At 44.7% G+C, this 240,478-nt stretch overlaps 5 protein-coding genes and 1 long non-coding RNA gene across 19 annotated transcripts; 3 read left to right on the forward strand and 3 right to left on the reverse strand.

Annotated features, from left to right (window-relative positions):
• Positions 1-809: 809 nt before the first annotated feature.
• Positions 810-79,647, reverse strand: GPATCH8 (G-patch domain containing 8). Of its 8 annotated transcripts, none has more exons than XM_033168967.1 (10): positions 79,524-79,626; positions 77,194-77,224; positions 56,651-56,725; positions 48,823-48,840; positions 44,613-44,685; positions 25,040-25,107; positions 23,463-23,549; positions 22,624-22,767; positions 6,928-7,058; positions 810-6,020 (listed from the first exon to the last, which is right to left on the reverse strand). In XM_033168967.1, the coding sequence occupies exons 6-10, from the start codon at positions 25,064-25,066 to the stop codon at positions 2,195-2,197; spliced, it is 4,215 nt and encodes a 1,404-aa protein (XP_033024858.1). In that variant the 5' UTR covers positions 25,067-25,107; positions 44,613-44,685; positions 48,823-48,840; positions 56,651-56,725; positions 77,194-77,224; positions 79,524-79,626; the 3' UTR covers positions 810-2,194. The 8 variants fall into 8 exon arrangements, with proteins under 8 accessions (XP_033024858.1, XP_033024861.1, XP_033024855.1 ...); XM_033168970.1 differs by lacking the exons at positions 77,194-77,224; positions 79,524-79,626 and adding exons at positions 25,906-25,921; positions 54,455-54,489 and having other exon boundaries at positions 56,651-56,731; XM_033168964.1 differs by lacking the exon at positions 48,823-48,840.
• Positions 79,648-118,231: 38,584 nt separating this feature from the next.
• On the reverse strand, positions 118,232-180,126 carry LOC117059131. The gene is made up of 3 exons (XR_004427895.1): positions 179,916-180,126; positions 158,070-158,200; positions 118,232-118,569 (listed from the first exon to the last, which is right to left on the reverse strand). It is a non-coding gene; the product is annotated as an uncharacterized LOC117059131 (long non-coding RNA).
• Positions 123,947-127,087, forward strand: FZD2 (frizzled class receptor 2). The gene has a single exon (XM_033170668.1). The coding sequence runs from the start codon at positions 124,347-124,349 to the stop codon at positions 126,024-126,026; it is 1,680 nt and encodes a 559-aa protein (XP_033026559.1). The 5' UTR covers positions 123,947-124,346; the 3' UTR covers positions 126,027-127,087.
• A 3,604-nt stretch (positions 180,127-183,730) lies between the features above and the next one.
• On the forward strand, positions 183,731-202,361 carry MEIOC (meiosis specific with coiled-coil domain). Of its 7 annotated transcripts, none has more exons than XM_033170660.1 (8): positions 183,731-183,784; positions 185,278-185,406; positions 189,261-189,421; positions 192,615-192,719; positions 193,216-195,061; positions 196,774-196,908; positions 199,406-199,586; positions 200,722-202,361. In XM_033170660.1, the coding sequence occupies exons 1-8, from the start codon at positions 183,740-183,742 to the stop codon at positions 200,949-200,951; spliced, it is 2,832 nt and encodes a 943-aa protein (XP_033026551.1). In that variant the 5' UTR covers positions 183,731-183,739; the 3' UTR covers positions 200,952-202,361. The 7 variants fall into 7 exon arrangements, with proteins under 7 accessions (XP_033026551.1, XP_033026556.1, XP_033026558.1 ...); XM_033170665.1 differs by lacking the exon at positions 183,731-183,784 and adding an exon at positions 184,018-184,084; XM_033170667.1 differs by lacking the exon at positions 183,731-183,784 and adding an exon at positions 184,277-184,404.
• A 2,556-nt stretch (positions 202,362-204,917) lies between these two features.
• CCDC43 (coiled-coil domain containing 43) lies at positions 204,918-213,996 on the reverse strand. The gene is made up of 5 exons (XM_033169897.1): positions 213,798-213,996; positions 211,512-211,599; positions 209,208-209,343; positions 207,572-207,630; positions 204,918-205,742 (listed from the first exon to the last, which is right to left on the reverse strand). The coding sequence occupies exons 1-5, from the start codon at positions 213,960-213,962 to the stop codon at positions 205,555-205,557; spliced, it is 636 nt and encodes a 211-aa protein (XP_033025788.1). The 5' UTR covers positions 213,963-213,996; the 3' UTR covers positions 204,918-205,554.
• A 4,132-nt stretch (positions 213,997-218,128) lies between these two features.
• Positions 218,129-238,196, forward strand: DBF4B (DBF4 zinc finger B). The gene is given in 14 exon segments (XM_033168806.1): positions 218,129-218,258; positions 218,839-218,950; positions 221,188-221,357; positions 222,533-222,706; positions 224,755-224,805; positions 227,562-227,631; positions 230,165-230,217; positions 230,925-230,961; positions 232,696-232,741; positions 233,121-233,228; positions 233,613-233,733; positions 235,086-235,207; positions 236,609-237,433; positions 237,477-238,196. Coding segments are annotated over 13 exon segments (1,992 nt in total). The 5' UTR covers positions 218,129-218,258; positions 218,839-218,913; the 3' UTR covers positions 237,655-238,196.
• The last annotated feature ends 2,282 nt before the right edge of the window (positions 238,197-240,478 follow it).

A 240,478-nucleotide genomic window follows, 5' to 3' on the forward strand; every position in this document is an offset into this window, starting at 1 on the left:
TATATATATTTATATATATACTTTTTATGTGACAAAAGTTAAATATAGCCTGCCAATACTGAAGTAATAGTGCGTTCTCTTTTGTGGTAAGCACTCTTGTGGAAGTCCAGTCTCCTCCTCCCTGCTGGGGTGCTGTGTCTCTCCTCTGAACCTCAAGGGAATGAAGCACTGAGAAATTAATACTGTTACTTCTTGAATTATCTACAGCGACTACCAAGAACCGAGTCCCTTTGTCACAGCAGCAGTTTCCAGTGCTTGTCTCGTTGTAGCCAAGGGTTAAGGAAGCTTAGAAGCAGTTCAGAGTCTTGCCATTTCAGGGCAGCAGCCAGCAGTGGTTATTTCTGAATTTCTGAAATGGGAGGCTGCATCTCAGGATATACAAGCAAGTAGCGCCCTTTGGGTCTGGACACGTGTCCCAAAACAGCCACTGCTTTGCAGGATCTTGGCCTCCTTTTGCACTCAGCAAAAGAACCTTGAGATTCCGGGAGCCCCCGCTTTCTAGTTTGGGGCCACACCCTGTGGAGTGGCAACTGGGTGATGTCTTTTCTCTCAAGGGGCAGCTGTGAGGAAAGGGCATCCCATAGAAGAAAACCCCAAGAGGAAAAAAAGGGAAGGGATTCGGAACAAAAACACACCACTCAAAACCTCTCCAAAACATAAAAAGGCACATATTTGAAAACAAGGAGCCTTAACACACACACACACACCCATCCACACCTAGAAGCTATGTTGTTGTTGTTGCAATGACTCAAAACAAGTGGTTGAATCCCAGGGAAAATAGCTGGGCTCTTGGGTGTTGTTGTTGTTTTTGTGGGTCCCATCTATTCCTGTGACCAGAAAGTGACTGTTTGCTTTGCCAAACAAACAGGCTGTTTCTCTCAAACTTAAGGGGCCTGGCTACCGACTGAAACACACAGTGAACGACACCTCAGCTGCCTCACAAACCTGCCTTTTCACAGCAATTACAAGAGATGTCATTACACAGGATGGACTTTGTTAGCTATGCGACAAAGGAGTCCAGATCCCTGCTCCTTTGTTTATTTCCAAATCCTGTGACATTTCCTCCTATAAAATGAAAGTATTTTTTATGGTACATTTTAAAAAAATGAGCTCAATTAAAATATACATGCTTGAAATCATTCTGTGCCCTAGCCATAACTAGAAGCATTGAACCTTTGACAAGAATTTCCTTTCCAACTACATTAAAATGTATAGATAACTAAAGCCACCTGAACGAGTACCACTCAAAGAACGGGCTGTAAAAATTGTTATTGCGGTATACTATCAATATGGAACATTTGTCAGAGGAGCTACAAAAAGCAGCATTGACATGTACAGAGTTCAGTGCAATTTCTTAAATTCTTTTTTTTTCTTCTTCTGAAAAAAAAATCATAAGTTAATAAGGAACCATCAATATTACAGAGGATAGGAGTACAAGTTACAGAGTCATGTTCAGGATGTTCACAGGACTCCAGTACAACATATTGCTTCAAGGACTGATAAAGGAATTGCTCTCTGCTTTCTCAGCGGCCCCGTAAAGGGTGTGTAAAAAGGAGAGCGCTGCCAAGCTGGTCTGGGGGTGGAAACTGGTCACTGAAAAGCAACTTCCCAGTTTGTGGTGCTCAGTGGGAGCTGCTGAACATGGTTCCCCAAACAGGAGCTGGAGAGAGGGGAGAGGGCAACAGAGGAGATGGATCAAGTGCTGAGTATTTCTTGGTTCTGCTGCTCGGGTTAAGCTTTAAGGTGGATTCAAATCATTAACTTTCACGCTTTATACTTGATATCGATGCCCAAATAAGATAGGTGTGTATACCCACTTTAGGTCTTCAGAGTGGGTAGTGAATGATTTATAACACGTTAATTTGAAATTAAAAAAGGGGTGCATTTGCTAAAGGGCTGCACATCCCTGAAGAAGCAAAGAAACCACCTCCCTGGGCGCACGAGCCCCCAAATATCCTTGCAAGCAAACCACCAGCAGCACAGCTCTCCCATCTTTCACAGTCCTGTTCTCTCGAGCCTCCCTGTCCCTGCCTAATCCTCCCCCTTCTTGGGCTGTTCTCAGGTCCAGAGACAGCCGCCGCCTTCCCAAGAACGAGAGAGACTGATGCACACGCACAGAGACAGACAGACATGCCCCTGTCCTCTCTTTCCCCTAACCCTCCCCTTCCCGATAGAGGCTGCCTCTCTCGTTCCTTCATGTGCCGTGGCTGGGAGGGTGCTGCAAATCCTGTCCTGAGAAAATGGGGTGCAGGAGAGGGTGGAGGTGCAATGCCGTGGCAGCCGCTGTCGCTGGCCGGGGTGCCAGGAGGGTCGGGTAGAGGGCAGCGTGGTGGACAGGATGGAAAGTGAAAGGACCCGGGTGGATGGCAGAAGCGGGGATGATATGGATGGGGTGGCTGGCCAGGAAGGTGGCAGGGTGCCCTGGGATGATGGAGTGGGTCAAGTGGGACAAGGAGATGGGGGTCAAGTGGGGCTGAGGGATATGGTGCACTTGAGCAAGAGGTTGGGGGTGAGGGTGGGGGTGGATGCCAATGGCTGCGGCTGCGGCGGCAGCATGATGCTGCAGAATGGCGTGCTGCACGGTGGTGATGGAGGTGGCTGCGGCTGCGGCTGGCTGCTGGATGTGGATGGGCTGCAAGGCAGGAGCTGTGGCTGGAGCCAGGGCGGCAGAGGCTGGGAATGCCTTGACCTGCTTGGCTAGGAGCTGCTGCTGGATGTGCTGCTGGGCTGCCTGCTGGAGTTTGCTGTACTTCTCCATCTCCTCCGGGGTGAAGGTGATGGGCTGGCTTTCCAGTGGTGCCAGGGAAGAGTCGTCGCTGCCTTCCGCCTCCCCGCTGATGCTCGGCTCCGCACTGTGTGGGACGTAGCTGGGGAAGGGCTCCACTTCAGGGGCCAGGGGCACCATCCTGCCTTCGAGGGAGACAGGCTGGGCGCTGCCATCCAGAGGCTCAGCAACTTCGCTTTCCGCGGGGGCAGGGAACGGGTGCAGCACGGGCAGGTCGCCGGATCCAAAGTGTTCCGGGAGGGCTGGCGGCTCCAGGGGCATGGCAGCCATCTCTACGCCCGCTTCTTCTGGCTTCTGATCACCCAGAAGGCTCTCCTGGGTCTCTATCACCAGAGTTTCGTCCACTGTGGGTTGGCTTGCTGCAACTGCCTCCCCACCATCGTGGGGGGTTTCGTCAAGCTCAGACAGCTCCAGCTCCTCCCCGGTCCCCAATCCTAATCCAGACTCCTCACACTGCTTGGCGTTTGGCTTTCGGACTGTGGGCAGCTTCCCGATCAAGGGAAGGACCGGCTTGTTGCCTAGGGAGGGAGGGAGCTTTGGGCCAAAGTAGCCTTGCGGGGGATCTTTCAGCTTGATCCCAACCTTGTGAGGCCCTGAGGGGGATTCCTCACTGCCGCTGGGCTTCTTCTCCACCTTCCTGGACTGAACTTTTTCCAGGAGGAGCTTAGCTGTGGCAGAGTTCTTCTCCTCAGAGCTGCAGTTGCTCCCCAGGCTGGAGTTGCCGCTGTTTTGGGAGAGGCTGGTAGTGGTCCCTGTTGCTTCATCACCTCTTGCTTCCTCCTTCCTCGCGGGCCCTTCCCCCGGTCTGCCTCTGAAATAGTGGGGGGACTGGGAGCGGTAGATCTTTGAGCGGATAAAGTCTCGCCGTGCGGATCTCCTCTCCCCAGGGCTTTCGTGGCCACGGGACCCCTTCCTGGAGAGAGACCGCTGGGAGAGGCTCCTGGCACTCCGGCTGCGCTCCCGGCTGTAGCTCCTGCTCCGTTTCCAGCTGTGCCCAGTCCGGCTGCGGCTCCGCCGCTTACCCCGGCTGTGGCTACAGCTGCTGCTGCGCGTCCTGCCCCGGCTTCTCGTCCTCGACCTCCCCCTGGTGTGGGTTCGGCTGCGGCTCCGGGATCTGCTCCTGCTCAGGCTGTAGTCGTCTTCTGAAGAAGAATATTTGTGCCGTTTCGACCTGCGCTTGGAACTGGCGTAGTCAGAATCGTCCTCTGAGTCGTGGGAGCGCTTGGTGCGGCTCCGAGAGCGGTCGCTGTAGTCACTGTAGCTGTCTTCCGAGTAGCTGCGCCGCCGACTGTACCGGCTGTTGTCAGAGGAGGCATATGAACTCGTTGAGTAGGACCTCTGGGATGACCTTCGGGAGGAATGCCGACGCCCCGAACGGGAGCGGCTTCGGGAACAGTTGCTGCCAGAGTCGTAATCGTCACTGTATTGCGAAGCAGACTTCTGCCGGAAGTGCTTGTGGCAGGAATCCTCGGCGCTCTCGTAGCCACCGCTGCTCTGCCGGCCTCTGTGGCTGGAGTGGGTGGAGGTGGAGGCCCGCCTCTTGGCGGTGGATGATGCCTGCTGCGGGTCCCCTTTGGGTTTCTTGCCACCGTGCTCTTGGGAAGAGGTGCCGCCGTCCTCTTTCTTGTTGCTGCTTTCTTCAGTGGAAAGAGACTTCCGCTGAGAGTCTGGAGCACACCACTTTCTTTTCTTGAGATGGCCAGTTTCGTCGGCCCCTTGCGTCCGCTCCAGCTCCGTGGCAAAGGAAGGCTTGCTCTTTTTGTGTTTGTGTTTCTTCCGCTTCTTGGATTTCTCTTCTGCCAGGTCCCCATCCCTGCTTTTGTCTTCTGCCTCACCTTTGCGCCTGCGTTTGTGTTTTGTGGACTTCTTGTGCTTCTTCTTCTTCTTGTGCTTGTGGGATTTCCCCACTTTGTCCTTGCGGCCAACAAGGCTGCCTTTGCTGCTGTCTTCTGGCCCCTCACCCTTGCCAGCCGACACAGGATTGGACTCCTGCTTGCTGCAGGCAGACAGGGACTTGCTCTCCGGCATTGCTGTGGAGGTGCCCGCAGGAGCGCCCACCTCTTTGCTCTTGCTCACGCTGCCCTCTTCAGCAGACGGCGCTTTTTGCTTGGGAAGGCTGCTTGCAGCTTTCTGTTTCTCCGCCCCTTTAGCTTTAATGTCTTTGTTGCGAGACAGCTTGAAGTCAAAATACAAGGGATTGCAGCTATACGACACAGAGGGCTCTGCTTTGGTGAAGATCAGCAGTTCTGAAGGCCACTGGAGGGTGGTGCTCTCATCTTTACTGAGCACTGGGAAGAAAGGTCCTGTCAAATGCTTAGGCCCGTCTGTCCCTTCTTTACTGGTTGACGCAAGCTGAGGAAGCTCTTTAGCGACCTCAGACTCCGCAGAACCGCTTCCCTTGAGTGCCTTGCCTTCTTGCCCGCCTGCCTCTGCTGGAGGGTCCTTAACTTCAGTTTTGCTGCCTTTGCTGGAAGGACTTGGTTCCTTCTGGTGGGTGGCACACTCTGCTACTGCCACCTTCTCACTATTCTTTGCCGCTTTGGGCTTGGGGGAGTTACTCTGCTTCCTTTCGCGCGCCATTTTCTTGCTCATGGCTTCTGCTTCGACTTGCTCCGTGGCCTTCATAAATAGCAGGAACTGGAAGTTCGGTTTCACCTTGCAGTGAGCAGGCGGGATGTAGTGGTAATACTCTGGCTCTAGTGCCATCGGGCCATCGTCTCGCTTCATCTTTTTCAGCTTTGACAGGGTGGTGTTTAGACCTTCCTTCTCGTGCACTAGCTCCTCTTCGTCGCCTTTGCTGTCAGGGCTGTTTGTCCCCTCGACCTCCCCAAATTTCCCCAAGGCTCCAGGATCGGGCTGGGCTTTCTCATCCGCTTTGACTTCATCATCGGGAGAACTGGACTCATCAACATGGTCTTTGAAGACGGAGGCAATTGACTCTAGTTTCACAGGGGCTTTTTTGGCAAATGAGAAAGACACGCCTATCTTAAGGGGGTTAACCCCTGCGCTGATGGCTTGCGGTACCTGGACAGGTACCTGCCCAAGCCCGATGTTGCTACTAGTTTGCCCAGTGGCACAAACAAGACCCTTGTCTGTGGTCATACTGGCCACTGGCCCAGGAGCTGGTGAGAAAGAGCAGCAACTGCTGGGAGCTGCTGAATCGATGTCATCCTCTCCTCCTTCCTCGTCTACTGCCACAGTAGTGGGTCTAAACATCGGCCCGCTTCCTGGAGCACTGGGGGATTGAAATGGGACAGAGGTAGGGGGGAGGGAGAAACAATAGTTAGATACTGCTTAACATTAACATCTGCACCTTTATCTCTTACCCATGCCTATTCAACCTCTCACTAATTTCCTAGAATTGCTTTGAAAGCTAACAGTATGTCCAGGCAAAACAAAACAAAAAATAAAAAAATCCTTCCAGTAGCACCTTAGAGACCAACTAAGTTTGTTTTTGGTATGAGCTTTCGTGTGCATGCACACTTCTTCAGATATTTAGTTGGTCTCTAAGGTGCTACTGGAAGGATTTTATTATTTTTTATTTTGTTTTGACTATGGCAGACCAACACGGCTACCTACCTGTAACTGGAACTAGGGTATGTCCAGGAACAAAGTTTCAATCTACACTTCCACTGTAGAATATACAGAATAATTCATGTGCTCCAACCAGCACATCCATGACAGAATTCAAGTATTTGTGAATTATTATTTTTTAACGGTGTCTTAAGATTCAAGCCTTCCTGGTTATATAGAAAAAATCAAGAGAAAGCATTGCAAGGTTCTGATGCACACAAGTAAGGGCTGCCTCATCCATTTCAGGCCTGAAGCTTCTCCCAACTCAGATCCTGTTCACTAGAGCAGTTAGTTCAATTAAATCTGTCTCCCTCCACTCACATGACACATACACTGCCCTTCCAGAATCTGTTCCTGGTGAAGAGGGGGAATGGAGAATCAAACTTGCGGACTGGCCACTGGTAAGCTAAGCATTCCTCATTGGGGGGACAGGACATAATAAATTATGTTTTACAAAAATCTGAAGAACAACTTGCTATCCAGTTCATTAAAAAGAGCCTGAATAAAAGGGGAAGCCAACTGTATGTTTAACTTAACTAACCTGCTGGAACAAGGAGCCCATCACTTACCATTCAGGTTGCTTCCTCTGCTCAGCCAACTCGTGGAGACGACGGAGGGCTTTCTCCTGCTTCCTCTCATCTTTCCGGGATCTCGAGGAAACATTGCGAGCAAACTCCCTTTGCTTGAGATCCTTCAACCTCTGTAGCAAAGCGAGAGAAAAGAAAAATAGAAGGGAATAAGATGGAACTGTGAACCTTTTCAAGTTTTGCTAAAGAGTTTCCCAGCTGGCCATCCTTAACCCATTCCGTGTCATTTGACCAGGGGTGGGTAACCAGCAGCTCTCCTAATCTTGTTGGAATTCAACTCACACCAGCCCCAGGCAGCATGGCCATCGGGGATGATGGGAGCTGTAATCCAGCAACATCTGGAGGGTCATAGGTTTCCCACCTGTGCACTAGACAATTTAGAGGCGCTCCCTGAACTCACTGATATAGAGCACATCCTTTCCATGTAGAAGGCCCCAGATGCAGTCCCTGGCATCTCCAGATAAGAGGGCTTGGAAAGATCTCTGCCCAAGACCCTGAACACTCTAAGTAGACAATACTGAGCTAGATAATTCAGTGGTCTGACTTAGTAGCAGACTATATAGTCACAGGGTGGGCTCACTAAAAGTCTCCAAAGAGTAGCCATTTTAGAGTGTAAGCAAGAAGCACTGAGGCACTTCCTAGAAAGGATTAAGAGAGTAAGAAGATACTATATTTAGGGTACAAAAGCAGTAGGGAGGAACAGTTCTATCTCCCTATGCAATCCAGGATGCTTAGAACTGCAGGTTCCTTTTCAGAGGAAAACTGGCGGAAAAGGCTTAAGAGCTAAATTTGTTAACAAACCTGGCTGCAAAATCCCAGTGATTGAACAAAGACTGGGAGTGGGGTGCTCTTGCTACAGCAAGCATTTAAACCAGGCACCCCCAAACTGCGGCCCTCCAGATGTTTTGGCCTACAACTCCCATGATCCCTAGCTAACAGGACCAGTGGTCAGGGATGATGGGAACTGTAGTCCAAAACATCTGGAGGGCCTAAGTTTGGGAATGCCTGATTTAAACCCATCTGATTGTGTCTGGTGACACAGCAATTGTTTAAATACTGCAAACGGCCAGCCTTCTGATCAGCGAGCCCTAGGCTCTGTGGTTTAGACCACAGCGCCACCCGTGTCCCGTTTTTTTAGGCTTAGCTTATCTAAAATTGCAGCCACAGCAGTGTTAGTGGTTTCCCCTCCACAGTGACTTGAGCTACCTGCCCCCTCCCACACATATCCATCCATAACAGAAAGCAGGAAGAAATCAACACAAAGTTTTGCCCCAGCAATCAAATGCATCAGGTAAAAAATACGCCCTTTGAAAGAATCGGCTTACATGGACTTGTCCCTGGCTACAAAATGGAAGTTGTGGCGTTGGCACAGAACTCTTGAGTTTTTGCCCCTAGCCCAGAGCAGACTCAAGTCTAGCATTACTCTGCTGAAAATGGACACCACTTTGAATGAGATGAGATGATGCAGGGAGGGGAGGTGACGGGTTCTCCAAAACTAGTAAGACATCATTGAATGGGGTTATGGTTTCACTGAACTGAGAGTGGAAGAAGAGGAGCGGAATGCATAGCTACGTTCTCAGACATGCACACAGAAAGACAAGAGCTACAGATACTAGTAGGAAAAAAAACTCACTCTTATGATCTGGCCTCCATAATATGCTTTCATTATATCAGTTGACAATATCATATAATGAGTTGGGGGGGGGGAGGTAAAAAAAAATACATGAGAGCAGAAGAGGGAGAGAAAGAAAAAAAGGGCAACCATTACTAACATCAATGCTCAGAATACCTGCAAGCTTATTCTATTGGATATGGAACTGGTTCACAGATAAGAAAGAAGGCACAGAGGAACAGGACTCTCATCAAGTAGGATAATACTAATAACTTTGCCAGGACAAATAAGCTGGGGTGGGTCACTACATACTCAAACACTGGTTCTACAAGGCTGCCTTGAGTGGAGAAGAGGAGAGAAAACACCAAACAAGTAAGTATCCTTGGAATGTGAAAGGAGCAGCATTTACAGCAGGGACATGGAATCTGGGGCCCTCCAGATGTTGCTATTAACGGTATTTATGTTAGAACGTAATTCCTATAGTTGCTGGCCATGCTGGCTGGGGCTGATGGAGCTTGGTAGTCCAACAACATCTGACAGGCAATAGGTTGCCTATACCTGATTTACAGGAAAAGTGAAGCTGGAGGAGAAGCCTTGAGAGAACCAAATAGCTTTCAAGTACATCTATGAAAGTCAAAAATTTCATAAACCGGATCCCTCCATAAAGAACCATTTCCAAGGTTCTTTGGAAGCGTTCGTGGAACCAGTTTCATTTTGGAATGAATCCTGCATGGAACACTGGTCTCCTTCAACCCCTTGCATGAACCACTCTTGTAATGTTCAGTTGACAATGTTCAACATAAGGGTGGTATATAAATAGCATATGCAAAAGCCTCTAAATGAATGAGCATGCAAAAAACCTCTAGAGCAGGGGCCCCAAACTAAGGCACGGGGGCCGGATGCAGCCCAATCGCCTTCTAAATGCGGCCCGCGGACGGTCCGGGAATCAGCGTGTTTTTACATGAGTAGAATGTGACCTTTTATTTTAAATGCATCTCTGGGTTATTTGTGGGGCCTGCCTGGTGTTTTTACATGAGCAGAATGTGTGCTTTTATTTAAAATGCATCTCAGGGTTATTTGTGGGGCATAGGAATTCGTTCTAATTTTTTTCCAAAATATAGTCCGGCCCCCCACAAGGTCTGAGGGACAGTGGACCGGCCCCCTGCTGAAAAAGTTTGCTGACCCCTGCTCTAGATTTACCTCCCCTGTTGCAGCCATGGAACCCACAGATGGGTCAAATCCTGTTCATGCCCATCTTAAGAATACACACAGCTGGGAAAACCAAGTCTTCACAAGAATGAACAAAAGCACCAGCAGCGTGGGAAGACAGCGCCAAAATTCACAGATCCCCCAGCAGCGGGGAGGCTCTTGCAGCAAGCCCCACGTGCATGACAGAGCTCTGCTATTAAAGAAAATTATAGCCCACTTTTAATGATGGGCCGTAAGGATGCCTCTCGCTTAGCACTTTGACAAGTGTGGGGAACAAAGAGTGCGACAAGTTGGGCTTATCTGCAACGGTTTGGCATGAGCTGCGATATGATTATAGCGCTGCACTTATTAAACTGGATGGCAGGAAAGGCGGGGTTTTTGTTTGTTTGTTTTGTTTTTGCAGAGGCTTGCTTTGTGTTTCAAATTTGCAGGAGCAGAGAACTGTAAGATACAAATTTACATCCCTTGGCATTGTGCACTTTTAATACATGCAAGAGTGCGGTATACCGTGTTTCTCACGGTAAAATAAGACGTACCTATAAAATAAGCCATGGCAGGATTTTCAAGCATTCACGAAATATAAGACATACCCCGAAAATAAGCCATAGTGCTGAGCGCAGTTCTGGAGGCCGCCAGAGAAGAGGAAGAGGCTGTCGGGTTGGCGCCCAGAACCGGATGTTGCTGCTGGTGCAGCCCCATCAAAACTCCCAGCAGCGCATGCCGCGTGTAGCCCCGAGCCAGCGGGACCCAGCAAGAGCCTCCTCCTCCTCCTGCTGGCTCCCGGAGGTTCGGGGCGCCGACCTGGCAAGCCTCCTCCTCCTCCTCCTCCTGCTGCCGTGGCTCGGGGCGCTCCGCACGGCACTACTAGGCGCTTTGTCAGCAGCACTTCTTCAGCAGCAGCAGCCAATTCCGGGCAGGCGCCCAGAACCATACGGTACTTAATAAAAAAAATAAGACACCCCCCCCCCCCGAAAATAAGCCATAGGCTTATTTTCTTGAGTAAAATAAATATAAGACGGTGTCTTATTTTCGGAGAAACACGGTAGTTAGCAGAGGCATGCACATTCTCAGTGAATGCCTTGAAATTTGCACTGAAGTAACTGCACCAAGAAAGCCGATTTTAGAAACCTGCATTTATTATGTCCTGTTAGTCAGTGAAAAGGGCAGGTACTCAGGCATGGAGGTTCTGCCACCTGATCCCCTGAATTCTGGCTCAGACACCATTGCTTCTGCTGCCAGGGCACCCTGCAGCAGAAACATCTACAGTGGTACCCCGTATTATGCACGCGGTCCATTCCGGATTGCGCTACGTAACACGGGCGTGCTTAACACGAACGCCCCCCCAAAAAACCCAGAAGTTCACACGTTTTTGCGCTTCTGCGCATGTGCGAAGTGCGTAGAACGTTTCTGTGCACCCGCGCACCCTCCGGGGAGGACTTCTGGTTCACGGAGGTCTGTAAGTCGAATGTACGCAACACGGAGTGTACGCAACTCGAGGTATGACTGTATATGCTTAAAATTTTACACCTGCACACCACCTTAATCTTGAATTATGCCTTTTACTTGCGGTCATTAACACAGGCAAAGAATTGCCACCAGCCATTAAATGTGAGGGAAGTCACCCATGGTGGTTAAAAGCTGTTGCAGTTTACAATAATCCACGAATGGAACAGCCATGTAGGCTCTAGCCTGCCCAGTTAGAGGGGCAGGAGGCATGCACATCCACTAAATTGGCATGTTTCTTTGGTCTTCACCACTAGTTTGATTTCCCTTGCTGTCTTCCCTAAGCAGCCCTTTAACTTTCGGAAGTGATGAACTGTCCCAGACAAGTCCCTGTTCTGAGTAGTGCAATAAGGCAGGTAAGGTGCAGGATGAAGAACAAGGCATCTGAAACCAACATATTTAGCCTGTACCGTAATTAAAGATGTGTTTTAAACAACCACAAATACATATATTATATCCGCTCAGGTGGAAAAACTTGTTTCAAAACAGTATGAATAGTTAATAATAGAGGATGAGTTAGCCTGTGGTGTTTCCCTACTTGAAATACAGAAGCTCCCTGCTCCCACAAGTTCAGCTTCTAGACCCCAATGGAGCTTTTATCATCCTGGCCGCCCACCCCCCCCCCCAACACCAGCTATGATTCCTATCATGCTCTGACTCCAGCTCTTTGTTTTATTTGCAAGCGTAAAACAAATTGCAGAAAGCAAAACCAACAATAGTGCATGCAATATAAGTACACTTGGAGGCAGGTTGAGTAAGGCATCCAGGTCTTTTTGCTTAAGCTGAATATAAATTGCACTGGCACATGGACAGAGAGAGCTTGTTCTCCTTTGCTCTGGCAAGTTCCTGGTGAAGCATGCAAAGGTAGGGGAGGTGTCTTCCCTCCCCTTCGCAAAATGTACCGTTCAGGAGACCTCTAAAGTGCTTCAGCAGCAAATGCACAGGAATAGCTGAGTCCCAGTAGAGGGAGTAGAGGACTGCAGGGAGATTTGCCTGCCAATTCAGTCTGCACCTAAGGGCTTTTCTGAGACTTGCCAGATAAGCAAAACAAGCAGACCTAGGGCAAGAGGATTCCTTTCAAGCAGGCCTAATGGCCTGTTTAGCTTGTTAAATTGTTTGTTCGAGGATCAGCTCAGAAGGTGGAGCGATCATCCCCTGCTCCAGGGAATCTCAGAAGCCGGGAATAACAAATTACAGAAATCTTACTCGGCTCTCAATTTTTAAAAAGCTCACTCAATTCCCACAGAAGCCGGCCTTCTAGGAAGAAGGGGCAGAGGGAGAAGAAAAATGTGTGAGGCATAATTCTCCCAACCTTCAGGGAGTTAGACAATGCTAGTGTGTAGCGATTCTCTCCCCGCCCCATCAATCCACCACTAAGCTTTCTCTTTCTTAGCATTTTGATGGAATTTAAAAAGAAGTTTTCCGCATCCACTTTATAAGTGATCTCTAATGTTTTCTACTATCTCCTTTTTAATGCTTTTGTGTTTCCCTCTTTAGTCTTGTTATTTATTGCTATATTCATGGTTTTCTTTTTTAAGCTACTTGGGGGGGAAAGAATCTGAAGAAGTGTGCATGCACACGAAAGCTCATACCAGGAACAAACTCAGTTGGTCTCTAAGGTGCTACTAGAAAGAATTTTCGATTTTGTTTTGGGGGAAAAAGTAAGTGTTGTAAAAGGTAAAGGTAAAGGACCCCTGACAGTTAAGTCCAGTCGCGAACGACTCTGGGGTTGCAGCACACATCTCGCTTTACTGGCCGAGGGAGCAAGACATTTGTCCGCAGACAGTTTTTCCGAGTCATGTGGCCAGCATGACTAAGCCGCTTCTTGCAAAACTGGAGCAGCGCACGGAAACACCGTTTACCTTCCCGCCGGAGCGGTACCTATTTATCTACTTACACTTTGACGTGCTTTCGAACTGCTAGGTGGGCAGCAGCAGGGACTGAGCAACGGGAGCTCACCCTGGCAAGCCCTGCTCAGTGGTTTAGACCACAGCGCCACCCGTGTCCAAGTGTGGTAATTACTGTATAAACAATTTGCTGCCTGAAACTAAGAGAAAGGACTGCTTCTGCAAACTCCCAAGAGCAGTGAATGTGCTCTCTCTCTCTCTCTCTTAAAAATATGGTGCTCCAAGGCTGCTCAGGACAATGCTTTGCAGATGTAACCATAGCTGCTAATTTGGATGTCTAGGCTGCGGCAGCATGCAAGCTTACTGGAGAGGAAGCTCCACTGAACTCAGGAGGAAATGCTGTTGAGTAAAGAAGCATAGATTCAGGCTGTAAATGGGCAGACAGAGATTTGCTGGTAAGCACAGGGGCCTGTTGGACCCATTAGACAAAGACACAAGTGACATGCAAAGCATACTGTGCTGCCTTTTCTACCCTGCAGAGCAAGCCAGAGGCTTAGCAATGAATGCTCTGTGCAGCCAAGTCGGGAGTTTGCTTTTCATCCCCATCTCAGATTCTCGTGAACTGGGCAGACACATCTTTCCCCCACCCCCATTTGCTGAAGTAGAGCCACTTCATATGCCTTTTATGGCTCCTGCTTGCCGCAGCCCATGTAGATGCCAAACTGAGCTCCTCAAAGCCAGACATATCCAACTGGTCCTTGCGAGAGCTTTTTAGAGAAACTTCACAACAATGGCAGCTGCTGTGTGCTCTTAAAACCATAATGTATTTTCTGGAGGTTTCATTAAACTAAGAGACCATGTGCTTTATAGGAAACCAAACAAATGAAAAAGTATTTTTAACTTCTGCTTGGTAAAAACTGTAAAATGGCTTAGTTTGCACACAAAAGGAAAGTCATCTACTTGGCTACTTGGGACTACTAGTCTATGTACACTTACTGGAGAGTAAACCCTACTGAGCTCAGTGCTACTCAATTTCAAATAAAGCTGGATTTATTATGCATCTCAATACAACTCACAATCCATTTAAGGTGTAATCCTATTTCTTCAGAAGGAAGGCCCACTAAAATTATGCTAAGATTGGGCTTTGGAGCTAACCGTGGGACAATGATTATCCAGGAAAGTTTAGCCACAATTTGCAGAAACCCGATTTCATATGTTTAGTGCAGAAGTTAACACCCAAATTAATAACACATGCTCTCATTCTGATTAAAATGGTATCTGCTTTGAAAATGTTGAGTTCTGCCAGAGTTGGCTGGCAGAAAACAGTAGGACTGCTGGACCCAAGCTGAAATTGTGAAACCCTGACGGTACCTAGCCCATTATTAACCACAAGTGAGTTATCTGAAGAAGTGTGCATGCACATGAAAGCTCATACCAAGAACAAACTTAGTTGGTCTCTAAGGTAAATGTAAAGGTACCCCTGACTGTTAGGTCCAGTCGCGGATGACTCTGGGGTTGTGGCGCTCATCTAGCTTTACTAGCCGAGGGAGCCAGCGTTTGTCTTTGTCGGCAGACAACTTCCAGGTCATGTGGCCAGCATAACTAAGCCACTTCTGGCGAACCAGAGCAGTGCACAGAAACGCCGTTTACCTTCCCGCCGGAGTGGTACCTATTTATCTACTTGCACTTCGACGTGCTTTCAAACTGCTAGGTTGGCAGGAGCTGGGACCAAGCAATGGGAGCTCGCCCTGTTGCGGGGATTCGAACCGCCGACCTTCTGATCGTCAAGCCCTAGGCTCAGTGGTTTAGACCACAGCACCAGGTCTCTGAGGTGCTACTAAACAATTTTATTTTTATTTTTTTTATTTCCACAAGTGAGTTGTGTGTCTCAAGTGAAATATAGGGCGCTCCTACACATCAGGAAGAAGAGTCCTTAAATAGTTGTCTCATTTATACCCAAGCCTTCCTCCAAGGTATGAAAGTTCCCTCATCTGCTCTTCACAACAGCCCACTGATATAAGACATGGAAACCAGGGAGTTTCATTGATAAGTAGGCATTATAAACTTTGTTGTACACATTTGAGATGCATCAACCGCCTGGCTCCCACTATGCATGGCACATCATACGCTGGGTAGGCCAAGGAGGGGAAAGGGCACCACCTCATTCCTCCAAGTCTTGGCACATTTGGCTAAAGATCACACCCCGCCCCACCCTGCTCGCCCTCAATACTGGCACAAAGGGACTGCAGATAATCTTTAGCTTCTCAATAGTGACCAAAGCAGCCTTGGCATTTCTTCCAGGAATCTTCCCAATTGTTTGATCCAGCAATGTTGTTGACATTCCCTGCCTTCTGCAGTGATCCTCAGCATATTTGAAGGCTGACATATGATGCATGCTGAGACGCATTTCTTCTTCCTTCTTACTTGAGGGAGTTCCATGGTTGGGCTTTGTATGTGGGAGTGCCTGGCGGAGCATGCCTAAGTCACATGAATGCACACACTTGTTTTGATGTGAGCACAGAATCGGAAAGCCTGTGTATGAAGGGGCTCTTTCAGAGGTCTGCTTGCTTCCATTTCCTTCCTCTGGCAGTGCTGCTCTTTGTGGCAACACGTTGCGTGGGCACTTAAGCGATTTCTGAATCAATTCCTGTAAGAAGAGACCCTGAACAACACCAACGGTGACACCAGGTAGCATTTTATGTCTAGGGAAGCGCTATCAAAGCAACAGAGAAGCAAAACCACGAACACAAAATGTGTTGGAGGTGTCAAGAGCTCTGCTCAAAAGCAAGCCTGCATGCGCGCAGCCATATGATGCGGGGGACAACTTCCACTTGCAAAAAATATTTCTGCTCATTATAGCATGCTAGTAAGGACGATCTGGCCCACAAAAATTTAACGGAGCATCGGAAACATGTGGAATGCAGTTTCTAATGTTCTCAAACTGCTCTGCTTTCAAGTTTAGGGTGTTATTTGAGGACTACAGAGGAAAATGTGGGGAAGCTACATTCCCATCTTTGTTACTGTTCTCTTCCATTGTTTCAAATGGAAGTGGGAATCAGAGCCTGCAGACACTGAATTCAGTAGTAAAACCGACAAGAATTTTTCCTACAATAAAAGCTAAAGGTAGCTACTGTATTACTGTATTATGAAACCTGACCCCCATGCTAACACACAAAACTTTGATGACCGAGCAAATATATATGCTTTATTTTTTATAATAAATTTCATTTGATTAACAAACAAACCTGTTTCAGCAGGTTTAAAGCAGCATAAGGTTTCAGGGCCAGCTACGAAGTCTGCAATTCATCCATTGCTGGTCTGACACAATACATAAGGCTCAGTCTCAATGTAGAGTGATCCTGCCGAGAAAGGAGCTGAGGACTAAACTGATGAAAAGTTATTTGTTTTGTTCTCTGCTGCTAAAATGTGTGTCTGTTGAGGCTTAGGCAGAGATCATCTAAAAGGTTGAGATTGGTGCTTGAATCTTAGGGCAGAACAGGCCTGGCTTTCGTAGCATGTTTTAAGTAGACCACAGTGGAGCCACAATTTGGTTAAAATTGTAGGGAGTAGGAGGTTGGGACCCTTGCATTAAATTAAGGGCCTCTCTACCTTCTCCTCCTCCCTATTTCCATTTGAACACTGATTTGGAGTGACACTGAGCCCTTGGTTCATGACTGATTTAGTTTCCCTATAATGATTTAGTCACCCAAATGTACTGAGGGAGAAATTAGAAACCTTTACTGCACCAACTGAGCAGCAATAATTGCCATGCAATTTGTAAAAACCCTTGGCACCAAGAAAATATCAAAGGGCAACATTCAGTAGTGATAGCAGGGGGGTCTGATGGTGAACTGAAGGAACTAGCGGCAAAGTGGGCGGACTGAGATATGAAAGCAAGCAAACAAACCACATGGTGTTGTGAAGAAGGAGAAGGATTCTGGCACGGGAGGCTACCCAAAACTTACAGGAATGAATGCGTTGACAGTCCAGAACTGGTACCGAGCCAGCATCCCTTTTTGGTACTGTAGAGTCCTCTTCTCAACATGGTTTAAAAATGGGTGAATGAAATATTCTTTGAGCAGGATTGCTCCTATTTCCTTTCCACACACCCCACTCCCTCGAACAAGAGGTCTGGATGCTCTGGACACTGACCTGAATGAGTAAAATGAAGCAGTTTCTTTCCCCAGTGGTAACATGCAGTGTTTTCCCATTGTAGGGGTGCAACACAGAAAGGGGAACCCTAGTCGCTACTCAACTTTCTGCTCCATCAGATCATTCTTACAGTCCCAGCACCCAGGACTCTCCTAAAACTGTCATATGCTCCTCCAAAAGGAAAGATCCCAACCTACAGCCTGAGTTAATTTTAAATAAAAGCAATTCAGTGATGAATAAGTAGGTGCAAAGTGTAGTTCTTTTTATGCCCCATTATTTTGAGAGACCACAGGAAAAAATGCATCACAATCTGGCTCCCAGCCTGTCACCATGAGAATAGCAAACTGTGACCAGGTGGCTCCAATACACCATCCTCATCACTAGAGGATCCTGTCTTGAACCATCTTTTACCACACTCATTCCTTTCTTTAAATTTCCAATAAAGGAAATTTCAGTGTCTCCTTGGGCAGTTTGTGCTAGTGCTGAACAGCTCAAATAGCTGAAGATGCCATTCCTGAAGTTTAATTCCTTCCTGAAGAGTAACAACCATGTCTTCTCTACCTGGCCATGACTTTTTTTTGGGGGGGGGGGTGACAGTGACATGGATAATGATGCCATGTTTAGGGGAAAGAACACTATCAGTGAAGGAGCAATGGTGGTGTGGGTTCAAGGGACATGGGAAGAATAGCAGGGTGGGAATGGAGAGGAAAGCTGAGGGTGAAAATTCAACTGAGCTGGCAGGAATGCAGTTAGAGCAAAAGGACTGCAAGTAAATTGACAATTTTTCAAAAGCCCTGATCTAATAAAAATTATTCTTAAAAAAGAATCTCAAGAGCCATAGGGGACTAGGGAAGGAAAAGCAGCTAAGGGAAGTGGAAGGAGGAAATACATCAAGAGGGAAGCTTTCTAACATGTTATAAGCTTCCCCAATCAAGGTATATTAATGTAGATTTCTTTTCTTTTCTTTTTTGCAAGAGAGCAGTGTTGTTATGAAGGGAAGCTAGCAAGCCACATAGGAGCAACATCTAAATTGCCTGTGCTTGATTTATTTCAAACACAAGGTCAGCTTAACTCACTAACAGCTCATTTCTTCATGTTCCAAGAAGAGATTTGCTCAGGTGCTCGACTTGGCTCCCTTGACAAGATTCATCAACAATGAATCCCAAAGAAAGTGTGTATATATAAGTGACCATGCATTCCTTCCATAGGCGAAGGTGAAGCTAAGAGGTTGTTGGCTGACATCCACTGCTGAAGTGGACTACTTGCAGGGTCATGAAAAAAAAGGTTCTGCTGCAGCAGATCTCCAACTGAGCGCTGGTGAAATGCTGCAGTTCAAATTAAATCTTGGCACAGATCATGGCGGGGGGGGGGGGGAGAGGGGGAGGATGCACATGGCTGGAGGAAGAGATGAAAAATGTAAGCCATGAGCAACTTAGAGATGGAGTGACATAACAAAAACAAATCCTCTCACCAGTAGGTATATGACCTGACTTTACCTTTTGACCTAGCGTGCTTTCGAACCAATCTTCAGCTCAGCTAACAAAAGGACAAGTGAAGCTGCTTCTCTCTACTTCAAGGGTGGGGACTGGATCAGGCAGGTGGGCCAAATCAGTAGCTTCCACCTTCCTCACAGTCCATGTCTGACAGGTGGGTTAAGTCACCCACTTGCCTATCAACTGACATCACTATTATATTAGGTGACTTTAACTCACAAGGGCCTTCAGAAACTCATTTCAAAGCATGATCTTGAGCCAATGATTTGAAAGGGGCTTTAAAAGGCACCACTGATAAGCCCCTTCCCCTTTTGGCTGAGCCAGGTATTTCCTTGCTCCACACCTGACATTTTATATGACATCAAGTGAATGGCATGTACAGCCTGGCAGTCCTCATTAAGCCTGTGGGCTTGAGGTTCCTCATCCCTGCTCTATTTTAAGAAAAGTGTGAAGCAAAAATGCCTTGAAGCACAAATGCTTTCCTTCTTGAACTGTGAAAAAAAAAGCAAAAGGTAGAGACACTGAGTGTCCTGATTTCCAGACACAATCTCCCTAATGAACAGCCCCTAGTTGGAACACTTTCTGGTGCTCTGAAGATTAGGTTTATACTAGCATACATAACCACCATGATCTCGTTTTTTTAATGGTTATGCTCTGTACTTCTAAGCTTCAAGAATTTTGATACAACTCAAAGTGTGCTTTCAGCAGTTAGCATATTCATTGGCAAAATAGGTTTACTATCTCATTTCCTGTTTTCTTTCCATTGTGACATCCGTATAATTTCGCCCCAAATGAATGAGGGGCTTCTCTCTCACTCCACAAGAGAAGGGTGATGCTGCCACCATGACCATTACGGGGTGATTAAGCGGAATTGTGTCCTACTCTCACCATGTCCCAGGAATTCTGAGACAAGTATCAAAATGTACAAAAATATCAAAACATACACTCCACACAAAAGATAAAATACTTTTACAATAGAAAGGTTATCCCCTCTACATAGGGTTTAATCATCCAAATTAGTCATAGCCCAGTGACAAACAGTTATTTATAAAAATGACTATTGGGCTCTTTATTTTATTAACGTGTTTTAATGAATTTGAAATGGGGTGCTATAATTTTTTTCCGCCATTCTTGTTTTGAAGGTATCACCTTACTTTCTAACGAGAAGAAACCAGTCTCGCAACAACTACCAGAGCATTTAATACTATGTAGATTGTGTTTCTTTCAGGAGACTAAATCCGGCATAAAATTAAGATCCATAGGTACATTTACATTAATAAGGGATGATATCTCTTGGGCAATCATTTTCCAAAATGTATGAGCTTCTATAACATGTCCACCTCAAGTGGAAGAAGTCTGCTTAAATTTCTGGCACAGCACAAGCAATTATTAATGCCAATTTTATAGATCTTGCCTAAGTTCTGAGACGTCAGATGTCATTGTATTGCTGTATGGATACAGTTCAAGCAGCTCTCAACATGGAGCTCATGGCAAATTGATTTCCACGTTCAAAGCGGAAAGCTCAAACTTCTGGAGGAATTTGCCTTTGCAGAGGCTTTCCCCATTTCTGTTGGTAGTATTTTACACTTGCAGTATTAATGCATATTAGGATACAGCTATTTTAGAGGACAAGGAATTGTGCCTGAACACAGTTTTTTCAAAATTCAGATTTTTTGAGAAGTGATTGTTTTCTAACTTGCATAGACAGAAAATTCCTTATCTTTGGAAATAAGAAAAATGTAAGTTGTAGAATTTGTTGATTTAACTCCTGAAAGAGAGAATGCCACTATTTTCAAACACATCAAGATAGTAATATGTGTTATATTTGTCTCATCAACCAAAATTTCCAGTTTCTCCATAATAGAGATCAGAGTCTGGATCTCATTCCTAAATAGCTGTGCTTTTTTGCAAATTATCTTCTATCACTGACAAGACTTTACAATTTCAGCCTGATTAAAGTTCATATACCAGCCAGTACTCCCCAGAAAAAAATGGCGTATTACAAACTTGACATTTTGGCAATCTCAGCTTTTTTTTTTTTTAAGTAAATTTCTGCCCAACAAATTTTCTAGCCTTTGTGTGTGTCAGCTGGAAGATAATTTAATAAACACTGAAAAATCAGCAAGAAGCTTAATATCCAGTGGGGTGATGTTGTCTTCAAAACTTTACAAGGTTTCCTGTCAATACACACATAGTACTTGCTGGCTCCAACCTTATTGGCAATCTTAGCTGTTTCCTCCAATGCCCATCTATTCCCAAGATTATGGTGTTTTTTTTAAATCTATATGTTCAAACCTGAAGCACTTATTTTATTATTATCCCCCTCCTTTATTGAAACTCAAAGCAGCTAACAGAAGTTAAAGCCTACACAAAATCCATATCGAATTAAAGCTATAACACTTCAAAACCACAGAAAACAACAAAACAATAAAAGCAACAAAGTCAGATTGATTTGAGGTATCACCCCACACCCCAAGGCTCAGTTTGGGGACCTGATTACAGTGACTCAAGTAGGGGTTGCCAACCTTTTTGGGCCCATATGAGAGAGAGTGTTGTGAGCACCACCCTGCACCTCCCCATCCCTCTCCCTCTGCTAGACAAACAGAAAGAGCAAAAGTACATGCATATGGGTCTCTCAACTATTCCAAGGGTAAATGTGAGGTCTAACAGATTTAAAAACAGAGCCACTTGAATATGTCTGATTTTACACAGTGTCCCCCTAAACCCCACTAAATTAAAGCTTCCAGTAGCAAACTGCACAGTATCAAGCACTGAATGTATGATTTTCACAGTTTAGTCAATGGAGGCAGGTATGACCTGCAATTTGATGATTGTTGGGGGAAGAGGAACCATGAAGAAACTACGCAGTTCCAAGAAGACCAATTTTTCTGAATCTGACACAGGCATGTGTGAATCCCTCCCTGCACATGCCTTCTCTCACACAAATTCATTCTTCCACCCCCACTGGCACCACACCTTATCCTTCCTTGCACCTCTGTTTTCTTCCTCCCCTTCCCTTCTATCATCTCTGTTGCTCTGCTTTCTGCTCAATTGCCAAAGTGAACTTTGAAAAACACAAGGAGTTGAAATTGGAAATAGAAAGGACTATCAGAGGCCTCATGGGCACCAGGTCAAGTTCTCAAGGGTGTCAGTGATCTCAGCTGATAATCCTAGCCTTAGAACATGAATGCTTCTGAGCATGCCCAGAATTCAGATCACTCCACGAAGTGAGATCACAGTCTTCTACAGTCTCACATTTAGGTTTACACAGGTCAGAGGAGCTTCAAAGGAAACTTGAGCCCCTTCACCTGCTTTTTACACTTTTATCTACTGCAAAAATCAGACAGACATGATTTAAAAGACCTGGCCAGTAAATGAGGATCATTCTGCCTATTACAGTTTGCCCAAAATATCAAAATGGCACTAATGATCTAATGAGCTCTCTTTCTATTGTGTAATGTTGACAATTCTACATTATCAAAAGCTTCCAACTGTTCACCTCTTACATTAGATGTGAAAGTCTTCAAGCCTGACATATTTACACAAAATCTGTAACTATTTATAACTATATCAATTTATATAACTCTAAATCCCCCCTTTAAGCTAATAACCTACTACCAAAGTCCAAAACAGGTGCGGTCTTAATTTTCTTCCACATCGGGACAAAAAAACTAACACGATGCTAGGATTAAGTTCAGTTGCAATCATTCACTAAGCCATGGGGCATCAAGGCAGACTGTGGGGGAGACGACAGCAAAGCAGACAACAGAAAATAAAGTCACTGTATGGATAAAACTACTGCCTCTCCCTACAAGAAGATGATCAAACCACATACGACAATAGGCTGCCCATTTCCATTTACCTGTTTGTGGGCGTGGTCATAGGAATTGATGTGGTTGTCAAACTCTTGATGCTTCTGGTACTGCTTATCACAGAGCTCACAGTAAAAATTTGCTCGAAGGTCCTCAAGGGCCTTGGCAATCGCCTTTTCTTTGTCAACATAATCCTGCAACAGCAGACAGAGTCTATTACATTTTGTTTAACTAGCACAAAAACAGCAAAATGGTCAGGAAAGGCGCTATAAAGCATTAAAAATGCCTACTGGCAATAGTTTATTGAGCTGCTACCTTTCAACTCACTGCTTACGCTATACTGGTGTTTTGTTTTTTTAAGCCGCCTGTTTCCATAGGAATGCAGAATCCACGAGGGGCATCCTCTGGCCTCTGCCACTGGCTGTACCTCCTGGCACCAGGAAAGATCATCATGGCAAGGGGGAGACCAACCCGGCCCCATTTATTGGCCAGAGAAGGAGCAGCTGCAGTGAGTTTGTTCCCTTCCCAAGTACAGTACAGGAAAATCTGTCAGTTACCTGCGACTGAAGAACTGAAGGGAAGCACAGGCTCTGGCCTCTGCCATCAGCCATGTGAAGGCTTCCCAGAAAGAATTGGCTATTAAGTTTAATAATTGAAAAAACAAACAAACCTGAATGAACAGTTAAGGTGATAATAATCTGGGTTAAAAGGATCCTGAGTATGCTCTCCCTAGTTCAGTGTCTTTGCAAGAATTCCAGCAACCAGTCTATGGTCCACTGATGGATCCTGTCCCTTGACTGGTTTATAAAGTTCATGTCTTGTGCATGTGTGACCAAATGAGTCTGCACAAAGATGTTTTATCCACAGCAGAGGGAATTCATTTGGGTACCTTGTACTTCTGTCTCAGTTCTTCGGTGTCTTCCTTCTCCACTTCCAAGACCCGCCTCCGTTCTGTGGCATCTTCGGCATAATCAAGCTAATCAACAAAAGCAGAGAGAGATCAGTCAGGCATGCATGCACACTGAGCATTACCCAACCAGTCAAGAAAATGTCACATATAGCAAACATGCAACTGATTCCTCTCCAATGTGAGTCTGCTCTTCCCCACAGTGAGAACAAAACAATTAGCTAATATTTCCATGCTGGCGAACCCCCAGTAGGGACACCAGATGCTATGTAATGGATTTTTGTTTCAAGGAAATTAGTTTTATTTATTTAATTGATTTAGCAAGATTTATACACCATTTAAGGAAAAAAAAAACCCCAACCATGATGATGCACAAAACTAGGAGCCTGACATTAAGGTTTCAATAGGATCAAAAAAGAAAAAAGAAAAAGGAAAGAGGACAGTTCCCCACACAATACTGCAAAGCTTAATCCCTAAAAAAGAAAGCAGCATTCAAAATTTATACCAACCCAGTCTAAGAAATGATTGCATTGTCTTATTCAAAGACAATTCTGTCTACTCTGGCTGACAGTGACTCTCCGAGGTCTATGGCAGGCAGGGTTTTTTTCCTAGTCCTGGAGATCCTTTTAACTGGAGATGCCAAGAAGAGAGCCTGGAAGCTTCAGCACACAAAGCTAGAGTCCCTTCCTGACTATACTGGCTCTGAACTTTTGGAAATCCCAAATTTAATTATTATAAATGATAGCTACTAACAATAGCAGCATGAAACCACCATCCACCTGTCTGGTCCCTTTTAAAGCCTTCTAAATGAACAGCATTCACCACATCTAGCAGAAATTGACACCACATACTTCTGAATTTCCATGAATCTGCTGGCAATTCCAATGGATGGCCCTGGCTCATGTTTTGAGAAGACAACTGTAGCAATTGTAAGGCACTATGATAGAGACTGTATGGTTTTTAATTATAGTTTACATGTCATGGACGACCGGAGTGAAGCTTGAGGATCACAGTTTGGGAACTCCTGGGGTAGGATGTTTGGCTCCAGCTACAAAGCAGAGAAGCCACCACTACTTCTCCAGTGTGCTCAGCAATCAAAATATGCTGCATTCTTCTGACATGATTGTAGTTCATCAGTTCATTAGTTTACTTTCCTAAATTTGGCGAGTTTTGCTCACATCATCAACAGTGTTAACTGAGTAACCTTTCCCACGGCACAAGTGTGGGGCAGTTTTGTACTTTTTAGGGGATAAGCGAGCTGTTGTGCACAAGAATAGTAACAGGCCCAATTAATATGTTTGTTAAATGTTCAATTAAAATTTTAATTTGCTGATTGAATTTGCTAATATACAACTTTCTTTCCAGGAAAAGAAAAGTGGAGGAGGAGAGTGGATTCTGTGTTCTCAATGTCAAGTCATTCAAGATATTCAAAATCTTCAAAAAGCACTCCCCTCCCCCAAGGAGCTCCATATGTACAGAGGCACTGCATTTTTATTATTGTATAAAGCATCTCTATAGCCCTCATGTACATACTGTACATTGAATGATAGATCACTTACCTCCATTTCCATCCGTCCCATGCCCATGACATCATATTTGACGACAATCGGGATGGGATCTGTCCTTCCTGCAAGAGAAGAAAACCGGTTAGGGGTGTGTTGGGTGGGGTGGGGAGAATGATCAGCCTCTGGTGAGTCGCTTTGTACACATTGGGTTTGGGTTGGTTAGAGATCTTGCCTTGGAGTGCAGAGACCAGAAAGCTACAGAGAACCAAACATAAGCCATTCTCACAGCTTACAATCACAAGCCCGCACATTTGGTGTGCCAGACCTGTTCTGCTTTTAGCCCTTGCTGCTGGCAGCTCTCAGCCCAGATATTCTAGCAACTTTACAGTGAGATCAAACACCCTCACACCGGAAGATAAAATAATTATGGGCATGGAGGAAGAACACAAAAGAGAGATTCGGGTGATAAAAGAGAATACTATGTATTCCTGAATGATCTTGGCTGAAGATCAGAAATGTTCTAGTTAATAAAAATGCATTAATGCCCAGCAAGTCTAGCTTTACAAACAAAATACTGAAGTGATGTCAAAGGAAGATAGAATTCTTCCCTCTGCAATGTTAAGCTTTAAGACTTTCAACCAAAAAATTGGCCTCCTGGATTCTGCCACTCTGGGTGTCCTACCCTTTACTTGTAAGCTGTGAAAAGGACTAGTTGCGAAGAAAACTGACTTTGAAACTAATCAAACTATGCTGAAGATTCCGTACGTATTTTTAATTCACTCATAACCAGCCAAACAAAGCAAAATGGGGCAGACGAGCACTTTGACTATCACAGCCTTTTGGGGGGGGTGTTTATTTTTACATCACAACATGCGCTGTGAGTTGTGATGTAAGGCCACTGGAAAAAAGGAGTTACTTACCTTATCCGGTGCATACCTTGAGTGAAAAAACAGAACGTTTACTTCCCTTATTATCTGTCTTGGGGGGATCGGTGTCAATAATATACTCTCTTTGTTATACACACAAATACACATATTATTATACCCTTGGGCTAAAGATGTCCAAGCTTGAGTTGTGCCAAAATAAGGAGACCAGATTGTCAAAATCAATCCATATGGCACAAGAGGTATTGCTTTAGAGAACCCATGTCTCAAAAAAGTTAGCTATCAACACCTTTTGACTTTTTAGAGCTAGTGTAGTCCAGCTGAAAAGAGGGCTGCACTTAAGAGACCTGGGTTCACATCTCACCTCTGTCAAATGACTCGAGTGGCCTTGCCTCTGCTGCTTATCTCTGCAGTATGAATTGTGGCCTTCCTCACAAGATCATTGTGAGGGTTTTTTTTTTAATTAAAAAAAAAAAAAGCTTGAAGAGCTCTTTGCACTTGAAGTGCCATCAAAACAAAAGACAAACCAATTCCAAACTCTCCCAGACATAAATTTAACTTAGGAATGAATATCAGCATGGTTCCAAACCAAACGTCTTATATAGAAGAACCATTTTCAATATATTTATAATTTGGAATGTGGGGCTGAAAGATTCAAATCTAGAAAAACTGGTCTTTCCAATAGCATTTTCTACCAATGTAACTTTTATATAGGTATATGCACATTTTCAGCAAAAAAGGGGGGCGGGGAGGGGATTTTATGCCCAATGGTATAAGAAGCAGTGACTGCAATTTTGAGCAAAAGGACCAAATTCATGATAGCTTATTAAAAACTATACACATTTCCCTAACCCCAAAAAATGTTTGTTTTGTTTTCTTCAAGAGTTGTGATTGTTGTATCCAAGTTTGTGATTGTGGCAGGCTCCTTCATAATATGAAGAATTCATCAGTACTTTTGCTTTCTAAGGCAGTCAAAGTTTTTAGTTTTTCAATTAGCTAGAAAATTGCCATAGCAACTGCTAACAACACCCACCACATGTTGGGAGAAGGGAGGCGGGAAATCAAGTTTGGACAATATTAGAAATTTGATATTTGAAGTGATTCTCCACAAATTTTTGGCAGCTCTAACACAAACATCCCTTCTGAGCATTAACCCCTCAATGAACAAGGATCAGACACGAAAGAGTGCATGAAGAAATGGAAAGGAAAAAAAGGGAAATGAAAAGACCAAGCAGAAAAGATGAAGGCTACAACAGAGAAAAGTAAGCCTAACATATTTGGTGCTCTGATGACAAAAAAAGAAGTAAATTCAGTCTGAAAATTAAAAATTACCACTAAGTTTACCATCACCACAACAAGTCCCGGATCATTATGCTGTAAAAAAGAAACACCATTTGTTAGGCAGGAAACTGTCAGGGACAGAAAACAGGCCTATGGGGCAGGGGGGGGATGTGTAGGGGGAAGGAATGAAAGTGGCGCCTAAGACTTCCTGCCTGCCCGCCCCACCCTTCTTGAAACTGGGAACAAGCAGCAACTCTGGTTTAAAAAGGTTGTGTTTTTTTTGTAAACTGACAACGGAAATATGTCCCCTGATGTTGTTCGACTACAACTCCCATCATCCCTGACCACTGGTCCTGCTGGCTAGGGATGATGGGAGCTGTAGTCCACAATGATCTGGGGATCAAAGGTTGAGAAAGGCTAGTCTAGATCCCCCATAAGCTTTAGGGTGAAGGTTTGAAACATGGAGCCTCTTAATCTATGGGATGGTGCCGTTTAGTATCTAGACTGGTGCTGGAAGAAGAGGGGCCTGGCATCATGCCCCCCCTGCATGAAGTCTCACAGAATAGGGGGCAGACTATTACTTCACAAAAGAAAAACTAGTATGTCAGTGAAAAGATTACGTATATGTTGCAACTTATTTCCCCTGACATGTTAGTTTTCTATGGTGAGGGCATTTTTTATTTTTTGGTATATGAAGCATTCAATCACGTTTCCACCTGGCTGACATTTGCCACTTCACTTAAAGGGCAAGTTAAAGGAGAGGTGGAAGATCTAATTTTACAATTTGTGTTCTGTGTTACATTGTTCAGCCAGGGAAGTGTGGGACACTTAATAAGAATGATGAACGACAGAGGGGGGGGGGTTAAATTTTCCTGCCACCCACACCAATATCACAATTGATTGTATGCATTTCCCAGCAGAACCAGCGGGTCAGGAGGGGAGAGGTGGTTGATTTATACTGGGAAAACAATGCATGAGAGAAGAAATTAAACTGATCCAATTCTCTAGTTAGCCACTATGGCAACTTGAGAATCTGGATAGACTCGGAACATGTGTCACAAAACAAGAACACAGCTAGCTGTAGCAGTTTCCTTGTAAGAATGTTTGACAACTGCCTGTAAATACATCCACCATGGCCCCTGCTCCATACCTCAATGTAAAGTCATCCTTTCCTTTCCAGAAATTCAAATATAAGGGCAAAGGCTGTCAACTCTACACACCTGGCTTTAAATGTATTACACTGCCAAAGTGAATCACAATTTATTCAATTACATTAAAATTTATGTGGTGCTTTGGGAGCAAAAAAAAAAAGAATGTCCCCCAAGAGCTACTTACATCATTATTATTTTAAGTTATTTTGAGACAAGAAACTGAATGAAATAAGCTGCAAAAAATAAATAGAAATAAATTACAGAAGAGACATCAAGCATCTGCAACATAAAGCCAGCTAATAAGGGATTATGTCCTTCAATGCACACTGGACCCAAACCATTTATGGCTTTGAGGGCAATAACCAGCACCTTAAAAATTGGGCTCAGAACTAAACCAGGAACCAGTGTAGATCAAAGAGTGCTAAAATAACATGGTCTGAATGGGAGGCCAGGTCAGCACCTTAGGAGCAACATTCTGCATGAGTTGCCAGTTCTGAAACAAATTGCAGTTGTCTAAGCTGAATGTGAGCAATGAGTGACAGTGGCTGTATCTGCCTTCTCCAGGAAAAGGCCAAAGATGGTACACTGTCTTAAGCTATGCGGAAGCACTTCTGACTATTGCCAAAAGGAGCCAAGGAGAAAAGCCGGGCTCAGAAGCACTTTCAAATTGCAAACCTGAGCCCTTCGAAGGGAGTGCTTCCCCTCCAAAAACAGGTGAAGCACACAATCTTGGAGCAGGTTTCTCATTGACCAAGGTAACTTTGTCTTGTTTGGGTTTTCAGGTTGTTAGACCACACCCTGCTCCCAGGCACCAGTTTAGGGTTTCAATTGCCTTCATAGAAGAACCCAGTATTTGAGTTACATGTCACCCACATACAAACAACCCCACACTCTAATTCTCTGGACAACCCCCATCCCCGTTGTTTCATTCCAATGACAAACAGGATAGAAGACGGGGAACATGACAGCCCAATGGCCAAGGACTGTCTTTCTGAAACCTGCACTCCAAGAAGGACCAGAAACAGCACAAATCACTGCCCCCCCCCCAGCACCTGGTTGGCCAGGTAATCCTGAAAAATACCATGGTTGATGGTTGAAAGGTCCAAGAGAACATAGGTGTACCCCCCAGTCCAGCAGAGGCTGTCCACCAATGCAGTCTCAGTCCCTGGGCCCAGAAACCAGAATGAAATGTTTTGACGTGATCTGCCATCATCCAATAACTTTGCCTTTGCCTAATTAGCCCACAGTTGAATGGTTTTTTCCTCCCTGGTTCCAGAATCACCCTTCTGAAAAAATCAGAATCTATACTTCTTGGTATAGTGAGGCAAAGTATTTCCAGGGCTGCAGTGTTAAGAAATAGAGTGATGCTTCACGTCCTAAGGGTAAGCTCAGTTGGTTAAGAGTGTGGTGCTGATAACACTAAGGTTGCAGTTTCGATCCCTGTATGGTATAGCTGCATATTCGGGTTGGACTGGGTGATCCTCAGAATCCATTCCAACTCTATGATGCTATGAAAGGGAGCACCTGACTCTAACAGGTACCACTTTGACGGAGATTCGTATTGCTTCATTAGGAGGGATGCTGCAGACTGATCCCATCACTAACAACAAGCTCTCCAATACAGCACGTTAATTGATTGATTCAGGCAAAGGAATTAATAGTTAAAATCTGTTAACAACTTCTTCCATTTGTGTGTGAAAGAGACCATTTCAGTCTTATTTGTAAAAAGAACAAGTTGTTCTTCAAAAGGCTTAACTTCTAAGATGGGAGCAATGCTTGGCCAGATCTCACTCAGCAAAATGGAAGTGGGGAGGAAAGCAGATGGTGCTTTCATGCCTTCTTTTGGGATGCATTTTTCCAAGGAGCTCAGAGCTGCATACTGTATAATGAAATGCCCAGGCTGTCTTCCTTTCCCCTCAAGGTGCTGGCCAGACAATGAGTTGCCTTTAGGCTAGAGATGTTAAATTTCAGATGAGCCAGAAGGTGAAAATGCTCACTTAATAAATATGTCCAGAGGCAACACACATATTTTTGCATCACCAATAGCAGAGAGAGTGTTTAGAAATATCCCAGCCCTCATCATTCAAGTAATATTTCCACATAGTGCCTGCCAAAATCCTTTCAACAGCACTAGAACCAATCTTCCCTTGTCAACTCCCCCTTTATCGTCTAAGCCCCTTCCCGATTTGCCATTGCTTAAGCCTCAAAATCCCTTCCAAGTAACTTGCCAACAAATTTCCACATCATCCAAGTTCTATAAATAAAACTCATTTGCATAAATATGTGTGCGTCACTTTGGGGGCCTTAAAAAGGGTCCCCAAAGCAAATGAAATAAAAACACATTAAATTTTATTTTCTACTGACTAAATAGGCTACTACCATCTATATCACATTCTTCTCCCTCCCTCTCTTCCTTATGTGGTGGGAAATCAAAGACTACAGAAGATTCTGTCATGTTCTCCTCTCTTTAGTCAAGTTGTTTGGCAGTGCTGACATAACAGAACTTGGGCAAAGGGAAGGGAATTACTGAGTCTTATAGCAAGAAGGGAAACTACTAGCCTGCAGAAGAAGTTGCTCTTGTCCAAATGCCAACCCCTTTTAAGATGAAACCCGAGATAGCTTTTTAAACAATGTACAAGGTATTTTTACAGCCTGATATTCTACAGCTTAAATACTCCACATACACCCTATGCCATTTGCACACCCGTGACAGAAACACATGCTTGACCTTTTTTTTTTTTTTTTTTTTTTAAAAAGAGGAACTCCAAGTTGCATTCCTCATACAGCACCTGCCTTAAGCTTTGCAAATATCTGAAAGATAATCTAGCAAGACATGTGGAGGTGGAGAAAGAAAGCAGGCTGTGTGAAGCCTCTGGGTCGGTCCCAGCAGGTGTCCGCTCTCGGAGTTCTCACATTTCCTTGGGATTTAAAGAAACAGAAGTGCTTTTTGAACATTAAAAGTTTGCATTAGAAAAAAAGGAGCAGGGCTATCTTTATTCATTCATTCAACTTATACACTGCCCTATACCTGGAGGTCTCAGGGCAGTTCACAACAAGAGCACAACATATAAAATCAAACCAAAAGCAATACTGCCCCCCCAAAAGCCACATTCTAAAAGGGTGTTAGATGTCAATAAGATCAACCAAAGGCCTATGTTTTCAGTTGCTGTGCAGTAATGACCAATGCACTGCATGCTCTGTAGTGAAACCCCAAGTTACAGAAATCCCTCTCTCCATTGGTTCCAGGCAAGACCAGTGACATCTTGCAAACACCTGAGGTCCAGGGACATGATTTGCCCAGCACTGGCCTGAGTACCAAGTGAAGGAGTCTAAGGCACTGATCCTGCAGGGATAAAGAGCTGGGAATGGATGTCTGTGCCTGACAAAAGCCCCTTCCTGCTGCAGGTTGCTGGATGGGGGGCTTGGGGGCGTGCTAATATAGAAAATACATGCATATAACCAGATATGCATCTTGGCTTACAAATAATACAAAAGCATTTTTGCTATCAGCATGAGTGTTGGAAGGGACTCTGAAAGGGGATAGCCGGACCCAGGGGGGTGTTATGCAATTTCAAAAGGAGTGTTTTACTAAAAAAAATGGTGTGAGTATTGTACTGAATCCAACATGTGTGTGCACCTGCACACCTTCTCTCTCCCGACTCTTGCAGCAGCACACTTTCTTCCCTTAGTTTCTCTGTTTTCCTCCACACAGTCTGCCAGAGCTCTTTCCTTTCCTTTCTATCCTCTTGGCTTCTCCACTTTCTGTTCAAGAGCTCTGAGACTTACACAGAGCTGTGAAAGGAGTCGTTTGTTTGATTTCCTGCTTCAGCTGTTAGGTACTTTTCAGGGAGAATGGCAGTGTGTTTTTTTTAAAAAAAATTTTAGGGGGTGCTCTCATTTTGACTCAAGAAAATCAACATTTTATAGTTCAAATCGGGGGGGAATAAATACAGTAAATGGACAAAAGTACAAAGGTTCACAAAATTTCTGGGGTATGCGTACCCCTGTGTACTCCCCCACCCCACCCCCACCCAAAAAAAGGACTGGAGAAGGGTAACACTTGTGATCTCATGATTAATGTGAGGGAGATCTCAGAGGCTTAATGGCCCAGAGGTTTAGTAAGGATGAGCCAATGTATGCTACAAGCTCACGTGCTCTGCCCTCCCCTCTCTTGCTCTTGGACTCTGTAATGGCCATGAGAAAGAGAAGGGAAGCATGTGCTAATAGTATTGATTAATCACAGTTTAGCATTATGTGCAAACCCAAACTACAGCTAACCCAAACTATGGCTAATCTTAATTATGGTTCACCAAAGCAAGCCAGCTTCCTAAAGACAGGTTTGAAGCTGTCTTGTTTAACAAGTCACAGCTAAGGGTAACTGCAGTTTGTCTGGGTTCCGACATTATGTTTAATCAAAGAGAGAAGAGAAAGCCTCTGAATACCTTCTCGTGGATTCATAAAAGTAAATGAGGAGGAGACCAAATGCATAAACCCAAGGCTCACACAGGACTGTCCTTGGTTTAGTGTTATGTGCAAATATAGCTGTTGGGTAATCTTGAGTCTAAGTTCACCATCTATAAATTAACTACCTAGTCACAGAGCTGGTGTAAGGACAGAATACAATCAAAGATCACTTGTGTCATTTAAAAAGCTACAGAAATGGTAACCAATAGTGAACATTTCAGGTTTTAGGATTTACAGTTTAAATAGAAGTGACAACATACATGTGAAAACAGAAATGGCTTGACATGTGACCGGGGTGCACAAACAAGCAGAACGATAAGCTGCAGTGGCCTTCACTTTCTATAGCAAATATGGCGGCAAAGATGTGGATGGGACAGCAAGATTTGGCTTGATATGCTAAGTAACCTAGAGTATAAGGCGGCATATTTCTATCAAGCAGGTGGAAGTCCTTGGAGGAATGATTTTAAAAAACCACACAAAATGTATGTTAGAAGTTGCCTTGTGAGGGCTTGGCCCTGAAATGGCAGGCTAAAAAATATCTTATATGAATATATTAGCCCCGTTAACTTAAGGATTGCACTCAAACATGTAATGAAGACAGCTTAAAGCACTGAGTTATACAGACAAGATCATGCCAAGCGGGTGATCCCTGCTCCCTCATTCTCCATGCCCATAAGAGAATACAAAAGGAGTAGCCACAACTGGGGGCAAAGGTCAAACACACTGGTCCTTCAACAGCAGCTTGGCTGGATGTTCAGCCATGAGCATGCACAGAAAGATGTGTGCAGACAGACCATTTCAGAACTGGTTCAGTGACGTACGAGCATATCACAGATTTAAAATACTTTATTTAAAAAACAAACAAGCCATATGAGCAAAAGATCCTCTTTGGGGAATATTTGGGAACCGGTTATCCAGAGTCTGTGAATATGTGCATCCTGCGTAACTGATTCTAAAGCATGCCCTGTTAGCACCTGCCAACTTTTTACTTAACCAAGGAAACTTGCTCCAACTGTTAGAAACCTAGTTACAATCATACCTCTGGTTGTGTTCGCTGTGGGTTGTGTTCGCTATGGGTTATGAACACGGCAAACCCAGAAATACCGGAACGGGTTGCTTCCGGGTTTCGGGGCGCGCGCATGTGCAGAAGCGCTAAATCACACTTTGCGCATGCACAGAAGTGCCGAATCGCGCCGCGCACATACGGCACTTCAGGTTGCGCTCTTTTCATGTTGTGAAAGGGCCTCCGGAACGGATCCCGTTTGCAACCAGAGATACCACTGTACAAAGTTTCACTAAATCTACCCAAAAGTCACATTCCACATTTCTATAATGCTTTTAGTGCAGGGGTAGCCATCCTGTTTTCCTCCAGATGTTGTTGGACTCCAACTTCTATCAGCCCTGGATAGCATGGCCAATGGTCAGTGATAATAGGAGATCTAGTCCCGCTATATCAGGATGGCACCCATGCTTTGAATAGAGAGTTGTAGAAATAATTATAATAAATAATATTATTAATTAAATTTCTATACCGCTCTTCATCCAAGGATCACAGAGTGGTTTACAATATGGAAACACAAAAATACATAACATACTAACACAAAAAACACCCTCACATTTTAAAAGGTCATAAATTGTTTAATTAGCCAAAGGCCTGGGAGAAGATATTTTTACTTGGTGCCTAAAATTATCCAACGAAGGTGCCAGGTGAATTAGGGCTAAGTCACACCCACACTGCCAAGTCAGAGTTATGGAAGATTATAGATGGCAGTTGGGTGAGCTTAGGTCAAGGTGATTCAGGGAATCCTCAGCCCTAACCCTTTAGCTATCATGCTACACTAGCTCTATCTTGCCTTAGCTGAACTCACTGCTATCTTCAACAAAAGGGTGTTAACAGTGTCCTCTTGGGGTTCTTTCAAACTTCTGAAAAGGGTGACTTTTCTTGCAGTGTAGCAAAGTCTTTTCAAGGGAGAGGTTCGATCTCCAGGGGTTGTACTAGATGATCCTCAGAGTCCCTTCCAACTCTATGTTTCTATGACTCTATAAAAAAAATTGAGACATTGTCCTTGGATGCTTCACATATACTTTCCAGGTTATAGCTCAGCCTGAATATGGCCCATCACCTCTTTTCACACACCCACACACAAGTGTATGGGCAAAAGTGTAATTTTTCATAAATATTACCCCCATGTTAACAATGGCCCATACCAATGCAGGCACAGCTTTTCCAGAAGCAGAGAATCAATATTCAGAAGTCGCAAAAGGCCAGATAAAAACAGGAATGGGGGTGGCCAAGGTTCCTCAACCCTGAACAATTATGATAAAAGCTATAATTTGACTTGCAGTGTGGCAATCTCTGCCTTCTCTTGCTGGCAATAAAATGCTACAAGTACTTGGTCATAATGCTATCCTCATTTATGAAGCCAGCTTCATTTTTAGCTTGTTTGTTTCTGCTTTGTTCTCCTGTTGAATATATTCATGTGATCTTTTGCTTTCATTGTCTATTCCTGCCACCTTCCTTTCTTGTACCAGTACAACTATTATTGCATGCATTGGTTTCACTATGAATAATTTACCTCCTCCTTGCTGTCTTCCAACATCTGGTCCCAGATATGAAAGCATATGCCAGTCACGCTCCTTTCTGCACAACTGGTTTTATAAGTCAAGAGGTACAACAAAATATCAGGCTGACTTATAGCAGGCTCCTCATAAGTAGCTCTTTGCTCTTCAGGAATGGAATACTTCTCCTTTTTCACAAAGGACTTTCACCTTGAGGTGTACACATCTCAAACAATACCTGGCCTAAAACATCTAGATTTCTTCCTATATTTAAAATATGGCAGCATATGCATTGTTCTTGGCTGTGCCACATTATCTTGACAGGAAGGAAAGTTCCATCTATATTATTGAGATATGAGATATATTATATGATACGATATGATATGATAATTTTCAACTTGTGAGTTGCTTAACACTGTAACCTCTAGGTGACGTACAATAAAAAGTTAACACAAGTCAATGTAATCATATATTGAAACAGATTATTATTGTTATTGTTATTAGCCTGGGAGAAAATAAAAACCTTCACCTGTTGTCAGAATGGCATTAATGCAGGAGCCAGATGAGTTGGGGAACACATTCCACAAAGCAGTGGGTCACCACTGAAAACCCTCTCACTGTCACCCTTTGCACCTCAGAAGGAGAAGGGCTTCTGTACATGATCTTAAGACCTGGGTAGTTCCTTGTGAAAAGAAGTGTTACATCAGGTAACAGGGCCCTAAGCTGTGTAAGGCTTTAGTTTATAACAGGGCGGCCCAAATTTTCACATCAAGTGGGCCACAAGAGTAGTTTGATACAGAACTCACAGGCCACACACTGCCTTGTCAACTGGGGGCGAGGAGCGAGGCCAAAATTTGAGGACTCTCCAGCCCTCACCCTGCCTTCCCAAAGCTGTCTAAACAAGGTGCCAGGCTTTGGGAAGGAGACATGAAGCTCTGGCAGAATCCTAGACCCTCCCACCTCCTTCGGGAAGCTGGAAAAGCACTAAGTAGGCTTTGGGAAGAAAGTAGGAGGACTCTGGGTCCCTGTCAGAGCCCTCATGCCTCCTTCCCATAGCCCAACACTTCACTTTCCTGGCTTTGGGAAGGCAGTGTGAGGGCTCAGGGGGAGATGTCCAATGTTCCCGAGGGCCGCCCCCCCAAAAATATTGAGGGCCACACATTGGACCACCCTGGTTTAGAGGTTAAAACCAGCACTCAGGCTGGGCCTGGAAACAAATTGGAAGCCAGCACAAGCAGGCAAAGATTGGCATAATATGATCATAATGCCCTGTCCCTGTTAATAACGTCATAACTACATTCTGCGGCAACTGAAGTTTCTAAACTGTGTTCAAAAGCAGCTCCACACACAACACATTGCATGAATTCCAGGCAGACGTTTACTAGACCACAGACCACAAAACCCAGGCTATCTACATCAAGATAGGCTAGTCACCCAGATATGTCTTAATGCTTGTAAAAGACACACAGCACCAAGGCCATTTGTAGCTTCTGTGACATAGTGGACCCAGGAGAGCCCCCAAGCTATGAACCTTTAGCAGAAGTGCAACCGTCTCCAGAACAGATTGGATACCTCTCATACATGAGTTAATTGGTAATAAACTATATCACTGGAGATTGGAAGGTAGTAGAGAGCACGTTTGGGTTGATCTTATATGGCCTGTCTGTAGCACTATCAAAAGGTAGATCAACCAGGTTATCTAAGTGGACACTCATGCTGTAGACACAAGTCAAGCAAAAGACAAGGGACATTTTAGGGAAATAATGAAAGCCACAATAGTAAGATGGGAAGAAGCAGAGACTGGGTAGCAACTCAAAAACAATGATTTTAGAAGAGACCTCACTTGTACCTCCCAACCAACCAGCTGAAAATAAGGATTATCTGCCCCTTCTAAAGAAACCAAACTCCTTCCTTGTGGGAAGACTCCAAAGAGGCCATGTGATCCCCAAGCAAACCTAGGTCAGTAGCCCAGAGGTAGCCAAGCAATGGAACATGACCTGAGTTTACCATCCTTTCCGGAGCCAAGAAGCCTGACCCCTCTAATGGGAGACCCTCTAATGGGTCTAGTGTTGAAGGGCCACGTCACTTCAATGGTGGTCCTTGGCAGAGGACGACCCTAAGCAGGGTCTGTGTGCAGCTTTTTGCAAAGGCCTGCCATTTAGGAATGCAACTTCAGGCACCGATAGCACATTCTCAACCACAAGCAACACTTCTGGTTGAGCCATGCCCTTATACAGTTCAAATAATCAACGCTTTCCACCTTGGGGGTGGGAATGAGCTGCCTATTAAACAAAATTAAGGTACTATGCTAGATAACCATTTTGCTACATCTTCACTAACAAGGACAAAGTGTTGCTAAGCAGCTGAAGTGGTTGCATTCTGCTTTTCAGAAAAGGCTGAATCACTGTTCTTGTATAGAACACTATATAACATGAGAGGACAAAGAAGCCACTCTGAAATAGGCATGGAGGCAAGCTGCCCACCATTATTGGAAACGGTGGAGTGATCTGAGGAAAGTGGTCTGGAAACAATGCTTGCTTAGCACTGTTTCACCCACTCTAATGCAATTCAATAACTTTTTAAGCACAGTTTTGTACTTGCCATTACACTGTTACAGGAGCAGAACTGAGTATTTTAGTTACAGGTAGGTAGCCGTGTTGGTCTGCCATAGTCAAAACAAAATTAAAAATTAAAAAAATCCTTCCAGTAGCACCTTAGAGTCCAACTAAGTTTGTTCTTGGTATGAGCTTTCGTGTGCTTTTGAGTATTTTAGCTTAACACTGACCAAAATCAGTGGCTGCAGTTGAATATAATGATCAGCTATAATGATCACAGTTTATTATCTAAACCCAGAAAAAGCATTTACTGAAACAAGCCAATTTTAAGCCATGTTTTATTAAATTGGCTTGTTTCAGTAATCCATAGTTAAGACTACCGTAGTCAGAGTTTGCCCAGGTTCAGATAAAACACTAAACCATGGTTAACTGCAGCAAAAGCTTGCTCTCTCCTCCATGTGGCTATGCCTATGGGTTGTTCACATAACAATAAAACATACTTTGTTATTATCAGATGCAGCCAATAACTGGGATAGGATGAAGAACAAACATTTTCTCAAGAGGCAGTTCAACAGTGGTCCTTTTCCTTACCAGACCATGCGTGAAAACACTGACAAAATTGCTCTTGACCTAACTCACTGAGCCTTTTAAAATGACCCATGTTTAAAAGTCCATCCTATAAACATTGTTGCTGTTAAAATTTATATCCTGCACTTCAGCATCTAGGTCTCAAAGCAGCTTACAACAATAAAAATATACAAAATTTAGAAGAAATTAAACCCCATAAATTTAAACAAAGAACACCAGAAAAAATTACATCAGAGAAGCATTCATGATGCAAAGACTTCCTGAAATAAAGCGATTTTAACCAGACTTCTGAAACTCAGCAGAGACAATGCCTGTCTGAGTTCTGGTGGGAGTTCCAGAGTTGGGCCCACAACACTGATGTCATAACCTCATTCATATGAGTTGCACTTCTGGTCCATGGACGACCACCAAGCTCCATCAGATGATCTCAGTGATCAATTTGGCATATACAGGGAAAGGCATTCTGGGCCTAAGTTATTCAGGGCTCTGTAGAAAAACCTTGAACCTGGCCTGGTTGCAGATGGGAAGCCAGTGCAAGTCTTTTAACACCACTCTTAAGAAAAACACACAGGAATATGGAGCATTCTTTCTATTGGTACACTCAGTAGACAACAGCAGCTTAGTTCTCCAGGCTACCATCACCATTTCAAATGCACACACTCAGGCTGCTAAAAAGGAATGTAGGGTAACACAATGATGTACCTACATCTGCTTTAGATATGGGGGATGTACAGATGCTACCAGAAACCTGGGCATTCCCAAGCACGTCTGCAAAACATAAAGCATTTCACCACCATTAATGGTGGGAAGGCTTCCTGTCTCTAAGTAACTTGTGGGAGCCTTCAGACCAATAATTACTGAGTATCACTGGCAATTTACCTCCAGTTTATTGTATGAGTTTGTATACTTGACTAGTAGCAGCTGAATCCAGCAATCATTTTGAGCTTTCCAGAAGCAACTGTTTGGAGTTTAGTCCTCTAGAACAGATACGGCTGGTCAAAATGCACTTTTCAACTGGGGACATTTCCCATTCAATGCAGAGGAATATGGGATAGTAATTCGTTGTCTGCTCAACACGGAGCAGAGAGGAACATTAATTTAATCTTCATTCAAATGACAACTTACAGTGAATAGGAGGAGTATTTAATTGCTAAAATGAAGGTGGAAGCAGAAAACTGGTATTTGAATAGGAAGTGCAGCTTCACCCCAAATAGAAATGCTTGGGTATCTCTCCTTCTGCTCCTGATTGATAGGTGATTTTGTTTCAGCCTCAGCACTCAGAAAATATACAGAATCTTAACAAGAATAGAGGTGTGCAAGAATTAAATTTTAATTTGTGAGAGGGAGAAATGGAGATATCATGGATGTCCTTTGCTGCCAATGTTTCATTTTTACCTCCTAGCTCTCTGCACAGGACTGAATACATTTAAATTCCTCTGGCATCGGTATCAAATGCCTTGATATTCTGACAACCAGATGTGTAGATAGGAGAATCAAAGTCAGCGGAGTGCATCTAAGTGGTGCATCTAAGCAGAGTATATACTGCGTTAGCAGAGAATTGGTAGCTGCCGCTAAATCCCAATGAGAGTTGCATGACCGCCATACCCATGGCAACCTCTGAATAGTCATCCATCTCAGCTCTCTGCCTTTAACTAGGAGATTGTGTAAAGCCAGCAACCACGCTCAGGTTTTTTTTTGGGGGGGGGGGTTTCAAGCTACCGTGAACTGCAGCCTGTCTCTCTTGTTCATTTCAAAACCCATGCACTGGGTTTCAGAAACTACACCAATATTTCTAATGTGGGGCTTTGGTGCAATTGGCAATGTACTGCCCATGCTGATCCTGCAAGTGTGCTCTGGAATGTGCAGAGTGTTCCCTGGACACACTTATTCAGCACAATCCCACACTCTCAAATACCTGCACCCAGGAAGGCCTAGCTATATGGGTGAGCTGGAAGGAGGAAGTTGACAAGAGACAGTCCAGCTGCATCTATGACAGTACTTCTCTGCCAACGACTCTAGATGAGGACAGTGGGGGCCACAATAATTACGATTAAACCAATTTTATTCCCCTCACCCTCTCTATTTTCCTAAGACACCAGTGTGGCGATGTTTTGTTTAAAAAAAGGAATTTAGGGAAGCTATTTGATTCTTCAGTCAGAGCTGTCTCTCTTGAGGCATCTTGATAAAATGGCTCTGCTGTATACATTGTACCGTAGGAAGCTGACACGGAATATAATTATTTCAAGAGGATGTCTATGGATTACTCAAACCGGTATTTCAAACTAATATTAACAATCATTCCACTCAACTAGCTCCCATTTGCTAGGGGCTGATTTGCTAGGGGTTGTGGTGCTGCAGCTAGGCTGCAGAGTCCAAAGATGCTGCAGTGTGCTGTTTACTGACCATTATAAAGCCCCTCTACACACGGGCCTTTGAGATAGACTGGGCTGAACTGGCCGACTGAATGAACAAGCAGGCAGCAAGAGTATTCTTCTCATACAAGTGGCCATTCAAAAAACACACAAGGAGATTGTTCAAAGCCTTGCAGGAAAGTTCCCAAAATGCACTGGTGGAGGAAAAAAATGTCTGCGGGAAGCAACCCCCTTCCCCTCACCTCTTGAATGGCCAGGACACAATTCCTTGGCCATACAACAACTGGAATACATGGGAGTGCTGTTCACTCTTTCAGCATTCCACAAGAGGCTGGGTGTGGTGATAAGAGGACTTAGTTCATTATGCCAGAATTGTAAATATGACTTCTAGGCACAGCTCCAGTGCAGGAACTCAGAATATACTTTTCATGACAGAGGGAGCTGCAGTTCACACCTCCAATGATGTATAAATAGTGGAAGTTAACAGAATAGCTTTGAACTGGAGCTTTGGATAGCAGGGGAAAAGGCACAAAACTGAAATCTGAAAAATTACATTTGTTTGATGGTGTAGAGAGAATGGTGTAAAACAACAGTTCTCACACTGAGGGGTGCCTGCCATGGAAAAACCCCCCCTGTGTGTGTGTGTGTGTGTGTGTGTGTGTGTGTTTGCGCATATGCGTGTACAGAAGAAGATCCTATAGAAAGAAAAACCAGAGAGACATCCCTCCTAGCTTAGCATTTATAAACATGGAAGGTGCAGAAGAAAGTGACAGCTTTTGACCACAACAATCTTCTGCCTCTTGCCTTCTTCCCTAGAGGTTTCAGAATGAAATTTGGAATACCCTATCCTGGTTCTCTTGCAATACCAACACAGGATTAATGTTATTATTAATTAAATTTGTATACCACCCTTCACCCGAAGATCACAGGGTGGTTCACAACAGAAAAATAAGAATTAAAAATATGTAAGGAAACAAACAACAAACCAAAAATGCTCCTCCTAAAAACACATTTTAAAAGGCACATAGTAAAGGTAAAAGTAAAGGTACACCTGACCATTAGGTCCAGTCACGGACAATTCTGGGGCTGCGGCGCTCATCTTGCTTTACTGGCCAAGGGAGCCGGCGTTTCTCTGCAGACAGCTTCCGGGTCATGTGGCCAGCATGACTAAGCCACTTCTGGCGAACTAGAGCAGTGCATGGAAATGCCATTTACCTTCCCACCGGAGCAGTACCTATTTATCTACTTGCACTTTGCCGTGCTTTCGAGCTGCTAGGTGGGCAGGAGCAGGGACCGAGCAATGGGAGCTCACCCTGTCGCGGGGATTCGAACCTCCGACCTTCTGCTTGGCAAGTCCTAGGCTTAGACCACAGCACCACCATGGGTGGCCATGTCCCTTTAAAAGGGCACATAATGTTAGTTAATCAGCCAAAGATCTGTTTCACCTGGCACATAAAAATATGCAATGAAGGCGCCAGGCAAGCCTCCCTGGGAAAAGCATTCCACAAATGGGGAGCCCCGCAGAAAAGGTCTCAGAAGATGGCTGCAGGGTCTAGGTAGGTTCAAAGGGAGAGAGGCAGCTCTTGAGGTATTTTGCAGTCCTGAGCTGTTTAGGGCTTTATAGGTCAAAACCAGCACTTTGAAATGGACCCAGAAATTAATTGGCAGCCAGTGCAGTCGGTCCAGGATCAACGTAATAATGCTCAAACTGTCTTGCTCTGGTGTGCAATCTTGCTGCTGAATTCTGCACCAGCTGAAGTTTCTGATCCATCTTCAGAGGCAGCCCTACGTATGTGTTGCAGTAATCTAATTAGAGGTTACTGGAGCATAGACAACCACTATCTCTGTCCAGATGGGCACAGCTGGGCCACCAGCCAATGCTGTGGGAAGGTGCTCTCCATCACTGAGGCCACTTGAGCTCAAGGAACAACAAAGGATCCAGATGTACCCCCAAGCTATGTCCCCGCTCCTTCAGAGGGCATGTAACCCCATCAAGAGCAGGCAATCTCCCATCCAGTCCACGCATTTCACAGCTGGTTGCAATATAGTTAGCGTGTATGTGAAGATTCTGTACCTTAGCATGCAGCAGTCCAGAAAGAAGCCATGCTGAAAATGTTTGATGTGAAAATAGCTTAAATCAGGGGTCCCCAGTCTTTCTAGGCCTGGGGGGCACATTAGGACATCATGTCACCATACAAATACCCATTTCACAAAAGAAAAACTGGTAGTGCTTAGAATCTGCTCCCACCCCCGCAACCCCAGCAAAGAAAACAAGCGGAATATCTACACCAAAAAAAAAAAAAACCCAACTAGAACAAAAGACAAAAAGAAACCACAGCCAACATCCCCGACAACAACTGTTATGAAAAAAACTAGGAGAGACACAAGTGCTTGCCAGGCAGCAGGGGGTGGGGGTCTGATGGTGCCCTGGGCACCACATTGAGAAACCCAGGGTTAAATCAATCTGTAGCTCTGCGGATGAAAGTCAAACATATTTTGAAACTGGAGCCACTCTCCCCAGAACTCAAGAAAATTAGCATGTACATCCCTCTCAAATCATATTATGCCCTTCACATCCCATTCAACATTTTACACAATTTAAACTTTACTTGTAAACTACACTGCAGAAAGAACTGCTCCCCCGTTGTTTTTATCTGAATAGGGGCCCTTTCATTGTGCGTGTCATCAAATGAATATTGAAAGGTCTCATGGCTTGGCTTACAGAAAACAGTATAAAGGACAACACTGAATATTTTTGTTTGGTCTGTTCATGTACTCAACCTGGAGTATCACCTTGCCTAGAAGGATCAATTAAGTGAATACAAGTGTATTCCTGCATTACCCTCTGTGGTGCATTCCACATAGCGATTCCTCATAAAATGAACAAACAAACACACACACACACACACACGCTAGCCAGGCAGTGAGCATCAGGAGTTTGATGGCAATACTCCCATCATGCAACTTACCAAAAGAGAACTCCTAACAGTGAGATAAATCAAATAACCAGTATGACAATGCAGTAATTCTTAGGTTCCAACAGCTGCCTGGATTCTGCTTCCAGGAAGAAAACAAAACTTGCCTCTTTATCCCTCTGGCTTGCCTATATCACACTCTGCAAATGACTCACTGAGTCTCCAATTTGGAATTGAAAAGTTGGTTACCCAACACAGCACTCCAAAGCTCAAATGTGGTAAAACTCTCATATCAGATATTCTCTCATATGAATTTTTTTAAAGTCCAAATTAAAAGGTTACAACAGGAAAAGGAAGGAGTTGGAAACTGTCAAACACTAGTCAAATCAAGACAGGCAACCTGACTAAGTTAAAGCTAACATCTTTTACATCCTCTTTGTCTCAAGTTTCAAATCACATTGTTCTGACGTACACACACACCCCATCTCAGCAAAAGAACCATTTTCTGGCTAGTTGAGACAGTTCATATCTTCTTCTTTCTTTGTTTTTTGGTTGTGCCTTCATCTGCAAACCAAAATCATGGTGGTACTATGGTCAGCTATCAAGAGGACAGCGTACAGATTTCTCTAAGTTGACTACAACTGTATTGTCTTTCTTGTTTTCAGTCTGCGTTAAATAAAACCTACATTTCACAAAATAAACCCAATACTAGACCTGTGTGTATTAAGAGAAACTGAGTGCAATATGAGAAACATAAAACTCAATGGGTACAATCAGAGGGCTGAGGGAAGGGGAGGAATCTAGAAATGTAAGCAGAAGTAAAATGAGCATTTTAAACAAATCAGATTTCTTACTTACCCTGGAGAGATTTCCCCAAGCCCTGGCCCAGCTTCCAGCCATGCTTCTGTAGCAAGCGGTGTCCAATATTATCCTGACAGACAGAACAGAGAAACAAACCAAAAATATTCCAATAATATATTCTTCTCTTCCACAGAAACACATTATGAACAAGACATTTTTCTACATATATGCATGCAAAAGAAATAAAATAAAAACTACTTACGAGCAATATATGCCCAGTAAAAGGGAAAAGATATTTACATAATAAAAAAATAATGAACAAAAACAAAAAACACCTGCTGGCAAGATTTTTCCACAGGAACAGGGTTTCAGGGAGGGTCATCACACTTTCTGATGGTGTGCTGGGCAACTTTTGTGCATAACAAGGGGAGGGGAAGCAATGGGGGAGAAAATAAAAAATGACATTTAAAAAGCATAAAATCAAGCTACTTTATACAATCATATCCATCACCTAGAGAGCACCACTTGATTTGTGCAAAGAAAAACTAACGGATGTGCTTAGTCTGCTTTTTTTTTTTAACTTGTTTGTGTGTCAGACTTTAAAGAGACCAAGTTAAGTTGTTAAGTGTCAGACTTGCCCCCACCACTAGAAACCAAAACACAATCAGAGCAAAATCCAGGCTAGACTTGATTGGGTTTTCTTTAAAAAATAAAAATAAATTAATTATAATATATATATTATATAACAAGAGATATATAATATACATATATGTGTGTATATATATATTAGCATGCAGCCAATTGTTAAACTGAAAATATACAGTGAGGTTAGTAAAAAAATACAAAACAAATTGAAAATATTAACCAATTAAAAGGAATTTAAAATAAAATGAGCTCAAGCACAAACTGGGTGATGCATTTCACATGTAAGCTAACAGAAGTACTAAGATGTTAGAATGGAACAGGCCTAGCAACAGGTTAAAACAGCAAGGAACCATTAGTGCATGTAGGGAGAAAACACAACAAGCATAATGTCTCATCTTTTGAAAAGAAAATCAAAATGGTGAAAAATTAATGTAGGTGGAGGGGAAAGTACTGCAGCAATTCAGTGTCAGCTATTTGCACAACGCTTAAAGAAAATAAAAAGGCTTTCTCCTATGGTTAAGCGCTGCATTTATAACAAGGAAAGCCCTGGGGCTCAGGCGTATCTAAGGAGTTTGCTTGGATACTTGGGGGATTGCTGTACTTTAGAAGCAAAGTTGAGAGGAAGCTGCATTCATCATATGTCCAGAGCTATTCCTTGGCAACTAGCCAACAGTAGTAGAATTAAAATCACACAAATTCCACATAATCTAGGGCAGGGATGGGAACCCTCTCGCCATTGGGCCATTGGTGTCCAATTTGGCCTGCGAAGCCATTTCCCTCAAGCCACACCCATCCGCTGCTATCAGCAGGGGACAGGATGGTGCAGCTGAGGCAGTAGGATTGAATCCCCACTCAGCTGGTAAGCAGGAATTAAAGCTCTTTGCAGAAGTGCTGTTTGAAACCGTACACAGTTCTCCTTTAAGCAAGCAGGAGGGCGGCCCACAGCAAAGAAGTAGCACAAGCTGTTTCAAACAGCACTTTTACAAAGCGCTTTAACAAAGTCGTCACATTTAAAGGCAGGCTTAAGGTAAGGTTACCAGATTTTTTTCCCCCAATGAATCCAGGGATGCTTTTCAACTTCGATGGAATTTGTATGGGGACTGATTTGTAAATCCGGGGACTGTCCCCGGGAAACGGAAACGTCTGGTAACCTTAGCTTAAGGAAGGCTCACATTTCAGCCTTCAGAGTTCAGAATGGGAGCACAAGGATGTCTTGAAGCCTCTGTTAAGTCTCATCACACTCCCCTTTCAGGCGCTTACGGGGGGAGAGTGGGGAGACTTGCAGAACCCTTTGAAAGTTTTTGAACACTCCTCTTTAAAACTCCTAATTGAGTGTCTAAATGGGTGGGAGGAGGCTTGCAGAACTGCACAAGGGATTTTGTATACAGGTGGGCAAGGCTGTCCCCCTGTCCATCACGTGTCATCATAATGACATCACAGGACTGACAGATGGACAGTGCTGCCCATCTGTCAAACATGGTGACTGAGAATGATCCTGATGAGGATCTGATCCATGAAGCCAGAAAGGTTCCTCACCCCTGATCTAGGATATACATAATTAAGCTGGACCTAGATTTTCCAAGGGAAACACAGGATTCCCAATCCTACGTAATGTCAATATGAGGGAGAGGGGCTTGAAGGGAACAATTTGTGGGTGTTTAACCATTCCAAGGCAAGACTCCATTGCTAGTCGCTCCCACAATTTTATTTTATTTTAATTTTAATTACCAAGTTTTCCCCAGCTAGGCTTCAAAACTAGAAGCAAACCCAGCTAAGAGAAAAATGGCCGTATGAAGGAAGAGAGGGGAGGGCACAGACCAAGCATCCCTCTTCACCCTTACCATCATCTCCTGACACAGATTTGGGAATATCCACATGTTGAGATAACATTTAGCTCCACCTTCAAAGTTTCAGCTGAAACTTAGGCACTGAAATTTGCCCCTTTTTCCAGAAGAAAATTTTCAGATAACCTGCTTCATTCATTATGGAGCTGAGCCAATTGTTCAAATTCAGTGCTCAGGACTTACAAAATTCTTACTGGGGAAAAAGGACACATTGATGAAGTGATTTTCAGAGCACTTTAGAAAATGACTCCTTTGTAGTCACCAAAAGTGTCTTGTGAAGTCTTGTGGAACTTTACTGTTTCGCTGCAATTCTTAAAACAGATTTGAGCACAATGGCTCAAACCTTTTCTGAAAGGATGAGAAGCCCTCCTTTGTTTCATATAATAAAGCTACTGCCAAATTCTGGCAGAGGCAAAAAAAAAATTTTAAAAATGGAAATAAGTATTAACAAAACCCCACCAAAATTTTATTGTCTTATCTTTTACAATCCTCAAGCCATTTAAATTTACGCATAAGCCATGGAACCCCCTGAAATCGGGGCCATAACCAATAGCAGGCAGAATGATGGGGCAGTGGCACTCACCTGATCACCTGACAACCGAGTTGCTGTTTAGAGGGATGGAGGAGGCAGGGAGGAGTCAGCACAGCGGAAAAAGTAGAAGTGGAACCATTCTGGGGCTCCTGCTGGTGCATTTGCATGGCACTGGCCTCCCTGCCTATCTCCTTCCCAGTAAGCTGCAGCAAGTCAGCTGAATGGTGCTGCCCCACCACAATGTCCATGGGTGGCCATAGCTCAATGATCGAACACATTATTTGCATATACAAGATCCCAGGGGTCTCAGACAGCAGGGCTGAGAAAGAGTTCTCTGCCTGAATCTTTGGCAAGCACGTGCCAGTTAGAGTAGACAATACTTAATTAGCTTGACCAATGATATGATCCAGCACTCATATGTGAGTGCAAGGGGTATGTTAATGTGTATTTTAAGTGGCAATCCTATGCACACCTGAGTGAGAGTCTCACTAAACTGCGTGGGGCTTACTTTTGCATAGACATGTACAGGACTCCGCTGTCAGTGTGGTGATAGTTAATGGGCACTTGGTTTTGTTCAATAACAGTGTGATCTGCAGCATATCCTCAGTCCCTAACAGGAGCACTCCTGTTCAGGGTTCCAGCCAGCCACACCTTTCCTGGATACTATACACTATTAGGAGCCAGAGAAAACAAATTAAAACCTCTCTTTCCCTGGTTTTCCATTTGTTTTTCAACTGGCACTCATTTTTTGGTCAACTAAGCATGCTCAGTCCTAATTGGGCCTTACATGGCCGGGAGTTAGCCTGTTTGGAGTGTGTTTTAGATTTTTTGTGTGTTCCTGAAAACCTTGTGATTCCTTCAATATGCCATACCACTCTGCTTGGCTCTATTTCTGTCAACAAATGGATGCTGAGATTGTTTGGGGTGGGGTGGAATATGTAGTTGTGATAATTTTTAATTTTATTTAAAAAAAAAACCTTTTCCATTGCTTTTAATATGGAAAAATGCAGCAAACATGGGGAAAGTTATTCAATAAAAAATGTCAACATCAGGCTGGCAAGAAGTTCTGACAGAAAAACAGCTGTGCTTGTACTCCCACTCCTGCAAAAGGAAACAGCTACCGCCCAGATGAGACATTGTGCTACATGTGTTGTGTTATGAATGCACTAAAAAGAAACAGACAAATGAAGCTGTTATGCTATTTCCAAAAGCGGTGCAGGTGGAGTGAAAGCATTTCCATACGAACCTGGCTTTAAAAACTGGGCTGTCAAAAGAACAGTTAAATGTAACACAAAGTAAGAAACTGTCCAACCAACTAATGGTAATTTGTTTTTGTTTTTAATTCGTTTGCTTTGTTTTCAATTCACTGCTTGCAAGTAATGTACTTATTAAAGAAGAATGAAAGCATAAAATAAATACAAGACCAGCTGGGAGTTTTAAGAGCGCTGTGACTGACACAGTGAAGGGCGGGAGGAGAAACAAACGTTAGAGGGGGACATGGGGAAGAAGGGGAGGGAACCTGAGGAGGGTTATACACATTAGCACCACACTTACCAAGCCACTCAAGAGGGTGAGCACCTTTCAATATATGAAAAGGTAAAGCTTCCAGCCTGTCATTGCCCCCATGCTCAACATGTAGTCCTCTTCTCTTCCAAATAATGTCAAATACTCAACGTATGAGGCACCAAAGCAGCAAAAGTGTGGCTAGCTGCCTTCTCAGCCATCACCTTCCCCATTTTTTCTCCTTCAATGCCACTGCCAATGGGAGTGTTTTGAAGGCAACTGCCTCTTAAGATTTATGGAGGGGCTTCTGCCATGTGTGAAGTCAACCAACAGGAAAGGTAGCCTTCTAGAAGCCCATTATAGCAGAATGATCACCCTGGTTTGTTCAAGGAGTAAATCAGGGGCTAATCAATGAGGAGCAATGATATATCAAACTGAACCAGCCAGTGATTTTGAGATGATCCACAAGCATTCGGGTGTCATACTACTCCTCATTGGATATAATGATCATTCAGGAATGGTAACAACAGAGGCATAACCCTTTCCTCGGAAAAGGCTGTATGTATAGCTGCTTAATGAGGCTGTGATGAGTGGTGTGTCCATGAGTAGTTTGACATTTAAGGAAAGAGAGAAGAGAAGGTGGCTGGTGAATAGAGTCCATGTCAAATTTGTCCCCTAAAGGTCCCTGTCCCACCCGACGAAGACTGACAGGTATTGCTATCTCTTGAGTGGCTCCATAAGGGATGCTGACTGTGTATCAAAGAACCCATAAGCAGGAAGACTAGGTGCTACAAAGGGTGATCCCATGCAAAACAGGAGATAAGGAAAAAGAAAAGAAAAAGATCCCCCCAAACAAAAACCTAGAGCTTACTGCATATGACACAATGAAGGCAAGAGAGAATAGTCCAAGAGTAGTGCTACACCATTCAGCTTCTCTAGAAAGCACAGTATTTATAGTGCTCAGCAACGTACAGGCTGCTGCTGAATGTCAAATTGGCAGCCGTGTCAAGTTACATACTTTGGAACCAGGGGAGTCCACAGATCGGTATAGATATGCAATGTGACAAAAACCAAGTCTCATCTGAGAGTGCTTGGAATAAGTTAACTTTGGCTGGCATCAACTCGCCTGCAGCTCTCAATGGCCCTAAGACACAGATTAATAATATGCAAAGTGGCATCTTTGTTGGTGAGGGTAGAGAGGAAGAGGATAGAACTAGAAATAAAGCAGGCCTTAAGGCAACCTTGCTCCCCAGCCCAAATAGTGAGAAGCTGTTTTCCTTTTGTGACACATCAATGGGACAGAAAAGGTACGGTTTGTCTAATTATTCTGGGCCTCTTACTGCTTTCCTCCCGCATGTATATATTGCTGTGATCGAATAAACATTAAGTGCACAGAAAATTGGAACTGTAGCCAAGGAAAGTATTTGGACAATTCTAACATGTTTTCTCCACTGTGTTGTTTCCTACATGAGCACCTTTGGGCTGCAACTCCTATGGCACATCAGCAGGACAGCAGATCAGCCAGGACAGGCTACACCTACTGGACTTAACAGGAGATAAAGTTAAAGGACAGGGATGGAAGGAAGGTTGGAGGCAAACAGTCCCCAGCTTTCTGCAAGAAAGTGGGAGATGGTAGGGACTGTTGTAGTAGTTCTTTCTAGATTTGAGGACACCATTATGGTGCAGGCAAATTCAGCCTTCTCTCCTGAGTGGCTATCTTCAAAAGGAACCCTATGGATGTCTGCAAACTACTCCCAGGAAAACCGTAGATGTCATGAGAGACATTATGTGGGGTTGTACTCCAGCTGCAACTACAGGAGGAAACCTCAAGAAAATTAGCCAGACCAGATAAGCCAGAATAGTATGTAGTACTGTCTCACTCTCAAGAAACTTTCATGTCACACTTCCTCCAAGCAGCACCTGGACTCTGTTGCAGCAGATCACCTTCATCTTGCTCCCATCTTCCAACCTGACAAGAACTGGCTCCAACGTTCTTCCACCCACCTCAACTATCCCTCATTCATGGTGGACATGTTCTAATGTTTCAATACCTGGTCCTTCAAAGCAATTTAAGTGTGCAATTTATTTTTCTGTTTTTGTCTAATTAATCATCGCCATCAAACTTCTGAGGTCACGACACTTGATACTGTACCAACAGAAGATGGAAATGACATGCCCAAAGATATTTAGAGATGAGTCAAGGTCCCATGAAACCCCGAAACTCTAATGAGAATGCCCCCAGAGAGGGATTCATTACACATGGCAATAACTGTTAAAGAAAAGACCTGAACTAGTTTATTTTTTGGCCTGCTGGCTACATGATGGAGGCTATAGCAGTGTTGAAGCGTGTGGGGCTGAAACACTAGCCTGAGATAGAGCAGTTGGGGAGAAAAGCATCCCCAGTGAGGGAGAATGTTGACGTTTTCTATTCTGGCCACCAATTGCTGAAGAATTATGTAAACAGCATCATGCTCTTTACCAATGCAAAGATCTGTAGACTCCCAAACCAAGCTTTTTCCAGTCACTATCAAGTTCCATGTTGTAGCAATACAGGTAAGGATCTCCTCAATAGATAATGCTGCAGAGCCACATGTGAATTCAGCTGTGTTCCCAAGCAAAGCCATTCCCCAGAGTTTTCCAGGAGTATCCCTTGGGCTTTATATAGCTTCCAGAACCAAGAGATCTCAACAGCTCTTTAGAAACTTAAATCCACTTATGTTTTAGAAGGCTTTACTTACTACTGTTAAGCCCTTATGGTAAATCCACTTTACGTTTCCAGCTGAAAATTGGGTTTTATTTGCTGCTGGAAAGAAAAAAAATCAGTTTTCAACGTGGAATGGTAAAAGGAAATGTTCTGTGTTATACTGCTTCCCAAGGGTGAGCAGAAATGCTTTAAGCACTGTGTTTTTAAATGTTAGCAACAATGACTGCTATCAGAGCACATTCCAACAGTAAGCCTTTCAAAGTGTTTCACTTTTGCTGATATACTCTCACAGCTGTTCTAGTCATGCTGGAAAATAAACTTCCCAAAACACGGTCCATAGCAGTTGAGAGTCCAATGGACAAACATCTCCCCTAATAAAGTACTTTGAGATACTAAAACTTTCCGCTTCTTTGATCTAACCAGTATCTTTAAAAAAAACAACAACACCTGAATAAAGCCTGAGTGTTCAACAATCACTGGTTCCCAAAATGGGTGGTATCACTCTCTAGGGAGCAGGGAGATTATCCAGGAGGTCGCTAAGAGGCAAGAGGGCAGCTGAGGGTGCTGGAGGTGTAAATGAAAAGCTGGTATCACACCAGCTACATCAAGTTGATGAATTAATTAAACTAAACAGCTTTTTGGGGTGTTTGAATAAATGTGTAATTATTACTGTTTTGAATTTTACTGTGTTATTATCTTCCTTAGTGGGTCATGCAAACCACTATTCTGAATAAAGCTTTTTATGGGGTAGGGGGCACTGGGGATGAGTTTATGAAACCAAGGGGGCAGTGGCCCAAAACTGTTTGGGAACCACTGATCTAGGCTCTCTGGAAATTTTAAAGCTATTTTAGTTATCTGAATAAGTCTGTGACTGGACACTACATTTTTGAAAATTAACTGCATATCTTATTGTCTCCTTTTGCAAGTAGGGCTGCCACTCATGTTCACATACTGCCAACTATTAATGAAGCTAAGAATGTCACTGGGTAGGTGACAGCTTACTCTTTTTATTTCTTTATGGAAACATTTGTCAGAAAGGGCTAGCTGTCCCCCTAGCCCTGCAGCAGTCAAAGGCAAACCTAATAGTGCAGAAAGTCTTCTCCAATTGGCCACCTGCTATAACTGCTGTTGGCACTTCCAAGCCAGAACAAGAACACAAGCAGTCATCAGTGACAAAGGTTGCTACCTAGGACTGCCCATGACTCCATCTTGCTGGAAGTACCAAGAAGTATCGCCTCCATGTGACTTGGCTGTCTGCTTTGCCATACTCTTGTGAGGGGTAAGACTCATGTATACAAAAATAGTTACTGCTGAAAAAGCTGAAGACACATTAGACTACTGCAATGGCACATCAGCTTATGGAGATGGAGAGTCCGGGAAAACTAAAATCTTTCTTGCTGTTCTAATAAATTTAATGCATTTGAGGTACTTGACTTATTTGATAATATGCAGCCAGCTGATGGACTAAATCTTTTCTGTCCAGTCAAACATTCAGTCCTATTTGAAATACAAGTTTGCCTTAAGACACCTCCCGCACTTGTGGGGGTTTCACCTGGTGGACATGGGAATTCTTTAAGATAATAATAAGTATGGATAGGAATTAAAACGCCAGCATGATAACCACAAGTGGAGGTGGGCTGTGACTTCCATGACCTGGATCCAAACTGCTCTTCATCAGGTGGCTCGCTTAAGCTATTTATTGAGGTTTTCTCCTGTAAATTTGATTTAAGTTTAATTAAAGATAACAAATTGAACCCAGGCTGAGTGAGCGGCACTTAGTTCTCTCTGAAATCAATAGGCCTTTAAGTTAACCCACAACTAGTATGCCCCATTGATTTCTAAGAGGTACCCGAGTTCAACTAAACTAACATGGCTCTAACCAAGGTGTGTGGGGGAGGAATTACAGATAGTTGCACAAAAATCATCAAGGTGAAAGCATTTTGCACCTTGAAAGGACTACGTGCTGATTTTAAACTCTCCACTAACATGGGCAGGATTTTCAACTCAGAACATTTAAAAAAAAAAAAAAAAACTTTGGGGCATGTTGCTTAGAAAAACAAGACATTGGTTCATTCTGTAGATCTGTGGTCCAGAAGCAAACATTGAGGCACTGGAGATTTTTCCACAGCTGCTGTACACATTTCAATGCAATCAATGAGACAGGTCTCTGATGATAACAGGAAAGCCCCAGTTTCTTAGCTATGAAAGGGGATGGGGTTTCATGGGCTCACAGTCCCTTTCTGGCATAGGCAGAGAAGGGAACCCTGTGAGCATGAATGACTATGGAACACAGCGTCATTTGTCTTATTACGAACTTCGCCAGCAAGGCACGCAATACTGTTCCATGACATTTGCAAAGAGGGAAGCTGGCTTCGCATTTCAATTGGTGTGTGCGTGTACACACAAACAAGGCTGAATAATTCAAGAGAATCGAATGCAGCTGCATCACCACTATCCTTCCCACCCCCCTCTGCAGCATTATTTCATGTGTCATCAGTGACCGCCATGCCTAATTCTAGCATCATGCCAGCACAATAAGACAGTAGATACTGAATGCAGTGTTCACTGGACCAGAAGAACAGAAATAAGAAATGGGGGAGGGGGGAGAGGAGAAAGGAGGAGAGGAAACCCTAGAAAAGAAATTAAAAATGCAGACCGTGCAAATACAAACCAGGTCATGGCTGCTTAGCTAATTTGGGCCAACTGCTGTGGAAGAAAAAACGTCGAACACCCCAAGTTGTGTAAATTTCTGTGAACATCTCAACACGCACACAAATACTCACACACAAACACCAATCTATTACACAGGAAAGCAAATACACAGGTGAAACTCGAGAAATTAGAATATCGTGGAAAAGTCCATTTATGTAAGCAATTGTTTTCATTAGCTACTGGATATATGAGATATGACTCATGGCATGTAAAGAGAGATATGTCAAGCCTTTGTTTGTTATAATTGTGATGATTATGGTGTACACCTGATGAAAACCCCAAAGATGAAATTGTTAATTTGGGGTTCTCATCAGCTGTATGCCATAATCATCACAATTATAACAAATAAAGGCTTGACATATCTCGCTTTGCATGTCATGAGTCTATCTCATATATTAGTTTCACCTTTTAAGTTGTATCACTGAAAGAAATGAACCTTTCCATGATATTCTAATTTTTCGAGTTTCACCCTGTATGTATTTTGCTTCGTTCCTAACACTATTTTTTTTATTAGGTTTTTAGTGCTCCTAAATGCAATTGGACTCCAGAGAGCCTACAGCCAGTAGTCTCTGTATACAAAGCATTAACAGGGCTGGATTAACTTCACAGGTGAGGTTCCTACTGTTCAGGGTGAAAGGCACGTGGGCTGATCGAGCAACACCGTGTAGAAAGAGAGCAAAATAAGAGCATGTAGGAAAAGGCAAGGAGCAAGTGTTGTGTTCTGACAAGGGCCGACTGCAAGCACTAGAACGCTGATGGGGGTCAAATTGCCTTGTCACTCTGACATTACTACCATACAAAGGTCAATATGCCCTTGTTCCACACCTGCAAAGAACAGTTTTTACACAAACGTCCCTTTTCAACTTTGGAGAACACAAAAGAAGAGTAACATCCTCAGGATTCATAGGTTCCAAGGCTCTTAAGGAAGATTCCAGGACCCAGTGGTCTTACATGTGGGGTCCTAGGAATTGCTCCACCAATATGTTTCCCTTCTTTGTGTTTGGCATAGGAAGCCTACTCAACCCATGTACAGCTTATTGATGTGGGACTGGTTCAACATTACTCAAGTTACAGAGAGGGCTTGCTCACCTTCTGAACTGCTACTTTAGGGGTGGCAGGCAGGTGTACAACAGTCTCAACTACCATGCTTGCTTACAATACAGCTCATCCCACAGGGTAAAACTGCAAGGGTGATTATGAATTGAGATGGGAAGAGAGAGGTGGAGCCTTGTCGTGCTCTGCACTGCCTTAGAGACTGCTCAAAAGAAGAGGAGATCAGAAGGCAAAAGGCCTCTCAGGTTCCTCAAAGAGTAAACACCAAGGAAGGATGTGGCATAAAATTCAGAGGATGGAGAAGGACAGAAAGTTGTAAAGGGGTCAGACATAATTCTTTTAATCCAGCCCTGAAAATGCTGGGGAGTTGTTTTGTTTTCATTTCCACAGCCTTATCCATAATACTTTATATGTATTCATCACATCTTTTTTTAAAACTGCAACTCCAATGACATTACAGCCCAACACAGGTATTAAATAATGAATCTCAAAGGGGCATTTAAGACAGCTGAACTACAGCTATTCCATGGTGCGGGGGTGGGGGGAGAGAGATCACACAAATGTGGTATGATTAAGAGAGTTCAAAAACCTGACATGTTTAAAAGGAAAAGCAAGCCAAGTGGCTCTTCTCTTTCCTGTCTGTAGTCTCTCACCAGGAAATTCAGGTAGAAGGAGATTTGCACCAACATTTTTATTAAGCCATAGGCAGTTTTAAAAAGAATCCTATGCAACCTATTTATACTAAATTCTTCTTAATGTTGCCCTCTTTGCTCTACAGTCTTTTCTCTTGTGCCAAAGATAATGTAAACTAAGGAACAGCAAAATATATTTTACTCCTCAATATCCACTCGGGCCTTAAAAGAGAGGTTTTCAATATTTAGCACAATCAGCTGCTATAAATTATTTCAATTTGAGGTGAGATAGCTTTTCCTTCTCATTTCAGATTAGATTGATTAGTGACTTGCCTCATTTTTAACGTTAACATAAGACATGCAAATATACTAGAACACATCCCTGAGTTCCTTAATCTAAATGTAAGATCTGAACTTGGCTAGTGGAGCTGCACTTGCTTGGGGCTTGAGAATGAAAACTGATTTCTTACCGATTCTATAGGCTTGTCTAAGGACGCCTGTTCAATCTCCAAGTGGCCTTCTTCATACTGATCAAAGTGATTACCCTGCAAGAGAAGAACAAAATGTTGTTTTCACCATAGAGCACAAACAGTTCTGCATGGTTTGGTGCTAAAAGCTTTTAATCAATCAAGGCCCAGACATATAGAACCTCCTTCCTTAGCTGATCATGCTATATTTCTGTATTTGCTCTACGTTACATATATGATTCCACATAGGATATATATATCTCCTATATAGAATCAGTAGGAGATGGGCAAGGAAGGGTTCATTGGCATCATTTTCAGTGGGGGTGGGGGTGATGATGGTAGAGCACCCAAACATTTTCAGAATTGTTCTAGATCCTCAGAAATAGCACATCCATGGCTTTTAAACTAATTTGCCTTGATACTGACGTAATGAAGAGCCTGCAACATTTTAAACCATTTCAACTGCAGCTTTTATTGGATATTAAATGTCCTGAGATCACCTGGCATTTCAATATTAGCTGCTCAACAGCAAAACAGACAGCTCAATATCAGCTGAAGATGTACCATATGTTCAGAATAGTAAGGCCATGGGCCATTCCATTGTCACGGGTGGGACACTTTGACCATGTTTTTTGGTATTCACACATGTTTAACAAATGTAAATATACATAAAAATTAACAAACAAAATTTAAACTATGTTCTTAATAAGATGCTGAACATTTTTCTATTTTTTTATTATTTTTATGGATATTTTTGACAATTTTATTAAATGTTAAAAGTGTTGCCACGAGTGGGGGGGAAAAGGACATGGAGCTTGAGATAAGTTTGATTTATGGAAAAACTCTGTGAGTTGGGAGGTGAATCAATGATAAACTCAGCATTTCTATTTAAATCAATGTTTATTGGTTACAACTATGCAATCAGGAATTAAGTTTAAGAAATTTAACGATACAAAATTAAGGAAAAAATGCTGTCACGGGCGGGACAATCATAAGAAAACTTTTAACTTGAACACTTCAGTGAAGACTACGTGGGTGGACTTTTGAAAAGAAGGTCCATAAAATAAACTTCTTTTGTCTTTAGCTTTTAAAAAAATGGTTAGACTGCACGTTTGGAATCTTCCTCACCAAAGTCCAGCGCTCATCTAGCATCCTTATCAGGCTCATTTTTCATGGAATGGCCCCCATATTATGCTTTTAGATAATTTTTCTCCCAGAAAATAGGCAAACTGAGCCCTTTTAATGGGCAAGCTTCTGTTTGTTCAAGCACCAAGATGGAGAGGTTAAAAAAAAACCAAAGCTCGCATTATTTCTTTGAATACTCCCATGCTTCATGGACTTTTTTTTTTTTAAAGCAGAGTTATTTCACCATCTGTGAACTTACAGTTCCAAGTTAAGAAAAGAACCTTGCACCTTTTCTTTTTTTAAAAAGGAAAAAGGTTCCTAGTATTTTAGATACACAGAAAAAGCTTTGGGGAAATGTGTGCACCATGGCCATGGCAATCTCAAAAATTGGAGGGGGTTGGGGTGGAAAAGAATACTGAGCAAGCCTGCTGGTATTTTCTATGTGGCAGGGGGACACCATGTTCAGCAGTTTCTTATCAAATAACTGAGTCCCTGTGATCCTTTCAGTCTTAAACTGCTGGTGGCTCTTTAAGATTAGTGGTGAGTCAAAAGCAGCTCCTTAGGCTGCAACTCAAACACCATGCAACTCAAACAGACACAGGCCTGTTTTCTTCCTCACAAAGGTGCTATCAGTGTTGTTCTATGGAAACACAGAATAATGCTATAAGAGGTTTGCCCATCGCGTCTCCCTCCCCATCTTTTGAGCATGCATGGGAGAGAAGAGTAGTTGAAACCCAGGCCAAGTGAAAAGAGGGATAAATACCCCTTGAACCTTTATTTTACCAGACTTGCACTGGCGTAGGAAGGGTGTGACGTAGGGAGCGGGGCGCCCCGGGCAGTGGGATCCTGATAGGGTTCCATCTCGGCGCAGCGCGCCCCCAGAACGCACACCATGCCCGTGGGTGGCACGCCCTGCCCCCAGAACACGCTCCGCCACTGCAGTTGTTTATTTGACATTGCAGCAGGTGGGTAGGCAGAGTAGAGTAGAAAAAATATGGCACAGTAGCTTCTATGAGGTTTTGCCCCATACACATCATCATGGTTGACAAATCTGTAATACGGTATATACTGTAATCTTTAACATCAATCTAAATTTGAGGATGGAGTCAAGCACCTGAGTTTCTATTCAAGTAACACATAAGGCCATCTTCTGTTTCCACTAGCTCCCAAAAACTTAAACAAGAGGACCAAGCAGCCTATTACAGTACATGTATCTTAATGACTGTACCCAGAAAAGTAAGCAAGACCGTCATGATGCAGAAGAGGTTGGAGGTGTTTGCAGAAAAGTTTGATTATTCAAGAGCATTCATATTACAGTCTGGTACTTGTGGATAAATGCCGCTCCCATGCAATTCTGGATCTTAGAACCAGGATTTGAGAGAAATTAAGGGCAAAATAGCAGCACAGAAAACAGAATGTTGCACCACAGCTCCAAAAAGGCTTTCACTGGTAACCAAGCACACTGTGAGATTATCTTTGTCCATAAAGGGTCAAGCCAAATGGCTCAATTGGCCTGTTCATCACATTTAACTGCCAAAATCCCAGACAACAAAGGCAAGAATCAGCCTACGTGACAGGCCCCTCGAAGTTATTTCCAAAATAAATGAAGCACAACATGCTTTTTGATTTGTGGTGTAAATACCTTCTGCAAATTTAAGCAATGCAGCACACATGCTGATTGCAGGTTCAGCTCCAAAAGTAACAAGACCCAGACCAACCCTCTAGCCATAAACATCTGGCTATTAAATCTACTCTGCTGCCAAACTATCAAGCACACAAAAAAGCTGAAATTTGCAAATGGAATCATTCCTGCTTTGACTGATTTATACCAGAAAGGACAGGCACTTAAAATGTACAATATTTGACCACAACAAGTCTGCTCATTAGTACACAAAGTCTTTGTGTGCACAGAAAAACAAAGGGATAACAGACCTGGAAAATGGAAATGGACAGCTACCTAGGGAACTGGCACAAATGCTTTTACTAGCACCCTTCTCCTTCCCAGAAGCAGGCTTCATGCCAGTTAGGTACTTTCAGCTCCTTTCTGACACGAAGCATTAGCAGGGGCTGGGGCGGGGAGAAGCAGCAAACAGCAGTAGCATCATCCCTCTGCTTCTGTTCAACGTTTCAACCTCCCTGCCAAGCCTAGAGCTGTGATTTTATTAACAGGAAGACATGCAGAAAGAGACTTTCAAATTCTTACAGACACCAGACTCAAACTTTCAAAAGTCTGAACAGCACAGACACCTGGGATTATGCCAATCCTGCTTCTCGCACCATGCCATGCAATAACATTGCAGGCATCTCTTTCCTCCATTTCTGTTTCTGTAGTTAAATGTGAGAAACCAGATGTGAGGACCAGTTGCTCTGCTCATATGTTGGTCCCTGGACTAGAGTATGCAGGCTAATAGGGACCAGAAAGTCTTAAAACTGCAGTGCATTGCATTGATTTTCTAATCCGAGGGATCAGAAAACTGATTGAAGAAAACTCTACAATGAAGGCCAATGGATTTGCTCCGTTTCTGCATTAGCATTTGGAGAGCTCTCTTACTGGGCACCTTGCTTCTCATGTAGCTTATGAAGAATAATCAGAGCCAACCAAGCTAAGATTCTGCTGGGACATTGAAAAGGTCCTCTAAATAAAGTCTCTCTATGCAACAAACCTCAACTCATTTTCCATTTATCTTCCAAAGTCGCAATGCAAAAGGCACATGACTTAACCACACCCATTTCTAATCATGTCCCTCTAATAATGTAAGGAGGAAGAAGTGCAGAAGAAGTCTTGCTTCCCTTCCAGGTTCTTTAACCTTAGAGTAGGCATAAGCAAACTCGGCCCTCCAGATGTTTTGGGACTACAACTCTCATCATCCCTGAACACTGGTCCTGTTAGCTAGGGATGATGGGATTTGTAGTCCCAAAACATCTGGAGGGCCGAGTTTGGCTATGCCTGCCTTAGAGTGCCACCCACTTTAAAACCAGCACAGCACAGCACTACAGAAGGTCCTGCCTGGTCCCAAAGATCCATGAAATTTAATTCTGTGATTCCAAAGAGACTCCACATACGTTCTTCTTGAACAGCAGCTACTCAAACAACCCTTGGAACTTCTGCATGGGTTTGTGATATGGTGTGAGGGTCAGTTATTCAAAGAAATCAAGTTGGAAGCTCCACCATGCTAAAGCAAAAGCAAACACTTGCCTGGGCTTGAGGAGCTCTGAGTGCTGACAGCGCATGGCCAACCAAACCCCCACCCCACCAGAGAACTGGTCTGTGAAATGGATGTTAGTCAGCCGTTGTAAATGCCACTGCCAGCCTCCCTACTTTCAGACTGTAATTACATTTCTAGGGTACTTCAAGATTTGAAGATGCTCACTTCAATTCAACAAAAAGAACTCAGTGAATAGCTTGGGAGCCAAATGCAAACCTAAAAGTGCCCATTTTCATGTATATTTATTTAGGAGAAGCTAATAATTTAGCTTTCAAATATATCGACTGTTTAAATTAGAAAATGATCCAGAATGTTTTCAAAGGAAGAGATTCTCTCAAGGGTAGAATTTAGCATTATAATTAAGCTGTTGTAAAAGCCACAAGATTTTCTTTTTTCTGCTGCAACAGGGAAGCATGTTCAGCTGTTCCACCTAGGTCTTGATTTTATTTTTTTCTGGAGTGAGGCAAAAGCAGGAGTGATGTCCACTGCACAAAGGAACACCTCTCATTTGAAGAAATTGTTCCTTCCTTCATTACATTAGTTTCCACAGAACAGAACGCGTCTTTACATTATGCATGTTTGCACTGTACATCTACAATACACTCTTGCATGGAAAGATGGCAAAATCAAATAGTTGCCATCAAACCATGAGAATCAAGCTGTGAATTCCCCCCAAAGCTCCAGCTCTACATGAAAATCCTCAAGGAGCTGGGGGGGGGGGGAATGAAACCCTGGAAGATTCATGAACTCAACAGTGTTTTGATTGTATTCAGAAGACTTCTTTATATTCCAACATGGGCGTACTTGTAAATGATAGGGGGGAAATGCAATACTGTTTTAATTAGATACATCAAGTTTTCTACATCGTATATCATATACAGTACAGTGACCATTCCCTCTCCTTTTAAGGGGGGTCTAAATTCTTTAAGGCACCCTCTTTCCTATCTATCACATCAATCTATTAGGTGAGACATCACAGAAGTTGGTTCCTACAGGAACCGTCTCGTACCCCTTAGAAGCAGAATGCACTACGCTTGAAGCAAACAGCAAGTTCAAATGAGCTATGACTAGACATTGCACCCCCAGAGCTAACTCACATTTGAAATTTCACAGCAATTGCTGTGATGAACATAGTATAAAAAGGAGATACGTGTCTCCAACAAGCAGTGGAAAGCTGCCGGAGACTCATGGCCAACTGTGGCAGCCAAGTACACACATGACTTGTGTTCCTGGGTATTTGGGAATGCCTATCTCTCCTCCATGTTTACCATTGCATACACCACTCAAACAGTGGTGTACAAAGCATGAATTGCTACAGGAGAAGAGAGCCTTGTATGCAGTGGGAGCAACATGAACTTAGCATACTTGCAAAGACCACATGCCTGTTTGTGGCTTAAGACAAGGTACAGCTGCTTTTACAAAACATGCTTATGAATAGTTTTACGCAGGCTACTCTTCTGGGCGGAGCTTGGCAATGGGGGAGGGGGACTTAATTCTCCAGCTCCACTGCATCCTCATTGAACCATCCAGCAGAACGTTTTGGAGAAGTGAGAGGACTTGTTAAACCACAGAGAGGTCATCTGGAAACTTGGCAGTGCCAAGTTCTGTAAAACCACCTTGAGGGCAACGACTATGACATCCATTCCAAACACAATGCCACAGCTTCTAGCAGAGGTGTTAAGGAATGGTTTGCCCAGAATTCCTAGGATCAGTTTCAGCTAGCATGGCCTGATGATGCAGCATGGATGTTTGCAGGAATTAGGCCAGGGGTCCCCAACCTGCGGCCCATGGGCCGGAAGCAGCCCACGGAGCGCGTTTAACTAGCGCACAAGCTGCCCCCGAACCGAGCCTCCCGCTCAATGCGCTAAACCAGCACAGAGCGGCGCGGGGGATTCTCTTTCATGGCTCCGGAAATTGCTTCTGTGCATGCCCAGACACCAGAAATCGTATCTGCACATGTCCGCGGTGCCGGAAATTGCTTCTGCGCATGCCCAGATGCCGGAAATTGCTTCTGCACAGACGCAATTTCCAGCGTCTCGGCATAGGCAGAAGCAATTTCCGGCGCTGCAGACATGCGCAGATGCGATTTCCGGCATCGCACTGCGCCGGTCTGGCCCATGGAGGATCTCCGCGGGAGTGATCCAGCCCATGCCCGGTAAGCCTTGCCAACCCTTGTGTTAGACCACCACATGCCCTCTCAATGCATGTCCATCTTTGCTACCAAGATCTAGCAGAGAGGTACAGATTGAGTTGTTCTAGGCTTCAGGGTCATCAGCATGACACCGGCAGATACAGAGGGGGCTACTGGGGCCTTCTCTAGTGCCCACAAACTCCAGATTGGCTTTAAGTGAAAACCTTTGATCACCTGGGCTTTTGGAAAGTAATTAATCGTCTTGCTCACACTGCTACTTTGTAAGTTATGATGCTGTTACATTATTATTTTTAAATTATGCCATAACATATAATACTCTATTGTTCACTCCTCTGTACTCCAATTGTGAGCATAGCTGTCAACCTTCCTTTTTTTGCGTTGGGAAACAGCCATACCTGTCAACCTTCCCTTTTTTTGCAGTGGGAAACAGCGCTGGAATAAGGGAATTTCCCGCAAAAAAAAGGAAAAGTTGACAGCTATGATTGTGAGGAAGGGCAAGAAACAAGTACAGTGAAACCTTGGCTTTTGAACGTAATCTGTTCCCAAATCCGTTCGACTTCCGAAACATTCGAAAACTGAAAATCAAAGGGCTGTCGGCAAAGCGAATGGAGAAAATTGAGTAACGCGCCTCAGAAGCTGTTCGACTTCTGAGGCGCATTTGTAAACGGAAGCATTCACTTCCGGGTTTTTAGTATTCGGCTTCCGAAACGTTTGTCAGCCGAGATGTTCAAAAACTGAGGTTCCACTGCACAATAAAACAAACAAACAAATAAATAAATATATGCTTTGCATGGAAAAGGCTGCAGGTTCAATACTGGGATCTCCAGGTAGCGCTGGAAAAGATTCCTGTTTGAAATCCCGGAGAGCCAACGTTCCTAAGAGTATACAATACTGAACCAGATGGTCAATATAAAGCCAGGGCAGGGTGGGACTGCCCACCCTCAAGTAATCTGACATCACCATGAAGTAAAACCATGTGGGCAAATGCTCAGGGACTTGCAGGTAGGCAAACAGCAGACTGGTAGAAGATGCAGGCACTACTTCCTGTGCCCATGCAGTTTAAACTTGATTGAAAACTTATCTAAAGCAACCTTTTCACTGGTTGTAAATCAAGCCATTCCTGTTTGACAAGGCAAAGAAAAAGAAAAAAGCCAAAATATTCCAAGCATTATAGTAGAACTGTACAAACAAGGTTAATGAACTGCTCTGAACAATGGAGAGACTTAAAAATATTTTTTTTTGTTGTTTATCTTGAACAATTACCAATTTTTAGAAAAGTAAACACTGCATACCTAGCAACCAATAAACCAAACTTAACTCTGGATCATCTTGTCTACAACATCCCTTTTTCCACATCAAAGCATCCTGTATGTAAAGTACAGCTGAAGGAAACCAAGTGTATCTGATATATATCTGTGCAAAACATCTCTTGAAAGCCTCACCAATAATTCTGCACTGCTTTCTTAGGCAGCTTTTGGAACAACAGCAACACACTGTTAACATGTTCAGTTATCATCTACTAAAGCCTCAAAGCTGTTCCTGAAAGAGCAGGCAAGCTGCTGAACCATCTTGCTTAGAGCCTTTCAACCGGAGTTATGCGTATCAGGGCACTGTTAGGCACATCTGATTTCATATCACAGGAAAGGGACCAGGATACATGATCCACTGAGTCTCACCAACCTGTCTCTTGACAATTTATACTTCTAAAACCTAGTCTAGACCAGAATTTCCCAACCTTTTTCTGATCGTGGCCCCCTTCCAACCTTGTTTCCTTCCTGTGCCCCCCTATGGGCATAGCCGGGGGGGGGGTCAGGGGGCAGCTGCCCCACAATAAGTAGAAATCAATACAAATCAGAGCTTCTGTCACCCCAAAAAAACCTACCCCCCCAAAAAACCAACAATCCTGGCTGCGCCATATTTCAAAAAGTGATTTTTAAGCTTTTTTAGCTGTTTTCGCTGCTTTTTTCTATTGCGTTGCCATACATCCGGGTTTTCCCTGATGAGACCAGTAAATCCCACACATGGTATAACTGTTAATCAACTATACTACTTCAGGACTGTGGGTGGAAGATTGCCTGCGATCAATATGCAGAAATACATTGTTTGGCCACTGACATCTGATACTCTGACTCTCGTATGCTTCCCCAATACTGGAGCCTGGTGCATCACTCCTGTCATTTACACTTACCTATTATTTTCCTGACAGAACAGCCAAACAATTCTTGGACACTTCACAGAGTAGACAGAGCCAGTGATTAAGTAGAAGGAAACTAAAGTCAGATGAGAATCATCACATTTAAAATTGTATCTTTTATTTTAAAACATCAGTTCTATTATGTGCCTACTGACAATAAAATAACTTGGTTTAAGTGATATCTGTATGTAATATAATATATTTACCTTTGTGTTTAAAAATATTTCTAATACGTTTGTGCATATTGCATTCAGGCATCAGTTTAAACCAAATTCTTAAAATCTCACTTTCACAGCAAAAAGTGAGAAGAGTGTGAGAGAATGAACAAAAGGCAAGAAAACATGGCTTTTTTAAATCTCAATTTTATAAATGGCAGTAGATCATGTATCATATTTCTTATGGTACAAATTTAGTACATATTCATTACAATTAGACTTGCCTAACACTTGGACATTAACTTTTCATGTCATGACAAGGACACTGTTCTGCTCTATAGCTACTGGCCACTGCTTCCAGAGTGTTCTGGACACTTTTGTCTTCAAGCAAGTGATCTTGTTTGTGACACTGCATGAGCAGATAGATTTCTCTTTGGTGTGCTTCATTTACAAACACTCTCCCCTAAGCAAATATGAGGCATGCAGGCTGCACAATCAAAGCAGTGACATATGTTCCTGGGAAGTGGAAAGGCTTGTTTAGGCGCAAGGATGGTTTTTTTTTAATTAAAAAAATCTTTTAAAATTATCCTACTGTTCATCAACGGAGCCCAAGGTAGTGAGCAGGATTCTCCTGTGTCCTTGGCAAATGACAAGGAAAGTACAACAACACCAGTGTTAGAAACTGGGACAGGAATGCTAGGAGCCATGTGGCTCCTGGGACATAGGTTGTGGGTGCCAAAACGAAATGGGCTAATAATTTTGTAAGCCTTCCCTATAAACCAGCGAAGTGAAACTCTCTTTGACATATTCTTCTCCCCTGGTGCTCACTGAAGACAGTGTGTACATCCCTAAAGGAGCAACGAGAGTCTGTTCAACCTGGCACGTCTCTACGCCAAGACAAAAGTGCAGCGGGCCGTTTATCCGAGAGATGATGTTTGCAGATGACGCAGCCTTGACAGCACACTCTGAGGAAGCTCTACAGAGACTCATCAACTGTTTTGCCCAAGCCTGCATGGAGTCTGGTCTTAACATCAGCCTGGGTCAGAACATTGCCAGCACTCCACACATCAGCAATGGTGACCACATGCTTGAGGTGGCAGGTGATTTTGTCTACCTGGGCTCCAACATAACTGGCAACCTCTCCAATAATGCTGAGCTGCACAAGCATATGTAAAAGGCAGCTATGGCAACATTCTATGGAGCTACGGAGATTCATTCTCCATGTCTGCAGTCATGGGATTGTTGTCTAACACATGATGGTGTAATGTTTTCATTCCACAGAGTGGGAAGTGACGGAGATAGGATGTTTGTGTTACTGTGTTCCATGAAGTGGGACTATTGTCCTTTGTTCTTTCTCTTTGCTGTCTGATGCTAGAGAGAGAGGGAGCCATGTTGCAGTGCTCCGTGTGTGTTTATATGTAAATAAAGTAGATCACAATGCTGAGTTGCTGAGGTCTGTTACGCATGCTGCGAAGATTCTGCGGATCCCTAAGTGTGCTGATGCTTTTAGTCGCTTTGGTGTTTGGGCAGAAGAAAGCTTTTGAAGCTCCCGAACGATCAACCAGGAGGGAGGGAACATGCCAGCCGGGCATGTGTCTCTGCCAGGGTCCTACACGAGAGTAGGACACTCCTGCTAACATAGCTCACCTCTCCAAAAGGGTATGGGGAAATGTGATACCAATGACCAACACCAAAATGAAGGTCTGCCAGGCTTGCGTGTTGAGCATGCTGCTTTATGGAAGTGAGTCATTGGCAACTAACAATTGTCAGGAGCGACACCTCAACGCCTTCCACATGTGCTGCATCAGGAAGGTTTTTGACATCACATGGCAGGACAGAGTTTCAAACATATGTATGCTCTCTCAAGCCCACATTTCCAGCATGAATGCACTCCTGTCTCGGCGACATCTATGCTGGCTTAGTCATGTCCACAGAATGGAAGATGGCAGGATCCTCAAGGACATGCTCTATTGGGAGCTGGCTTCAGACACCAATCCTGTTGGCAGATCAACTCTGCATTACAAAGATATCTGCAAACGTGACATGAAGGCTGACAACATGAACACCGCCGTGTAGGAATCCCTTGCAGACGATCACAGTGCCTGGAAATAGCCAGGTGTGTATCCACAGCAGTGGCCAGAGGAGGAATGACCACTAGGAGGAGCACAGAAAGAAGAAACGCCATGGTACACCTTCATCAGCACAACCGGACACCTTCATCTGCCCCAGCTGCAACAAAACATGTCTCTCCCATATCGGTCTCTACAGACACAGCAGTTGCTGTACCTCTCCAACACTTTGACTTTAACCTTGAAGGTGCACTCTTCCACTGTCTCCCGAAACAGATGGATGGGAACCAACTATAGGTAGGTAGTTTATTAGTCCATGGAGGCACCTACTTTAGAACATTACATGGTATATTTTGCCACATCAACCTGTCTGCACAGCAAGATCTTCCTCAGAGGCTCTCCTCTGGGTGCACTTGCAATCCAAAATAAGGTAGGCAACAATAGGCTTACAGGAAGTGACTGGCCGAAGGCCATCCAGCACCTTTTTTTGGTCTGGAGGGATTAGAACCCAGGTCTTCTGATGTTTAGTCTGAAACTCAAGCCAACATATTAGCTCCTTAGAAATGTATTTTTAAAGTGTCATTTCAGGTACTAGGCAAATACCATTTTATCTTCCTAGGCTTTTAACCTTTGATTTGTGCTTTATTTCTGTTGGGACTGTTTTAGTACTGCCTCTTTTACTGTTGCAAACATTTTAAAATTAATTACCACAACTTTATTGCATTTTATGAATTGTTGTAAACCACCCTAGAAATTTTTGAAAGGTGTTAAAAATGTGTTGAATCAGAAAACTCCTATATCCTCTTCTATCATTATCTAGGAATAAATTCTATTGTTGCACCATTCCTTTTTTGCCCAAAACATCTGGGGAAAGCATCTAGAAATGTTTTTAAAAGCAGCCTGCTCCACAGTGGCGACTAAACTCAGATTTTCATCTGAACCCGACCCTCTCCTGCCACTGTCAGCAGCCTTTCCTCCATTCTCAACCACTGTGTCTTCTGCCTACCTTCCTTTCCCACATCTAAGAAGTCAAAGCCAAAAACTTCCCTCCAGAATCTCCACAGCCTGCTTTTTGCGCTCTGAATCCACTGCTGAATCCCTAGTCAACAGACCATCACCTCCTGTTTAGTCTCTTCTTCCATGGGCAACTTATTTTGCTCTACAGCAGCTTCAATTCCTCATGAAGCTTTCCTGGCATTATCCACTCCCTTCAGCCTGTGCAAATCAGCTTGTGTTTGGCTCCCTTTGTTTCCTTCTCCCACGCCCACCTCTGTGTTCTATTATCCTACACAGTGCCTATACACAATGCTGACACAGCCTCTCCAAGTCCCTCTTCCTTTGCAGCCTTTCTTAAGCCACCCTCACCTCACTTTACTCTCCTAGCCCATCCTCACTGCTTAATAATCAAAGCCTGTCTCTGCCTCTCTTCCCTGCAAACGTTATTGCCTTGCCTATTAAACGGAGCTGAAAGCTCTTCAGTGGGAACTGGTTGTTTTCAAGTTCTCTACAGCCCTTAAAACATGGCTTCACAAATGCAGCTACCAAGGCATGGAAGAGCGGGTGGACAGCAAGAAAAGAGCTGGAACAAATGAGACATTCATAAGTTAGCAGAAGAAACATGGGAGCTACAGCAGGAGGTATCACTGATGGAGAGGCAATCTGCTTGCTCCGCACCTGTCCCCTTCAGTCAGTTTCTTTGTCTTTGCATACAATAAAGGTGGAGTGGGGAATGATTGCCCTACATTTCAAATCTGCACTACAGCAGCATTATGTGAGCTTCAAAGAGTTTTGCAGCTTGACCTACTCAAAATGAGGCTTGGGTACCCTTAAAGATGGGGTTATAGAGGAAAAATCTTATCCAAGTAAGCAGCAATATTCTCCTACAATCCTAAATCTGTCAAGATTTACCATGGCGCATAATATATTATATATATAATCAGACAGAACAGTTAACACAAAATAAGAAACTATTCACAGGCACATGCCTAAAGTATATTACATTTCCAACCTTAACAACTGAGGATCTTAGTTTCTTTTGTGTTAACTGTTCTGTCTGATTAGCCTTGAACTGATGAAGCTTTGTGGCGAAACCTGTTCCAAATCCGGAGGACAGGTCTTCGGTTATTTGTCCACCTGTGTTCATTCCGTCATGAGGGTGGCTACATAAGGACCTACTGGAGAGCAGTCCACCTTATTCCGTCCTTTTCCCATCCACTTTCATTTCATCAGGGTGGTGTTTACCTCAGACCCACTGAAGAACTTCCCGCTTGGTTCATCTTTTACAAACTGTTTTGCACCTTGTTGGCACCAGAGTATTGTTCCATACTTAGCCATGTGTTGAATGGTTCAGTTATTCAGACACTGTTACGTTCTCTGTGCATATAATTTATTCAATGGTCTTGACAGTACTAATATTGTTTTGCACATGGCCTTGTAATATGTTTTTGCTTGTTTGAATGGTTATGAGTCAATCTTTATTTAGTTATTTTCTAGTAAATCCCCTTTTATATCTATTAGCCAGCTTGTGGTGATTTGGTTTGGTTTATTATTTTTATCTTCACATTTCTTTAAACAATTCAGAGATCATCCCAAGGCTTCTGCAAGTTCAGAGCAAGGAGATTAACTGAAAAAATCTTACTCTGCTTACTGAACAGAACAGCTGTGGGGCTAGTAACTTTTTTAGGTGGAGCTCAGTGCCTCTTAGAGAAGCTATGGATTCTGAAAGAAAGCTAGCAAGGGTGTGCGTTTGAAGCACCCTGGAATTTGTTGTTTGCTTAGGCAAGAATTGTTCAGAAGATAGCAGGCACTGGATCGGTAAACAGGCCCTGAGTATATAAATGACAGCAAGTGTGTACTTATAAACTACGATGAAAAATGGCCCTGAACTGAAGGTGAAAAAAGGACTTAGAATCATAGAATCTTAGAGTTGGAAGGGACCCCAAGGGTCAACTAGTCCAACCCCCTGCAATGCAGGAACCTCAGCTAAAGCATCCATGACAGATGGCCATTCAACCTCTGTTTAAAAACTTCCAAGGAAGGAGGGTCTACCACTTCTCGTTGGGGGTCTGTTCCACTGCTGAACAGGTCTTACTGTCAGAAAGTTTTTCCGAATGTTTAGTCGGAATCTCCTTTCTCGCAACTTGAATCCATTGGTTAAAGTCCTACCCTCCAGAGCAGGAAAAAACAAACATGCTCCCTCCTCTATGTGACAGCCCTTAAGATATTTGAAGAAGGCTATCATATCTGCTCTCAGTCTCCTCTTTTCCAGGCTAAACATTCCCAGCTCCTTCAAGCGCTCCTCATAAGGCTTAGTTTCCAGACCCTTGATCATCTCGGTTGCCCTCCTCTGTACAAGTTCCAGCTTGTCAAAATCCTTCTTAAATTGTGGTGCCCAGAATTGGACACAGGATTCCAAGTGTGGTCTGACTAAGGCAGAATAGAGTGGTACTATTACTTCCCTTGATCTCTGGACACTATACTTCTGTTGATGCAGCCTAGAATAGCATTAGCTTTTTTTGCTGCTGCATCACACTGTTGACTCATGTTAAGCTTGTGGTCCATCAAGACCTCTAGATCCTTTTCACATAGACTGCTAGTAAGCCAGGTGTCCCCCATTCTATAATTGTGCATCTGGTTCTTCCTGCCTAAGTGCAGAACCTTACAGTTGTCCCTACTGAAATTCATTTTGTTAGCTTGCGCCCACATCTCCAATCTGTTAAGGTAATTTTGAATTCTAATTCTGTCTTCTGTGGAATTAACTACCCCTCCCAGTTTGGTGTCATCTGTAAATTTGATGAGCATCCCCTCAATTCCGTTATCCAAGTCATTTATAAAGACGTTAAACAACAACAGACCCAGGACAGAACCCTGCAGAACCCCACTTGTCACTTTTTTTCCAGGATGACAAGGAATCATTGAGTACTCTTTGGGTTCGGTCAGTCAACCAGCTCCAAATCTACCTAACAGTTACCTCTTTCAACCCACATTTTACCAGCTTCCTCCTGAGAATATAATGGGGAACTTTGTCAAAAGCTTTACTGAAATCAAGATACACTATGTCCACAGCAGTCCCCTGATCCACCAAGTTTGTAATTCCATAAAAAAGAAAGAAATCAGATTGGTCTGGCATGACTTATTTTTGAGAAATCCATGCTGGGTCTTAGTAATCACAGCATTGTTTTCTAAATGCTCACAGACCAACTATTGAATTATCTGTTCTAGGACCTTCCCTGGTATTGATGTCAAGCTCACCGGTCAGTAGTAACCTGGGTCTTCCTTCTTCTCCATTTTGAAGATGGGGACATTTGCCTCCAGTCTGTAGGGATCTCCAGTCTGTAGGGACCTCACTTGTTCTCCAAGACAGGGAGTCACCTATCACCACCACTCATCTCCTCCTCCTCCTCTGGGGAGTAGCAGGAATCATTCTATGGGCTGTGCCTTCCAAAGGCTGCTTGGAGTGTTCTGAGGTCTGCTTCTGTCATTCTCGAGTCTTCCCCTCTTGTTTATTGGAGCTTATTTTGATACTGTTTGGATAAATTACAAAGGCCGGAAACTTATGGTTTGAGTACTTCCTACTCCTTCCTCCCAGCTTGTCATCTCTAGGCTGCAATTGTCTTTCTCTAATGTTGTCTCCATGGAAGATAGCAAGTACGTTATCAGCATGCTCATCCACGATCAGTAGCCTTGGATCTGATGGGATTAGATCAAGAATGGAAAGAGACTCCTCCAAATCCATCTCCTCCTGTCGCTTTCTCCTCTGGGGAGTGACAATAATCATCCTGTGGACTGTACCTTTCACAGCCACCTTTGTGTCTTCTAATGTTGGAACTGCTGCCCTAGCTCCTCTGGCCCAGAATCCATGTCCAAGGTGAGAGCATGGAAGCGATTTTGCAACTCTAATGACAAAGTGTGTTTTGTGACTGTCCAACTTCTGTGCATCACATTCCTCCAGGAGTTAGACCATGGGTCGGAAAACTGAGGTCCATGGGCCGGATCAGGCCCAATTGCCTTCTGGATCCAGCCCGCGGACGGTCTGGGAATCGCCGCGGGGATCGCCAGCATGCACGTTTCCCTTTCCCTCACACGGCGGCAGCAGCACCTCCCTCCCTCCTCCTGGCTTCTCCCCGCCCTGCCTAGAGGAGGAAGGGGGCTGGGCTTTGTTGGTGCCAGCAGCAACAGCAGCACTCGAGCAGCCGCCATTTTAAGCACCCCTTCATCATCCCGCCGCCGCCGCCAGCCCCTGCTGCTCGCAAGACACAGGTAAGCAGCCACCGGAGCTCATGGTGCTCTTGCATCATTATTATTTTTTTCAAAATATAGTCTGCCCCCCCCCACAAGGTCTGAGGAACAGTGGACTGGCCCCCTGCTGAAAAAGTTTGCTGACCCCTGGGTTAGACTCTTGCAATGGGCAATCTTTCTTCACCCTGGGGACACCCCATCGTATCTTGGTGCTCAATCCCAGTCAACTCAGCTGTATCAAGTAACTCTGTATGTTGTCCTGTTGCTTGAGGTATGGCTAGGCAGGCCTCAAGTTGCTACACCTTCTCTTCCAGCATGACAACCAGCTTGCACTTGCTACAAGTGTACTGTTGCTTATTCTCTGGCAGAATGACAAACACGGCACAGGTGTTACAGGTCACTGCAGCAGCTCCCTTGCCCTCCATGTCTCTGGTCCTATGCACACCAAGAAACTCCCCCACTAAACATCCTTGCAAACACCCCTGTTTGTGAGCTCTGGTTGTGAGCTCCCAGGATCTGCACTGAGCTAAGTTTGACTGATGCTGGTTGCTAACTCCTCCCTCAGCCTGGCTTCCTCTCAGCTGTAACTCCTCCCCGTCAGATCCTGTGTTCCCACATAGCAATCAGCCACACGCACCCTCAGGCTCGAAAAGACACAAGCTCACTCTCTTCAGTCTCCTCCAGCAATTCTTGTCCCTGTTTGCAAGGTTTGTTTGTGAGGTCTGTTTGCGAGCTCCCAGGATCTTCACTGAGCTGAGTTTGACTTGTGTGGAGGCAAGTTTGAGAATCCTTGAATGAGGTAGGACGGATACAGCTTTTTTAACACAGAGATGCATTTAACTCTTTTAATCATCTGGTACTATCCAGAACCACTCTTAAGAGTTCACACAGGAGTGCCCAAACCAGTTCTTTAACAGATAGTCAATGGGGTCACATTCATCTCCTCCAGAGTTTGGTTCTCTTACAGAAGAAAAGAGAATGCAAGGCAAGGACCAACTTCCTTTGTGAGTAAAGCTTCCCTGTTGAAGGCAACTCACACTTGCCTGGTCACCTGCAGGATGTTTGCTAGCCTGCTTTTGACTCACTGACCCAGTTTATCTTGTGATTACCGCCGGTATATAGTTTCTGAAATCAGGGTTACATGATCTGTGGGTTGGGCCCGCATATTTCCAAACTTGCAGGCCTAAAAGGATTTTTCACCCGCTATTTACCCATGATATAAATGAAATACCCCATTCTCTTTTAGGCACTAATCATCAACTTGGTACATGAGGGCAGGTGGGCTAGTAAGTTTTGCTGCCTTATTTGTAAAGGGCACAGAGAAACATGTTTTTAAGAAGAAAAGACTAGAAGAAGTTAGTTTTTAGGTGGTAAACATTTTCAGACTAGGCAACAGACTTTGCAAGAGATTACAATGCTGTAACCCAGAAAGCTATTCAGAATTTATGGTAATGCCTCGCAGATTCTGCAGAAACATCTGGCATGCATGACAAAAACAGACAAATTAACCACATTATTTCCACGCTATCTATGTGGTTGCAGGCTGAATTTAAGGTAGGAATATAAGGGAGGAAGGCAGATTTTCTTCTGCAAGGTCCCAATACAAGCTGTTGCAATATTCTAGCAATATTCCTGGAATCTATGATTAATATTTTTCTTTACTGTTATTATATAGTGCCATCAGTATAGTAGGTGCTTTAAACAATAAAATAAACAAAAGCACTAGACCCCTTGAACAAGGAGCTTACCTCAATTTTAACACTGACGGGCACAATATAAGGAAAGGCAAAATGATACAAGATGGGGGTAACAAGGCAGGAATATTAATAAATTTTGTTACATATACAATGCATGAAGAATTTGCAGGAGAAAAACACAGAACCAAATAAGTTTCTGGTGATTATCCAGTTATCCAGACACAGGAAAAAAAAGAAGAAAGGACAGGTAGTAGGAGACCTTTGTGTATCTTAGGGTGGAAAAGTGAAGGTCAAGGACAGAACTATGAAGAGACACAGGCATGCTATAGAAAAGTTTAAGCTTCCTATAAAGGCATACAAATAACTTTAAATACAGTAGTTTGAATCATTAAATTTTTTCTCTATGCATTAGTGTACCTTACAAACATATATTGCAAAACCTTATCAGAAACATAATTCACCATAATAAATGCAATGCTTAGAAGACCCAACACATATGACTGAAACAAGATCCTAAATCTTAGATTTCAAATACACTATACAGTCATACCTTGGGTTACGGCCACTTCAGGCTGTGCCATTTCGGGTTGCGCACCACACCGAACACGGAAGTACCGGAACGGGTTACTTCTGGGTTTTGGCGCTTGCGCATGCGCAAAAACACTAAATCATGCTTTGCGCATGTGCAGAAGCTCTGAATCGCGACCAGCGTGTGTGCAGACACGGCGCTGCCACGGCGCTGCAGATTGCAAATGTACCTCCTGCACGGATCACGTTCACAACCTGAGCGTCCACTGTACCCTGTTTTCCAACGCCTCTTTCTTTATCCTGACAATATTTATTAAATTTGATCATATATACCACATCCCAAATTCTGAACAACCAATTTGTCACTGAGGGTAGATTCTTCCCCACGCATTTATAGTGAAGAATCATTCAGTAATCACTAGAAGAAATTAACAGGAAACAGTAAGGGAGGGAGGGAGGAGTAGTTATTACTGAAAATTGCTTAACAGATAAAACCATATTACAATAGGTCACTGGCAGTTCTTATATAAAGATGATTCGGCGAATGCTTTGTGCACCTTAGACTATACAGCATCATTTTGGTGATGTGCCAACTTCATTGGCTCCCTGTCCATTCGAGGCCGAATGCAGTGCTGTTGTTGACCTTTAAAGCTTTTTACAACTTGAGACCAGAGTACCTGAAAGATTAATGTGTGGAGACTAGCCAAGTCGGCTCTGCTCTGCCTCCATAGCCAGAGGCAGTAATGCTTCTGAATACCAGTGGCTGGAAGTCACAGGAAGGGAGTGTTCTTGTGCTGCTTACCACTTTCCCACTGGCATTTAGTTGGCCTGATCCAGCAGGCTGTTCTTATGTACCAACCTAGGCCATAAAATCATCGTCTGAAGACCTTTTTAGGGTGCCCTGCCAAGAGATGGGGAAAGGACCTTCTCAGTGGTGGCACCTCAGCTACAGAATGCCCTCATCAGGGAGGCTTGTATGGCACTTATCTTTCTCTATAATTTATGCTATAGCAGTATGTAAGTATTTTTTATAAATAAACTAAATATGTCATTTTAGTGCCAAGAAGATACCTTTTTATTTTTATAAGCCTTTTAATCTGCTCTAGTCAGTTTTATCTATGCAACTTTTGGGGGGCTGCTTTTAACTGTTATTGGTCTACCTTATAGTTTGGGTTTTTTGGTTTTTATTCTTGTTGTAATCCACCCTGAAAATTTAGTTATAAGGGAGCCATGTATATGCCTTAAGTATATTACATTCCTAACCTTAACAACTGAGGATCATCATGAATTTAAAAACTTATATAAAATTATTGGTGGTTTTTTTTTACAGGAGAGTCTTGGCTCAGTCATCCTCTGCTGCCTCTTCCGTTATTATCACCACAACTTGTGTCCCTGTACCATCTCTCCATTAAGCATGAATTTGCACACACAGAGCTTTTGCTTAAAGATTTCGTGAGAACTGGCTAACTAGAGATAATTAAATGCTTTAACACACCCACTCAAATCCTTGCCACATTAAGTACAATGGGATCTTCTATTAGAATAAGCTACACATCTTTTGCTACTTTTATACGGCTTGATAAATATAAATGGTCTTTCTTTTGCTTTCTCAAAACAAAAACCCAATGCTGTGGTTCTCTTTTGAGAAAACATAGAGAAACCATCTAAGCCATGAACCAGTTAAAAAGTAGGCATGACTGGAAGTAACATGGGGTAAATAGGCTAGAATTACAAGGACATTGCAGCCTCATCAAGTAGAGCAATTCACGAGAGAATATGTTTTTTGAGGGGACTTCCAAGACAATTTGACCATTACATCATCATACCGCAGAAGTGGCAAAATAGCTACCTAAAAGATTAATATGAGGACGCAGTATACTCCAGTCCAGTATACAGTCCCTTAAGTATACTACCGTACTTCCATCACTATACTATATTTCAAAGAGAGCAAGCCCTCAGACTACTGAGTCTACAAGACCAGAGTCATATTTCTAATCAGCAGTTAATTATGTGGACCCTGTCAAGTCACAATCCTTCTATTACTTTCCAAATTAAGTGCTTTATAAGTTCATCTTTAAACCTGAATCATCTGTTTGCCTCTAGCAAGAACTAACCCTATACCTTGATGCTGTGTTTTCAAAAGTTAACTGTTTAATTGAAACTACTTCTTTAAAAAGCTTACCATCATCCTACAATCCTGTGCAGCATCTCCCCTATGGAGGACAGATAAGAGGGGTGGGGTGGGGTGGGGAGAGGAGGGGGGTTAAAGAAATAACCATTCAACTTGATAGACATGGCTTCTTCATCTCTAAAACAAGTTCAGAAGCTCCTACTGCTGCAGAAAGGACATCAAAAATGACTTCTGCATAGGCAGACCTTGCATCCCAGCCCCCATCAGACATCTTATTTCACAATTATCTATGCTAAACTGTATTTTCCATGCACTGTCCCAGTTACCTTGAAGATCCCTAAATCCCTCTTAATCGGGTTGCTGGAATGACCACTATTTTCATATAGCACTAAAAAAGGAGCAGAAATCTAACAAAGCTAAACAAAAAACACACGCACACAAACCAACAATATTGTGCATCAGTCAGAATCTATCCGCTGACCCAAATTTTCTGTTAACCAGGATATGCAGCTGTAATGCAGTGCTTTTGAGGCTGCAAAAGGGTTTGTTTTCATCCAGATAACAGAAAGCCACCACCCAAATATTTATGCATTATTCAATGCTTTTCCACAGTGCTAGTATGCTATGGTAAAGATGCCCAAACTTAGCAAATGCCAACTAGTTTTAAGAGGCAGAAATCTGAACGGTGCAAATGGACAACATAAGTTTGCATATGGGTGTTTATTTCCAAAGGAACAGATTGTGTTTACTTTAAGCTTTTGCAGCCTATCGAGAGGTTTGCAAGGAAGGCCCTCTGTCAAGACACCTGTCTAATATTATACAACATGCATAATTATGATTTTCCTATCAAATTAGGCCATCAACATAAGACTCAGTTATCATAACCATCTGGAACACCCATCTAAAGATCAGCCACTACTACTAATGCATACCAAACGCAGTATCCTCACGAAGTCCAGTAACTGACAATCTAAGCTACCCCTCTGTCCCCACACTTTCCCCTTTGGGGCTGGCAGTAGAGCGACAAAAATCACAAGGAGAATCCTGAAGTTCCCAGAGGTGTACATTCTCACCAATTTCAATGGATACAACTGGAAATTATACCTCAAAGTCGCCTGTTCAATTATCGTCTAGCCAGAAAAAAATAAACAACGACCAAAATAAAAAGAGGTGCACGCAACCCTTCATCCAGATACCTGCAGGGCAGGGATGGTATTGAACAGAGCTCTGACAGCTGGGGCTTGCTTCCCCATCCTCATTGTTCCTCTGTATCAAGAAAGCAAGCGTCGGGTATAAAAAGAAAAGAAAAAGGATAATTGTCGTCTTAATGTAAAGAGATATGACCTCCCCCCTCCCCCTCTTGACCAGTCAATATGGCCAAGGCCTTATTTTTCTATCGTGTCGCTCAATCTCAACGTTTCATTTTCTGTACTACCACTCTCACCTCCTCAACATAAAAAGGAGATCCTTAGACAAGACACCCAAAGCACTCACCCTCCACAAACGCAAGACAAAAAACAGATGTTCATATTTACAGTATATGAAACTTGTGGGTGAGCAGAAAGGTAACAAAACTCCCATAGTTGAGCTAGGGCACCACACACACACACACACACACACACACCATATCCCTATCTATAGGAGGGAGTTACACAATAAAGAGCAGTAACTGCCTGAAGACGCTCATTATTCTAGACTCCCTTTTTTGTCCTCGGAGAGTGACAAGGAGGGGAAGGACGGGTGCATCGTAAACTCAAGTAATCCTAGGGCTGGAGAGTGGGGTGCGGGGAACAAAATGGGTACTTTCAAATTAACCTCCGATATTAAAAGTCAGGGGAAGGCGGCGGAGTATGACGTGGCTGATCCTCGCTCGAAGCCCCCCCCCCCCAGACCTGTTTTCTTCCCCGGATCTCCTATGGCAACGGATAGGAACGGAATACAGGGAGTCGCCTCGCCTTCCTTGCTGCCGGTGGGGAGCAACACAAGGGAGCGCATCTCTCGCCATCCCACCCAAATCCTTGAAGGCCCCAGATCGGAGGAAAAGCAGCCTGGACACACAAACCAGCCCCACCGCACCTGGCTGGGAGAATGGCGGGCGAGGGGCAGGGGGTGGGGAATAGTCGGGAAGAGGCAAAGGTGTAGGATTCGCACACACATCTCAACATCCAGCCAAGTTTTTTATTTGGGGGGCCAGATGAGGGACCCCCTATTAGGGCGAGGCCTCAGCAAACCTAAGCTGGGGGAGGGGGTAATAAGGGGGAAATGGGGGGGGGGGGCTTCGCCACTTCCCAAGGAGTTAAGGAGGAGGAGGAGAAGAGGGATTCAATAGGCCAAGAGCTGGCTTCCCCTCTCTCTTTCTCGCCGCCGGGGACATCGGTTACCTGGAAATCCCTGTCCTCGTTGAAGCGGGAGAACCTGTCCGCCATTTTGCCTCGGTTCGCCTCTACCTTAGTCAGGAGACTGCGACGAAGGAAACGGGGGCCGTACGCGCTCGACGTGCGCGCCCCCGACGCGGGTCTCGTTTCGCACTGTGCGCGCGCGCGCAGAGAGAGCAAGAGACGCCTCACAGAGTAAAAGACTAGCGCAGGCTCTCGACTTCCGGGTTCTCTTCGGCCGCCTATCCTGGTGGCCTCCCGCGGAAAAAGCAACCGAGGCAAGCCGGGAATTGAGCGGAGGTGGGGGGAGTAGCTGCAAAGGAGCTCCTACTCGTTTTAACTCGGGTCTCGTTCCGAGTAGTGGAATTTAATTTAATTTAATTTAATTTATTTAAGCGCAGCAGGCAACAAGTCAACAATGCGCCAGTTGTTTTTGCACGCGGCTGAATGCCGCGTTTGGGCTGCGAGAAGGAGGATTTAAATAGATTGGCCTTTGCTGCAACCTCGGGGGTGGGGGGTGTTTGTGATTTCCGGCCGAAAGAGCTTCAGCCCCACATCGCTGACCTACAACAGAAGCGGTGGGGGGCTGTGTCTTGCAGGCCTGTGTTAACCCCCGCAGTCTGCAGCAATATATCTTAATGCTGCTAACGTTTTCAAGTGTACACAATTTCCCCCCTTATATTCAATAAATATTTTCCAATCTTCTCTAAATGTATGTTCTTTTTTTCCTCTTATTCTGTGTTATAAAGTCCGCAAGCTGCACGTATTCCATCAGCTTAAGTTGCCATTCTTTAGCTGGGACCTCGCCCCTTTTCCATTGCAGGGTGTGCGTTTTTTATATTTAAAATTCCATAAAATTGCCTTTTAGCTTCAAAATAAGACTTGAGCTGGAAAGGAAACTCATGTCCAGTGATGCTGCCTTTTGTCAGGGGTGGGGGTGGATGCAGGCAATCACCCAGTCGTGGTAGCTACGCTTAAATCCTGGGTTTTTATAATTCGTTTAATTAATAATTGAGTGCGGCTCGGGTCCAAGCTATCTGAAAGGCTCTGTTCCATTCATACGAACCTGACCTGTTTTGAGAACCTCGGGGGGAGGCCCTTTTCTCGCTCCTGCCACCCTCACAGGGACACTTGGTTGGGGATGCAGGAGAGGGCCTTCTTGGTGGTGGCTGCTCCCAGACAACTTGGGAACTCCTTCCCTAGAGAAGTTAAGACTGGCTCCCTCCTTCTTGTTCTTTTGCCAGTGGGTGAAGACCTTGTTCCACCAGGCTTTTGGAAACTCACTGTTTTAATGAAGGAGCCGGCATCGTGCTGTCTTTATTGTAACTTTCTGTATGTCTTAATTCCATTATGGTTTATATATATATATATTAATTATTCCCCCTCCCCTTATATTTCTAAGGTGTTCTTATTTTATCTGAAAGCCACCTTGAGTCCCTGCCAGGGAAAATATAATATATACACATCAATCTATAATAAATTTTAATGAGCAGCTCATTGATCTGATTTCTTTTTCTTTTAAAAGACTTCAAAATATCCATGGAGGTTCTGTTGTTTAAAAAAAGTTCTCTAATACCCCTCTCTGACTCAAACCCAACACCACATACTACAGAAATCTAATCGGGCCTGAGAATCACGACAGCTAGGACTGTGTGTGGCTTTTCGCCCAGCTCCTAATTCCCAGTTTTCCCGCTAGTTGCTCGCGACACATTAAACCATGGGTAGGCAAACTAAGGCCCAAGGGCCAGATCCCGCCCAGTCGCCTTATAAATCCGGCCCGCGGTCGGTCTGGGAATCAGCGTGTTTTTACATGAGTAGAATATGAGCTTTTATTTAAAATGCATTCTGGGTTATTTGTGGGGCATAGGAATTCGTTCAATTTTTTTTCAAAATATAGTCCAGCCCTCCACAAGGTCTGAGGGATAGTGGACCAGCCCCCTGCTGAAAAAGTTTGCTGACCCCTGTGTGTCCCGGCTTCTACTTTCTCCATCGAGAAAATATGTTTATATATATAAAAGGGCGTCTCTGTTCTCATTGTCCCTGTCACACACCATGCTTCATAAACAATTTCCGCCTCAAGCCGAGTTCCTTCAGAACGCCTCAGTGTCTTCAGGTAAACCAACGCCTGAGGTAACCTCTCCACTGTGATGCAGCTCCCACCGTCTTCTGCTCTGAAAATGTCACATGGTTGATGGGATGTGTACACGCCCCACCATTACCCATGTAGCCATTACAAGCATTGGGCAGTTCCCCTTCTCTCTCTGCACTCTCTTTCGAGGAAGGAGCCATAGGTATCAGACGCAGTGCGTTTGACTGGGGAATTTTTATCAGTCTCCTCAGAAGTTCGTCCTGCGTCCAGCCCACCCAGGGGCCAGGTGAGGCAACTGCCTCAGGTAGCAGGATCCACAGGACCAGCACATCCCAATGTTAATCTTTATCCCTCCCCCCCCCACTGCCCAAATTCCTGGCGGGAGAGACACCATCTGGGGTTCTCCTCAGGCACCAAAATGTCTTGAGCTGGCCCTGTTAAATCCTATTGCAGTGATGGTAAACCTTTTAGAGACCGAGTGCCCAAACTGCAACTCAAAACCCACTTATTTATCGCAAAGTGCCAATACTGCAATTTAACTTGCATATCTCATTTTTTCTGTGTGTTTGACGTTCTTCTTTATGACTGCTGTTGTAATAAATAATCCTTCATAAAAGTTATTGCATTACATTCTTCATTAAAATATCTTTCCATTGATATCCAATTTTATGGTTTCAGTGCTTTTTTTTCTTAAAAAATGTTTAGGGGTACTCTCATTTTGACTCAAGAAAATCACCATCGGGGTAAAATAAATACAGTTCAAATTGGGGGAAATAAATATGGTGAATTTCTTCTCCCATTAAATTCACAAAATGTTTAGGGGTATGCGTCCCCCTGCATCCCCTCAGAAAAAAGGACTGGTATTACTCCATAACAAAGTGGTGTTATGAGCCATCAAACCTCAAAAATACCAGAAGGTTCCACAATTTTCGCCACTAGTGTACACTGGAGGGCTATACTAAGAGCCCCCCTCTCCCAATTTTTAATATGAGATGATAATGATTGTCTCCGTGCGCACATACAAATTAATATAAATAAATAAATAAACCCAGCCAGATCGGTGGGGCATAATTTATTATTATTAATAATATTATTAGTCGTTTCTTCGGCTGCATTTGATCGCAGCCTCCACAGAATGAATTTCTCTGTTGGCTTCCACAGGAAAGCCCAGCTAACATGTAAACCCAGCAGCCCCTTCGTAGGTTGTTGCCTTTATTTGCTTAATGACCTGGGAGTTAAGCCCAGCTGAACTCAGGGCGGTTTACTCCTGAGTAAGAAAAACAGACTAGCGGGAGGCCTTGGCGTAGCAAAATTCAATGTCTCCTCAGCCCCTCGCTCGTTTGCTAGGCCATGGTGCCGCAGGATTTGAGTGCCCTCCCTGGCACGCGTGCCATAGGTTTGCCACCATTGTCCTATTGGATTCAGTGGGGTTTATTCCCAGCTAAGCGGGGCTAGGACTGCAGCCTGCACCCCACCGGACATAGCCGGGCTCATGGGTAGAATGAAACGTTTTCTATCCTGTCTTAAAATATTGCTACATGTGCCTCAGTTCTCAGAGTGTGAGAATGACAGGGGCACAGTTGTATGCATGAGACCACCATTTTGTGATGTATAGTTCTCTTAGATTAGAGCGAGTTATTTAATTTCTATACCGCTTAATATATTAGAAACATCTCTAAGCAGTGCACAAAGAACTGAAACGACAACTGACAACTTAAAATACCCAGTAACATATATTTTTTAAAAAATACCCAGTTACATATAAACATGTTACATTAATGCGAAGTGCCTAATATATATGAATAAATAATATCAGTTCATTTTCTTTCTGACACATCCTCCCTCTCAGCCTCCGGGTTCCCACCCAGGGTCCAAACAAACTCTCAGCTCACCCACAAAAGTCTCACAACGAGAATAGTTTCAGGACTCACCCTAATCTTTCACCCTAGACTTGCTTTTTATGAGCAGGGCCAAGCCACAGCTGCTCATAGCTGTGTCCCATTCAGCTGCACTCTGCACACCCATTTCCAAGTACAGCAGATTTTGGGGGTCCAAAGGATGGAAAAAGAGTCCCCCATGACTCACAGCTCTTTCTTAACCCTCTGTCCTCTCTTCCTCCTCCGACTTTTTTCACATATATTCTGAAGGGTCACACAATTTAGACACAATGTGTGTAGAAGACAATAAATAAATAACAACAACAACATGAGCAACACGGTGGAAGTATCTGCCATGGTTCCTCATTGTTCAGTATTGACTTTGTGAAGGAAAAGAGCTTTGCTTATATATACTATGGACTTTGCTTTTATAAACTCTTATTATGCTATGAAAAAAAATAATAATATCTTGTGCTGGGGTTAATTTGCCATACTTTACCTATGAGGGAACAAACTGGAAGATGTGGCTACATTGAAGACCTGGTGGAGTTGAGGATTAAAACCTTCCTTGAACTTGAGTCTTGCAAGCCAGTACCCAGAGGCTATATCTGCCAGTGACTTGCCTTTTGAGAGTTAGATCAAGGGGGACAAAGGAAGTATAGGAGAAGGGTGTCAGAGAACAGAGGATGGGTGGAAGTCTGTAGCCTTAGGGAATGTGGAGAGAGAGAGAAAGAGAGAGAGAAAGAAAGCGCAGGGTTTAATTCTTCCTTTGATTTGTCCCCCCCCCTCTGTTGGTGGGTTCAGGTGGTTTTCTTTCTATAACATAGGTAGGCAAACTAAGGCCCGGGGGCCATATCTGGGCCAATCACCTTCTAAATCTGGCCCACAGACGGTCCAGGAATCAGCGTGTTTTTACATGAGTAGAATGTGTCCTTTTATTTAAAATGCATCTCTGGATTGCTTGTGGGGCCTGCCTGGCGTTTTTACATTAGTAGAATGTTTGCTTTTATTTAAAATGCATCTCTGGGTTATTCGTGGGGCATAGGAATTTGTTCATATTTTTTCCCCAAAATATTGTCTGGCCCACCACATGGTCTGAGGGACAGTGGACCGGCCCCCTGCTGAAAAAGTTTGCTGACCCCTGAATTCTATAACATAAAACCCTTTTCCTAAAAACTTTATTCTATCAATTAAAAAAAAAACTTGTTTGTGTGTGTGTGTGTGTTGCTTTTACCCAAAAAATGATAAGGGTACTCTAATTTTGACTCAATAAAATCACCATTTTATAGGTCAAATCGGGGAAAATAAATACAGTAAATGGACAAAAGTACAAAGATTCACAAAATGTTTAGGGGTATGCATCCCCTGCATCCCCCCAGAAGAAAAGCACTGTGTGGTGTGTGTGTGTGTGCGCGCACATCCAAGGTAGATTTTAGGACCCTTTCCTATAAACTCCTTAATTCTATCAATTTAGTAAACTTTTATCTATGTTTCACTAAAACCTTGCGGCCTCCATTTATATACCACCCATGTCTTAAGCCACATTCTACACTAGTTTATTCCAAATAAGGCAAAGGTAATGTCATGAGGCAAAGTTGACTAGTGGTTGGTGGGGAAAATATCTGTTCTTGACGGAGTCATGTCCCCTCCCTTGGGGATCAGGACCACAGCACTGCAGGGCCAGGAGGGCTCACATTGCTCCTGGTAGCGACTGTGGTCTGGGATGGGTTTTCTCAACTTCAGTTTGTGTGGCAACTGCTCCCGCTGCTGGAAGACAGGGATCAGCTACTGTCATTCATGCTTTGGTGATTTCTGGATTAGATTACTTTAATGAGCTTTATGTGCAGCTGCCCTTGAAGATGTTCTGGAAACTTCAGCTGGTTCAGAATATGGTTGCTCAGCTGCTGACAAGCCTAAGCTGTCACGAATGTATAATGTCTGTTCTAAACTTCCAGCTCAATTTACAGTGTTGATCTTGAACTTTTAAAGCCCTAAACCAGGGGTGAGAAGTCTTTTTCGGGCCAAGAACTGCATTACCCAAGTGGAGAGCTGTGGGGGGTCTGCATTCCAGTAGTCAAGAATTGTAGAGTTGGGAAGGGTCCCAAAAGTCGTCTAGTCCAACCCTGCCAAGGCCAGACCCTAAAGTGGACCCCAGCCCCAATCACAACCTTAACAGATACACTGACACACAACCACACATGCACAGAGGCATACAGCCTGGAAACATGGTCATATGCTCAATTATTAGTAACTCCACTCAAATTTTGCCTTCCGTTTTCTCTATAGACTTTTTTTGTGTACAAAGTATGAAGCAGCAGCAGCAGCAGCAGCTCAGAACCTATTATCTATCCTGATTGTGCAAAAAAAATGAAACAAACTGAGTGATCCCAGCGGAAGAAAACAAATAAGGTAAATACACAACTGAACAAGCCCTACCTTACATCTACCGGTATTTAAAACCTCACTTCAAAATGCAATTACCTCCTGAGGATAGCATGAATGCAGTTGTGAAATGCGTAGACTGCTTTTTGTAGATTTGCAAGCAACACAAGTCTGCCAGGACAGTTTCCTTTCCGCTTGGATCTTTGTGTAGAGCAGGGATGCAGAACTGTGGCACTCCAAATATTGTTGGCTTGCCACTTACCGTATTTTTCGGTCCAAATGACACTCCGGACCATGAGACGCCACCTCATTTTTTTTTCTGGTTTTCCCCCTTTAAAATGAGGTGCGTCTCCTCTAAAAGGCTGGGAGGGAGCGAAGGAGGCTCACTCCTTCTCCCCAGTTCCCCTTTTTAAAAAAGCGGGGATAAGCCGCTCTGAAGGGGCCCACGCACCCCTTCAGAGGGCTAATCCCCACTTGCATTGAAGGGAGCTGAGGACAAGGGGTGAGCGTTGTCACCCCTGTCCCCAGCTCCCTTCAAAGCAAGCGGTGATGAGCACAGGGCGTGGGGCGGTGGAGGAAGCAGCAGCATCCCGCTGATTTCTCCACCACCCCTCGCCCTGCCGCCGATCCCAAAAGCCTGCCTTTCGGATCAGCACACAGGTGCGAGGGGTGGAGGAAAGCAGCGGGGATGCTGCTTTCTCCACCTGCACCCTGCCCTGCGCTTTCTCCACCACCCCGCACCTGGCACCCAATTGGTGGCAGGGAGGTGGTGGAGAAAATAGCGGGGATGCTGCTTTCTCCACCAGTCCGCGCCCTGCCGCTGATCCCAAAAGCCTGCCTTGGGATCAGTGTTTGGCAGGAGGATGCAGCAACATCTCGCTGCCACCCCACACCTCAGACAAATGCGGCGGGGGTGGGGGGAGGCAGCAGGGAGCGAAGCGGATGTTGCTGGATCCTCCCGCAGCTCCGTTCGCAGAGCCAGCCTTCGCTCCATAAGATGCACTAACATTTCCCCTCCCAAAAAGTGCGTCTTATGGAGCTGAAAATACGGTATATCAGTCCTAGTCAGATTGGCCGACGTCAGGGGTGGTGGGATTTGTAGTCCAACAGCATCCGGAAGAAGTTGAAATTGCACATCAGAGCCGTTCCCCTGTCAGCTGATTCTCGCTGAACAGCTGAATGTTGGAAGGAGACCCCAGAAGGCATGATGAAATCTGTCTATTGCCATGCACCCACCACAAGTCATAGTTCCCCGTGCCTGCCCTAAATAGTCCAGATTATCTGTGGGAACACTTTCTCTGACATACACCTCTCCATTCTTTGAGGTCTAGTACTGAGACTTTGGGTGGTTGCCTTCCTAAACAAAGGTTAGCTTATCCTCAACAGTTAACGAAAAAAGCACCTAAATTTTTGCCAAATCAAGCATATGTAATCATAATTCTATTCTTACATACTGCAGCCACACCACCTCTCTGTCCTCTTTCATATTTCAAAAGATAATGAGTTGGATCCAGACTATCTTAACTAGTACACAGCTTTTCACAGAGATTTCAGTGAATCCTAAATGAGACTAACTGAGGCTATGTACACATTACTGGCTTAAAATGCAGAGAAGTTGTAGTTGCATCCCAAACTAAAGGAGATGCCGGGGATCGAACCTGGGGCCTGTACTGCTGAGCTACATTTACACATTGCTGTGGGACGCGGGTGGCGCTGTGGTCTAAACCACTGAGCCTCTTGGGCTTGCTGATCAGAAGGCCGGCGATTCTAGTCCGCTCAATGGTGGTGAGCTCCTGTTGCTCTATCTCAGCTCCTGCTAGCCTAGCAGTTCGAAAGCACACCAGTGCAAGTAGATAAATAGGTACCGCTCCCGCAGGAAGGAAAACGGTGTTTCTGTGCACTCCTGACACTCGTCACAGTGTCCTGTTGCACCAGAAGTGGTTGATCATGCTGGCCACATGACCCGGAAGCTGTCTGTAGACAAACGACGGCTCCCTCGGCCTGAAAGCGAGATGGGCCCTGCATCCCATAGTCACCTTTGACTGGACTTAACTGTCCAGGGGTCCTTACCTTTACCTTACCTTACACCAGGGGTTGTCAACCTGGTCCCTACCGCCCACTAGTGGGCGTTTCAAGATTCTAGGTGGGTGGTAGGGGTTCTATGGCACAAGCTGAATCCTCCTTCCATCAAGCACTGGTGGGCGGTAAGGAAATTTTAACATCAAGAAAGATGCATTAGTGGGCGGTAGGTATAAAAAGGTTGACTACCCCTGCCTTACACATTGCTGTCCACCCCAGATAGGGTCTAGGGTTGTCATCACCTGATGTGCATTATCTCCTGTCTGGTTTCCCCACACCTGAAACCCCCCCCCCCAAAAACAACCCCTTTGTTAATGAAGCTGTCTTACGTTTTCAAACTGAGTGGAAATGGTTTGAGAGAAACGCATCAGTATTTCTTGAGGAACTACACAGGATACATATGGATTGTAGCTGACGTCATGTGTATAAGGCTTCAAAAGCAGTGATGGGAATGCACTGGAGCCAGAGTAAATGGGAATATGGATCCAGTTCAAAACTTTCATGAATGTGGGTTCGTTGTATATTATGTGGTGAAACTCAACACATTGGAGCAAAATGCCTGCTTTAAAAAGTATATTCGTCTGGGTGACTCTTCCACCTGCTGGCCTTGTACGGAACATATTTTCATTACGCACATCCTAATCTTCCCCCATCTTGTGAAAGAAATATCGTGTAGTTCACAAGGTACTCTCATATGGCCTCATAAGTGAACTTAGATCTGCTTTAAGGCCTGGAACCAGCCACAATTTCGCCATGTTAAACAGTGCTATTTTAAATGATGATGAAGAAGAAAAAACTGCAGCTCAACTCTCAGAAGGGCTGGCGTGGCGCACAGTTCTGCCCCCAATTCCAGACAGACACTCACAGGCAAGGAAAAGGCACTCTGTGAAGGCTCAGAGCCTGTGGTTGTTGTTTCTTAAACTGCTACAAATATTCAGTGCTAATCTCTGGCATGAGAAACAGGTTGGTGGGATGGGCCGAGTTAAATAGAAGAGCAGTACAGTATTGAGCATGGAGCTTCCCTGCATCATAGCCAGCATCTCTCAGTCATGGAACAGTGTTATTGTACTTGTCTCCCATTTTTCTGCCCACACACACACACACACATTACAATCGGTTTTCAAATATACAAATATTTACAGTATATTAGCAGATGAACAATCATTCTATCTGTGCACACATCAAACTGTAACAAATGTGACAATACAATCATTTAAATAAAACAAAAAGCAAACCACAGGTACAATACAATCATTTAAATACAATCATTTAAATAAAACAAAAGCAAACCAGAACAAACTCAGTTGGTCTCTAAGGTGCTACTGGAAATATTTTTTTATTTTGTTTCCACAGGTACATGGCCTCTTTAGATACTTAAAGTGACAACTTCTATATTCCAGGTTCACTAGACATAAGACAATGCCCTTCCATGTCAAAGGAAGACTTATTGCTATGCAAATCTTGCTTTTTATCTTAATTTATTAACCACATTCATTTGCAAGCGAAGGGGGACATATCCCTGACCATTTTCAGCTTTACTTACAAAAGGAATGAAGTCGAACCAGACGGGCACAAAATTTATCCTTCTTACATTGGCCCCCAATGAGTCTCAGTTTATGTGCTAATGTTTCCAAAAGGGTGATAGCCCAAACCATTTCAAAATACTTGATTCCATCAAATGGGTACACTACCACCTTCCATAGCTGTGCTTCACCCCTATATCCGCTACGATTTCTTTTTAATTTGTGACATGACAGATGATGAGAGCCTCTATCTAAAGAATGACAGCTGGTTTTAAGAACAGGAGCAATTTAGAAATAGGAGCTTCTGAAAAATTGGTGAATAAGACAAAAGCCACACCTGGAAGAGCCCCACAAGTCTGCTCACTTGCCCCGACTGAGGGTGGATTTTTTCATAATCACAAACACCCTATAATTACTTAAGCGATCCTAAACTTGAACTTCACATGAATAGCTTGGTTGGTTTAGATCGTAGGGCTGATAACGCCAAGGTTGCAGGATCGATCCCCATATGGGACAGCTGCATATTCCTGCGTTGCACGGGGCTGCACTAGATTGATCCTTGGGGTCCTTTCCAACTCTATGATTCTATGAATTTCTATGAATTATGGACTAGAGTTAGACTCCACCTCTTGATCCTTCCTTTGCTCTGCTTTGCAGATTTGGTTGTGTTCTCTACCAGAGAGCAGTGAAGAAGCATGTTTGTTTGCCTGCAGTAAGAAGTAAGAGTTTGTTTATTCTTCAGTTATTATGACGAGTTAGAGCAGGGCTGGGTGCTTATTGCTGAAGGCTGAAATATAGAAGTGACCTGAACTTCTTTTCTTTTCTTTTTTTTACCCTAAGTTACCCTTAACTCTTTTAAAGCACTCAAAATCATAGTGGACATTCCCACCTTCTTTTCTTTAGTATTTGATGGCAAAGGATGGAAACAGCCCTAGAGGACTAGAATCTTTGCTGTGTATACTACAGTCCTGTTCAGGAAAGTTTTTAATGGTTGACGTTCTACTGTGTCTTTAATATTTTGTTGGGAGCCGCCCAGAGTGGCTGGGGCAACGCGGGTCAGATGGGTGGCATATAAATAATAAACTTATTATTAATAATAATATGGTTAGTTGGCTGGCGGCCAACTACATTGTAACTCAGGCCTAATTTCTGGAGTTTTTCGAGTGTGTACAGCTCAGCATGAGGTCTTTTCTTTGCAAAGTTTTTTTTTGGGGGGGGGATAAATCTTTATTAAACAATCAACATTAACTTACACAACAATACAATATACATCACACACCACAAATCTTACTACATACACTTACTTTACAGAAGAGAAAAAAGAAAAGTAAAGAAAAGGATAAAACATTACAGTAAATAAAAACAAACTTACGATTATTCTCATTGTACTATTTCTTATTTTGTTATTATACACACATTGCCTTATTGCTGTTTTTTTTTGCTTTCCCAAGTCTTATCCAGGATATTCTATTGTTTATCACCTTTATATTACAAGAATCATTCAAGGTCTGCCAGGAGATTATTATTATCACAATAATTTTTCAAATACTCTTTAAATGCTATCCATTCTTTATTAACCTTCTGCATCAGATATCCTCTAACACTCCCTGTCATCTTTGCCTGTTGTATGTATTCTATCATTTTTACCTGCCATTCAGTTTTCGTGGGGATCTTTTCACTTTTCCAGTTCTTCGCTACCAGAATCCTGTCTGCTGTTGTTGCATACATGAAGAGAGGTCTGACATTTTTCTTAAATTCTGTTTAGACATTGATCCTAATAGGAAGGCCTCCGGTCTTTGCAAAAGTTTATGGGCAGAAAAATAAACCTAGTAACCAGCAAAAGAAGAAAAGAAAAAAAGAATCCAATTGCTTTCCACCCACTTTTGTTTTGGGGTGATGTAACCCTAAGCATACCTGAGTTCTATTTTTGCATTGCAATCTGCTTCAAGCTTCCTTGTCCTGCCTTTTCACCCTTTGGCATGAACCACCAGAGGGCTGTGTTCACCCATCTTGGAAAAATGCATAAACCGACTCCTGGTAGCCCACTGCCAATTTCAAACTGTGTGCTCAAGAGAGCGGCCTGAACAAATCTCCCTCTCTTTGGAGAGTTTGCAGAAGCAAAGTTTGCTGGTTGGTTCAGTGCACAGATTCTAAGGATCAGTAAAAACAGCAAAGTAGGAGACAGACAGATGTGACTCATCGGGCACAATCCAGTGAAAAACTTCCTTGCTGAAATGAGCAGAGAGTTAGGTCATCTAATTTTAACTTTTTTGTGCTGTGCAACCTCCTGGATTTTGGAATTATTTCTTTCAATTTCTTTCAATATTTTTTTTTTGGTTATTGAATCTAATTTTTGCTATTTATTAAGAGTGTTACAGTTGTGGTTTTTTTTTAAGCGATGTAGTCAATCTGTAAGTAATGGACCAGTATTCTATGCCTTTCAGAGCTGCACAAGAATTAAAATTACAAAATGTGGCAATAGGGAAAGCTTATTGATGTATGACTGTGTTAATGGCAAAGAGCTGCTTTTTTTTTAATTATTATTATTATTATTAAGGTGGCAACTCTAAGCCCCTTGTCCTAAGCCAGGATTCAATCCCAAAGCATCTCCAAAAGATGTTTACATAACCATCAATGGATCCCATAAATCAACTTGCAGACTTGAAACAGAGCTCCCCCCCTCCCCCATTTTCCTTACAAGGCATTACTCATTTGCTGTGGCGGATACGTTTCAGATGTCTTTTTTTGTACACTGCACTGATGCTGCAGGGAAATGTTTTAATATTGCTGGGAAAGCGAGATTTTTTTCTCCGCTTTTACTGTCACTAATGAAATTGTCATGTAGAAGATGGTTACAAAGGGATGGGGAGGTGACCAGAGTCGGAGATAACCCCTGATGGTTCTCAAGGCACAATTACCCCACCTTCTGTGATACTTTATTTTTAAAGTCATTGTTAGAAGCTGTGGAATCTCAGCAGAGTATAGCAGCTTCCCCCTCCCCCCCACCTCTCCTTAATGTGGTAATTAGCACCTGGTAATGATTGCCTCTAAACTTGAGAAGATCCATTTTTAGTTATCCCTGACTAATAGCTGTTCCTGGACTTGTCTTTTTGCGGATTTCAGAAGATCTGTTTTTTAGTTTGTTGTTGTTTAGTCGTGTCCGACTCTTCGTGACCCCATGGACCAGAGCATGCCAGGCACTCCTGTCTTCCACTGCCTACTGGTCAAACTCATGTTGGTAGCTTCGAGAACACTGTCCAACCATCTCATCCTCTGTCGTCCCATTCTCCTTGTGCGCTCAATCTTTCCCAACATCAGGGTCTTTTCCAGGGAGTCTTCTCTTCTCACAAGGTGGCCAAAGTATTGGAGCCTAAGCTTCAGGATCTGTCCTTCCAGTGAGCACTCAGGCCTGATTTCCTTAAGGATGGATAGGTTTGATCTTGTTGCAGTCCATGGGACTCTCAAGAGTCTCCTCCAGCACCATAATTCAAAAGCATCAATTCTTTGGCGATCAGCCTTCTTTTTGGTCCAGCTCTCACTTCCATACATCACTACTGGGAGAACGATAGCTTTTACCAGGGGTAGGCAACCTAAGGCCCGTGGGCTGGATGTGGCCCAATCGCCTTCTCAATGCAGCCCAGGAGTCAGAGTGTTTTTACATGAGTAGAATGCGTCCTTTTATTTAAAATGCAACTCTGGGTTATTTGTGGGGCCTGCCTGGTGTTTTTACATGAGTAGAATGTGTGCTTTTATTTAAAATGCGTCTCTTGAGTTATTTGTGGGGCATAGGAATTCGTTCATCCCCCCCCAAAAAAAATATAGTACAGCCCACCACATGGTCTGAGGGACAGTCGACCGGCCCATGGCTGAGGAAGGTTGCTGACCCCTTGCTTTAACTATACGGACCTTTGTCGGCAAGGTGATGTCTCTGCTTTTTAAGATGCTGTCTAGGTTTGTCTTCGCTTTTCTCCCAAGAAGCAGGCGTCTTCTAATTTCATGGCAGCTGTCACCATCTGCAGTGATCATGGAGCCCAAGAAAGTAAAATCCTGACTAATAGCTGTTCCTGGACTTGTCTTTTTACGGATTTCAGAAGATCTGTTTTTTAGTTATCCTGACTAATAGCTGTTCCTGGATTTGCTGTTCCTGGAGTGGGACCGCAGTCAAGGACACTTACTTTGCATCACAAGAGGATATGCCCCACCAACCTCATTCTGCTCTCAGCCAATCCCCAACTGCCTTTCTTTCTTTCTTTCTTTCTTTCTTTCTTTCTTTCTTTCTTTCTTTCTTTCTTTTGGCTTCTTCCTCCTTAAGTCTCAGTGCTATATTGTGGATCTCAGCAGGAAAGAGGATGGAGTCAAAACATCATGGATGCTTTAGTTGAGATTTCTGCATATGACCCTTGGGGGCACCTTCCAACTCTACAATTCTATGATTCCATGAAAAGTAGAATTGAGTTGGCTCTGCCTGCCATTGGCTCTGGCGCCACCTGCTGTTGGGCTCCTTGCCTTCCACCCAAAGGGCACCAGCGACCAGCACATTCAGCCTCTAGTGTGCTTGCCTTCTGTTTTGCTGTCATTTTTTAAACCTCTCCTGCCCTTGGCTCCAACAGTGGGGCAGCTGTTGACAACAACGGCAATTGTTTTAATTTTTAAGGTGTAAAGTTGTCAGTGCAGGTGCAGAAGACAGAAGATACAACAGATGTCTGCTCCTCCCTGGGCCGCCCACATTCTGCTTACTCCACCAGTTTTGGTTGCTTTGCAGGCGCACCATCTGCCTGATGACTGGGTTGCCCCAGCACCTCTGGGTGGCTTCCAACAATTTATAAAAACCACAGTAAAACATCAAACATTAAAAGCTGCCCCTATACAGGGCTGCCTGCAGATGTCTTCTAAAAGTCCAGCCTAGGAGTGACAGTAGTGGCTGCTCCTTGCAGCGAGCAAGCAGTGCAAAGCAGCCAGCTGCGCTCTGCTTCTTTGGAGGCAGTGTGAGGGTGGGGTGGTCCCATCCACCCAAGAAGCAAGGGGTCAAATTCCTCACCCACTCAGAGCAGGAGTAGATGGTGGCGGCTGCTGCCCTGAGCAGGTAGGCCCTTCTGGGATGTTGACACCCGTCCAGAGACACCAAGCACCCCAACTCTTTTCTCAGGGCTAAACCACAGCAGATACAAGAGAGATCTGTAGCTTGATCTGCCCACATTTTAATTACGTACTTTAAAGCAGGCTACAAGGGGGTTGGGGTTGGTTCTTATTTTATCAGAGCAAGCAGTACTGGCAGCAATCATCCCCACCATACATGTAAAGCATGTGGTAGCCCCCCCCCGAAACATGGGAACTGTAGCATGTTAAGGGTGCTGGGAACTGTAGCGCAGTGAGGGATAAATTCCCAGGATCCTTTGGGGGAAGCTATGTGCTTTAAATGTGTGTTTTGGCATGGTATGGACGTGACCTAGATTGCTCTTCAAAGCTGCTGTTTGCCCAAGGGACGACACAAAAGTTGTTGAGCTTCTTTGGGCCATAGTTCTCTGAAAATATGTTGTTTTTGAGCTATTTTTAAATAAAATTTGCCAAAATATACTTACGACATGAGTTGCCATACGTCCGGATTTTCCGGGATATTTCAGCTATTTCCACCAAGACACTGTTTCCGACTGCCATATTCCGGGTATGTCTGGGAAATTCCAGACATTTGGCAGCCCTAGTTTCATGCCCCCCCCCCAGATGCTCCTATTAAATTCAAAGACTTTCCTGCTTTGAGGTCAAAATTTAAAGAAGAGATCCAAACATGGGTTTCTGTACCTCCTCTGTGTGCCCCCAAACTTCAGCAACCGCCCTTTCTGCAATAAGGGAATAATAACTGGCCTACTTGACAGGGCTGTCAAAGCCATCGCGAGATTATATAAGTCAAATGCTTTGAATACTTTAAATTGCTATATAAATGATGGCGATTGCTGCAATTTGATTATGAGAGCAAACTTTATGGAACCAGGTGGCACCGGGATCTAGCATGAATATACACTATGTGTAAGCTGCAAGGCACCCCTTTCTTTGGTTGAAGAACAATTTATCAGGCAATTCAGCTCTGTCACTGGTGGTGGCTTGGCTCAAGATTGCAGACTTTTATCACACCGCATGTGCTAATTAGCTGACCATTTGGGGGATGTTTGTGTTATCACCAACACTGCCTTGTTAATTGGTCGCTGTAATTATTATTCCGCCTTTAGGTAATTGACAGAGTCTCTTCTTTTTTACATTTAATTTCCCTTTGACCTCATCCCCCTACCTTAACACCCCACAACTGTGTGTATTATAGTCTATCCTGGCCTGAGATCCTGGGGAGAGCCCCTGCTGGTGATACCCAGGGCACAGAAGTAGTACTAACTATGGATTCAGTGAATAGGGCCCAATCCTTTGGCATTCCCTCCTCAATAAGCTTAGACAGGCATGAGTAAGACTTTTTTTTGTTACAGCAGACATTTTTAGGTAGTGTTTGTTTTATTGTACCCCTCTTCTGTAGGTTGCTTTTATGCACACCACTTAGAATTCTGTAAGCAGCCCAGAGTGGCTGGGGAAACCTAGCCAGATGGCCAGGGTCTAAATAATAAAATTGTTATTGCTGTTGTTGGAATAATTAAGCAGCACCTAAATATCTTAAATAAAAACAAATATTGCATATGCTTGCCAATTTAGGGTTACATTTCATGCATCTGATGAAGGGATCTGTGGTCCACTGAAGCCAACACCATAATCAATTAAGTTTTCCAGCCGCCACAAGACACTTTGGGAGCGAAGTTCAGCTAGGTTTTGCCATAATGGATTAGGTGCCAGGCAATTAAGAAGGGAACCTAGGTACACAGGAAGTTGATTTATGTATACTAAGACCACTGATCCACCTAGTTTAGTACAGGTATTGTCTATCCTGGTATGTAGCCGTTTGCCAGGATTTCAGACAGGGGTTTCCACCCCAGCCTGATTTGAAGACTCCTGATGGGTCAGTACAGCATGAGACGCTGATTCTTAGGGTTGTGGGTCCAAGCCCCACATCGGGGAAAGAAAACAAAAGATTTTTGCATTGCAGGGGGTTGAACTAGATGATCCTTGGGATCTCTTCCAACTCTACAATTCTATGAACCTGGGCTCTCCTGCCTGCGAAACAGATGCTCTACCCCTGGGCTACTGCCCTTTCCCCCTCAATCCTGCCAGGCAATTTTTGTCTGGTTTGTTTGGCTCTTTTTCTTCTAATTGCCCGTTTATTTTACAAGCTGCCTGGAGCTTTAGAAAAGCGACATAAAAAGGCTTCGCGCAAGCCAGCGCGTTTCGCGGGTTTTATTTATTTATCATTACTCGCTGTTCCGAGAAAACACGCCAATCTCTGCAGTTAAAGAGGACCCCCAGGATTCTCCCAAGCAAGGATACCATCCCTGGCTACAACAGGAGAAGCAGCTCGCTCACTCTTCCTTCTCCTCCCCAATTCGAGAGCAAGCCGTAAACGGCCTGGGCCTCGAGCTTTTCCCTGCGAACAAAGGAGGGGCGAGAGAAGGGGGGCGTCCCGCCCTGAGGGATCCAATCCGGACAGGCAGGCAGGCAGGGAGCGAGCGAGGGCTGGGGACGACTTCCACGTCCCCTCGCGAAGAGCTTCCCTTCGGATGTGGCGCGCCGCGGGACGCGCCTGCTGGCATTAGCCGTGCGCCAGGGGCCGCTGCGCCGGGTGGTTGGTGGATGCGGAGCGCAGGGCCGGCGGCGCAAAGCCCCTTCCTCCTGCTGCTGCTGCTCGGCTGCCTTGGCAGGGCTCTTCCTTCCTTCCCTCCCTCCTTCCCTCTCCTTCTAACTCTCCCCGAAGGGCCCCTCCTAATCCCTCGCTCGCCGCAGCGGGAGGCCTTAAGCTGCCTATTCAGGCCCTTTCCTCGGCGCGCTCTGGCTCTCGGCGCTTTCAATGGCTCTCCCTGGCAGGAGACGTGTTGGACAAGTGGAGGGATCCGTCCCCCGCCAGCAAGGTCAAGGTGCGCTTAAAGGCAGCTCCTTCCCTCGGCGGGGCGGCGGGCGCCGATGGGCCAGGTTGGAGGGCTGCGCCGGGGAACAATGCCGCCGCTTGTTCCCACCGCCAGAAACCTCCCTTCTCTCTCCATCGGGCCCCTAGAATGGATCCAGACCTGCCAGTCTTTCCGGCACCCAGAGGAGGGCCATAGGAGCCAACTCCTACGGGCCAGGGCCCCTCCGGCACCCCCAATAAAATATTTGAGCCCCCCCCAAAAAGTTGATGGGCATTGCCATTCAAATGGTGTGCATCAGGGGTACCACCCTGAATAAAATATTGAAGGGCAGGCAAGCCCCGCCCCACATAATCACATGACGGGGCACACCCACACCACTCGCATGGCAATGCCTCTCAACTTTTTGGGGGGAGGGTCCAGCCCCCTCAAATATTTTACTGGGTGGGCAAAGGGACCTTGGCCCCAGGAGTTGGCACCCCTGCTCTTCCCTCCAAACTGCGACCTGCAGGCTTGCTAGGGCAGTAATCTGCAGCCCTTTCCAGACAGGTCTCTGGTTTTCAGGGCTAGCTGCTAGCAGGGGCAGTGAGGCAATGAGGGAGAGAGAGCCAGGGGTTGGCGTCCTGCCGCTGAGAAAGGCACAGGAGCCTTGGCAGGAAGAAAAGTGGCAACCTTAGTTGGCCAGCGCCAGGCTATTTTGCGCCCTAGGCAAGGCTAACTAGTTCCACACACCCACACAACATTGAAAATGTATTAGTTTCTTCAAAACTGATAACATTCTTCAAAATATAAAATGAAAGTAAATTATAATCAGAAATTTATAAGACATATCAAAAAACGAATCTGCATAAAACTGTGCCCTTCAAAGGTCAGTACTGCGCCTCTCTGAGGTCTGCGCCTAGTTGGCCTAATGATGGCACCGGCCCTCCTAGTTGGTAAAGAATGGTATATTGCAGAGGTCGGAAACCTAAGGCCCATGGGCCGCTTCCGGCCCATGAGCTTCCTGGAACCAAACCACGGCCATTCTGTGGATCGGCGTGGGGATTCCATGCCTTTTTTTCTCACTGCAGGGATCGACTGAATGGGTCGGAAGAACGCAGGAAATAGCGTGTGCGCATGTGCACGGGTGCTCCTCCGTCCCGGAAATACGTCGGAAATAGTGTGTGGACCCTCTGCTACGCACCATCAAGATCAAGGGTTGTATTACCTGAACCAGACAAGAACTGTCTGAAAAATGAGGCCTCTTGGGTGGATTTGCCGCGCTACCAAGTTGTTGCTTTAAAGTAGTAAGACTGCCTCTCCCCACCCCTATATTCCTGGCTGCTACAAGGGGTAGCCAGCCCTCCTGTTGGTTTGCAATTTGGGAGCGTGTGGCAACCCCATCACAGATCACTGTGTCGTCGTCCCCCCCAGTGGTTTGCTAGGGGGGTTAAATATTCTGCACATTTCAAGCAGGATTCAAGCTCAGTGTAGCCTCCCAAGTGGGACCAGGCATTTCATGAGCCTGCCCTAAGCAAAGGCCTCATCTCCTCCCTCTCTGGCGCGCATGCCTGCCGATGTCTAGCAAAGCAAAGCATGTAATGTGAAGCCGTGTGCTCTTCCGTTTCCCTGCACCACCCTGTCGCAGCGTGACGGCATTGCGCTCCGCATGTTTTACTAGACGTACTGAGGAGGGAGGAGGACAAGATCCAGGGCTCATTGCTTTCATTGGCCATAGACTGTCGCTTTCTGGCCCGAAGCAATTCTTCCAACAGATCCTGTGTCTTGTGTCAACCTGATGGGGGTTGGCTCTTGGGTTTCAACAGCAGAGGCGTACCTAGGCTCCCTTGCACCCTAAGCAAAGAGCAGGGGTGCCAACTTGAATAAAATATTGGGGGGGGGGAGGTAAGCCCCACCCTACATAATCAATCACATGGTATGGTGCACGCGCAACATTTGAATAACAATGCTTATCAACTTTGGGGGGTGGGCCCCTTACATATTTTATTGGGGGAGGGCCCCTAGGAGTTGGCTTCTGTGGCAAGGAGCTGTCCCTGCAGCCCTCCCCATAACAGTGGCGGACATTGGGGTCTCCAATTTCAGTGGTGCCCTGTGTGCTGCAAAAAACAACAACCAGTGCCCCTCTCACCTCTCACACCCCATTTGAAATTAAAAGTTGCAGCGCGCACCCCTGAGTCATCCAGAGCGACCAGGTCAGTTGTGCTCCCCTAAAACCACCTCTGCCCATACTACAGATTTGGGTGGGTGGGCTGAGGTTGAGGAACTGTAACTATTGCCATCTCTACCTGCTCCTCTTTCACTAGTTGGTACACAGCATCTCTTCCCCTTGCAGGGGCCATCAGAGCAGAATACCCTGCAAGTCAGAAAAGCAGCAGCAAGCAAGATCACTGCTACTCCGTAAATTGGACTGGAACTCCTTTTCCTTCCAGCAGGCCAGTGGGGTGGGGTGCTTACAGCATAGGTAGGCAAACTAAGGCCCGGGGGCCGGATCTGGCCCAGTCGCCTTCTAAATCTGGCCCGCAGATGGTCCAGGAATCAGCGTGTTTTTACATGAGTAGAATGTGTGCTTTTATTTAAAATGCATCTCTGGGTTATTTGTGGGGCCTGCCTGGTGTTTTTACATGAGTAGAATGTGTGCTTTTATTTAAAATGCATCTCTGGGTTATTTGTGGGGCCTGCCTGGTGTTTTTACATGAGTAGAATGTGTGCTTTTATTTAAAATGCATCTCTGGGTTATTTGTGGGGCCTACCTGGTGTTTTTACATGAGTAGAATGTGTGCTTTTATTTAAAATGCATCTCTGGGTTATTTGTGGGGCCTGCCTGGTGTTTTTACATGAGTAGAATGTGTGCTTTTATTTAAAATGCATCTCTGGGTTATTTGTGGGGCCTACCTGGTGTTTTTACATGAGTAGAATGTGTGCTTTTATTTAAAATGCATCTCTGGGTTATTTGTGGGGCCTACCTGGTGTTTTTACATGAGTAGAATGTGTGCTTTTATTTAAAATGCCTCTCTGGGTTATTTGTGGGGCATAGGAATTTGTTCATTTCCCCTCCAAAAAAATATAGTCTGGCCCCCTCAAGGTCCAAGGGACAGTGTACCGGCCCCCTGCTGAAAAAGTTTGCTGACCCCTGGGCTTAAGAGTGTCGGACTAATACCTGGCAGACCATGGTTCAAATCCTCACACTTGGCCATGAAGCTCCCTGGGTAACCTTGAGCCAGTCACTGCCTGTCAACCGAGCCAACCTCACAGGGGTGTTGTTGTGAAAAGGGGGAGAACCACATATACCACCTTGAGCTCACTGGAGAAAAAGGTGGGATAGGAATGCAATGCAATAAGAAAGAACCAGATGCGGGTTTTGCCAAAGCATAGAGCTCTAGAAAAATTGTGCTACCATTGATTTCATTTTGCTTCTTTATGTGCCTTACCCCATATATACAGTATGCCCACTCAACTGCGTTGATCTGTGGAACTGGCACTGTTACAAGTGCTGCATAATTCTCATTCCACAGTCGTAATAAATCAATATTTTTAATGTGGTGGCATCTGCACTTTGGAACTCCCTGCCTATTGACATCGGCCAATTGCTGTACTGTTTTCAATGCCAGCTTAAAACATTTTTGCTCCGGCAAGCCAGACAGATATTGACACGCTTCAATCTCTTTCTACTGTTTTCTTTATTGCTTTCAACTGTTTTTTAAGTGATCGTTTTCATATGCCCTGGAATCCACATAGAGGTTTTCACTTACAATCGAAAATGTTATGTCCATTTTTGTGAGGTAAACAAATAAATGCCCCCGTTTACTTGTGAAAGGGAGCTGAACAAGAAGTAGAGCAAAGTTTGTGTTTGTGAGACCCTCGTATTGTGGGGCGAGGGCAGTCATAGCAACGAGAAAATGCAAGTGGAAAAGGATGTATTATTTTTTAGTTTCCTCCCCTTTGTTTGCTCAAGCCATCCAAACTTAATACTGACATTGTGAGCCCTTTGGGGAGAGAGATGGATATGGATGAAATTGTTAGCCTGAACCCCTGGGATAGGGCGGGGTGCAAATATTGTCATGGCTGCTGGCCACAGCATTCCTTTGTGAAGGGTCTTGCTTGTTAATGACTACCAGGATGACTGGTAGATGTTTAGGAAGTAGTTGGGAGATCTCTTTCTTGAGCATTCTGAATAGGAGAGCTATCAGCTTGAAAGGTGACTCACCCCCTCCTCCCCCAGCTAAGAAGGGAGGGGTGTAATTTGCGTGTGAGGGTATGTGTGTGTTGAGAGAGAGAGAGAGAAGGAACAAAAAGAAACTGCTTGGAACAGAAACAGAGAGAGCCCAGAGCCAGCAGAGAGTTAGCTGAATACTGGAAAGCGGGGGTGGAGGAGGAATTTGTTCCGTCTGTTTTTCGCAGCAGAGCGATCCAGTTCAACAGCCCCAAACCTTGCTTGCGGATCGGAATGCAGCTTGTGACTGGGCGTTGCACTTATCCAGATTCTGCAACTGCGTGTGGGGGGGGGGAGTGTGCATATTCTGCGGTTGAAATGCGAAATTTTACGGGAAAGCAGCTTCGAAAAGGATGCATTTGGGGGAAATGCATACAATAACGTGTAAAATTTAAGTGCAAACTTTTTGTCTATTGATTCTTTTTTTAAAAAAACTCATGCAAAATACAAATGGAACAGACCTATGATTGAGTGCCAGTAAAAAAATGAAAGTGGACAGATGTAGGCTGGATCTAGACACGTCAAGAAGCAATTCAGTTAAATGCGGCGTTGCAAACTCATACAGAGAAGTCCAGTAAGGAAAGATGGGACTCCACAATGCCATCTGGTGTCACAGTGTTATATTGCATATACAACACATATAAAACACTTTTTCTTTACCAATCTAGCTGAGTCCCAGAGTCTGATCTGTCCATCCCTACTGGGAACATCTGGGTGTTCAGGGGGCCTTTTTCCAAAGTCTGGATGAGATTTAGCGAAACTGCTGCACAATAGGAGCACGTTGTATGCTGATTGCCTCCGCTTATCATCTACTTGTAAATAAACCAAATATTACAAAACTCATAACTGTACGATGCTCTCTCCTCCAGAGGAAGCCAAACCTGGCTAGCAGTGCCCCTTGGAATTTTTCGCCTGTTGGGGAGGTGTGGAGCACAAAACAGTACTCCGTGCCGGCCCACTCATTAGAAAAGGTGAGATGACTGCCTCAAGTTGCATGATCCACAGGGGCAGCAAGTCCCAGTGTAGATCTTTATTCTCCCCCACCTTGTTCCTGATATAGATCTTCACTCACCTGTTCTTCCTGGCGGGGGGGGGGGGGTGCGTGCCATTTTCTGGTTCGCCTCAGGTTCCAAAATGTATTGAGCTGGCCCTGACAATATTGTATAACAGAGGTTTTCAACCTTTTTGAGTCCACGGCTCCCTTGACCAACTACATTATTTCTGCGGCACCCCAACCATCATTCAAGGCACCCCAGGGTGCAATGGCACACTGGTTAAAAACCACTGTTGTCTAAGTAAATAGTGGCTTGTCTAGTGAGTGTATTCCTGAAATAAGAACCGAACTGGGGACTTCTTTCCTCCTCAGAACCACTAGACTGGACCTTGGGGCCTGTCCCCACATAACACTCACTTGCCTGTCCCCACCTTCTGTGGATCTGAAGCTGGTGACCAGTTTCCCAACTGGAACCGCCGTAGCTGCCACATGAGCAGCGGAGACAGGTATGCGAGGCTCTGGCAGGATGGGTGACAACAGGTGCTGTGTGGCTCTGGCAATTGGGACACCTTGGTTTGGTTCACAGGCCCCCAGTGCCTCATGAGAGGCAGAAGCTTCGAGGCAGAGATTGAGAACATGTGGTCCTCCAGGTCTTGCTTAACTCCCAAGCCCATTGGGCATGCTGGTCAGAACTGATGGGTGCTACGAGTTTGACAACATCTGAAAACAGGTTCAACATCCCTGCTGTATAGGATGGAAGGAGAAGGCCGAGGTAAAGCTCACCCAGTGACTGCAGGCACATTTAAAGCATATGGCTTCCTCCACAGAATCCTGGGAACCATAGTTTATCCCTCACTAGGGCAAGGCAATGTCATTGCAACCAGCCAAACATTGCAACAAAGTGATACATCACGATGTTGAAAAGTGGAGAGAGGAACGAGCTGCATCGGCCGCAGCCCCCCAAGGTGCCAGGGTGAAACCTCATCAGCTCCCTTGGTGCAGTTTGTTCCTTCCACTGGGCACCGACGGCGAAGGGAGTCCATATGCTGCCAGCACCTATCACATGAAGGGAGTCAGGCGCAGGCAAGCCCTACCTGCGATCTACTGCCGGGTGAAGGCACCATTGCACTCTGGCTCCCAAACTAGTCCTGGGAGATGGTAACGTTTCGCCAGTTACCCTCAAGTCAGTGATAAATGCTGGTGAAACAACCCTTAGTTCAGCTTTCTGTATGCGTGACCACACCATTGTGATCACTTGCTACTGCACCAGCCCCGACTCCCAAGCCACCAGCCAGCTGCCCTGCAATGGGAAAGCCTCTAACCTCGTTCCTGGTGCGTGAGGAGGGGGTGGCGGCCTTTCCTATATGTGTTGCTCCCCCTGCCCATCATTGCCAGGCTGGCGATGCCAAGTATGTAATGGCAACACAGCCTCTCCTATTCATTTCCATAGCAATGATACTCTTCCCTCCCTCCTCTTGCCGGCAGAACTCAGCTAGCCAGGCCTTTTGTGGCTGGTTTTAATTAAAAGGCTCTTAAGTGTGAGACAAAGGCAAAGCTGAAGGGGTCTGTGCAGGGGGGAAACGGGGAGGGGGGCTCCTCTATTCTCTATTCTTCCAGCCTGGTATGCAACCACTAACCCTAACCCCCCACCCCAAACCGTCCGGCATCAACACCACCCACCTAGGGCAGGACAATTGGGAGCAGTCTTGTGCCTAGCTGTTGCAGTGCAACTGGTGGAGAGGGGAGGGAAAGAAAGAAAGAAAGGGGACGGTAGAAAGAATTATGCTTTGATACACATCCTCCCATATGAACCCAACCCAAATTTCCACTAAATAGCCCCTCTCTACCACTTCACTGGGTAAGGAACGTCTTTTTAAGATTTTCTACAGCGAGAATCACAGGCAGATCAACAAGGTACGTTTAAATGCACATTTAAAGCATGTGTGATTTCCCCCAAAAGAATCCTGGTAACTGTACTGTAGCTTCCCCCTTATCAGAGCTGCGGTTTCCAGCACCTGACCAAACTACATGTCCCAGGATTCTTGCCGGGGGGGGGGGCAAACACTCAAGTGCTATAAAAGTGCATTGGCTATGATTTAGTGTAGCTCTACAGGGATGCAGCAGTTGCAAAGAATTATGCACGTCAATATTCCCCTTCTCTGCACAGTGCCAAGTTACACACTGGGTCAATACATTAACCCACCCACCGCCTTTTTATATATATAAAAAGCAGAGGGCTCCAACAGGCTTCCCTTCTTCCCCAATAGCAATGCCCCCCAAAAAGACCTTTTTTGTCCAGCATATGATCCAGTAAGAAGTTACAACCTGTTCAACAGGACCCTTGTAATATCTTTCTCTGGTTCTCCTGTTGCAATCAATGGGACTGAGAAAGGGCCTGGCCTTGCCTAAACTGTGCTTTAAATTTTATATACACAAAAAAATGTCTCTGTTGCCTATCTACATTTTTGCAGTGGGGGACACAGCTAGCCTTCCCCACTCTAAAGGGATAAGCAGAATGAAGAAGAGCAGCTAACCCCTCCTTTGCATCCCCAGCTATATCTGGGGCGGGAGGGGGGGAGGGATTTATGGAAGTATCCTGCAAAGGCTGAAATATGACTGGGGTGTGCTTTGAAGTTTGATGAACTGAGCAAAGAAACCTTTACGCCCAATATTTAGCTTGGAGAATAGGTTGTGTCAACAGAGGGGCAAAGGGGTGGTGGTGGGAGGAATCGACGTAGTATACTTGGAAGGGGCTGGCGACTCTGGCTTGATGGATGGGGAGCTCCAGCAAAGCAACACCTCCCATGTCTTGATAAGCAAGGGTGTGAACCTTGGTGGGGGCAGGGAAGGGAGGCTGCTGCAGCTGGCCTGGCTTTCTTTCTCTGATAAGACACAGATTCCTTGAGATGCAACTTCCCGCTCTGCCATGAAGCATAGGTTAACCTGGCGCCTCCTCTGCTTTTAGTGCCAAGGTATATATGCAAAGCAAGAATAAAAACAGAGTGTGTTAAAGCATGTGCAGAGTGTTGTTTCCCTGCCCCCTCCCGCGTCCAATGGGACTTACAACCAGGTCAGTGTGCATGCGATTGCACTGTATTCCTATGAACATATCCTCCAGATTCAGTTTGGCATCTCATTTGGCAGAAGACTCAAGCTGCAGGGCTTTATTGCAGCAAGAACTACTCAGTGTCAGGCCCCTGGATGTGTTTTAGGAAGCAGGGTCAGGCCCAGGAATTTCCCATTCCTGTAGTGTTATTATCTCTCCAATAGAACTTCAAGGCAATACTGTGCACTGAACAGATAATTGAAAAGGACAGTTCCCGCTGGACAGTTCGCAATCTAAAGCATGCAAAATGCAGGGGAAAGAAGTTAAAGCAGCAAATTCTCAAGTGGAGGCACAAAGCTGGGTGAAAGTGGAAACCACAGTGGTATATATTGGTAGAAGTCCACTTGTGAATTATATATCTTCAAGTGGAGCCTGCAACAAAATGTTGCAGTGTGGACCAGTGAGTGCTCCTGTTCCGGATGCCAGCTAGCCATACCATCTTCCAGGGCACCCCATTCCATTGCCCCTCTTCCAATTTTTCCATTGCTTCCCTGTCCCCTCAACTCTCAGTTGTCATTCTGTGGCCGCTAAGCATGCTCAGTCTTCCTTCAACTGCCTTGGACCTTCCTCTTCCCTTAGGGTCCCCCCCACCCCGACTTTATAAGTTTTCTGTACTTCTGCGATCCTTTGCATTTCTCCATGGCTTTCTGATGACTTCCCTCTTGGGCATGGATGCTACTCTTTAGAGCAGTGTTTTTCAACCACTGTCCCGCGGCACACTAGTGTGCCGCGAGATGTTGCCTGGTGTGCCGTGGGAAAAAATTGTTTATTTGATTCCTATTCAAGAGAATTACTTTATATATAGTCAATATAGGCACAGAGTTAATTTTTTTAACATTTTCTAATGGTGGTGTGCCTCGTGATTTTTTTCATGAAACAAGTGTGCCTTTGCCCAAAAAAGGTTGAAAAACACTGCTTTAGAGAAGCTCTTAAAAAAAAAAAAAACACACACACACAAGAAAAGGAAAACACCATAGAATCATAGAATTGTAGAGCTGGAAGCAACTGTGAGGATCATCTTCTAGTCCAACCCCCTGCAATGCAGGAATATGCAGCTGTCCCATACAGAGATCAAACTTGCAACCTTGGAATTATTGGCACCACACTCTAACCAACTGAGCTATTCATGATATACATGAGTGCCTCTGAACCCACTTTTGCCGCCAAGTAGCTAGTGCGGGTGGCGCTGTGGTCTAAACCACTGAGTCTAGGGCTTGCCGATCGGAAGGTCAGCGGTTCAAATCCCCGCAACTGGGTGATTTCCTGTTGTTCAGTCCCAGCTCCTGCCAACCTAGCAGTTCAAAAGCACGTCAAAGTGCAAATAGATAATAGGTACTGCTCCGGTGGGAAGGTAAACGGCATTTCCGTGCCCTGCTGTGGTTCGCCAGATGCGGCTTAGTCATGCTGGCCACATGACCCGGAAAAACTGTCTGCAGACAAACGCCGGCTCCCTTGGCCTGTAAAGCAAGATGAGCGCCGCAACCCCAGAGTCGTCCGCGAATGGACTTAACTGTCAGGAGTCCTTTACCTTTACCTTTTTACCTAGAAGCAGAGCAGCCAGCTCTCATACTTTCAGTAGACTGGAATCCTACCTCTGCCTCTTTCAAGCTAGATACAAAAGTTATGCAATACCCCTTAATGCAAGAGGCAGAGAGGGGAGTAGAAAAGAACAAGGCAGCGGGTTGGTGTTGCTGCCCCAGGGTGGGGAATATACAGCTAATTAGTTTCCGTGCTGCAAATCTCTTACACGGGATAAAATTTGTCACAGCGTCCCGGAAGATCCCTCACCCTATAAATAGCTTGTCCCCTTCGGCATTTTTCTCGCCACATGCAAGCTTGAGACGGGTGGAGGTGAATGGAAGCACCAGGAGAGGTCTCCAAGCCCACCTGCAGTCTCTCTTTGCCTCCCCCTCCCCCTTGCAATATCACTTTCCCATGGGAAGCAGGGAAGTTTTTGTTTGGTACCCTTTGCCAAAACTGACGGCACGCTCCTCGACTTGGGTTCCCTGTGACTTGACTGTAGAGATCAGAGAGAAAATGAATCCTGCAGCAAAGCACACAGGCACACTACAGTGTGCCGCGGGAAAGGATATTTATCTGGTCTTGGACCTCATTGCTGACCCACATCCAGGTTGCTAGGTACAGCCAATACAAATTCCCTAACAAATGCAACCCTTCATTTGCAGGAGTTATCATGTGATGTGGCCACTCGAAAGGACACACTTCCTTGCAGACGGTTGTAAGAATGTGAGGCAAACCTGCTAGATTCGGTCCAGAGTCTAATTCTGAACGTGGCCAACCAGGTACCTGTAGGAAACCTGAAACAGTGGCAGACCTTGGGTCTCAAATTTCAGTGGTGCCCTGTGTGATGCCAAAATTCAGTGCCCCTTGCTTCTTGCGCTCCATTCTACATCATAGGTGCAGTGTCCCTTTCAGCACCCCAAAGCTCTGCACCCAGTGTGCCCAAACCACTTGTTCTCCCCTACATCTGCCTCTGCCCAGATAAGAGCACTCTCCACCATCTTGCCTTGGTAATGGAATGGATGAGAGTCAATAAACTGAAGCTCAATCTGCATAAGACTGAGGCCCCCTTAGGGAGTGGTTTTCGAGATCAGATGTATGTGAGGTTGCCTGCTCTGGATGGGGTTACACTTCTTCTGGAGGAGCGGGTACACAGCTTGGGAGGTACTTCTGAATCAATTGCTGTCGCTTGAGGCTAAGGTGGCCTTGGTGGTGCAGAATGCCTTCCATCAGATTCAGCTGGTGGCCCAGCTGTACCCCTAACTTCTGTTGTATATGATCTGGTAATCTCTAGATTAGATTACTGCAATGTGTTATATGTGAGGCTGCCTCTGAAGACGGTTCGGAAACTTCAGCTGGTGCAGAATTCAGCAACCAATAGGTTTTGAGCATATAATGGCAATCTTAGCCCAACTGCACTGGCTGCCAATTAGTTTCCAGGTCCAATTCAACGTTCTTAGTCATGCTGGCCACATGACCCGGAAGCTGTACGCCGGCTCCCTCGGCCACTAACGCAAGATGAGCGCCGCAACCCTAGAGCCGTCTGCAACTGGACCTAACAGTCAGGGGTCCCTTTACCTTTACCTTTAAAGGTAAAGGACGGTTAAGTCCAGTCAAAGGCAACTATGGGGTTGCGACGCTCATCTTGCTTTCAGGCCGAGGGAGCTGGTGTTTGTCCACAGACAGCTTTCCAGGTCATGTGGCCAGCATGACTGAACCACTTCTGGCGCAACGGAACACCATGACGAGTGCCGGAGCACAAGGAAATGCTGTTTACCTTCCTACCGCAGCAGTACCTATTTATTTACTTGCATTGGCATGCTTTTGAACTGCTAGGTTGGCAGGAGCTGGGACAGAGCAATGGGAGCTCACTTCATCGTGGGGATTCGAACCGCCAACCTTCTGATCGGCAAGCCCAAGAGGCTCAGTGGTTTAGACCACAGCGCCACCTATTTTCATTGGAGAAATGTTGGAGGGTATGGAGTTTTGTTCCCTCTTTTAAGCAGCAGCAGCAGCAGCAAACTGGTCAAGATGGCGGACTTCTTGAATTTGCCTCTCTTTGCTTCAGACGGAGGGGCAGACTCTTCTCCCCTTCCTCTTCTTGCAAAGTGGCTGTCCCTCTTCTACAGAAGCGGCTGCTGCATCACTGCCAGTGCCACCCCTCCTCCTCGGATGGGTGAGGATTCCAGTCAGATCTAGCCTGACAAGCACAGCTGCGGGATCTGTAGCCCAGCTACTATCTCCTTGGCTTTCCGTTGGGCAGCCCCCCATGCTGGGTCATATGAGGGCCCTCAGCTGTTCTCGCTGAGCGGAGACAGCAACTGGGGTGGGGTGCGGGGAGGCCAAGACGCAAACATTTCATTAACCGAGCGCATGGCATTTAATCTTCCTAAATGAGTCACGGTCTTGGGAGCCAAAGCTGGAGCCAGTTTTGCCCCTTGCTCCTCCCCTCCAACAGTGACGCTGCATCTAGAGTTCTCAAATGATGTCAGCCAACCTCTGCAGGAAGCACCAGGTCAGCCTCCCACTCCCACTGGTGCAAGTACAACGCAGCCAAAACAACAGTGTGAAAAATGGATTCATTTAGCAATCTAGTCCCTGTATAATAAGTTTTGACACTATTATACTCCTGCTCCTTGGCATCTCTGATTCTTTCTGTCCCCCAAGCACTCCAATCTTTTTTCTTCCCAGCATCCTTGCAGAGCACCCTATTGACTGCTATAATCCGGCATGATATGTTCTTTCCAAGGCAAATAATTCTCTTCAGAGACTGCCTTGCCATCTTTCCATGGTGGACTCTTGCCCCTCAGCAGTTAGACCGTTTGTGAACATTCTGTGACTTACAATGAATGTGTCTTGGGAAAAGATGGGTTCAGCTCTTAGCTGCTGTTGCTTTAACTTCCTCTGTCCTCTGTCCCCCAAGTACCCAAAGCTAACACCCCTGTTTCTTTCCTGTCAACTGCATATAGGTCCTATGTAAGGTTTCCTCCTCGTTCTGACTTCTCTTTTCTGTAGCTCCTTCAGCTTTCCCTAGCTCCTTCCCTTCCTCTTCAGCTTTATGGCTCCTTTGCCCCTCTTTCCCTCTACTTCCTGCTTTTCACCCCACTACCTGACACCCCACTACTTCCTTAGCCCCCTCAAAACAACAGCTTTTGCTATTTATGGTAAAAACGTGTGCCTACAACGGCTTTTGACAAACTTCAAACAGCAGCATCGTGTGCTTGCAACACCATGAGGAGGATTACATTTCTGGCACACCTCTACAAATGATGCACAAATAATGCAACTTCATACAGACACTGACTAAGATTCTATACAGATGACTGGAAAGAGCAGGTGTGATTCCGGATGCAATCCCATGAAATAGAAGCAAGGTGTGAATCATCTTCTTTTCCGACACCCAGCATAAAATGCTGAAACTAATTTGCTGTGTGTATGACTACTTGCCTGGCGTATAGAGGGTTTCAAAGAACTGAAGTGAATAGGAAATAGCTTACATCATGAGTGAGCTGGAGGCATACCCATGCTCAGCATTTATGAATAGCACAAATATGTTTTCCCAACACAGCATATGACTGACCTGGAAAGCTCAAAGCCACATGATTTGCGGACAGCAATGTCTATAAAATTGGTTTAAGGAAACTATAACCAATAAAAGATATGCCATCAGATGTATTGGAGAGAGGGCATCCTGCTCAGACTTTTGCAAGAGTGGTATGCAAAAGCTCGGTTCAACTGCAAATTAATTTAAGGCACATTCTGCAAGAGCTGGGCTGCTCCCAACAAAAGCCCTGGTTTCTGGAATTAATGTATATGGCAAATCCAGCCTAAGACGACTTCCTGGTTCTGCACAATGGAAATGCAACATGAATGAGCAGGGTATGATATCTAATGAGGCCTAGGGTAGAAATCTGCTAGGATGGAGGCCTTTTTCTCTTAGCAGAGAGTTCCAGCCCAACAACACAGATACAAAGGTGCGTGCCTTATAATTTCCAGATCAGGAAAAGTCATTTTGTGTATGTTCAGAGGCTGGCCATCTGACTAGCTTTTTCAGGGAAGTACAATCCAAGCCTGATACTGAAAACAGGTCTGAGGTTGAGTCCCATGGCTCAAATTCCATACTGCAGAGGCACTCCTTCCATTATCACCACACATGTTCCAGAGGTCACATACTTGTGCTGAGCCCTGGTTAGTCCTCACTGAGTATTCTGGGGTGGGTTGAAGGGCTGGACAATGAGACAGTTTTTAAGCAACAGGCATCTTGATTCCCCACTAAAGGAAAGGTAGCATCTATGGTTGACGCCCACTGCTCTTGCAGCAGACTTTCTGAGTTTTCAACAACTTGCATGAGAGGTAGAAGTTCAACTAGTTAAGGATTTACTGACTTGGTGCTGGAGGCGACCCAGTGATGTAAACTGCTTGGCCTGCTGAATTTCTGCCTGTCTTTCAGCTGATTTAGGCGAAGGAACTTGAAACAAAATCCAAAAACAGGCCTCTTGCATTGCAGCAGGGAATTGGCACAAGGGTTTCCCCTCACAGTTCTTGCTGGTGGTGTCTGCTAGCAAGTACCATTGAGATGTACATGCATAAGATCCAGTTAAGGCCTTCTGGTCCTCTAATTTTAGAGGTAGGGGGAGATCTCTCTCTCTCTCTGCTGCCAAGTGTTAGGTTAGGAAAAGCCGATTGACTAGCTGGTGGGCAAGAGGGTCATAAATCAAATTTTGTCTTGAAGGGTCAAGTTATTCCCCTCTGCCCCAGCCCCAGGTCTTTGATTCTGGGAGCCCCTCTCTCCACCCCCCACCCCACCCCACAGCTACGAACAGCGGGATGGTTTCAATTACGCCCTGAAAGGCAGAGGGGGCCTCTTTTCAAGGCAGGCTGGCCTTCTCCTACTCTCAACAAAAGCTTAAGTTACAGGAAAAGGAGAGAGAGAGAGAGAGAGAGAGAGAGAGAGAGAGAGAGAGAGAGAGAGAGAGAGAGAAGTTAGAAAAAAAAACAGGCCAGGCCAGGGTAGAGAAGGGGGAAGGAGGGAAAGAAAGAAAAAAGCAAGCAGGGGGGTTGGGTCAGGGAGAAAATCCCAAAAGAAATAGAAGAAAGAACAATGGAAAGAAAACGTAGAGGGAGGGAGGAGAAGCAGGATAGAAAAGGCCCTGGTATTGGGTGCAAATTTAGGACTAGGAAAGAGAAACAGACCCATTCTTTCCTGAGGACTTTTCGCTGGAGTTTTTATTCAGGACACGTCAAAACTACAGGACAATTTGATGTTATTTATGACTGAGTCTCAGGGTGCAGACAAGACCGGCCCCGTCTCGAAATAAGCTTGGTGGTAGAATTAAATCCATCTACAGGCAAGTTTTACAAATCACCCAGTTCTCCCAAGCAGCCTGTTTCTGCTCCCCTCCTCCCCTCAAAATCAAAATTTGGCAGGAAGGCAGCACAAATTCTTCGCTGCAGAACAGTGTGTGAAAATTCATAATGCACACTGAGCATATTTGCTTACTTTGCACCATGTATTTAATTTGCTTCTGCTCAACACAGGGAAGGCAAAGAGCTCTGGCTGCCCCTTGAAGGGCTGCTCCCTGGAAATCATTCTTTTGGGGTAGCTTGCCAGTGAGATTCACCCGTCTTGTACACACACTGCATACCTTTGCAGCCTTAGAAGCTGCCGAGATGTTTCGTTTTGCTTTTAAAACGAACGCAGGGATTCTTAAGAAGTAGAATTCTGTTGCCAGCACTAATTTCTGCAGTTGCATTGGGTGGTTTTGAAACGGTGGAATATGAACAGTTCTAGGTCAGGGTTACCAACCCTTGAAAATACAATGTTCTGGCATGTTGGCAGGGCCTGAGGACAGAGCGCAGCAGGTCACTAGGTAAACCCCAATCATAGAATCATAGCATTGTAGAGTTGGAAGGGACCCTGAGGATCACCTAGTCCAGGCCTCCTCAAACTCGGCCCTCCAGATGTTTTGAGACTACAATTCCCATCATCCCTGACCACTGGTCCTGCTAGCTAGGAATCTTGGGAGTTGTAGGTGAAAAACATCTGTAGGGCCGAGTTTGAGGAAGCTTGATCTAGTCCAACTTCCTGCAATGCAAGACGTTGCAGCTGTCCCATATGAGGCTCAAACCTGCAGGCTTGGCATTAACAGCACCACACTCTAACCAGCCATGAAAGAGTAGAGGCCAGCAGTAAAGGGTGGAAAGGACAGCAAACACGGTTCATCTTTCTAAGATGTGCATATAGCAGGGACCTCAGGCATTTGGATGGTACTGCTTGGTGATATTAGACTACTATAGAGCGAACCAACACAATTCACAATTGTCGCAAGAGAAATGAAAGCATATATATACAGCAGACAAGCCAGGTACATGTGTCTCACACATATCTGCACATGGAACAGATACAGTGCTCAGAAGACATCAGACATTCACCCATTTTACAGATGGGGAACTTTGGTGCTTAAAGAGTCTCCAGTCTCAAGGGCAACCACAAAATCCATGGCACAGAACTCTCACCCTCTGAGCAGGTCACTCAAGAAAGCAAGCCGAGACACAGAGCCAGCATCTCCAGTAGGTACACCCTAAGGGTGTGTGTCTAAAAGTAGGTAGTGAACTCACGTGCATTATTCTTGCACACCCGCCCAACAGTTGAGAATAAGGCGGTGCATGCATAGGCATGCGCAAGTTGAATAGGCACACGGGGTAGGAGGAGCTAGGCATGCAGGTTGAGAGCCAGTGAGGTAGCCACATTGGCCTCTATGCAAATGTGGTGAAGCCAGTGCAAAGAAGCCTGACAACAACCTAGTGCAAAAATAATATAGAGGGATATGGAAAAGGAATTAAGCAGCCAGAAAACATGAATTCCTTTCACAGATGGGACAGAGCGCTTATCCACTTACCTTTCCTCTGCTCTTTCCAGGCATGGTCCATGCTCTAAAGCTCCATGTCTGCTTGCCCCCCTCCCCCTTTTGGCTCCTGAGCTTTCCCCACAAAAAAACCACAATTTAGCACCCAATTAGAGCAACTATCAATCAATCAATTGCTCCGATTGGGTGCTAAAGAGCAGCTTTTCATGGGGGAAATTCTGGGGCAACCCCCCCCCTACTTTCAGACACAGAGCTTTTAGGCGCAGACCTGTACCAGGAAAGAGTAGTGCAAAAGGTAAGTGTGGATAAGCTGAAAAAACGACTTGCCCAGTGAGGCTGAAAAACAGCTTGCCCAAACGAGCCAGTGACCCCAACCAACAACCCGGAAAAACCCACTGAGCTGGGCACACAAAGAGAGGCAGACACACAGAGAACAAAGGGAGGGCACAGTTTCTAAGAAAACAACAGAAGAGAATAGCATGCCCATACATTTTGCCTCATACCTCAGGTTCTACAAATGCTAGAAGCTTAGGTCACATTCACACCATACATTTAAAACACTATGGTACCACTTTCCCCTCTTCACTGAGAATTGTAGATCTGTGAGCAGAGGCGTGGGAAGGTCAGGTGGTACCCGGTACGGAAAATCTCTTGTCATCCCCTCCACACATTGGTTTATTTTTATTTTATTTTTTATTTTTTTGCCTGCCTGCAAAAATGGTTTTACGTTATTTCATATTTTCTTACAAAGGAATGTGGATTCTGGGCCTCTGATAACAAGTAGGCGACTATGGACAGATACTTAAACCTACAGGATGGATTGTGTTTTGGCTTGTGTTATTTTATTTATATTTATTGTTTATTTATTTAATAAAATTTATTTTTAAAAACCTGCAAAGCGGTTTACCGAAACAAAAAAAACACCACAGCTGTAAAATCAAGAAAAATTAAAAAATTAACAATCCTACTTTAAAACATACAAAAGCTAAAATATTAAGATTAAAATTACTTCAACTTCTTAAGCATCTAGGAATGTTTGCCTAAAGAAGAATGCTTTTAGCAGGTGCCAGAAAAGAGTCTAGCAAAGGCAGGTGCTTTGTTGCAATAGGCGGGGAGTTCCAAAGTGCAGGTGCTGTCACAGTAAACAATGCAGTACAGATATTATGTGGAACCTGTAGTAGTGCTTGAAACTACTGAAGGGGAGGTTTTATTTATTGTGATTTCACCATGCTCTATATTACCTAATCTACTTGGCCTAGTCTCATTTTCTTCACATAGGCCGACTTTCCAGGACCCGGGAAGCCCAGCGGAGGGTAGGGCAGTAGGGCGGTTCATAAAAAAAACTTTTCTAAAAAAAAAAAAAGCCTGCTCCAAAGGTCTTATCTTACTAAACTAGGGATTATATAGCTATATCTGAAATTTCATGCATATCAGTTAATATCTTGACCCTGCTCCAATGAATTGAAATTTCAGCCTTCACAACATAGGAAAATGGCCAAGTAAACAGCTATTTTTGTGGAGGAGCATGAACATGGAAGGGATGAACAAATAAAGGCATGTACAACTTCCCACAGTTCCAGCACACAAGATGTAGCCCTGGAGGAATGTTCTATAGTGACACCGTCATATCCAGTACCAAGAGCAATGTATCTTACTGCAATATATCCCAGGCCCCAGGCAACATGGAGCGTGTGTTCTTGGATACAGGCATCTCCATGAATGTTGAGAGAAGAGAAAGCACAACTTGGTGGTCAGAGACACGGCTCTGCGGAAGGTCCCCATCTATCCATCATTCAAAGAATCTTGTAGTTTTCAAGAGTCAGGAAAAACAAAACCTGCACATATTCTGTGGCAGAAGCTCTTTCACATAATGTGAACTAGTCGCCAGATGTAATCTGGCATAAATGCTGGAAGGTAAGACTTTGCACCTTGTTGAACTGGGGACAGCTTTGGTTGTAGATACAAGCTAAAAGCAAAAAGGAAGCCCCATCCTGTCGGGAAAGTTTGTGGAAGGGTCATAGCTCAGGGGTAGAGCATCCATCTGAAATCCTGCAGGGCTGCTGCCAGTAAGTGTGGCTAATATTGAGCAAGATGGAGCAAACATCTGTGTGACTCAGCATAAGGCAGCTTCCTAGGTTCCTAAAGTGGGCAATAATGGACATGTGCAAAATACTACTGGCAAGAAACCATGACAATCCAGGAAAATAATAAGTCATGAACATGTCTTACTGAGCTTAAAGTGTAATATTTCGGAAGATCCAAAGAATCGTGCAAGCTATGCTTACCACCAGTGATGGTTTCATACAAGAGTAGCAAAGCATTTTTCAACAGTCCAATAGATGAAGACAAATCATATGCCTTCAAATGTGGCATCAGAGAGCCCCTGGCCTGCCTTCATTTTTTTTTTGGGGGGGGGAATCCCAAATAGCTTGAAACAAAGCAGGCAATAGGATCTGAGGAAGCCAGGAGAATTCTGGCCCCGGGTCAATTGCTCCAGGGACGAAAGCCCAGCTCTGAGCTGCCTATCTGAGAAACCTTGGAAAGTATGTCTGAGGGAGGGAAGGAAGATAGCAGAAAGGGGAAGGGATTCCTTTTTATGCTTTTAAAAAGGGTCAAGTTGCGGGGAGAAAAATGGCCCCAGATAAAAGGCCCCGGGTCAGGCATGAGAGAGCTAAGAGGGGTTTTGAAATATGACAGAGGAAGAATTACAACCGCCAGGAGATAAGATGCTGAGGGTAAGCGGAGATGGCAGGAGGGGGAGGAGGAGGGAAGGGAGGAGGTTAAGTTGGCAGCAGAGAAGGGGAGAGAGATAAGGGAAGAAAGGGTTAGGGTCAGTTGTTCAGAAAGAAAGGCCACCTCGTGTCAGGAAGGCAGATGGCTTGGTCCTGTTACACATACCACATTCCCCAAAAGCGCAAGGTGGGGGTGGGGAGAAAAGATTCCTTGCAGCAAGAAGGGGAGGAAAAAACAGTATTTTTTTGGTGGTGGCAGTCAAACACACACACGAGAAAGGTAGCCTCCACACAAGGCAGTGATGGCTACCATCTTGGGTGGCTTTAAAAGAGGATTAGACAAATTTGTGGAGGTTACGGCTATCCATGGGTGCTAGCCATGACGGCTGTGTTCTCCCTCCTGTCGGAGGCATTATTTTATAATGCCAGTCACCAGGAATCGCTGGTGAGTGAATTGCACTGTAGCATCCATGTTCTGCTTCCCGTAGGCATCTGCTTGGCCACTGTGAGAACAGGGTGCTGGACAAGATGGGCTCTTGGCCTGATCCAGCAGGACTCTTCTTGTGTACATGTGTGATGTACAGATTGAGTCATGTAGTAGATGATTAGGCCATTGATTGTCCTAAGTCGGAATGCAGGGCAGCAAGGATGTGACCCTCTTTAATTCTCCTTGACCTCTTGGTGGCTTTCAGTAGGATGAGCTATGGTATCCTTAGGGACTAGCTTCACTGCAATGACTGTGGGATGGATTTTGATGGGTAGGAGAGGATACCTTAATTGCAATTTATCACTCCAGGTACCCATGTGTGAGAGTTGAACAGAGTTTTAAAATCCCATCCTTTGTCAGCAAAATTAAAAGCCTAGGAATCGGGCTGCAAAACTCTGTTTTGAGCAAGCCAGAAGTAATCTGGCTTCCCTCTTCTTACCCAGCCTAATAGAGAATCAGGGAACAACTTGGGAAGTAAGTTTAAAAATATAATTTACTTACTTGTAATCGTACACTAGTTCTCAGCAATGGCAGCAGTAAAAACTATGCAGGCAAAATACCTATATTTATAGTTATAACCAGCCTCAGGTGTGCATATCCTCCAATGAAACTAGGGACATCCTAAGGAAAAGTGGGACATTCTGGGATCAAATCAGAAACCAGGACGGCTTCTCTAAATCAAGGATGTCCCTGGAAAATAGGGGCACTTGGGAGGGTGTGGGCATGTGCCTAAAGTTGGATCAAGTGGAGGCATGTTTGAATCCAACACTGGTCAAAGGGAGAGAGAGAGAGGAACAGGAAGTACTATATGCTCCTTTCTCTCTATAAGAGGCAGGGGAAATGACATCCCACAGAGCCCTCTCTACCAATTGTATTTCTATTGTCTGAGTATCTGCCTATCAGCAGTACAGCTCTATGGACTTAGCCCCTTGTCATTGTCTTGCCCACCCCCAGGCCTGTGGATGCAGCAATGACCCTGCTGTTCCATAAAGGGGTGGCGGTGTATGACACCCTAAATTCAAGTAATTTGCAGTGAAATCCTAACCACATATGCTCAGAATTAAGTCCTTTTGAATTCCCAGGTAAGTGGACTGCAGCTTGACTCTGGTTCCAAACCAGTGTCTTAAGTTTATCTTAAGAAACAATTTAAGGAGATTATGTAGTTAATGACCAGCCAGCCTTGCTTGATGATTCCATCTTTCTGTAATGTGAAAATAAACAAAGTAAAGCATTTCAGTAGAATAAAATAAGACTTCCACACCTTTTCACTGTCACTTCATCCCAACGTATACAAGAACATGTAAATTTGATGCAGGTTTTAAAATAAGTATCAAACAGTTGTTTTAATAAATGGTGTTTTCCCCCAATCCAGCATTCCTTTCATACCAGAACTGACATAGAAATCAAATTTGCACCCACCCAGCAGCACATCCCATAAGAATGGGAGGATCCCAACATACAATTATAAACAATTAAAATGTAATGAACTTTGCTTTAAGACCTGCTTGTTAATGGCCCCTACATTTTGCATAATTAAGACCTCCTCCACCAATCCTAAATTTCTCCCTCTCCCAAACAAACTCTCACAACAACATGTTAAAGAATGTTCTTGCTTTGAGGTGCCATTAAAGAAAAGGGGGCCATAATGCATTTCTTTGTTCGTGAAAAGGGGCAATTATAAACAAGGAGCAAACTAGCTATTAAAGGGGTCCCTTTAAGAGGTCTCCCAACTCACAGAAAGATGGAGGCTTTTAGCTTAGGTGGGGGAGGGAGGAGAGACACTTTTAAGAGTATATTTATCTCTTTGGGTGGGGGAATTCTCTGTATAATTATTACTGGACCAGCCGCTCTCTGTAAAATACAGGAAATACATTTAGGAGCCGCACAGAATCCTTCTGTAGACTTTTGCATTCCCCCAGAGGGAGCAGTGGACTCTGCTGGGTAACCATTGGTCTGGCTGTGCAATGCTTGCGAGTGCTCTCAGCATATTTGGAATTGGGTGTGGGTGTGTCTCCCTTTGCTGCTTTCTCACTGTTGCCTCTTACGCTGTGTACACACTACCAGCTTAGAAGGCTGCTAGGTCATTATTTTTATCAATTCCAATCGAAACTGGTTGGGGGGGGGAACACACATCAAAACGCAGTAAAAGAAACTATGGATGTACGTACATTGCTTCCCCAAACCAGCAGTGGAAACACACTGGGTGCACAGTAAATGGGAATGCAAACACAGCCTTAAGTCTTTCCCTTTGCTTTCCTTGCTGCCTGTTTTTGGCCCACCAGTAGTGCAAAAATATACACTGTACCCCAGGGGTGTGTATGTGTGTGTGTGTGTGTGAAAACAGAAGGATTCCTTAGCTGGAAAAGACCAAAGCGCCATCTCAGGCAATATATGCTATCTTTCATTTATTTATTACACATCTGTCTCCCCCTTTCATTTAAGGTGCTCAAGGTGGCTTACATAGTTCATCTCTTTCCTCGTTTTATGTTCACAAAAAGAAGGCTCAGGTAGGCTAGGCTGAGAGACTGTGACTGGTCCAGGCCAGGGTCACCCTGTGACCTTCATGTCTGAGTGGGGACTTAGGCTCTGATCTTCTGGGTCCCAGTCCAACATCACACTACGTAGCTCTTTTCCTGTTACCTCTATTAAGGAATGACTGCCGCTCGATGGCAGTGCACTGGTTCAACCCCCCGCGTGCTACAAAAAGAGCTGGGAAAGACCCCCTTCTGGAATTCTGGAGAGCTGATGGCAATCAGTGTAGATAAGACTAAGTTAGATGGATGAAGGTGTAAGACAGACTCTTATGTTCCTATCTGATCTGATAATCAAAGGTATGGTGCCTTGGACCATAGAAATTCTGTTCTGAGTGATCATGACTTAACAGCTGTTGATCCTCCTCTCCATTGTGGGTTCCACTTAGCTTTCACCATCACTCTGTCAAGATGTCTAATCTGTGTTTTAAAAGCTATTGGCCTTCCCAGCACCCTGGAGAAATTCCAGTGAATTAATTAGGTGTTGTACTTCCTCTCCTTCTAGGGAGTCAGCATAGACGAAACTGATAAATGTTTTTAATACTGTTTCTTAGACTGTTGTAAGCCTCCCTGGGACCTCATGGCGAAAGGCAGTTAAGAAATCTAGATGATGATGATGATGATGAAGCCACCAGCAGGCATACCATTTTCTGTCACAGTGCTGCAAGGATGGGAAAAATTATACTTAATTCATTCAGATGGTGTCATCTTAAGGCATCATCCGTTATATAGCTGTATCTGTAGATTATGTCAGTTCTTTATGGGCTTTGGAGACCAGAGGTGTAACTCACTCACTCATCCCCATATGTCTTGGGTCCTCTGAACTGATCAGCAATGCCCCTACTGGCAGGCTTGCAGCAGGCATGGAGTCGGACAACGGGGACTTCACATCTGGGGGGCAGCTGAACCCCAGGGTGCTGATGGAGCATGTCAAAGTGCAGATTACTGTGGCCAACAAGCAGGAGCTGCTGCAGAGGATGAGGAGCAAAGGTTTCCTGAAGTCGAAACAAAATTAAAAAAAAATTCCTTCCAGTAGCACCTTAGAGACCAACTAAGTTTGTTACTGGTATGAGCTTTCGTGTGCATGCACACTTCTTCAGATACACTGAAACGGAAGTCACCAGTCCCTTATATATAGTGAGAGGGTGGGGAGGGGTATTACTCAGAAGGGTGGTGGGAATGGGTGATTGGCTGATAGGTGTGGTAAACCTGTTGACGACTGTTAAGGACTGCAATTGGTGTTACAGGAAAAAAAGCAAAGGGTGAGATGGCTATAAGGGTCTGGTGACTTCTGTTTCAGTGTATCTGAAGAAGTGTGCATGCACACGAAAGCTCATACCAAGAACAAACTTAGTTGGTCTCTACGGTGCTACTGGAAGGAATTGTTTTATTTTGTTTCGACTATGGCAGACCAACACGGCTACCTACCTGTTTCCTAAAGTGTATTGGAAATCCTGGAAGCTTCGTCAACATCTCCGAGCAGAACTGTGTTCTGATGTGCCTGGACTGCTACATGGGCTCCTGGAACACAGTCTCATGGGCCTACAACTCCCAGCTGCAGAGGAGTTTTTGGGCGTACTGCTTCATTTGCAATTAGTGCACGTACCACAGCTTCTTGCTGAAATCCTGTAACTTCACACAACAAATCTTCCGGGGTGGGGTGTTGTTGTTTGGGGCCACTTATCACACAAGGATGCCCCTTCAGATGGCAATAAGGCTGCAACATTGCGGAAGCACCACAGAACAGCTCATAAAGGGAAACATGTGAACAGCCCATTATATATCCAGCATGAATGTACTATTATTGTGTCATTAATATGTTGCAGAATGCACTCTCAAAAAACAACACTAGTCTGGAGGGGCTCTCAGTATTTTGTGGGAGGGATTCAGTGGCACACCAGAACTATAGGCTTGTGCATTTAAAATGAATTCAAAGCATCCTGGCCCTAGTGCAGCAAATCCACTTGTAAAAAACATAACTACTTTTTGCAGTTTGACAGGTGAAGGGAAAATGCATTGGAAAGTGTGGGGTGAACTAATGGCTAAGGGGAAGATGCTGGAACACCCTGGAAGCATTTGTTGAGGGCGAGATATAATCTACCATAACTTCCACGTAAGCTTTGGACAAGCAAATAGGTCATCTGGAGGGGCCCTACATTTTCCCTTGTGGGTCCATATTAAGCCAAAGTACTTGACTATAATCTAACTTATTTCCATCAAAGCTAAATTGGTTTACATCTAAGTACTTTAGCTTAGCTATGAATTGGGCTGCTGTCCAGCAATTCTGCAAATGTAGTATTTGGAATTCATGGGGTGCTTCCAGTGTGTCACTATTTTGGGGTGGGATTCAATTGCATACCGGAAAATTCAGACCGCACATTTACACTGAATGAGAGGTTCTGCGCAACAAACTCTCTTCCCAAAAATATCTGGGATTTTCTGCAGTAAGGGAAGTGATGGTAAAATGTACTGGAATTGTGGGATAATGCTTGGTTAGACATGACATCCTCTAACCTCCCCTGCAAACAGATCCATAATGAATCCCCATTAAATAGCTAATATTATCTAATCTCCCTGCAAACAAATAAGGACGAATGATTCCTGTGTTGCAGGGGGTTGGACTAGATGACCTTTGAGGTCCCTTCCAACTCTGCAATTCTACAATTCTATGAATGGTCAATAAACAGATTGTCTGGAAGCTCCTATAGATTCAGAGCCCTTCCAATGCCAGAAAATTTAGCTCTCTGCCTTAAAAGCAGGCTCAGCCACCAAACTACAAACAAAAACCGGATCAGACTTTCATGTGTCAGGAGTGGAGAGCAATTGCCCATCAGAATGGAGACTGCAGAGCAAATGCCATCAAGTGATCCGAGCAAGGGAGTCAGTCCACACACTTAAAGAGGAAAATCATAACTTCCAAAAGTCCCAGGTCTTTGGGGAGAAAGGGAGGAAGTCTTTTGGTTCCCTGGACTAGGATAAACATGAGCCAAATACAGCCACTAGATATTTTCAATATAATTGGGTGTGTGTGTGTGTGTGTGTGTGTGCGTGCTGCAACATGGCACCTTCCACCATCTAGAATCACAGGTGGCATTTCACATGCCGATGCTCCACTTCCACTGGCCAACGTGACAAATGATCGGGGTCGATGGGAGGACCCTGGGGTCCCCATTGCTGCTCTAGATTTTGCTCTGCGCCTAAGAAGGGAAGGCAACCCCACCTCCTTCCCAAGACTGAGTACAATCAGACATTGTGTTGGGAGAATATTCCTTTCCAACAAGGTCATGCATCAGGTCTAAACTGAAGGGCTCACTCCCACACCTTGTTCCCAACTTAGTGATATATAGAGCAACAATGTATAACCTAATAATACAGACAAGGATGCTTCTGAGCACAAGCAGAGAGCATTAACTGCCTCCAGCTTCCCAAACACCAGGCACAACTTCTAGGTGAAATGGCTGGCTTGAGGGGGGTCTCAACCATTTTTTAAAAAGTTAATAATGAAATACAGTACCCAGGAAGCAGGGACTTTCATGAACTCCCCCCCCCCCCAATCTCTTGTGTAGAAGTGTGTGGAACTGGAGGCAGGGAGACTGGCGAGAAAGATCTGGGGATAAACATGCAACTCACTCCGGCAGTTTTCTGTGTGTTTTGACTGGAAATTGTTTGCAGAGAAGGGAGAGGCGGCGCTCTGCACTTTGCCTATTAAGAATCGGAAAGTGTGTGGGGGGGGGGGGAGTAGTTGTGTTGCCCGCACATCCAAGATAATCTGTCTGCTAATAATTATAATTGGGGCGGGAGGTGAATAATCATCATCGAAGGTAAATTATTTCTCCTTAAAAGCAGCCACAGGCTCGTGATTGAGCGGGCGCGGGGGGAGGTGGAGAGAGAAGAGAGAGGTTTTTGGCATCTGATTCGTGATCTCGTTAATTTTTTCCCCCTTCCGCGATTGACCAATCCTGGGAAGAGAGGGAGGGGGGAGGAGGGCTGGTCCCTGATTTTGAATTTGATTGGGCGAGAGGAAATTTTGGGAAGGGGCTTAGGCAGCCAAGGTCTCTTTGATGGCGCTGGGAAGGGGGAAAAGGAAGAGAGGGGGCCGGACTGGAATTGATTAAGTTGGGAGGAGAAAGAGGAGAAGGCTGGGCGAAGCTCAGCTCAGCCCGGGGGCCCTCCTTTGAAACGGACTAATTGGGGAGCGAAGACACAAAGGGACGCGAAAGGCGCTCGGAGAGACGCACAGCAAGGAAGTTTCCCGCTGGGTGAGTGGAGTTGCTCCCTTGGATCTCCCAGGCGGATCCCCCCCTCTTCACCCCCCCCCGCAAAAAACCAACTCGGAAACTTTTGCCAGGACCCGTGTCCCCCGAGGGAGTGACAGATCCCAGCTCGTCCTGGGGAGGAGACGAGGCGATCGGGTGTCGGTGAGAACCGAGGGGGGGAGAGAGCCACCATGCGCCTTGCCGACGCGTCCTTGGCTCGCTGCCTGGCGCCGCCGCTGTTGCTGTTGCTGCTGCTGGGCTCCTGCCGGGCCCAGTTCCATGGGGAGAAGGGCATTTCGATCCCCGACCACGGCTTCTGTCAGCCGATCTCCATCCCTCTGTGTACCGACATTGCCTACAACCAGACGATCATGCCCAACTTGCTGGGGCACACGAGCCAAGAGGACGCTGGCTTGGAGGTGCACCAGTTCTACCCGCTGGTGAAGGTGCAGTGCTCGCCGGAGCTCAAGTTCTTCCTGTGCTCCATGTACGCGCCCGTGTGCACCGTCCTGGAGCAGGCCATCCCGCCGTGCCGCTCCATCTGCGAGCGGGCGCGCCAGGGCTGCGAGGCGCTCATGAACAAGTTCGGCTTCCAGTGGCCCGAGCGGCTGCGCTGCGAGAACTTCCCTCGCCACGGCGCGGAGCAGATCTGCGTGGGCCAGAACCACTCGGAGGAAGGCGGCTCGCCCGCGCTGCTCACCAGCGCCACCCCGATCGCCGGCCAAGGCACGGCGGGCCACCCCCGCTACGCTACCCTGGAGCACCCGTTCCACTGCCCGCGCGTGCTCAAGGTGCCCAGCTACCTCAACTACAAGTTCCTGGGCGAGAAGGACTGTGCTGCGCCCTGCGAGCCGGCCAAGCCCGATGGGCACATGTTCTTCAACCAGGAGGAGATCCGCTTTGCGCGCATCTGGATCCTCATCTGGTCGGTGCTGTGCTGCGCCTCCACCTTCTTCACGGTCACCACCTACCTGGTGGACATGCAGCGCTTCCGCTACCCGGAGAGGCCCATCATCTTCCTGTCGGGCTGCTACACCATGGTATCCGTGGCATACATCGCTGGCTTTGTGCTGGAGGAGCGTGTGGTGTGCAACGAGCGCTTCCAGGACGACGGCTACCGCACGGTGGTTCAGGGCACCAAGAAGGAAGGCTGCACCATCCTCTTCATGATGCTCTACTTCTTCAGCATGGCCAGCTCCATCTGGTGGGTCATCCTCTCACTCACCTGGTTCCTGGCGGCTGGCATGAAGTGGGGCCACGAGGCCATCGAGGCCAACTCTCAGTACTTCCACTTGGCCGCCTGGGCCGTGCCAGCCGTCAAGACCATCACCATCCTGGCCATGGGGCAGATTGACGGCGACCTGCTCAGCGGCGTGTGCTTTGTGGGCCTCAACAACATTGATCCCCTGCGTGGCTTCGTGCTGGCACCGCTCTTCGTCTACCTCTTCATCGGCACCTCCTTCTTGCTGGCGGGCTTCGTGTCCCTCTTCCGCATCCGGACCATCATGAAGCATGGAGGCACCAAGACGGAGAAGCTGGAGCGCCTCATGGTGCGCATCGGCGTCTTCAGCGTGCTCTACACCGTCCCGGCCACCATCGTCATCGCCTGCTACTTCTACGAGCAGGCCTTCCGCGAGCACTGGGAGCGCAGCTGGATCAGCCAGAACTGCAAGAGCTTGGCTATCCCCTGCCCGCTCCAGTACACCCCGCGCATGAACCCCGACTTCACCGTCTACATGATCAAGTATCTCATGACGCTCATCGTGGGCATCACCTCGGGGTTCTGGATCTGGTCGGGGAAAACCCTGCACTCCTGGAGGAAATTCTATACCAGGCTAACTAACAGCAAACACGGGGAGACAACCGTTTGAAAAGGGGGATATCGAGAGGTGGGGGAAGGAGAGAGAGACTTGGTTTGGTAGCCCCAAACTTTGAAACAATTATGAAAAAAACCAGGGGGCCCCCCATCCCCGGATGTGCTCTGTGGGGGGTATGGGGTTTTTTTTGCAGGGAGGGGGAGCCTCTCTCTGGAATTCGGGAATTCCTGTTGCACAGAGCAGAGACCTTCCTTTTTGACAATCTGGAGAGAAAACACGGAAAAGAACGAGGGAGAGAGACCGAAGTATTTAAAACTGTCTCCTTTTAATTAAAACTTTTTTTTTGCTTTAGGTTTTTATTAACTATTAAAGGGTGTCTTTTGTAATTAAAATTGTAAATAGCATTTGTAAATTTAATTATATATTTCTATTTAAAAAAAGAGCGAGAGAGAATGCCAGCAAGGACCCAGAAACATAGGGAGAGGGTCAAAGAAAGGAAATGGTCACCCATATTCTTCTCCCCCCCTTTCTTTGGGTACTATATATATTTTTCCCCTTTGCCTTTGCCATACCTTCATCACCCCTCCCTCTCCATGGAGCCAAGAGGACTGCCTGCTGTTTGGGTTGGCCCCTTAATAGGACATTCTCTCTTAAACTTTTCTGAAGAGCCAGGCTTGGAATTGCTCCCCCACCTCCTGCAAAAACACATCGCCCATCAACTCCCCTTTGGAGACTACAGTTTTTTTGGTACGGTTCCAGGAAGACTTCTCCCATCTCTCTCATTTTTTCCTCTCCGCTTCTGAAGGTTTGCAAGTAACTTTTTGCATCTATGAAAAAACTGTGCCGGTGGGGGTGGGTGCCTGTGGGATGTGAGTCTTCTCTCCTTTGCTGAAAATTGGGCCCTGGCTGTGCGGATCTCCTTATGGTGATTTCTGCTAAAGAAAGAAATCTGCTGCAAGAAAAGGGTTCCCCTCTCCCTCCTGCCTTAAGCTGCAGAGTTCTTTTTTCTGTTGCATTTGTACATTTCTATTCCCCCCTCCCTTTAGATGTTTTGTACAAAAGGTGTCTTTTTAAAAACTACATTTCCTGTATTAAACAGACTTGTTCTTTGCAAATTCAGTTTTGAGTTTTTTTCAGAAACAGCAGCAGCAGCTTCAAAAGCAATCTGTTGGCGAGATGTCCCTCAGTCAAATTCTATAAAGCAGTTAAATGCTGCAATGCATACTTCACAGACCAGCACACAATGCCTGCTTGCCAAAGGGATGGATCTATTTTTTTCCTTAAAGAACCTTTTTAGAAAGAGACACTGGAAAGTGCTTGATGACATTTTATAAAGTTTTCAAGGAGAATCCCCCAATATATATATATATATATTGACAAGGCATTTATTTAACTTTTGAGAACTGATACTTTACGTTACCAGAAATTCTTTCCCCTGCTCCTTGAAAAAAATATGGCAGAGAGAGAAATTTGTATTTTGACTCAGTTTTTTGTCTTTTTTGTGGGGGTATGCTTTTACTCCTTCCCCACCTCCCATGCCAGCTCTCAAAAATATTCAAAAATATTTGGACAGGTTCTTAAGTGACGTTATGAGGAAGTATCAGGTTTGTGTTTTTTTGTTCAGTAAAAGAGTGGTGTGTCTGGTGGAAATGTTGTAGTACTCACGGCATTAACTAATTTATTGGAAGTAAGTTCCGCTGATTTTTTTTGATAGAATGGATTTCCAAAAATGTTTGTGAGACCACAGCCCAAGGCTTCCACTAAAATCTATGTGCGCCGATTCACGTGTTAGAATTCGAAATCAAACAGCACTTTCTAGGAAAAAAAGGATGACCATGTGCAGATAATCATATGTGAAAATTGCCTACACATGCATTTTGCTGAATGTTATGTAACCTCTTGAAAGATTTAATTGCCACCTCATTGTTCTCTTTCCCGCTCCAAGTAAATCTGTTAGGGGTTCTGGTGCCCTTTGTCATAACAGTGAAAACATACATATAACAGCAGCCCAATCCTATAGCTTTTTGCTCTGAAATAAGTCCCACTAAGTTCAGTGGTTCTTACACTGAAGTAAACTGCAGCCTAAATTTCAGTTCTCTCAAGCGGAAAATTAATTCCTGTATTTAAAAAACAGTTAACGTCTTTTTTAAAAGCTTCTAATGAATTACTTAAATGTCTTTGCCTCCCGCCAACCATTATCCCTCTTTTAAATTTCAAAATAGAATTTTGTTGATTTGGTAACAATCAAAATTCAATCCTAGCTACACACATATACACAAAAGGTCATTTTTGTATTTAAAGTAAGCTCCTAGAAAGGCTTTATAGAAGTCACTCTGATCCTAACCAGAAATCAGCTAGAAAATTCCACCCATGCTTGTAAGATGATAACACCTCTAGTAATATATCTCTTTAAAGCAGAAGCAGTACAATAAAGGGTAAAACTTGGAAGTGTGGAGGAGAATCCCACTGTCACTAGCACGTATATTCAGAAAAGTGGCGGGGGGGGGGATGAAATAAAACTTCCCTCCTTCAATTCAGTTTAATTTCTCAGTGGCAGGAGAGAGCACATACATCATCCCCACCCAAATCCTTTCCCAGCTTTTTGTGGTAGAATTGTGACTCTGACTCGGGTTGTTGCTGCTTCCTTTCTTGTGTCACTTAGTTGGCTTTTTAAAAGGTAATGGATAGAAATAAATAGTTTTGCATTTTCTTTTGCACCCAAATGTTCCTGGAGGAAGCAATTTACTGGTCCTGCGGATTATGGGACTGGTGTGTATACCAAAACAGATGGGGGGGGGGAGAGAGAGAGAGAGAGAGAGTTGTATAGCATTGCAGCAAGGAACGGGGTGGGAAAGAAAGAGAAAGAAAGAGTGTACAACTTTGCATTCCACATTTTAAGCCTCCTTAACAGAGTGAGGGTGAAAAAGAGAGCCTCCAGAACACACCCACCCACCCCCAGACACACGCATCCTCTTCCATCAGAGAGGGGAGTGTGGTTTAAAGCCAAAAGTCAGAGGGCCACTAAAGCAAACCAGATGGACGTTTGGAAGGCTGCAAACATGTGTCCAGTATCAAAGCAATCCAGCTAGATAGAGGAGGAGCAAATTCCATCTGGTCTAATTTAAAAAAAGAAGCTGAATGGGATTTTCCTCTTGGTGTTTGAATGCTGCCTGCCAGGGAGCATGCCAGCCTCGCTACCACCCCCTTGTTGCCACTTAACAGTGGCTCTTTTGCTACTCCCACTGGATTTTTTTTTCCACGACAACTGGTAATTTGGGAAGTTCTAAAAAAAAAGAAGAAGAAGAAGAAGAGAAAGAAAGAAATGGAGTTCTTTCTACTGACTCCGAAATTTACAAGAGGGGGGAAATGGACTTAGAGCTTTCGACGACAAATGGCCTTTTAAACTTTCTCTTTTCTTGAACAGAAGAAGTGTGTGAACTTTCTCTCTCTGCCACCCCACCCCCGCCTGCCACTTTATTTATGTGACCCAGTTTTGGAATTCCTCCTTCCTTTCCAGGTGACTTCAGTGACACAAGAGCACAACTCTCAAGTCGGCCACAGTGTCATCACCAACTACTACTCCATGGGATTGAGCCCTTAGTTCTGCTGCCAGGGCCTCTTTCTGTTTTGTTTCTGTTTTGTTTGGTAAGAATCGCATTTGCCGAAAGTTTTTCTGCATGGCTCATATTCCAGCATTCTCTCCCCCCCCCCCCCGCCCCAACTCTCAGACCTGTCTTACGAATCTTGCAAAAGCACCGACAGATGGATCTCATTAGTTTCCCTTTTTTGGCAAAGGTACTTCAGCCGCTCGCCCCACACAAGAAGGGACTACACCCAAACTTTTTGCGCCCCACTTTCCGAGCTCTGGACAGAACAACGTGCAACGTGGATCCAAGGCGGGGAGTGGAGAACGGCCTTCCTCTGCCAAGGAATGCTGGGGCCAGGAGTTTAACTCTCTCCCCCTCTCCCCATTTTGTTCTTAATTTAATCCTTCTGGTTTTGTAAGCCTAGAAAAACAAGACCATCTAATGTCAAGACAGTTTATATCAGGCGGGTGCCTCTGTGTGTGTGTGTGTGTGTGTGTGTGTGTGTGTGTGTGTTAACAAAAGGCCTGAAAACTTTTCTTCTCTCCGCCCCCCCCCCCCCACTTCCACCCACCTCTTTCCCTTTTCTCCTGGCCTCTTGCTAAGTGCATACATAACTTGGAGCTCAGCAGAACCCCCTCCCAACATGTCCTTGCTCACCCTAACCATTTTTTGCTTGCAATGCCAATTTGGGGGAGCAGAGTGGGGGGTGCTGAATCTGTTGGAAATAAAAGTTTGCTACTCAGAAAGGGCGTAGCCTTTGCCAGATTCTCCACCTTACTTAAAAAACCCATTTCACATTCTCTCTCTGTCTCTGTCTCTCTGTCGAATGATCACTCCCTCCCATGCCCCCAAAAGGAGTTGCACAGGACATTTGTGTGTTCCCACTTAAAGTTGACACACGGGCTTTGAAATGGAGATTTGTCCCTCAGCAGAGCAGCAGCCTGCTTAACACATTAAGAATCCCAGCTGCCAGGGGGAAGGGAGAAAAGGGGAGAGGTTTGATCTGCACTGGGTGGATTCCTCTCTTCTCTCTTCCTCCCCCGCCCCCCCCAACTAATGTAAGACAAGAGTGTGGGGCTGTTTGTGCAATAAACTGCTACAGACCTGGAGCTATTTGGAAGGGGGGGCGGTGGAATATGAAATTCCTTTGCAGCAGACGGGAAGGCTGTCCAGTCGTGCAGACAAAAAAGCCCTTCTTTAAATGACTCACAGTTGCAAAGAGTCAACCAGAGCTGTTTAACGAAAGAACACGAAGGAGGGGTTGGCGAGCAACTGGATTCCCAGCCAGGCTTCTGTTCCAACTCCCATCAAGATGGGCTTTCTGGTTATTGGAGCAGTTGTCGTGCCTTAAATGTGCTTCCATATCCTCTGCGATGCCTTGATCCTGCAAAGCCGCCTCTGCGTGCAGACCCCTATGAGGCTCTTTATAGGGTACTGTGCAGTTTTGCCAAAAAAACTGAGGCAGGGAACTAACAGAGGGAGAAGGGGGGTGGGAGAAATCCCATTTCCCAAAAATCCTAGTACCGTCCAGAATGTGACTCACTGTAACTAACAGCAAGCCGCACTAAATTTCTCCTACAGAGTCTTGATCCAGGGGTGAACCCTTTGATCAGTCTTCAGTGCTGGGGTTCCACCATGGAATGTATCTTAATGCCTCAAACGCCCAAACCCTTTATATAGCCAATCAATCACCAGTGAAGGCCTCCTGCAGATACCACCTTATCAGGAGGTCCTTTAGCGTTGTGGTCTATTAGGTGCCTACTTAAAAACTCCTCTTTGAACAACAAGCCTTTTAAACCAAGATACTTCCCGGTCTGCAAGTACATTGGAATCATTCTTGAAAATATGTTCTTATTGTTTTATCGCTTGATGTTTGCCATCCTGGCCAGCTTTGGAAGGAAGGATGCAATCTACATTTAACAAATAAGTAATGTGGGATGAAGACAGGCATAACATAAAAGGTAACTCAAGAGAATGTCGCTGTACCTGGGTTTCAATGGAAATTACCAATGTGCATAGCAGTGAATTGAAGCTTGGCTCAGTGTCAGATTTGGCCCTTTCCCCTATGCTTCAGGTGGTATGTCCATACTTAAAAAAACAAAAAAAATCACATGAATATTCATGTGTGTACGCTTGTGTGAGCATTCATTGCCTGAATTATGCAATGGCGACAACAAAGAAACTTATTTTTACATGTGCGAAACTGCTTGAGGGAGTTGGGTAGGGGGTGGTTTCCTGGTGGCATCACAGCAGGGGGGTGGGGCAGAGCACAGGAACAGAAACAGCATCATACAAGCAGCTGGTTTCAGTTTCCAACCTGTTCAGAGCTTGGCCCTGGAGAGGAACAGATATGTTTCGACTGAAGGCTGAACGTTACTTCCTTCGTCACCCAAAGAAGAGTACCTTCTCACTCACAACGCTGAGTAACCATAACCAGCTTCAAAATCTAGGATTGCAAAGGAGGGCTAGGCAGATCTCAGGCTTGAAGAATCTACTTGGGTTTTTTTTACTAGAATGCCAAGATCCACCAAATGAAGTCGGGTGCAAAAGACATAGAATTGAATAATTCTCTGTCCAAGGGTTTATTCTGAGTACCCTTCAGGCTGAGGGAGCTGGCGTTTGTCCACAGACAGCTTTCCGGGTCATGTGGCCAGCATGACTAAACTGCTTCTGGCGCAATGGGACACCATGACAGAAGCCAGAGCACACAGAAACGCCGCTTACCTTACCTAGCTGCCTTTTAGCTCCTGAGCCGGATTAAATTTTCTGTGGTCCATGTTTTAAACCCTAAAAGTCTTGGAACCAGGAAACTTAGCTGACCACCTCCCTCAGTACTGACCAAGGTGAAAGTTAAGATATTCCAGGAAAATCCTGCAAGTTGTTCAACAACCAGCACAAAATGATGTGGTCACAACAGTGAAGGGGGCTTTCCTGATGGTGGTACCAATCATTTAGAATATTCTCTCCTGGGTGGTTTAAGAGGTGGATGTTTAACTAGCCAGCCTTAAATACAATTTAAATATGTAGGCTTACCTATGTTTCCCTGTATCTATCATATATAGCAGGCATCAGGAACGTCTGGCCTGAGGGCTAAATGTGCCCAGGTACAGGTTTTGATTTGGTCTATGAGGACTTTTTCCCAAACCAATTGTGCAGCCATATCCCTGCAGTGCCCAGCAGCTGAGAGGCAATGACTTCAAGTGGAGCTACCCAGTCCAGGACATTTTGCAAGCCCCGTGTGATGCTTTCAAGTCACCCGATGTCATTGTAATTAACAGGCCAGTGGCTCCACCCACCTGTCAAATTTGGCCCTCAATGAGTAGGGGAGATAAGAATCTGGCCCATTGGCCAGACTAGCTTCCCCATCCCCAGCGTTGGTTTTATTCTGTTTTCCTTATTTGGATTTATTTATTTATTTGATTCTAACATTTTTATATGAACCTACATTGGTTTTTAAAATTATGTTTCAATCTAAACTACTTATATTTATTCTTATATTAAGTGGTATATAATTTTTAGAAATGAATGAATGAATATCTGCCAAAAACAAGGAGGAAAAATGGGAAGATTGAGAGGGAATATTGGGAGGGAAGGAAGGAAGGAAGGAAGGAAGGCTAGTCAGAATTCTGGGCTCACGGGCTGGTCCTACCTGGTATGTACTGATTCATTCATTATAAGATTAATATCCATGACTTTCTAATCCATATGTATTACTCAAGACATCTTACAATAGTTCAAATCACAATAATAAAATATAGCAACAATTAAAACATAACATGGCCTGGGGTTGGCGGATGAAACATGTCCTTCAGTAAAAGTACTTTAATCTGACAAATGAAAAGCCTGCTAAAATAAAAATATATTCACAACTGATGGAAGGCAACCAGAAAGGAGGCCATCTCTGGTCCCTAGCCCTCATCCCAACCAAACTTGTGCTGACCATGGATGAGACACAGTGAAGGGCTCCACTACTAACTACTTGATCTTAATGAATAGGCAAGGATAATGTGTACATCTGCCACAGGGAACCTCAGACGACTGGACTCTATCCTCACAGCTGTAATGGAGGCCTGGATTCTAACCCTTCAGCCAATCGCAGCACATAAATAACATGATATGAGACATAGCCAAGGAACACCATTGCCATTTTGATCTATCCTCTTGCTTATGAATTTCAGAGAGAGCACAACAGGTGGTAACTTGGCAGGGAGTTCACTGCTGAGAGGGCACACTGCACAAAAGTCCCAAGGTTCACAATGAAATCATTGCCAACACTTGCCTTCTCAGCAACCTTTCAGGTACTCTACCTCAGGACTCTGGATGCCCAACAGGAATCACAACTCTGCAGCTACAACTGGAGATGCAAGGCTGTTGGAAAGAAAGGGAGGGGAGACCACACTTCAAAGCTTCCATCCCTTTCCCCAACTCCTCCAAATCTTCAAAAAAAAAGGGGTGGGAGTCCCGTGATCGCAAAACACCCCGGCCCACAGAGTGTCTCCCATTCCCTATAAGGAAATGGCATGTACTGTTTTATCCACCCTCCATTACTGCACTCATTGTAGCAGTAACCCCCTTAAGGAGAGGACACAGAAAAATATGTACCATACAAAACAGGGGTTGCTGTTGACTTGAGTGGATCGCGGGCAATATTGTGTCTCGGGAATATAACCAGCAGATACTGGAAACTTTCCTGAATGGGGATGGGACAGCACAACCTGATGGGATGAAGGAAGCTGAACTAAATGAAAGGCGTCCTGGGGGCAGGACAGGCCACTCCCTTTAACTCAAGTTCAGGGGCCACAAATATGCTCCCTTTTGCTTTCTGAAGTTATTGTTACCAGCTTAACCCCTCAAAAGGGACTCTTGGCTTTGCAAAGGTCACATTCAGATCTCTCCAGGGGTGCATCTCCTGTTTCATCTACCCTTTGCCTTTCCCACTGAGCTACCCCCTGAGCTTGCTTTTGTAGCTACCATTCTTCTTATGCAAGTAGTGGCTTTCTCGCAGCCTCCACCCCCCACTCTTCTGCAAAATGCTGGTCCCAAAACACACAAAGGCGGCAATATAAATGTTTTGTGGGCAGTGCTGTTGAGTTTGTCTGCATAGAGGCACTGTTCTTACTACAGGGCTCCAAGGACGCCTCCAAGTTCTTCATATAGCCCTTCAACTACTATGACACGGAGATTTCTGCAGGAGATGGCGCAGTAGTTTCGTTTTGGCTTCCTTCTTGGGTGTTGTGTGGAGGGTATTATGTGCATTGGATTAAGAGTGATGTCAAGGCATGGTGACTGCCTGGCATAGCAAGAGCAGAAGATCACCCAGTACTTTCCACTCCAATGTTTTACATCTAAGCAGCAGGTTTTTGTCAACTTGTACATTGTAATCTTACCTAGATTACTGTTACCCTCTTATAAATCTTAGCTTGATCACCTCAACTTCACCTCTTGTACGGAATTGTATTTTAAGCCAGCAATGGACCACTTGCCAATTATATCATATTCCTAGGGAACTCCCAGAAGTGCAAGCTGGATTTCGAAGGGGCAGAGGAACCAGAGACCAAATTGCAAACATGCGCTGGATTATGGAGAAAGCTAGAGAGTTCCAGAAAAACATCTACTTCTGCTTCATTGACTACACAAAAGCATTTGACTGTGTCGACCACAACAAACTATGGCAAGTTCTTAAAGAAATGGGAGTGCCGGATCACCTCATTTGTCTCCTGAGAAATCTCTATGTGGGACAAGAAGCTACAGTTAGAACTGGATATGGAACAACTGATTGGTTCAAAATTGGGAAAGGAGTACGACAAGGCTGTATATTGTCTCCCTGCTTATTTAACTTATATGCAGAATTCATCATGCGAAAGGCTGGACTGGATGAATCCCAAACCGGAATTAAGATTGCCGGAAAAAATATCAACAACCTCAGATATGCTGATGACACTACCTTGATGGCAGAAAGTGAGGAGGAATTAAAGAACCTTTTAATGAGGGTGAAAGAGGAGAGCGCAAAATATGGTCTGAAGCTCAACATCAAAAAAACTAAGATCATGGCCACTGGTCCCATCACCTCCTGGCAAATAGAAGGGGAAGAAATGGAGGCAGTGAGAGATTTCACTTTTTGGGTTCCACGATCACTGCAGATGGTGACAGCAGTCACGAAATTAGAAGACGCCTGCTTCTTGGGAGAAAAGCAATGACAAACCTAGACAGCATCTTAAAAAGCAAAGACATCACCTTGCCGACAAAGGTCCGTATAGTTAAAGCTATGGTTTTCCCAGTAGTAATGTATGGAAGTGAGAGCTGGACCATAAAGAAGGCTGATCGCCGAAGAATTGATGCTTTTGAATTATGGTGCTGGAGGAGACTCTTGAGAGTCCCATGGACTGCAAGAAGATCAAACCTATCCATTCTCAAAGAAATCAGCCCTGAGTGCTCACTAGAAGGACAGATCCTGCAGTTGAGGCTCCAGTACTTTGGCCACCTCATGAGAAGAGAAGACTCCCTGGAAAAGACCCTGATGTTGGGAAAGATGGAGGGCACAAGGAGAAGGGGACGACAGAGGATGAGATGGTTGGACAGTGTTCTCGAAGCTACTAACATGAGTTTGGCCAAACTGCGGGAGGCAGTGAAGGATAGGCGTGCCTGGCGTGCTCTGGTCCATGGGGTCACGAAGAGTCGGACACGACTGAACGACTGAACAACAACAACAACAACAGGGATTTATATGCAGAGCAACTGAGCTTTTGCAAACAGGTCTGATAGTAGCGCTTGTAAACATTGTTCTGCAGAGGTCTTGAAAAACATTCTGGGCTGCCCTAAAGGTCATTTTTTTCTGCAGAGTCCAATACTGAAATGCTTGGTCTTTGCTCCCTGTGTTCCTAGTCCTTTGTGACATTTTGTATGATCTGTAAATCACAAAAGACAGAAATTTTGTATTTTTAAAAATCTGGGATTCTGGGCATTGTGAATCCAGAAAAGAGGAGATCAACAATAATAGTGTACCCACAGGCTAGAAAAAAACAGACAGGAGAACTGCCCTTGCTTCGAGGGGAAGATGGTTAGCAGAGAGACCTCTCTCTCCTCTGCTTTGCTGTTCAATCTTTCTAATTCACTTGGGTTTTGTCAGATTCAGTTTCACTGAAATTTGCTAAGCAATGTTATAACAAACCGACTTCGCAAATGCTGAGCTTAGCGGAACAAAGTCAAACATTTTGCCAGGTAGCTTCTCTGCAAGTATACAGGCACCTCCCCAGTTGTGCATGATCAGCACATGTGTGACCGCTGACATGTGTGCCATTTTCAGCACCAAAATGGGGTGGGGGCAGAAAGAGATGGAACCAACTTGCGCAGGAACCCCCACGTAAGCGGGGATTGCCCTGGATAAAAATATGCCTTATAAAACCCAGGGGCAAAACTAGGCTTTATTTCACTTGCTTAATAACTAAAAAAGTTGGAGTTCTTGATAGAAGCAATGCAGAAAATAGAAAAACAAGAACTCACGCCACAATGATGATTCAATTGATTCAAATTTTTCAAGTCTCTTATGAGTAGATTTATTTCTTAAAGTTTATATACCAGGTGAAATTAATGTGCCAGGACAAAGGCCCTGTTTCGGTGATTCTTCTTGAACTGGAATAATGAGAGACCCTATGTTAATTAACATATCAGCAGTCTAAAGTTGTCTAAAAGTAAACATTATTCCAGCTGAAGAAGAATACCGAAACAGGGCCTTGTCCTGGCACATTAATTTCACCTGGTACTGTATATAAACTTTTAAGAAATAAATCTAGTCATAAGAGACTTGAAAAACTTGAATCAATTGAATCATCATTGTGGCCTGAGTTCTTGTTTTTCTACTATTTTCTGCATTTATTTCACTTGGGTCAAAGACCCAGTTTGGCACGTCCCCTCCCATGCGCATTTACGTACGTACACACACACACACACACACACACACACACACACACACAGGCTGGGAGCCTCAATGGAGCCCCTCTGGGGGCTTCACCTGGGGCAAACAACCTGGCTAGCCCATAGCTACAGCACCTGCGATGCACCATTTCCGATAAACTTTGCTAGGCCTGAGCTGCTGAATCATTCAAATTAGTCTCAAAAGCTACATATGTATGAATAATAAAGACCCCAAGTCACAATTTATCCTTAAAGCATTACAATGAGCAATATCTTAACAATTTTCCTTTAGCATAGAAATACAGTACAAATGGAATGATTGCAAATAGAGAGTTTGGTCTGGCAGCATCAAGCTTCCCCACATCCCCCTGCCATGGATGACCCCTTAGGAAACTGAGGGCGCTCTTAATCCTTTGGGGGATTTTCCTGAAGTCAAAGCCACAAGGGACTATGGTACCTCAGAAGATAGAATCATAGAATGGAAGGCACCCTGAGGATCATCGAGCCCAACCCTCTGACTGAATCAGCGCAGAATCAGCACAGAACTGGAATAGTATGATATATTCTGTTGGTTCCAGGCACAAGTCTAACTGCCACATTCTGGACAGGGAGGCTAATCTGTGGCCCCCCCAAATGTTGTTCAACTACAACTTCCATCAATGTGTGACATTTTAATGTATTTTAATATTTGTTGGAAGCTGCCCAGAGTGGTTGGGGAAACCCAGCCAGATGGGCGGGGTACAAATAATAAATTATTATTATTATATGACAGTTGGTCATACTGGCTCAGGCTGTTGGGAGTTGTAGCTCAGCAACACCTGGAAGGCTGCAAATTAACCATCCCTATCCAGCAGAAGTTTCTATACTGTCTTCATGCCCCAGTGAAGAGTGATTTACAGTAATCTAGGGATAGGGAACCCCCAGATGTTCCCTTCAGCCCCAGTCAGCATGGCCAATCGTCAGGGACGATGGGAGTTAGTATTATTTATTACATTTATATCCCACCTTTTGTCCCAGGAGCTCAAGGTGGCAAACATAATGTTCCCTAAGTTATTCTCACCATCAGAGGAAGGGGCTAGGTTTGGGTTAGTTCACCCAGGGAGTTTCATGGCTGAATGGGGATGGAAGTTGCTCCTGGCTACCACTGCCACCTGCACGTCAAGGATGGAGTACCCCTCAACTGTGAGGCTGTTTCTTCAAGGGAAGGGCAGACCCGTTCAGAACAGGTTGAATATCTTCCCTGGTTCCTCTGAACCACCAAAACAACAGCTGTTTTCATCACAACCAAGGTATGTTTCACTTAGTTCAACCTCTTCCATTTCAAAATGGCCTCCAGGCACCAGTTCAGAACTTCCACTGTCTCATCCCACCCCATGCCAGATTAGATCATGCAAGAGCTCTAGTGTTGGGTGTGACTCCTGTGTTGATGGCAACACAGCCCAGATCTCCATATGACCTCAACTGGAAGTTTCATGTAGATTTCAACAAGTGATGGGGACAGGATGGAGTCTTCTGGAGATGTATGTGTCAAAGGCCACAGGCTAGAACAGAGTCCCCCAGCACCACCTTCAGAGATTTGCACTTTAGGAAGGATGGAAGCCACCACAAATTGGTAGCCCCCCAAAACTCAAGCCTGCCAGGTGGCCCAGAAGGATACCACAGCATCAAAAGCTGTGAGAAGTCCAAAACAAGCAACAGATGTGCACACCTTCCCATCTATCTCCTGTTGCAAGTAATTTTTATTTATATAAGTATTTTTATACTGCCATTCATTAAAAAAAATCAAAGTGATTTACAGCAATCATACAATAAAAACTATGTATAAATGTAAAAACAGAAATCAGCTAACTTCTACAGGAATGTATTTTCTTAATTGCCTGCATAAGCTTGGCAGAATATAAGAGTTTTCAGCAGGCATTTAAAGATTGAAATCAAAGGCACTCACTAAATCTCTATTGGCACAGCATTCCACAGGACTGGACCGATGACACTAAAGGCTCAGTTTCTTGTTGCTGTCAGATGAACCTTGCTAACTCTGCAGACAACCAACAACAGTCGTGAAGATGATCTCAGTGACTGAGTCGAAATATAAGGGTTAGGTATCCCTATAGTACCCTGGACCTAAGGGCTTTAGAAACACTTGAATCTTGCATGGTAGTAGTTGGGCAGACAGTGTGGATAGTTTAACAATGGTGTCATATGTGCAGATTTGTGCCCCCATCAACAATCTGCCCCCCCCCATTCTGTACCAGATGGAGCTTCTGAATCAGGCTCAAGGGCAGCCCCCCACAGAGCACACTGCAGTAATCCAGGCTTGAGGTTACTAATGCATGGACTGCAGTGGTCAGGCTTTGCCTGTCTAGGAATGGCTGTAGCTGACCAAACCACAGAGGACACTTGGGCCTCTATGACAGAGATGCATCCAAGAGTAGTCCCAAGCTATGCACCTGCTCCTTCCAGAAATGGGAACCACTGACCCAAAGAGCCTCCACCTTCCAGAATCCAAGCACAGTTTATTGGTGCTTATCCAGTCATCTACCAGGGTGACCTGTTAGCCCGTGCTGTTGGCAGTCCCTAGCCACACACCAAGCCCTGAGTTGAGGTGAAGTCCTACATGCTTACCTAGAAAGGCCTTCATCCAGCGGTGGCAGGGAGGCACGCCATGGGTGTAGGGCTTTGATGTGTGGCTTTATTTCTCTCCCCAGAGGGGCAAGTCAAAAAAGAGGGCAAGCAGCCAGGCACAAATGCCTGCCTGCCTCTTCTTTGCCAGACGTAGGCAAGGTGGCTTTGCTTTGATGTGGACTAATTACCCCTGCTCTGTTGTTTCAGCTGGCTCAGTTTGGCTCAGTTCTGGGAGAAGTCAATTAAAGGGTCGAGCCTAACTGCCACCCACCCCCTTGAACCATGTCACCCATCCCCCCCCCCGCCACCCCCATTGCCCAATACTCAATATGTTCCCAAGGCCTGCCAAGCAGCCGGAAAGGTCCCATTCGTTTCATGTTTGGCCATTCTGGCACAAGCCAGGTGCTGGAAAAGAAGAGGGGCAAGATGAGGGGAAATCCAGCTGGTTTGGAGTTCAGCTGACTGGATGTTTCTGCTAATGTATGCTAATTGCAACCTTGGCGGAGGGCGTGCAGGGGGTGTTTGTAATTTTCAAGGGAGTATGTGTGTGTATGTATAAGCAATCAAGGTATTCAGCTGAATGCTGCAGCCCCAAAAGTGCAGTAGAGCAGAAAGCACTGGACAATGCAAACATCACCAAGGTTTTAAAATCTACCCTATAGAACCCTTCCAGTCCCTCTGGCCGTGGGAAGAAGTGGGCTGCAGATTATCTGTTTCTCTTAAAGAAAAGTGCCTGGAAAGCATTTAGGAAAGAAAGAGGTTGCTAGCTAGCATCTCCAGGATACTGCTACAATCCAAAGTAGGAGAGAGACAGGTCTTGGCTCTTATAACTCTACCTCCTCCACTCACATTCATCATGGCTCTTCAGAGTTCCCCTGCTAGCCACAGTGTTCCAGGCATACCATAAATCAGGCCTGAGGCCTGCCCTGGATGCATCACACCAATAATAACACTGCTGTTCAATGCAATTTCTGAAAGAGGGAGACTGTGAAGCCTATGTTGAACCTGGGGATAGGACAGAGAAAGTGACACCCTCACCTGCCATGTTTTCTTCCTGCCTTACATTGAATCAGGGGTGTGGAATCCCCTTCTGCCCAAAGATACCCATGGGAAACCTTCCAAGGCTGCCTGTCAGTGGTCTGTGGAGCCAGAGGGGAACATGGGTGGGACTAGAGGGAAAAGTGGGTGTGCAGCAATGGATATGGCCCTTTCCTTTGCATAGTAGGCTACATTCCTGCCACAAAAAAGCCAGACGTTTCTATACAAACCCACACACACACACCACACTTTTTCCTCCAGGCAAGCAACAGGCATCAATATGCTTCAAGGACGCACTGCAACCCAGCAAAGACTCTTGAGGATGTTCAGTGAGAGAGCTAATGAAGGAGCCAGTTAGTGGTGTGCCCTGAGGGAGAGGGGCATGGCTTGGGGATAAAAATGCCTGTGAAGAGTGCAGAAAGGACTGGAAGAAGCCACATTTGGCTTCTGCGCCTGAGCTTTCTATGCCTTGCATGAAACCTTCCTGTCCAAGAGAAAACCTGAGGCTCAGCTTCAGTCCCTATATATAATATAGGGATAGTCATCACGTTAACTCGCTTCCTTGTGAGACGTCTTCAGGAAAAGAAAAGGCTCAGGAGTAAACCCTACACAAGTGAAGTCCTTAAGATGGTTGAATGGCGCCTTGTACACCTCCTTCCGGCAACTCCTGCAGCCAAGCTGGTACCAAACGTATCGCTCTGCTTTCCTTTGGACCCCATCAGCAAAGCCCAGAGAGGGCTCTGGTCGCCTGGAAAGCCCAGGACCTCCATACACACTGCCCAGGCTTGTGCCCCAGTGGAGGTCACTTCGGTGCTGCTAATGTAGCAAAAGCAATGCGGGAGGCAGCATTCACTAGTTATGAGTCTCTGCAGCCACAGCAAGCACTGTGATTCTCCAGCAGCTTAACTTCACCCCCGGAGGCGCAATCCATTGTCTCCCAAGACAGAGGGATGCCATCAATAATCATCATGAACAATCTTAAATGGTCGTTGGAAGGATTGACAATAAAATAATGTACGTGTGTGGATTGTTTTAAACACCCAAAAACACTATAGAAATACTATTATTATTATTACACAAATGCAACAGTGCAAATGTGTTGTGGGCCATGCTGTTGAGTTCATCTGCATGGACGCATTGTTCTTGCTGCGGGGCTCATATCTTTCTCTGGGGATCTTTATCTGAGTCGTCCAAACAGCCCTCTAACTGCTTTGCCATGGCGCTGTAGTTTCATTTTGGCTGCCTCCTTGGGTGTTGAGTGTGTGTGTGTGTGTGTGTGTGTGTGCGCGCGCGCGCGCAATGGGGAAGAGTGATGTCATGGCATGGTGACTGCCTGGCATAGCAAGAGCAGGAGATCACCCAATATTTTCCATTGCCATGCTTGAAACAGCAAAGTAGTTCATAATGGTATGATTCAAGGCTGACCAATAGATTTAAATCCTTATAATTCTGACACACATTTCTTTTCCAGTGGCTACAAATGGGCTAACTAGGAGCAAATTAAAGAAATGTTGGGGAAATTGAGCTGTCACTCTGGTCTCAGGTCTTGAAAGCAGAAATGGCAGGGTTCTAGATATGAGAGCTCTGCAGCAATTCAGATTTAGAAAAGTTAACTACAGGGGGGTCCTTCAAAGCTTGCAGAGCAAATGACCTTGCAACATGCTTAGCTTTTTATGAGCTGTTAATTGCCAATAGCATTATTTAGAACATCTTAATGAAGATGGTTCTGGCCATAAACAAACAGGTAATTGGGACAGAGGAGACAAGACAGGAGCTGCGGGAACAAATCGGTTCAAAACTGCCACCTCCAATTTCCAATATCCAATCAACTAGATAGCTTGGCAGGTCTGGATGTGGGCAGATGCATTTATCTGTAATCCTGCATACTTGTGAGTAAAATACATGCAAGTGAATAAGCCCACAAGCATAGCTAAGAGCCAACACTGTAAACTATTAGAAAGTTGAACTAGGGGTCTTGGTTCAAGCCTCACCATACGTAAAATGGGAAAAGCACCATCACTCTGAATCAACGGGGGCATTTCAAGACAACCTGTTTACAGTATTGAACATTTATCCTGATTAATTTGCCTTGAGATTAGATGATGTTGCCAACTCAATGAGCATTCGTTCTTCCTTGTTTGCAGGGAGGTTAGATGCTGTTGTATCCAAAGCAAATGTTATCTCACATTTTCCAGTGCACTTTCCAAAACACCTTCCTTATTGCCCAAAGTCCAAGCTTTCGGGGAAGCAAGTTTGTTGCACAAGACCTCCCCACCAACTACAGTGGTACCTCTGGTTACGTACTTAATTCATTCCGGAGGTCCGTTCTTAACCTGAAACTGTTCTTAACCTGAAGCACAACTTTAGCTAATGGGACCTCCCGCTGCTGCTGCGCCGCCAGAGCACAATTTCTGTTCTTATCCTGAAGCAAAGTTCTTAACCTGAAGCATTATTTCTGGGTGAGTGGAGTATGTAACCTGACGCGTATGTAACCTGAAGCGTATGTAACCCGAGGTACCACTGTATAACTGTGTAACCAGGATTAGCCAGTGTGCGATTGAAAGTTACCAAAAAAGAGCACATGGAAGCACCCAAAAGTTGTGAAGAGAATGTGCACACACAAAGGTTGCAACTGGTAAATGGAAAGGGGTTTATAAACAAGGAATACTTTAGTAACCACCTCTCTTGGACATCCTTGACTTTATCTTCCAGGTAACGATTCTGAAGAGCAAAGGCCCCCCACATAGGCATTCTTGATGTCTGCCCCACAGCTGTGGAGCCTCCTTCCCCTGGAAGCTTCAATACAGCTATTATTTGGGTTGGCTTTTAACATCGGGATGAGCGGGTGTTGAACAATTTCAATCTATTTTCATACAGTGTATTTTTAATCAGATAGGATTTAAGTGGGACTCCCCCTTGCACCCTTGAGACTAGGAAGGGAGTAACAAAAAGACATCTTGCTGCTCTACAGAGTGTGAAGACACTGATTGTCAGCAGAGATACATAGAGAAATCTGGCGTCTCCAAGGAAAAGGTCATGACCGATAACAAAAGGGCAAGAGGCCAGTTCTGCCCCACAGCCAGAGATCCTATTTCCAGGGATGAGGGAACTTGAAACAAGCCTGTTTGCTGCCCTCCCATCACCTAGGAATAATCAGGACAGGGGGTGGCTGTGTCAACAAATTATCAACCCCAGGACTAGGGAGGGTAATAAAGAATGAAGCGGGCTGGACAGCAGAGAGGTACAATCTGCAGTCTGCGGTCCCCCACAAAGCCTGAAATAACTTGTCTGCTCAGCCTCAGATGATGGGAGGCTTAGTTATCTGACTAAAGCACACACAAAGAATGGCATAGACCAGGACTCATCTGAAAGGAAGATTCCCTACAAGACCATGTTTCACATACCAGAGCTCTCCAGCCCCAGACTGCATTTAAGTGGGATATCATTGTCCACCTGCAATATGGCCTAGAGTCTAGTGAGATGGGCTTACATCTGGGGCTGGCCATGTTTGGGCCTATCCACACTTACCTTTTGCTCTGCTCTTTCCATGCTCAGGCCCACAATTTAAAGTTCAGTGTTCAAGCATTTTGTTTTTCTGTTTTTGCTCTGGAGCTTTCACTGCAAAAACCCGCTCTTTAGTGCTCAGTCAGAGCAAACATCATTTCAGGTTTTCCTTTGATTGCTGCTTGCTCTGAGTGAGCTTTAAAGAGCAGGTTTTCACAAAGAAAGCTCTGGAGAGAAAGAGAAAAGGTGCTCAAACATGGAGCTTTAAAGAGTAGACATACTTTGTCATTTCTTAGGGAAAACTGCATTTTGAGGCACCCCTTCAAAAAAACAAACAAAAATCAAACAAACCCAGCTTCAATCCAAATGAAGAAAAAGACAAACCTGGCTGCATTTTAAGTTGGTGATGCATTTTAGGAAGGCTGCCTCAAGGATGATCAAGTCCCAACTCCTTTTTTTAAAATAAGAATTTATTGGTATTTCAAGAAAATTAACAAACAAGTAAAAACAATACAAACATACAAATTACAAAAAGGTATACATACATAATACAAAAAATAAAACAAAAAAGAAGAAAACTCATACAAAACATAAAAGAGACATAAAACACCTATTTAGCTATCTTGATCTTATTTTATATCTTAATTGGGGGGACTTCCTCACGCCCTCTCTTCTGTGTTTATTTCAAATATACTTTAGTAACTTTGTAACTACTTTAAATCTTCTTTACAACTTATCTTAAACCTTATCTAAAAACTTATATATAATACCTTATTCTTACCAAAATACAAAAAGAATTCAAATACATATATTTGATCTAGTCCCAACCCCACACTGATGCAGGAAACCCGCAGCTAGACCATTCCAGATCCACATAGGTGGTGGCTCATGCTGTCAGAAGGTTCTCCCTCACATTTTAATCTATAGCCCCTTTTCTTGGGTTTTGAACCCATTGGACCACATCGTACCCTCTGAAGCATCAGAAAACAAATGTGCTCCATCATCTACATGAAATCCCTTCAGATATTTGAGAAATGATATCACAGTACCTCTAATGCAGTTCACATTCATTTTGAACTAAAGGACAGCACGCCAGAAAGGGGATATGAAACGGAGACCCTGTGGACTGCATACACACCAGACCTTTAAAGCACATTCAAAGCGAGTTCTGGGACCTGTAGTTTACCTTACCCCTCACAGAGTTACAGTTCCCAGCAATCCTTAACAAGTGAAAGTGCCCAGAATTATTTGAAGGAAAGAATGCACTTCAAAGGTGCTATAAGGTGTTATGATGGTATACTTTATGGCATGCAGCCCATAAATCAGATGATAGGGTACATGGCATGGGGGTGACACTACTGAACAGGTACACAAACAACCTCCTCGGGTGTAGAGAACCAAAGCACAGTTGTTCCAGCCTGCATAGGTTGGTAATGACCTGCGTAGATTGTGCTGTAGCTATTTCCTTCTCTATGGATCATCTCGACTCTTGAGGAATAAATTATCACGACAGCTTTATATCCGTTTCTCTCTCCTCCCCCCTCCCCTCACAGCCCTGGGCCTATTTTTATGCAGCCCTCTATGAGCAATCAGTTCAGACCTCTGGCAAGAATAATCTGTTCTGCCCCTGACAGGCTTCTTGGGAGTGAGGGCCCCAACCATCCCCTGCTGTTTGTCCACCCTTGGCACAGGGTAGGCAAGGGAAATTTTTAGCCCTCCAGATGTGGCTGAACTACAACTTCCATCAGCCCTAGCAAGCATGGCCAATGGGCAGAGATGATGGCAGTTATAGTTCAGCAACATGTGGAGGGCCAAAGGTTCCCCACACCTGGGATAGGGTCTCTGTGCTTGAGGTCAGGTAGTTGGCAGGACTAGTGCAATATATTTAGCTGCCTGAAGGAAAAGACAAGATGGTTCCCCTACTCACTATCAATTCCACATGCAGAAACCAACTGGCCTGGCAGCTGAATATTACTTCAATGCTATTGATGGGAAAGCATCCTCCACCACACCTGAGAGCATTAAGGTAAAAGGTAAAGGACCCCTAGACAGTTAAGTTCAGTCAAAGTCAACTATGGGATTGAGGCGCTCATCTCGCGTTCAGACTGAGGGAGCCAGTGTTTGTCCGCAGACAGCTTTCCAGGTCATGTGCCAGCATGACTAAACCACTTCTGGCGCAACCGGACACCGTGATGCAAGCCAGAGTGCACAAAAACACCGTTTACCTTCCCGCTGCAGTGGTACCCATTTATCTACTTGCACTGGCATGCTTTCGAACTGCTAATGCTAGGTTGAAGGAGCTGGGAAAGAGTAACGGGAGCTCACCCCATCGCGGGGATTCGAACCACCAACCTTTTGATCAGCAAGCCTAAGAGGCTCAGTGGTTTAGACCACAGCACCACCGGCTTAGGGGATGCAAGGCACCCTTATGGCACACAGAAGGGAACAGGGCTGGATGGTGATGACTGCCACAGCTGTCCTACCACCAGCCATCATCTTCTGCCTGAAGTAGCCACCTCAATCTGTCTAATGGTAGAGCTGGTTCTGGTGGCTGGACAAGGTGACCTGTTGGTTCCTTTTCCAATGTAACATTTTGCAAATTGCCTTTTCTCTCTTTCTAGGCTTCTCTCCTGCCCCATTATCACTTTCTTTCCTCCAGCTACCCTCCCTCTCCCTTAATTACTTTCCCCCACTTTCCACTGTACCCCCTTAGTGCCAAGCCAGCTATGACAAGAACAACAGCAAGGGAGAGGGAAGGAGGGAAAAGGCCTATAGAACAAAGCCCTTGTGAGAGGGAGGCGATTTCCTCTCTTCAAACAACTCCAGATGCTGAGACACACACTGAGCCAACAGCTGAGGCTTGAAATGGATGGAAGTGTGTGCGTTCGGGGGGGGGGGGGGCGGTTGGAGAGAGGGGGAGGGATGCATGCGTAAAAATAAAAGAATATTGAGAGCAGGAAAAGGAAATAAATGCGACAATAAACTAAACGAGATGAGAGTGGGGAAAAGTTTAGCAAGGGGGTAAAAAACAAAGCTATGAAGCAAAGGGAACCAGAAAAACAAAAGAAGCAGATCAAGAAAAGAGAATGAGAGAGCAAGGCAGCAAGGGGGGGCTGGGGGGGAACATAAGCAGCAATTAGGAGAGAGAGAGAGAGAAAGAGAGAGAGAGAGAGAGAGAGAAACAGGGTTCTATGTATAGAAAGGAGTGATTGATGAGTGCCCAGCATTGGAATATGTGTCTACATTCCACAGCATTTTCCTGAGGCTAGGAGAAGCCCGGAGGGAAGAAGGGAGGAGGCTGTGGTGTAGCTCCCCGAGAAACATTTACAGTATGAGCGAAGTCTGGACTGCAAGATGAACTGCAAGCAGGCACACATAGCTTGCACACCATACTCAACTGCAAAACCACACGGCACAGAGCAGAGCACACCATGGAAACAACTAAAGCTCCCAGGGACACATGTAAGCCATAGAGCACAAAAAGTTGCGTGGATGTGACAAGAATCCTGCTGAACCTCAAACTTTTATGTTATTCTTACTGCATTTTTCTTGTTAAATTGCAAGCCAGTCTGGCCTGAAGCTGGTGGTGTATAAACGTAAGCTCACTAACGAAAGCTAAAGCGACTCTCTTTTGCAAACAGAAAGCCCAAATTCTCTGTGCCACAAGCCAAATTCTGCATTTGTTAGCAACCGAGGAAAGAAAACCAAAACTGGTTACCTAAACATTTGTCTTAGGTTTTGTACACATCATACATTTGAAGCACATGACTTCTCCCAAAGAATCCTGGGAATTGTGGTTTGTTACTATATCTTTGTGAGGGGTAAAGTTCCCAGGATTCTTTGGAAGAAGTCACACACTTTAAATGTGCTTTTAATTGTATGATGTATATACAGATTTAGAATCATTATTCAAACATGGGATAGGCAACCCTGTACATTTTAGATGGTGCTGCTATACAGTAGTTTATATCACTGTACTTAGGTTTCTATGCTCACCCAGCAGCAATATCAAAAGTAAAAAAGGTAAAAGGTAAAGGACCCCTGGGCGGTTAAGTCCAGTCAAAGGCAACTATGGGGTTGTGGCGCTCATCTCGCTTTCAGGCTGAGGGAGCCGGCGTTTGTCCGCAGACAGCTTTCCGGGTCATGTGGCCAGCAGAACTAAACCATTATTGGTGCAATGGAACACTGTGACGGAAACCAGAGCGCACGGAAAAGCCATTTGCCTTCCCGCCACAGCAGTACCTATTTATCTACTTGCACTGGTGTGCTTTCAAACTGCTAGGTTGGCAGAAGCTGTGACAACAGTAGTGGCAGCAGGGAAAAAGAGGAAAGTAAGAGCAGCACACACACATACACAACTTCAAAGCTCTATGGAAATAGGCACCACTGCTGCTGAAACAGAACTGGCATTATGGGGATGTAGAGTATGTGCAAAGGAGAGCAGCAAAAATTTGCACTCCATTACCAAAACTTTGATTACATTCAGATTAGCTGAATGTTATCAAAGTTATCAATGGATGCCCAATGCCCAGGAAATGACTGTTCTGGGAGGGGAGAACCATTCCGGAGAAAGGGACATGACTTTCTTTCTCCACCTCCTCTTTCCTCAGCTGGGGATGAGGTCATCAAGCTGTCCGCATACAGAAACAAAGACTCTGGAGAAAGGCAGAGAACTTCCATATAGTATATACTCAGCCAAATGCAAATATTAAAAACCTTATTCCAAAGAAAACCGAACTCAGGTTAAGTGCTTCACCCCTGAAACTTGACCACTTGCAGAATTGAGGAGAGTCAAACAAAACTGTTCTTGCAATAACAATAAAAGCTAGAAATATGAGGCTGTTTAAAAAAAAAAAGCTATGCTAGTGAGCAACTAGATGCTGATAATTTCCCATGGTTTACAGCTAGTGCTTATCAAGAGAGATGCCTGGGATCCAGCAATCCTTGCATTCAATCTGTTGTCCCCCACATTACATTGGCTACTGAGTCTGTGCTTTGCTTTGCTTGTTGCGTCCTGTGGTCTCCACCGTGCAAGATGAGCTGTGTCAGGCGGCCACCTTCATCCCACCCAAAATGTTTTCTGCTTGGGGGTTCAGCAGGTAATGTGAGCACCTACCCCTTGCCTTTTCACCCTCCTTACCTCTTTGCTTCCCTCTCCTCCACCACCCCTGCCTCCTTCCGCACTAGCTAGCTTCCACACATTTCTCGGCACTCAGTAAGAATCTATTTGAAAGCTGCTCAAGTCCCTGGACGAATTCCAGAAGAGACATGGAGATTTGCTGGCTGCGAGTAGCTCTGAAAGGGGAGGTGGGGGATGGGTGGGAGAAGGGGAGCAGCAAGGTAAATGAAGCCAAACATCATGGCTGAGGTAGTTTATAGGCCAGACTTCCCTTTCTACCATCTATCGAAGGATGGAGAGGAGGGGCTGTGGCTCAGTGGAAGAGCACAAGCTTTGCATGCAAAAACCTCCCAGGTTCAATTCCTCCAGGCAGGCTAGGAAACAGTCCAGTCTGGAAACCTGGAGAGCTGCTAGGGCTGGCCTAAGGCACTTTGCTGTTTGAGGTAAAGGACAAGATGGCACATACTCTCAGTTCCACATACAGAAGCCAGTCAGACTGGCAACTGAATCTTACATTGAAACTGGCATCAGGACAACATTATCCATTGCATCTGAGGCCAGCAGGCTAATTTAGGGGGTATAGGGCAAATTGTGCATGCTATACACAGCATCATTTCGCAACCACTTCCGACCCCTGGTATCTGCTGCCTAAAACAGCTGTCTCGCTCTGCCTAGAGATGGCACTGAGAGGCTTGCCAGGATAGACCAGGGGTAGAGAATATTTTCAGTCTGGTGGACTGGACCTTGAAGTCCCCTACCCTTGGTGGGCCATTTCGACAGGGCCGCCCACCTGTCAATCATACCATGGTGTCAGGTGACCATTTTTTTCCTTTTTGCAGCAGTAGCTTGAGCTTAAAGTGCCCTACAACAGTGTTTTTCAACCACTGTTCCGCGGCACACTAGTGTGCCGCGAGATGTTGCCTGGTGTGCCGTGGGAAAAATTGAAAATTTACTTTATATATAGTCAATATAGGCACAGAGTTAAATTTTTTAGCATTTTGTAATGGTGGTGTGCCTCGTGATTTTTTTCATGAAACAAGTGTGCCTTTGCCCAAAAAAGGTTGAAAAACACTGCCCTACAAAGGAAGATCCTGGCCAATCCAGGCAGGACTTGAAGTGACTGCCAAGCAGCTGGCGGCAGATGCAGACCCTATTGGGTTTGGTTCCACATGCGAGTTCCCAATCAGAAAGTCCAGAAGCAGCCAATCCTAGCGGGGCCTGAAGTAACTGCAGATTGGTTGAAAGTCACATTTTCAGCAGGGATCTGCTCCACTCGGGAGTTTGGGTTAGAAGACCTGGGCTTGGATTTGGTGTCATACAGGCGGTGACCATTTTGCGTGCATCCAATTGACACACGACCCCCAACGCACAGGTCCTTTTGGACCCAGAAGAGGGCAGAATGTGGGTGGAATGGGGCATAACGGGGGCAGGGTAGAGTGTAACAGGGCGGAGAAAGCTTATGAGCGCTCCGCTGAAGCATGCCAGGGGCAGAAACGGAACCCCCATGCAAAATGGTTGCCATGAAACAACTGGGAGTGCATTTCAATGCTCCTAATTGTTTCTTTGCACCTACAGTTTTACCTGCTTCACACTTGATGCCATATAGCCTATGCTATGTGTAGGGAGGTGGGTATGACTTGTTGGAAAGACCCTCGTGGGCCAAAGTAGGACTACTAATTTGATTAGGCTTGCAGGCTGGAAGTTGCCCACCACGGAGACAGACAAAACGGAGATAGATGGACCAATATTTGGATGTAGTAGAAGGCAGCTTAGTTCCTCCGTTCCTATGAAGTATGGCAACTCCAATGACAAGAAAAGACTGGGAATCTTCCAGAGGGGTTAAATGAGGGAAGGGCTATGGGGCAAAACCAGTGCTTAATTCCAAAAAAATTGAGAAGCCAGGGCTCCAGCATGGCTAGGCATTACACACCCAAATTCCAGTTGTATATGAGGAAAGGGAGGAGTCCTTAGCTTTGAAGTGAGGGGGGAGAGAGACTCTGTACTATACCGTATAAACTCTTTTCTTTATTTCAACACCACAAATAGCAAGACTGAACACAGTGACTGAAGAAAGCTGCAGGTCAAACTATCTCTCCATCAGGATGAGTGGGGAATGGGGAGGAAACCGCTCTGCCCATGCTCAGAGGCACTCTTTTTACATTTCTCACAGGGCTGAGCTTTGGTACTGAAAACAGGTTCAAATTGGGCCCTATCCCAACACCACCATGACACGGACCTCTGAAGCAGAGGTTAGCAGGAACTCCCTTGTGAGTCAGGTGGCCTGAATGGGGCTGTTGCATTGCCAGCCACAGAGGCATTTTTTTCACACTTGCAACATAAAGTGAAAATTGTTGGAAATCTTTCTTTTCTTTTTGTAAAACACACCCTGAGATAGAGCCTGGAGACTGCAAAATGGAATTTGCTGCCTGAAGCAGCTTATTTATGTTGTTTCATGGGAAGGTTGAGCCAGTGGGACTGAGATGTTGCAGGACCATTGCCTGTCTTAGGGAGATAAACCAGGCCCAGTTAAAACATGTGCTTTAACACAGCGTGGTCTAAAAAAAAAAACAGAAAACCACCAACCTGCAAGTAGCAGCTGCTGTGGAGGCAGTCAGGTTTGTGATTGCAGCGCATGGGGGTGGTGGGAAAGGGTTTTATCACTTTCCTTGCCTGCCCCAGTCCCAGTAAAAAAAAAAATCACCTTGCGGACGCTGCTGTTTACACTGTGAGGCGAAGACGCTCCCACTGGCATCAGTGTCAAACTATGGCCAGAGAGACGCAAACCAGGGCTTTGTCCCATTTATGCTGTGGAATCACTGGCTAGATTACCTGTTGGCCTCAGTTTCCCTTTCACCAAAGGGTGACCTGGTTATTCAGGGCTGTGCTGAGGATAACTGCAATCGAGTGTTCTCATTTTTTTTGCAGAGCTGCTGCACATGTTAAAAGAACAGAAAAAGAAATGAGTATGTGCAGCTCGGGGTGCTCCTTAATATCACACCATTACCCTCATGCACCTTAACTTTAACTATCAGTGCTATCATCCTATTCTCTCTCCCCCCCCCTGCATTTATTGCAGTTGCTTATTGGCCAATTTATGGTCTCTGTCTCCCTACACCCAGTCTTGGAATCACAGAGCTCCTGACCGCAGTGCCCAGCGTGCCATTAGCAGTAGCAGGCGCTACTCCTGCCCTCATCCCTACAGTGCCACCTGCTGGAAGAGGCCAGAAACAAAGCAGGACGGGTGACGTTGCCTCATGTCCCATTTGGTCATAATCATATAAGACTTGGCAGTGAAAACTTTCCCGCCTCCTGTTTGTAACATTTTTAGGAGGCAGAAAGAGACTTTGCTCCCTTTTCCAAACCCTCCCCAAAGACTTTAGGGAGCAGCCAGAGGCCCAATCAGCTTGCAGACAGTGGTTTGGCAAGCGTGAGGCCCAGGTCCACTTTCCCAGCATGCACTTCTTCCTCCCATGGGTTCTCACCTTAAGCAAAACAATGCCCTAATGGAAAGCGAACCTCTCCAGGCTTACAGACTTGGTGGAGGGAAGTTCCGGAGCAGCTGTCACCGAATTTGGGGGAGGGGGAGGGTGGAATTTGCCTTGGTTTGGGAGGGAGGAGGCTGCCGGAGACAGGGCCGGCTATGAATTCTGGGAATGTTTATGCAGCTGCAGTCTATTAAGGAGGAGGGATCCTTTCCTTTTATTAATCCCAGCCTTACAGCTCAAAAGGAGCCTCCTAAAGGCAGGCGTGTGTGCGCTCGCTCACTCGCTCACTCACGTGTGCAAATAGGTGCAAAGTGACTTCAAGGATATCTCTGGGGAACACGGTGCGCTTGCTAATACTTCCAGCTAGCCAACGCATCGTTTCTGAAGTGAGGGGCGTCAGGGCTTTGTCCTCTTAATTCAATATGTGCCCTGGACGGACTACTTGTGGTGATGTGTTAGGGAAGGAAAGCACTTTGCACGTGCTCAGAGCCATTATTATTTTTTACATATCAAGGTGTGCATTTTTAAAAAGCATTAAGGTACCTGGGGATTAAACTCAACTTAAGCCATAAACCCAAAGCTGGTTTTCCTAGAACCAGCCGTCCGGACTTAGGGTAAGGTGAAAAGGCTGAAAATCTCGTTTCAGACAACCGCCACTGTGCTTTCCCCTGCAAATGTAAGAATGAGAAACATCCGCAGCTTCTAACACGTTCACAGGATGCGTTTCAGCTCCAAAGCCAACACAGAGTCCTATGCTTGCTCACAGCTCAGGCCATTCACACACGACAGAGTCAGCCGAGATGTGCCCCAGACATGCCTACAGTCAAAGTCCAAGCAGCAGGTTGCAGGGACCCTCCCTGCCTTGCCTGCTGCCGGGGCATGCCCTTCGCAGATGCCTCAGCAGGATCTAAATCTTGCACACTGCTGCTTTTACATCCCTCTGACTTCCCACGTGGAGCTCAGCTGCTGTACAAACACAATCCCTCTCTCCCTGTAATCCTTCAGCCCTAGTTGGGCGTAGAGGTCCTTTAAAGGCAGGCTGTGTGAGGAATAGGGCTGTTGGTGTTCCACAGCCATAGAGCGTCGGTGTGGCACACAGAATTCAGCATCCTGAGAATCTCAGAGCCAGGCTAGATGGGACTCAGGAGTTCCACGATACTGATCTTCTGCATTCGTTTAAAAAATGGACAGCAGCCCTGTCTGTGTGTGTGCATGTGCACATGTGTGTTTGAGATTTATATCAGAATTGTGGCACTGGGGAAGAAGGGATTTAACTCTTTCCCTCCATGCTATTTTCCAGATGAAAACTATATAGTACCTCTCACTTGCTGGATCATCACCTTGTCTTGGTGAGTGGGCTTACATATTCCTATGATCCTTGTGAGCGAAGCCGTTGGGAGTCTCGTACTGGAATTCACTGGAAATTTGGTCTTGTAGGCTAGTTGGCCAAAGTGAGTTCAATCCACTGTACTGACTTGATAAAAGGGATTATTCTACGAAAGACTCAAAGATGCCTCCTGATTAAGCACCAACCCCCAACAGAGCAGTGGTGATTTGTGTGGTCATCTGTATCCACTAAAAGCGGCATCACACCAAAATTTCACAATAGGAGCTCTCTGCATCACATGAAGCCACCTCTTTTATATAAAAAAAACCAGCACACAAATATAATGCCAGGGAGAATAATATATAAAAATTGTGTTCTGGAGATATACTGTATCTGCCTGTCAGGCAGTTCTGATTCTTCAGAAGCATAGTAGAATGTCTGTGTTTTGTGCCAATAGGATGGGACGCCCACTGAAACCAACAGCAAGTGTACCTCTTCTGTAACTGACTCTAAAACAGAGATTGTTTCCCCAAATTGTCTGAAATCCCACCCCATGGCAGCCATTTGAGGATAACATTTCAGCTAAGCAACACACATGAAAGGGTGGCACCATGGATCTTCTTCAACTATAAAGGTTTGTGAATCAAATGAAACCATCTATATATATTTCTCACTAATTTTGGCCTCAAAGTTACACATGTTCTCTTAATTATACCTTTAAGGTCTGAACCTTGAGAAGCCTAGCTGGCACATCTGTTTCATTGCTTTTGGGGGCTGCCCTCTTTGGAATAACCAAGGATTTGTCCTGTGAATCTTATTTGTTGCAGTAGCCCTGGCTACAAGTTCCCCAGGAGAATGCTGTCTCTGAGGCTGGCCAGGGGGTGCTGGTTGCCAGGAGCTGAGGTGGCCTCCAAGTAAGCAAGCAAGCAAGTAAGTAAGTAAGTGAGGGAGCCCAGCCAGCCAAACTGCCAGCCCTTGCTGTTGGGAATGTATGGACAAGTCCCAGGCCCCTGTGGGGCAGTGTGAGGAGGCACCTCTCTTTGGGGTGGGGTGGGGGCAGCTCAGAGACTAGGGGTGGCAGCAGAGACTGCCCAGATGACTCCCAAGGAGAGGGGAGAGGAGAGGAGGCTGAGGAAACACTCTACAAGAGTGATCGAAAAAGGATGAGAGGCTGGCAGCTCTGCAGGCAAGGGGTGACGTAACCGGCCCCTGATCCCCACAGGGGCAGAAAGAATGTAGCTGGTCAAGGACTCAGAAAAGTTGACAATCTCTTGTTGGGGTCTGAGTTTCCAGGTGGAGATGACCACAGCTAGGAAGGAGGATTGTAGATCAGCCTATATCAGAGGAAGCTGCCAGACCAGCTAACTCCATAAACTGGTGTGTATGCAAGATGGAAAGTTGATAAAAACTGCATGTACCCTGTCTTTATTTTTCAAGTAAGACACCAAAGTCTAGATAACTGAAGATAAGGATTATGTTTACGGAAACCTGCCATCGCAGATGGTTACACTGATTAGACGACCCTTAGGGCAACTATGAACCATTGTGGTGCAGCTGTTAACTGGCTAATGCGCTTCACTCAAGCTGTGGTTTCATCTCAGAAGCCTATCAAATATACCTCACTATCCTTTGGTTAATAAAGGCCCTCTATAAACCTAACATGCAATTATTCTATCAGTGTAATGACCTAGACTAGGCAGGCCATTTCACCATTAAACACCAACCCAATACACCTTCTTCAAATTCTGGCTTTCCCATTTTAATAAGTGCCCTGTGGATAGAGACACTGCGCCATAAAGTGCAAAGAGGCACGCCCACCCTGCTCCACTTGGTTGTATAAATTCCTCCTTCGCAGTAAAGATGATTGAATAAACTCTACAGAGAAAGCTTGTTTTGCACGAAAGGTCCCCCAATGCTTTACTGGGGGAAGGGAAGGCAACTGATAACAGCAGGTGAAGAGTGAAAACTTCAACTGTGCAACACAGGTGAGAGAATTAATACGGGAGCCAACAATGGAAACTCAAAGTGGTGGTTTGTATCACTTTCAGTAGAGGTATTTGCTCAGAAATGGGCAAACCGGGAACAGGAAATGCATAGTAGGACCACATGTATTATAAAGCATCTCTGGTTTCTGGGTAAAAAAGTATTTTATTTATATATGAAGAAAATAGTTTCAAGTTTTCTCACACACACAGCTTTTCTTGAGACACAGATCCCTCTCCATTCCAATTATAACATTTCCTAACTTCCATGATTACGAACATTGATTCCTCACTGTATTCTTCTAAGACTGTAATCCATGCACACTTACATGAGAATAAACTCAACTGAACTCAATTAAGGCTCACCCACACTTCAGCAGATGTCCAAGAGATTTTCATCTTGTCCCATGCCTACAAAGCATGAGTCTGAGCAGTTTTCTGTTTGCTCTGCTGGTTTCCCCAGGAAAGTCTGCTATTTAACGCTGAATTATTAGAGCAAATGTCAATCCGCGAATTGATGTTTGCTCCGGCTGAGTGGTAAAGATCACACTTTCCCATGGGGAAAGTGGTGGGACAATATTAGAATAGAATAGAATCATAGAGTTGGAAGGGACCCTGAGGATCATCTAGTCCTGCTTCCTGCAATGCAGGAATATGCAGCTGTCCCTTACAGGGATCAAACCTGCAACCTTGGCATTATCAGCACAATGCTCTAACCAACTGAGCTATAGATGAGCCCTGAAACCCAATCACTCTGGAGTAAGCATTCATTGGATCAGGCTTGATAAAGACAGTTTGGTCTTCACTCATCTGTAATGCAAACAGCAGTACCAATAATTGACTAAACAATCTTACAAATAGTGGTTACCATTTCAGAATGCTGCCCTGCTCTTCTAAGCTTTCAGAGGCTAGCCTGAGCTGGAGTTCCCATCAAAGAAAAGGGCAGAAGCTATAATAAATAATAATAATTCCAAAAGATATAATATCATTCCCTGTACAATTCTTTTCCTCGCTCCTCCCTTTTCTCTGGATGTTTCCAGTAAAGTTCAGACTAGGAAAACATTTTCATTTCCACATTAACTGCTTCCAGATAAAATCCATTTGCATCCCTGTAAAACCAAAAAATAGTGGGACAAAATTTGGGACAGTATTCCAGCTTTTCATATAGATGGATCATGGGGGAACAGAAGTGCACATGCACATAAAGGAGGGGTGGCAACATGTCTGATGATGTCTGCTGTTGTGTCACAACACACCCATTGGTGTGAAGGAAATTCAGTGTGAAATGGGGGTATATCAATCAAAAATCCACATGCGACAGGCAATGGAGAAGAAAAGGAACTTTAGAAACTGAGACAGAAGCACTAGCATTATATCCAAGAAAACTAACACAATAATTGCCATGTCTAAATACAACCTGCACACACTTAAAATAAAAGTTATAATCAAACTCTGCCCACTTGTTTTCAGTCTGGAATCTCTACTAGCTCCAATTAGCAAAGATAAGATTAGTGGTACCTACCCCAAATGCTTCTTCAGAGTGGCTTGTCCAGCTTCCTGCTTGTCCACATCTTCAGAATTTGCGTTAATGATCCAAACAGCAGTAAACTTTAAATACCTGCCTGAGCCACATCCTTCTGAGTTCACTCAGTCCTGTCAAGAGAGGAGGAGAGACATGAGTTGCGAGGGCAGTTTCCATGACATCCATGGTGAATGTGTTTGTGGGTTCCTGTTCAGGAAGGGCAACTTGGGAGGAGCACAGATTGCACGGCCCCTAAGCCCTTTTCAGAGGTTCAAAGAACAGGCAAGAGCATAATTTCACAAAGTATATAGTGAACATGAGGACACGCACACCAGCCAGGACCACAGCATTCCCAGTCACTGTTGGGCTAAGTGTACTTAAAAAGCCTCTCCACGATTGCAGGTTAACAGGGTTCTCAGACCAGGGCAGGGGCTTGTAAGCATGTTCAGCCAGTTGTGCATACAAATGCCGTCCAGACCTTTCCACTCAACATGAGAAGGTCTGGTATGGAGCAGCGGAGATTAAGATATCACAGGCACTGGTCCCCTTGCAAATGCAACACCAACCTTCTACACCAGGCACGTCCAACAGGTAGATCGTGATCTACCGGTAGATCACTGGACGTTTGTGGTAGATCACTGGCTCCCCCAAAGAAGCTCAACAACTTTGGCTCCCCTAAAAAAAGCTCAATTTTTTTGCCTTGCACCCCCCCAAAACAGGGCTTTCCTCCTCCCCCAAAAAAGCTCAACAACTTTGACCAGAACTCCCCAAAGGGGGTATATCACTGCCAGTTTTTAACTTTGTAAGTAGATCACAGTCTCTTGGGAATTGGCCACCCCTGTTCTACACATTTTATGCCCTTATGCATTCTTTGAATGGGATTCTAGTTTTGAGCACTTCACTTCTGAATCAAACTGGCTGGCAGCAGCACAGATTGGTGGATAAATATAACTTGGGAGGAAGAGACCTTCAGGATGTCCTCCTTGAATTCTTGCTAGCCTGGTCAAAATGCTTAGATCTCCCAAGGCTACAGAAAGTACTTCTGTTTCGTTTTTTAAATAACAGCTAAGGCTGCTTGGGTGAGCAAGTGGAAGCAATGGGAGGCCCCAGCCCTCTTCAGTAGAAATCTGAAATAACGATAATTTAGAAGAAAAAAGGTGGCTCGCCTCAAGGGACTGTACCACCCTGCCACCTGAGTAAACCAATATTTCATAACAAGAGCAGCTGTGGATCACAAAGAGCCTGCCATACACTCATCAACTGTCCCTCACTTTTATGGCATCCTGGAGACATGGCTTGAATGAATTATTTACTTGTTTTTTTATTGGAAAGATTAATAGTAGCCTGCTGTGCATAGGGAAATCAGAATGGCAATGCAGGACAGGAAGATAGGTGTTAACCTCCCCTCTTGCAACTCTACTGCCAGTTACAGCTGAAACCCCACCACCCAAAACTGCTCTTTGCCCCATATGGGAAAACAAATAGGTATCTATATGATGCGGTTATGATTTCCCCTGCAGGACAAATACTTTGAACGTACATATGTATTTAATTTATTGGTGGCTTTCTACAAAGTTACTTGTACAAATAAAATTCCAATACACAATACAAAATTATTTTTAAAAAATCAAATATAAAACCAGCAGGGTGATCAGACCTTAAGAAATACCTCCCTTCGTCTGCTTCTCTCCACCCTCCCTCTGCCCCCAATGTAGCCTTGAACACCAAAGAGAAACTCAGGAAGAGACAATCAACTGCTGCAGAGATTTTTGGTGCAATGGGTCAGCATGCCTGGCTTTTAACCAGAGGGTTGGTGGTTCAAGTCCACCCAGCGATGGTTGTGGGCAGGATTCCTGTATTGCAGGGGTTGGACTAGATGACCCTCAGGCTCCCTTCCAACTCTACAGTTCTATGATTCTTAACATGCAAATGCCCAGGAGGAGAGAAATGTCTTTGTCTGATGCCAAAGTTGGTAGTATCTGCACAGCAGTTTCAGGGGCAGTTTTTAAATCAGAAATATGGTGGAAAGTGGTAAGCCCTCTCTCTACAGTGCCATGTTCCCAATCCAATTCCTTCACTGGATATGACTACTAAAAGGTTTTTTAAGTACCATGGAAGATATTGGTCACACATCTCCCAAGTCATGTCTTGTTATGGCATAAGGCTCTGTTCAGACAACACATTTTCAGAGATGTGAAGCATCATGGCATACAGAAGATGTTAATTTGTCTGTTGCACAACTGTCACCAGCAATTTCTTTTCCTGGGCCTTGATAGGAACTTACTAAATCTTGAAATACAATTCAGAGGACTGCTCCACAGCAGTCTTGCAATCTCTACAGCAGCTTGAGGGAGGTAATTTATACTAGGACAATGGTATGGGCAGAAAGGGTTAAATACCTCCAGCTGTCCTAGCCAAATCAGCACCTCCAACTCTCTTTGACGGTATGTCATAAAAAGGAAAAAGGAAAAAGTGGCATCAATAGAAATGAAAGAACAAATCGTAGATATATGAATTATCTGAAAACATCAACAGTACCTTTGAAAGAACCTCGACATAAGAGAAGAATTTTTAAAAAGTACTTCTGAGCCTGAGCAGAACACTCCGCAATGTTGGTTAGCAAGAACAAGAGAAAATGATGTTGGAAATGGCTGAGAAAAAGGAGGGGAAACAGTAGCTCAGACTTGGCAGAGGTAAGTTTGAGACAATGGGCACTCATCCAAGGAGAGATAGCAGAGACTGAGGCCAAGTGATGAAGGGTAAAGATCAGGTAAGGAATGTGGAGTTGTAGGTCCTTGGCATAAAGGTGGTATTGAAGACCAAATGAATGGATAATGGAACCAAGAGGGAGATTATGAAGAGGGAAAAAGAAGAGGAGTGATCGCTGGGGAACTTCTACAGAAAGAAGAAAAAGGGGGAAAGTAGGACCGTTCAAATATACTTAAAAAACCCAAAAACATACCATTAAGAAATACATGACAAAATGGTACTCCAAAAAGCCGAGAGAACAGTGAGATGTATCAATGAAGGCTCAAGTGAGATTCAAAAGAAATAGTACAGACAAAAGATCCTTAGCTCTTGCTGTGAAGCAATCATTCATAGTATATATCCTTATGGTCACTTGCACAATACCCATTTGGGGTAGATCAGTGTAACTCCTATTTCAGCTATGTGAAGCAGAGTCAACGTGTGAGTCTGACTTGCTCAAGGCCACCGAGAGATGAAATCTGAACTCAGGTACCAAGGACAACTCCAGCTCTTCCATCTGATCAACTGCACTGGCTTCATAGTAGTAGCCAGGAGCCACAGTTGCTTCTTTGCCCTCAGTCCATCAATGTCAGGATGTAAAGTGACAGAGGGCAGGAAAGGTGCCTCTGTTGCTCAGGGTCTTGGCAATAATTAGAGAGGGGCTGGGGAAAAGCACTTCCTCTCCAGTTATCTCCTATGATGGCAGAAGAATGAAAGGCTGAGGATGGCCTCGGGGAAGACTCACCTTGAACACACAAATATTACAAAGCACTTGGCATCCATTCCAAAGGTACTCAACCTTCAGAGACAGATAGACAGCCAAATCACCCATCTTAGGCCAAACTACATGAGATACTTTAAAGTGAAATAGCAGATGTTGGAACACAGTACATGGGAGAGCGGGGGTTAAACCTTTTATCCCACACCACAGTCCTGATAACTGTGTCTACCTCTTAAGCTGTTGTTTGATGTGTGGAGAAAGTTAACTTCAGGAATTCTGATGAGAGCTCTGATTTAAGGGAGCCAATTCTGTGTAGTCCACAAAGCTGACTCCTCCCAGGTAAAACTGGGTTGTTTCGGTGAGTGGAACGGCAGGTGTCATTGATGGTCATAGAGCTAAATCTATACCCTTCCAACAGACTTTCAAGTAAGAAAATTTTCTCTAATGAAAAATGGAACATGCTTTTTTGGGGGGGGGACTTTTAAAACTGTTTCAGCCCAATTAAGAGAATCCTCTTTGAAACTCTTACATAGGTGGCCTCTCCCCCCTTGTGAATTCATCCCACATGATACCAGGAGCAACATCAACCTGCTGAAGGGGATGTGGGGAGACTGGATTTTACATACATATGTGGTGGTTTTGCAAATCTGTTTACCCATGTTGGGTTTTGTTATTTAAAGAATTGAGTTTAATATACAAAACGGATCTACAACCTTCCCCTCAACTTGCTTTATTTGGAATAAATGACATGCCTGCTCCACCTATTGCTTATAAAGAACTTTAAACGTTCCTCCTTGTGACGACACATATGGAAATAGCCATGCGATGGCGTATTGCCTTGGGCTTGAAAATTGAAGCATGATACCCCAGAACATGGACAATAGCCCTGGCTGAAAAGCTGATGTGCCAGATTTGTGTGACCAAAGGGAATTCTAAACCACGTTTTCTATAATGTATGATAACAGTTTTGGATTATATGTATCAATACGATTGTGTTTATCATGCCCTGAGATATTATGGTAATATGTGGAAATATTTTTTGGACTGAACTTTAAGAATTTGATTTGATGTTTTTAAGCAACGTGGCTGATGTGTTGTGAGTTATGTTGTTTTATTGTGATGTGAAAAAATAAAGTAAAAATGTTTTATTTATTTTTTAAAAAGACCCCCCCCCAAAAAAAATCTATACACCTCCAGCATCCACTGATCTGCTGCCTGCCCCATTACCTATGAAGGTAATGATAAGCGCAAAAGAAACCAAACTACATGTATACAATCCATAGCTGTCAACTTTTCCCTTTTCTTGTGAGGAATTCTATTCGGAATAAGGGAATTTCCCTTAAAAAAGGGGAAAAGTTTACAGCTATGATACAATCCAAGGTGCAACATTGGCACAGAAATTTGTTGTGTTTTCTTTCAAAATGGAAATTCAAACCATCAGCATGCTGGTAATAATATGTAGCATTTATATATTTGTACATATAAATATGCTCCTCTGTGCATCTGTTGTTTCTTTTTGAAACATTTATACAGTGCACTTTCCATGTTTGTTTATTTTTATACCACTCTTGGATTATATTCCCTAGATAGTTTACAAAGAGAATAAAACAATTAAAATGTATATACAAAACAATGTAAAATAAAACAAGTAAAAGCCACAAAATCATAAATGAAACATACCACAGGACTAAGACAGCATCTACAAAGCTCGGGGAAAATAAAAAGGATTTTGCCTAATGCTGAAATCATTAAAAGTGCTCTACACACAATCTGCGTCCAGGCATTTGTCAGAACACACAATGTCTTAAAGCAGGGGGAGGGGTGTACCTGTGTCTAGTGCTGACATCTTTGCATTGAACTGGCAGGATGACGGGGAGGAGAAAGAGAACCCCGGCACGAGGGGTGTAGCTGTAGCAGGGACTGGGACACACCGGGGCAAACAGGGGATGGAGAAGGAAGAATTCACAGGATGACGGAGGATGGCGAGGGGATGGAGGTCAAAGTACAGGAACCAGAGCAGCAGAACCCATCACAAGAGGAGCCCGTCTCCACGAATGCAGCGGGCTCTGAGGTGTGGGGAGCAGTGGGAGAGGCACTCTAGGAGGCTGAGGCATACAAGGGTGCACAGCCCAAGCTCCCTAGCTGGCTAGGTGGGGCTCGCTGGCTCCAGGAGGAGGTGTGATTCCTCAGGTGGAGAAGGCTTGGAACAGGTGAGGGTCACATGCCTCATCAAGCCCAGATGCTGCAAGCAGCATGCCAAGTACAAAAGGGAAGCAGAACTGAGGTACTATGCATGCTCAACTGCCCATGTTGATGGACCTCTATGGGACTGTGATTTGGGTTTGATGCAGGACTGTATTCTGACTGCCGGACTTCAGATTTAGCTAGACCCTGGACTGTGTTTCTTGGACTTTGCTTGTGTGGCTTGATACTGGACTTGACACACTAACTTGCTGCCAGGTAGGCCAGGGGTTCAGGACCACCTTGAGTTGGTTTTTAAGAGGCTTCTGTTGAACACGCTTAAGAAACTTTCCAGTGGCATATTTCAGGTTTTTTGGGGGGTGAGGGTGGGAGTGAGGATATGGGGTTAGGGTGAGAATTAGCTACATCATCAACTATGCAGATCTTCAAAACACTTAACATGATTTGGGATGCTTCTAAATTGCAGCCACCTCTGGGGTGGCTCACTGCAGCTGTTTAACAACCGATTATGCCACTACTGTACATAAAAGTCTGCCATGAGCAGGATTGGGCAGCCCACTGAAGCTCCAGGAGCAATTTAGGGGAAATGATTATAACAATTTGTCTGGCATTTGTCCAAGGCATCCTCAAAGCCAACGAAAATGCCAGGGGGTGGTTAATGAATGCAAATGATTAGGACCTTGGCTCTGTGCCTTACCCTAATGATGTTCAGTTTAACAAATCATTGGATGCAGTGCTCGGTGCCATCAATAATAAATTGAGTTTTTCCTTTTCTTTTCTCCTTCACCCCTGCTCACCCCTCATATCTTGCCTTATTGTAATTTAGATCATCTTTTTTGTCTCTATTTGCTTCTGTGCAATCCACAACGCCATAAATTAAGATAAACAACACAGAATTTTTTTAAATGACAACAGCATGTGACCCTGAACACAGGGTAGGTCATTCATAAATTCTGATTGAAAATCAGGAGAAGCTTATTGAATAATTAAAGCGGCATAATTCTGAAACAGTCTTTTGGTAACAGCCTTCCCCAGCACTCCAGATGCTGGACTCCAGTTCTGATCATCCCCAGCCAGCAGAGCCAATGGACAGGGATGGTGCAAGCTGTAGTGCTGGGGGGGGGGCACCAGTTTGGGGAAGGCTGATCTGGCAGATTTGTGGAAGCAAAGCATCTGACTGGATTCATTACAAAGCCCTGCATGTTGGCTGGGGCTGATGGCAGCTAAAGTCTAAAAACACCTGGAGGGCCACAGATTCCCCACCTGCATTCAGAGATGTACCTAGGCTCCCTTGTGCCCTCGGCAATGAGCTGTATTGGCGCCACCCCTCCCTCGCGCAGTGGTCAATGCCAATGACCAGATTCCTCTGCCGAGGCCGAGGCACCCAGAAAAGCCTGTGCGCCTTGCCCGGCTGCCCAGAGCAGTGGAGGAGTGACCCAGGCAGCGTACAGACAGGTGGGTGGGCTTCTAGCCGTTCTGGGCCAGAGTGGAGAGGTGCCATTTTTTGCTCCCCACTTGGGTTTGCGTGCTTGGCGGGCCAACCTGGCCAACCCCTAGGTACGTCCCTGCATGCATTAAGCAATCGTGGCACTGATAGATCTATCCTCCTTGTCCTAGTTAGATTCATCTCATTTGTCTTTGTTTCACCTTGCCTGCCCCCTCCCTCCCAGTAATCCAAGTCTTTTTGACAGAAAGCTTTTTCAACCAAATATACCAGTTGTTGGTCCAGCCGTGCTTGCCATACATTAATCAAGCCAGCTCTGTTTTCTTTCTTGATAACAAGGCCATCCCCTCTCCCCTTTGCCTTCCTGGCTCAAGGATTTCTCAGGAACTGGGCTGTCAGAAGAAGCCCTTTCAAAGGCACACCAGAAGGTTTCTCTTTCATCTGCTTGTCTCCAGGGCCCTGCCCTCACCCCCTAGTGCACAGAATGAACTGAAAGACTTTCTATCTTCCCCAGGCACCTCTTCATAACTTCCTCTTTCTCATTCCCACCTTCCTTTTCCCATAGTAATGGATGGGCTTCAGGGAGCAAAAGGAAATGAATTCCCCAACGCAATAACATAAAATCAGATGCAAAATTGTGTATGTGTTTATGTGCATTTTTCTGGGCAGGGAGGTCGATAGCTTACATAATATTCTCAAAGGGGTCCTTACCCAAAGAAAGGACAACTGCTTTAAATTCTCTATTAACCCACACTTTGGGAACTTTCCGGCCACACTAGTTCTGCTCAGCACTAGGCTAGACTGCCAAAAGTTTAGCAAGCATATTTGGGCAGGGGCAAAACTAGGTTTTATTTCACCCGGGTCAAAGACCCAGCTTGGCACCCCCCCTCCACGTACAGTTTTGCACACACACACACACACACACACACACACACGCTGGGAGCTTCAATGGCCTGGGGCAAGAAGCCCAGCTAGCCCCCTTGTAGCTATAGGACTGGTTGGGAGCAAAGGCAAAATTGCAAATAAACCAACAAGAATCAATAGCCCATAAAACAAATTCTGGCCCATAGCTCCCACACATTTATAGCCTAAAAGACCTTTCATGAAACCTTGGTTCTATCCTATTTGTGGATAGAAAATTGGAGGGACTGTTTCACCAAATTTCTCCACAGGGAGTAGAACAGGGGTCAACAACCTTTTTCAGCCATGAGCCGGTCCACCGTCCCTCAGACCATGTGGTGGACCTGACTCTTTTCTTGGGGGGGGGGGATGAACTAATTCCTATGCCCCACAAATAACCCAGAGATGCATTTTAAATAAAAGCACACATTCTACTCTTGTAAAAACACCAGGCAGACCCCACAAATAACCCAGAGATAAATTTTAAATAACAGCACACATTCTACTCATGTAAAAACACCAGGCAGGCCCCACAAATAACCCAGGGATGAATTTTAAATAAAAGGACACATTCTACTCATGTAAAAACATGCTGATTCCCGGACCGTCTGCAGGCCAGATTGAGAAGGCGATTGGGCCGCATCCGGCCCATGGACCTTAGGCTGCCTACCCCTGGAATAGAACGTCTCCAACAATACTTGGAGGCAGGATTCACCATTAGCAGCAGTAGCACAGCTTCCTCCCTCCCCCAACTTTTTTGTTGTGTGTGTGCATGCACACAGACATGTGTGCCATCACTGCAAGTGGTAGTAGGAGCAGTAACTGTGTTGGAAGCCTTGCCATCATATTCAGTCCTCCACACTGTCCCAGACCTGGTGTCATTCTAAGGTATCACAGGGTAGGGTGGGGAAGAGAAAGGAAAAATGTGAGAAAACTATGCAAACTCGCCTTTTTCTAGGAAGGCGGGTGAAACAAAAAAAAAAATGTATCCTGAGGAATTTCAGTTCAGAAATGTTGAACTCAACAAGGCTTATTTTCCAATAGGCATGTGTAAGGTTCTCGGTTAGTTGCTCATGAGTAAGCAGCCAGGACTCTGCTGTTTCCTTTAATGATTTTATTGTGCAAACTATATACAGTGCAGAGCTAAAAAGTTCATGTCTACATGGCCTGCTTCAGAATTAGTCTTTGGCGCCAAAGTTCATTCTTGCTACATGTAAATAATAAAGACTGGACTGCCTTTATGCCACTTGCCACAATCTGCCCCCCAATGGCTTCATTCTCACCAAGGCAGCTGTGTCAGGGATTTAGCAAAAGAGCCTGTTTATTCTCCTGTAGGTGGGATAGAAGCTATAATTGCTGGTTTCCTTGCATTATTTTATTTTCATTTGTTAACGTTAAGTAGAACTCTTCCACTGGAAGACATTAACAAACAAAAAATGAGAAGAAATCAGTAATTAATGCCTCCTTGCCACTGCAGGAATTGAACGTGGAAGTCAAACGGACTTCTGGAACAGATTACGTTCAAAAACCGAGGTTCCACTGTACTGGGACAATTTAAAGAAGCTATTCAAGGAAGAATTCATCACTACTTCCCGTCGCCATCAATAGGCAGCAATAAACTAGACACTGTCAGAAAAGCGGAAACATTTAATTAAAGGCACAGGAGCCCTGAAAGTCAAAATAGTGTGTTGCTAGCTCACAATGGAGCTGCAGTTGCCTCTCATTGGGTAGAGGGAATTATTTTAAAAACAGGAAAGGCAACATAGTAAACACTGGGTTGTAACAATCTTAACAATTTTGCTTTCCAGATCCTCCATAAAAATGGAAAAAGGATGGCAATTGCAGAAAAAGGGCTAGTGTCAAAGTAACTTGCATTTCCAAGTGCATATAAGTTTCACCTATCGAGTTGCATGAAAAGTGCCACCACTGCTGAATTCCTACCACAATCAACTTCAAGAAAGCATTCTCAGCTAACTAACTTTCACAGATCAGGAAAAATCTAAGAGAATTTTAAAGTGGTTAATGGAAGGAAGCTATAGAAAGCAAGTAGTTTTCCTGCAGTTATGTATGCAATCACAGCTGCAAGAATGTTATTTGCCCAAAAATGGAAGGAAGAAGAGGTCCTCACGGGAGAAGAATGGATACAGAAGTTAATGGACTATGCAGAAATGACAAAACTTACCTGGAGAATAAGAAATCAAGATTTAAAAATTTAAGAAATGAATGGAAATGGTTTATTGAGTATTTACAAACTGTAAACAGATTACAATATTGGCAGGATAAAAAAAATATTTAAAAAAAGATACTGGCAGGATTAATGTAAAAACCTGCAGTTTCAATATATATATGGGAATAGATATATAAAAGAATATGTTGAGATAATGTGGCGTATGCAGGAAGATGAAAAATGTGAAGAACCACAGAAAGAGGGAGAAGGGAGTCGGAGTTTGAAATGTTAAAATTATGATTGAATGATAATTGTAATATACAGAACTGAAAATTGAAAAATTAAAATTAAAATTAAAAAAGTTTTCCTGCAGAAAATCAAACCTTGCCCCCAAAAGGAGCACAAACTCTGTCAAAACAAATGTTAATTAATTTAGCAAGTGAAAAACATTTTAGAGGTGCCTCTTGCTAAAAACATGGGGTGGGCAGGAGATCCAGGGTCCACTGCAAAAACCTGGGGTGCAGGCACCCTGGACCATCCCATAACAACACCCCTGGATTCTGGGAGTGATCATAGAGGTTAGAAAGGCTTCCTTGGCAGGGGAGAAGCTTTGGGCAGGACTGATGTTCAGTCAGGGCTCGGGCCTGGAATTCGTTTTCAAGACCAGTGCTCTGTTCTGAAATACACCAGGCAATTAGGAAGGAGAGACCCTCTGGGAATGTTTAACATTAACTTCTTGACCACTGAGCAAACACAACTTGCTCTCGTACATGCATCTGGGATGTGAAGGGGAAAGGCTTCCAGACCAGGAAGTGCAACTCCCAGGGCAGGCTTTGGCCCAGGTACTGATGACTCTAGAAGTGAAGCAATAGGCACTAGACACATCTGCTCACTGTGGTGGGTCTCCGTGGCTGATCCCCAAGTTCTCTCCCGCAAGCCAGGAACCCCAGTCCTAAAAAGCCCAACCCTTTAACCAGATGCAGCCCTGCAAACTTGAGGCACCGTGGGGTCGACAGCCGAGGAAAACCCATATTTGAACTTTTGTCCGATCCTTGCTCCTAGTTATTCCTGGCTGTCCCGCCCATCCCTGTCTCAGCAGCACTGTGAGTCAGACGGGATGGAACAGCTTGCCCTCCCATGGGATGCCTGATGCCTGCCAAGGGTAGGGAGAATGTGGCGTTTTTACAAGCTGCTTGCTCTACGACTACAAAGAGGGTGCATTCCAGTGCATATGCTCTTATCACTTGAAGCGCTGTTACTGAGGAGGAGCACTTAAGCAAAACCAAAGAAGGGAGGATTGAGAAATGCACAGACGCAATAGCCATAGTTACCCAATGGAACAAACCAAAGGCCTGCTTACATGATTAGAAGTCCTGGGATAGTCACTTTTGAACTCTGGGAATATATTTACATACTCTAGGAGAGAGGATGAAATAGCTTGAAAGAGTGTCAGTGATGACCCTTGGGATTCCCTCTTTCATTGCAGGGTAAGTGACCATGAGAACAAGAGGAGGGTGGTTGTCTCTGGTGGGGAGCCTTGACAATCCCCCAGAGAAATACTGTGACCTGTGATTGAATGACTCTATAAGATAGACAGGGCGGGAGTGTGGCCTAGCTACTCACAAATTTATTTCTGACATTTGTATTATCTCTTTCCTCCAATGAGCTTAGGTTCCCTGCAAGTCTCCCATTCCGGAGCTGAGCAGATTCAGACCTGCTTGGCTTTATTTTATGTGTTTATTAAATTTGTAAATTTGTATGCCCTTCCTTCATCTATAGATCTCAGGGTGGTATAACCCCCCCCCCCCACACACACACAATATAACAAACAAAAAATAAACAATAGAAATAAGAGGAAAAAACAAATCAATAATACCCCCTCCCACAACGCATTTAATAGTGTATCAGGTGTTAATCAGCCAAAGGCCTGGTTGAAGACGAATGTAATGAAGGTGCCAGCTGAGCCCCCCTGGGGAAAGCATTCCAAAAGTGGGGAGGCACTGCTTTCTAATCCTAGATGGCAAGGGAAATGCACTCCATACTTAGTAGCTAGAACCACTTTCTTCTTTGGTATTACATTACATTACAGGCCCAAACTTGGCATTGAAAACAGGCTCGAAAGTTAAGCTACAGCTCAACTTAAGCCAGAGCTCTGCGCATGCTTAGGGACCATTCGTTATGACTACGGCTGCTTTACACAACCATGATGAGTGTAGGGCAGGAGTGAGGAGCCTCAGGCCCAAGGGCCAAAAGTGGCCCTCAAGGCCTCCCTGTCTGGCCCTTGGGAATCTGCCCAGACCACATTTCCTCTCCCCAGCCTCTTTTAAGTATTTTTGACGGGCTGGAATGTGCCCTTAAACTATGATGATGCCTCCTACCTGCCCAGATGAAGCAATGCATGTATGCGGGTGTGCATAGGAACCGCTGACTCGGTTGTGAGGCCTACTAAACAAAGTAAAGGGTCGCATCTGTTTCCCTAGCCACTTCTGCTTCTCACCCCACCCTCCACTGGCATGTGCTCAAGATTGCCCATGAGAGACTGCAGGCTGAAACAGCTTTCCTCACACCTGGTGCAGAGGGGCAAGCTAACAGTCTACTCGCCACAAGATGCCTAGAGAAAACTGCCGTCCTGTGTGTCATCGGTTTTTCTAAGTTGCAGCCTTATAGTCAGTGGTCCTGTGCTTCCACCTCCAGCCACGCATTTGGATGGTTTGTCTGCAACCAAACAAGTTTCTGATCACTCCATCTGCCCATCCTTCCTACACTTTGGCAGACTTCTGAGATCGAACAAGAAGAAGAAGAAGAAGAAGAAGAAGAAGAAGAAGAAGAAGAAGAAGAAGCAAGCCAATGTGAAGCTGAGAGGGGTGTAGGTCAGGAGTGGGGAAGTGGGGGAGGAGGAGGCATAACGTGGCCTGGACACAGAAGTCTTTGTGGAGATTTCCAAGCATTCCGTTTGAAAACACTTCATATATCAAGTGCGAGTCCCTTCTCTTGGTACAGGCAAAACGAATCAAAGGGGGCCATGGGCCAGCTGAATGGGGGTGGCGGGGGAGGAGCAAGGATTATTGGCTCCCTCCCACCCTCCTCCTTCACTTCCACCTACCCACCTCCTCCTGCCTGTCACAGAACACCCTTTGTTGTAACTTGCTACACGCTTGCCACGGAAAAAGGTGGTGAAGGCGGCAATCTTTATGCATCGATATCGTTCCACTGAAGTCAACAAGATGTGTGCAGGCGTATTATAGCTTCGTCCTAAGGAGCAGAGGGGTTCATTTGCCATCAAAGCCTTTGCAAGGGCCACAGCTCTCAAACACTCGGTCTGGTTGGCAAAGGGGGAAAGATTTGTTATCAGAACCTCTTTGGTTGTTTGCTAAATGCTGGTGCTAAGCACGGTTCTTAGGAAAAAGCTGGACCTCTGATTGGACCTTCTTAGTAACATCAGAGATAACTTTTGTGGCAAAGGGAGAAAGAGAAACTCAGATTTTGTTTCAGGCTGGTTTTGCAGATAAGTGCAAATAAATGTATCAGTCCAATTAGAGATGGAAGAAACTGCTATTTGCAGATTCTCTCAGTTTCTTGTATTTCCAGCTTTAAGTTCAGTTCCCTACATTTCTGCCTCGATTTGTTAATTTTTTAAAAAAAGACGTCATCATGAAAATTCATCGGCGTTTTAGTGCAATTTTCTCCTTATAGACTTTAGTATGCTATTTTGCCTCATGTACACGTTTTCCCCTCAAGCAATTTCCCCTAATATAACGCAGAAAAAGAGAAGTGAGCAAAATAACATAAGGCAACCCTGCTTGAACAGGCCAGTGGCCTGTCTAGTCCAGCATCCTGTTCTCACTGTGGCCTCCCAAGTGGCTATGGGAAAACCACAAACAGGACCAGAGCACAAGAGCTAAACCCCATTCAGGACCAGGACCAGAGCTGAACCCCATTCAGCCTTCCTGGGGTTTCCAACAACTAGTATTCAGAAGCATTACTGCCTCTGACCTAGCTGCATTTGAAGTCCGTAATGTGTACACTGCATACTGAAGCTATGTTCCGACGGGTCCTCCTGCAACACTTGAAGCAGCATGGAGAAGAATACCATGTTCTAAGAGGGCACCATTATAGCCAGCTGCATCTGTCTGGGAAGACAAAAGAAGCTACGGTATTTGAAATCCTAGAATCACTTGTGCTGTCTGTCACTGGATTCTTCCACTGATGCTTTTGTTTTTTAAAACCTTTATAGCCCGATTACCCAAAACTTCCATGGGGTGTTAGGGAAAGGGTAGTACCTCTGGTGGGGGACATGCCATGCTCCTTCTGGGGTAGTTCGTCCACCTTTGGTCCCCACCCTGCACTCAGCTTTCACCTGATTTTAAGGCTGCCACTTAGCGGAAAGGCAGTATTATACATGGCATCAACCAACATAGTTATGTGTGTGTTGAATAAGGTGAATGCAAAAGTGGTGGGTGGAGAGGAGAAGCTAAACTCTTCCCTCACAACCCACCAGCTTTGCTCTCCGCACCACCACCACCACCACCTAAACTCTGAAGCCAGAAATAACCTAGACTAGGAAGAAAGAAGGCCATGGGATGAGGATGGCGGTAGGTATAAGTGATGGGCAAGTGGAGGGCTAAAGGCTCATCCAGACTTCCTTTTTGTGTAGTGTTTCTAGGCACAGGTCTGCATTTTGTAGCTCTGTGTCTGAGAGTTTTTCTTTTTGCCCCAGTGCTTTCCTCAAGAAAACACGCTTTTTAATGCTGGGGAAAAAAATTCCACAGCAAACCTGAATTGTTGTTTGTTCTGATTCAGCATGAAGAGCAGATTTTCCTAGGGGAAATGTGGGGGGGGGGAGAGCATGCAAACTGGGAAAGCGCATACCTCTGCCTAGAAAGCACAGGGCAAAAGATATGTGTGGATGAGCCCCCAGTTAATGTTCCCACCTGATATGTCTCCCCTGAAATACAAAGAGCCCCACTAGTTCAGGCCACAGGCCCATCTAATCCAGCATCCTGTTTTCAGTGGCCAACCAGATGCCTATAAGCCTGCAAGGACATGTCTGTTAACCCCACTCTCCTCACCTGCGAGTTCCAGCAACTAGTATTCAGAGGCCTTCATCTGCATTCCCACATTAAGCAAACATAAGGTTAGGAACCTGTAACCCAGGCATTGCTATGCACAAACCTGGCACAATTTCTAAAAAACAACCAAGCAAACAAAGACTAAGCCTGCCCCCACCCCAATGTAAAAAACAGCCTACTCAACCATTACAGGAAAAGCAAAAAACAAATGTCGTTTGGACAGGAGACTGCATGCAGAGCTTGTGCCATACCAAGTACAGTGATGCATGGGACCAACAATAAAATATGATGTTATGAAAGAAAATGTACTGGAATTACATTAGTGTGGGCACAGCTTTACAAGAACTGATGTTAGCTAGCTTGGGGCCAAGCCAGACATTCTTTGTGATGCTTGAGCCTTGACATACACAAACCAAGCCTGATAGGGTCCAATAAGGAGATGTTTCCCAGTGAAGCAGGTCAGATGAAGGTGTGTGGTTTTTTTGTTCAAAATACTAAAATGGGGACAATAGCAGAAGTTGGAATCAGTGTCCGGTATCCTGTTAAGAGTAGAGTCCAGGGCAGTATCTAAGCCATAGCCCGGATCATTCCTGAATTGTAAGAATAAAAGCTGCTCAAAACCGAGTGGCCATTTACACATCCCCCTCCCTGCCAAAAAAGAAAACACATCACCCAAAAACTAAAAAGAGGAAACAGGTTTGTATAAAATGTGTGCTGGTTTATATGTGTAGATGCAAATGCATAAGTAATTACTATAATTTAAATAGGAATGCAATATATCTAACCATAGAGAGAAAGAATATGACCAGGTGGTCTGTGGGGCTGCTCAGGCCGCTGTGCAAGGGCTCAGTGTTTATGGTCAACCTGAAGGCCCCTCCTCTCCCTTCTTATGGTTGTTTATCCTTAAAGTGGACAGTTGAGGTCTGCCCTTTGTAAAGTAAGGCATGTGAGCACTCTAGTTCAAAGAAGATGGTGCCTCAAGAGGCTCCACTCTTAAGTACATAGGGCAAGCATGTTGAAAGTCCGTTTTGGGGGCCCACTGGTTGGTTTAATCCGGTCCCTGTGGCATCCTAAAAAAGCTCAACAACAACTCCAATCCTAAAAAAAAGCTCAACAACAATGGCAATCCTAAAAAAAGCTCAACAACTTCAATCCTAAATAAATAAAGGTTAACAACCTTGGTGGGCCCTTTGGTCGGCCCTCACAGCCCTTCACTTCATCAAATCTGGCCCCCCTTTGAAAAACGTTTGGACACCACTGGCATAGGGGAAAAGTTCAGATAATGAAGGAAGAAGAGCAAGATAATGGTTTGGAGAAAGGGACCATGTGTCTGTACCAACCAATCACAGGAAGGTTTGAAACTCTTTAACCAGATGCAAGTTCTCATAGGCAGTGTGAAGGGGAGCAATGGAGGAAGGTATATTGTACAGTACAGTGGTACCTCTGGTTAAGAACTTACCGGTAATTCGTTCCAGAGGTCCTTTCTTAACCTGAAACTGTTCTTAACCTGAGGTACCACTTTAGCTAATGGGGCCTCCCGCTGCTGCTGCGCCGCCACCGCACAATTTCTGTCCTCATCCTGAAGCAAAGTTCTTAACCTGAGGTACTATTTCTGGGTTAGCGGAGTCTGTAACCTGAAGCGTCTGTAACCCGAGGTACCACTGTAGTCTCACGCTCTCCTCTGTAGATGCAGCTGGTCCAAACCCACTTATGGAAATGGGGGGGGGGGTCACTGTGGATAACCTACTAAGGCAGCTCATGCAGTGACCACAAAATCCAGCAGAACTTTAAATTTTTACATTAGGAAAAGGCTCTGAAATAAGAATAAAGGTAAAGGGACCCCTGACCATTAGGTCCAGTCGTGTCTGACTCTGGGGTTGCGGCGCTCATCTCGCGTTACTGGCTGAGGGAGCCGGCGTACAGCTTCCGGGTCATGTGGCCAGCATGACAAAGCCGCTTCTGGTGAACCAGAGCAGCGCATGGAAACGCCGTTTACCTTCCTGCCGGAGCGGTACCTACTTATCTACTTGCACTTTGACGTGCTTTCGAACTGCTAGGTTGACAGGAGCAGGGACCGAGCAACGGGACCTCACCCTGTTGCGGGGATTCGAACTGCTGACCTTCTGATCAGCAAGCCCTAGGCTCTGTGGTTTAACCCACAAATCCCATTGAAAAGCAATGTGGAATCTGTATTGAATCCTCCCTTTTGTCCATGGTGTGGGGGGAGTGAGGGGGGAGTGAGGGAGGGAATCTTATAAACTCCAGTGAAGTCCACTGCACACACACCACGTATCAAATGGTATTCCCCTCACAGACACACCTCCTCCCTCCTCCTCCTCCCTGCTCAACCTAGGTAATTGGAGACAGAGTGTTGGCCTCTGGGCTGAGTGGAGGATCCTTTGTTCCCCTTTCTGGGGCCTTGTTTTTCTGCCTCTTGTGAGGCTAATCCAGTGAGAGACAGACACATAGAGCCTTGCTCCAGAGCTTACTGGCTAAACGTATAGTCAACACTGAAAAATTACCGAACAATGAGCTGGAGTGGGCAAGCACATTAAAGCTTTTGCACTCAGGCATGCCTGGTTTAAGCTCAGGCCACTAGAAGCCAAGAATGAACAAAAACAAATGGAAACCCAACCGTAGCTTTGGCTCATTTATTGTGTATTCCCTCTGAAATTTCCTGCCCATCAGACCTCACCTGTATAATGTGATCTGTAGATCCCCCTTGGCCAAGCCCAAGATCCCCATTTTTCTGCACAGAGTGGGTCCTCATGGGTTTTCATTCACAGAATGCAGAGCAGTGGACCTGTTTTCAGTACACTGCACCCTGGTGCATATGATTTATCAGGTGCTCCGGTCCTTAAGCACAGGGAGCATCTGCAAGGATATGGCTGACACGAGATTCTTGTATTTTCAGCTTTCATTTTAAAGAAAAACAAGAAAGGGAAAACAACTAGCTAATTTATTGGAAGAAAATAAGGAAAAGTGTGCAGAGAGTATTGTACCCTAATGCCCAGTAGGAAGCAAACCTGCTCCCACCCTACAGTGTTATGGCAAATGACTGCAAAAGTAATGGGATAGCTGACAAGCATTAGAGATTCATGTGAATAATGCAATTATTATTTTTTGTATCATTTTATTAGGTTATTACTTTTTCTGGTTGTTCTCTTTCATTTCCTACCACCCCAGAATCCAGGAGTACTATTTCTCAATATACATTTTTTAGTACTGCAGGTACTGTATTCACACAGCATCTCTACCCCATTCATGGAGGAATTGCTAAATATGGGGGACCCAGGCCTAGAGATTGAGGTGTTATCCTATGTTGGAAAAGCTGGGCACAATCTAGAAAAAAATGTGTGTGTGGTTCCAAGTGCCCATGAGGGCTTTGGTTTTGTGGTTTTGAAACTGCACCACTGTGTTCTACGTGTTACTTTTCAAACTGAAGGAATTTTCAAGAGCAGTTTGTTATAAGACATGGTGAGGTCTGATATTCCAAAAAAAAAAAGGCAGAATTTGCTGAAGCATCTTAAGCTGTTCCCTGTTTTGTGGACAACACACCACATTCCAAGAGCATATACTGCTTGTGTCAGAGTTAAATGATTGTTTGAAATGCTAAACATCATATCAGCTGGCTGAAAACTCTGTATGTGAAGGGGATTTGGGGTGTGGGTATGTTCAACCTCCTCTCCGCCACTTTCAAAGCTTGCAAGATGGACCACAGACTGTCTGAGACACGTTACAGGTAGGTAGCCATGTTGGTCTGCCACAGTCAAAACAAAATAAAAAATAAAAAAATCCTTCCAGTAGCACCTTAGAGACCAACTAAGTTTGTTCTTGGTATGAGCTTTCATGTGCACACGAAAGCTCATACCAAGAAGAAACTTAGTTGGTCTCTAAGGTGCTACTGGAAGGATTTTTTTATTTTTTTATTTTGTTTTGTCTGAGACACACATGCCAAAAAAGCAAATATATTTTCTTTGGCAACAAAGTGATAAGTGAGAAGGGAAGCCATACTTGTGACAAGATCAAAACTGCTTGTTTAGAACTGGGGAAATATGGCTTGAAAGTTGGGGGACTGCATCAGAGTGATGGGTCAAGGGCTGTAAGGATTTGAGACCCAACCAATCTCACTAAAACGTCAGACTGTACGCATTCATATTGCTACAGCTGAGGCACTTCAGTCTATTAGTGAATATTAAAAACTAATAATAGTATTTAGATAATGTTTGGGATATGAAGGGAAAATACAAGCTGCAGATCTGTGTCAGACAAGGAATTCATGGGTTAGCTTATGCAAACCAGCCTGGCCAAGTAGAGAGCCACTGAAAAACAATGGGGAACTGAGCCAGTGAGGACCACTGGCAATGAAAAAAGTTGTCCTTCCCACCCTCATCCCAAGCAGTGGACAGAGACGGGAGAATTGGTAACCAAGGTGAGGCAGGGGCATGATGTCACAGGAAAAAAATGTCCTTTTTGAAATATAATGCTTTTTTGGGAAGGAACGGGGCAGAATTCCATGGGCTGCTGTGGAAGCGATAAGCAGGAAGAAAGAGGTGGTGTGTAGGATGGCTCTGAATGCAGTGGCAGGTGGCAGTAAAGGACAAGCTACTGCTGAGAATGCTATAAACTGCATTTCCTTCATGTACACTCTGATTGTACATATATGTTAACAAACCACATTTTTAAAGACACTGCAGACTCCACTGCGCCTCATTTCTCCCCAGGATCACAATACCTCAAGGACAGTCTCTCCCCAAATGAACTAACCCAGACCATGGGACCCAAGGCCCTTATTTGTGTGCCCCCTCCAAAAGAGGTCTGGAGTGTGGCAACACGAGAACAGGTCTTTTCTTCAGTGGCTCCCCATTTGTGGAATGCTGTCCCCAAGGAGGCATGCCTGGCACCTTCATTACATAGCTTTAGGCGCCAGGCAAAAACGTTTCTCTATAACCAGGTCTTTGGCTGATTAAACAATCTATGGTTTTTTTTTAATGTCTTTGTGAGAGAAGGGTCATTGGTTTGTTTTTGTTATATATTTTGTGTTCTCATTTTGGAGCTTTATGTTGTGAACCTCCCTGTGATCTTCGGATGATGGACAGTATAATCAATCAATTAATTAATAACAACCTGTTACCATGTCCATGGGGGGAGAGGGCAAAGGGCTACGAATACATGCAACTGGGTGGTTAAGAATGCATGTGGGCAGGTGAAATTAATGCAGAGCAACCTATAAAGGTATTAAATACAGGTATTATTCAAATGTGTAAATCCATTTAATTGTATTAAATTATTATAAAGTGCATTATAAAATTTAACAATATGTACTCAGTTATTCCAGTGCTTTTGCCAAAACATAAGAAGCCAGGAGCAGGTTGACTTCTTACTGATGAATCAGGTTATAGACAGACTGTACTATCTACCTTGTATAGCCACAAGCGCCAATGAAAGCTAAACATTCAGAAAAGGAGCCTAGAATGAGAAGTTAGTGAGGCATTCAGGCTTACATACTTACCTCAGACTGGCTTTTAAAGAATAGTCTCTTTTTGGTTACTTGTCATCCCCAAAGGTAACAAAGGCTGTGTTCACAGTAACCCACTTGTAGCACAAGCATAGTTTTTCTCAGTCTGGAATCATTCAGGCTCATCCTCAACATGCTGCTTTATCAATCTAAAATGATTCTAGATCCTGCCATCCAGGAGTTGGTATGGTTACTTGAAAACCCTTCCCTTGATGAAGCTATCCACACCTTTTCCTCCCTACAAATATCCCAGAAGAACGAAGAAGGAGGTGGTGATTGCAGTCTTGGTAACACCCACAATGCCATTACACAAGTGTGGATACACACACACACACACACAAGCCCCTTTGCCAGGACTGCCTACACCTATTTTCAAATAGATGCACGGCAGGGTAAAAGGTAAAGGTAAAGGGACCCCTGACCATTAGGTCCAGTCACGGATGACTCTGGGGTTGCGACGCTCATCTCGCTTTACTGGCCGAGGGAGCCAGCGTACAACTTCCAGGTCATGTGGCCAGCATGACTAAGCCGCTTCTGGCAAACCAGAGCAGCGCACGGAAATGCCGGAGCAGTACCTATTTATCTACTTGTACTTTGACGTGCTTTCGAACTGCTATGTTTGCAGGAGCAGGGACCGAGCAACGGGAGCTCACCCCGTCGCGAGGATTCGAACCGCCGACCTTATGATTGGCAAGCCATGGGCTCTGTGGTTTAGACCACAGTGCCACCCGCGTTGACTGAAATCATATGCTTAGAGCCATGCAATTGTAATTATTCCCAACTTGCCCTGGTAGGATTTAGATATAAGTAAATCTAGGATCCTGACCCCAATGCTTAAATCCCTTGTCTTTTTTTCTTGCCCCATTATTGGCAGATGAAATGAGTGCCTGTTCTGATCAAGGTTGTTGTTGTTGTTGTTTTTAAAAAACCTTTCTTTCCCCCACCCATGTCTCATACTCTGATTCTAGATACATTTGCTCAGCAGTAGGTCCTGCTTAACACAATGGAACTTATGGGGGGGGGGGAAGTGTGCAAATGACTTCTTTGTTAATCTTCTTTTCCTAAGGCTAAACATACCTCTTTCCATTCCAGCTTTCCTTGCTTTTCTTTAGTTGTTTTCTCAGTTCTTCCTAATGCCAATGTCCTTCTGGCACAGCAAACTTGGTTCCAATTCTGAGTCCTAGAAAATAAGAGAACAGGTAAATTGTCTGTCTGTTACTGATTGGACCAAAGTCTGTAGGCATAGGGTACAGCACAAGTATTTCAGTTCTACAGATTAGCATTTCTTGAAAATGTGCTGCCAGCAAAATGTGTCTCGGATACTTTTGTACCTGCATGAAAGTGGGAAGAGAAATTTCCAGAAAGGAGCTCCAAGTGTTGTGTAAAGAAAAGGAAAAAGCTCCCATCACTGGTAGACAATGATCAAGCTATTGCCATCCACGCCTTAAGAGTCTTTCAGACTAGACTGCTGCAATGAGATTTATGGAGGGTTGCTTTTGAAGTCGGTCTGGAAAATGCAGATAGCATAAAACATCAGCACCAATCTGCTGACAGGTATGGCTAAGCTAGGTAATAACCTATAACACCTGTTCTGAAAACTTTGTAATGGTTACAGGTTGTATCTGGGTCCACTTAAATATTATCATCTATCAGGAACATCGTCTCTTCTGCAGTGTCTCTTGGAACTGTGATAGTGTGATAACATGCTCCCCTGAAAAACCCACTGGTGTTCTTCCTTAGCTTCTCCAAACTTTTGGAAATTGGGTGTTTTCTTATTGTTGTTTTTGTAAGTGATTTTAGTTAGTGTTTTATTTCATTTTGTTTTATTTTTATACTTTGGATTTTTGGCCACCACCCTGAGCTCTGTTGTTCTTAAAATCTAGAATTGCTGGTAATAAACAGAAGAAAAAACCTGGGCAGCACATTCTGCCACTCTGTCTTTGGAACATGACTAAGAACTATCAGTTCGCATAATCTGCCTAAAACTCTGAAGCAGGGTGGGAAGCCAGTTCTTTTGCAATTGGGAAGGCTACAATACTTTTGGCTTTTTAACTGGTAAAATTTGGTTGTGGACTTACTGAGCCAGGTTGTCCCAAACTAGCGACACCATTTCTGGATCAATTTGTAGATATTTTATGGGACAGGCAGTGTTATTTTACATCCATTTACAAAATATTGTGAGGAAGAGTAAGAGGATTTGCGGGTAGCCAAGTTGATTCTGCATTGATTAGGCCTTAAATCTGGGTTTGAGAACTTCAGTGCTCTATACTGTGGCAAAACCAGAAAAATGGGGAAAACCTTGCCAGCTCCCAACTTAGGCTCACACAAAATTCCTATACTGATGATAAAAAAGAGTTGGACACAAATCTGGACTCATGCACTGGAATTTGCCTTTGCTTCTAGCACCATCTGCTGTCTGTTCTGATTCCCAGCCTGTACAGTATATACTTCACAGATTTTTAACTGTTTTCCTTATGTTTCAAGAGAATATTAACTGAAACATATGCATAAAAATAGTTAAAATCAATTTAACATAGATAAACTATACAAAACACCACTCAAATTTATTACCATAACTTCTAACTTATGCATTGTGTGTCATGGTAGTGGCACGCTGTTGGTACTAGGAGAAGAGAGAAGGTATGGGAGAATGGATGGAGAGAGAGGCCAGAAAAGACAAATGACCAACGGAGGTTGGAAAAGGTCAGGATGCTATGCAAGTTTACTACAGTCTCTAAGTGGTGATCCTATCACAGTTGTATGTCTAAGTGGTGACAGGATCACTCCTGAGTCCCCTTGCACAAGTAAATGCAAAAGATGTGTTGGTAAACTCTTGGGAACTTGATTACAGTGCACTGTATGTAGAATTTCCGTTCAGGTCCCCCCCCCCGAAACTCCAGTTTGTACAGGATGCACCAGTTAGGCTACTAACTGGGACTAGTTACATTGAACTTATTTTGCCAGTTTTTAAACAGCTACACTGGTTGCTGCTCTGTTTCCGGACACAATTCAGCTCTTTGCTGGTACTTGTCTAAAAAGCCCTAAGTGGCTTGAGATCCGAGTACCTAAAAGGACTACAATATAATGTCTAATTTCAGGGCTGCTGGGGTGGGGGGACACTAGAGGCACCAAGGAAGACATCTGAAGGCACATGTGCCCCAGTGGGTGTCATGTTGGACAGAAATTCAGAGACAATTGCATATACTTCAGACCAGCACATAGGGCTCCAACCATGCTATAGGATAGAAGAGATACTGGTGACTTAGAAAGAGTCGATACTGGACACATTCGTGCTGAATCCTACTTGGGCCCTGAAGGGGTTAATATATACTTCACCATCACAAGTAACATTTCCATTAGACAAAAGTCAACCAGCTACAAATCCACCTAACAGTTACCTCATCCAGCCCACATTTTACCAGCTTCTCTGTAAGAATATCATGGGGGACTTACTGAAATCAAGATACACTATGTCTACAGCATTCCCCTAATCCACCAAGCCTGTAACTCTATCGAAAAAAGAAATGAGATTTGTCTGGCATGACTTGTTTTTGAGAAACCACAGCATCCTTTTCTAAGTGCTCACAGACAGAATGTTTAATTATCTGCTATGGATGGTGGTGTCATGGGGCCTGGCAATGACAAACCAGGAACAAGACCTTGGGTCATAGTGGATAGCTTGAAGATGTTGACCCAGTATACAGCAGCTGTGGAAAAGGCAAATTCTATGCTAGGGGTCATTAGGGAAAGAATTGTAAGTAAAACTGCCATGTTATATAAATCTATATCACAACTGCATTTGAAATACTGTGTATGATTCTCATCACCTCACCTCAAACAGGGTATTGGAGGGTTGGAAAAGGTTCAGAAATGGGCAACCAAAATGATGGAGAAACTTCCCTAAGAGAAAAGGTTGTGACATTTGGGATTTTTTTCAGTTCAGAGAAAAAAGAAAGTAAGAGGTGACACGATTAAAGTTTATAGAATTATGCGTGGAAGTGTTTTGTTTTGTTTTTGCCTTCTTAACATTAAGACACTAGCAAAACTGAATGTCAGGACAGATATAATAAAGTACCGGCACTTCTTCACACAGTGCATAAACGACAGAAATTACCCCCACATGAGGACAGTGACGGCCACCAACCCGGATGGCTTTAAAAGAGGATTAGGAGGATAAAGCTATCAGTGGTTACTGGCCATAACAACTGTAATCTACCTCCAAGGTCTGAGGCAGTATCCTTCCGAATACAGGGTAGGGGAGAGTGCTCATGTGCTCAGGTCCCACTTGAAGGTTTCCCATGGGCATCTGGTTGTGAGAACAGGATGCTGGACTAGTTGGGCGACTAGCCTGACCCAGCAAGCTTCTCTTAGGTTTTTATGTGACTCCTCTCTGGCCCTGTGGAGAGCCCTAAAATGGTCGTGGTGCAGTGGGAGTCTCCCCATATCAAATCCTGAATACAGTGCATATGCAACATATTTCCTTTTCACATGTTTTTTATTTTTACTTTTTTGAGGTAGGGAGAATATAGGGCTGAATCTTAGTAGCCCAAGCGAAGTCTCTCGTTTGCCCGCAGGCACAAACACTGCACCAGAGGCCTGCATGTGCCTGAGTCCTTCTCACAGCTCCCCTTCCCCATGCTACGCATTCACCAGCTGTGGATTTGCCTCAGGTGTTTTTTTGTTTGTTTGTTTTGTTCAGTTCTTTAAAATTAGTTTTTTAAATCTACCCTCTTCTCTCTCTCTCTCTCAATCCCACCACGGATTTCCTCAATCCGTTTCCCCCCCTCACCCGCTTTATATTTTCGAGCGGGAAAAGGGTTGAAGCTCTACTACTCCAACGGCCTTTTGCTTATCACCGGGTAAACAAACCACATTCCGGGCTTCTCATTGGGCAGGCTGCGATGCGTCCAATCGCGCGCCAGGTGTTCCTCGGTCCGCTGAATGGGGTAGGCGGAAGGGGACAAAAAAGAACGGAGAGGTTGCGATTGGACGCGCGGGCTGCCCAATGCGCAAAGAAGCCGGCGCCGATCTGGGGGTTTGGAGGAGGAGGAGGCGCGCCCTATATGAACATGGGATTGGCCCACCTCTCCGGAGACGGACGTCAGCAACTGCCAGTTAACGCGAGCAGGGGGAGGGGAGGAGTGCTGGAATCACACTTAGGCTTTTGCCTCGGGCTCGCCCTCTATTGGTGGCCCTGAGCTCCATACCCTCGTGGTTAAATGTCTTGAGACCTGAGGGAGGAGGAGGCGGGCCTACGTGGGAGGAGAAAAGGGAGGGGAGGGAGGAAAGTCGGCGTCTTATTGGCCACCCGGCTGCGGGTGCTGGCCAATCGCGCGGTGGAGGGAGAACCTCGGCGGGCCCCTTCTCTGTCACCCGGCCGTCCCCTCCCCTCCCCCCTCCCTGTCAGGCTTGGTAACGGCTGCCTTGGCTGTTCTCGCCTCCGCAGCGCCGTCAGAGGCAGTCTGGGCTGAAGGGTGAAGGGAGCTACCACGCCCCCCTGTGCGGTCATGTCGGGGGCAGCGCGACGCCCCTCTTTGGCCCCTGGTTTCCCTTGAAGAGGGGGCGGGTGTGTGTGGAGTGAGAGGCGCCCTTAAACCTGTGTAGGGAAGGGGATGGAGGTGAGGGGGTGGCCGAGCGGAGGGAGAGCAAGCGACGGGGGTTGCTCTCTCTAGGGCGGGTAGGTTGAGGGGTGCGGGGCGCTGAGGGGGGAGAAGGGCCCAAGGGAGCCGCTGAGGGGGCGAGGGGTTGAGGCGCGGGGGGCGCTGTCGAAAGAGTAAGGAGGGGGCAGAGGGGTCTTGAAATGGTGGGGGGCTGCGTGTGGTGGGCTCCCACTCCCCAGAGAGTGGGAAAGCAGCTCTTCCGAGTTAGGTTTGAATAGGAAGATGGGGGGGGAGGGGTCGTCGGAAGGGGAGAGACGAGGATGAACGGGTGTCGCGGGCTGAGGAGACTGAGGAAGCTAGGCGGGAGTGCAGAGGGCGGCATTTGGGGAAGCGGACGACTGGACAAGTTCGGCGTGTCCCTGGGATACCAGAACTGGGACACCCGGTTGTGTGGAACCAACTGTTGGCCGAGTCGCGTGTTTTTTTGTTTTTACATCACACTTTTTTTCCCTCATCTGCCTGCCATTTCTCAGTTGTTCCTTGGCAGAGAAATGATTGCCTTCAGAGCAGCGGCACCTGTTTGGCTCTCAGTCGACTCAGGTCCCTAAAGGCAGAGTTTGAGAGAGTCAAAGGCACCTGTGCAGTTTCCCTCCATGGCTTTCATATATATAAATGATTGCAGATACTTTGGAGAAATGGGGAGGGGTGTGTATGTAATAGACTGGTTCTCTCAAACTCAGCATAATAAGTGTAGGCAACCCAAAGGGGGGGGGTGTTGGTATCTGTAAACCAAACAGTTTAGATGTAGGTTAATTTGTCTTTCCACTTTTTTGTCTCAGCCTAAAGTAGCATTCAGAGGCACCAGCCGCTATTTGAATAGTGCAGAGTCCAGTGGAAGACTGACGGATGTGTTCAATAACGTTATCATGACAGGTTGCAGCTCCTTCTATGATTGCTACAAATTGCAGGTTCAGTCAGTTTTTTATCATTTTGAGATTATTTTCTTTTAGAAACACATTAGAGAGTATTCATAATAAAGCATTATGTAGCATTACTAGCATTACACTATTAGCATGGTTCTACAGTATTTGATTTTACTGGCCTGATAATAAACACTGTATTTGAAATGCATTAGAGCTTCTTCTCATGTGATTTCTGTACTTGAGTAATAACAGGGTACTATAAATTAAAGTATGTTGGGGGGGGGCTCTTTATACGTTACTCTAGTTCAGTGGTTTCCAAACTCCCACCCTCCAGGGCAACTTGAAAATTCCTGAGATTCTTGGCAGGCCACAATTATTTTTATACCTGTTGTAGAAATTGCAGTACACTGTACTTGATTCTGTAGAAATTTTAATTTTACTTTTATTGCTTCTTTTAGTTCTTATAATATTGTATTTGATTCATTGTATTATAATTTAAAGTCCATCAAATTCAAATTGTAAACCAGTAAAATGTAATATAAGAAATAAAAGAAGCAATAAAAATACAATTAAAAATCAGTATGTAGTGGCTATGTCATCTTCCACCTTCAGCCACAAATTCAGACACGCTGCAGACCACCTGAATGCAGCTTGCAGACCACAGTTTGGGAACCCCTGCTCTACCCATAATGCTTATTTCCTTATCATCTGTGTCCTACGATGATATCCAGGAGGGCAGCCGTCTACCGGTATATTCAGTCTCTTGTCATATCCAGAAGAACTTGGAAGGGATAGAACTACATGAAATGCTTCCCCTTCTAATGTGTTACATTTCAACACTCACTTCTAAGTACATGATAACTCATTATAGCTGAACTTTAAGTTAAACATATTTGACTGATATCAATTAAAACAATGTAAGAGATGGCTAAGTTTTAAGAAAACCTGGGTGAAAAAGCTTATGCCCATGTTTGAATGGCAGTTAACTATTAATGTGCAAGTTCTCCAAGGAGTTCCAGAGTGGTGTGTATGGGCTTTCAAGCTGGTCTGAAAGGTAAAGAGTTCATTCCCCCCCCCCCCCAAACACTGCTTGGGCATCTAGTAGAAGTATCCAATATTTTCAGTGAATAGTGGACTTTTGTTTAAATTATCTTCACACCCCCTATTGCTGTATTAGTGTGGTGCCATGTCCTCTAGTTTGATGAGCTTATGTGCTGATTAGGTTTGGAGGGAGTGTTTGACTGAATACCTTTTTCTGGGACAACAGTGTGGCAGGGCTATTGCTTTCTTGCTCTGTTAACTAGATGGTCATTTTAGTTTGAGCTAATTTGAGCTAGTAGGGTACCTCTTACTTTCTTGTAGAGCAACAACTATATAAACTGTCTAGTAAGCTACCTATTATATGGAGTGCTAGACAAATACAAATTGTGATATAGAGATGAAGGTTCATACTTTTCCATACCATGGATGGCTAGCAGTGTACAAACACAAAAGGGCTTTCTCTGGCAGTACCCTATCTCTCAAACCCTTCTGAGGAAGACCGGGCATACTTTTTGCAAGGCTATGTTCAGGAAGAATTGGATTTTTATTTCTTGAGGTCATTGGAAGGGGATAGGTATATATAGGCACTGTGGTTTTTATAACTAATCCTTAATGAAAATTGTCTCAATGGATTTTATGTTGTTAGCTGCCTTCAGTACTCTTCAGGAAGAATAGATGGGGAATAAATTTAATTAATAAATAGCCTCATCTTTCAGTGAGAGAGTAGTATACAATATCTTAACTCCCTTCTGACTGCATCTGCAAATAAAATAATATATCCTTTAAAAATACAATTTCTGAATAGCTATCTGCCATTTGCTTCTTAGCTAACCATCCAAGTTTTGATAGATAATTTATAGGCATCCTAACTTTTAATGGGATTTAAAAGAAAGGTTTAGCAAATTCAGTTTAACACTTGCATGTTAAAAGGCACTACTAATCAGATTGGTGTAACTTTGAATTGTCCATAATGAATTTGTGCAATGATAGCTGCTTCACACATTTTCATATTCTCACTTAGCCATGAATTGTCTAGCTTGGGTGGGCAGAAGGTAAATTACTATCTTCCGAAAGATCTTGGAGTAATATACTCCAAGTATAGTAGTTTGGCAAGCATATCCGATTCTCAATTGTTTAACAAATAAAGAAACCTTGTGTAAGGGAAACAAGGGATTTTTAATGGAAAAGTAATGAAAACCTGTGGGACGCGGGTGGCGCTGTGGTCTGAACCACTGAGCCTTGAGCTTGCCGATCTAAAGGTCGGCGGTTCAAATTCCCACGCCAGGGTGAGCTCTCATTGCTCTGTCCCAGCTCTGGCCAACCTAGCAGTTCGAAAGCACCTCAAAGTGCAAGTAGATAGGTAATTAGGTACCGCTCTGGCGGGAAGGTAAATGGCATTTCCGTGCACTGCTCTGGTTTCGCCAGAAGCGGCTTAGTCATGCTGGCCACATGACCTGAAAAAACTGTCTGTGGACAAACGTCGGCTCCCTCGGCCAGTAAAGTGAGATGAGCGCTGCAACCCCAGACTAGTTCGTGTCTGGACTTAACTGTCAGGGGTCCTTTACCTTTAATGTAAACTTAGTTCTGACAGAAAAAAAAGAAAAAAAAAGAATTAAAAGCCTGAAGTAAAACCTGCTTTAAGTCTTATACAAGTCTTGTCTCTTTAGCTCCTTAGCAGTTGGTGTAGGTTGTTAGACTTGATGCTAGAATATAGAACTAGAAAATATTTCAAATTCGTTTTTCAAAACATTAAAAAGAATTGTAAAATATTTTGTTCATTAAAAGTACTGTATAAATGATAATATATGTGAATGAACAGCCATGGAAACTGAACAAGCAATCATTTCACCAATTAAAATTCAATGCATAAGGCATAACTCAGTTTTCATTTTCTGTTACTTTGATCAGGTATCACAGTGCACTTATAAGCTTATATTTCCCATGGAGACAGAATGTGTTGTATACCACATGGGCTTAGGCCTGTAGCATTACACACATTACTCTATTCCTGGATGTTTTCCCCTGGACATCACACTTTCGTGCATCCAGTATACAAAACTGGATTAGGATTACTTCATTGGGCTCATATGATGAACACATCACATTGACATAGTTTATTCATTTACACAAGTAAAACTGTATCTGTATCTGAAGAAAACTGTATCTGAAGAAGTGTGCATGCACACGAAAGCTCATACCAAGAACAAATTTAGTTGGTCTCTAAGATGCCACTGGAAGGAATTTTTTATTTTTTATTTTGTTTTGACAAGTAAAACTGATTGCACTTAATAGAATTTAGCCCAAGTATAAATTATCTTCCACTATGCAAAATCCTGCTGAATTGTGTTAGGTTTCAACAACAAATTCCCTTTAACTGCCAGAAGTAATAACTTGCGGCACTCCTACCTCAGAGATTAATTTGGAAACAAATTTTATTTACTGTTGTTTACTGGTTTTCTTAGAAACTAGAAAACAGAAGTATGTAAAATTTTGCAACATTATCTCTGGAACTGTGGGGGGAAATACTCTCAAGGGTTTTAAAGCAAAATGTAGCTGTATTTGTGGTTGCTATTACATACCTTTGCTGTAGGCTATTTCAGATCAGGAAAAGTCCCTGCCCCCCACCAGTCAAAGTGGCTGAGTAATCTCTCTTTAGTGTGTTGTGATGTGGCTGATGTGGCTCCTTTGGAGTAGTCATGGGGATGACTAGTACTGTCTGGAACCAATTAGCTGAACTTGATGGCCTTTGGTCCTTTCCAACCAATTTATTCTCAATTTAGGAAATTAATTATGAAATTAATGCAGTAAAATAAATAATATTTTAATATTAATTTTCTCTTCTTGAATTTAAAATACAGAGTGAAGAGAATGTAGACTTACGGCAGACTTACAGTACTTCAATTTCTACAGCTTCTGAATGTTCAAACCACGCTGATTCTTCACTTTTCTATGTCCCATGGTCTACATATGCAGATGATATTAAACAACCCCCTAGTTCTCAGATTAGTGTAAAGAACAGGTACATAATTTAACTGTTATATGACTAGGAAGAGAGAATTGTATGGTAAAAAGTTTGCTTATTTTCATTGCATAATTGCAAATTTCCACAGGACTGAAGGGTACAAGTTGACAATACATGTCCAAAAAAAATGATGTGTTTTTTGGAGAGAATTTGTGAATGGTGGGTTTTTATTTTTCATGTTCAGGGCCGCCCAGAGTGGCTGGGGAAGCTCAGCCAGATGGGTGGGGTACAAATAATAAATTATTATTATTATTATTATTTAGTCTAATAGAGGATGGATTTGTGGCTGTAGCTGTTTCAAGAGCTCCTGCAGTTGCAAGAACTGTAAGAACTACATCTTCCATAGTTCACTGCACCCCATCACACTTGGTATAATCTACTGCACCACATCAGTGAGGGGGCAACAGAAGAGGGTAGGGAGCGAGTGAGGAAAGAGAAAATTTATTTGTGCTTCTGTTGTTTTTCCACTCATGGGGGAAGGAAGAATGTGGGAAGGAAGGGTAATATTCAGAGTGCGTAGCAGGGATGGCTTTGGGGCGTTGATTTGAGTGGGAGAGGAAGTTTGGAGTATGTAAAATAGGTGTTAGGACCCTTTGGCCCTTTAGATATTGCTGAACTACAACCCACCTTTCCTTTTGAGGTTGGTTTTCCAGTGTCCTGAAATATTATTCTGCGCCTGGCTTGGGAGAAATTTGCCAGCACCACTAGAAGTGAGTTAGTGTACAGCATATGTCAAAGGACAGAGGTGTGATTTACATCTTGAGATCCTGGTATAGCCCACTGAATCTATGGATCCCTTATTTGGAAACTTTTCCAGTGTTTCATTCTTCCATGGAAATTTTCTATTTCATATATTTATTAGCAACAATGAATGGGTGCCAAATGCAAATACAGCATTGTGCAAATACGGTATTAGGCAAAGTTGGTATTTCACATTTTTAGCTTTGTTTATTAAAGTAAAATAAACATGGCAAGTAAGATCACTCTCTAGGGCATAAGAAAATTGATACAAATTACCTGAGTTCAAAATCTTCTGTTAAACCACATCACTGTTTATCAGTTGATTTACTTACAACATAGTAACATCATTTTTCTTCCTGCTGTCTAAAATCTTACAAGCGATTGTTTAGATGGGCTGCCACAACTTGGAGTGGGGAAGCTGGGGAGGCTTCTACTTTTAGCTCACCATGCTCTTTTTGGCAAGCCATGCCTATCTGCTTCATACATAACATCATGAGGCAGGTAAGGGCAGGGCTTCAAAGGAACAATTGGGAGCTTAAAATGAGTTGCCAATTGTTCCTTTGCTATAGCAAGACGTGTTTTTACTGCGCATTAGCTGATGCGTGGCAGAAGCAGCCTTGCTGCAGGAGGGGTAAGCAGTTCTAAACTGCTGAAAGAAACAGGTGTGTGGCACCTCCAGTTTAGCAGCAGTTTCAATTGAAACCATTTCTCCATCCCTGCACTACTACTTCGACTTCTGACAACCAGAGGTTGAAGAAGCAGTGTGGGACTGTTTGAAAGTTCCTTTGCAAGCAGCCCCACTCTGCTGTTTGAACCTCCTGTTTGATAGGTTCATGTAGCAGCATGGAGCTATTTACAGACTTTCAAACAGTCCTGTACTGTGCTTTGAAGCAGGGGCGTCGCTAGGGGGGGGCGCTGGGGGCGGTACGCCCCCGGGCGACAGGGGCCACAAGCGGCGGGTGGGGGCGACAAGCGGCGGGTGGGGGCGACAAGCGGCGCCCCTCCCGCCACTCCCCAGGCAACGCCGGTCACCCCGGGAGCAGCAGCGCTGCACGGATGGGGTGCTCCCTCGGCCGTGCGCTGTTGCTCCCGGGGCGACCGGAGCGAGCGGCGGCGCATGGGGGTGACAAGCAGCAGCCCCTCCCGCCATTCCCAAGCGCTGCCGCTCCCTCCGTCACCCCAGGAGCAACAGCGCACGGCCGAGGGAGCACCCCGTCCGTGCAGCGCTGCTGCTCCCGGGGTGACCGGCAGCGTGGGGAGTGGCAGGAGGGGCCGGCGCTTGTCAGCCCCACGCGCTGCCGCTGGCTCCGTCCCCCCGGGAGCAGCAGTGCACGGTGTGTGCGGTGCTGCTGCTCTTGGGGCAACGGAGCGAACGGCGGCACGTGGGGGGGACAAGAGGCAGCCCCTCCCACCATTCCCACGCGCTGCCGCTCCATCCGTCACCCTGGGAGCAGCAGCGCACGGCCCGACGACGGAGTGCGCCTGCGCGCGCAGGCGCACTCTGTCATCGGATCGCCGCTTCCACAGCCTCCTTTTGAGCCGGAGAGCTTAAAAGCGAGCTCTTCGGCTTAAAAGAGGGCTGCAGAAGCGGCGCCGGCACCCCCGGAAACGCCCTGGGGGCGGAGCGTCATGACGTCACAATGTGATGTCACGACGCCCCGCCCCCGGGGCGTTTCCTTTGCCGCCCCGGGTACCGCGGAGCCTTACTCCGCCACTGCTTTGAAGTCAAAGCTCACTGTCACCTGATATCATGATGATGGGTGAGTAACAGGTGGCTGGACCTGCTCACCTGTCAGATTTGGCCCAGCAGAGGTAGGGAAATAAGGATCTGACCCACCAACCAGAAAAAGTTTCCCACACCTGTCCTTGGGGTTTGCTTGCAGCAGGGATGAACACATTGTATGTGGTTCAAGTCTGCATGCAATCAAACATGCACAGTCTGCATGTGAGATGGACAAGTTAAATTATTGAATCATTTGTATATTCCGCTCATCAGCAGGTGGAACATGCTGTCATTCATACTAGTCTGCGGGAATTCTGAACCGTAGGGTCATATAATATGTCTTGGTGTACAATGTACTATAAATAATCTGAGCAAAAAAATAACTTGCTGGGCTTCAAGTCAACATGATAGTTGTGAAGTGGGTCTTTGACAGCTTGGGAAGCAAGCACAGGTTAAAGTGATTTTGGTTCTTTCCCCCCTATTATAGATAGTGAAATCTCTCAGTGGTCTACATTCAGCCTTTACCTTCCATGCTAGCTCCCAAACAATCTGTTAATGTGTGAGATCTTTGTGGAACACTGGCAGCTCTAAAAGCTGCAGTTCCAGCATATTGTTGTTGATTTTTTTTGGTGGCAAATGTTATAGCTAGAAATAATAGAAATGTAAATATGAATATAGGCAGACATTCTTAGCAAATACTTAACCTACTTTTCTCACCCCGCTTAGGATTCAAACAGAAAGAAATGACTATGGCAGTGAAACAGACTTATATGGACTTGTGTCTAACATCTTGGAAGAACAAGATAAATCTCAGCCATATTTTGCTGACGGGTTGGTAGTATATTCAACCTAGGATAGTAATTTCCTACACATCTACTCACTTTTTCCAACTGCTCTTGTTCCACTGAGAATATTCTGCATCTGCCATCAGTGGAAGCTTGTAATTTCTGCTGCCATTATCAAGAAGGCAGTAATGCATATTAACCTGAATCTTACATTTTTTACTAATGTATTTGTGTTTTTGGCAAGTACTTTAAACATCTTATTACACCTCATTCATATATAAAGATGTGCATTAAATAAGTAGTGTGCCAACTACATGCAGACCTCAAGGATCGGTTTTGAACACTTCCCCCCCCCCCCAAGAAGTTTAGTGTGATCTAGCTTGATACATGTCTCTGGTTTTCACAGTATTCATTTGAAATTATAGCAATAGCTCTGACAACACACTGGCCATGGGACATAGCAAAAGTAAAAACTAAGATTAGTATAATAGGATAAAATCTATGTAAGGAATTGTGCAACTGTTTATGTTTCATTCTTGTAGGGCGTGCGCCTCCAACTTAAAATCAGTATGGCCTGTGAGCACAACCCGATTTACAGACCACCCTGACCTGCTGTCGGAAACAAAGAGGCCAATAGATGGAGCCATCCCTCAACAGACTTTTTATGGTGGAGAAACTTTGCCCGTGTCTGACAAACAGTATATGCATGCTGGTCCTGTAGCATTGCAACAGAAAGTGGATGACCTTTACCATGGGCTCACTAACATCGACATTGATGAGCAATGGCTGTACCCTTCCAGGAATGATCATGTCAGCTGTTACAATATTCAGAACAATGAGAATGCAAAGACACCACAGTTTCAAGACTATTCATATGTGAAAACATGTTTTGCCCCACAAACCAGTCTTTTAGAAGCAATAAAAGAATCAGGAGCAGATACTTATGCTTATGGAAGGGATAAGGTAGGTCCTAAAGGACATGATGCACAGGTGCACCAAAAGAGAGCTGAGATGCTTCTTTCACAATTTAGTAGATATGGTGAAAGTGCAGATTATTGTAGATACCTGGATTATTCTCATCCAAATAAAACAAAGCATAATAAAAATGCAAATTATAGTGTTCAAGAGAGTAAAAAATTACCAAGTGGAACACCTGAGTTACCAGCTTTAGATACTGATAATTATAGTAAACTTTTTCAAAATAAACCAGCTGTCCAGAAGAAAATGGAAGATGTCTCTTCAGAACAGCAGAATTTTACATTTCAAAAGACTACCGGACTCATGTCAGAAAAGCAGTTTGTAAATGAAAATTCATTTACCCCTGACTTTGGTTTAAAATCAGATTTTGCCCTCAAATCTCACACAGCTGTTTCGGGGAGTGGTGATTTTGCAAATGCTACAGAAAATTCAGAATATTTCAAATCACTGAATATCTTATCAACAAACCCAGTAACTTCTTCATCTGGCACTAATCTAAGGCCAACATGGATCAACATACAGACTAAAAACAGTTCCTCCATCCCTATTCGGAATCAAAGCACCTTGATAAAGTTGAATAATCATTTAACAGCTGGTTCAAAAGGTTCCAATCATTCTTATGATTTTTCTCAGTTGCCATCAAGCAATGCAACTTTAAACAATAATTTGTTGCTCCAGAAATATTGCCAAGAAAACCCCACAGTATTTTCCGGTTTTGATTTCAATGATAGCAACACTGGAGACAGAGTTCAGTCTGCCAGTCATACAGAAGGGCTGGGTAAGGTAACAGAAGAAAGTCTTTTTGAGTCCATTATTGACAAAAAAATCAAACCAAATGGTTTTTGTGATAACTATACGCAGCAATATGGGATCATTGAAAATGTGAACAAGCACAATTTTCAAGTTAAATCACAGAATGGACATTATGATGCTGAGGACGGACAAAAACATCTAGATGGACTGTCACAGAATACTTACCAAGATTTACTGGAGTCTCAAGGTCACTTCAGTAGCCACAGGCAAGGCAGTGGAGACAATATTGTCAGTAACCGTGTGAACCGCACTCAGGCTTCTTGCTTTTCAAACAATTTCATGATGGGTGACTTGAGGCACAGTCCAAGTGTTCCACAGCTTAATTCAAACAGATTTCCTTTGAAATCTACCCATCCTTTTGGGCATTCTGTCATCCCCCTGATGGATTCCTATGATTTGTTCTCCTATGATGATTTAAGCCACTTGTACCCTTATTTTAATGATATGATGTACGGAGACAATTCTTTCACAGGCTTCATGCCAACATTTGGATTTCAAAGACCAATGAAAACTCGGAGTGGGTCAGCCAGTGAACTTCATATTAGGTTGGAAGAATGTTATGAACAATGGAGAGCTTTGGAGAAAGAACGGAAAAAGGTAAGAAGAAACTTATGCATATCAGAAGGGAGTACAAAACGGAGTAGATACAGTAGTGAACAGAATCTTTGAAACTACTTAATATACTTATTAAGTAGTTTCATATATTCTGTTCACTACTATATCTAAGAAACGGAAGGATTAGGCTAAGCTTATAGGAACAGCTTGATTATCAATGCCTAAGACTAGGGACAAGGAACAGGTTTAGGCTGCTCAGTCCTCAGTCCTAATCAATTGGAAATTGCTGGCATTTAGTTTCTAGCCTCTAAAGCCCAATGGGAAAAAAATACTTCTGACAGTTTTCCTAACATTCCACAATTCTATTCTAGCAGCCCTCCTTTGGGCACAGATTCCTGCATTTTTGCAACATAGTAGCATTCTAGAATGTCACTTGAGCTTGTTGGAGCTAAATCCTTTACTTACCTGTATGATGCAACTTTGATTGCCAGTCAGGGGCGTAGCGAGCCACTTGGCTGCCGGGGGCAGCAAGCCAAGCGGCACCCCCAGGTGGCGGGGCGTCGCTCCGTGCACATGACGCATGCGCACGGAGCGACGCCTCCGCCCGGGCCAGTGAGGAGGGGCGTCATGCTTGTGTCACCCCTCCTCGCTGGCCCGCCCCTCTCCATGTCCTGGCAGCCAGCGGCGAAAGAAGCGTCTTTTGCCGCTGGCTGCCGGGGCATGAAGAGGAGAGGGGTGGGCCAGGGAGCCCAGCCAGCGGCGAAAAAAGCCGCTGAAAGGGGGAAAGCCCCCTTTCAGTGGCTTTCCCCCCCGCTGGCTGGAGGCGCCAATCGCAGCGGGGTGGGGCCCCGCCCCGAGTGTCACCCCCCGGGTGCTACCCGGGGAGGCCCGCCCCCCGTCCCCCCTTGCTGCGCCCCTGTTGCCAGTTAAAAGGCTTAAAGTATTGGCCCAAATATAAGCCACACCCTTAAAATTCTGCAGGCACTCATAGCCATTCTGTTTTACTGTATGTCTGTTTCAGCAGCGATATTGTAAAAGTCCATTTTTGTAAGGTCGCAAATTTAACCACACTTTAACTTTTCAGTCAGAATTTGGCGGAAAAGTGAGGCTTATATTCAGCCCAACACGGTATATACATAATGCATATTCTAAATGGCTGCAATACATTTTTATTTCTAACACCATTCCAGTATAAGTAGTATTTGGAAGTTAAAATAATGGACATTAAAATTTGCCCGTTTTACTTTTTGAAGGCTCTGAATGTAATTTATGGTCTGTTAGTAGGGAAACCTTCACACTGACCATTGTAGATCTAAATTGTACCCTTTCTACAGAACGCTGCATAATTCTTATTCTCTGCAGGCAGCATGGCAACGATTAGTGCAATGCAGTTACTTATTTTGCAATACTGTACTTTGGGTAACATTATGTTTTGTTTTCAGTTTGCTACCTCAGCTGCAGGTGTTTTGCTTCTTGAGATCTTGAATTATTCTAGTCCAGCTCAACACCCTTTGTCAAATTAGAAATAGGATGCTTAGTTTTGTAAATATGTGCTATAGGTTACTACTCTATTTTTTATTTTCAGGAGTTTGGGTTTGGCTTCACAATTGAGATGCCGCTAATAGCTGTGTTTCAAGCAGATATCCTGATCATTTGTATCCCAAAAGAAGAATAAATCAAGTTTCCTATAATATACCCAGTACTCCCCATAATTTACTGTCTTTAACATGATAGATTAATTGTATCTTTTCCAGACTGAATCTGCTCTTGCCAAGAATTACCCTGGGAAGAAAGTGTCTAGTACTAACAACACTCCAATTCCAAGATTGACATCAAATCCATCCAGAGTTGATCGCTTAATTGTGGATCAGTTACGAGAACAAGCCAGAGTGAGTTATTTAATGTCAGAATACCAAATTTTGACTAGTTTGGACCCTTCATGCCCAAGACTTTATCAGCCTCTTCTGCTCCCCAAACTAGCATATATATGCCTCTAATTCTGCCTCTCCTGAACATTGGAATTGTGATGTTCGGTGTTCCAAACACTAAACATATATGGTTGTTGGAGGGTATCCTCATATGGGTTGTTCCTCCTAATTGTTCAGTTGGGAGGATAATGCAAAATAGCTTTGTGTACTCCATTCTGTGTGAGGCAGAGCCACTCCTAATTCCAGTCCTATCTGTCTACAATTTACAGAGCCTTGGCAGAGACAACAGATTAAAAAAAGGAGACATTTTGTCTGCTTCTTGGCTTCAGACCCTTACTAGACTGGTCTTCACAGCATAGGAAACTCCAGCAGTACCTTGATCCTCGAGCCCTTTTGTGAAGCAGAAGGGTTAGAAAGGCAACACTCCAAAGTTGGAATACTTCATCCATTCCTGAAAATTGGAACTAATCACACACAAAAGTGAAATGAAAACACAGGGCCAAACTACATGTGTGCAATGGAAGCTCAGTAGCTTCTTCTTTGCTTTGCTCTAAAAGCTGCTTGAGAAATGGCAAGGAGGAGGCACTTAAACCTTTCTCCATCTCAGATTACCTCTCTAAGTGAAATATGACAACCTTAATGGGGCTGAAGTTCCAGGCAAGTTGGGAGAAGTGATGTAGTAGATCAGAGAGCATCAGAGATGTCCTGTTTCAGTCTCTTGTAAAGCAAGGATTGGATTAGTCCCCAGTGCACATGAACTCACATCTCACAGCAGGTTGCACACAAGAATACCTGCCCATTCAACTGTAGAAAAGGTGTTTGGTTGTAGGGAGTGGAAAAAGGGAGTTGGAAAAAAGGGAGAAAAGTTCAAAAAGTTGGGGAAATGATTATGTAGTTTGGTTCATAGTCTTCTGACCTACTTTGGATTACTAGATTAGCAACACAGCGCTTATCTTCTAAAAAGTCATTTCATAGGGAAATCTGGTCATTTTTTCACCATGCATTTCTTTTGAAGTCCTGATCCAAAATGAGTTATCAAAACTTTTCCTTTGCTTTCCTGGCCTACCTCCTGGCACTGTCCTTTCTGAAGCTGTCAGTGTAGTTCTTAATCTGTTTTCTGTATGTTCCCACAGCCAACCTGGTAAACCTCCTATAGCCTAGTCTCCTTCCCTTGCCCCCAATCAAATCCACATGTTGCTTTGTTGAGTTAAACCAGATATATTTCTTTGCCTTAGAACTGCATGGCTTTGCTGGCATGAAAATGTGGTTCTCTCATGTAAAAAAACCCAATAATTTAACAAAATTCATTCATTGGGAGCTGGGATTTTTTCCTTCCTTGGTTAATTTAGTTTTGATTGATATATGCATACAGGTGACTCAAAAGTTCAACAAAGGGCAAGGATGTAACAATTCAGAAGTGTACCTTGAATTTATGCTATTTGAATTTTAGTGCTTGCTGTACTTTGGGGAAGAACTTGGTTGTGCCTTGCTGGATTCAAGAGGATAATTAGCAGTGAAGGCTGATACATTAGAGCACACCTATCAGTTTTGATTTCTCCAAGCCCATCTGCCTTCTCATTTATGACCAGTTCCAGAGGGTGGATGTGGCCGTCTGCTTCCCCCTTAGCCTCAGTTTTGCCTTTGTGGAACTCAGCAGAGAGGAGGATGGGAACAGAATTAGTTTGTGCCACCTCCATTTGGTGTTGGTACCCCTTTTAAAGCAGAGGTGGTATGGCCATCTGTCAGGGGTGCTTGGTTGCAATTCCTGCTGCATTGCAGGGGGTTGGACTAGATGACCTTTGGTAACACCTTCCAACTCTACATTTCTATGATTCCCACCCTACAAGTCCCAGTGACCATCTACCATCACTGGTGATAAAGTGTGTAGCTTAAGAAACATGGTTTTATATTTATGCATTGTGGCTTGATAAACTAACAATTAAAAAAAATCAGTAAAGCAATGCATTATAATTTCCTGGAACTAACCTTTAACTAAACCATTGGTGTACAGCTGAATTAAACTTCAGTATTACATTATGGCTTTGGTTCTAAATACCCCTTAGAATTGTCTAAGACTACAGTATGTTGTTACAAGTGAATTAGCACTCAGCCTTTTCACTGCCAGGATAGCATTACTTAGGAACCCTATATAGATCCCACAGGTTTATGCTAATATTATTTTGAAATCAGTAGGGTTCAAAACTTTAGCTTCTCATTTGGAGCTTTAGAAGATGACCTTGAAACTCTTAAATTAAAAAAAAACCCATCTTGCTATATGACTTGGGGATCTGCTCTTTGAGAAACACAAGACCAAAAGTTAGTTACATGGTTCTGATTTAAATGAGATGTTTGTAGCTGTGGATTTATAGACAGACATCAACAGACCTTATAAGAACTGCTTTATTGGAAGGAAGAGAACTATGAAATAATTTAAATTGCTGTCCTTTAATATTTGCAGGTTGTGACTCTGCTGGGAAAAATGGAACGCCTGAGAAGTTCTCCTCTTCATGCTAACATCTCTACTGCTCTTGACAAGCACCTGGAAGCAATTCACATTGTGCAGTCTCGTAGAAAGGATGAAATTGTCAATGCTTCACATCGGCAAAGACAAGGAGCTCCCAGATGTCAAGATGATAGAGGTGCACTTTTCTTTTAATATTTGTTCTCCTAGCTTCTCTACCTTGAGCCGTTTTAGGGCTTTTGCCCCAAATAAGAGGGGAACGTTTAATATTTGTTTGAAATTTACACACCTAGCAAAGAGTAAGCACATTGTGTACTAAATAACAATTTCCAAAGTAGTATTAGATTCAGGATTTCACCAAGGCTGGTTTGGAGTAAATGATTTGAGCACTACAATCCAAGAATTGCTGTGCAAGCAAATACTTTTGACTATGGTGTATTGACTGCTAAATCAGCTTACTGCCATATTCTGTCAGTCTCCCCTGACACTTTTGGGTTTTCATTACAGTGCTAAGCATTGGTACAAAGTTCAGAGTTGAGATGCCAGATTACATGATGCAATGAATCCAGAATGTCTTCTGGAATTAAGGAGTGGTATTCCATCATGTACGTTGGTTCTACTTTTGTGCTGTTGTTTTTTACCCATTATCTGAAACAGTGGTAATTGCAACACTCTGAATGATGTTAGTGGAATGCAGAAAAAACAGCAACACCCCACCACTCTTTCTTAAGGAGAATTAGGAGACCCACACTCCTTTAAAAAGCGAGAACTTGTACTCAGATGTCTTCTGCACTCACTACTTACAAGGGACTTCATAGAGAATTTAGTCTCTAGGCCCTGCCAGCAGTAGGATTTCCCAGCCTTTCATCATCCCTAAGAGATGTTTATCCTTTATAAGACAACTATCAGTTATTGTTTACATGACTTGTAGGGAAAGCTGCTTCATTCACATTATGCTTGTGACTGATTAGCTCAGAAATCTTAATCTCCTTGAATATCGCTTGCAAATGGATTATTGAAATAATGGGAGGTATGCAAAAACACAAATGTGAGTTTAGCTGTTCCTTTTTGCTTCACTGAGTTTTTGAAGAAGTTCTCTGTGGATTGTGTTCTTTGGGGGGAGAATGTGTATTTGGCATTCATAATTTGCATACCTTGCATTTCTACCACTGTTCAAACTGACAGGAATTATTCTTGTACAACAGCCAGAAAAAGCAGCAAAAAATTAATGCAGTTTTCTGTGCTGAAGTACACAATTTTGAACACTTCAAAAGAGTAGCAACATCAAATATTGTTCCCCCCCCCCATTTTAGATGTTTTTGCTCTTGCGCTGGCCATTAAAGAGATGTGCATAGCAACACGCAAAGCTCGCACTACGCTGTGGTGTGCTCTTCAGATGACCTTGCCAAAAACAACCCCTACAACTGGAACAGCGGAGGTGGAAAAAGCCTTACATGAGATAGTCCTACCTGAAGATAAGACCTATGAACAGATGAATAGTGGCAACCCTGCGATCCAGAGGGGAGAAACAAAAAAACATTGAGAGAAAAATAAAGATAATAGATATGGATGTATTATAGCACTGTACTAAATATTGTAAATGAACTTTTAAAGCTTTCCTTCCAAATTAAAAGTAAAGAGATAAGTGAACTGAAGTTTGCTTATCCTAAACCCAGCAGCTACCTGCTGAGTAGCTGTTAATGCAAGCCAAGAAGCCTTTGATGTTATCGGAATCAATATATTGACTGGGCAGATCTAACGTTATGTTAAATAAATCAGAAAGTTTTAAACTGCCAAAGTAGAACTTAAATCCATTCTACAGTGCAGGCATATGCAATGATCATTTTGCCTGTGTGATACAGTTCTTTTAGATTTTGTTAGTAATTCTGTTTTCAAATAATGAATTTGAATTACTGTCACATGTTACTGTGTGCAGTCTAGTAACAGATAAGTTTTGATTGTGATAGAAAAAGAATTGTTCTCTTTAGACAATGAGTACCTGGAAACAGGAAGGAAACAAAGCTAAACAAACCCAGTATGAATGTTAAATGAAAATATTTAAAAATACTTATTTATGAATTTGAAATCTTAAGAATCTAAAAGAAATTGACCAGATTTTCTTAAATTAGTGATATTATATAAAGCCATTATATAACCATGCATGTTAGGGAACATTAAAAAAAACTTACAAAATCATTTGTACCTATTTTAAATAATATCAATATTATCTGTTAAAAGTATTTAAATGTGATCAAAATTACATTTATATAATTGAGCCTTTAGCAGTTGCACTGCAGCTGAAATAATGAATATTTTAACACCCTTGGTTTACTACTTTTAAAGAGGGTATCAAGAAGTTCTGAAGTGCACTTTCTTTGACGTTAACTCTTTAGCCAGTTTGGTTTGAGATTGTTTGGTGTATATTTTGTTTTCTTAGTTTGCTTCTGCATACTTTAGCACTGTTGAATGCTTGGTTTTTTTTCTTAATATCTGATCTTTTTATTGTATGTGAGTAATTTATTCAATTAGCATGTTATTATGTGGCTCAGGAGATCTTGGGTTTTAACAATCTAGCATGAAGATAAATACATAATGTCTGGATAAAATTTACTTATCTACCCTTGGTTAGGTACACAGATATTTTAAACATCTGTGTTCTTCCAACTTTTAGAAATCCCGGTATGCTAAAAAGTGTAATCAAACTACAAATTGCCTTTAGATGATGTAAGGGACTGATTGAGATTGCAGGAGAAGCTGTAGGGGACCATTTTGATCATTGATATGACTTTCCATGCTGCCCACATAAACTTCATAAGGCAGCAGACTCATACCACCATACCATAGTAGCCACAAAGATGGGTTGAGTTTTGACATTGATACGTTACATGTTATGAAAATAAATATTGTACTATCTTTACTCTCGCCTAATAAACTGGCTTTTTGTTGAAAAGAATGCTACAATTTTTATGTTTGTATGCCTATCTTTGGAAGTAATTCAGGCTCTTGCTATCAAGAGTTTTATGTCAAGCCTGAGGCCTTCATAGCAGATAATGTTTTATCACCCTTTGTTTTATCACTATTTCCAAGACTGACCAGAACGCCTTCCCTTTTAAACAACTTGACAAAAGTCCAATCTGAGCAACTTTTAGAAACCATGCAAGCCATTTCTTGTGAAGATGTAGGTGCTGAGGTTAAACAGGCATTCTGGAAGACTGGCGCTGCAATTGTCGATCTGTACCTAAATTATAGACAGCTGCATACTAGAACACAAGGCAATACTTTCCACTTCATTTTTTGAAGTAAAATTTATAAGCTTCCAGAAGTCTGAAAGTCACATTAGAAAGAACTTCAAATCCATAAGGCAGAATGCCCTCTGTAAGTATCACCCATGAGATGTCTGGGCAGGCTTTTATGGGCTACACCTACATTTGAATGCCATCTATTAGTTGTCATTCAGATATTAAGTGCCTTCTCTACTGTATAAATGACCCACCTTTAGTTAAAAAGGGATACTAATTTGATATAAGAATGTGGAACACCCTAGAATCCACCTGAGATGAGATCCATTTTTCCTTCCAACTCCATGTTCACCAAACTTAATCCATCTACTGAAAGCTGTTTCCTTCCCTGGGTAATAAACAGCTTTCTAGAAATGAAATCATCCTTGATAGCTCAAACACACACCAAAGATGGAGGGAGGTCCAAGATGGTCATGTTCTCAGAGGGCTCAATAGGTGCCTCATGAATAGGACATAATGTCCTTGGTGCCCCATACCTCAAGGGCAGCCTCTCCTTGTGTGAACTGATCCAGATACTCTGATCATCATGTGAGGCCCTTCTTTGTGTGCCTCCTCCATAGGAGGTCTAGAGGGCGGCAACTAGAGAGTGGGCCTTTTCTGTGGTGGTTCCATTTGTAAATTCTCTCCCCAGGAAGGCTCGCCTGCTGCCTTCATTACATATCTTTAGGTGCCAGGTGAAAACATTCATTTTCTCCTAAGCCTTTGGCTAATAAAACAATATGTTCTTTTAAATTGGGGGGGTTTATTGGTTTATTTTTGTTCTTGGTTTTATTATGAATTTTCTCATTTTGTATTTTTATGTTGTGAACCGCCCTGTGATCTTTGGATGAAGGGCAGTATAAAAATTTAATTAATTAATACTAAGACAGAATGTGACCTTGGCAAACCAAGATTAGGAGTTACAGGTAGGTGGCCGTGTTGGTCTGCCATAGTCAAAACAAAATAAAATAAAAAACTCCTTCCAGTAGTACCTTAAGAGACCAACTAAGTTTGTTCTTGGTATGAGCTTTCGTGTGCATGCACACTACAGCTCATACCAAGAACAAACTTAGTTGGTCTCTAACGTGCTACTGGAAGGAATTTTTTATTTTATTTTGTCAAGATTAGGAGGTTCCTTTATTCCTAGACAATTTGCTCCATTTCCCTGGTCCCACTTGTCTCTCAACAAAGTAGGTCGCGTCCCGTCCCGTCCGAACAGCCAAGTTCTCTCTTTTTCGTTCCCACCCAGGGCTACATTTTGCCAGGGTTTAGCTCAGGAACCTGTTTTCGCAAGTCTGATGGCAGAAGTTCCTCCTTTTCCTTCACTGAAAATCCCAGGTCCCTTCCTAGATCCTGCAAAAAAAAAAAAAAACACCTCCCCCCCCCCAGCAGTTTCAGAATTCTTCCACAGAGTTCTCAAAGAAAAAAAGACTGGCCTGATAAGAACTTAAATCTGAATGAGGCAGATTCTTCCTCTTTATGATGGAAATGGAAGCAGCACCACTAAGATCCTCCATTTTAAACTTAGTCATATATCCTTGACCCAGACTCATTCTCCTGCTTGTTCTGCCATTGGCATCCGGACTAGGACTGGGCAATATCTTGATATATTGTCCAAAACTATTTTGAAGTCCATATCATGATAACAGTTTCATTGTTTTTAGCCTGGCAATATATTGCGAATCGTGGTGTGTGCACATGCTATGCAAAAATCACCATGTGGGAGAAAAACTGAAGCCAGCCAATGCCTCTCTGTAGCTCCATCCTTATTTCAGACATTGTGATATTTCGCAATGTTGAAAACCAAATATTGCCCAGCCCTAATCTGGATACTCTGGCCCTTTGTATCTTCTGAGAGTAAGGTAAAGGTAAAGGACCCCTGGACGGTTAAGTCCAGTCAAAGGTGACTATGGGGTGTGGCGCTCATCTCACTTTCAGGCCGAGGGAGCCGGCGTTTGTCCGCAGACAGCTTTCCGGGTCATGTGGCCAGCCAGACTAAACTGCTTCTGGCGCAACGAAACACCTGTGATTGGATCCACACAGTTCTCCCTTTCACTGGGAATTTTAACCCTGGCAAACTATCCTTTCTCACAGACTCTGGGCTGTGAGCATTTTGTTACAAACAGCTTTGGTCCCTATATCCCTCCATTCCAGCTCAGCTAGTCAAGAGGCTTCACTGCTACAAATGCAGTACATGACAAAGAGCTAAGAATTCAAACGTCGCACGCTAATAAAATTCACAGAACTTTACTTAGATGGCAATAATACAACCTTGTTGAAGTTTACAGAGATTTACTAGCCCAGCCCCAAATGAGAAAAAGAAACAAAAATTAGATAACACTTGGCTGCAGAAGATTACGGGTGCTGCACTAGGCTCTTAATTCAACTTCATAAAGGGTGTTGCCTCTCCCTGGCTTACATATGTAGGAAACTGGGTTTCATTCACAGTTCCACCAACCAAAAGCAACCTTTGGCTAGAGAGAATATATAAAGGGGTTTCCAAATATTTCCCTCAACCATAGTTTCCCCATATGTAGTTAATAAAAATAGAAAGTGACAAGGGGAGAGGGAAGGCAGTCACCACACAGTTCTTTGGTTACAGATGTTGGCCACGACCACTGAGCCCAACAAATTGGACAACAAAATATGTGTGTGTGTAGTTTTTTTTCCAGTGCTTCAGAGGACTCCCTTCACCCCTCCCCACAGTCCTTGCCTAGGACAGATTTGCAGCTTTGAAAGCCAACACACACCAAAGTGTTTGAAAGGATTCCTTCCTCTGAGCACTCTGGGTCTGTGTGCATGCTGTGCAATATAACAGACAGAGGGGAGGGAGGAGAGAAAAGAGAAAAGTCCGTCTGTTGTTCCACGCTACCGCTTCCTCTCGCCTTTCTGTGTTCTCTTCTTCTCTTTCTCCTTACGTTCTTGCTTAGCCAACTTGTCCTTCTCCCGCTGGAGTTTGTCTTGCTCCTTCTTCCGATGTGACTCATCCCGCAGATGCTCTCTTTCCAGCTTCCGGGCATTCATAACGGCTTCCAGGTTTGTGTTTCTGAACAGAGCTGACAGGGAGTTGAGGAGAACAAGGAACTCGACACACAGAGTGAATTCTGAGTTGATTACAACAGCATCATTCTTCCGACAACTGGCACATCAAGACAACTGACCAGACCCGGTTAATGGAAAGATTTAGAGCAGGGGTCAGCAAACTTTTTCCACAGGACACCTGTCCCATAGACATTGTGGGCGGCTGGAATATATTTGGGGGGGGGGAAATCCCCCACCAACTCTCTTCTCCCTTCTCCACAGCACCGGATGAACTCCCGTGGCTGCTTACCTGTGCCTTGCGAGCAGCAGGGGCTGGCGGCGGCAGGGGGACAATGAGCGTCGTAAAAGGTCTGGCTCCAGAGAGGGGCTGCTTAAACTGGCACTCAGCCAACCGCGGCTCAACAAAGCCCAGCCCCCTTCCTCCTCTAGGCAGGGCAGGGAGAAGCCAGGAGGAAGGAGGCGCCGCCGTCGTGTGTGTGTGTGAGGGGAATGGTCAGAATCCCCACGCTGATCCATGCGGTGATTCCTGGACCATCCGTGGGCTGGATCCAGAAGGCAATTGGGCTGAATCCGGCCCCCAGGCCTTAGTTTACCAACCAATGATTTAGAGCCTGGGATCCCTGCATTCAACTCCCACATTTTCCTGACCTATACCCTTGATTGGCATTGACTTTATCTCAACCAACCTCACTTGTATTGAAAGGTAATACAATGAAAACTATATAAGGTAAAGGGACCCCTGACCATTAGGTCCAGTCACGGACGACTCTGGGGTTGCAGCACTCATCTCGCTTTATTGGCAGAGGGAGCCGGCGTACAGCTTCTGGGTCATGTGGCCAGCATGACTAAGCCACTTCTGGCGAACCAGAGCAGTGCACGGAAACGCCGTTTACCTTCCTGCCGGAGCGGTACCTATTTATCTACTTGCACTTTGACTACATAGCAGCTTGCAAATTAGGAAGTGCTATATAAATTATAAATTGAGAGCCAGTGTGGTGTAGTGGTTAGGAGTGGTAGACTCGTAATCTGGGGAACCGGGTTCGTGTCTCCGCTCTTCCACATGCAGCTGCTGGATGACGTTGGGCTAGTCACACTTCTCTGAAGTCTCTCAGCCCCACTCACCTCACAGAGTGTTTGTTGTGGGGGAGGAGGAGTTTGGATTTGATATCCCGCTTTTCACTACCCAAAGGAGTCTCAAAGCGGCTAACATTCTCCTTTCCCTTCCTCCCCCACAACAAACACTCTGTGAGGTGAGTGGGGCTGAGAGACTTCAGAGAAGTGTGACTAGCCCAAGGTCACCCAGCAGCTGCATGTGGAGGAGCGGAGACACAAACCCGGTTCCAGATTACGAGTCTACCACTCTTAACCACTACACCACACTGGCTCTCACTGGAAGGGAAAGGAGAATGTTAGCCGCTTTGAGACTCCTTCGGGTAGTGAAAAGCGGGATATCAAATCCAAACTCCTCTTCTTCTTCTTCTTCTTCTTCTTCTACCTGTAATATTTGTTGTATGAGCTACAGTAACCCAACCAATTTAGCTTACAAGAAATACATGAAACCAAGCTGGACCAGTATCCGACTATTGGCAGATTTTTTCCTGTAACAGCAGATATAAAACAACTCCGTAATTCACTATCTACAGCTTGCAAACCAGTAAGATTATTTCATCCTTGCCTTTTCAATATTTCCTTCCAGAGATTCTGTACTATATAAAATTGCTACCCCCAGACACAGTATCCCCTGCCAATTACTACCTCACTTTTGTTCTCAAATAAGTCAACATTCCCCATTTCACATTACTAATAATATTGTGGCCTTAGAATACCCTATTTGTAAGGATACATTTTTCGGAACTGACCGTCACTGCTGCTGCCCCAGGATCTTCTGCGCCATCTGCTTCAGTGCACCGAGTTAAGGGCATTTGGTCACTAATTAGGATTTGGGTGATAAGGAATGCTGTGGTGGGAGGGATGTTCTAGTGATGACACAACAGGACCACAACCCCCCCAAAAAGGACTGTGAAGCCGTACAGGATACTGAAATAGGATTCCCCATTGCCAGAATATTCTGAAGACATTTGCTTGTAGATTATCCATCCTATCAATGAGTATGGCAAGATGGAGATATCAAACCTCTGCTTCTTCCCAGAAGCTGACACATCAGATTCCTAGCCGTCGCAGCACATAGGCAACAATAAACCTGCCTTCATGATTGTGTCTCGTCTGTTTTGAAAGCCATCTGTACTTGCACTCATCCCAGCATCTCAAAGCAATTTTTTTCTGTTAGTTTGCCTGACCAGTCCGCACCAGTTGGATATGTGACAATCACAGGCTGCCAATGTAATGGTAGCATACTTCAAAGAAATAAAAACCTATTTTCCATCTGATGGACTGCCGTTGTTGAAATCTGTTTTGATTTAAGGGACAGTTTCAGATCTCTTATTACCCCTCATTAATCCATAATACACACACTGACCCACAGTGAATGTTCTTACACTCCAAGGCAGAGAACTTTACTATAAATATGCATGTACAGTGGAACCTTTGTTCTTGAACTTAATCCATTTCGGAAGTCTGTTCGACTCCTGAAATGTTTGAAAACCAAGGTGCGGCTTCCGATTGGCACAAGCAACCCGGAAACAATAGCCGACAGCCGCATTGGACGTTCGGATCCTGAAAACCAGAACACTTATTTCCAGGTTTTTGGCGTTTGGGAGCAGATTTGTTCGTCAACTAAGCCCTTCGAGAACCAAGGTTCCTACTGTATACTGTAAATGAAGTTCATTGGACAGAGCAGGCTATAAATACTTCAAGGGCCTCTCTCCATAGGAACCGGGACCCCAAGATCATCTTTTGAGGCCCTTCTTCGTGCACCTCCTTCACGAGGTCCAGAGGATGGCAACAAAAGAATGGGCCATTTCTGCAGTCACTCCGTGTCTGTGGAATGCTCTCCCTAGGGAGGTTCCGCTGGCACCTTCATTAAACACCTTTAGGCGCCAGGCAAAACATTCCTCTTCATACAGACATTTGGCTGACAGACAACCAATGCTCTTTTAAAATGTGTTGGGGAGGGGGAGGTTTATTGGGTTGGGGTTGTGTGTGTGTGTGTGTGTGTATGTATTCTGTGTTTTTACATTGTGATTTTATGTTGTGACCTCCCTGAGACCTGCAGGCATAGGGAAGTATACAAAATAAATAAAATATTATTATATATTATATTTATAATAATAATAATAAATTGGCCAAACTGCGAGAGGCAGTGAAGGATAGGTGTGCCTGGCGTGCTCTGGTCCATGGGGTCACGAAGAGTCGGACACGACTGAACGACTGAACAACAACAATAATAATAATAATAATGATGATGATGATGATGATGATGGAGGGGGAAGGAACCCACGGACTACAGCCCCTGAGTTACTGGATCAGCCAGCCACAAAGTAGATTCAACATGATTTGGGAACTTGCAGCACAAAGGATATTCCTCTTCATCTGTCACCTCAGCATACTGTGCCAGGAGGGCAGCCTTCTGTAGTGTTTCTTCCTTGGCGACCTCTTTGGGCTTCACCACGATTTGTGCCTGCTTTTCAATTATGTTTGCAATAGCTTGGATCTCATCTGGCAAGGAAAGGGGACAAAGCAAGGGTAAAGAAAGAGAAGTCCATGACCACCCTTTAATCTTTAATAATAATAATATTTATGCCCTCCCCTATCTGGCTGGGTTTCCCCAGCCACTCTGGGCGGCTCCCAACAGAATATTAAAAACATGATAAAACATCAAACATTAAGAACTTCCCTAAACAGGGTTGCCTTCAGATGTCTTGTAAAAGTCAGATAATTGTTTATTTCCTTGACAGCTGATGGGAGGGCGCTCCACAGGGCGGATGCCACTATCGAGAAGGCCCTCTGCCTGGTTCCCTGTAACCTCACTTGTCACAGCCCTCGGAGCTGGATCTCAGGGTCTGGGCAGAACGATGGGGATGGAGCCACTCCTTCAGGTATACTGGGCCGAGGCCGTTTAGGGTTTTAAAAGTCAGCACCAACACTTTGAATTGTGCTCGGAAATGTACATAGGCGAACTGAGTCCTATTTGAATCTCACCCTTGGGGGCTTATGTTCTGTAGTTACAGCATAGCCAAGATACTGGAAAGGAACAGCTTGTGGCCAGTTTTCATGTGCTATTTTGAGCACAAGGCGAGTAACGTTTGGAATCAACATCAAAACAGTTCGGTATTTTAAGCAGACCCCTAAAATAACTTCTTGCCAAACTCATCCCAAATTGCTTGCCCAAATGCGTTTTTTAAATCTTGCATCACTTCCAGAAGATATTCAAGCTCTGATGACGCATGGAGGGCAGCACAAAATGCTGCTTTGAGCTGAACATAGAAATCATGAAAGATGGAGGTCAGACCCAAGTCATTTTAAGAACACTGGGCACATTCCTACTACTCTTAAAAGATTTTGATTTTTAAAAATATGTAACCATCATTACATCCATATGTATTTATACCCAAGTGTTGTACATACAAGCATTCATAATATATAACAAAGATTAGAGTTTAAATTTGTCATTTTACACATGTGAAATCAATACCATCTTTATATTTCCTTAGCTTGTAGATGAAAAGAGGAGCCCATTGATCAGGCAGCACATTACACTATTTTACCTAATTAAGCAAACATATCACAGGACTGTATATTGCGTAAGTTCCTAGCATTCTCCTGTTATCTGTGTAATAATTCTCCAGTAATGTTAAATATTTTCCCACCACAAGTGGCTCAAGTCTCCTGTTGCTGCTTTGCAGTACCAGCATCTGCTTTCTGTAACATACATCTTTTGTATTTTCGAAGGCAAAAACCAATGTTCTGTTATAGCCAGACCTATGGAAAAATATCAAACTTTCATCAAACAGATAACCCTATTAACCTCTCGATAACTAATAAACCTTTCTGCCATTTATTCACAGAAGGCCGAAAAATCCTTATTAAATCTATTGTTTATAATCTTGTAGGTCTCATGTACTATTGGCTTTGTTGTACTGCTATAGTTTTTAATTTATGCTTTAATATTTTATATATACACTGTTTTTACTGCAAGCTGCCCAGACAACAGTGTTATGGAGTGGTATATGAGTGCCGCCAATAAATAAATTATGTGTGTGTGTGAGAATATATATTCTCTATAGGAAATGCACGCAATATGCAATAGGGGGTAATTTTTTCCTTTAATCTGTAATTGCTCTTCAGATTTATTTAATTTTACTTATTTGTTTTATTTATCCTGCCCTTCCGTGCAAAGGAGCCCAGGCAGACAAACAATAAAGCATTTTTAAAAATTATTATAAACAATTCCAATAAAGGTGCAGACTGAGAAAGATCTTAATTTAAAAGGCTTGTTGGATAGAGGAAGGGCTTCAGTAGGCGCCGAAAAGCCAACAGATACGGTGCTTGTTTAATATCCAAGGGGAGGAAATTCCAAAGGGCAGATGCCACAACACTAAAGGCCCAATTCCTACATTGTGCGGAACAAGACCTCCTGACAAGACAGTGTGTGCAAGAGATCCTCATCTGCAGAGTGAAAACAGTTTTTCTAAAAAGCTTCTGTTATTGTTCTAGGGAACAGATGCCTGACAGATCAAGGGGGGGGGGGGGGAAATAGGAAATAACAAATAGGGTAAGGGCAGGAATGGGAGAAAAGACTTTTAAAGTTTTGGTCAAATAAGTTGAAAGCCATGCAGAAAACATCCAGCAACCACTCCAGTGATGCCAAAAGGAATGTGAAATACCTTCTTTCTTTTCATCACTCCCGTCATTTTGGGCCTTTGACCACCTTTCAACAATTTCTCTGCAAACTTCTTGTAGTACATCTTCATCCTGATTAAAAGAAAAGATGCTGGTCAGTGGAAGAGAAAGGCTTGTCCATCGCAAAGGCACAATAAGGGCCAACTTGGGAGGCTTGGAATGCCAAACCTGGACCTGCCCCCTGGCCAATTTTTTTCTCAAAGCCGTCATAGCCCTACCAGAATTTAACAAAGGTGTAGCAAAAAGTTTAGCTTAGTTGTTTTTGTTTTTATTATGTATTTTGCGGGTTTTTTAATATTGTAATTTTATGTTGTGAACTGCCCTGAGATCTGCGGGTATAGGGTGGTATACAAATTTAATAAATAAATAAATAAGAGAGATTGATACACTTCAAAGCTACTTTGCTCTTTTTTTTTTTACTTTGTACATCACATGTCTGTAACATGTTCATATTTGTATGGTATGCTATGCCTGAGTGCAGGTACTCTATAAACAGGATGCCCCCCACCCCAGAACCATGCCAGTTGGAGCCAATGCTATTAAGGAACTTGATCATTTTTGGTGAAGAGACTAATTCACAGAGTGAAACACTCTTCAGGTGCACTGACTTTTGACTAGTGTGGCAATACAAAAGATGAGATCTTTGATCTCTCTCTCTGAAGCATGATGAGAGTTACAACTCATGGAGAGAATTATCTGAGAAAAGAAAATGGCTGGCATTCACAGTCTACCAACCTGGTCCTATGAGATGCATTGTGTGAGGGCGAGCAGGGACTTCCCCCTTTTTTTCATTAGCCGTGCCTATCTGTTGCACATGTCCTGAGTAGGTGGCTAGATCTTGGTGCGATTTAGAACCCTGAAGTGGGGAACCTCCCAATTACGCAAGGAGCCTCAATGAGGACAGGTCCTCCATGTTTCAGAACCTCACCCTTCAACTCACAGGGGACCGAGGAAACACAACAAGAGAGAGGACAGGACTCACCACCACGGTCCCATGAATAAATAGAACACCTGGGGAGGGCTATTATCTCGTTGGAACCCTTACGACAACCCTGCAAGGTAGATCGGCACTGTCCCCACATTGCAGATATGGGTGGAGGGGGAGCTGGTTGGGGAAGGCTTAAAAAGGATACCAACCAAGTTCATGACAAGAAGCTAGATCAGGACCAGCAACAGTGTGCTGAAATTTCTGCATTGCAGGAGGGTTGGACTAGATGACCCTCGGGACCCCTTCAAACTGTACAATGATTCTATGAGCCTTTTTAGCCAGTACGCCACACAAGACTCATTGCATGGGGCTACCTTTGAAGGTGACCCGGAAACTACTATTAATCCAGAATGTGGCAGCTAGACTGCTGACTGGGAGTGGCTACCAAGACCATTTTACACCTGTCCTGTATGTTTCCGAGCACAATTAAGTGTTGGTGATGACCTTTAAAGCCCTAAACGGCCTCGGCCCAGTATACCCGAAGGATCCTCTCCACCTCCACCATTCAGCCCAGACACTGAGGTCCAGCGCCAAGGGCCTTCTGGCGGTTCCCACTGCGAGAAATGAAGCTACAGGGAACCAGGCAGAGGCCCTTCTCAGTAGTGGCACCCACCCTGTGGAACGTCCTCCCATCACATGTCAAGGAGATAAACAACTATCTGACTTTTAGAAGACATCTGAAGGCAACCCTGTTTAGGGAAGTTTTTAATTCTTGATGTTTTATCGTGTTTTTTATATTTTGTTGGGAGCCACCAGGAGTGGCTGGAGATGCCCGGTCAGATGAGCGGGGTATAAATAAATTTATTATTATCATCATCATCATATATACCGAGACAACTTTCGGCGCCTGGGGCAAGACGTGCCACCGACACAGATCGGGTCCAGCACCCTGGTGGGGTGGGAGGTGCATGTCACCCAAAACAGTTGTTTCCCTGGCATGCTAGACACGCGAAGGCAGAAAGCCAGATGGGGGGCTAGGCTGGTGCACTTTTCTAAGCACCTTTCCACCACCCCTCACAACTGGGCGCCCGAGGCAGCTGCCCTCATGGCAGGGCCGGGCCTGTGGGGAGAAATCGAACCCACCCCTCGCTATCCAGATCAGCTCCCTCCGTCAGAAGTGACTCACGGGAGAACCTGGCTTCCAGACAGGCAGGGGCGAAATAAGCTCCAAAACAGAAAGGTGGCACCCGCGACTGTCCGGGTCGCCTTGGCCCCCTTTCCCCCTCGGTTCCTCCCCCCCCCCCACTTTGATGCAATGCGGTGCGGTGGGTGTCACGCTCACCTGCTCCCCCGCCGCCAGCGCCCCCGCCAGCCCTTCCAGCCGCTCAGCGTCGCACTCGGCCTCGCGTAGCACGCCCCGTATGTACCCGCCGTACACGTCCCCGTCGAGACCCAGTGCCGCCAGGCGCCCCTCCAGCCACGGCTCGAACGCGCAGGGCGCCGCCATCTTGGCTCGCCACCAACCCTGGGGAGGAGGAGGAGGAGGAGGCGGCGGCGGCGCGCCTGCGCGGTGGCGGCGGAAGCTGCGCATGGGCAGTACGGGCCAGCTCCCGCTTAGCCGCCTCCAGAGGTTGCAGAAAGGGCTGAGGCGACGCTCGCGGGACAAAAACAACGGCAAAAAAATCAGCCCGTGTCGCTTTTTGACTACCCAGAAACTGAGGGCGGTGAGAGAAAAAGAAGCGCGTTGCTGCTGGGAATTCACGAGGATATGTCATGGGGTTCCTGCAGACGTGCTCGGAGAACCCGAGAGTTGCCCAAGTTGCTGCCATTCTGCGTGTCAGCGCAATACTCAAGTGCACACAGACCCAAGAAAGCGCGCGCAGGGTTGGGATTTAGCGAGACCCGCCTTGCAAACCGCCTCAGATTTAAGGACTCGGTGAAATAATTTGGAGTGATCCTGCTTCTTTCAGAGCGATCCTTACTCGACGGCGCGCTCTCTCCCCTTCCTTGGAGGTTTTGAAGTAAGAGGTTTTTTAGATGGCCATCTAGCTGAGATTCCTGCACATGCAAGGGGTTGGAGTAGATGACCTTCGGGATACCAACTCTACAATTCTTTGCAGAGGGTTTTGCCATTTGGAGCCGCAGAGAAAGTCTGCTCCAGCGGCCAGCCCTTTGTCCTGACAGCCCTGGAATTCCTCATTTTTTCCAAGATAAACATTACCCTGGAAAGACTTAATTTTCCAGACATAATGCACCTCGCACCGTCCCAGTCGCTCACCTGTTAACAAGCTTCAGTTGGTCAATTTCCTCCTTAAATCGGGGCATCCAGAACATGGGCGTAGCCAGGAGGGGCAGCTGCCCCCCTAAATCAAATAAATAAATAAAAATACTTAACTGACTAATTGTGTTGCAGATAACTCAGTTCTGCCCACCCAAAAAATATATCCTTGCCCTGAACTAGTCAGTGTAGATGGTTTCCTCACAGTTTCCACTGTGGAAGGATGTGTGGATGCAGGATTGGCCTCCACAGTCACTTACGGGCTCACTGGTAGACCGTGTTCATGGAAGACAATCTTACTTGGTTACAGGTGATTGCCAAAGAAGAAGAATGGAACTCATATCATGTATACGCTGTACCTTTAGAGCACATTTGAAGGACATTATTTCCCCAAATAATTATAGACGCTATAGTTAGTTACAGGTTGCTAGGAATTGTAACTGGTGGGTAAACAACAATGCCCAGGATTCTTGGAGGGAAACGATGTGTTTTGAATGTACATTAAAGGTATAGTGTTTTCACAAGCATAGACTGCATTAGCTTCTGGATTCTTTTCACATGATCAGCCCCCACCACTCATTTTTAAAAAATGGGACCAGCATTTACTCACCACCAGTCTCCTGGCATCTGACCCATTCTCCAATAATTCTGAAAGATCACCATCAGTAGCTCTGAAATACAGTGAAGTATATCAATACAGTAAAACATCAAGCCAGCAGAGAAGGCAGTTTAAAACTGGTCTCAATAGTCAGGAAACACCTAAGGAGAAAACTAGTTTTTATGAGGGGAACATAAAACATACTGTCAAGGAGGAACAAGTTCTTTAAAATCCCCCATCCAAATTCAAATGGCAGGTCAAATTCAAATAGCTGTTTAATTTTTCTTATATTTATTTTAAAATACTAAAAACATGAAACAGCTACAGTGCAAGATTCAAGTAGCAGGTCAAATGTATGGTGTGAAACCAATCGGTCTTTATAGCAACTGTAGGAGTCTGGCAACCAACCAGCCATCTGCCTCTGTTAGTCAATCGATTCCTGATGCATACCCCTGTTTGTGGCCACCGTATTTCAGATGTGTTTGTTCCACAAAACAGGTCCCATCAGAAGCCCCTTTAACACCCTAGATGTGCTGTGAAATGAAAAGGTTCGAAGTCATTTTTAATATATATATATACTTGGAAAGATAGTGCTACACAGAATCAATGCTAACCCCCCCCCCCACTTAAAAAATGATTGCTTTGGGGTTTCCACTATTCATTGCAGCTGTAGGCTGGAAGGAAAAAACCCTGCTTGCTCTCCTAAATGAACCTGTCATTAATTGACAAACAAAATGCCTAGTAAGCTGTCTTCAATCCTTGTCACGTTGACACCTTTCCATTCATTCTGAATAATTCAGACATTCAGGAGGGTAAGAAAGAAACTGGCCTGCCCAGAGTGAGGCTGAATGCAATGTCTGTACTCAGATTACTATTTAGAAAGCAAACACTCCATATCATTTGGAGTAGATTAGTTACCCTAAAGCGCCTTAACCTCTGAGTTCTGCATCTTGCTCTTTTGGGTAGCTCGATCGATAGAAAACCATTGCCTGCAGCTTTTCCCACCATGGGATTGCAATGATGATGGGGAAAGCCACCCACACAGCTGTGACAGTTACAGAATCCTGACTCCCCTACCTCCAACCCCAGTGACCTACATCAGGGTTGCCAACCAGCCAAACAAAATTAGCTAGGCATACTCTTCTGTCCATGATTAATAACTGCTGCACAACATACTCCTCTTAAATGGGACCCTGTGGGTCATCTAATCCAACCCTCTTCTGGTGCATCGTCTTTAAACTTCAAGCATGGGCGTATCCAGGATTTATTTTTTTTGGCGGGGGGTAAGAACCTCAGTTAAGTTATATATATATATAACTTATATATGCGCTGTGGTCTAAACCACAGAGCCTAGGGCTGGCCGATCGGAAGGTCAGTAGTTCGAATCCCCACGATGGGGTGAGCTTCCGTTGTTCGGTCCCAGCTCCTGCCCACCTAGCATTTCGAAAGCATGTCAAGTGCAAGTAGATAAATAGGTACCGCTCTGGCGGGAAGGTAAACAGCGTTTCCATGTGCTGCTCTGGTTTGCCAGAAGTGGCTTAGTCATGCTGGCCACATGACCCAGAAGTTGTCTGTGGACAAACGCCGGTTCCCTCGGCCTATAGAGCGAGATGAGTGTGCATCCTGTTGTAAACAAAATCTGCCCTTATTCCCTTATGGGGTACACAAGAGCCCTTATAGAGTCCTTAAGTGGGTTCCCTGTCAGTAGGAGAAAATAACAGAGGCCAACCAGAGACTATTGAGAAGCAAAGCAGCTAGTAAGCCTGATCATTATTAAAGCTGTTGCAACAGGGTGCTCCCTTCACATGCAGGAGGGAAAAGGAGGACCCAGAACAAAGGTGTGCCTGCCCTTATATAGACATTTTAAATTGCCCCCCTGGAGTCCTAAGCCACCCCCAGAAACATCAAAGAAGGGGTGTAGCCCAAGACCACCCCCAGATACATCATACCTACATCACAGAAAAGGTGGTCTACAACAGAAATTTGAATGTTTTCCCTGTCTGCCATGTTATCTGATGATGCCTTATCTGATTGTCTTTCCTGGTAGTCTGGCCATTCCTTTGAGATGGTAATTACTTAATTCCTGAGACAATGGGAAGGTTTTTTCCACCTCCTCCCTCTTTGCAGAGAAACACTTGTCAGTCAAAATGGTTTCAGGACTGTCTTCCTGTGCTGCTTCAGACATGTGGTTTATATATTTATGTACGTGTTTGCTTGGTACATTTATGAACATTCAATATACATATCAGACCTTAAAATTCTTATAACACAATCCCAGAGTCGTCCCTGACTGGATCTAATGGTCAGGTGTACCTTTACACACACACACACCTTTACACACACACACACATACATATGGGGGCAGCTGCCCCCCTGCCCTCCCTTGACTACACCTATGGCTTCAAGTGGACAGCCCTTTCAAAAGAGGACTGGTTCATGTAAAACAGGATACATCAGCACTCCACCCTTGTGCCATGTGAGCCCATGGTTTTTTATCAGAGCCTGAGCAGTTGACTTTCAGCCCCATAACCAATAAATCCAATGAGTTCCCAGTTACTGGGTGGGAGAGCATAGCTGCAGCATAGGTTATGTAGCCTGTTTTATGAAGTAACCATGAATAACAAGGAAATCAGAGGCAGAGAGGTGGTGTTGAGTGAACTTCCCTCTCGCCTTTAATTTGAAACCGCACTCCGCCGCTTGCTCCCTTTCCCAATGCATAACGCGATCCGAATTGCATCTAGAGGTGTTTCCTAAGTAAGCTTCCCCCTCTCAAGCCCCTCCCTCTCCCCTCAGTTTTGCCCTTCCCGGCCTCCGTAGCTCACACACTCTTTAACAACTGTAGCTATTGGCAGGAAATTTAAACTTGGTTCATTGGCAGTTTCGGGAAAACAAGGTCTTAAATTCATGGGCGGAATAAAGTTTTACATGTAAGTAAAACGTTCGGTTTTTAAGGAATGCTGGCTGAGGATCCCACTGATGGGATCTGCTTAAAGCCTTTTACTCAATTGCAGTGTGTTTTTTTTGGTCTCGTGAACGTGTTTGTTCACACATTCTTGGTAAATAGCCTTCGCTACGTTAATGGGTCCCGCTATGATTTTGCCTGGTGTTCCCCATTGAATGCAAGGGTTATGTTTCCCCAGTTACTGTGTGCGCTCCCCATTTCTTTTCTTGAATGGACAACGTAGCTGCAAGGGCGGGTGCGGTGGGGGGTGTCTGAAACATGCAGGTCATTGTGAAAACAAAGCAGTTTTTCTCATGTGAATTTGGAGAAAAAGAAAGCTGTGAGTTGGCTGAGGCATGCTTGGGGTGCAGTTTCTCTAAGGGCCTTTTACAGGGTTAGTGCATTTGGCTGCCTTAATATGATGAGAAGGTTTTCTGGTCTGCAATATAGCAGAACTTTTATCTGTGCTCTTGGGAACTCTGTTTTAAATATTCCTGGAGCTTCAGCAAATGTCCTCAGAAAGCGGCATCTTCAAGGCTGATAACTTTATTTTCCTTTTATTTTAGCCTTCTGAAGTGATTTTTTTTTAATTTATGCTGAGGATTCTGCTGGCCCAGCCCATCCCAGCTTTCTCTGCTAAAATGGCTGACTGGACACTTCGGCACTGGCAAAATCTTGGTGAGTGAATGCACCCATGGGGTTATATTCAGCTATCTTTCTAACTTACTCAGAGTAGACCCACTGAAATGAATGGCCATGACAAACTTGGCTCCCTTAACTTTGGTGAGTCTGCTTTTAATAAAAGCTGAACACAACACACAATCTCCAGATGAGGCAGAGTCCCCTAGCCAGCATAGATAACTGGATTTATTTTTATTTAAAATGCTTCTGTGCTGCCTTTAAAAGCAAAAGCTCTCTCAAAGTGGCATCCATAAAAGCAGCCTAATGCAATCACAAATAAAAAAGATTGACAAGCCAATACATAATAAAACAGACAGATGAAATTAAAGTCCAATATAATCAAAATCAACAGCAGCAAGAAAACATAGCAGTTTCTTTTAATTCCAAAAATCTTCAAGGAAAACTTGGCAAGAATAGTTGAGTTCTCAGATCTTTCCAAGAGCCCAGTTGATAAAGAGTTACAGAGCCTTGGGGCTACTCTGGAAAATGTTCTCCCCTTTCTATATGCCAATTTAATTGCACTTGGTGACAAGCAGGACTTCCACCTGTTGGTTTATAAAAAATACTTACATGCAACAATTTATTTAAAAATTTAAGTATGACATATAACAAATATATATACATTACAATAAAAACCAAAACCACAGATCACCAACTGACTGTAACAAAAATGATTATTTTTGAATTGTCTACAAAAACCTGGCAGCATAGAAGTTTTTTTAAAAAATGTAAAGATTAATACAGAACACACCTGCTGAATCTCTGTTGGGACAGTATTCCACACGATTGGGCTAACACTGAGGACTTGGTTTTGTGTTGATATCAGATGTTGCGCTCAAAGTGCTCTTGGGCCTTCAAATAACTTGGATCCAAACCTTTTTAAGGCTTTAAAAGAGAAAGGAAGGATAAGGAGTTCCTTTCACATTTCATTTTTAATTCATTACCTGCTTTTCTGCACTGCTGTATTGAAAGTAATTTACAACCCATGGAAGTGATGAAATAATGTACAATCATACCTCGGGTTACGGCTGCTTCAGGTTGCGCGTTTTTGGGTTGTGCACTGTGCCGAACCTGGAAGTACCGGAACAGGTTACTTCTCGGTTTCGGCGCATGCGCAGAAACGCTAAATCATGCTCTGCACATGCGCAGAAGCACTAAATTGTGACCCGCGCGTGCGCAGACGCAGCGGGTTGCGAATGTGCCTCCCACACGGATCACGTTCGCAACCCGAGCGTCCACTGTACAACATAAATTGCATTCTGTAACAATTCAGTCCAATGTAAATAAGTCCTCATGAGTAGTGTTTTAAATCAGGTAACGTAAAATTCAATAGATGGTGAAATAATATCTACTAACAGAATATTGGCAAGTTATGGTTTTGATGCAGAGGAAGGGTGCTTTAGTCTCAATGAAATTGGTAGGCACAACTGAAGTCCCATTGGTTTCAAAGGGACTAATACTGCAATCCTGTGCATGTTTACTCAGAAGTAAATCTTACTGTGTTCAGTTGGGCTTATAACCGGATAAGTAGTGTTATAGCATTATAGCTTAAAGGATGGCTTAAGGCTGCAATTTGTACATTGTAGTATACACACTTATGAGCAGAAATATGTATGATTGCCCTGTAATTTTCTCTGGCTTCAACCCAATAATGATACCAAGTCTCTCAGAATGATTACAATAAACCTTTAGTTATAAACAGCAAAGATGCAATATATAGAACACTATCGACTCACAAATGTTTAACATAGGGGCAAGGTCACATCAATTTACAAAATTATATTTATTTATTAATTATTGCATTTATACCCTACCCTTTTTCCAAAGGGTTCAAGGTAGTATACACTGTTCTCTCCCCTTTTTATCCTCAGAACAATCCTGTGAGGTAGGTTAGACTAAGAGACAGCAACTAGCTCAAGGTCACCAAGTGAGCTTCATGGCTGAGTGGAGATTTGAACCCAGGTCTCCTGGGGTAACCACCGTGGTGCCTTCCAGATGTTGTTGACTACAACTCCCAGCAGCCCCAGCCAGCATTGCTAATGGTCAGGGGTGATGGGTATCATAGTGTGCAACAACTGGAGGGCACCATGTTGACTATCCCTGTTGTAACCACTACACCACACTAGCTCTTGGTGTGGCAAACAGATATAGCTGGCAGAGGAAAACAGAGAAGAAAGCAATTGAGTAAAAAAGAAGAAAACTGTGATTGGACAACATCCCTCATTACTTTGCAGCCAGTCTAGATGGCCACGCCCGGAAGAGCCAGTTGAAAGCGACAAGGAAACAAGAGGAGGCTGCACATTCAGCCAGAAGCCGTCCTTTGGTTGGGAAATCTTTCTACCTGGACCTCCCCAGGGGCAAGAATCTGGAGTTTCTGGCAGAGAGTGTGAAGCGACTGGGTGGGGTGAGTACAGTGGGGTTGTTTCTCTTACTGGTCTCTGTTAGGAAAGCCAGTGTTACAGTTCAGTCAGGCATAATTGTAACTAGAACCAATTTAACAGTGAGGACTCCATCTAGAATGCCTCTGAGCATATGCAGAGTGAGTGTCCCTCATCCATGAGTGGACAGAGTTTGCCCATTGCACCAGGAAGTGCAATGTCTCCAGGGAAGCAGGTGTCGCTTCCACATAGGCATGAGTTCCAACATTTTTCTTTGTACCAGTTCAGCACTGTAGCACAGTTAGATCAGAAATGGGTAGGTGGGGCAGTATTCAGTGTATTTCAGTCATCAGTTTAAACGTGCTAGCTTACTATTGGCTAAGTCAAGAGATGTGGATGGTCTTTTCAAAGTTCAGTACTATTGGCCACCCTCTTGCAACTTAACCACAGGGGAAACTGGGACATACCGAGTTTTTCCTTGCATTCTGTTGTCTTTTCCTTAAGGCGCTGCAGTTTTGGAATCAGAACAGGAAAGACAGTTCCACAAAATTGTCAACTGTTCCAAATTACCAGTCAGATTATTTTTTTAAAATGAACTGGAAGCATTGGTTGGTTGCACTGATTATAGCTTGCTGAGGGAATCCACTTGGCATTGTGTGGATATTGCATGATGTGTGTGAACAGACGGGCTCAGACAATTTCGCTTGCGTACACATGATGTACCTTTAAAGCACGTTTGAAGCACCTTATTTCCCTCAAATAATTCTGGGTGCTGTAGTTCACCCTGCAGAGTGTTACAGTTACAGCAACCCTTAACAAACTATAGTGCCCAGAATTCTTTGCAGGGGGAAACATGCTTTAAAGGTATAATGTGTACATAGCCTTCATACTGCTGGTCTTCCATCAACCTCCTCAATTTAGGATTGCTTGTTAGCAGGATTGGCAGCACACACGCACCATAGGCTTCCCCCAGAGAATCCTGGGAATTGTAGTTACTCCTCATGGAGCTACAGATTTCACCACCCTTCACAATCCACCATTTCACGGATTCTTTTGGGGAAAGTGCTTTGAATGTATGGTGTGTGTGTGTGCAGCTGTCGTGATTCTTTCCAAGCAAGAAATGTCCACCATTAATCAGTCAAGTGCCCCATTCCCTGGTGATCAGCTCTGAAACTGTCTTCCTGTTTGTTTCTGGCTCCAGGTTGTTGAATGTTTTCTGAGCAAAGAAGTGACTTGTGTTGTCTCCAGTAGCCAAGAGGCCAGGCGGGAGAGGTGGATGGAAAAGCAAAGTAGTTCTGCGTTGAAGGATGCTCAAGCTGGATCCCGGCCTTCTGCAGAGCTCAAAAGGGGTCCCTTGCACAAGTCAATAGACACTGTAAGAGATGCGGCGGGGGGTGGGGGACTAGGACTAGGAGTTTTATGTATTTTTTCATAATGGAACTCCCCCCACCCCACCACCAGTGCTCTCCTCAAATCTGGAGAGCTGGGGGGAAACCCAGAACAAGTTTGTTTGTTATTGTATCTATATCTCACCTTTTCTCCAAGGAACTCAGGGTTAGCATACACACTTCTTCCCCTTTTCCCATGTTATCTTCACAACAACCCTGTGAAGTAGGTTAGGCTGAGTGTGACTGGCCCATGGTCACCCAGTGAGCTTCGTGGCTGAGTGGGGATAAGAACCCTGATCTTCAATGTCCAAGTCCAACACTCTAGCCATTACAGTCATACCTTGGATCCTGAACACCCTGGAACTCGGACATTTTGGCTCCCGAACACCGCAAACCTGGAAGTGATTGTTCCGGTTTGCGAATGTTCTTTTGGAATCCGAACTTCCTGCAGCCAAGCAGAAGCCGCGATTTGGTTTTCAAATGTTTTGGAAGTTGAACAGACTTCCGGAACGGATTGCATTCGACTTCCAAGGTACTACTGTACACCACAGTGGTGCACAGGAAGAGAGGAAGGGGAAGTCCCATTTCCTGGACAAAAGTCCTTGTGCTGATGGGACAAGTGCATTGAATACTGCCCTAAAATTAACTTCCTTTTTGTGGCATGCTAGCAGCCCCTGCGCTCAGTATGAGAATTACTAGGCTACTCAAATATCAACTTTGCCAATGCAATCTTTTTTTTTGTTTGCTCTGAATTCTTAAAGAAAACCTCTGGGCTTTGAAGCGTGTTTTTAACTGACATTTTTAAAAGATGGATTGGTTCATTAAAAAAAAGACTTCACTTGTTCCATGTTTCCCAGTACCTTTTTCTTTTCTTTTTTTAATGCTGGAGACCAAGAATGAAGTGAAGGGAAGGGGTTCTCTGGCTCTGGTTCTGTTTGAGGCAGGACACTGGCCCATCTTTGGACCCAATCAGATGTGATGTTAATAGCATGAATGAAACAAGCGGCATCTTTTTGTAAACAACCACAGAAAGGCCTGCAGTGACCCAGAAGTAGAGTTAAGCCTTTACCCTTCTGCCATGGTACCAGCAAAAATCCCCCCTACTTTTATTTACATCAGGGTGGAAGCCCATGTTTGTCACCCATCACTGTCGCCAATGGGGAGGGGTTTTTTCCAGACCTGAGGTTGTTTAGGCTATATAGCAAAAACAGCAAAGTGCATGCTAGTTCCAATTTACACAATTGTCATGTCTAGCTCAGCCTTTTCATCTCTCTCCACTGCCCCAAAACAGTTTTACTTAGCAGTGCAGAGGTTCCTGCCCTCCCACAAGTTTATTGCTAAAAAGGAGAAAAATGTGCACAAGCTTCTTTAATCCTAATAAGCTGCAGAGGTTTTATCAGACAGATAAACATTTTCTTCCAATGTTTGGGCCAGCTAGGAAGAATGGCTGCAGCTGATTAAAAAAAAAAGGAATCTTTTTTTTTGGGGGGGGGGGTTGTCTTCCATTACCTTGGATGCAAAACACCCTTCTGGTGGGACAGGGTTTCAAGCATCAGGCTGCCATGTCCCATTTTACCATAAAAAAAATCTCACTTCAATCAAACCAGGTTTTCGAGCGCTTCCTGTCTTTTCTAAGAAGGGGAGATCTGGATGAGCATTCCATTTGCTGACTTTGATATGAGTTTTGTTTTTGTTTTTTCATCCCTGGCCATAGCTTCTCCTGCTCCCTGCATGTATGTATGTATGTATGTATGTATGTATGTATGTATCTGTCCAACTGTCCCTTCCCACTTCTGATTTTAAGAAGTCCAGATGTGATGCCCCAAAACCCATTAAACTGAACTAAGAGCGCACAAATAAGCCTAATGCTAATAAGGCTGGGTGCTTATGAAGAAGTGATGAATAGAAACCGTTAAAGCCCATTGCCAAGACCAGTGAAATCTGATTTCTCCATTTGTTTTAACTTGCTCTTTCCTTTGCCCCAATTCTTTCCCCTCCCCTTTCTTACTCACACCCTCCCCAACTCTTTATGCAGAACCTGACCAGTCGTGGGAAGAAGCTGTTGCATAAAGCCATCAGGGGTCAGGTGAGCAACCCTACCAATCAGCATGTTCATCCTTGGGGTGGGGTGATGGGTCACAGTTGTGGATGAAACAACAGAGTTGAAATGCAAGCAATAGGTAACCTAGCTCAAGCCCCTGCTTAACGCTTAAACTGAACAATAATTTGGTGAGCTGAAGCTCAGCCCAGCCAAGACTGAGATGCTGGTAGTTAGTGGGTGGTTCCTCTGACCAGATGAGTGGAGTTCAGCCTGTTCTAAATGAGGCTGCACCACCCCGGAAGAATCAAGTTTGTGGCATTGAGGATTCTCTAGGGTCCTCTTCTGTTGCTTTATTCATTTATTTATAAGCATTTTAAAATCTCTTGCATAAAACAGTATCATAAAAAATAGAAATTGTGTCTTATGAGTCATAGAGAACCTGGGCAAAAATAGGTCTTTTGAAGCAACTGATGGATGATGTAGAGAGGGAAGGATATTCCAAAGGATGGGGGCAGCAGCGGCTAATGCCCAGTTTTAGGTGATACTCTGCAAGGTGCAGGGCCTCAAGTAAAATTTCCCCAGATGATCCAAACGATCTTAACAGGTCTATACAGGGGCAGATAGTCTTTCAGGTAACCTGGTCCCAAGATCATCGGGGCTTTTATGTGACCTTGACCATGGCTCGGTCGCTAATCGCCACTGCTGTAGCTCCCTCCTTACAGGTAAAATATGTGTGAGTCCAGGTACTCTAGTTAGCACCCTCTCCGCAACATTCTGTACCAGTGGCAGCATCTAGTCCAGTCTCAATGCATGCCTCACTATAGTCCACTTGTGAGGTTACCAATGCATGAAGCACAGTGGCCAAGCTATCCTTGTCCAGGTAAGGATGTAGAAGAAGAGAAGAAGAGTTTGGATTTGATATCCCGCTTTACCACTACCCGAAGGAGTCTCAAAGCGGCTAACATTCTCCTTTCCCTTCCTCCCCCACAACAATCACTCTGTGAGGTGAGTGGGGCTGAAAGACTTCAAAGAAGTGTGACTAGCCCAAGGTCACCCAGCAGCTGCATGTGGAGGAGCGGAGACGCGAACCCGGTTCACCAGATTCCACCGCTCTTAACCACTACACCGCACTGGCTGTAACTGGCATACCAACCTAAGTTGGTAATAGTGCTCCTCACCAGGAAGACTGCTTAGCCTTCCAGTGACAAAAAATGGTTCTGGAAGCACCCCCAAAGCACGTACCTGTTCCTCCAGAGGGAGTGCAATCCTATCCAGAACTGGTAATCTGTTGTGCCTGGGAATCACTTCCTCGCAAAGTCGCCTCCTTACCAGAATTCAGTCTTAGTTTGTTGGCCCTCATCCAGCTCTCCATTACATCCGGGCACCGGTTCAGAACAGTCACTGCATCTCCTGATTCAGATGTAAAAAAATCTCCAATCTATGTACAATAGAAAAACAATATCCATTAGAACAAAAATACAGTAATGTTCTTTAGGGTGCAGTCCCATGAGTGTAATTCCCCCAGATCTAAGTGATCTTATAGTACTGCACAGGGGCAGGCATTCTTTCAGGACACCATGGCCAATGGTATCAAAAGCCCCTGAGAGATCAAGCAGAAGCAACAGGGTTGTACTCCCTCTGTCTCAAAACTGAGCTTTAACCCCGACTGAGACGGGTTAATGCAACAGACACAGGTGGCCTCAGTGGCACAGAGTGTCTTTCCCCAGCTTTGGTTGGTGGTCCAGCTGTACCCATATCTGGGCAGGGATGGCCTGGCTGTGGTGATCTATTCCGACGCAGTATCTTGATTGGATTACTGCGGTGGACATAGGACTAGCTGGTGTCGATGCAGCCACCAGATTACCCAATGGACTAACACCAGTATTGGCACAACTGCACTTCCTATCTAGGTTTTGGGGACCAATTCAAGGTGCTGCTTTTAACCTATAAAGATTTATACAGCCCAGAACCACAATACCTGATTGACTGCTTCTCCTGGCAAGATTATACCAGGACCTTATGAGTGTCATCTGAGGCCGTTTTCCTTGTGCGTCTTCTGAGAGAGGCTTGGAGGATGACAATAAAGAGAGGGCCTTTTTCTGTTTTCCCCCACCCATCACCTGTGAAATGCTCTCAAATGAGGCCCACTTGGCACCAACACTGACATCTTTTGGGTGCCAGGTTCAGGCTTTAATTTTCATCCTGGCTTTCAATGAAATTTCACAGATGAGTCAAGGCTAGTGTTGGGTTGGGTTGCTAATAATACCCCCTCCCCCTTGGAAGCAGATGTTTTCTCTCTATCATATATTTATTAGAGTGTTTAGGTTTTAATTGTGGTTGTTTTTAACAATTTTGTACGTTTTCAAATGTGATGGTAAATTGCCTTGTGTCAGGTGACAGACAAAACAAATAGATACATTAATAATCTAGGTCTCCCCCATGCAATCCAGAGAGCAGACATACTATAGAAATATGCCCACCGAGCAGGTAAGTTTCATGTGCTGCAGGGGAGACAGAAAGCTCTCAGGGTTATCGTCAAAGATAATCTAGGTGGTATGAGCTTGTGTGCCAGACAAACACCAGTCACTATTAGTGATAGTCTCTTGCTCCATGGGCCTTTGAGTCGGTGAGTTACCTTGGTCCTACATCTGTTTCGTGAAAAGTATTCTCTCTGCCCCACCTGATTTGTTATAGGCGCTCTGATTAGTAATTGCAATATACATTCTCTGCTTTTCTTTCTTTCTTTCTTTCTTTCTTTCTTTCTTTCTTTCTTTCTTTCTTTCTTTCTTTCTTTCTTTCAGGATAGCACCTGTGGCAACAGCATCCTTGCCACTTCGCGTTCATGGGGAGTACAGATTATACACATAGATGGTATCCTTTTTCTAATCTGGAGTGGGGTGTCCATGCAGATGGCTATGCAGATAGATCATGTCTTGCAAAAGAAGCATTTAGCCTGACAGTGAAGGAAGAACTCACCCAAATATTTTACCAGCATGGGCGCACATCTTGCTTTACTGGCCGAGGGAGCCGATGTTTGTCCGCAGACAGTTTTTCCGGATCATGTGGCCAGCATGACTAAGCCGCTTCTGGCTAAGCCAGAAAAGCCACAGAAACCTTCCTGCCAGAGAGTCGGTCATGACTAAATGACTAAACAACAACATGGTTGGAATACACAATTTGTGCACTTCATTCTTCCAAGCAACTTGAAAGTTTCTCCAACCCCGAGGTCCTGTTAAATCTTAATATAAAATTTTCTGTCCTGCTATAGGGGCTTAGGGTGGGTTGTCTGATGCTGCCTTTGTACCAGTCTGGGAAGCTAGTTGGGCTAAAGAAGGTGCTTGTCTGAAGGTACCAAGTGAGCTTTGTAACTGAGCAGGGATACAAACCTGGATCTCACGGCTCAGTACTTGGCATCATCCTGAATAATAGGTGAATAAGAGAACATGGGGCAGATTCTGGAGTGCATGGAGAGTGTAAAATGATGAGAGGCAGAGCTAGGGATATATGTGTATTTTAGTCTGTGTCCATTTTGCATGCATTCAGGCATAAATCCTTTCGATTCTGTTTTTGCATGAATCAGCAAACCTTTTTTTTATCTTCATGAAAACTTGCATTTAAATTTATATTGATATATCTAAACCTATTTTATCCTAAAATATGGGTTGCATTGCCAAAGGATTTGAATTCTGCTTTTAACTTACCTTGAGGTGTAGGGTAGTGTTTTTAGCTCTGGCGGAAAGTGTGCTCAGCACACAGAAGATTCCAGGTTCGATCTCTGGTTTAAAGGATCAGGGATCTGGTGATGGGCAAGTTCTCTGTGTTGGACCCCGCAAAGCTACTTGGCAGCCAGAGTAAACTACAGTACTTAGCTAGGTGGGCCAATATAAGACATTTTCCTGTGCTACATATAGGCTCTATTTAGATGCAGACCAATATGCTCCAGTTATTAAAGCAACTAGTTAAGAGTGCATGCTTGCTCAGAAAATGATGGATTTCAAAATGGGAAACTTGATGTAAATCAATGATTTAAATTGGTCTTTTTCCCAGAGTGATTTAAATCGCCTTGATTTCAATCGATAACACCGCATTATAGAGGCAAACCTCTTTTCTGCATGAAATAGCGCAATGCTTTTCTGTTGCCGGAAGGTGGCAGGCCAGAGCAATGGATGGAAGAGCTTTTCATTGGTATGGGGTGGTTGCCGGGGAGATTTTCCCTCGCTGTCTTCTGCATGGGTCTTGATTAGGATTGCTGACTGTCTTACTAGCTCTGACTCCCGTGGCTTAGCAGATTGATCAACAGACATTCTTCTCCACTGAAATGCCTCATTTGCTGAGTTGTATTTTTGTGAGTGAGTCTGCTGCTAAATGCACAGGGGTGGGCCTCTTTTCTGTCAGTTGGCAACCATAGCCTTAATTGGACCAAAAGACTGATGTAGTTCCTGCCTCTTCCTTACCAGGGAGGCTGGAACAACATAAGCAAATGCTACCAGTTAATTTCTGTGATTTGCTATACAAAAAGCTTTGCTTCTGTACAATGTGTGCATAAAATAAAATAAAAAAGATGTACATGTTCTGGCTTGCTCATTCAGTTTCAGAATTGTTAAGTATATTTAGCAGGTGTCCTGCAGGATAAACCTGTTGAGATGTTGCAGAGTTCTTTGTGGCATCAGTACCGCTTTAGCAGCGAGCATCTGAAAAAGCTGGGCTGAAAAGAAGGCTTGTTCCTCAATCTGAGTGCTTGTTGGTTCATGCAAACGTTAGACAAACATTACCTTAATTGTGGGGGCCCATCTCTCCTTTATGCCTCATTCTAATCCCTCTGTCAGTTAGTTTCTGACACAGCTTACTTAAATTGTTGGCTGATCAACCCTGTTCCTGTGCTTGATCTGCAGTAGGTAAAAGTTTTAAGTTAGCTTTTTCCACAGTGTGAAGATAAGTGTGATCACTTGCTAATGTCTGCTGATCAGGCTGCTGTTCAGGGCACAGCTGCAGCAGCTGCTTGAAAAGTTGGTGACCTAACAAGTGCTCAAAGTTGGTTTGATAACTGGGTGTCGCCTCTTTTCCCCTCCCTTTCTCTTCTCCCCCATCCAAGTGCTGAAAGTGTGAGGTTGTGTCCACACTCTCATTTATTCCACATGCAGTGCAAGCCCACCACTGGCTTGAGAAGCGGTGTACACAGGATTTTAGCCATAATCAATGGCTACCTGTTGTTTCTTTTGAAATACAGTATGTTGATGCGTTCTTTCCTAACCCAGATATGATACGAATTGAGAAACGCCTTCCTGGGTTTTAAGCCAGCATTGTATACACTGCCTGAGTTAGGTTGTGCTCCTGTTCCCCTACTCTTATCTTTTTCTAGGGGGTAGAATATAATGTTGGCTCCTTAATGGCCCTTCCTCCTCAGAAATGCTGTCCTACATACGACTGTTGTCTAAGAAGCACTCTTCCACGGCAAAGGTTGGTAATGTCAAGAGGCACATTTTCATGCAGTTTTTATGATTTCAGGATCAAAACAGGCCAGGGAAATGCCACACTTAAGATGTGGTAAATCCTGCACTACAGCAGGAGGGGCAGGATACATCATGGCCTTTCTTTCTGTGGCTGATTGACACCATTTCTCTGGAAGGTTAGGTGCCCGCACAATTGAAATGATTGTGGCCCTATTGGCTTCCCACAAATGTACTCGGTTTTTGTCCCACCCCAGAGTAGGAGAGATTTAGCTAGAAGATTTTTGACGCTGTTTTCCAGGCGTTTGCCAATTCTTAGGACATAATTTCATATTATGCAAACAGGTTCTCAAAAGCACAATGTAACAGTGGGGTAGAAGACTGAGAATTTGAACTTGGGTTTGGGGAGACTACAGAGGCCCGCCTCTTCCATGGGCTTGTGGCTTCTAGTTCTAGAGCACACCAGCATAACCCACTTTCATATGCTCCAGTGTTACATAAACTGTCACGTGAACAAGCTTGTTCCCTGACCAGTGGCACTGGGAGAATGGGTGGGACATCATCTGCTACATGCACTGGTGGTCAGTGTCGTTGGGACCAGCTGCCAGAAACCTTGAAGTGCATATATTTGTTTTTTTGCCTGTCTGCCAGCCTTTTTAGTGCTTTCTGCACATTCATTGTCCTGACATCTCTTACTGTGTATTTCCCTTGGGTTAGGTGAAGATGGTTGCTTCTGGGTTCCAGCCTTCGGAAGGTAAGCATGGAGGTTTCAGTGCATGGGGGCCCCTGTGTTGTCACCTGCCACCTCCCATCGCCTTGCATAAACTCCAAAATCATATTGCGGTTTGGTGATGTACACTCTGTGCTTAAATAAGAGGGAGATAGAAAGCCAGAGAGGTTTGCTACAAGAAAACATATATAAATCACTTCATGCAAAATAAAGAGACTTGAGTCAGTTCCAATTCTGAACACTTAAAAAAACACAACTCTGCATCTGAGGGAGAAAATCTGGCTGCAGACAAGAAATAGGAAGAAAAGTTGCAGATCTGTGGGTAGGAGACAGCATTATCTAGATCAGTTAAAGTCCCATCCCTTCATCTTGCTTTTCCAAACAAGTGTTGCATGTTTCCAAGCCTAGCGATAATAAGAGCTAGGAACTTACATTGGGTTGTGCTAAAAAAAAGTTTTCAACCTTTTTGAGTCCACGGCTCCCTTGACCAACAAATTATTTATGTGGCACCCTTGTGGGTCTCAGGGGCCCAGTTATGTCACCTCTTGCCTGCAGAGTTTGGCAGCCTCTCACTTTTTATCAAACACCCTTCCTTGTGGAGTGTTTCCTCAGCCTCCTCTCCTCTCCCCTCTCCTTGGGAGTCCTCCAGGCAGTTGCTGCTGCCGCCCCTGGTCTCTGAGCTGCCCCCTCCTGCCCCAAAGAGAGGTGCCTTCTCACACTGCCCCACAGGGACATGGGACTTGTCTGTCCATTCCCAACAGCAAGGACTGGCTGGCTGGGCTACCTCGCCCGCTTGCTTGCTTACTCTGAGGCCGCTTCAGCTTCTGGCAACCGGCACCCCCTGACCAGCCCCAGAGGCACCATTTGCCTGCAGAGCTTGTAGCCAGGTCTGCTGCAACAAACAACTGTGCAAGCCTTTGGGAGGCAGAGATGCAAGACGGCATCAGAGAAGGGAGGGAAAGAAAGAGGGAGGCCAGTGTTGCCCGCAGCACCCCTGACCATCATTCAAGGCACCCCAGGGTGCCACGGAACACTGGTTGAAAACCACTGTACTAACTTATTTATTTTTCTTGTGTACATTTTAGCACATGCTTTTTATGCCATGGTGATGATGATTATGTTGTTGTTATCTATCCACCCTTCACTCTTAAGGTCCCAGGATGGGTTAAAACAACTTCCAATTACAAGCATAAAATGAGTCTTAAAAATATACAGCTCACTGAACATTATTTGCTCTCTGTGTTGCCCCCCCCCTTTCCAGGGAAATCTCCAGTGTTCCCTTGGTATTTAAAATTGCTGATGGGCTTTCTTTGTGCTGGCGACAAGGTCCAGCCACATCTCCTGTTCCCTGGAGATGTGCTATTGTGGCTGCCAGTTCTGGACTGTCTCCCACTTGCTAACAATGCATCGTTGGCATGGTGCTGGCATGGTGCCTGCCCATGAGGCAGGCTGTTGTTTTAATATAATAATCGCCTTGTTGCACAGTGTTTAAGTAACAGTCACCTGCAACAGCTTGCTCAGCTGTTTCCCCCCAGAGCTGGCTGCTTAACTGCAATCCCTCCCCCCACCTCCTGACTTCCTCAAATCTGTAACGATGCGTAGCTTTTTAAAGAGAGGTGTCCGGGCTGCCTAGCTTCCTGTGACCTTTCCACTAATCCAAAGTCTGGGATGGTGGTGGCTGTATCTATCTTTCCTTTGATATTTTAATAATGAGAGCTGCCAACAGTTGCTTTTCTTCTTCTCGTGTTTCTTTCCTAGTAGTAAGGCTGAAAGCTCCATTCCTGAAAATTGAAGATGAGAGCAGGTAAGAGTCATGGAGTACGGGACTCTCCCCTGCCTATTAATTTCTCAAAGACTGGAAGCTTGATGTCACCTGGCTCTGTCAAAGCAGTCCATGGGGGAGGTCTGGATCTGGCTCACTACCCAGATCCAGTTCCCCTGCCCTGGCCTCTGATGTAGAAACTCTTCTTACTTTCCCACATAATGCAGGGTATGGGTAAGGGTTTCTCTGGTAAACCAATTGAGAGGTCTGGGGGAATGAAGTGGGCAATGTCGTCTCCCATCTTGGCCTGATTCCCAACTATCCCCCCGTGAAGGTCCTGTAGGTGGATCTCTGTACATGCTGCCTTCCCAAGGGCCCTTCTTTCCCAAGTACTTACCGAGAGTTTTTTCGCTCTGTCTAGGCAACTCAGGCCATTCTTTCAACAATTCAAGAATTTCCCCCAACTGTATTTCCAGCCGCTGAGAAGACATAGCCCATTTCAACCCCCAGGAACCTCTTCCAGCTCAAAGTAAGTGTTGGTGGGGTGGGATGGGGTGGGTAAGGTAGCTAATGGCATGGGAGGAAAACTTACAACGCTCTGCCAATAAATATACAGGACAAATCAAATCTGCCTATGTGGTAGAAAAACCAGGTAGATAAACCGGAATCCTGCCCATAGCACCAGGAATTTTTGCCGCAGGTGTAAAAAGGGAAGACACAAAAATATTGATGGGCAGGCCTGAAGTTCAGAAACCAAAGGTAGTCCTGGATGGGAGCCCCAAGTGCTGAAGAGACTATAAAAGTTTTAAATTGTGTCGACAAATCTGAAGGTGGGTGACACAAAGTAGGATACTGGGTTTGTGCAGCAGGGGAATAGAGTGTCCTGAATACGTTTGTTTTGCCCCCTCTGCAGAGCACCTGAAAGCAAACGGTCACCCAATGAACTCTTCCCTCCTTCGGCCTGCTGTATCATGCCCAAACCACAGAAAGGCTACTGTGAATGTTGTGAAGAAGTCTTCGCAGAGTTGCAGACGGTAAGAAAGTCTCTTGCCCCAAACCTGGGCTTCCTCTGAAAGAAGCCCACTTATCCCAGTATCTGCCCATTCCTGGGACAGCAACCTACATTCTGAACTGCATGTACTAAAGCTAAACTAGTCCTTGCAGCTTTGGCCTTGGAGAATGTAACCTCTGCTCCATTGTAGTACTAGGTCTAACCTAGGCAGGGTACTAAAGCCTTTTCCTATACCAATCTATATCATGTTCAGCCTAGTGCTGTGCTGAAAATGTTCCCTGCTCTTTTTGTAAACCTATTTGAAGGCCATGACAGCATGTGGGGGATTTATGCAATTTTTTCGAAGAGGCATGAGGAGAATATTAAATTTTCAGTGGTGAAGAGCTTTACCAGAAGAATGACTTTACCAAAAAATATCATCGAAACAGCTGGTGGCCACATCTGCCCTGCAATGGCTCCTCTGAGTGGCATTGCATCACAGCATAGTGTTGTTCCAGGTGAATTGTATATGGAGGTGGGTGGAAATAGAATTCCATTTTTATAAAGGAAATAGAAAGCCTTTGTTGCTGCTGCCGTTTTTCAGGTAAAGCTCTTTGCCACTCCAAAAATTTCACAATTTCCCCCCCATCCCCTGAATATGTATTCCCTTTACACACACGCGACCACTTTGAAGATCTGCAAAAAGTTCCCATTGGAATTTCAGACCCAGCTCTCATTCAGCCAACTGTCTGGCTTTGGAGACATCAGCACCATTAGTCATGTACTAACAGGCGCATCTTTGCAACATAAGGGATAAATCTGCTTGTGTTTTTAAAGAAGCTGAGCTTTTCAAGAAGATACGTTCTGTGACAGCATCACATTCTGTGCTCTTACAGAATCCCAGCATATGCACAGCTCTGGGTACTAATGTCTCCCACGCCTGGTAGTGCAGATGTCACTGAAGAATAAATGCATTCAATGCTGAATAGACTGGGAGGAGGGACAAGTCCTCATGACACCGTTTATCCCTACTGAGAATTAAAAGTCTGGTAACTTCCTTGGAGACCAGTGGTTTTCTGTTGCACAGAATGCAAACCCCCAAACTGGTCCAGTTTCTTAAATATTGGCACAAACATATTCAGTTGGGCACTGATTTAGTATTATTTCCTCTCCTCTGGCAGTTCTAGTCTCCTCCTCCATCTCCCCACCAAAGCAGCTTTTCTTTGGTGGGTAACCTCCTGAGGTCCTTCCCAGTTCCTAAACAAGGCAATTCCTCATTTATTTATTTTGTCTGGATGCTTAAATAAAGAGGTTTGCTGGCACAGAATCTTTCATTTCCTTCCCATCTTCAGACCTCTCCCATTGCCTCTGATGCAGCCATTTTGCCTTTTGCAGCACCTTCAAAGTAAACGGCATAAAGAATTTGCGCTGGATCCGTCCCACTACACTCTCGTGGACAGCATCCTCTCTCAGCTGACAAATGACTTTGTGGTTTCTTCCTCCTCTCCACCACTGAGGTGAAAGTTTAACTCAAGGGCTTTGGGGGGGGGTGAAGAGTTATAAGTATCCAGCTCTTTTTGAAGGACTGAGGAATCACTGCATAAATCTGATGAATATTGTGGCTATATTCAGGGATTCTGATCTGCTGCAAACTGACTTGGCAGGAAGTTCAGGATGGACAAAAGGAAGCACTTCTAAATGCAGCATAATCCTGGATTGCCAGTAGTACATGTAAAAGGGATTTACAGGTCTTACTAGACCCCAAGCTTAACATGAATCAACAGTGTGATGCAGCAGCCAAAAGAACTAATCAATAGGAGTAATTTTGTTGTTGTTTAGTCATTTAGTCAGGTCCGACTCTTCGTGACCTCATGGACCAGAGCATGCCAGGCACTCCTGTCTACCACTGCTTCCTGCAGTTTGGTCAGACTCATGTTGGTAGCTTCAAGAACACTGTCCAACCATCTCATCCTCTGTCGTCCCCTTCTCCTTGTGCCCTCAATCTTTCCCAACATCAGGGTCTTTTCCAGGGAGTCTTCTCTTATCATGAGGTGGCCTCATGAGTATTGGAGCCTCAGCTTCAGGATCTGTCCTTCCAGTGAACACTCAGGGCTGATTTCCTTAAGAATAGATAGGTTTGATCTTCTTGCAGTCCATGGGACTCAAAGTAATAGTCCTGCTCTATTCTGCCTTGGTCAGACCGCACCTGGAGCCTTCTGCGGGACAGTTAAAGAAATTGGGTATGTTAAGCCTGGTAAAGAGGAGACAGAAAGGAGGTATAATAGCCATCTTCAAATATCTCAAGGGCTGTCACATGGTGGATGGAGCAAGCTTGCTTTCTCCTGCTCCGGATGATAGGACCTGAACAAATGGATTCGTGTTATAAGAAAGGAGATTCTGACTAAACATCAGGAAGAACTTTCTGACAGTAAGAGCTGTTCAACAATGGAACAGACTCCCTGGAAGGTAGAGGGCTCTTAAGCAGTGTTGGATGGCCATTTGTCATGGATGTTTTAATTGAGATTCCTGTATTGCAGGGGGTTGGACTAAATGACACTTGGGGTCCCTTCCAGTTCTTTAATTCTCTTATTCCCTTCATTGCTTGTGGCAAAAGTTTGTCTAGGTGGCTGAAAAATATAGAAGAATATCTGTCTTGTGGTCATGCTTGTGACTGAAGAACAAAACCCAGGGTGGGGCCATTTTATTTTGTTTAGTCTAGATAAAGCAGTCCAATGACATTGTTCTTTGTGTAATAAAATTAAAACTTCCAGTAGAAGAACTGGACAGAAGCAGATAATTGGTTTGGGAACACTAAAATAATGGTTTTATTTTTTTTAAGGTACGAAAAATATATCCACCTGGGGCCCAAATGTGCTATATTTATATCATTTGCTATATTTATATTCTCTTCCTCTTAGGGTGCCTCCCAGTGCCTGTAGTGGTGACTATTCTGAATTTCATTTGGAGGACTATTGCATGTTTGCTGAAGGACAGACTGTCAACCCAGAGGCTTCAGCTCTCTTGCTCGAGGACCAAGACTTTCTCCATCTTGCAGAGCTACCCATAGAGATGCTCCTCACCCCAGTGCCATTTGGCTCCCTGGGGTCGGCATCTGAGCATCACAGACTGGTTGCCAGCACTCGCTCAGAGGCTGCAGCCTCCGCTGAGGCCGACCACGGTGCCGTCCCCCAAGAGAGGGGGCTCTTAGTTCAGCCTGCTGTGCTGTCTCGGAAACGCAAGCTCTCGGGCAGCCTGCATGGGCAGGCAAGAAAGAAGCGAGCCTTATCCAAGCAGACCTCAAACGACAGGTTGCTGCCAGATGAGAAATTGCTCCCTGGGAACCAGCAGGCTGGCACGGCAGGATGCCCTCCGAATCGGTGCGACAGCCAGATGGCTTCCAGGCCCCTCGGCTTCTCTGCGGTACCATTCAGCAACCTTGGCCCCTCACACTTAACTCGGGACAGTCTGTCTTCTGAGCCTCTTGCTATAGACACCGGTTGCCTCCAAGACGCAGTGCAGCAGCTGGGCCAGCACAAGGTGGCTGCTCTTTCTTCCTGTCAAGGGAAGGACGCGTGCACTTCTTGGGACTTTCCCAGCCCTAGTATTGAATCAAGAAGCATGTCTGGCTTCCCCATGGGCAAGCACATAGACCCCACGCTGCTGGGCGCTGTGGACCAGCACTGCTTGTCTTTCTTGGATATATCTGAATTAGCTTGGTGTGTTACCACAGCAACTGTGCCTAGGCCCTAGCCATGGCCTCTCTGCCCCTTTCTGCCCACTGACTAGTCTTTCTCCTGAGGCGAAGAGCCCTTCTTCCATGTGAGAATGGGATAGACTGCTTCTGTGTGAGCCGGCAAGGGCCTCCCATCGCCCCTTCAAGAGCTTGACGGATGCTGCACTGCTAGGGACCTGCGTCAGCCTGTGAAGCAGCAACTATGAATCCCACCTCTGTTCTGCACTCTGATAAGAAAGCAGCCGATCTCAGGCTGCAAGGAGGACTAGGGTTACAGGAACAGCCCTATGGAGATGGAGGGGGCTCAACTGCAGTTGGGGCTTGTGTGGAAAACTGGATAAGCTAGGCCTCACTTCCAGAGGCCTGCTTCCTCTGCTCTGCATCCTCCTCCATCTTTGTTTCCTATGCCCTCTCTTTGCTCTCCCTCACTCCTCTTGCAGGTGGGCTACCACCGAGTCTTCCTTTCTCCTCCAGTAGCCTACGGAGTCAGGATTCATAACTGCATCCTTACAAGTGCTCTTTGATTTGAGTGCTTCTTTATGTGGCTTTTTTCTGCTCTGCACCCCCTTCTCTTTGAACCGAAATAAACAACGGCAAACATTTGACTGCACTTGTTCCGTGTCATTTTCCTTTAAGGTCCTGGTTACCAAAATTCACTCATTCCCCTATATCCAGCTTTCGAATTCATGGAGAGCATAGCTCTATTGGTAGAGCATAAGACTCTTCGATCTCAGTGTCGTGGGTTTAAGCCCCACATTGGGCAAAAGATCGCTGCATGGCAAGGGGTCAACTCTCCAATACCATCAATCTCTGACTTCTCTATATGAATATCTTGCACCCTTGAATTCCACATTGCTGTTAAATTGTGATTCTACTCTCGCAATATTAATATATAGGAATTAAGATCTCACGCTTTGAGACCCCACAAAATGGTGACTTCCCAGGATCCCTTGCAAAAAACCTGTCTTTCACTCCACTGAGTCAAGGTTTCCCTCAAAGTGTCTGCCGTCGCCACCTATTGACTCAAAAGAGATTAGTTTGCCTCTCCCTTTATATTATTACTTGAATACAGTGCATCTACATCAGATATGTGGGTTGAGCTATATTTGCTTTGGGATCCCCTCAGATTGGAGCACAGACCATTAAACATAGATGCATGATGAAGAAAAGAAACATTCTAAGCCAGTCATCTTTATATACAGAGTTCTTAAAAGTTCTCGTTTCCTGGCCTCACATAACCATATCTTAAATGTCACAATAGCTATCCTAACTTCTAAATACATACTTTAATGTTTCCCTTGTCTCATTTCTCTTTGCCCCTCCCCCCACCTCTCTGTCCCTCAGAATCGCAAACTCATTTCCCAACTGCCACACTCCTCCAGTCACTCTGTTCACACCCCTGTTGTCAATCATTTTTCCACTAACATTTCTGTCACAAAACCATCTTGCAGCTCAAAACCGATCAACTCCCCAACCCCATGTAACATCTGGCAACTTTAGTGGTGGGCATACTGATATCTGAATGTCAAAAATGCTATAACGGTGCCCAGCTTTTGTAGAGGTCTCCCTCAAATTGTGTTTGCCTCAGAATTGAATGCTTTGCTTTCCCCCCTCCATATCTTTTTTGTTGTTGTTTAGTTGTTTAGTCATGTCCAACTCTTCTGTAATTGGAGATAACTGTTATGCTATGTATGCAGGTTGAACAGAGTAAAGCCTCGTGGGTGGAAATTATTATTTCACCCTGCTCACAGATTTTAACCAAAAACACACACGTTTAAATCATTATAGGAGAAATGTATCCTTTCAGCAGGAGTGTCACGGCAGAACATACAACATGAGCGTAAAGCTGAGGCAACATTTGACCCAAATGTGCTTACTGTAGTGGATCCACCGGAGATCCAGCAAACGCTTGTATTCTGTGATGCACAACAAGCTAATCCCTAATTTAGAAATGAAATTAGATTTCGTGGGAATGCAGAGCTCAACAATAAATTTCAGGTGGTGTTTTGCAGGCTTGCTGTATGCAATTTCAAGTTTTCCACATTGGATCTTCCCTTAAAGTTAATCCACAGGGTTTATTTGACACCGGCACGGTCTAAGCCTTGGGGATCCAAACAGATGATGAGAGCTGGTGGTATAAAATCGGAGTGAAGTCATTTACTTTGTTTTCACAGCGCCTTGTTGTTGCCTCTTTTTGGAAAGAGGTTGCATTTTAGTTTTGGATAGGACTTCAGAGATTACTGATAGTTGGCCTACATATCAGATAAATGGGGACCATGTGAGCGGGTGGTTTAGCAAAGCTGTGCTGACAGCCTAAAATAATAATCTTGAGGTGCTGGAAATCTAGGATGACACCAAAGATGGAAGGGTTGGATGCATGATCTGCTGCTGCTGGCTGCTCATGAAAGGGTTCTCTGAGAGATGGGGGCCTCAAACAGATTTGGGATGGATTCATAGAATTGTATGCAGATTAGCACTAAGGAGAGGGATGGCACAAAACCAGTATTTCTGATATACAAATTTGACTTCACCCCCAAAGGTGCACTCCTCTATTGTCTCCCGAGGCAGATGGATGCCAACCAATGATTAATAAGAATATTTTAAATTTTCCATTCCAATTTTTGTTTCTTTGGGGAAGTGGGTTATGGGTTATGTTTGGGCCAATGGGGAGGCTTGGGTGGGTGTTGGGGGAGTAAGTTTGGATGTATTGCACGGTATATGAAAAGTTATCTACAAACAGTTAATAAACACAGTCATGTGGTTTCTCACATGTCCTATTGCTGTGTACTTGCAGCAAAAATGGAAGTCTTATAAAGGCCATTCTTAGAACCGTTGCACTTGAAATGCCCTGCACTTTTTAGAAATGGGCCTGCTGCAACTTCTAACGTACCTAAACAAACCAGTCACATGTGGTGACTTGTAGAATACAGTGGTACCTCAGGTTACATACTCCGCTAACCCAGAAATAACGCTTCAGGTTAAGAACTTTGCTTCAGGATAAGAACAGAAATTGTGCTTTGGTGGCGCAGCGGCAGCGGGAGGTCCCATTAGCTAA

Source organism: Lacerta agilis, chromosome 14, assembly GCF_009819535.1.
Source record: "Lacerta agilis isolate rLacAgi1 chromosome 14, rLacAgi1.pri, whole genome shotgun sequence".
NCBI lineage: Eukaryota > Metazoa > Chordata > Lepidosauria > Squamata > Lacertidae > Lacerta > Lacerta agilis.

Bases quoted from the DNA above. Each gene is read 5' to 3' on its own strand.
- GPATCH8 (XM_033168963.1), bottom strand. From the start codon at position 79,568: ATGGCGGACAGGTTCTCCCGCTTCAACGAGGACAGGGATTTCCAG. The intron at 25,108-44,612 runs GTAAGTAAGAAA...CTTCTCTTGCAG, and splicing joins CTTGGGGAAATCTCTCCAGG to GAAGGACAGATCCCATCCCG. The intron at 23,550-25,039 runs GTAAGTGATCTA...TTTGTTGATTAG, and splicing joins TGGGACGGATGGAAATGGAG to CTTGATTATGCCGAAGATGC.
- CCDC43 (XM_033169897.1), bottom strand. From the start codon at position 213,962: ATGGCGGCGCCCTGCGCGTTCGAGCCGTGGCTGGAGGGGCGCCTGGCG. The intron at 211,600-213,797 runs GTGAGCGTGACA...TCTTTTAATCAG, and splicing joins CGCTGGCGGCGGGGGAGCAG to GATGAAGATGTACTACAAGA. The intron at 209,344-211,511 runs GTATTTCACATT...TTTCCTTGCCAG, and splicing joins GAGTGATGAAAAGAAAGAAG to ATGAGATCCAAGCTATTGCA.
- MEIOC (XM_033170660.1), top strand. From the start codon at position 183,740: ATGCGTCCAATCGCGCGCCAGGTGTTCCTCGGTCCGCTGAATGGG. The intron at 183,785-185,277 runs GTAGGCGGAAGG...TTTTTGTCTCAG, and splicing joins TCCTCGGTCCGCTGAATGGG to CCTAAAGTAGCATTCAGAGG. The intron at 185,407-189,260 runs GTTCAGTCAGTT...TTTAAAATACAG, and splicing joins ATGATTGCTACAAATTGCAG to AGTGAAGAGAATGTAGACTT.
- FZD2 (XM_033170668.1), top strand. From the start codon at position 124,347: ATGCGCCTTGCCGACGCGTCCTTGGCTCGCTGCCTGGCGCCGCCGCTG.